The sequence below is a fragment of the Neofelis nebulosa genome, chromosome 6 (assembly GCF_028018385.1).
Source record: "Neofelis nebulosa isolate mNeoNeb1 chromosome 6, mNeoNeb1.pri, whole genome shotgun sequence".
NCBI lineage: Eukaryota > Metazoa > Chordata > Mammalia > Carnivora > Felidae > Neofelis > Neofelis nebulosa.
Genome location: NC_080787.1, coordinates 81979640 through 82267997, shown reverse-complemented (window position 1 = coordinate 82267997; position 288358 = coordinate 81979640). Strand labels below are relative to the sequence as shown.

The following is a 288358-nucleotide window of genomic DNA, read 5'->3' as shown; positions in this document are numbered from 1 at the left end:
CCAACATCCTTTCCATCCAAATTTTAAGTTACACTAGAGCAGCAGTTCCCACACTTTTTGGTCTCAAGACCCTTCACACTCTTAAAAATTACTGATGACCCCCATGAGCTTTTGTTTATATGGGTTATATCTGCATATAATAGATATTTACTGTATAAAATGTTTAAGTATACATTTTTAAATATTTATTTTAAAAGAAATATAAACCCCTTAAATGTTAACATAAATATATATATATATATATATATATATATACACACACACACAAAATAATTACATTTATTTTCCAAAAAAAAAAAGTTACTCAGTGAGAAGAATAGCATTGCTTTATCTTTTTGTAGGTCTCCTTTAATGTCTGGGTTTATAGACTGCAGATATATTCTTATATCTCCTTCTTCTTTTGTTTTTGTGATATCACACATCATATACCCTCTGGAAAACCCCACTGTATATTTTTGAGATAATTTTTTTAAAAAACAAACAAATAATGTCTTAATCTTATTATGAAAATACTTTTGACCACATATGCCCCTGAAAAGGTCTCAGTGACCTCCAGGGATCTCCAGGCCATACCTTAAAAACTGCTACACAACAGATTACCTACCGTCTGCTTTTAAGTTGACATTTAAATTAAAACAAATTTCACAGGAGTAACTTCTTGCTATCTCCTTATAAACTGGCTCATTCAATTTGGCTTCCTACATTAACCATGTTATTTTGATTAATGTGATGAGTTGATTGAATTTGATAAATTTTACCAATAAATAAGCAGTAGGATATGGCAGTTACTGAAAAAAGCTTTACAGAAGAGTAGGCCTAGAATTACAACCTAGGTCTGTATTAGCTGTGTGACATGAGGCAAATCCTTTAAGCCTTGGTGCCTCTGTTTTTAAATAGGCGTACTAATGATAGTCATGAGGTGTGAAGATTGAATGACAGTATAGCAAAATCTTTAGCATAATGCACAACACATCATATTAGCTGTTTTTATTATTTTTCGTTACTTGGCATATCTGTGCTCACAGCCCTTAAAGATGAATCTCTCTTTATACTTGGAGAATTAGTCCTACAAGTGATGATTTGTGTCTTGTATCCTAGGTGTCCTTACCCCACAGGAAAAAATGCCAAGTAACTACACCAATAAGATGGCTTTTGGGCACACAGTGATTCTGGAGGAAATGAGGTCACCTTCCATCCATATGGCTATTTTCATTGAGATAGTTAGGAAAATGCCTTCAAGGGGGCTGGAAAAATTAAAATATTTGCAGGGATAGTTAGAATAGTACTGATTCTATTCCCAAACTTTTAATTTATACTTTGATCCAGGTGACTTGTTTCTTGTAGCCCTAACAGAAATTTCTCCTTTAGTAAAAGAAAAAGAAGAAAAAGAAAGAAAGAAAAGGAAAAGAGGAAAGAAAGAAAGAATAAAAGGCTTTGATTGGTTATTTGCAGACCCAATTCTCTTCCATCTAAATTTCATCTTCATCTGTTCCAATCTGACAGAAAATGAGGAAATGAGGAAGAGGGAGGTTAAAATGTTCTTATGAGTCCCATGAGGCTCCACCAAAGTGCGTATAAAATAAGCAGTTAAGGGGCGCCTGGGTGGCTTAGTTGGTTGAGCGACCAACTCTTGATTTCAGCTCAGGTCATGATCTCATGGTTTTTGAGTTCAAGCCCTGTGTCAGGCTCTGCCCTGACAGTGCAGACCCTGCTTGGCGTTCTCCCTCTCTCTCACACTCTCTCTCCATTCCTCTCCCACTCTCTTTCTCTCTCAAAATAAATAAACTTAAAAAAAACAATTTTAGGGGGCGCCTGGGTGGCTCAGTCGGTTAAGCGGCTGACTTCGGCTCAGGTCATGACCTCGAGCTCCGTGAGTTCAAGCCCCACGTCGGGCTCTGTGCTGACAGCCCAGAGCCTGGAGCCTGTTTCAGATTCTGTGTCTCCCTCTCTCTGACCCTCCCCCATTCATGCTCTGTCTCTCTCGGTCTCAAAAATAAAATAAATGTTAAAAAAAAAAAAAAAAAATTAAAAAAAAAAAAAACAATTTTAGTAAATAAAATAAGTAGTGAAGAAAATGGGAGCCCCATCACTGCTCTCTGGCTTACCCTAGGCTGTCTTTATCCTCATTTCATAACTTTTGTTGAGGACACAAAATACATGAGTTACTTAATTCTTTTTATCCAATGCCAGTATATTTTTATAAAATGAAAGAGAAAAGTATCTCCTTGGAGCACATGCTGGGTGGCCAAAGACAACAAACATCTTTTACAAGAGGCAATCCATTTGTAGAAGGAAGAAAGGAAGAGGATAAGACATTATCTTAAGTGGCCACCAGTGAGTTTTATCCAACTTCTACTACCACTGTATCCTGCCAAACCTTTGGGTTTGGTCCCAGGGCCTGGGACCTAACATGCCATGATAAAGAGCCGGGAAATAACTCAGTTAATTGGCAAGTTATGATGACTTGATTGAAGAATACCCTTTTCTTTACTTATTTTTTACTTTCAAGCTCTTTCTCATGCACTTGATAAGGAAACATTTAGATTCCTCTTCATTCTGCAATCTCCAAACACAACTAAAAACCAGTGCCCTTGGCTTAATTTTAATGAGGGAATGCACCAAAACATCAATCCAGAATTACATAAACCAGAACAACATTTTCAAAAAAAAAAAAAAAAGAAGAAGAAGAAGTAGTCAGAAGCATAACAAAACACATACTGATAACTAATGAAAGCTTTCATGTTTGGATCAAATACAATGTTCATTAACATAAGTTTTTTGCCTTTTAAAAAGCTAAAAGACTCACATTTTTGTTAGATGCTTTTCATAATTTGCAATATACAACTTCTTCAGGTTTCTCCTAGGTCAGTCATCTGGCAAGCTTTAGTGGGAGTAGGACCTGGATAAAACTTACTAGTGGCCACATCAGATAGTATCTTGTCCTCCTCCTTTATTGCTTCTGCACATGAATTGCCTCTTGTGAATGACATTTGTTGGCTTTGGCCACACAGCATGTGCTTCAAAGACATAGTGTACAGTTTCATTATATAAGAAAATACTGGTGTTGCACAATGCCTGGATGGCTCAGTCAGTTAAGCGTCTGACTTCAGTTGAGGTCATGATCACATGCTTTGTGGGTTTGACCCCCACATTGGGCTCTGTGCTGACAGCTCAGAGCCTGGAGCCTGCTTTGGATTCTGTGCCTCCCTCTCTTTCTGCCCCTGCCCCATTCATGCTCTGTCTCCCTCCTTCAAAAAAAATAAACATTAAAAAAAAAAAACTATTTGAGACACCTGGGTGGCTCAGTCGGTTAAGCGTCTGATTTCAGCTCAGGTTGTGATTTCATGGTTTGTGAATTCAACCCTCACATCAGGCTCTGTGCTGACAGCTAAGAGCCTAGAGCCTATTTCGGATTCTGTGACTCCTCCCCTCTCTGCCCCTCCCCTACTTGTGCTCTGTCTCTCTCCCTCTCTCTCTTAAAAGTAAATAAACATTAAAAAAGTTTTTAACTATTTAAAAACAATTTTTTAAAGAAAAAATTGGTGTTGGGGAAAGAAAATTAAATAACATGTTCTTCTGAGTTCTCAAAGATATTTTATAATATTTTATTTAATAATATCCATTTTTATTAATATTATTTATCATATATTATAATATTTGCTCTTTTATTACTTGTTAAAATTCTAATTATTTAAAATTTTTGGAATTAATATTCAAGCTTTTATAAAATGCAATATAAATTAATGACATTAATGAGAATGTCTTGGAAGGGAGGCTAATTAAGAAATGTGATCTATAAAAGCAAGGGATCTAGAGTTGCCCACAAATCTTTGTCTCCGGGGTAAGTTTAACTGTGTTAAAATACCAGGTCTCTGTTCATCTTCTAGCGTATAAAATTCAGGAAAAGGTTGAGAGCATTAGCACCTCAGGATTTATTACTGAGCAGAGCCATGAAATTGCTCAGCATTCTCTTTCCCTGTGCCTCAGCAATGGTACTGCCTCAGTACTAACCCTAGTGTGCCATGAGGACCTGAGAACTCATCAATCAAATGCAATAATAGATTGACCAAAGGAAACATTACAGTTTTTATAGGACAATGTTCTACAATGTGGAGAAAGTTAAAATGGGATGTTTTTTAAAGCCTATACACATTTATTTTTGTTCTGTACTGAAAATAAAGACAAGGAGAATCCTTTCAAGATCATGCCCCAAAGTAATGAAAATTCTCTATTTTTCAGACCCAACTCTACTTTACCATAGTTTTCTAAAAAATTTAATACCTATTTTAGCATCAATACTTTGTACAAATTAATATAAGGAGGATTCTGGGGGATGAAGTTTAGAAGTAGGCAAAAATAAGAAGGGTTTATATTTTTCCAAGGAAATAGGAAAAAAAAAACTCACTGGAAAAAGATTCTTGAATTTTTTCAGTTATTCTAAAATGTCTTGTCTGTGGAAACTATATAGTTTTCAAAGCAACATTATCCTCAGATCTTTGTAACTAGAGCATATTTATTAAATCATGATTTTAAAACTACTGTACTTTTTAAAAAAAAATTTTTAGCGCTTATTTATTTTTAAAACACAAAAAGAAACAGAGCGTGAGCAGGGGAGGGGCAGAGAGAGGGAGACACAGAATCCGATGCAGGGCTCAAACTCACGAACCCTGAGATCATGACCTGAACCAAAGTCGGACATTTAACTGACTGAGCCACCCAGACACCCCCAAACTACTGTACTTTTATTATTACTATTAACTATCTGACAAACTGGAAGCATTTTGGATGCTGAACAAACATTTCTTACCACGGCTTTACCATATTATTTTAATAAAACAAATAAGAAATCAAGCCATAAGATCACTAGGCAACAATAGACAATAAGGTCCCATTTTTAGAAAGGGCAGAGTAGCCCCTATCAGAGAAGTCTTTCCAAAGTAGCAGTTATAAACTTTGGACAAAACACAAAAAATAATACCTGAAGCCATTTGAGAGTGGTCAAGAGCAGGCAGAAACTGGAGGTGATTGACATTTAGAGGGAAAGTATGGCACTAGATAATTGCCTATTTTTATGTTCTTTTACCGAGGCAGTCCCCAAGTGATACCACAACAAGGTAGCTAAAACTTAAACAGAAACCTTACTGGCTAAGAAAGCAGAAGACAAAATCTAGGGGAATAGTAACTGGAAAGTGAAGGGAGAAATACTGGAAAGAAAGGAGCCATAGAGGGGAACCCCCAAATTCTATGAATAAACTCTGCCCAAATCTGTGGCTGATCCTAAGCTAAGCATATGTTGCATAAATATCAAGAAGCCCAGAGAAATTCAAGAGAACTAAACAGAAATTTTAGCTGCTACACACCACAGGAAGATGTAGAATTTGAGATGAACTAGGTTAATTGCCTGCAAAAGCAAAAAAGCAATACCGTTCATAGTAACGTAACAGAATCCAGAGTTCCTTCAACATATTCTTCATGATTTATGTAATATATTCCAAAATTACTGGGCATAAGAAGAAACAAGAAAATATGACTCATATAAAAGAGAAATGACAGTCAATGGAAACCAACCGCAGGATGACTTAGATATTGGAATTCGCAAATGAAGGTGTTAAAACAACCATTATGAGGGAGAAGCCAAGATGGCAGAACAGCAGGGAAGTTTTTTGTGTGTCTTGCATTCATGAAATACAACCAGACCATCACTAAACTGTCCTACACACCTAGAAAACTGATTAGAGGATTAACACAATGATCTGCACAAACTGATCCACAGAATTAAGCAGGTATGCGGCATGAAGAGGTGAACGTGGGGAGCCAGAAGGCACAGGAAGGGAGGTGCTTTCGCAAGTGGAGAGAGGACAGATACTGGGCGGGGGGAGAATACGGGAAAAGCACCCCTCCCCGAAAGCAGCTGGAGAGAAAGTGGAAAATTGGAAACAGTCACAGGGACTAAACTAAAAAGGGAGAAAGGAGAAAGAAGAAAGGAGAGGGTTTAAATTCCATTAAGACTGTAAGCAAAGGGAGCACAAAGTCTGCAACTCCACAGGTCGATACCTGGTGGTGCTCTGGTGGGAAGGGCGAATCCCCAGGAACAGAGTGGGGGTCCAGGAGGTTCTCAGGCCACACAGGGAAAAGCGGTTCCACTGCTGGAAGGACATTTGGAAGAAATTGTTTAAGCCACTTGGTCCCAGCAGACCCCAGAAAATGGCCACATTCGCTGGTGCTGGAACAAGGTCATTAAGGGTGAAGCCTGGTGCCAGATGTGTGTTGTGATTTTCCATAATCCCTGAAACGCTTCTGCTACACTATCTCGCGAACTTTTTCTGGGGCCGGCTGGCATCTGGTCGCAGTCTCGGGGCACTGGCAGCAGCAGGGTCCAGGAGCGTTCCTGGGTGCAGCCGACATTCAGCCATTGCTCATTCAGCCATGCTTGGTGAGACCCTCCCACAGAGGGGCAGAACGGGTCAAAGTCGCAGGTCCTTTGGAAGTAAGGGGCCAGGGAAAACAGCCGCATCTGAGACAAAACTTGGGACAGAGGTATTGCTTGGGGCCTGGTCACGGAGAGTGAAACAGCGGGAAGTGGACAAAAGCTGAAGACAGAGGACAGGTGTGCGATTGCTGGTCCAGGAGAACAGACTGGGTAGCTGGGTGGTGCCATTTTCACCGCTCCCGCGCATGGGCATATGCACCTACAAGCGCCACAACACCTCACCCCAGTAGGCTAGCAGCGCCATCTAGTGGAGAATGGAGCCGTTACACTGAGCCCCGCCCAACTGGGCCAACTTCGCTCTTCAAGAACACAAGTCTCACCACTGGCTTAGTATATGGACTATAAAGTGCTACATAGTTTGACTTCTAGGGGAAAACGAAGTAATCTCAGTCCTACTTCAATCTGTTGCAAGTCCATCTATTCAATTTTCTTTTTTCTTTCCTCTTTTACACTTCTTTTCTTTTTCTTAAATACAGAAAGACAAAAAGTTCATTTTTATATTCAATTTTTATTAAAAATATTTTTCTTTAGTTTTTATTACTATATTTTTTACTTTTGTGTAAATTTTTTCAAATTCTATTATACTTCCATCATTTTATTTTAGTCTACTTCAGTGTATTCACCTTTTCAAATTTTCAAACAATTTCCTTTTTTTCTTTTTCTTTTTTTCTCTTTTTCATTTCTTTTCTTTTTCTTGAATGCAGAAAGAAAAAAACTTCATTTTCACTTTCAATTTCTATTAAAAATACTTTTCTTTAATTTTTTACTATATTTTTTGCTTTTATGTAAATTTTTCAAATTCTATTTTACTTCCATCATATTATTTCAGTCTACTACAGTGTATTCACTTTTTCAAATTTTCAAATGGTTACCTTCTTTTTCTTTTTCTTTTTTTAATCCTTTTTCTCTTTTTCCTTTCTTTTCTTTTTCTAGAATACAGAAAAATAAAAAATTCATTTATTTTTAATTTTTATTAAAAATATTTTTCTTTAATTTTTTTCTACTATATTCTTTACTTTTGTGTATATTTTTTCAAGTTCTATTTTACATCCATCATCTCATTTTAGTCTACTTCAATGTATTCATTTTTTCAAATTCTCAAACGATTTCCTTTTTTTTGTCCCCTTCTCTTTTTTTTTCTCTAATCTGTGAACTACTTTCAACACCCAGACCAAAACACAACTAGGATCTAGCCTCATTTATTCGATTTGTGTGTGTGTGTGTGTGTGTGTGTTAAATTTTTTAATTTTAATATTTTTTTAATTTTAATATTTTTTAATTTTAATACTTTTTAATTTTAATTTTTCTACCTCATTAATTCCTTTTCTCCCCTCAAAATGACAAAACGAAGGAATTCACCCCAAAAGGATGAGCACAAAGAAACAACAGCCAGGGATTTAACCAACACAGATACAAGCAATATGTCTAAACCAGAATTTAGAATCACGATAATGAGAATACTAGCTGGAGTGGAAAATAGATTCGAATCCCTTTTTGCAGAGATAAAAGAAGTAAAAAATAGAATGAAATTTAAAATGCTATAACTGGGGCGCCTGGGTGGCGCAGTCGGTTAAGCGTCCGACTTCAGCCAGGTCACGATCTCGCGGTCCGTGAGTTCGAGCCCCGCGTCAGGCTCTGGGCTGATGGCTCGGAGCCTGGAGCCTGTTTCCGATTCTGTGTCTCCCTCTCTGTCTGCCCCTCCCCCGTTCATGCTCTGTCTCTCTCTGTCCCAAAAATAAAAAAATAAAAAAAAAAAATGCTATAACTGAGCTGCAATCACAGATGGATGCAGCGACAGCAAGGATGGATCAGGCGATATAGAGGAAAAATTTATAGAGAATAATGAAGCAGAATAAAGAGGGAGATTAAGGCAAAAGAACACAATTTAAGAATTAAATCAGTGACTCATTAAAAAGGAACAACACCAGAATCATAGGGGTCCCAGAAGAGGAAGAGAGAGAAATAGGGGTAGGAGGGTTATGTGAGCAAATCATAGCAGAAAACATTCCTAACCTGGGGAAAGACACAGACATCAAAATTCAGGAAGCACAGAGGACCCCCATTAGATTCAACAAAAACTAACCATCAACAAGGCATATCATAGTCAAATACACAAAATACTCAGGCAAGGAGAGAATCATGAAAGGAGCAAGGGGAAAAAAGTCTTTAACCTACAAGGGAAGACAGATCAGGTTTGCAGCAGACCTATCCACAGAAACTTGGCAGGCCAGAAAGGAGTGGCAGGATATATTCAGTGTGCTGAATCAGAAAAATATGCAGCCAAGAATTCTTTATCCAGCAAGGCTGTCATTCAAAATAGAAGGAGAGATAAAAAGTTTCCCAGACAAACAAAGGAGTTTGTGACCACTAAACCAGCTCATCAAGAAATTTTAAGGGGAACTCTCTGAGGGGAGAAAAGATTGATATATATATATACCAAAGCAACAAAGATTAGAAAGGACCAGAGAACACCACCAGAAACTCCAACTCTACAAGCAACATAATGGCAATAAATTCATATCTTTCAGTATTCACTCTAAATGTGAATGGACTAAATAAATGCTCCAATCAAAAGACATAGGGTAACAGAATGGATAAGAAAACAAGATCCATCTATATGCTGTTTACAAGAGACCCACTTTAGACCTAAAGACATCTTCAGATTGAAATTAAGGGCATGGAGAACCATCTATCATGCTAATGGTCAACAAAAGAAAGCCAGAGTAGCCATACTTATATCAGATAATCTAGACTTTAAAATAAAGACTGTATCAAGAGATGCAGAAGGGCATTATGTCATAATCAAGGGGTCTACCCACCAAGAAGACATAAAAATTATAAACATTTATGCGCCAAATGTAGAAACACCCAAATATATAAACCAATTAATCACCAACATAAAGAAACTTGCCTATACTAATACAATAATAGTAGGAGATTTCAACACCCCACTCACAGAGATGGACAGATCACCTAATCAAAAAATCAACAAGGAAACAATGGCTTTGAATGACACACTGTACTGGATGAACTTAACAGATATATTCAGAACATTTCATCTTAAGGCAACAGAATATACATTCTTCTGCAGTGCACATGGAACATTCTCCAGAATAGACCATATACTGGGACACAAATCAGCCCTAACTAAGTACAAAAAGATCAAGATCATACCCTGCATATTTTCAGACCACAATGCTATGAAACTCAAAATCAACCACAAGAAAAAATTTGGAAAGGTAAGAAATACTTGGAGACTGGAGAACATCCTACTAAAGAATGAATGGGCTACCCAAGCAGTTAAAGAGGAAATTAAATAGTATATGGAAGTCAATGAAAATGATATCACCACAACCCAAAACCTCTGGGAAGCAGCAAAGGTGGTCATAAGAGGAAAGTATATAGCAATCCAGGCCTTCCTAAAGAAGGAAGAAAGATCTCAGATACACTACCTAACCTTACACCTTGACCTGGAAAAAGAACAGCAAATAAAACCCCAAACCAGCAGAAGGCAGGAAATAATAAAGATCAGAGCAGAAATTAATGCTATCAAAACCAAGAACACAGTAGAACAGATCAATGGAACCAGAAGCTGGTTCTTTGAAAGAATTAACAAAATTGAAAAACCACTAGCCAGTTTGTTCAAAAGAAAAAGGAAAGGACCCAAATAAATAAAATCAAGAATGAAAGAGGAGAGATCACAACCAACACAGCAGAAATACAAACAATAATAAGAGAATATTACCAGCAATTATACACCAATAAAATGGGCAATCTGGAAGAAATGGATAAATTCCTAGAAACACATACACTACCAAAACTGAAACAGGAAGAAATAGAAAATTTGAACAGACCCATAACCAGTAAGGAAATTGAATTAGTAATCAACAATCTGCCAAAAAACAAGAGTCCAGGGCCAGATGGCTTTCGAGGGGAATTCTACCAAACATTTAAAGAAGAGTTAACACCTATTCTCTTGAAGCTGTTCCAAAAAATAGAAATGGAAGGAAAACTTCCAAACTCTTTCTATGAAGCCAACATTACCTTGATTCCAAAACCAGACAGAGAGCCCACTAAAAACGAGAACTATAGACCAATTTCCCTGATGAACATGGATGCAAAATTCTCAACAAGACACTAGCCAACCAGATCCAACAATACATTAAGAAAATTATTCACCATGACCAAGAAGGATTTACACCTGGGATGCAGGGCTGGTTCAGTATCTACAAAATAATTAACGTGATTCATCACATCAATAAAAGAAAGGACAAGAACCATGTGATCCTCTCAATAGATGCAGAGAAAGCATTTGACAAAATACAGCATCATTTCTTGATAAAAACCCTCAAGAGAGTAAGGATAGAAGGAGCATACTTCAAGATCATAAAAGCCATATAAGAACGACCCAACGCTAATATCATCCTCAATGGGGAAAAACTGACAGCATTCCTCCTAAGGTCAGGAAAAAGACAGGGATGTCCACTCTCGCCACTGTTATTCAACATAGTATTGGAAGTCTTAGCCTCTGCAATCAGACAACACAAAGAAATAAAAGACATCCAAATAGACCAGGAGGAAGCCAAACTTTCACTCTTCGCAGATGACAGGATACTCTATATAGAAAACCAAAAAGATTCCACAAAAAAACTGCTAGAATTGATTCATGAATTCACAAAGTTTCAGGATACAAAATAAACACAAAGAAATCGGTTGCAATCCTGTACATCAAAAATGAAGTGACAGAAAGAGATATCAAGGAATCGATCCCATTTACAGTTGCACAAAAAACCATAAAATACCTAGGAATAAATCTAACCAAAGAGGTGAAAAATCTATATGCTGAAAACTATAGAAAGCTTATGAAAGAAACTGAAGAAGACACAAAAAAATGGAAAAAGATTCCATCCTCCTGTATAGGCAGAACAAATATTGTTAAAATGATGATGCTACCCAAAGCAATCTACATATTCAAGGCAATCCCTATCAAAATAACATGAGCATTCTTCACAGAACTAGAACAAATAATCCTAAAATTTGTATGGAACCAGAAAAGACCCCGAATAGCCAAAGCAATCTTGAAAAAGATAACCAAAGCAGGAGGTATCACAATCCTGAACTTCAAGCTATACTAAAAGCTGTAATCATCAAGAGAGTATGGTACTGTCACAGGAACAGACACTCAGAGCAGCGGAACAGAATAGAGAACCCAGAAATGGACCCACAAATGTATGGCCAACTAATCTTTGACAAAGCAGGAAAGAATACCCAATGGAATAAAGACAGTCTCTTCAGCAAGTGGTGCTAGGAAAACTGGACAGTGACATGCAGAAGAATGAACCTGGACCACTTTCTTACACCAGACACAAAAATAAACTCAAAATGGATGAAAGACCTCAGGAAGAGGTAAGACAGGAAGCCATCAAAATCCTCGAGGAGAAAGCAGGCAAAAACCTCTTTGAACTTGCCCACAGCAACTTCTTACTCAACACATCTCCGGAGGCAAGGGAAACAAAAGCAAAAATGAACTACTATTTTACTCATCAAAATAAAAAGCTTCTGCACAGAGAAGGAAACAATCAGCAAAACTAAAAGGCAACTGACAGAATGGGAGAAGATATTTGCAAATGACATATCAGATAAAGGGTTAGTATCCAAAATCTATAAAGAAGTTATCAAACTCAACACCCAAAAAACAAATAATCCAGTGAAGAAATGGGTGAAAGACATGAACAGACACTTCTCCAAGGAAGACATCTAGATGGCCAACTGACACATGAAAAAATGCTCAACATCACTCATCATCAGGGAAATACAAATCTAAACCACAATGAGATACCACCTTGCACCTGTCAGAATGGCTAACATTAACAACTCAGGCAACAACAGATGTTGGCGAGGATGTGGAGAAAGAGGATCTCTTTTGCATTGTTGGTGGGAATGCAAGCTGGTGCAGCCACTCTGGAAAACAGTATGGAGGTTCCTCAAAAAACTAAAAATAGAACTACCCTAAGACCCAGCAATTGCACTACTAGGCATTTATCCAAGGGATACAGTTATGCTGTTTCAAAGGGACACCTGCACCCCAATGTTTATAGCAGCACTATCAACAATAGCCAAAGTATGGAAAGAGCCCAAATGTCCATCAATGGATGAATGGATAAAGAAGATTTGGTGTATATATATATATACAATGGAGTATTACTTGGCAATCAAAAAGAATGAAATCTTGCCATTTGCAACTATGTGGATGGAACGGGAGGGTATTATGCTAAGTGAAATTAGCCAGAGAAAGACAAAAATCATATAACTTCACTCATATGAGGACTTTAAGAGACAAAACAGATGAACATAAAGGAAGGGAAACAAAAATAATATAAAAACAGGGAGGGGGACAAAACAGAAGAGACTCATAAATATGGAGAACAAACTGAGGGTTACAGGAGGGGTTGTGGGAGGGGGGATGGGCTAAATGGGTCAGGGGCACTAAGTAGGGGCACCTACTCCTGAAATCATTGTTGCACTATATGCTAACTAATTTGGATGTAAATTTTAAAAAATAAAAATAAAATTAATTAAATAAATAAATAATAATAAAACAGCCATTATGATTATGTTAAAATGAATAGGTAAAAATGAATGAACAGATAGAAAATCACACTAGAGAAACAGATCTTATAAAAGAATCAAATGGATAATTTAGAATTTAAAAATATCTTAAAATGTCAAAAGTCACTAGATGGGCTTAACAGTAGATTGGAGACGACAGAGTCAGCAAATGTGAAGATATATCTAGAGAATTATCCAATCTAAAAATTGAATAGAGAGTTTCAGAGACTTTTGAGAAAATAGGGAGTAAGAGATATAACATACATGTAATTATCATCCCAGAGGAAGAGAAAATAGAAAGAAGGGGGCAGGGGAAAAAAAACTGTTGAAAAAGTAATGACTGAAAAATTCCCAGATTTGGTTAAGGACATACTTTTACAGACTTGAGAATCCCAGTGAAGACCAAGCAGGATACATAGAGTAAACTACACCTATGTATGCCATAGTCAAAATCCTGAAACCCAAAGATAATAAGAAAATCTTTAAAAGCATCATAGAAAGGTGTCACATTATGTACAGAGAAATAATATTGGGGGCGGGGCATAAGAAAGCCAGAAGAGAGTCAAACAATATTTTTAAAGTGCTGAAAGAAAGAAAACAGAAGGATTTTTTTTCAGTAAAAATGCCCTTTGAGACTGAAGGAAAAATAAAGAGATTTTCATATAAATGAAAACTAAGAATGTTCCTTGTCAGCACTACGAGAGACACTTAAGAAAGTTCTTCAGGCTAAAGGGAAATGCTAGCAGATGGAAACTTGGATCTCCCAAAAGTATCTTCAGAAATGGTAAATATAAAAAGACATTCTTTCTTCTCTTATTTTCTTCAAAATACATATCACTATTTAAGGTACAGGGGCGCCTGGGTGGCTCACTTGGTTGAGCACCTGACTCTTGATTTCAGCTCAAGTCATGATCTCACAGTTCATGACATCAAGCCCGGTGTCGGGCTCTGTGCTGACAGCACACAGAGTGTACTTGGGACTCTCTCTCTCCTCTCTCTCTGCCCCTCCCCCCCCCATTCTCAAGCGCTCACTCTCAAAATAAGTAAACAAAAACATTTTTTAAAAAAGAAAGAACCTCTTTAAAAATAAATAAATAAATAAAAATAAAGTAGAAATTATAGCATTGTATTGTGGGCTTTATTTCACATGACCTGTGATATGTAGGACACCTGCAGCATAAAGGAGGAAGTCGGGGTAAAAGCAGAGACGATCAGGGCAAAGAGAAGCCTCCGATAGCCTTTTTAAAAAAATCAACGTACAACTTACATTCAGTAGAGCGCGCAGATCTAAGTGCACAGCTGGATGAATTTTTACCCACGTAAAACATTCACCCACGTTCACCCACGTAAACACCATCAAGATCAAGATTTAAAACATTCCAGCTCCTGTCCTCACCCATTTGATACCACTCTTCTCACCTCTATCACCACAGATTAGTTTTACCTGTCCTGACCTCCATTTTTTTCCCCATGTTTCCTTTTCCTATCTCTGAGTGCTCTGTTCTCTGCTCGGTACCTTTACGCCTGCATTGATTGGCACCTTGTCAAAGGCACCCTGGAGGAATATTCCTCAAAACTGGAAGAATAGACAAATTAATTTCTGAAACAGGAGGCATGCGGCTGAAGAAGACACAAGCGTGTGGACAGGGAAGAATGGGAATTCTTCCTTGGACTGGTCCTGCCTACCAACTCCATGGAATGAAAACAAACACCTCTTCTTCCCCGTTCAAACTCTACTTTCCCCAACAAGCCTGTAAACAGCCATAGTCTGACTCTGATGATCTCTAGGGACTCCCAGTTCCAACTTTCTCTGATTTTACAGTGTCTGAAAGTGAGCTTCAAAGCTCTTCCCCAGAGCTATTCCAGCAGCACTGAGTGCCTGCGGCAGCCAAGGACACCCTTACTCCAAGTCCCAGAACTTGTTAATGACGATGGTGTTGGCCTTGAGTGGAGGGCTGCTGATTAGAAGGCAGTAGGTGGGAAAGGCAGCAAGCTCTGAAGATAAGTTATTTAATTATTTCAGTGTGTGCAATTACACAAACATCAAAAGCCAGCAGCAGGAAGGGCTCTTTGATCTCTGGTTCAGTACCCTTTCAAGTTGCTCCCTTCATGTTGCCCAGAAAGTACTTCTTTCCCCCTTGATTTCCAGGGAGAATGCTAATAAGAGTGACCTCCAGCTCCATCCACCCAGCCAGTGGTGAGCAGGACAGGGGTTGTAACACCCTCCTGAATACATAGTTAGCTCCCTGCATCTCAGCATTGCCAAAGCCTCCTGCTTCATAAAGTGAAATCACACTTTTCCTGTTGAGGGGACCTCGTTTGTGCACTAGGAGAACTGTACACGAATCTTCTCAGCAACATTATGATATGAGACAAAAACTAGAAAAAGCTTAAATATCCAGGAGCAGCAGAATAATATGCTGTTGTGTGTCCTACGATGGAATACTATATATCCATGAAAACGAACAAACTGCTACTTCATGTAAACATATGGATGCATGTCACAGACATGATATTGGGTGAAAGAAACCAGAAGTGAAATAATACATGCTCTATAATCCCATTTATATAAATTTCAGAGCGTAGAAGACAAAGTTATCGTGTTTCTAGATAAATAGGTGGCAACACATAAAGAGCAGCAAGGAAATAATTAGCATTAAGATCAGGGAGGAGGGGAGAGTGTGGCTGGCAGGGGCATATGGAGGAGGGATGCATTTCTGGAAGCCAAAAATCGTCTATTTCTTGATCTGGCTGTTGGTTACCTGGGTGTTCCCTTCATTACACTGTACTTTTTTTTTTTCTGATCTTTTCAGTAACTGTACCACACTTCACCATTTTAACGAAAGAAAAGAAAAGCCTGAGAATCTTAAGACTAACTAGGGGAACTGGGGTTTCAAAAAAAAAAAAAGAAAAAAGGAAAGAAAAGCCTGTTCAGCTGCTGCAATGCCTAATAAAGCTGCAAATCCAGCCCAAACCCACAGGCTGTCAGATCCACAAAGTGCAAGCACAGTGTAGGCTGCGGAGAAGGATCGCTGAGTTAGGTTTTACAAAAAAGACATCTGTCCTTTGGGCCGCCCACCGTTCGCCAATTCGGCACCAGCCTCAGGCACTCAATGGTGCGTGCTCTCACAAAGGTGCAGGCAGGGAGGACCACCTCTGGCAGGCAAGTGTGGTTGGCCCAGCTCCTTTTCACCCCTGGTAAGTGCCAGAAATACGGAGGGAAGCAGCAGTCTCCCGGGTGCCAGAAGAGGAGGCTGTAGGGCTGCCTGGAGACCAGTCCTTGCAGTCTCTGCTTCCAAAGGGAAAGTGTTGTTTTCAGAGCTGTCAGGCCCTAGAGAGAAAACTGTGCCCCTCCGATTCCTGGGGTGTGACAGCGAGAGATCCTTCGCAATCCTGATCAGGCCTGGGCTGCGGTTTATACTTTCTATCCGATCACCCAGCTGAACTTCGTGGCCTCACAGATGAAAATGAATCAGATTAAGGTCACAATCCAAAGAACTGGGTTCTACGGCACTGGACCCAAATAACTCCCGAGAGTCTTTGACCTTATGGCAAGGATGGGGGGGACCCAGTGCGTCCTCACCCCTAGGTATGGATGTCACCCGGTTGTTTTTGTAGATTGCCCCCTTCCTCAAAGAAGCATAAAAGTCCTTTCTGCTCTTTTTCCTCTAAACGTCCAAATTAGAGATGTAACAGGAGAAGCAGAATGCACTCGAAGCGAGTAGGGGGCACCGCCTGCCCGGGATAAAGTCAGTCCACACGCATGTAGACACCCATGGTGAAGACATCTCTATTCCTTGGCACTTTTAGCTCTACCTCCCACAGCATTCTACGTCATGTGCAAACTGTGCACACACCACACACCTTATGTCCTCCATTACTGGGCTGCAGGCTCCCAGAGGGCATGGCCTGTGTAGGATGGGCTCACCTTTGCTTCCCCCATGTCTGACAGCGTCTTGTCCCTCTAAGTGTTTGTGGAACAGAAGGAAGAGAATTAGTACTCATTAATCTCTAAGCTGCACCAGTTACCGCATTGGATGCTTCGTGTATTTGTTCGCACTTACTCCTCAAAACCAGGCTCCAAGGTAGATGTTATTGTCACCACTTTACTGATAAAGAAACGGAAGCTCAAAGATATTAGAGGACTGGGGTCCCTGGGTGGCTCAGTCAGTGAAGTGCCTGACTCTTGATGTCAGCTCAGGTCATGATCTCATGGTGAGTGGATTCAAGCAAGCCCTGCATCACGTGCTGTACTGACGGTGTGGAGCTTGCTTGGGATTCTCTCTCTCCCCCGCTCTCTCTGCCCCTACCTGCTTACTCTCTCACTCAAAATAAATAAATAAACTTTAAAAAAAGAAGTTAGAAAAATCCATGAGAGGACTTGTCCAAGGTCACTCAGCCAGTGAGAGTCAGAGCTAGACTTGAGTCTAGAACTGTCTCTATGCAAGGTCCCTGGTCTTCTTTCTCTGAATGACCGGATGAATGGGATTGATAATGTATAGGAGAGAGGTCAGCCCAATCCCCCCAAGTGTTACTAACAATGCTTCCCAGCAGCCCTCACTTGAGGTTCTCCAGTTTTTTTTTTAATTCATTGGCTAGTCCCTAGTGGGGCTGAAATTAACCCAAAGACAAAAGAGAAGTGATCTTAGCACTATTTTGTAAGATATTCCCTCTGCCTCCATAACCAGCAAGGTTACAGTGAATGCCACTGTGTTATTTATGCCTCCTCTGTCCCTAAATACTACCATGCCCACAATGGTTAAGCAGGCTCCTGAACCGAACCAGGTCTATTCCTCGGGAAGTCAGCCTGGCCCCATCATCTGCCTGACAAATGCCTGCTCATCCTTCAAGACTCAGGTCCTTCAGGAAGTCCTTCTGAGCTCCCTCAGTAGAGCTGTCCCACTGACTCTTCAGTTATTTAGGACTAAGTAGGGGCTAGGCACCATGGGGTCTAAAATAGTTGAGAATCTCTCCTCTCAAGAAACAGCAAGTCAAACAAGGAAGACAAGACAAGAGACGTGAGAATACAGTATAATAGGACATTATGTGCCTCCTGGTGTGGGATAATTGAAGATATGCAGCTATGACCTATTCTTTTCTGAAAAATAGAACCATTGAGCCTCTAGATCTAACTGCCAATTTACAGGAACATGGGAGATAGAAGCACAATGTAAAAACAACATAGGGTGGAGTCAGCCAAAATTGGACTGTGGAAGCAAACAACTCACCCGATTTCTTGAACAAATAAATGGGAGTGTGGGCAATGATGCAAACTGTTATAGGTTAAAAGAAACTTAAGAAACATCAACCAAATGCAACTATAGATCTGATTTTGAAAATGAAGACTACAAAAAAGACATTTTTGAGACAACTGGAGGAAAAAAATGAACATGAACCAGATATTAGATGACATTAAGAAATTTTTTGTATGTTAGGTATGATAATAGTTCACAGTTAGGTTTTTCAAAAAGTCCTTGTCTGTTCAAGATATATCCTGAAGTATTAGTGAATGAAATGATAGAATGTGTGGAATTTGCCTTAAATTTCTCTCCTAGGAAAAATAATTGGGGGAACAGATGAAACCAGAATGTCAAATGCTGATAATTATTAAATGTTGATAATTATTAAATGTTGATAATTATTAAAGCAGGGCAGGGATCATTATATCCTTTTCTCTAATTGTATGCATGTTTGAAATTTTCCATAATAAAATGTTAGATTTTTTCAGAATACAGATTGCATGCCAGGTGCACCCATGGACAAATGCTGAGGGAACTTGGGGAACAGAGAGGAAGGGTTCTAAACTAGCTTGAAGTGGGTGGGGACACCTGGACAGTAGAGACAGGCCCTCAACTATTGAGCTATTCTAGCACTTATCATGGTGTATTATTATGAGCACAAGAGGGTTGTAGCTGATTCATCTTTGGGACCCCCGCACCCAAAAGAGTATGGCAACTAACAGGGGCTAAATAAAAGTTATTGAATGAATTACTTACAATCATCTAAAGATCTCTTTGACGCTCTTATTAAAGCAGCAGCTGCCACAAACACTGTATATCGTGCTGGACACAAGGGATACACAGAAACAGAAAATAGTCTCTGCTTTCAAAGGGAGACAAGCCATTCACATAAAGCAATGATATTCGAAGAGGAGATAAGTGTGTTAAGTGCTAAATGAATTGGTATGACATACTGAACATTGCATCTCTGGAGGCTTCGTCTGAGGATTTGTGTGCAGTGGGTTTATGGCTCACCACAGTAGGAAGGACAGCTGGATCCGGGCATGCAGGGATGACAGCCATTGGGGGTGGTGGCTGTGGGAATATCAAGAAAAAAGGCATGGATGTGAAAGAACTGATCACACTATGAGGAAGTGTATAGACTGGAATAATGGAGTTCCCAAAATTCTTCTCCAAGTCATGAAAGCTCACATGGAGTCTTTCATTGTCACTACCAGGGGCATAGTGGGGGGAACACATATGTTCACAGGCAAAAGAGAGCCCTGTAAAGACATTAGTTTTTACAAATACAAGGAGTGGCAGAGATACATGCTAGGGACATAAGGTGCCAATGTATTTTGTTGCCCCTGGGCAATTGTACTCTCTTTCCTTACTCTGATTCAAAATCCCAAAACTTTAATCCTCTCTCCCAATGCCTCAAGAAACCCAAATGGAAAAATTCCATCTGAATATTCCTTTGGTTTTCTCTCTGTGACGTGGACAGGCCGTGCCAAGACTGAGAAGGGGCCACTACAAATCTATTCTTTTAGCAACTTTCAGGTATAAAATACAGTATTAATAACTGTAATCACTATGCTGTGCATTAAATCTTCAGAAATTACTCATCTTGGGGTGCCTGGGTGGCTCAATCAGTTAAGCATCCAACTTTAGCTAATGTCATGATCTCACAGTTCATAAGTTCAAGTCCTGAGTTGGGCTCTATACTGAGTACAGAGCCTGCTCGGGATCCTCTCTCTGCATCTCTCTGCCCCTCCCATGCTCACGTACACATGCTCTCTCTGTCTCTCAAAATAAACAAATAAACATTAAAAAAAAAATAAGAATAGATCCTTTTTAAGCCAGCTTCAATAGCCAGGGGGTTTATTGGAAGAATACATAAAAACCTAGAACTTCAAATTGGTCAGCATGTCCAAGCTTCAAGAGAGATGAAAATCAGCTACAGAGGTCATCAGAAATCAAGGCATCCTATGTCTTTCTCTCTGTCTCTGTCTCTTTCCACATTGTCTCTCCTCTCTGCTTCTCTCTGCACTTCTATTTCCTTTCTCTTGCTCTCTAAATACTAACTTTGTCTAATCACTTGCACATACATGGGCCAAACATAGCTGCTTAAGCCTGATTTTTTTTTTCTTTTCCAAAAACAAACAAAAAATTTTAGTGACAACAATAATACTGTTTGGCATTTTGGCAAATACCTTTAACGACTTGCTCAATAGAAGATAGCTGAATTCCTACATCTGCTTCTACAGTCAATTTGTTGCAATATGTCATTCTGGTTGAAGTATATGAAGAACATGCAGTCTCACAGAGACATGTAGCTAAAAAAGAATATAGAGTATTTTAATAGGCTTTTCAAATGCTTGTGGATAATTTTTAATAACTACACCAAAACTCAACAAGTGGTAGTTTCTTAAAGTTTAGATGCAATGTGTAATCTGAAGTTATATCAATGAGTTTTTCTTACTGTTATATTAAAATCCATTAGTCCAACCACTTTGAATAGACCTCTAACCCATGTATATGCTATTGGAAAATAGAAGTTTACTGATTTATGTATATCTTCTAAATGTTGACACATTCACATAAATATATATTTTTAGGGACGCCTGGGTGGCTCAGTCAGTTGAGCGTCCAACTCTTGGTTTCTGCTTAGGTCATGATCTCGTGATTGTGGGATGGAGCCCCCTGCTGGGTTCCACCCTGGGCATGGAGCCTGCTTGGGATTCTCTCTCCCCCCCTCTCTCTCTGTTCCTTCCCCACTCGTGTTCCCTCTCTCTCAAAATAAAGTAAAACTTTAAAATAAATATATATTTTAATTTTTGTTACTTTATACCTTTTTATTTAAAAATATTTCAAATATATAGAACAATGGGAAACAATAGAACAATACAATCTGCATACCCAGCATTGAGGTTTGCCTCAACTGTCAACCTCTCTTTTTTTTTTCTAATTTTGACAATCTTTTATTGTTTAATTTTTTATCATTTATTTAATCATGGTAAAATAAATTTATTTTATCATTTTTTTAAATCATGATAAGTGTACTCTTTAATCTCCATCCTCTATTTTCCCCAATCCCCCACCCACCTCCCCCTCTGGTAACCATTAGTTTGTATTTTATACTTAAGAGTATTTCTTGGCTTGTCTCTCTCTTTCTTTTTCCTTTGCTTGTTTGTTTTGTTTCTTAAATTCCATATGAGTGAAATCATGTGGTATTTGTCTTTCTCTGACTTATTTTGCCTAGCATTACACTTTTCAGATACATCTATGTTGTTGCAAATGGCAAGATTTCAGGGGTTTTATGGCTGAATAGTAGTTCATTGTGTATATATACTACATCTTTGTTATCCATTCATCTATTATGGACACTTGGGCTGCTTCCATATCTTGACTATTGTAAATAATGCTGAAATAAACATAGGTGTGGATGTATCCCTTTGAATTAGAGTTTTTGTATTTTTGGGTAAATACCCAGTAGCATGATTCCTGGATCATAGGTTAGTTCTATTTTTTATTTTGGGGGGAACCTCCATACTGTTTTCCACAATGGCTGTACCAGTTTACATTCCCACCACAACAGTGCAAGAGGGTTTCTTTTTCTCCACATCCTTACCAACCCTTGTTGTTTCTTGTGTTTTTTATTTTAGTCACTCTGACAGTGTAAGGTGATATCTCATTGTAGTTTTGATTTGCATTTCCCTGATGATGAGTGATGTTGAGCATCTTTCCATGTGTCTGTTAGCCATCTGTATGTCTTCTTTGTAGAAATGTCTCTTCATGTCTTCTGACCATTTTTTAATTGGACTATTTGTTTTTTGGGTATTGAATTATATTAGTTCTTTATATATTTTGGATACTAACCCTTTAACAAATATGTCATTTGAAGATATCTTCTCCTGTTCCATATGTTGCCTTTTAGTTTTGTTGATTGTTTCCTTCACTGTGCAGAAACTAATTTCATGTAGTTCCAATAGTTTACTTTTGCTTTTATTTCCCTTGCTTCAGTACACATATCTAGAAAAATGTTGCTATAGCTAATGTCAGATTACTGCCTGTACTCTCTTCAGGGATTTTTATAGTTTCAGGTCTCACATTTTGGTCGCTAATCCATTTTTTTTCATTTTTTAATGTTTATTTTGAGAGAGAGCAGGGAAGGGGCAGAGAAAGAGGAAGACATAGAATCTGAAGCAGACTCCAGACTCTGAGCTGAGAGCACAGAGCTCAACGTGGGGCTCAAACTCACAAAACACGAGATCATGACCTGAGCCAACTGAGTTGGATGCTTAACCAACTGAGCCACCCAGGCGCCCCCCATTTTGAGTTTATTTCTGTGTATGGTAAAAGAAAGTGGCCCAGTTTCATTCTTTTGTATGTGGCTGTCCAGTTTTCCCAACACCATTTGCTAAAGAGATTGTCTTTATCTCATTGTATGTTCTTTCCTCCTTTGTCAAAGATTAATTGACCATATAATTGTGGGTTTATTTCTGGGTTTTCTGTTCTATTCCATTGATCTTCATGTCTGTTTTTATGCCAATACCACAGTTTTAATTACTACCATTTTATAATATAACTTGAAATCTGGAATTGTAATACCTCCAGTTTTGTTTTTCTTTTTCAAGATTTCTTTGGCTATTTGAGGTCTTTTGTCTCATACAAATTTTAGGATTGTTTGTTCTAGTTCTGTGAAAATATGGATATACAATTTTTAAATCACATTTGCCTATATCACCACTGATTCCATCATGAAAATCTTTATTGAAAAGTTGTCAAGCTCATGTGGCAGATACAAGTTTTTCAAAATTCCAGTTTTCATTTTGGAAGCTCAGATTTTATCATTGGCCAAAAATACTGCGGGTTATTTTCCTTGAAGTGACAGGAAAACTTTGTTCATTTTTCAAGAAAATGTTTGCCAAATACCTGGTTCTGAAAAACCATAGTTTGTTCCTTCAAGTAAGGGAATGGTGCTTCTCTAAAAACCTACTTGTTTAGTCCACAACTCAATCATATGAGTGGTTTTCCCCAGGACAACTTCCTACTTCAGTACACAGTGGAAGTGCTGTATGCATACTTCCCATCTTATCACACAGAATATCAAAAGACTGGTAGTCGAGGGTCAAGAATTAATGAAATTAATAACACTTACTGTTTTCAGAGGGAGGCAAACTCTCTTCAATACAGAGTACAAACTGGGGGTTGGTGGGGGGGTGCCGGTGGGGAGGGGGAAATGGGTGACAGGCATTGAGGAGGGCACTTGTTGGGATGAGCACTGGGTGTTGTATGGAAGCGATGAATCACGGGAATCTACTCCCGAAGCCAAGAGCACACTATATACACTGTATGTTAGCTAACTTGACAATAAATTATATTTAAAAAAAAAAAAAAGAGGGGCACCTGGGTGGCTCGGTCGGTTGAGCGTCTGACTTCAGCTCAGGTCATGATCTCACGGTTTGTGGGTTCCAGCCCCATGTGGGGCTCTGTGCTGTCAGCTCAGAGCCTGGAGCCTGCTTCAGATTCTGTGTCTCCTTCTCTCTCTTCCCCTCCCCAACTTGTGCTCTGCCTTTCTATGTCTCTCAAAAAATAAATAAATGTAAAAAAAAAATTTTTTTTAATAAAAAAATAAATAAATAAATAATTTTAAAAAAGAGTTGTAAGGCTAAAAAAATAAAAATAAAAATAATTCTTACTGTTTCATCAAGAACATTATTAAGAGAAACTGGCTTTTGATTTTTATTTTCTTTTGTTTTTTCTTTTTCCTTTTTTTACTGTGAGTACATAGTAGTGAGAAACATAATGACTACAGTTGGGTGCCAAACTCTTGATTCATGCTAAGATGTTATTTTGTTGTTGTTGTTGTTGTTGTTGTTCTTATACAATCAGCAAAAAAGCCCAGTAAAAAAAATGCAAATCATCACTTAGCATTATTATTAAAATGGTTTCAACTTTGGGGACTCCATGAAAGATTCTGAGAGCTCCCTGGTTGGGGACTGGGGGGTTGCTATATTTAAGAACTAGCATTCTAAAGCATTCAAGTTCAAGCAATTAATAAACACCCTGGGTCTCAATCTCCAATTCCAAGGAGAGAAAACATACATGACCCAGCTTGAGTTAGGTGTCTGCCTCTAGCCCTCAGTGTGGCCAGGCATGTGGTCATGTGGCCCATTGTCCACTTAGCAAGGATCGTGGGACCAAAATGTCTGAAGAGAGGTAGGCAAAGCTTGAAGAGCTGAGATTCAGGGTAGGGAAAGCTCAAGAGCTCCATGTACTTAAAATAAAAGGTCAGAATAGGCAGATAATTCGACAGAGATGTATCTTGGAACCTCCCCAGAATACAATTAACAACTGAAGTGTGTACAAAGTTTTGCAGAATGTACCATGTTTTCATACACATTCCCTCATTTAATCCTTCCAACAGTCCTGTGAGGTTACTTTACAAATGAAAAAACAAAAACTTAGATCAAGTTAAGCCTACAAAGTCACATAATAAAGAAGTGACAGAACCTGTCTTCTGTGAAGACATTTAAGTGAAAGGGTCATTCACCCACAGCACAGCTGCCTGCCATGGTAATTATACTCCAGTTAAAGAGCAAGATGGGCACAGAAGTGTGGCTAAGGATTTGGAAACAGTTCTCCCATACCCTGGGAGAGGGTTGGTGAAAAAAAGACTTAAAACTTCCTACTGAGACTTTAAAGTTAAGAAAGGGAATAAAGCTGGAGAGTGAGAGATTCCTGACTTTCCTGAGCTCTGAAAACTTGGATACAGTGATGACCATGTGGGCTAACTTCCCCATTCCATACCGTTAGCCACTCCAGAAACTCTGACAGAAATGAGCCCGCCTTCTACACTGAGGTTGCTGCCAGTGAAGTACTCCTTTATGTGGGAAAAGAACACTATGGAAAAATAAGTGTGAACATATGTATTGTTTATTAAATATCTGATGTGAATTCCTGTGTTCTGACTAGGAATTAAAGGATAGACTTTGTTACAAAGATAAACATTTTTTTCTACAGTAGACCAGCTGGAGGACCTCCTACATGAGAAAGAAGCATAAGGTCTAAACACAGAACTATCCATTTAGGGAATCTGGCTTTGATCCTTTCCCTGACACAATCCAGTTTCCCGTAACCCCTTTCACCTAGTATCAATTTTTAGGATATTATTCCTAGTGAGCTGAGCCAAGAGGAAATGAAGATTAAAGCTAAAAAGGAAACCAACAGCATGCTTTTAAAATACACAAGGAGGGGTGCCTGGGTGGCTCAGTCAATTGAACATCCATCTGACTCTTGGTTCCAGCTCAGGTCATAATCAGGTTATGAGGGTTTGAGCCCCATGTCGGGCTGTGTGCTAATGGAGAGCCTGCTTAGGATTCTCTCTCTACCTCTCTCTCTGCCCCTCCACTGCCCATGTTCTCTCTCTCTCTCTCTCTCTCTCTCTCTCTCTCTCAATAAATAAATAAATAAATTTAAATAATTAAATAAATAAATAAATAAATAAATAAATAAAATACACAAGCAAAGCCTGGCTTTTAATTATGAAGATCTGGGCTCTGAGTTTTAAAGTAAAGCTGGTGAGATGCCATCATGAAGGGGAATATGGCAGCATGTAGTTAGGATGTCCCAATACAGTGGTCACTAGCAACATGTTGGTGGTAAGACCTGAAATGTGCCTCGTCTGAATTGAGATTCTGCTGTATGTGGAAGATAACGAGTTAAATAAAATATTTTCTTCAAATCAATTTTACCTGATTTTATTTTTTCGAATGTGGCTACTAAATAATTTAAAGCTCTGTACATGGCTCACATTATATTTCTGTTGACAGTACTTGCCTAGAGGGGTCAACCCAACAGCACCACTAACCCACCTCTCTCAGCTCCTCATTTTTTTTTTCAACGTTTTTTATTTATTTTTGGGACAGAGAGAGACAGAGCATGAACGGGGGAGGGGCAGAGAGGGAGGGAGACACAGAATCGGAAACAGGCTCCAGGCTCCGAGCCATCAGCCCAGAGCCTGACGTGGGGCTCGAACTCACGGACCGCGAGATTGTGACCTGGCTGAAGTCGGACGCTTAACCCACTGCGCCACCCAGGCGCCCCTCTCAGCTCCTCATTTTTATTCTGAACCATACCATTCTGTTCTCTCTGTAATTTTTTTATTTCTTCTCACAGTCTAATGATAAAAAAGAATTTTGAAGGTCAACTCATTCAAATTTAGTTTGGGCAAGTTTTGGTGATAAAAAATTAGAAGAAGGTGAAGGAAGGGATTGAAAGTCCAAGGTCTCCTGGTTTATTCAGAAGGTTAAAAAAAATTCTGCTCATCTATTTTTCCCTTTCTTGCTAAAGAGAGGGATGTATTCTACATGACAGATTGATGTCCCTCTTAGGGGAGAGAGAATAAATAATATAATAATGACAGATTAGTTCCTATTTGACATTCACTAAAAATGAGTCCGTTGATTTGAGGTCTCCCACCACATATTAACAGATGCTCAAAAAGCTGGAACAAATTACTAGTTAAATGTTATTACTTTCAGCAAATAAATCTAAATAAGTTCTGGCCTAGAGTTAGACTGTTGGGTGTAGGGAGGCTGGTAAGGAGGGGGGTGGAGGGTTACTGTGGGAAGTTTTCCGTAGAGAGCTACAGTGTGACTGCTCAGTCACACTTGAATATTTTAGAAAAGCTAAAGGATATCTGGGACATCTAAAGGAATTTTGTGTCTTTACCTCTAGGCTTTCAACAAAACTTTACTTCAGCAGAACCCAATGCAGCCTTGAAGGTTAGGATCAAGGCTCACAGAGGATGAGGTAGTACTTTGGTGACCTTAGCTTAGTGGAAAACAGCACTTCAGCAGAAAAACAAAGGTGTAGGGTGGGGTCCCACAACACTTGCTGCTCTCTAAGGATCCTGATGTTCCATTTCCTGGGTTTCCCACTGCCTCACAAATGACCTCCACCACAGCTCCCAGGAGTGATTCATTGCTTTCCGTTGGAAGTTGGATGTCTCTACACTAATCAGAGGCTTGTTAAACAAGTTGTACAGAAGCCGCAGGTGGCCCATCAAACCCAGCAGTGAGGTGTGACTTCTCCTCCTTTCTACCTCTCCTCCCATTGATTTGTGCTCTCCCGAGTGCTCTTGGGGGCCTGGCTCAGCTACTGAAATACTTTATTGAACACAGTGGTGGTAGGAAAACAAGAATCCAGGCAGGGGTACAAATCTTTAAAAACCAGTCCTCCCAGCTTTGTTTCTATCCAACCTTCTTCCTATACCTGAAGGAGTTTCCTCTGTTTTTGTTTTTTCCTAATGCCTGCTGGATCTGCTCAAAGTACATGAATCGGTGTGATGTTTCCCCACCTCAACTGTCTTTGGCAGCTTCCTGTGAGCATTTCCCAATGCCCTTCTCCTCCTGTCAGTGCCTGTGTTACCCTCCCATGCGCCTGAGAACGACCCTACTCTGCAAGTTACCACATGTGAATGGGCTGGAGTTTTGTTAGGATGTTTTGAAATGATGAAACCAATCCCTCCCCGAAGGAGCCTGACTCAGCAAAGATCATTACAAACGCTCTACATCTTACAATCGTGGGAAAGGGAAATTTGAGTTGGGATTTGCTTGGAGGATCCCACTTTTCAATATTACGCAAATGATTCTAAGACATTTTTGGAGAAGCTGTTAGAAAAATAGAAAATTCTTCTTAAATGTAAATGGGCTTGTGGCACAAAATACTTAAGTCTGTATAGACACAAACGGTTAGTGCTCATGCACCTTCAAAGTATGCTACAAACTTTACATAATTCATCATAAGCCACACTCAGATTTTCAAATGGAGAAATTTAGCTACAGTAAGAATGTAAAAATTGTCCAAAGGCATGAAGAACCAGCATGGATTAGCAGATGTTGCTTATTGGGGGCCGACACCAGACAAAGGATTTGGGAAAGAAAAAAAAAATCATTCTGAAGTCTAAACTGAAGTCTAAACCTGCTCTTTGGAAGCGACTATAAGAGCAATTTTTTTCATGGAATATTCTTCCTTGAAATAACTACAGATAACGTATTCCCACAAATGGACCACTTTGGGTCAGTGTTTTCTAGAAGACAACCGTCCTTGTTTGACAATATCCTATATTAGCCCATCATGTTTTTCACAGGATTTTCAATCCCTCTTCCAAAACACTTTCTTTTTCTCCTCCTTCTCCCTAAAGAACTTATCCCAGTTCTTTAGTTGAATAGCTATGGGAGATGTGATAATTTGGTAGTTAAGAACAAAATTAAGAATCAAATCAAAGTGAGCTCAAAAGCTGGCTCCACTGCTTAATAGCTATGTTGAATGTGGAAAAATTCTCAACTTAGTAAAACAGCTTCTTCATCTGTAAAATGGGATGATAATGGCACCTCCCAGTTAGGACTGCAACGAGGATTCAACAACATAACACACATAAAGTAGTGAGCACGGTACCTGAAATGTATGTTCTCGTAAGTGGTAATAATTGCTGTCATTCTGTTTTAAAGCAAGAAATACCAGCTTCTCAGAAACATCAATGCCAGCAGCCAAAACACACTACTGAGAGATTTTAACAGTCAATCTAAAACAGCTTATTTTCCTCTCCCATGTTTGGAACCAACAGAAGTCAGACAGATGGAGATCAGAACATCAATCTTGATTCCTGTAGTACCCCCACCTAATCTGCGGTTTCGCTCTCCATGGTTTCAGTTACCCACGGTCACCTGTGGTCTGGAAGCAGATGATCTTCCTTCTGACATATGTCAGAAGGTCAGTAGTAGCCTAACGCTATGTCACAATATCATTCACCTCATTCATCTCATCACGTAGGCACTTTATCATCTCATATCATCACAAGGAGGATGAGGACAGCACAATAAGATATTTGGAGAGGGACCATTCACATAACTTTTATTAGAGTATATTATCATATTTATTCTTAGTTACTATTGGGAATCTCTTATTGAGCCTAATCTATTTAATTTATAAATTAAACTTTACCACAGATACATATGTATAGGGGAAAGCATAGTAGATATAAGGGTCAGTTCTATCTGAAGTTTCAGGCATCTACTGGGGATCCTGGAATGTATTCCCCACATGTAAGGGGCGGGTGGGGGGGGCTACTGTACTGATGAATGTGGTGATAATAGAGCATGGTTTTGATGTGTGGCCACAGTAGGCTTACACAGCTTTACCTCAGACTTAGACAAGTATAGCTGGACCACCATGGGCCTCACCCACAAGGACAGGTCCCTTAAGACATGGCGGAGAGAAGGCTAGGCAGGAGGATCTTTAAATGGGGCACTTGGGTGGCTCAGTCAGTTGAGCGTCCAACTTGGGCTCAAGTCATGATCTCAGGGTTCCTGAGTTCGAGCCCCACATCAGGCTCTCTGCTGTCAGTGCAAATGTCCGCTTTGGATCCTCTGTCCCCTTCTCTCTCTGCCCCTCCACCTCTCTCTCTCTCTCTCTTTCTCTCTCAACAATAAATAAAACATTTTAAAAAATAAAGAAAAAGGAAGAAGCTACATAGAGTGTGTTCCATTTTCCTTCTCAGGGATGAAGAGAGGCCAGGAGTATAACTCTAGCTGAAGTTCTTCCATACAGAAACTCAAAGAGTGAGGAGAATACTCTCACCCACTAAATCTCCAATAATGGAGTATTTTCTTATTGGGGTTGCTCTACAAAAATACTTCAACTCCTCTCTTTCTCCAAGGCATCCTTCTTGCTAGTGTTTGTGTGTGTGTGTGTGCGTGTATATGTGTGTGTGTTTGAGTGTGTGTGTGTGTGTGTGTGTGCGCGCACGAGTGTTTGCCTCTTCTCTTCTGTACTGTGTTCTGAGTTCATTCCCCAGGTTCAGACCTGTACCCCCAAACCCTGTTCCTTGAATTCTGTACTGACACAGTTATAACATACAAAGATATTCATTTTCAAAGGCTTTAAATGTTTATAGGCCTTTGCTCCTTGCAAGATTATTATACTCACTTTCCCATGCACAACAAAACCCAATTTAGAAGAATATGAGAATAGTAATACAGCAAAAAGGAAACTGAGAAAAAAATAGTATCCTGTACCATCTTTATTGAGCACCCAATATGCATGTTCAGGGTGCTGTGAATACAGCTGCAAATAAGACAAAGTCTTAGCTCTCTCTAATGGAGTTTCCCCTCGATGTGGGCAAAACCAGGCAAGCTGACCAAAGTGGTCCTTCTCCACATACATGGAGTAAAACACCAAAGATCTGAGTTCTGGCCTGGCCTCTTCCACTAACTGACTGTGTGACACAATTTTTCCAGGCCTCCATCAAACAAAGGGGTCATGCTAGAAATATAAGATGTTGACAGAGATTCTCAAAGGTTCTTCCCCTTGGGTGAAATCAGATATAGACATATCTCACTTGGCAGCTGTCCGAAGCAGACACTGATGGGAAACTTAAAAGAATCCACAAGTCAAATACCACTTGCTTTTATTTTAAACAAAACTCTTTTAAGCTCAGCAATCCTTTTTCTAAAGGCAATGCAGATATGAAAAAAAGCACATTGAAAAAATTATTGGAGCAAGCACAGAAGTGAGAAGCAACAGACCATAGGGACCTGCCTTACCTCAGTATTCCTGAAAGCTTCCTATTATTCAAGAAATAAGATTCTTGATTCTGGGGACATTTATCTGTATTCCCTTATATGTAATATACCCAGTGATGGTGGATAAATGACTTTCATAATTTATTTTTTTTCTAAGCAGTTGCAAGCTCAGATGCTTCAGGGATCAAACAAGTAACAAAGGTGCCAAGTAGCCCTAGTGATTCAAAACTGTTTGAGAATGACCACCCCTATCTTAAGCAATATTTAGGGGGAGAGAAAGGTACCCCTTGAACTTAAAAGTAATATCACCTCCTCAGAGTGACCCTGCTAAGAATCAATACATGATGGATGAAACGAACCATCAATAGAAATTGCCCATCCCGAAATTGGTCTGTAAATACATGGCTCAAAAGATTCACTGTTTCTGGGGAGCCTGGGTGTCTCAGTCAGTTGAACATCTGACTTCGGCTCAGGTCATGATCTCACGGTCTGTGAGTTTGAGCCCCACGTCAGGCTCTGGGCTGACAGCTCAGAGCCTGGAGCTTGTTTCCGATTCGGTGTCTCCCTCTCTCTCTGACCCTCCTCCATTCATGCTCTGTCTCTCTCTGTCTCAAAAATAAATAAAGGTTAAAAAAAAAAAGATTCACTGTTTCGAGTTTTAGTCAAGTTATCTGGAATAAGTCTCAAAGACACAAGACTGATGGAAATTAAGAAAAGAGGAAATGTAATTGCTGGGTTGTCTTTACAACGGTCATTTCTTTTCCCTTCTTCATGTCTATTAGAGCCTACTTCCCATAATAGGCTGTGAAAATGTCAGATACTGCCTTTCACAGCCCCTCTTGCAACTAAGGGTGAAAAAGTGATACTATTCTAGCCAAGAAGACGTGAGGGGAAAACTTTTGACAGTCTGGGAAAAGTTTTCTCTGTGATGATGATGATGATGATGATGACAATAATAATAATAATAAACCACTGGAAGAAAGCTTATCTCTTCCCTGGAGGAGACTAAGGGGGAAAACTGGAAACTCTTCAAAGTAACTGCAGGCAAAAGTCAGCGTAATTTGAACTTCAGAAGGGCTGATATTACAAATCTATGTTTACTCTTGGAGAATGCTTTACAGATAAAAAGGTTGTATCTATGTCTTTGGATACTCTCCAAATCAACTTTGTATTAAATAAGAAACCATGTTTCAAAAAATAAAATAAAACTCTGAGAGAAAACTGTCATGTGTATGAAGAAAAGACTTGACAGTGAATAGCTTGCTCTGGGACATCAAAGTCCCTCAAAGAAGACTAGAACAATTTTTATGGAGATGCTCCAGCAGGATTAGATAGCCTGTTTACAGCAAATATTATGCTGGATTTTGCAATTGCAGTTAGTGATCTCTGTCAAAGGAAGAGATTCAGTTAAAACAAAATATAATAAAATTTTAACCACTTCTTCAGCTTTCTCCACATAAAAGGGGACACCAAGAGACCGTTCTTACTGTTTCAGTCACTTCTTCTGTACCACTTTAGATCCTCTCTTCCACACCTTTCTCTGTGGCCTTTGGCCTCTTGTTCCAGCATAGCCAACACTGTGGCAGCCAACCGTATGTAAATGTAAGCAACTTCATTTGGGCAGACCAACAGCCCCTCACCTCACTCATATCTTTCCCTTCCTGACCTGTAGCTTTCCTGTTGATGCTGAGGTGTGAGACCCCACAAGACACACTCAGTGCCTACACATGTAGACTCAGGAAGTGCAAGGGTATCAACACCCAGTGAGGAGAGCCTTTGACTAAAGAGAGACACGAACCAACAAATAATTCAATATTTCCCCCTTTCTCACCTGAGAGGACTGTCCTGAGAAGCAAGTATCTGTACGTCTCTCAATAAACTGTTCTTCAAAATGAAGGAATTGGTCAATCTTAATAAACATGGTCCCATTTCACTTTCCTCCTTCTCTGCATCACTCCACTTTTCCCTTATGTTTGCCCTCTATTTGGGATTCTCACCCCCTGGTAAAGTAGGAGCACATAAATCTTGGTCTCAGGCTCTGCTTTCTAAGCAACACAGGTTCAAACTGTGTTTGTTCTTTATTGCTATGTAGCAAATTACCACAACTTCAGTAGCTTAAAACAACACTTACTTATCAGATCACAATTCTGTAGGTCATAAGTCCACCTGGGTGTAGCTGGGTTTATTGCTTATGTTCTCCCAAGACCAAAATCGAAGTGTAGTGAAATCTCCCAAGAAGCATCTCGGAACCGTCTGCCACGCATTTGTTCATTGGCTACTATTCCCTATTGGTCAAGGATGACCCTGTGGATATTAAATTCCCCCTGGGCCTCTTGTTTTTCCATGTACGAGTGTCCAGAGACTCTGTGGGTATCACTCCTTAGCATCAGAGATGCTCTAGGGGAGGAACCAGAAGCTGAAATGGGACACAGTCAGAATAAAACTGCATGCAGCTAGTCTAAACCTGTAAGGAACTAGTTACCACAGCAGTGCCCAGAGTAAGAGGTGGGGCCAAAAGGATGTAAAGTATACACAAGTTCAAAATGACTAAATTTGATAAACTCAAGACAAACGGATTCATATCAGAAATGCTTGTATGTGAAAGAATGCTGGATCCTGGAATTTAGCTTTTTTGGACCATAAAGAAGTTCTGACATTAATTAAATAATTGAACACATATGGGGCGCCTGGGTGGCTCTGTTGGTTAAGCGTCTGGCTTCGGCTCAGGTCATGATCTCACTGTTTGTGAGTTTGAGCCCCGTGTCAGGCTCTATGCTGACACCTCAGAGACTAGAGCCTGCTTCAGATTCTGTGTCTCCCTCTCTCTCTGCCCCTCCCCTGCTCACACTCTGTGTCTGTCTCTCAATAATAAATAAACATTTAAAAAAATTATAAAAAAATAATAATAATTGAACACATATATTTTAGTCCTCTCCCTGCCAAAGTCTCACTAAATGAAAGCAAATAATAATAATTGTAATAATAGAAAAAGCATCTAGGAACAAAGAAAATGAGAGAGAAAATGAAAGCAGACAAAAGAGATCAACACAAATTTTGGAAGCTAGAGTACAAATGGATAAGTAGTAACTGATTTAGCAAAGCGGTAAAAGCTGAATTCTAAACTTTCAAGAGGGCAGCGAGGGAGTCAGTAAGCATCCCTTATAGTCTTAGAAACTGAAGACGACAGTAAATGCCAGAGGCAAGCAGAGAAATTGGGCAAAAGACACGATCCTTATGTAAGTCTGTCTAAGGAATACTTAGAACAACTGATCCTTTCTCCCCCAACATTTCCTTCCTCCCTGTGTAGCCCAAAATCACTCTTTCTCTACCCAGGCAAAACACTATTGTTTACTCTCTTGAGAGGTTAAGCCGGATTCCAAGAGTAGAAACTGATTGAATGCTCAATGTGCTAAACATTGAGAAGAAACTTTCAATTCTGTCAGCAAGTTTCTGGATGACTTACTGATAGGTAATGTCAAAGGAAGACTTGGAGACAGAAGCAATTAGAAAAGGAAAGAAAAACATTACCTGCAAAGACTACAGGAAAATCAGACCCATTAGAACCGGCTCACAAAATTAAATACACAAGTTTTTAAAGGGGGGGAGAACCCACAAAATTACCTGGCTACTAAGTTTACATTAGTCTGTTTTGATGGAAAAAAACATTTTCTCACATGATTATCTCCTTCACAAAAGCTGTGACTTATCTTCAGATATCCGCACAGTAAAAATTAAGGATAAAATTGTTTTTGTTGGGGAGTCCAGCTTTATAAGAAACATCCAAGTTTTCATTACTTGGGGACCAGAAGCAGACAGACCCTGTTCTTTTTGGATAGTCCCAGGGTGAAAAGTGCTTAGTCGTATTGGAATCAGGGCAAAATATCAGTTTTTGTGTCTAAAGTGCAATAAAAAACTTAGCAAGCAAACGATAACAAAAAGAGTGAGGCAATTATTAACTTCAGGGAAAACAAAAAATGTTATGTGCTACTTTTCTCTGTCTTATACCTATCTTGGCTTTGGGCAGCTGATCTTTGTAGACTGCCTAATTCAGGCCCTTTATCTTCTCAGGCCCTTTGTCTTCTGGCTTCTACTTGGGTTCAGCCAGTGAGATATCTGCCACTGCTATCAATGGCTAGAGCAAGAAATCAAAGGGCAGCAGAGGTTGAGATTTTGATTCCACCTTCACCCTCATCCCAGCCACCAAGGGTTCATTTTGGCAGCAGCTATGTATGTTCCTTGACCTTCAGCCACAGCTCCTGTCTGGTGACCTCTCCACCACTATGGCTTTCTACAGGTCCCATGTGTGTATTGGGATGGCGTGGGTGGTAAGAAAGCTAAGTCCTCATCTTCCATAATAGGAAGTCTATAGATAAGTTCTAAAACTTAAAAAAGTAATAGCAGTATATTGTTTAGAAAGGCAGAAATAAGTACTAGAAAATTGCTAGCTTCTTTTAGCTATTTTTGAAGGTATTTGCAAGTTTCTAGCTCTTAGAAAAGAAAATTAGGAGATAAAGATGGAGTCTAATAACATCATTGTACTTTTAAAACTGTGTACATGTACTTATGTATTAAAAAATAAAAATTCAATTTTAAGCAAAGACTTCCTAAATTGCCAAAAAAAAAAGGGGGGGGGGAGCCAGTGCTGAATTTTCCTTTTTGATTTGTTGACCAATAGAAAAAATAAAAATGCTCACATATACTCCAGAGTCTGTTGAGACTCAGAAACAGGGCCCCACCTGCAATGGCCCCCATTTCAGGAGCATTGCCAAGGATTTGGCAACTGTATTTAGCTAGCTGAATGCCTTAACTTAGTGTTGAATTCCGGTTGGCTCCAAATGTTTGTTCATCTCTGAGAGACCCCAGTACACATGAAACTAAAGCCACAAGGCAATCTTTTTCCTCAAACATTAGTACTTTGTTACACGAAGATACTGAACTACCACATTTGAACTTAATTTAGGGTGATCATCACAACATTTTGAGAAAGGTAAACATTAATTTAACTTGATCTGGGAAGGTATTAAAGAAAAATTCACCTACAAACATAAAGCCACTGTAAGTTCTTTAAAGGCAATGTGTCTAGATGTTCTCTTGATAGTCAGTCAAAAAATTGGATTTACATTGAAGTCTTACCTTACCTTAAGGTTGGGTTCAAATGTTAGCAACAACAGAGAAAAGCACATGTGGGCAAATTCCCCTTGATAATCCCTTAGGAAAGTTCCATGTCAGAGGCTATTATACTCTCTTAGTAACACAGAGATGTCTTTTACTCCTTTGTTGGAACAGATTGTCTCTTGAGTTGGACACCAGATGAAAAACTGACAGGGGCACCTGGGTGGCTCAGTTGGTTGAGTCTCTGACTTTGGCTCAGGTCATGATCTCACCATTCGTGAGTTCGAGCCCTGCGTTGGGCTCTGTGCTGACAGCTTGGAGCCTGGAGCCTGCTTTGGATTCTGTGTCCCCCTCTCTCTGCCCCTCTCCCACTCGTGCTCGCATGCTTGCTCTCTCACTCTCTCTCTTGAAAATAAACATTAAAAATTTTTTAAAAAAAGAAAAAACTGACATGCCTTAAGGTTGTAAACATTACTATCTTTAGCAATAGAATCATGATCAGTTGGGTGAGATTTTCACTCTGTGAGAACCCCTGGGGTGTTGAGCAGAACTAGGAAATGGCTTATTCACACATCTCAGCTCACATTCACTCAAGGACATAAGCTTACTGAGTAGAATGGTGGATGGACTCTCCCACACAAATCAAAGATTTCTCACATTCCCTCTGTCTCTCTCTCTCTTTTTTTTTTTTTTTGCGGAGTATTTAATTTACACAATTAAATGTACACATAATGCAAAATACGTGTAATTTGGAATTAAATAAGGAGTAATCTAAATAGGTACAGTGTAAATACATTTTCACAATATGAGTCCAGATGTGTAAGGAAATACTTCTCTTTGTCAAAGGTTGAAATTAAATTTAGCTCTCAAGATCTCATCACTAAGTTGTATCATTTCTAGAGAGTTAAGTATCTTAAATCTTATAAAGCAGTCTCTTGAGGTTCTCCTCCTTTCCCTTTTCTTTCCCTTCTTTTTCCCAGAATAATCTAAGTTCCAGGGGAAATTACATATCATTCTACCACAGAGGAAGGACCTTGGTCATGTGTCATCTCTATTCTTACTAGCCTTCCTGAGGTGTGGTGTATTTCACCAAGTCTTGGGCAGCCTCTGTTTCCACTCTGTTTCTATGACTGTGATCATAGTCAAAGTCAGGCTTGAGTGATCTGTTTTCTTTGCTTCCTTGGTGTCCTGAGAAAGCCTAGGGTCTTGGTGGCCTTTCTTATGGTTCTCAATGACGCTGCAGATCCCCTACCACTTAGCCATGCCTTTCATCCCATCCTTTGCTGGACTATTTTACCGAGACTTTTACTCTGGTTCCTCTTGTTCCACACATGATGACTTTCTGACAGACACACCCACCCTCAGTTATGAACCTCCTTCTGGGTCCCACTAAGACAAAGTAATTTTCAGGTATGTTCCAGCCCCATAAAGAAGGAGGGGGTAAGCAAGCCAACTTTTTCACACCCTCTCCACCTAAACATACTGTGCTTCCTTTACTTCTCCACTGTGACCCACACATTGGCTCAGGGCACACTTCCCAGAGCTCCGGAAGGACTGAGGCTTCCCTAGACCTATCTGAGATTTCCACCCACATGAAACTAGAATTTTTATCCTGAGAGAGAGGGTGCAAAGTGCAAAGTCCCACACTAACTTCTCAACTCTAATATTCTTCTTCAAATGTTCTGAGCTCCTCAAGCTAGTCCAGAAGAAAGTCCTACCTCCTCTCTGTCTGGATGGAAACATCTGACATCAATATGCATGTTTTCTTATACCATGTGTAAATGGTATGCCTTAAATTAAATAGTACCAGAAGACATTTTCCCCCCCAAACCCTGGCTTTTGCAAACCGAAATCTTTAGATCTCAGACTATCATCTCTGTTATAGACTTTTCACTAAATTTGGAGAGTTTTCAGATATTTCATCAAGTATTCTTCCTGCCCCTCTCTTTCTCTCCTCTCCTTTTGGAACTCCCATTATACATATGTAAGCTTCATGGTGTCCCACAGGGTTCTGACTCTCTGCTCACTTTTCTTCATTATTTTTTTTTCTGTTCCTCACACAGGATCATTTCAATTGATTTATCTTTAAGTTTCCTCGTTTTTCCTTCCACCTGCTCAAATCTGTTATGAAATCCCTCTAATGATTTTTTTATTTCTGTTATTAGGTTCATTTTTAGCATTCCCTGCCAAAATACCACCAGCATTTTTCACAGAGCTAGAACAAACAATCCATAACTTTGTATGGAACCACAAAACACCCTGAATAGCCAAAGCAATTCTGAAAAAGAAAAACAAAACTGGAGGCACCATGATTCCAGATTTCAAGCTATATTACAAAGCTGCAGTCATCAAGACAGTATGGCACTGGCACAGAAACAGACACTTAGATCAGTGGAACCGAATAGAAAACCCAGAAGTGGACCCACAACTATATGGTCAACTAATCTTTGACAAAGCAGGAAAGACTATCCAATGGAAAAAAGACAGTCTCTTCAACAAATGGTGTTGGGAAAACTGGACAGTGACATGCAGAAGAATGAACATGGACCACTGTGTTACACCATATACAGAAATAAATTCAAAATGGATGAAAGACCTAAATGTGAGACAGGAAACTACCAAACCCTAGAAGAGAACACAGGCAGCAACCTCTTTGACCTTGGCTGCAGCAACTTCTCACCAGACCTGTTGCCAGAGGCAAGGGAAATAAAAGCAAAAATGAACTATTGTACTTCATCAAGATAAGAAGCTTCTGCACGGTGAAGGAAACAATCAACAAAAGTAAAAAGCAACCTAGGGAATGGGAGAAGATATTTGCAAGTGACATATCTGATAAAGGGTTAGTATCCAAAATCTATAAAGAATTTATCAGACTCAAAACCCAAAAAACGAATAACCCAGTCAAGAAATGGAAGAAGACTTGAATAGACATATTTCCAAAGAAGACATCCAGATGGCTAACAGACACATGAAAAGATACTCAACATCACTCATCAGGGAAATACAAGTCAAAACCATGATGAGATACCATCTCATACCTGTCAGAATGGTCAAAATTAACAACTCAAGAAACAACAGGTGTTGGTGAGAATATGAGGAAACAAGAAGCCTTTTGCACTGCTGGTGGGAATACAAACTGGTGCAGCCACTCTGAAGAACGGTATGGAGGTTCCTCAAAAAACTAAAAATAGAACTACCTTATGATCTAGCATTTGCACTACTAGGTATTTACTCAAATAATACAAAAATACAGATTTGAAAGGGTATATTCACCCCAATGTTTATAGCAGCATTGTCAACAATAGTCAAACTATGGAGAGAGCTAAATGTCCATCAACTGATGAATGGACAAAGAAGATGTGGTATATATATATATATATATATATATGATGAATATTATATATATATGTATATATATGTATATGTATATATATGTATATATATAATATACACATATATATGTGTATATATATACATATATATATACATATATACACATATATATGTATATATGTGTATATATGTATATATGTATATATGTGTATATATATGTATATATAATATATATGATGAATATATATATGATGAATATATATATGATGAATATTGCTCATCCATCAAAAAGAATTAAATCTTGCCATTTACAGCAATGTGGATAAAGCTATAATGTACAATGCTAAGCAAAATAAGTCACTCCGAAAGACAAATATGATACCATTCATATGTGGAATTAAGAAACAAAACAGATGAACATATGGGAAACGGGGAAAAGAGAGAGGGAAACAAACCACAACAGACTCTTAATGATAGAGAACATACTAAGGGTTGATGGAGGGAGGAGGGGGCGATGGGCAATGGGTACTAAAGAGGACATTTGATGTGATGAGCATTGGGTGCTGTATATAACTGATGAATCACTGAATTCTATCCTGAAACCAATATTGCACTGTATGTTAACTAAAATTTAAATAAAAATTTTAAAATAAAATAAAAAGGCTCATTTTTATAATTTCTATCTTTTTATTGATATTCTCTACTCGGTAAGACATCATTCTCCTACTTTCCTTTAGTTCTTTAGACATGATTCCCAATAGTTCTCTAAATATATTTTACATAGCTGATTTAGTCTTTAGTAAGTCCAATATCTGAGCTTCTGAGGGACAGTTTCTCTTGATTTTTTTGTTGTTGTTGTTCCTGTACATGGGCCATACTTTCTTTTTTCTTTGACAATCAAGAATTTTTGTTGTAAACTAGATATATAAAATATGTATATATTTGTATATACTCTATAATATTTAAAATAATATATTGTGGCAACTCTAAAAATAAAATTCTGCCCCCTGCTCAGGGTTTGTTATTGTTGCTATTTGTTGTCTTTTGTTTAGTGACTGTTCCTAATTTTAAAAAGTCTGTATTATTTTCACGCTGCTAAATGCTCAGTTAATATAGTGGTCACCTAGTAACTGGACATCTGGAGCCCTAAATATCTGGAAACAATAAGTTTGGAGACTTTGCTGAAGTTTGCCTTCAATATTTAGCCAGGCAGTTGACAACTTTGCCCTAGCCTTCACTTTCTGTAGAGCCCAAGGTCAGTCAGAGGTAAGACCTCAGGATTTTCTTGGGTCTTTCCCAGATATACACACAGGTCTTGACATGCACAAAGTCCTACATATGCACAGGGCCTTCTAAATTCCCAGGAATATATCAGAGCTTTTCAAAGCTGACTTCTCACCCCTTAGTTTTTCCTTTTAAACTTTCTGGTTAGCCTATTGTTTGCTCCAACTGTTATGTACCACAGCAGCCAGCCACAAAATTTAACAATTGCTCCTAAGTGTTTTCAAAAAACACACTGTTCCAGGGAAGAGGCTCTTTGCAGTGGTAGTGGGTGAGCTCCAAGTTAAATAAAGCTAAATAAAGACAGTCTTGAAATGACTGTCTTCCTGAAAACCATCATATAGGTCAAGTAATGGCAATTCCCAGGTCACTGAAGGAGATCCAACTTCATCTGTCCTTTCTGATACTTCTCTAAACTGCTGGTTATCATCTTGATTGTGGGTCACTGGTTTTCAAAGTGCCATGGAGCTGGAGACTGTGGCATGGGAGTAGAACAAGTCAAAATGCCACAAAGCTCACTGTTCTTTCTTACTGAGATTCAGCCGTTTTCTTGAATAAATGCTCCCTGGAGTGCTGCAAGTCTTTAATTAATTTCCAGAGTTTAGAAAGAAGGTGATTTGAACTATCTTTTGCCAGTTTTCTTGCTGCTTTCATGGAATTTTCAGAGGTCCTTGTTCTGCCATTTTTGCTGATATCACTCTATTAGAAAGTTTCAAAAGCTTTTTAAAATGCAAAGCTGAGCAATGATTATTTTGTTTCCAGCTGTGCATGTTGTCTCTGGATGATGATGGTGATATAATAGTAATAATAGTAATACTAATATAACATTTATTGAGAACAATGTGCCAAGCGCCATTCTTTTTTTTTTTTTAATTTTTGTTTTTTACATGTATGTATTTTTGAGAGACAGAGTGGCATAACACAAGTGGGGGACGGGCAGAGAGAGAATGAGACACAGAATCCGAAGCAGGCTCCAGGCTCTGAGCTGTCAGCACAGAGCCCCATGTGGGGCTCAAACCCACAAACCACAAGATCATGATCTGAGACGAAGTCGGACACTTAACCGACTAAGCCACCCAGGCACCCCTGCCAAGCACCACTCTAATGATTTAAATGTATTATCTCAGTTAATCTTCAAAATAATCCTATTAGGCAGGTACTATTACTATCCCAGTTCACAAAGAAAATGTGACAGAGAGTTTAAGTAACTTGCCTAAAATCAATAAGAACAAAGTGGTGGGAACTGGATGTGAGCCCAGGCTGTCTGGCTCTAGAATCAAGGGCTGTGAGGCAACAGGGAATAATAAGGATTACCAGAATGAAAAAAATCTCCATCAGTATTTCAAAAACCTTAACACACTATATAGGCTTCTATTTTATTAAACTCTAGATTACTTTAGGCATAACAAATATTCATACCAGATATTTTTGATCATCGTGTCAAGTAATTTTAATATTTTGATAAAAGAAAATTAGTAAATATACAACTGAAGATTCTCTTTCAGTTTCATTGGAATTTTTATATAAACTATTTAACAAATCAAAACCAAAATCCTTTACCAGGCATAATTTTTGTTAGAGAAAATAGGATCACTATACCTTCAAGATCCCTTCCGGTGCTGAAATCTTTTTGAGGCATTGGTTCAGTTTGTTCATTTTCAATTCAATAAAAATGTCAGAGTGTTTACTTTGTGCCAGACACCAAGGGTGCACTGGTGAACAAAGCAGATTCTCCTATCATGAGGCTCATGGTGTGGTGGGAAAGAACCATGAAGCAATGACGGGTGTGATTTGTACTATGAAAGAGGAAGCACAGATATCATGGGCTCAATGCTGAGAGTTCTGAGCTACTCTGGAAGATTAGAAAAGGCATCTTGAGGATGTGACATTTGAAATGAGACCTAAAGGACTGGATGGCATGGTGGGAAATCTAGGCAGAGGAAGCAGACATGTGAAGGCTACAGGTCCAGAAGAAATGTGGTTTATTCAAGAACTAAGAGCAACTTAGGGTGGCCAGAAAACAGAAACTAGGAGGAGAGGCAGACATGGAGATAAAAGGACTTGGCTGAAGGATCGTGCTTAGTTTAGCTGGGCTAAAATTCCCCAAAGAACAAGGTGTTGTATTTATATGTAAATCCTCTTTTTGCGCAACATTAAGAAATTGCCCAAAGGCAGCTTGTATGGAAGAATCCTGCTTTCTGACTGATAGTTTTTGATGAAGAATTGCCTGCTCTCTGATAAAGCTACAATCTATTTGGAGGGTGTGCTAAGAATGAGGGATAAAAGGTTCATGAGCAAACTGGTAAAAGCGAGCCAGAATATAAAACTTGAAAGAGAGAGAAAGAACAAATCACGCCTGGAGGTAACAACACAGCTGAACTCATTCCAAGGTTCTCTCTAACCAGACTATCTTCTCTGGTCAGGTATTTTATAATACATCACCCAGCATCTTCATGACACCTCTCTGAGGTATTACATTTACTTCTTTAATATGAGGAAGCCAAGGTTCAGAAATACAAATGATGTCATTCAGTTAGCAAGTATTTTTTGAGTACCTACAACATGTTGGTTTATCAGGGAACTCCAGCTAATGGAACTTACATTCTAGCAGGAACCCGTTCATGTTCACACAGCTGATAAACCTAAACCAAGATTTTTCTAACTAGAAAAACTAGAATCTCCTTCTATTATAGCACACTGAACGAGAAAGAGCTATCTTTTTTCTTTAAAGTGATATAGAAGGCCCCCGAGTGATTCACTAACAATAAATTGTATTTTAATATCAGTTCAACTATGCGCTCCATTATTTGCTGGTAATTACAACAGATATCTTAACTTTTAGCTATAGTATCTAATGGAAGGCTGATTTACTCCTTTGACTGGGTAGTTAAAAACTTTCAGACCCATGGAGACTGAGGAGAATGGGTATATCCCTACTGTGAATTGATGTTACTAGCTTCCCCTTGGCCTTCCCCTCCTTCAGACTTTCTGATCTTTTTTTCTATATAGAGCCTTGAGGAAAAAGACATTGAAACCCAGGCCCTGTCTGTCTTCTGGGGACATTAAGGATTCCCCAGGGCCCAGTTCATCATTCTGATGTGTTCACACTGGTGTCTAGTTTCAGATTCCTGACTCCAGTCTGAAAAGAACAAGGCAGAGATATTTGCCTTTCCTAGTTTTCTAGATTCCTCTCACTTTCCCTCTGCTGCCAGTCCCGCACTCTGAATTAGGGAAGTGTGAAATGTTATCAAAGATCCCATATCCAAAGAGGCTCCCACAGAACTGCTTCTCTAACAATTCTTTCTTTTGAAGGCACTGGTTCTCTCTGAGAGAGTAAAGGGGGAGAGGTATCGGGAGGAGAAAGAAAAGATGGGGTTGTCCTCTGCTCTTCCTTTTGAAATGTTTTCCTGGATTATACGTGGGTGGGAGAGAGGTGACTAGAAAGGAAAGAATATATATATTTTGTTCTAGTTGCTTCTTTCTACTTTTTCTATTTAAAAATAAGCCTCAACACAACACATTTATAACAGAAGACTTGACCCAGGAGACTTCTTTGTCCATATTTAGCAAGTGGAAATCCTTATAGATCTCTTTCATATCCTCACTTTTAGACCCTTCGAAATCTAAGATCATCTGGGGGCGCCTGGGTGGCTCAGTCGGTTGAGCGTCCGACTGCAGCTCAGGTCACGATCTCGCGGTTCATGAGTTGGAGCCCCGCGTAGGGCTCTGGGCTGATGGCTCAGAGCCTGGAGCCTGCTTCCGATCCTGTGTCTCCCTCTCTCTCTGCCCCTCCCCCATTCATGCTCTGTCTCTCCCTGTCTCAAAAATAAATAAACATAAAAAAAAAAAAAAAGAAATCTAAGATCATCTATATATTTGTATCGTTATGTTATTATGAGCTAAATTTTCAAATAAATACCAGTAGGCTACTTTGCTAGAATGAAAGAGTATTTTTAAGGAGATGCTCTTCTCAAAACACAAGTGGATTCCTGCAGCATCAGGCAATCCTGGAGGAGTATAGCTTCTGTCTGCCCTATGCTGTGTCTATTGTCTTTTTTTTTTTTAGTTTTTATTTTGATTCCACTTAGTTAGCATACAGTGTTATGTCAATTTCAGGTGTACAATATGGTGATTCAACAATTCCATACAACAGCGGGTGCTCATCACAACAGGTGTATTCCCCCATCCCCCCCACCCACCTCCCCTCTGGTAAACATCAGTTTGTTCTCTAGAGTTAAGAGTCTGTTTCTTGGCTTGTCTCTCTCTCTCTTTTTTCTCCTTTGCTCATTTATTTTGTTTCTTAAATTCCACATATGAGTGAAATCATATGGTGTGTGTCTTTCTCTGAATGACTTATTTCACTTAGCAGAATACTCTTTAGCTCCATCCATGTCGCTAATGGCAAGATTTCATTTTTTTTATGGCTGAAGTGTGTTTTGTCTTGATATCAGCTTACCTAACAACCTGACTATCCCTTTGTGACCCTCTCACCAAAGAGATTCATATCTAGTGAAATTCATCTGCCTGCACATATAGCTAGAGCAGACAAGAGATTAATGACCACAACTAAGAGAACATTAGTAAAGCACACAACTCCAGATTTGACTGTTCATAACCTAATGCACCAACATGCTGGGACCATCAATAGAAGACACAAAATTTGCTTTCCTTTTTGGTCAATGTTGGAAGAAATATAGGCATCTTCAGCATCTTGAAACATTGGCATCAAAACAAAGTTTACAGTTAACGATTCTCCATATTCCATGTAATTTTGAAGAGTCGTTCCACTTTCAGAGATTACAGCATAGAATGAAGTCCTGTGGATTCTACCCTGAAAGTACTGTATACCTCACATCTACTGTCATCACTTTATTGTCACTTTGCTACTTCTTCTTCTGGATGTGGTTGTATCTTGTGTGGGCTTCTACAGCAGCCTCTGAATCAGGCTTCTTACTTTCCCCTGTCCAATCCATTCTCCACACAGCAGTCAGAGTTAAAACATCCACTCATTAGATCATTCCCTTGTTTAACTCTCTCTAATGTTTCCCTTTGGGAAGAAGATAAACTTTGAAATCCCGAACCTCAGCTCTGAAATCCGGCAAAGCCAGGCCCCTGCCTGCTTCTCCAGCCTCTACTTCTTTGCTCACTGAATTCCAACAACATACTAACCATCTTGATTTCTCTTGAAACCACAGGTTCTGGGGCGCCTGGGTGGCGCAGTCGGTTAAGCGTCCGACTTCAGCCAGGTCATGATCTCGCGGTCTGTGAGTTCGAGCCCCGCGTCAGGCTCTGGGCTGATGGCTCGGAGCCTGGAGCCTGTTTCCGATTCTGTGTCTCCCTCTCTCTCTGCCCCTCCCCCGTTCATGCTCTGTCTCTCTCTGTCCCAAAAATAAATAAAAAACGTTGAAAAAAAAAATTAAAAAAAAAAAAAAAAAAAAAAAAAAAGAAACCACAGGTTCTTTCCTATCTCAAAGGTTTTGTACCTTGGCCATGAATGCTTTGCCTGATTACCTCCTGTTCATCCATAAGATCTCATCTTGGGGTGCCTTGGTGGCTCAGTCAGTTAAGCATCAGAGTTAGCTTCAGGTCATGATGTCATGGTTTGTGAGTTCGAGCCTGGCGTCAGGCTCTGTGCTAATAGCTCAGAGCCTGGAGCCTGCCTCAGATTCTGTGTCTCCCTCTCTTTCTGCCCCTACCCCACTCATGTCTGTCTGCTGTATCTCTCTCAAAAAATAAACATTAAAAAAATTTTTTTTAATCCCATCTTAAATATCAGTTCCTCAGGGGGCACCTGGGAGGCTCAGTCTGTTGAGCATGTGACTCTTGGTTTTTGCTGAGGTCATGATCTTGTAGTTTGTAGGATGGAGCCCAACATCTGACTCCACACTGACAGCGTGGAGCCTGCTTGAGATCCTCTCTCTCTGCCCCTCCCTCACTTGTGTATGCTGTCTCTCTCTCTCTCTCAAAATAAATAAATAAATAACATTTATTTTGAGAGAGAGAGAGAGCACACACAAGTGAGGGAGGGACAGAGAGGAATATATTAGTTCTGCAGAAAGGCCTCTCCATTCATCCTGATCTAAATCAGACCCTTCTATCATCTCTCTCATAGCACTCACTTCCAAATTTACACCTTAATTTGTATGTTTATTTGTTCCATGTCTATCTCCCCCACTATATTAAGTCTCCATGCATATAGGGACATTGATGCCTTGTGCCCAGCTGTTCCCAGTGTCCAGAGAGGTACCCAGCACAATGTGATGTGCTCAACAGATAAGTCGTCAATAAATGAACAGATGAATATTTGAGGAAGAAAGACAATTACAAACCCCCAAAATATCCCTCAGCCTCCATGCAGAAGCTCTCCCACAGACAACATGAGACTTCCAGAGAACCCAATATAGTTCCTCTGAGACACATTTCACTCCATAGTAACTGCACCATTTGGGGGGAGAGGACACTTCACCCATATCTCTGCTGTTCCCAGTGAACCATCTTTATAGAAACTCATAACTGATTCTGCTCCCAACAGTCTTGCTCTCTCCCTCCACCCTCTACCCTTGACAGTTTATTCAGAGGTCAGAAAGATGAGAGATCTTGTTAAAGACTCTGCCCCTTAGTATGACCATCTAAATCTCTTCGTGGTCTTCTTTCTACATCTTGTGCCTGTAAGTCACACAGGTCTTCCCTTGCCCCTTGAGGCTGTTACAAACAAGCCCTATCAAATGTGCCTTGAACCCAAGCTCTGCTCCTGTGCTTCCTCCTGACTCTCCACTCCATTCAACAGTCCACCTCACTTCTGAAATTCAGCTTTGTCTCCCAGTTCTGGCCCCACTGTCAGTACTTGGGTTCAGTGACTAAAGGAGGAGTCTAATTTGGCTTTCTCCCCAATTAAAGGCCAAGTTTGCATTCATCTGTTAGATCTCTCACTTTGCTGTTTCAGGGAACTCTCACCTTGGCAGTAGGCCTCTGTCCAGCACACAGGCCAAGCTTAGACAAGTCTCCCCACAAGGCAGGAGGTCAGAGAGATGTGGCCCTTACCACCTCAGAGGTCATACTTCCCTCTACTCTTCCATGAGCATCCCATCTGGGCTCTCTCGTCCTTTGTGTCCTCAGTCCTGAACCCTCTGCCCACCCCACCCCCACCCAGCCACCCATCAAATCTACTAACCAGCTCTACTTCTTCCATCAGGCTCATCTCCAGATCTTCTAGGAAGCCCTTTCCATCCCTCCTACCTATTCATCATGACTTATTCACATTCAGTACATGTGAGTTTCTACTGAAAGGTAGAAAAATGATAGACTGAAATTTAAACTTCATTCTTGTCACTTACTAGCAGTGAGGCCTTAAGCAAATAACTTAATATCTTAAAGTGTCACTTTTTTAAGGATCTACGAATGGTAATAATACCCACGTATAACATTTGGCTGCTGGCACAGATGTGCCACATTGTAAGCATTCAATAAATGTGCAATGAGGGACATAAAGAAAGAATGTATCGATCACTCTCAGGGATGTGGTGCTATGGCTAAAGCAAAGAAATGGAACTTGTATTTTTGGCATATAATTCTTTTGGGGATGCATCCTCTCTAAACACTTGTTTGTTTGTAACTCAATTCACCCATCCCAGGGAGTGACATAGTGCACTCCTCACCCAAGTGATTCAAAAGAAAATCATGAGAACAGAGAAAAGAGAAATCATGAGAACAGCATAGAAAGGGACAGATGTATGGAAAGGAAAGCTTGTGCTGTGGGCCTTAAGGGATGAGTAAAATATGGATAAGAGAATGAGGAAGGGCAGCTTTCTAAGAGAGTCAACATTAGTAAAAGCCTGGGTGTATCACAGCCCTGGGGCCATGAGAGGCAGAGCTGCAGGGAGTAAAGAGGGTATGTTGAGGGAAAGCAAAAAATAAGCTTACATGAATAAGCAGAGAATAAGACAGAGAAGGGGCCAGCTCAGGAAAGACGACACCAAAATGAGAGCCAGGTTTCCCCTGGTTTCTTGTCTTATCTCCAGAGCTTTGGGTATTCCCTTCTCTGTAAGTGAACACTTTGGGATGCATCATCTCTAAACACTTGTTTGTTTGTAACTCAAATCACCCATCCCAGGAAGTGACATAGTGTACTCCTCACCCAAGTGATTAATTAATGTTGGTAAAATCCAAATGCTACCTAAAATGATTGGTATGAGGATGTTGCCGGAGATCCTGCAATGCCTTGGCTGAGCCCCAGACGTGGACACAGAGACAGGGGCCTCCCTCTATGCTTCTTGACTATGCATCACTCTGCTTGTTCCTTAAATGTTTACTGACATCACATGGAGATTGTTGCGAAAGTCCTCCAGTGAATCCAAATTTGCAAAAGCTCTTGAAATCTTGGCTCTTATGTAAAGTGGCTGAGTTAAAAAAATAAAATAGACTCAAGCCAAACTTCTATTTGTGCTTATTTCTCTACTTCTTTGGACTTTAGTGTCTCTGGCTAAGTTATAATAATAATACCAATACTAGCTCCAGATAAGTAAAATTATACTAATGTCAATGCTGATGAGGTGTGCCAAGGATTTTACCTATTCCATGATGTACTCCTTACGACAATCCTAAAAAGTAGGTACTATTAATATCCTCTTTTTATAGATGGAGAAACTGAGGCACAAGTAACTCGCCCAAAGTCACACAGTTGGAGGTGGTGGAATTAGAATTCAGATAAGGCAATCTGCTTTCAGAGCCCATGCTCTCAACCCTCATGCCATACTACCTGTGTAATGGAGGCAGCGTCCTGATTTTACAGAGAAAGAAACTGAGTTGTAAAACAATGAAGGGATCGCCTCAGGCCACTGAACAAGTGAATCAGGGGCAAAGTCAGAACACTCTAGCATCCTGGCTTTCTCAGCCCAGTCTCTCTATCATCCAATCTGTGTAAAGACATTCCTTCTCTTATCATCATCCTTCCATTTTTAATGCTTCCCAAGGCAATGGGACGTGAACAAGAAAAAATAAAAATCCATCTCAAAATTCCATTTTCAAAAGCTCAGGATTCCTAATAAAAATGGAAATCAGTCAACCTGAACCTTCTGGCACACCATAGAATGAACTTCACATGGTCCCAAATCCAGAACAATGGGCAAGTCTCTGCTCCTGCTTAAACAGCCAGGGAACATGAACATCAACTGGAAATACCACAAGCCTCTGGGGATCTTTCAGTGCTGAAGTTACAGCATACAAAGATATGAGTTACTACTTTCAAACGCATGATGCTTCATAGATTCTATTTAAATCCCAAGGAGATCTTTTAAACCACCCCATCCTTCCTCCTTAACTAAAGAGGAGAAAATAGGGTTTGGGGAGCAAAACCAAGCTTTCCATGTGGGGATTGCCTAGAGAACCAATAACACTCTCCCTGGTTCTCAAATGCATATTAGAAATAGGTGCAAATCTTAAATGTTGCAATCCTATAAAAAATGTATGTAGTTTCCGACTTAAGGGCTTGTTCGTATCTTAGCTTTTGACACAGTTATAACCTAGTTTTAGAAAAGAAATATCAGCTTGGGCTTGATTCTCCTCACATCAGTAGCTACAGTAATGAGAAGACCTTACTGGGGATGGTCTCACCCCTAAGAGGGAATGACCTTGATCCAGTGTCTGGGGGAGGTCCCTATGTGTCAGAGCTATACTCAGTAACGATGCACTGCAGGACAAGGGACAGAAGGCAGCTGGTTCTGTGCACTAGAGCCAGCCAAGATTGAAGTAATAATAGAAATTTCATGTGGCCTGTTCTGTCTGTCGAAAATAGTCCAAAAGTTTTCCTACAGCGGCCAACCAGAAGCCCTACTCAGAGCCAAAGCCAACAACTGGAAACAAAGTTGCCAAACCCTTATTTCCCACTCTGTGTTGTATTATTTTGTGTTTTTTATTTTCCTCTTGGCATTTTGAACTTAGACGTGAACTCTGGTTGCTATAAAATCAAGAAGCTTTGCTGCTACCTCCTGTTTCAAGGTAATGTCCTCGACCAAAGGCAACGACCATCTGCATGGGGTGGGAGATGTAACGTGGAAAGCAAGTCTTTCTGTGTGGGCATAAAGGAGGATTTTCCAGGAGTATGAAATAATAATTTTTAGCTTCATTTTAAGTTCATGTACAATCTGGCTTAACTTCCCTATGTGGAGGATAGGCTGATGGTATCCATTTTTATTCATGCTGGCCACCGCAAAGAAGTAGGCCTACTTGAGGTTACTGTTCTATCTAGAAGGGAACAGCTACATGGAAATTAATTGAGTGGAACACCATGTCTTTAGGAAGACTGTCTCCTTCTATGAGAAATTGGCCAACCGGGAGCACTTCCTTTTCAACACTGAGCTGTGTCTTTCACAAATACTCGAGAAACTGAAGCTCCCCCTCAGATAAGTTTTATGATAAACAGAGAAGCCTCTGTTCAAGTACATCATCAGACTAAACAGCAGAAACATAATCATGACTTTGCTCATAAGTGGTTCACATAATCTGACCTTCTCATAATGCAGTTTTTACTTCGGTTTTTAATGCTCGTACAGGGAGTGCCAGGCACATAGGGAGTATATAAAAAATATTGAAGAGGATGACTTCACCTGTCTCAAGGGTATTATTATGTATATAATTAATAATCACAGGAGTTGAATTAATAAGACAAACAGAGAGATGGCCAAAAAATTCCAGACCATAAGCATAGCTCATTCCTGAAAGGAAAGATCACCTCTAATTTGAAGAGGTCTCTGGGCTCATGGTCTCACTTCTTAGCTCATTGTGCATATGCAATGTTTCACCGCCCTGTCCATTAATCAGCCCTTATGACATCCCAGTGAGATAAGTAGATGGGGGGTGTCATTAGCTCCATACAGCAGGTGGGGCAGACCAAACGTGGAGTTTAAATGACTCACCCAAAGTCACTCGGAAGCCAGTGGAGGAACCGAGACGAGAGTCCCAAGCTGCTTCTTGCTGTGTGACCATCCCACAGAGCCACACTGCAAAGTCTAGCACAACCCCAGATTGTCACTAGAAACTGGTCCTCCCTAGCCACTGCCAGACAGCGTCCTTGCTCTGGGTGCCAGGGTGAAGAGAAAAGGCGCCTGAGCCAAGATCCCATCTCCTCAGAAAGAAAGAAACTCAAACATCTTTAAACTTCAGAGTTTATTTTTGAAGGTCCCTTCCCAGGAGGTAAACGACAGGCAATGTGAGAAAGAGCTTTATTTTAAAGAAAAATAAGGGATTAGAAAGGCAATTGCAATGGGCTTTTTCAAGATTAAAAGGATCTGAAACATTGCTGTTCAATGAGCTTGGAATGAAGTTCAAATTCAGTTCATGAGCTTATCTCCAAATTTCATTTTTTAAAGTACCTCAAACATAAACTCCCACTCAACTTGATCAAAAGCCTCTTCTGCTCTGAGAGGCAGAGCAACAATCAGCCCTCTTGTTCGTTTAGCCAAGTCAGTGTTCTTAATCAGCATAAAAACCATCAGGAGCCAAAGGGTGGTTTTTTAATAAAAAGAGGTTTGATGAGGCTCCAGGCTGGTGGCAGCATTCTCGGCCCAGAAAAATATGAGTCGACTCCTCAAATATGCAAACAGGCCCTAGAACAGAGGCCGATTCCAGTAACGGGTATCCCTTCAAGCCCCAAGTCCTCCATTGTGTTCTTTCACCTCATGCCCCACCTCCCCCCGCCCCACTCCGCCCCCCCCGCCCCCTCCCCCCCGCATTCCCCATTTCCCACCCTTGTTTGTATCAAAGTTTCAGTGCCCTTTCTCCTTCCTAAAAATACATCATTTGGGCTTTTCTTTCTCTTCTTTTCCCTCTCTCAACAATTTGCTACTAAAACCAGGAGGTGGGACAGAACATCTGCGAGGGGACGCCATGGTGGTCAGAGCCAGCTTCCAGGGCCCCAACAGGGTGAGAAGGGTGTCCACAGAGGAGAGCTACTTTGGGGGAGGGCAGTGCTCTTGCAGGAGGCAGCCCAGCTTGGGGAAGCAAAGTTTGAGTGAAGTGAGGAGGGCATCTGGGTGAAGGGTAGCCAGGTGTAAAGTATCAAGAGTCCAGGCAGAGTGGAGGACATTACTCTATGGGTAAGAGGACAGAAGTGGAATAGGAGACTAGGTACATAGAGCTGATACAGTGAATAAGTAACTTATTAAGGATAATGGGAGCCAGGTTGCTCATTGCTGGGGAAGGAAGTTACAAATATTGAAACAGAGAAAACTGGAATGAACCATTAGTCAGATTAGAATGGGAGGTATCCGGGTGAACTCATGATTTCTAATATATTTATATAGATATAGAAATAAATGTGAATATGCCTACGTACGTATTGTGGAAAGTAGAATAATGGACCCCTATAAATGTACACATCCTAATGCCCCATATGTGTGAATCTGTTACCTTACATGGCAGAAGGGGCTTGAGTTGGGAAGATTATCCTGAATTGTCTGGGTGGTCCTTGTGATTATATGGAAAGGCAGGAGGGGCAGAGACAGAACTGTGACAACAGAAGAAGAGATCAGAGAGAGAAAGGGAGAGATCTGAAGGTGCTATGCTGCTGACTCTGAAAATGGAAGAAGGGGCCACAAGCTAAGGAATGCAGGCAACTTCTAGAAGCTAGAAAAAGGCAAGGAAATGGATGCTCCCCTACAGAAACACAGCCCTGCTGACACCTTAGTTTTTAGGGCTTCTGACCTCCCGAACCGGAAGATAATCACTTTGGGTTGTTTAAAGCCACTATACTTGTGGTAACTTGTTACAGCAGCAATAAGGAAATAATACAGATATATACTGGTTAGTTCTGTCCAGTGAGAGATCCTGGGATCTCAGTAATTCCTCAGCAAAACCTCAACAGCAAGGAGCACATCTACCTTAATTTTTTTTAAGTTTATTTATTTTGAGAGGGAGAGGGAAAGGGAGAGAGAGAGAGAGAGAGAGAGGTGAGCAGGGGAAGGGCAGAGAGAGAGGGGGACAGGGGATCCAAAGTAGGTTCTCTGCTGACAGCAGAGAGCCTGATGTGGGGTTCAAACTCACGAATCTTGAGATCATGACCTGAGCTGAAGTCGGACGCTCAACCAACTGAGCCCCGGTGCCCCAGAACACATCTCCCTTATAGACACCATCCTCCACTGAGAAAAAGAACCAAGTCCCCCTGGAGAAATAGCTGATTCAGGGCTGGTACTGGGAAAGTATGAAATAAGTCTGCACTCTATCTCATATCAGAAAGCAAGGAAGGGCTCAAAGAACAGTGGGGCCGTGTTGGAAGGACATAGGAGTCAGCTCAAAGGGGTGTCCATTGGACAAATCTGAGACAATCTGAGCAATAGATTATAAGTCCCTGAATAAAATAGAAACACAGCCCATGAGGATATAATCTAATAAATGAGTAAATTAAAAGTTTGACTAGGAATGGGACATTGACATCATTTCAAGATACTTCCCCACAAAATACTAATTACAAAAGGGAAGAGTAGCTTTATATCACAACAGTTTGCCAGATAACACCTTAGTCAAATGATCAGAGTGAATATTATCAGCAATGGGACAAATCAAAATAGCATGTCACCTGATAGGATGAAATGAAAACACAACTTCAATTCTGTGATATTCCTGCCCAAGGTGCACAATCTGAATTTAATGATAAGGAAACATTCTGACAAAACCAAATTCAGGGGCATTCTACAAAACAACTGGCCCAGATTCTTCAAAAGTTTTAACATCTTAAAAATCATGTAAAGACTGGAGCGCCTGGGTGGCTCAATTAAGTGTCCAACTTTGGCTCAGGTCATGATCTTGCATTCATGAGTTCAAGCCCTGTGTCCGGCTCTGTGCTGACAGCTCAGAGCCTGGAGCCTGCTTCAGATTCTGTGTCTCATTCTCTCTCTGCCCTTCCCCCACATGCACTCTGTCTCTCTCCTTTTCAAAAATAAATAACAAGCATTAAAAATTTTTTTAATAAAAAAAATTTTTTTAAATCAACTAAAGACTAAGAGATTCTTCCAGAGTGGAGAAGATTAAAGAGACATGACAACCCAAGGCAGCATGTGATTCCAAGCTAATTTTTTTTTTTTTTTTTTTTTTTTTGCTATAAAGGAATTTGGTGAAACTTGAATAAGATCTGAGTGTTAGATGGTAGTAATGTATCAGGGTTAATTTCCTCATTTTGATAGGTGTATTGTGGTTACATAGGAGAATAAAGTATTAGGGGATTATGGGATGTCAGTTTGGCAAATTACTCTCCTACTCTCCTACGGTTCTGGAACGAAATTCTTTATAGTGCACCTAAAACATTTCTGTAAATTAAAGAACATTCCCAAAATTGTAAATGAATATCCTTTTTTTTCCTCCAGTTTTTTTCTAATACTATAGATAAAGTGAGGTCTTCTCCCTCCAACCATTGCTTTAGTTCTTCTGGTAGAAATGGATATTTTACATGTTCTTGGGAGGCAGGGCGTCTTCAGGCCACACACCTTACTGGACATCTTGCGTCTGGGGATGGATCACAGCAGGATTGGTCACAGCACTGATTGAATCCTGGGGAGTGTGAGATGGCAAGCGGAGGTGTGAAGAGATGATTTTGAAAAGCAGTCAGAATGTTCTTGCTTCACTTCTTCTTATTTCCTAACATCTGATTAAAACTCCCAAATTCACTGTGAAGTATGAGGAAAAAAAGTTGAGTGTCATCGGTTAGCATTTTTGTTTTGCCAGCGAGTTAATCTCTCCCGGGCTCTCTGTTAGAAAAAAGCAGACGAACTTTTCTGGGAGACTTGGCCTGAAGGGAGGAGGTTCTTAGAATGTCACTGTTTCCTAAATCCCAGATCTTCTTTTCTGTAGCTTTCCTTTGCAGATTAATCCCAATTCACTTGCACATTCATGTGTACTTATACACGCCTTAAGTGATATTTTAGGCTTCAAAGAAATCTGGCAGGGTGCAAAATACAGTTTAAAGTAGAAATTAGACTTGTCCGTGTCCAAGACATCCAAAAATCTTACACCACTCCTTTAAAATATGTATATTTGCCTTCTTTTAAAAAAAGGAAATTTAGGGGCGCCTGTCTGGTTCAGTTGGTAGAGCGTGCGATTCTTGATCTTGGGGTTGTAAGTTTGGGCACCACGTTAATGTAGAGATTGCTTAAAAATAAAATCTTTAAAAAGAAAGAGCTTTAAGTGTAATTTGGGAAAATCAGGGAAAAATAAGTATAGGTTCAGTATTAGAAATCAGAGAGTTATTATTTATTCTATTAGATATGATACTGGTATTTGGTTATTTAGAAAAATGTTCTTAATTTGGGGCATGTATGCATGTGTACAGAGGTATTTTGGTATAAAATATCATGATGTTGGTAATTTTCTTTAAAGTGGTTTCAAATAGATGATAGATAGATAGATAGATAGATACATGATAGATAGATAGATATAGGGGTGCCTGGGTCGCTCAGTCCATTAAGCATCCGACCCTTGATTTTGGCTCAGGTCATGATTTCATGGTTCATGAGTTCGAGCCCCGCATCAGGCTCTTTTTGAAAGCGCGGGGCCTGTTTGGGATTCTCACTCCCTTTCTCTCTGCCCCTCCCCCTCTCAAAAATAAACATTATATATATATATATATATATATATATATATATATGAAATATATGGTGACATGGAAAAATGTTAAATCTAAGTAGCAGATATATGAGTGTTAATTGTACTACAGGCTTCTAAAACCCTTTGGTTACTTTGTCTTCTGTATGCTAACATCCTCTTTACCTTATAAGCCTGCCTCAAAAAAGACTTTTTAGGAATTGTGGATGGCATCTCATACCACATACATTTTAGAATGAATTTAGCTGTTCTGTGGCTATATCAGGTTCTTTGGGGAGACTTAAAATCATTATGCACCTGCTTTTAAGTTCAAGATTTAACGTTTAATGTAGAGGTATTCCCTTTACCATTAGGATATCTGATATAAATTCTCTCATCCCAGGAGGAAGATGGGATGTTAGATGAGTTATTCCCCATCTCTCTCCTACCACTTAAAAAATATACCCCATTTCCAAGGGGCAGAGATTCTGCCTCCCAAAGTCCTCAGCCCCTTTCACGATGCCCTTGTTCTTCTCCCCCTCTGCAATGCCCAGACAGATAATACACACACAGTCATGCACAGTCTTACTTGACCTTACAAGACCCAGTTCAGTTATCACTTTCTGGCTCCTCCAGGCACAGTTAGTTGCTCAGTTCCTTGGGCTCCCACAGTGTTTTATTTATGTCCTTGCAACAGCATTTGCCACTTCGGTAACTTAAAGATTTGTTCATCTGTCTTCCTCATAGGTTCCAAGCTCTTCAAAAGGAGGAATTGTGTGTCATTTACCTTGGACAGTGACAGATGCATAATAAGTGCTCAATAAAAGCTTGCAAATGAATAAATGCCTTTGAGTTGGGGTCTAGGCAAGGTCTAATGACTTGTAAAACTGTGAGAGCCATCAGCAGCATTTCTAATACTGCTCCTCAGATCCTTATACTTAATCTTCAGATCCTGATACTTAATGCTATGTGCAGACATTAAAGATCAGTCACTGCACATGGGATTAAGACCAAAGAACATTAGAGGTATTTAAAGCTTAAGGCTTTTTTCCCTGACAAGTTTTAGGTTTTGTTTTTTTTTTTTTTTTTTCACAGCTTGAAAATTAGAGCTCTAATAGCCATGTAGAACATCCATCAGACACTTCCACAGGAGACCAGAAGGCACAAAATAGTCACAGAGGACATATGGACACTCCAGACAGTTGGGGGTGGTGACCAGGCAAAAGCTCTGAACTCAGGAAAATCCATCTGGAAAGGGAAACATTTTTTAAATCAAATTTCAGTTAACATTTAACCAGACTCTATTGTAAGGACTTTAGGTGTATTATCACATTTAGACCTCACAACAGTGCTATAACATGGGGCCTATTATCTCTATTTTATGGTTGAAGAATGGGGTAGTGAATCACTCACTTAAGAGTCACTCTGAACCAAGATGATCTAGCTGGAGCCTATGCTCTACATCACATCAGATATCATGGTGGCTTGCCATGTACAGATATGCAGGACTCATTAAATATTAGCTACATATTATGAGCCATGTAGTCACCCACTCAAGGTCCAGAGAAGGAAATTGAGACCATTGGGGTGAATGACCTGTCTGGTTTTATTTTTTTTTTATTATTAGTTTTCTTTATTTTTGAGAGGCAGAAAGAGACAGAGCACGAGTGGGGGAGGGGCAGAGAGAGACGGAGACACAGAATTCGAAGCAGGCTCCAGGCTCCGAGCTGTCAGCACAGAGCCCCATGCAGGGCCAGAACTCACAGACCACGAGCCGAAGTCGGACGCTCAACCGACTGAGCCTCCCAGGCGCCCCTGCCTGTCTGGTTTTATACAGACTGCTCCCAGCAGAGCTGGGCTAGAACTGAGGGCCCTGGTTGTCAACACAGGGCACCCTCTCCCACGACACAGTGCCTCTCTTCTCATCTTCTCACGGTGCAACATCTAGTAAGCCAAACAGTGCGAATCATATGAATTCTTCTGGTTGGCTTAGGAGAAGTTGATGAAATTAGTCAGTGTTTCATAGCAAATGAATCTCAGGGTGCTCGTCCTACCCAGACAATTATGTTTAATATGTTCAGGCTAAGTTAACACACCAGTAATAATCACTGTGGATGAGAAGAAAACTAAGACTGTTTCCCCCTCAACAAGGTTCAGCTCTTTCACAATGTGAAACCAGACGGGAGTATCTGTTAGAAATGTATGGTATTAAATATCAGTTTTCTAGCAACTGAACCATTGGACACTTGTCTAAGTGAATCAATCTCCACCTTGTGCTTCTTCATGAGGGCAGAGTTTTGATCAAAGGCATGTGATTAAATTTTTTTCAGTTGACTTAGGAAAGAGAACCACAAGGGAGAGAGGAGAGTCACTGAAATGATTTTCTCTTTAAACTCTTGATCTTTCTGCGTTTACTTTTAAAATCGCTAATGATCTCATTTGTTTTCACCAAGATTTTAGATTTTCCAGATTGAACATTAAATTTGAAATGAAAAATAACATTAGCATGAATTCCAGATTTGTCAAAACTCGAATATTGGATAACTAACCGGCAATTTGCAGTTTTATTCTCTGCCCTCCGCCCTGTCAGGCAACAGTCAGACAAGGTACCGACATGTTTCAGAAATCCCTTTAACAAAGCAAACAGTAATTTGCGCTGTCAACTCCTGATTGAAACAAACACTCTTCTGTCTCCTATCCTCTCTTAGAAGGGTGGAGGTGTCTTTCTCCTTCAAGAGGCCTCCTGCCACACTCCCCTGGGGAGGGCAGGTTTCCCAGGATGCATCTCTTTTCAAACCTTTTCAAGCCTAGTTCCTTTTTCAAGGTGACTGTGCTATTCAACTGAGACATGTAAAGTGTGAAGGTGTATAGGCCAAATAAATACCACCCAGCGAAATCCGGGTCCTCTAACTCTTCCTTCAGAACCTATTTGCTCTCCTGCTGGAGAAGTCATCCAGGATTTTATGATAGTATCGGAGAACCCAACAAGTATTAGCATTACAATCATCACAGCAACCACCATTGTTTGAGAGCCTACTGTGTGCCAGATACCACGCTCTGGACTTACCATGTTATCTGACCTAGCATGAATGGATCACCTTCTTAGAAACAGAAGAGTTCAGTCAAAGTAGGCATTTTTGTCCTGTCAAGTCACAGGAGTGTCCGATGATTTAGTTGCTAGAAAACTGACAATTACACACATTTCTCTTCCTTTTGACAAGAAAGTGACCCTTGAATATGCTACATCGGTTATTTTGCTGGAGGCTCTTCCTTATTTTTCTTTAATTTTAATGTACAGTAATCTTGATTCTTTAATGAAGAGCCATGAGAAATAACTTCCTTGTCAAAGTGAATGAGGACAGAGGTGCAGGCTGTGATCTAGCCTCTGCTCACTTCTTCTTCTCTCTTTCTACCCCAACCCTGCACCTGTCATAGGCTCAGGGCTGGTCAAAACGTTTGTCTCAAACCCAAAGAATTCTGCCCCAGAAGACTTCTAGGGATGTCACAAGATTTCTAGTCATTAGAACCAACACCATGGAGGCTTCCAACTCAATCCAGATAAAACTACCTGAGTTGATAACATTCCATGAACTAGGACCGAGGACACGATGATACTTTGTAACTATGGGAGGGAATATGGTTTCTCATTTTTAGAGAGAAAATAAAAACCGGATCTCAACTTCTTTCCACTGAATACAAGGGGAGCCTTACAGGGTTAGATCTTGATTCTCCCAAACAATAAGAAGGAAACAAAACAGAATAGAAGACCCCTTGTGATTCAGAGGTCTTTCACAATGCTGAATGTTTTATGCATTATGAACTGAGGTCATCTGTCTTTATTAGAGTTTACCTAGAGCTGAGGTAGCTAGTAGATATTCTGATTGTCAAAGAAGCTGGAAAGATTTTTCAACTCTGCAAGGCTCTCTCTTGTTTAATTCTTTTTATAATATATTTATTATTATAATGCAGAGCAATGCATTTGGTGCTCTAAGGAATTTAAAAAAAGAGATGACTAAGATAGTCTTATTTTTGGAATTTGTCATTTAGTTGAGAAGACATGTCTATATATAATACAAAAAGTAAATCAAGAAAAAAGAAAGGCAAGAAAAGCGCTAAGTGTGAAGGGGTCTTTTAAAAGTCCTATCTCAGGAGTGGTAGATGGTAGTATCCTGTGGTGGTCTGAGAATTTCACTAATGAGCAGACTGAGGAGGCAAATGACTAATAAAACACATCCCCTTGGTTTGAAGGGGCTTCCAGTCTAGTGAGAAAGGCAGAAATGTAAATAGACTACAATAAACAAGGCAAGAGCTGTCAGAGACAGAAATGAAACGCTGTGAAAACTGGGGCAAGAGTGACCAGGTCCGCTCAGGAAAAGCAAGGAAGGCTTTACAGAGAAGATGACATTTGAGTTGAGTCACTGAATGTGGTGGTTTTAAAATATATCCACAAATTTTTGGAAACTCTTCTTTTCAAGGGGTGAAACTTAATTCCCCTCCCCTTGAGTGTGGGCTGGACTTAGCAACTTATCTCATAGTGATACTAATAGAATATGGAAGAAGTGACCTGGTGTATTACTTCCAAGACTAGACTGTCAACACCAATGTGGTTTCCTCCTTACTCTCTTAGATCACTCACTTGAGGGAAGTCAGCTGCCACGTCCTGAGGATACTCAAATGTCTATGAAGAAGGCCACACAGTAAGAAAGTAAAGCCTCCTGCCAACAGCCATGTGAGTGAGCCATCTTCACTCCTCCAATTCTAATCAAGCCTTCTGATAACCATAGGCTCTGCCAACATCTGCTGCAACTGCATGAGAGACCCTTGGCCCAGACCACACAGCTAAGCCGTTCCTGAATTCCTGACCCCCAGAAACTGTGAGATAATAAGTGTTCATTATTGGCTAAAGTCACCACATTTGGGGATAATTTGCTATCCAGAAATAGGTTCCTATACACCAGATGAGTATCAGTTTGGCATATTGGGCAGGTTGAAGTATCCAGTTAGAAGAACTGAAAGGGCTATGCTGAGTGGTTGAGTGTGACTGGCATGTAGGACATGTGATTATAGTTCCTAAGCTGTTAATATGTTAGTAATTTTTCTAAACCTTCTTTAAAATGGAATATTTTTAAATAAATGAATACTATTAAATATGGCTTCCTAACACACTTCAAAAAAAAAAAAAATCTGAATTCCTTGCCATGGCTTAACAGCTCTTTCTCTAGGGGCGCCTGGGTGGCTCAGTCAGTTGAGAGTTCAACTTCAGTTTAAGTCATAATCTCATGGTTTATGGGTTTGAGCCCCACACTGGGCTTTGTGCTGACAGCTGGGAGCCTGCTTCAGATCCTCTGTCCCCCATCCCTGCCCCTCCCCCGCTTGCACGCATGCACACACTCTCTCAACCAAAAAAATGAACATTAAAATATTTTTTTAACTTAAAAAAAGCTCTTTCTCTAGCTCACCTTGTGGCACAGAGCCCCTTGTTCACTACACTTACCTCATACTGATTTTCTTCAGTTCCTTTTCCCCCGTGAGGACTTTTGCTCACAGTTTCCTCTGCATACCACGTTCTTCTCTTTACCTCTTCTCTCACTGACTCCTCCTCCTCTTAGAGCCTCAGCTGAAGTGTGTCTTCAAGGGGACCCCTTTCCTAACTATCATGTCTTATTGTTCTCTTTCACAGCCTCTTTTATTTCCCCCATGAGGAAGTGCTCCTGTTATCTGTCTGCATGTTTTTTTCTGCCTCCCCCTCCAGAAAATACATTCCACTGTGGCCGAGACCACATTGGACTTTGTTGTACTACCTTCAACACTTGGTCTGGTGCCTGGCATGGGATAGGTGCTCAGTAAATATGTATTGTGATTATCTTCTCTTTCCCCTTGTGTGGTTAAAACATTTGTATTAGGTATCCTGTTTTAAGACTGTGCCTGTGTTATCCCCATCTTGGAGAGACACAAATAAAATTGAATTCCACAACAAACTTCGTGGAAATACAAAATATTCTCTGTTTAATCTTGTGCAACTTTATTAGATTGTCTCATCTCTCATGTCTTGTATAGTAACTCATTATTATGATAACTAAAAGCAATAGAAACATTTCATCCTGAAAGCATTCCCCTCCCCTGCCTCCACTCCATTATCAGATCTTTTTAATGATGAAATATTTAAAATATATGGAAAAGTAGAAAGAACAGTACAATGAATATTCATCTCCAATAAATAAAAACATTTTTCTAGTAACAAACCTAACAAAATTTCAGTAATTTCTATTGCCATCTAATACCCACTTTCTCCAAAATTTCTTTTACATATGGTTTGTTCAAGTCAGGACCCAAACAAGGAACACACATTGCATTTTGCTGTTATGGCTCTGAGGTCTCTTTGAACCTAAAACATTCTGTCTTTCCCCCTCCTTCTTTCTTTACATGACTTGTGGAGAATTTGGAAGTCTGGGCCATTTTCCTTGTAGAATGTCCCGACTTCTTGATTTGTGATTGTTTCCTTGTACTATCATTTAATATGTTCTTTAATCCCCTGTATCTCCTGGAAACTGAAATGTAGATATAGAAGACTTGATTAGATGTAGATTAAACATTTTGGCAGCAATACTTCACAAAGACCTGTACTTTGTATTGTATCACATCAAGAGGTATATAATGTCTAGTGTCTCACTATTGGTAATGCTGAAGTTAGTCACTGGGTTTGAGCGGTGACCTCCAGACTTCACCATCGTAAAGTTCTATTTTCCCCCTAATAACTGGCAAGTCATCTGTGAATTAATCCTTTGGCATTATACATATATACAATGGCCTTTTTTCCCCCCATTTTGCAAAAGAAGACCTAAAGGCTGCATCTATGCTGTGTGCAGGGTGGAAAAGAAGATCTCAGGCTTCAGTGTACTATATGGTTCACTTCTTTGTTCATTCCAGCTGTGCTGCATTGACCGTGAGACCACACACATGTGTTTAGCAAATGGTCACCTGGGCTCGACTGGCTGAGAGACAGACAACAGGGACAGGCATGGAATGTAGGGAAGTTAAAAATAGCTTGCCCTTGAGTAGCACTGGAAGGATATACGTTAGGAAGTTTAAGGAAATGCAAGACTCAAGATACAATGCAAAAAAAAAACAAAAAACACGGAAGACCAAATTGTACATACATTCTGATTAAAGTAAAATATATATTTTTTATTATATATATTATTTTATATATTTATTATATATATTATATTTATATTTATTTATATATATTTATATTAATAATATAAATATATATTATATATTGTAATATAATATATAATATATAAATTATATAATATATAATCATATTAAATTATATAATATATAAATTATATATTATACAATTATATATTATATATTATATAATTTAATATATTTATATATTTATATTTATATTTATATTTATTTATATATTTATATTTATTTATATTTATATATTTATATAATATATAAATTATATGATTATATTATATTAAATTATATGATATATTATATAATATATATTATTTATATATCATAAATATTATATTTATATTATAAATATTTATATATATTATAAATATTATGTTTATATTTATATTATAAATATTTATATATATTTTATTATATATATGTAATTCAGAAAACAAACTGAAAGAAAATACTTCTTTTCTTTTTTTTTTTAATTTAACGTTTTATTTTATTTTTATTTTTTTTTTTTAACGTTTATTTATTTTTGAGACAGAGAGAGACAGAGCATGAACAGGGGAGGGGCAGAGAGAGAGGGAGACACAGAATCCGAAACAGGCTCCAGGCTCTGAGCTGTCAGCACAGAGCCCGATGCGGGGCTCGAACTCACAGACCGTGAGATCATGACCTGAGCCGAAATCGGACGCTTAACCGACCAAGCCACCCAGGTGCCCCACGTTTTATTTTATTTTATTTTTGAGACAGAGAGAGACAGAGCATGAACGGGGGAGGGTCAGAGAGAGGGAGACACAGAATCTGAAACAGGCTCCAGGCTCTGAGCTGTCAGCACAGAGCCTGACGCGGGGCTCGAACTCACAGACCGCGAGATCATGACCTGAGCCGAAGTCGCCGCTTAACCGACTGAGCCACTCAGGCGCCCCAGAAAGAAAATACTTCTAATGATATTTGGGGTAGGGAAGTGGGATTATGAATTTTTCAGTTTTTTGTAATTTTATCTTACTTTTATAATAATTTTATCTCACTTTTATAATAAAAATAATAAATGTATAAATAAGAATGCAAGAAGGTAAGATGTTTTGAGAGGAAAAGTCATGAATAAAATATGAACAGAGAGCAATAGAATGAAACAAGTTTTAATTTTTTAACTCACTTTACCTTTTATGTTGACATTTTTAAGGCAAATTAGAGACATGATGACATCCTACCTATAAATATTTCAGCACATATCACTAAAAAGTAAAATTATTTTCCTCCATAGCTAGAGAGATTATCTCAATGAACAAAATTAATATTAACTCCTTAATATCATCTAATACGCAGTTTCATGTTCAAATCCCCCCCCCCCAATTATCCCTAAAATATCTTTTATAGCTGATTTCCAAACTAGGATCTAAACCAGAGAAACAAGTTTTTAAATGATCATATAAAAAATTTTTAAATCCTATACCACTTAGATATAGTCTTTTCTTTTTAATATCATATTTCACCCATAAATTAATAAAAATAAATACTTTATTGTTGTCATTGCAGTAAATGGATGTCACATGTCTCTGATTAGGATATTTGCAAGTTCTCCTGGTTCTAACATTTACCATTAGTGATAACATTTATAGCCTCATGATTCTCAAATCCTAAAATCACCATGAGATTTAAATATGTTTATAAGTCGGTCCTCAAAAGTAAATCTTTCCCAGTGACTCGGAAGCAGAAACAGAAGAAGCTCTTGGCAGTGAGTACCATATCAGCAGAAGAAAGTGAAGCTTGATGGCCAAGTTCAGCTTAGACATCAGGTGTGAGGGAAAGAATACATTTCCATTTGTCAGGCAAAAGGATGTGGACCTACACACTTATAGAATCTCATTTCTCTTTATAATGACACTTTAAACTTTCCATGCCTTTTCTCAGGATCTGCTCACTTTCCAGAGTATTCATTTTTCAACCACTCTCTGCCCAAGTGTGGAAATTAGCAAGTCAAAGATGATATATCTAAGACATGAAAATATGAATCTTTCATCCCTCTCTACCCTAGAGTATTCGAGCTATTTCAAAATAATAATAAACTATGCCTTGGTTTTCTATTAAATACTTGTGATGGGGGCGCCTGGGTGGCTCAGTCGGTTGAGCATCCAACTTCGGCTCAGGTCATGATCTCACAGTTCGTGAGTTCGAGCCCTGCGTCGGGCTCTGTGCTGACAGCTCGGAGACTAGAGCCTGCTTCAGATTCTGTGTCTCCCTCTCTCTCTGACCTTTCCCCACTCATGCCCTGTCTCTCTCTGTCTCTCAAAAATAAATAAACGTTAAAAAAATTTTTTTTAATACTTCTGATGAATAGGAGAAAAAAATACATTTTAAATTAAGCTTTTCATAAATACTAATATCTGTTATTCGAAAGAAACCAGTTCTTTGTTTCTGTTTTTTGGTCAGAATATTGGTCACTTTCTTGTTCAATAACATCAAAATATGTCATAATCATAACTCCCCTTTCATATAGAATCTTTAATCCAGAGAGCTGAAAGCTCTTTGAGCATTATCTGTTTGTAAATAATATTGGTAACTTTGAGAATACGAAGGTTAAGGAGAAAAAATTACCTGTACATTCAAAATTACATGAGTCAAGAATCAAGTCAGACTAAACTTGGCCTGATCAGTATCAGTTTGACCTGATCAAAAGAAATCTCAAGGATTGACTTAAAATCTTATAGACCTTCTGCTCTTCCTAGACCCATGGTACTGACCTGAAACACTTTGGGTGCTCGGACAGTAACACAATGAGTCCTCACTCAATATGTAGACACCTTTCCGTAATGATGTGAAATATGTGTAGATGAATCTGTGGCATGGTTTATATGTGTGGTTTTTTCTGTTTCTTTTTAGTGACTAGACATACCCAAGAGACAGAGGAGTGTATATAATCAGGAACACGGGAGAAATAGACACTGTTCATTTATTGTTCTTTTTTTTTTTTTTTCAGATTACAGAGGTAATATATAGTTGTTGTAGAAATCTTGAAAACTCAGAAAAAGCAAAAAAATGAAGATATAAATTACTCATTTTCCTACTTCCCTCTCCTAGATAGCTGCCTTTATCATTTTGATTTATCTTAATAAACTTCTTGTCATGCCTGTGCATCTCAGCTGTCATCTGGACTCTCCTTATCCCTAAAGATATAAACAAATTAGACTCAAATATCGTTCCAGGCCTGTAGAAAGTTCAATAGCCTCCTGAATATTTCTGCAAATTCCTCTAGGCCTGGTGGCAGGTGTAGGTAAGGGGAATTTGGAGAGGGCTGTCACATGTCCCCTCTAGTTCTGATTTCTTGCCTGCTAATTCCTGTTCTCTGCTTGGGAAGCCCCTCTGTGTTTTGTACACATACTAAATATGAGGCCCTTCTCTGCCAGACTTTACTGAAGGTTCAGGAAGGTTTGACAAGATGGAGAGAGTGATAAAGGTTTACTTCACTGCAATATAAACAACTTATAATATTTAATATCCCTTTCTTAAACTCTTAGCTTTTGGACAACTTGAACTGTAGCCTCCTGCCATTTTGCTGGGCTTTTTTTTTTTTTTTTCTTAATATAGCATCTTCCTTAAACACACTCTACAACTCTACTCCAAAACAAAAAAATATTCCCACTTTATAATGACAAGCTGTTCAGATTTATCTAAACTTCTAATTTAGGGGCAGAGTGCCCAGGTAAAAATCCTAGGGCAGTAAACTCTCAACCTCAGCTTTCTCATTTGTACAATGAGAATATCGACAGAACCCCCTTCATAGGCAAAGTGCTTAGCTAATCATCTGCCATATTTAATAAACATGAACTACCTTCATCCTTACTGAGAAATATTTCATCTGGGCTGTATGGAGCATGGAGAATCTGTCTGGACTTCTGGTGAGTACCTTTTTCTAGAGACTAGAACACTTTTATGAAGAAAAAGTGAAGTTTGGGGATTAAGAGTACATAGTCCGATGCTGGAATGCCCACCCTCTGTGATGTACTCAGGGCCTTGTCACACATGGAGCTCCCAAGAAGCAGACACTGAGATGGGGTTTAGGGTACAAGATGATTATTAGGAATCAACACCTATAGAAGGAAGGGGAAGAAAACCTGATTCCTTCCTACAGTTGGGCAGGAACAACAATCTATTCTGGTTTGCCTGGCATGGAGGTTTCTTGGGACACAGAACTTTTGGTGCCAAAACCGGGACAGTCCTGGGGAAAAAAAACTGGGATGTTTCGTCAACCTAGCTAAGGCAGAAGTTGAAATGTGATACAAGTTTCTGCCTACATCAAAGCTTCTGCCAACCAGGCAGGGAGCTCTGTTGTGACTGTTACCCATCAGGATTGTCCATGTTGGGCCAAGATTACTGAGCCTTTATAGCTTGTCTCTCTGCCCCCCAATGCAGGCTGCCCTGTGAATGACCTTGTGTCAAAGAGCTGTGGCAGACCCTGAAGGCACTGAGAGGTGGAGGGAGCTGTGCAGACAGTCCTTTGAAAGACAGTGCCTCTCCATGTCTACCACAGGCACCATTTTGTGCCTCAGTTTCCTTCATCTGCAAAATGGGCATGACAATGGTGAATACGTGGTAGCATTGTTGTGAGAAGTGAATGAGTTAATATGTGTAAAGTGATTAGAACAGTGCCTAGCATTCAGTAAGCTCCTAAGTATTAGCTATTTAAGCTGATCAAGTGTCTTCCTAGGGTTTACTACCAGATCCTAAACGCCTTGATCTTTGGGTCTCCTTTGTCAAACCACCATACTAGTGTTCTTCATTACCTCAGTCTGGTTGTAACACACATGACCAGTCTACAGATTTCTTCATTTACTCTGTTTGGATTTGGGGGCATCAGGGTGGCTTAGTAGGTTGAGTGTCCAACTCTTGATTTCGGCTCAGGTCGTGATCTCACGGCTTGTAGGATCGAGCCCTGAATAAGGTTCTGTGCTGACATTCCCGGAGCTTGCTTGGGATTCTGGCTCTTCCTCTCTCTCTGCCCCTCCCCCCCTCCCCCCCCGCTCAAGCTCACTGTCTCTCTCTGTCTCTCTCTCTCAAAATAAATAAAAATTTAAAAACTTTAATCTTTTTGGATTTGGCCATCTATTGGTTTCTTGATTACAGCCAGGAAACTGGGCCTGAGGGTCTTCCATTTCTCTTCTTATTCCCCGGTTCGGGGTTGAGTTAAGAAATCTTGACTCCTTATGCTATCCTATTTCTATTATTGGATAATGGAGAGGATTAAATGAGGAGAAAAGTGAAGACAGAAGGAAGAATTTTTAAGTTAAAAGTGGCTTTCACAAAAAGAGAATTTAAGCATGAGAATCTGGAAGCGAGGGAAAAAGTATAAATGGCAGAGTGACTAAAGACCATTTTTAGCCTGGGTAACTTTTGTGATCATGAGGCTGATGAAATAAATGATCCTCATCCTGACTTCCCTCTCCTCCCAAATAAGCCATGTTGTGTAATTCCATTGGGCAGCCACTGGCTTTCTGTTTCCTCCATTCTGAAGAAGCTAAAGCTACTAAAGTCATGTGGATCACTCTATGAGTAAGAGCAGGAAACAGCACTAGGTTAAAATTTGGAGTGTGACATTCTCAGTTTGAAAAGACTTCCTTCCCCCAAGAGCCGGACACAAATTACTTTTTATAGTAGCCCTTGGCTTTTCATTTGCCCAGGAAGGAGGTATGAGGTAGTAAGTTTCCACACCCTCTTTTACCTGGATGATGCCCCTCTGTGTCATCTAAACAAACGCTTCTCACAGCAAGAAGGTAGGTTATTTTCTCCCTCATCTCATCCCCTGAGCAAAAGCAAGCAAACAAACAAACCAAGCAAAAGAGCAATCTTAGAGGCCATTTAAAACAAAAAACAAGACCTCTTTTGACTTATTCTTCAACTGAATTCCAAGCATTATTTGTGTAGGTTCAGTTGCCTGAACTGTTGGCATGAGAGGTGCAATTTTATCCTCAAAGCAGGGTGTTTCTCGGGCACTGAGCCAATGCAGTTGGCTCCTCACTTCCTTCTCTGCTACATTTCTTCAGGGCCTTCTGCACGTCAGAAGCCTATTATACGATGATTCAAGAGGAGATACAGGAAGTATTGTTCCTAGTCTGACATTAGCTACTCACCTCTTTCTGGCCACAACTGGCTTACTTCGCCAAGGAAGCCACAGAGTCTCCTTCATTTGAGTTCCATTCCAATTGTGTAATTATCACAATGTAAAGTAGAAAGAAACTCACAGTAGAAAGGATTTCCCTGACCCCTGCAAGGAAAAGTGACTGGGACTCACACTCCTGGTGAGGAGCTTGGGCTGTCATGCACTGGGGGTGGCCTGATTTCTAATACTCTTTTGTGCAAGTGACCCGGCCAAGGACCGGGTACCTTCACATCTCCCAAGTGAAAGTGTTCACTACCTTCCTCACTTGCCTGGTCCTTCTCAGGAACCACAGCACACGTTTCCTCTTCCAAAATTGTGTGATTTGAGGCACCTGACCCAGACTAGGGATGCCCACTCTGCATCTCTTTCCAGGAATCACACAGATGACCTTGATCTTGGGGCCCAGCCAACTGCACAAAGCATTCCCAGGGAACCTAAAGGTCACATTCCTTTGTGTGATGAAGTGAGGCTGAGCCGGACGTGCCTGCTTTTACATCTCCACAGAGGCTCAGGGTTCTGATCCAAATGCTACTGGGGTGAGGGGGAATGGCCCTGGAAATCTGCACTCAGAATCATAGTAGGATCATCTGTGTGCAGAAAGGCTGCCAGAAACCAAAGAGAGGAGAAAGGGAAGCTGCAGGTTCAGCCCTCCCGTTTACATCACGCGCCTTGGAGATCCTTTTACCAACTGGAAGGGTGCCTGGCTGAGACTTCTTACTCGACAATGCGTGAGATGAAATTTCTGGGCTGGTATTTGAGCAAATGACTCACTCACCTTTTTGTCATCAGAAAGATGCAAGAAAGTTAATCTCTCTGTAACTTTTTTTTTTTTTTTTTACTTTAGTCTTATACTTTACTGAGAAAAATGAGAAAAATGAAAAAGAAAGCACAATATCTGGGACAATACCTTCATGTGAACCAGTCCCAAATTTTATCTTATGGACATAGAACAAAATCATATCTCAGAACTACTTGACCTTCACAATTAATACATTTTAAGGTTTCAGGTTGATCGTACATATGTTGTGACATTTAAAATTTTTTTAATGTTTATTTATTTTTGAGAGAGAGAGAGAGAGACTGAGTCAGAGCATGAGTGGGGGAGGGACAGAGAGAGAGGGAGACACAAAATCCAAGGCAGGCTCCAGGCTCCAGGTTCCGAGCTGTCAGCACAGAGCCCAAAGCGGGGCTCAAACTCATGAGCCATGAGATCCTGACCTGAGCCGAAGTCAAACACAACTGACTGAGCCACCCAGCCAACCCGACATGACACGTTTTATATCCTACAAAAATAAGTGGATACATTCAGTATCTTTTTCCCCCATTATCTCTTTTTTTTTACTCTACATTTTCAATATAACCACTGCTAAAATGATTTAAGAATCTATTCCATATACATAAAAACATGCTTAGTTCATGTGTGGTTAGATACTTTAAACTAGTATTTGTATATATCCCTGTGGATGTTTTGAAGAATTTATTGTCAGAAAATGTAGGAGAGGGTAGATACTACATTACAGTGGTAGAATCAGGCACTGAAGGAAAAAACCCTTCTCCCTGAAAGTCAGACTATCCCCAAACACATCTTGAGTCACATTTCTCCTCTACGTCTCCTGCTGTACCTTCTTATGTAGCTTGCCTTCCTTCCTGCCACATCCACAAAATATGTCTCCTTTCCCCTCTAGGATTCAACTAGACATATGAGGAAAAAACTGAGATCCTGAGATACTTTCTCCATAGTCAGATCTCCCCAGAGTTCATCTTTAGCTTAAAATCAACTAGAGGACGTATACCTTCCTTGGAAGCCTTTAAAATCCTAAAAAAAAAAAAATCCTTTGAAAGGCCTTTAAATGCTTTTGAGCCACTTTGGCCCAGATTGTTGTGAAATCTGTCCCTCAAATGTGGCTGGCTGCCCCTCCTCACGCTCACCAGTCCTCCCTTCTTTGCCCTCTGATCCATTTGGAAAACGTTGTTGGAGTTCACTATACAGGAGTACACTGTGTTTCCCAAAGGAGTCATAACACAGACCAAAAAAGCAATGGAAGTCTTGTACCTATAGAATTCTGAGACATTTTTCGTAACATTTTCTAGGGGAGAGATTTTGAATGCTCTTTGCAGGACTCTATTTGTGAGCATAATATTGCTTTATAATCTTTTATGAACCATAAACTCGAATTGTTCAAATAGCTATAGGTGGACAAATGCCAAATAGCAAAGCTGGGGTGGAAAGTAGTGGTAAGAAGGGACTTTTACTGCTCCATTTACTCACAGAAAAACCCCACCCAATAATTGCTGCAAAGCAAGACTATAATACATTGAATCCTCTGTTGATCTCTAAAATCTTGAGCCTCTGAGTTAGGGTGAGTAAAATATCCTGATTGAAGTCATTAAAATAAGCACTGATACAAGTGCCCAGGGAAAACTGGCAGTGGTACTGCTGAGAAATCCCCTAATTGTTCCATTTTCCTGAGACTCATCGCTTGTGCTGACATTCTGAATCTACTTGCCAAAGAAGTTGCCTGCATTCTGTTAATAGACAAATACCCGAGGGTGTAGGGGAAGAAGACATCTGTAAGAAAGTATCCTGGCAAAGGCAGTCTCTGTCAGCATAAATTTCACAGGATAAATGGACTGTTTCAGGTCATATTTCTCTACTTGTTGAAAAATAGCATTATAACAACAACTGTGAAATGCTGAAAAATAAAAATAATGCCTCAAAAGCCTGCCGGTTTGGTCCTAAAGTGTTCTCACTCTGAGGACACAGAATAAGGCTTGAATGATGAACTGTAATGTTACAGCCAGTGATGTTTATTTGCAGATGTCCATTTGCATGAGCTGATTTGCATGGGCAAGTAGGGAGGAGAGCCTGTGTGTTGGAGAAAAAAATAAGGAAATGGAAAAGACAAATAGTACCCTATTTTGGTCTCTCGGCTCAGTCCCAGGTACTCACATCTAAGCTTCAGAGAGAAGGGCTGTATGCAGTCACTAAAGGAAGTATTATTTTTTAATATAATTTATTGTCAAATTGGCTTCCATACAACACCCAGTCCCTCCTCAATGCCCATCACCCACTTTCCCCTCTCTCCCAACCTCCATCAACCTTCAGTTTGTTCTCTGTATTTAAGAGTCTCTTATGGTTGGCCTCCCTCCCTCTCTGTTCGTAACAATTTTTTTCCCCTTCCCTCCCCCCACGGTCTTCTGTTAGGTTTCTCAAGATCCACGTAAGAGTGAAAACATATGAGATCTGTCTTTCTCTGACTGGAGCGTATTATGCTAAGTGAAATAAGTCAGTCAGAGAAGGAAGTATTTTTATAAGGGACACCTGTACAAGTGGACATAGGGGCTGTGGCACTTTTGGTCGAGAGGTGACACAGAATGAAAACATTAGAGGCAGCACACATTTGACATGGTATGAATCTTGCCATGCTTGGCCCTGACATAGGTACTGAGCCAACACCAGTAAATGGCTTCTTAGCCCATAGCCAAAAACACAAGAGGCAGTGGAGAAGAACATGAGACAACTGTTGGTGAGCACATGAGAGGCAATCCTGGGGATTCTGGAAGCGATTTTGGGTGAGGCCAGGAAAACTACATTCTGCAAGTGGAATCAAGAGCCAGTAAGGTTTAAGATTTGTCGATTTATGTGACCCTATTTATATCTAGTGCCTGGTGAAGCGTGATGAATACGAAAAACAAATCACTTCTGAGTCCTTCAGCCTAATATAAAATCATGAAAATCGGTTTATTAGTCAAGATTTTTAGCTGCAGATGACAGAATTCACTCTCACTAATTTAAAAATAAAAAAGAATATATCAAACGATGTTAAATAGCGTGTAGACTTTTGGAAGGGTCAGAGAATAATGCTCTGACGCTACTTAGCAAGAAGTTATATCCAAATTACACTGCTGGATGGTGCAACCCGGCCTTGTCACCGGCCCAGGCGTGGTGGCTGCACTGGAACGCCCTGAAGGGGGCGCCAACACTAGGGCTGCTGCCATTTCTGCCTCTGATGCCTTCCACAACCCTCACCGGAAAACCAATTTTGTGTGATACCTTCTTTCTCAGGGTTTTCTTTTCTGCATTGCAGTCTTGCATGCCTGCATCTGACTGCACAAACTAGGTCACATGCTTATACCCTGGTTGTAGAAAAGGCTGGTATAGTGAGTTCTAATTTTACCTTGAGAAGGCTGGATTCATAATGTATAAGTTCCCTTGATATGGGAAAGGCTTTTAAGAAATGGCACATGGCCACAAACAGAGCAAAAGTCTACTGGAGTAGGCTTGAGATAGGCAACCAAACCCTTGTAAAGCAGCAAGAAGCCAATGTTCTCTCCTTCTGCTTGTCAAGGAGTTTTGTCATGACTGGTTCAGAAAACAGCCACAGAAGAACTTTTCTATAACTAAAGAAAGTCTTTCAGGCAGTGGTTGGTCTAGAAATTTCTTTTTTCCTACCAAATGCTAGAAGAGATATAATGTCTTTCCCTTTCATCTTAGCTTTGGAAGGTATTCTCAGAAACTGTGTAGAAGTTATTAGCACACTGGAGGAAAGTCACAACTCCACCTTGTCCTAGATTTGAGAAATGGTAGATAGGAAAAAACTAATGAAAGCATCTAAATACAGATGTTGAAATCTGTGTGGTGCAAAGCAAAAAGTTTCCACACAAGACTTTAAGTAATTGTGGACAGCAAGACTGAGAATTCTCCACAATCATAGGTCATGTCAGTTGGGAGGGCTATGGACATGAACAAAAGTAGATCAGCACTGGGCACAGAATCAGACCAATATAAGAAAAAATTCAGAACCTGAACCAGGTCAGCAACTTTTTCTCTAGCCAAAATCATCTAAGACAGAAATGCCCAGTGGACTTTATCCTACACATCAAGATCTCTGGATTAGTTGTGGATGACTCAATTACTTTGTTGAGGATTATCAAGAAAAGTGTTCTTATGTGAACCTATTTTCACATGGTTGATGCTTACAACTTTCATTCTGCTTTTTCCTTTATTCATTGAGTCATCAATATCTTCCTATATTTTTTAAAACTGGTAGTTATCCTTTTAAAAAAATTTTTTAATGTTTATTTACTTTTGAGAGAGAAAGAGACAGAGTGTGAGTAGGGGAGGGGCAGAGAGAGAGGGAGACACAGAATTTGAAGCCGGCTCCAGGCTCTGAGCTGTCAGCACAGAGCCCGACATGGAGCTCGAACTCACGGACGGCAAGATCATGACCTGAGCCGAAGTCAGATACTCAACTGACTAAGCCACCCAGGCACGCCTTAAGATATCTGGATAGTATTGCATCAGCTAATGAACCCTAATTTACTCAATCATTTCTCCATCGTTTTATACTTATATTAGTCCCAACAATTTTCGAAAGATGAGTAGAATTTCTCAAAAGGCTCTTTTCACTATTCAAAAGAGATTAGCATGGGAATAGTACCTGAACTACTTTTCAGGGATTTGATCTCCCAGGTGGGGTTCAATGTTGGGCCAAGGAGATTCCACAGGTACACCTAAAGGAGCAGAGATTTTTTTTTTTTTTTTAATTTTTTTTTAACGTTTATTTATTTTTGAGACAGAGAGAGACAGAGCATGAACGGGGGAGGGTCAGAGAGAGGGAGACACAGAATCTGAAACAGGCTCCAGGCTCTGAGCTGTCAGCACAGAGCCCGACGCGGGGCTCGAACTCACGGACCGCGAGATCGTGACCTGAGCCGAAGTCGGACGCTTAACCGACTGAGCCACCCAGGCACCCCAGGAGCAGAGATTTTATAAGAAGACAGGCCCAACCAACCCTTGAAAACTCTAAATGTAAAGACTCTAGAATTCCTGACATACATACCCCAATAAGATCTCTATTTCTGCATAGAACTGTCTGGATATTTCTGGATAGAATATCTCTAGCATATTTTGGTTGAAGACCCAAAGTGGGGCTAGCTCCCATCTGAGGTTCTGGGAACTACTTACCTGGAAACCTTGGTCTCCAGGGTTGGACAGCTAGTGAGGAAAATTCAGAAAACCACTCAACTTGCTATGGGTTTTCAGATAAGACTTCAATTCCAATAATCTTCATAAAAAAACAGAACAGTCTTTCCACCCAAAAAATATATTGACTATAAATTGTGGAGTGTCTTAGACAAGAAGAATTTAGATGCAAATAACAGAATTCCTCTTAGCTCCAATAAAAAGAGGGTTGTTTGAAAGGGAGAATTTTTATGGGGTTACAACAAGCCAGTGAAGGAGATAAACCCGGATATTATGGGACCAAGAAAGGGATTATGCAGATTTTTTCCCCTCTCTCTGTCTTTTTTCTACCTTTGAGGTACATGTCTCTTAATTTTTCTCTGGGCACCTGTTCCATCTTTCTGCTCCTCTGCCTGCAGACCTGCTTTTTCTGCTGACTCATGGTTTCTCAGCTTACCCTTGCATGTTAGCATGAGGCTGTGGCCTGCTGTGGCAGGCAAGGGAGGCAAGACCTTGCAGTTTGGCTCAGCACAGCTAAATGACTCAGCCTCTTTGTCCCTATTCCAAATTCTTGGGAGAGTATCCGATCAGCCTAGCTTAGGTCAGATGTCTATCCTTGGGTCAGTCACGGAGACTGGTAGAGCAGAGTCACATGGTATGTAGTGCTATCCTTCCCAGGGTTATGAGTGGGGCAGAGTCTCCAAGGTGGAATGTGGGTAGGGAGGAGGGAATGTTTGGCATCTCTGAGACAGACTTCAGTCTGAGAGAGGTAAGCTGAGTTGTAATAAAAAGAGCATCAGATTTGGAGTTAAAAAAAAAAAAAAATCTCTGCAACTTCTTAGTCATGAAAGTAGACAACACTCCCAAACTCTCAGAGACTCATTTCCTTATATGTAACCTGAGGGAGCTGAAAAAGATGACCTTCCAGCTTTTGCTATCTATGGTTATTATTTTCATCTTCAGAATCTCATAATATAAGGAATGACCAACTCTAATATCAATGATTTGGCAGGTTTTATGTGAACAATCATTCAAAAAGCTGTCTTTGCAATAAGTCCAGGGGTGTATTATCCCCAACTTTACCATTACTGTAAACATTTTTGGAAGGCCATTATATGCACTAGCAGTGTTGAAGTCCCTAGGTAGGCAATTCAGCAAATGCTTCTTGCTTAGAGTAGAATTCTAAAAGAAGAGGAGAAACAGACCTTGTTCTAAAAGTTTGCCTGTTAAGGTGTTAGAGGCTTGAAAAGTAATATGGTGAAATTCACTCAACTCTAATGTTGTCGGTGAACAATGTTCTAAAATGCACTGCTGGTGAACTGCCTGCTGCAAATAAAGACAAAAGACTATGTTAATTGAAATTGCTTTCTATCTACACCAGATTGATACAGCTATCCCACAATATGTGAAATTGAGGCTTTCTTATAAAGTTGCCTACACAGTAAGATTAATTTTTGCCCCCATTGAAATCCATGGTAGTAGTGAAAAAAATTACAACTGGCTCTTTTAATATTTGGCACATTCCTAACAAGATAGGGAGGATCCAAACAGAAACACGTAAATAATAATAATAATAATCCCAGTGAGAATTTCAATTTCCCAACCTATTAAAAATCCCCAAGCACACACTCAAACCCACAATTGGCAACAGGGAAACGTGTCTCTGGAATTGATCCAGGCCACCTCCACTTTTCCCAGTCTGGCCTCACTTTTCCTCTATCCAACAACCCCTCACTTGGCGGGACACCTCAGCTCTCATCATTTAACTGCTTTCTCTCTTTGTATGTAAATATGTAAATACATTACGTCTAGATTTGAGCTGAAGAATTCGACTCAACTAAGTGCATTAATTCCTCTCTAGCAGCAGGTGGGTAAGTTCCTTTGGGCTGTGGGTAAACTGAATTCTTCCTGTAGGATAGCCCTAATGCCTCTGTGGTACTGAGAGAAGCAGACTTCTCTCCTGTCCACGCTAGAAATCTCTCTCCCAGTAATCCCAAACCCTGGGTGGGGGCAGCAAAGCTGCTATGCCTGTTCGTCATGGGGAAAATGGAATTTGTTGTTTTTCTTTCATTTTAAAGTGTAAAATTCTCTTTTATATATAAACTCTGTACTCTCTTTTCCTCCTCAAAATGCAATGTCCTCTTTTTTTCATCTGATTATAAAAGTAATCCAGGCTTGTTCTTAAAAAGTTCAACACTATAGAAATGGAAGTGAGAACTTCCCATTTTCTATTTATTCCCAGAGTTGGCCCCCATTATTAGTCTTATATCTATCCCAACAGATGTATGTGTATGTGTGTGTGTATATAATATACACACATACTCAGGCAAATACATATAGATGTGTATATGTACATACTCCAAATATAGTATGTAAAATATATATCATACGCTATATGTGTTTAACAAAAATGGGATCATATTATTTACTCTTTTCCGTGGTTTGCATTTTTATCTTTTTACTCTAAATAGCTTGCTGTGTACATCTTACCTATGAATCTACCTCATGCTTTATAATGGCCTCCCAGTATTCCCTTGAACCATAATCTCTACCCTTCACTGAAGGGCATTTATGATGTTATAAGTTTTCCTTAAATATTAAAAATACTGCCATAAACATCCATATACATATGCATATATGCCTGTACTTATTCTAATTATTTCCTTAGGATAAATTCCTAACACTAAAATTGCAGGCTTAATGCTTAAGCACATTTAAAATATTACAACATAATGTCCAGTAGCACACCATAAAATTCCTACCACTTCATACCCTTAACAAGTTTCCTGTAGTTACCTTTATTTTTCATTGTTGCCAATCTGGTGGTCCAAAAAGATAAAAACGAGCACCTCACATTCTTGTGCTAATCTGCATTTCTCTGAATATTAGAGAAGCTAAGTATCTTTTCAGGTATTCCTTGGCCATTTGGTTTTCTTCTATTAACTGTTTGAACCTGTGTGTCTATACCACTGTCATTTCCTTCCTCTCCCACCCCATATATATACACTTTTGGTTGACATTAGCATGGCCAGGTATGTGACAGGAGATGTCTAACAAATTTCCTCTCCTAGGAATTTGGATTTGAGAATAGGGCACATCTAGTGTGTTGTATGTAAACCAGAATAGGATGCCAAGGAGGGGGAGGCCCACAATTTTGGGTTTTGTGCATATATAGAAGAGAAAGTAGATTTGCAGTGAGAAAAGAAAGATGTAGGCATAGCTTGGAAGCAGAGATGAGAGTCTTTGTCCTTGAGAACTTCCTGTCCTCCAGACCTGTAAGAAAACTCTGTCTCCTTGAGTTTGTTTGAATGGGTTTCTGTTAAGACAAGCAGTATCATCAATTCTCCACCATGGGAATATTGCAGGGGAAGAAATGATTTTCAGAAAGTAGTCTGATCTTAATTTTCCCCTTTCATGTTTTCTAAGAAGCCCAAAAGAGCCCTAAGAAATCTGATTCCCAAGTTTGAAGGGAAGGAAGCTGAAGCAGAAATGCTGCAATGGGCCAAATGCATTTTCACTCTAGTGATCTTTGGATTCGTTCTTCCAGGATTCCCTATCCAATTAGACACCCGGACCCCTGCTGCCACTTAGCTCCCTCTGAACCCTCTCTTGGCACTGAACACCTTACCATAGCAACGGCTCTGCTTATTGAGCACTTACTAGCTGCCATGTTATATTATATCTGCATATGTTATATCATTTAACTGATAAAGTAGGTATATTTCTACTCAGTTTTACAAAAGAGGAAACTATGGCTTAGAGGGTTTTAGTAAGTTGCTCAAAAACAGCTCAGCTAGAAAGTGGTGGAGCTGGATTCCAGGTTCTGCTGTCCGACCCTGCTAAACCTGTCTGACTCTGCTCCCTGGTTGGTGTCTAGACACCAGAACTAAGGCAGCATTGATCTCTAGGGCATAATTGTGATCTCCAAGTTCATGGCTCCAGGCTCTATCTGACTGCCACATTCAGATGCTTGTCTTTCTCAGAACAAGAGGTACATATGTCACAGCTGCTGGCAACCCTTTTCATCACATATAGAGAAGCCTTGCTGTTCATTTCCAACATGCTGGGACCCTTTGCTGAACTAGTGAGCTCTGAGGACTGTGCAGGCAACATCCTGAAGATGGGCTGGGGTCACCAAATGTGCCTGCACTCACCTCTTTACCCCAAGCTAGCCCCTCTTACACAGGTTCTCCATCCCTCCCAAACCCCCATGGTCTACCTCCTCTATAATAATGGAAGCCAACACTTATAAAGAGTTTGTCATTCATTTACTCCTTATATCAGCCCTTAGAGTTAAATACTAATGCCCACATTCCACAGATGAGGAAATGGAGACACAGACAGGTTAAGTGACATCTTCAGGGTCACACAGCCAGCGAACAGCCTCCAGTATTCCAAGCCAGGTATCAGAAACTCCTTTGCATAGTTGGCATATGCTGAAAGCTAGGACTCTCTCCTCAGAAAAATGCACAAACTCATGATTCTGTATAGTTTTTTGAGGAATCCTCCTACTATAGGTCAAGTGCTTTTTATTACAGGACTCAGATACCTCAGATGTCCTCAGGGGCAGGCAGGGAATGTTGATGCGTGAAGAGACTGAATGGGAGAGAGGACAGTGGGCCCTGGATAGCACATGGACTCCCCCCAAAGCATTCTAATGAAAACAAACAAAGCAAATCCCCTGTTCTGGACCAAAAACACTCACCTGTGGGCTGAACTCAAGGATAGTACCATCAGTTCACAAATTCTGCTAGAATGCAACACAGTCCTTTGTTTGCTTATTGGCCAGCAGGTACGCAGGGTGCTCCTAATATTGGAGGAAAAGTGTGTTGAACTGCTTTTCTAGCTCAGGGCAGATCAGCAGCTTCAGCCAGACCTTCCAAATTTCAGGATCTAGAGCTGTTACCTCTTCACCCCCACCACCCTTCCAGGGATCCAGGGCCCCAGCCCCCTTCTCTTGGGCTTCTGATGGGCCAGGGATGTTTTTAGAGTGAAGTTGTCCAGGTTGGATGAATCTGATGGTGTCACTGCTACAAAGCGTCATGAGCATGGAAAGGGGAAGCGGGCTCTCAGAAACACCAGATTTAGTCAGTGGCAGTTCTCAGCGCCCACATGGCTCCTGGACAAGGGAAGATGCTCCACTGTGGCTAAACAGTGCCTAGACTCTGTCTTTCTGCCTCTTCAGCCCGGTCCTCTCTTTTCTGTTCTCCTTTTTTTTTTTCAACATATATATATATATATATATATATATATATATATATATATGTTGAAAATACATATAATTGAAAATATATATAATATATATATTTATTTTTAAATTTATTTATTTATTTATTTATTTTTAGGCAATCTCTACACTCAAAGTGGGGCTCAAACTTACAACCCCAAGATCAAGAGTTGCATGTTTCACCAACTGAGCCAGTCAGGTGCCCCACTTTTCTGTTCTCCTAATCTTTCTTCTGTCTTTATCCTTCCCCACGCCAACCGTCAAGAGGTGAGACATATTTTTCTAGTCCTGGGAAAGCTGCCCTCTCTCAATATTGCTAGTGTTTTTTTCTCAGTGACACTTGCTATATTTTGATATTACTGCTTTCAAGCACCTCGCATAACTTCCTTAATGGGTTTAGGCTTTTCTGAAATATGAAAGCTAGACACTATTTCTGCTTTCCACTTGGTAATGTCCCTCCCTTGAAGCAATGAATCACGGAGATTATCTGTTTAAATAGAGGGGGAAAGCTGTGGAGGGAGGAGGACAGGGCACATGGAAAGGAAGGGAAGAAATATTGGGAGAGAAGTTTCCATTAATATTAAAATATATTATTCCACATATTTTTAGTCTGAAGACACCTTTATACTCTTGACAGACCCAAAAAACTGTTTGTGTGGGTTATATTTATTGATATTTAATGCACTAGAAATTAAGATGGATAGAGGTGCCTGGGTGGCTCAGTCAGTTAAGCATCTGACTTCAGCTCAGGTCATGATCTCACAGTTAGTGAGTTCAAGCCCCATGTCAGGCTCTGTGCTAACAGCTCAGAGCCTGGAGCCTGCTTCAGATTCTGTATCTCCCTCTCTCTACCCTTCCCCTGCTCGTGCTCTCCTCTCTCTCTCAAGTAAATAAATAAAACATTAAACAGATATTTTAAAAAAGAAATTAAGATGGATAAATATGTAAAATACTTATTCATTTAAAAATAACAATAAGCCCATTACATGTTAATACAAATCACATATGTTTATTTAAAATAACTATAATTTCCAAAACAAGCAAAAACAAACAAAAGAGATTCAATGAGAAGAATGGCATTGTTTACATTTTAGTAAATCTTTTTAATGGCTGACTTAATAGAAGGCAGCTGGGTCCTCATATCTGTTTCTGCATTCAGTGTTTTGTGCTATCACATGTCACAAGGCCTCTGGAAAACTTCCCTGTACACTCGTGAGCAAATGATAGTGAAAGAGACAAACATCTCAGTGTTGTGATGAAAACACCTAGGGGAGGACCGCACTTTGAGAACTGCCTTCCTAGATGCTGAAATACAATCAAAGAGTGCTGGAGGGCCAGTCCTGGGAGGAGCCGTGCATTAACGCCACTGAGGGAGACCAGATGTATAATGGGTAAGGACACTCACTTTGGAGGCAAGCACTTCTAAGATTGGATCCCAGCTCCTCAGCTGCCTAGAGAGTGGCCTTGGGAATGTTACTGAACTTTTCTAAACCTTAAATCTCCTATCATAAATAGAGAACAATAGTGCTTACCTTTTCCCAGCTTGTTGAAAGATATTGAAATGTTTTCCAAACTTCATTGATCACAGCTCTTGCCAGCTCCATGTAAGACCTACACTATTATCTTTAAATTTTTTTCCATAGCCCACTTTTCAAACATAAATACCTTTTTAAAAAAAGATTTTTTTAAAAGTAATCTCTACACCCATCGTAGGGCTCGAATTCAAGATTAGCACACTCCACCGACTGACTGAGTCAGCCAGGCACCCCCAAACATAAATACATTTTTTAAATTGTATATCCTTATTATAAATAAGATGCAATTGAAGGTGCAATGAAAATAAAAAAGACCTTGTTGCCAGAGACAGTGTTAAGCCTAAGGCCTGCTTTCCTTTTGTAACAAAAGGAAATTAAATCCATGTTAGGAAGTCATTAGAGACCTGCACGGAAGAGACTCTAGCAGCGTGATTAGGTGCAGAGACTTAAGAAGAAATTGCTTTCTCATTATGTGACGCAACTTGACTTCTGTCTGGCCCATGCATCTAAGTCATCTCCCCTACTACCTGAAATCATTTCCTGTAACAACTCACACTTAGGAGACTGAGCTCATGCATGTAAAGCACTCAGTTCAATGCCTGCCACATGGGAAGGATTCTGCACTGTAGCTTTTGTTATCCTTTCTAATTCTTCTTTTTCTTTTCCCACATCTCAAATGACCCACGTAAGCCCATAGCAATTTGGTTGAGAACTACGATTACAATGCCTGTCTTATGTTCCCCAGATAAGAGCATGGACTCAAACTGAGTCCTGCCACTGTAGAGCTGTGTGACCTTGAGCCAGTGACTCAACCTCTCTGTGCCTTAGTTTTCTCATCAGTAATATGGTGCTACAATGGCACCTTAATTCATAAGGTAAGAGCACATGAGTTAATGCATGTAAAGTACACAGAACATGCCTGGCAGGCAGTCAACACCACATACCTATTAGCTAAGAGTGTTAGTTCTTTTTTCACCAGCTGAGTCTGAGAGTAGTAGTCGTTTACAGGCCACTATAAAGAAGTTTTTCTCAAAGTATCAGGGTTAATGACTAGGTTTTTCTCTCACAATGCATGTGGACAGATATTTTGTAAACAGAACAAAAATGTATTACTAGAAAAAAGAATTACAAAGTAAATATAAAATAGAAGACCACATTTTTTAGATTCAATAGACTTAATAAAGACGATCAGAGGGAAAAAAACAGGAAAAAAATGTGTAATGTGTACATTGTTCACTGAAGGCCTGAATACAGGCAATTAATAGTTGTATTTCAGTACTTTGTCATTCCACATTTGTGACAAAAAGTTATTTAAAAATAGCAATTCTACATATTAAATGCTGATTTGCATACTTAAACACACATTTTGTTTATTAGTAGACTATTTCATGTTGTAAGTGAGCTTACTTTTTGCTTGTTAATTTCTGTAACTTAGGTTGGATAGGTTATTACGCTATGAAGAGGGGATTATGTATCCCTAAACAGTTTCCATGTTTGTTCTAATAACATTCATAGTAGAAAAACCAGTCTCATAGAGGCAGGTGGGTGAGAGAGGGAAAAGAGGATTTAAAGCAATTTCTGCAAGCTCCAGATACTCATTTTTCACTTCTATCAAAAATGAAGCACGGGATGTTGTATATTCAACATTTATGCTCAATCTGTCATCAATGCTCAATTATCATCAGTAGTCAGCTCCAAAACTGATCCTTTGAAGTTAAATGATCTTTGATAAATAACTGAACAAGATAAACTCTGGATTTTATACATTTTGGGGTTATAATTGACAAATTAATCTTAAAATATCACATGTGGTTCTATTGGGGATGGCTAGCATGAAACTTGTGTCACATGTAACTCACCTGTTCAGTTCAACACCCGACTGTACCCTGGGTCTTGGTTTATTCAGGCTGCTATAACAAAATACCATATGCTGGGTGGCTTAAAAACAACAAATAGTTATTTCTCATAGCTCCAGAGGCTGGGAAGTTCAAGAGGGCTCACTTGTGTTTCACAGAGAGTGCCTTCTCTCGGTCTCCTCACATGGTGGAAGGGGCAAGGGTGCTCTCTGGGGTCTCTTTCATAAGAGCACTAATCTCATGCATGAGGGCTCCTCCCTCATGACCTAATCACCTCCCAAAGGTCCCACCTCTAAACACCGTCACATTGGGGATACACAAAACTCATTATATATGAATTTGGAGGGACACAAACATTCAATCTGTAGCACCCTATCAACAGACTGGTCCTCTGGAGGTGCCCTTGCATGTTGTGACAATGTCAAATTGCCAGAAAAGTTTCTAAGCCCTCATTGTTGATTTCTGTGCTTAGCAGGTTGTGGCTTGGAGCAAACCCACAGACCACACTTTGAGTAGCACAATGCTGAAATGAGACCTGCATAACTTTAGGAGAAATACTGTGAGGTGACAGATAATGCTTCAGGTTTTTATCAAGACCATTTCCACTTTTGAAGAAAATAGCTGTCTCTTGTTCATACACCTTACATCTGAGATACTGAAGAAATTTTTGAGAAGAACACTCAGGCAGTGAAAGTAATGTTACAAAGTGAACAGCAGAAAGAAAACTGGGGCAAAATTAATCCTTTCCTCTCAAACTGCAAATCACAGGCTTCTGTTCTTACAGACTTAGGTAGTAATCGTTAACACACACCTAGGAGCTCCATGAGGGCTGGGACCATGGAGTTCTCATCCGAAACTGGAGTATTTACCCCAGAGAGGGGTGGAGAGCAATCAATCGATTTGTTAAGTGAGCGGATCCTAAGAAGTTTAGCCATGTTAGAACTCTGTTGGAATTCTTTGAGGGATAATCACTAGGGAAAGAAGGAACAGTTTGGCAGTATAGGAGATGTATGCATCTTTCTGTTTCTTCTTCCCACTTTCCCAACACAACACTTGGATGTGTTGTCTCCATTGAAAACCATTCTAAATGCCACTCTTTCACAAAGCAGAAGGAAATTTGGATACAGGAATTCTCACTGACCCAGGTGGGCATTTTCAGATTGCCTAGACCCCTTTCATTTGTTCGACTTTCTCTCTCTTGCAGATGCCATGTCTTAGTTATCTTGGTATTGCTGTGACCTCACAGAGGGCCTGGACACACCTGAGGACCATGACATGCTATTATTAGCACATCTGCCAGGGAGAGGCTAATAAGAGCAGAGTGTCTCAAATTAAATGTACATATGAATCACCGGGGGATCCTGTTAAAATGCAGATTTTGATCCGGTAGCCCCAGGTGTGCCTCCACATGCTCCCAGCTATGCTCCCAGGTGATGCCAGTGCCTGTGGTCCGTGGGCCGTATTTTGAGTAGCAAGCAACCAAGAGGAATAAAAGGAACTTGAACGCCTATACTTAAGCTGCTTGTTAGCAAATAAAAGATGTAGTTAATATGATGTAGGAATGATTTGTTTTTAGCGATCTGCAGCTAGCTGTTTTGGAGACATGATGAAAGATCCTTTTCAGAAAGGAAAATAAGTCATGTGGGCCACATGTGATTCCGTAATACTCCCTGGGAACTCACAATTGCCTTAGAATAGAAAGGTAATACCACAACAATCATCTTTTAAAGCTTGGTACTCAAGTATCAAGTTCCATGGGGAAACGAAACACAGCGAAGTAGTCATAGGACATGTTCTTTTACATCTTCTGGAACATATGCTGACACTGTCTTAAAAAAACTTATTACTGACCACTTGTTACTTATCTCCATTATGATGCTTTATAACATTTAAATTAATCCATCTCTTTCTCTCCAGTTTTCTTCACTACCCAAGTAACAATGTGGAGTATAAGAACACACATTTGGGATCTTATAAACTTGGGTAACAGTCCCAACCTTGACCCATTTAAGACTATGTGACCTCAGGCATGAGCCACAGGTTCAACAGTAAAATGAGATTAACACTACTCCCTTAGGTTTTCAGTAGGATAAACTAAGAAAGCACCCAGGCCATGGTGGCATCCCTACAAATAATATTTCTATTCCCCCCAAATGTTGCCAGCCTAGGCTCTAACTCACCCATGTAAGTGGGATTAAAGTGAGGCACACCCTATAACACAACTACACTGATTTGGAACCTAGATCTTGTCTGAGTTCCTTCCTAGCAGGGGGTACAGAAGGGAGAAGGGAGGTTGGCCCAGAAACTGGACCCGAGCTCTTATGATTGGCCTATGGGCAAGAAGGTACTGGAAACTCTTCTACTTCAGGCTGGAGATTTTAGAGTTTGCTTTAGCATGATAATGGTAGACATCACTTTTAAGGGTTTGCTATGTGTTAGATAAACTGTTTGGGGATGTGCTGGCTTTTAGTTTTCAGATTGGTGGCAACTAAGATGACTTATTTTTTCCAGAAAATTGTATTTTATTTTTCAAATAATTGTGATAAATGGTATTTTTGTACAGGAATCTTCAATCATATAAGCTAGAAAGTAAGCTTCTTTGAGGGCAAAACTCATGTCCTGTTCATCCTGTTCCCACAGACACGCTCCATGTCCCGCTGCTCAGAGGCAAACCCTGTCAAGATTGCAGACTGTCTCCTTTAAGATGGGGATAATTTCTTTGACTAAAATCAGACCACAACGGATAACTGTGGGACACAAGGTGTAGATGAAATCTAGCAGTTTCTTGGACACCCAGTGAAGCTCTAGCTTTAATATAGGACCACAGGGCTTCAAGTGACCAATAATTGGTCCCAGGTTGATGCTTGTTACCAGTGGGTGGGCCTAGAAAAGCTGCTCCGAGGGGGAGTGTTGGGCCTATTTCTTCATTTTCTCTACACCAGACACCTGACTGACACAACAGTGGGCTTGCAGAGGAAGCCACCAAAGTTGGTGAAGTGTAAACACTATCCCATTCTCTAGAAAAGCCTCATTAGGGAAGGTTTGCGGCGGCGTCATGGAAGCCCAGGACAGCAGGTACAAGAGGGAATGGGAGTCAGACCTGGACAGCGACACCAACTCTGAGTCAGGCTTAGACTCAGGCAGGGCCACAGAACTGACAACGGCTAGGGACAAACTTCAGGGGCTTGAGGTGCCTCACCAATGGGAAGGCGGTGTGTTAAGCTTTCACTGTTCATCCAATGTTTATTAAAGGTTTATTTTACGCCTGGAACTCTGTAGTGAAGAACATGCATGGCTCAAAATGTTTCACATAGATTAACTTTGCAGACAACTCAGAAGTTTGATTTTCCTAATCTTAAATACTATCAATGGAACATTTTCCAGTGTCCTATTAGTTACACAGTTTTTGAACGGCATACTCAACAGTTTGTGCTTTACTGATGACTTGAGGTCACCATCTTATTTAGGGCTGCCAGATAAAATACAGCACACAGTAAAATGTGTTTATCAGATAAAAACAGGTAATATTTGGGGCGTACTTGTACTGACAAGTCATTCCTTGTTTATCTTAAATTCAAATTTAACTGGGCGTCTTATATTTTTATATGTTAAATCTGGCAACCCTCCCGTAATTATATGGTGCTCTAGTAATACAGTGATGCCTCAAGTGCAGCTGGACCAATTGTCCTGACACTTCAGTGGCTCACGGCTTTTGTGCTTTCTTAATTTTGTAGTTATTTCTTAGAGTCCCTTTCTTTGCTATACAATGATTGGCTTGCTTGTTGTAGTCGCTATATAGCATCTTCAATTCCCTTTTCCCTCTTCTACTTGATTCTTCTAATTGGTTTGGGCTGGGAAATAAGATCCCAAACATGATTGACTTTTCTATAAAGTAAGAGTAAATGGTTCCTGAGTAAGGATAGAGGTAATTGACTGTACCTACTTGAGAAAAGCATGCAAATTTTAAAATAATGACTTCATAAAAACTTATTTTGATTGCCCAAAGACTATGCTGTGGTTTCTTTGAAAGTCCCTCAGGATGAGTGAATCATGGCTTATTTCCTAGACTGCATTGTTCTTCATAGAGCACTATACAATTAGAAATGAGCCTCTGATGGAGAAGAGGTTAAAGCTAACATAAGAGAATTTGCAGTTGCGTTTTAACCACAGGATTTTGGATGTTGATCCTGAAAATCTCTAGGAAGAGTGAAACAGATACTTATTTGGCTTGAGTATTTTACAGTTAATCATGCCTTGGAGCTGGGGACTAGTCTAGGTGACCTCTTGAAATCACTCACAGATATATGGTTTTGATTAATCTATGACTATCCAATCAACTCAAAATAATGACCACATCCAAAACAATGAAACCAAAGTAAAATTAGCCATATCATATCTACAATGGAAAATATGTTTTCTAATATGTATTCCAAATATGGTTCTTAGAAGAGGTTTCGGCCAGCCTGCAAAACCTTATGTGGGAGGAATTACAATGTCTATTCTTTACTACTGCACTCATTTACACAATGATTAAACTTTTTTTTTTTTTTTTTGCTGTAGGCACTGCCCGTTCTGAATATAGATTCGAAGTGACTCCTAAATTAGAATTGCTATTCCTAAAGCTGAGCATATGATTACTCAAACTCAGCATGTAAAGTCAGCAAACACCTCTCCACACCTTACATATTTGCATTTATCTTTAACAACAGAAAAATTGTTTGAAAATGATTTATGGTATAAAAAGGATCTTCAGGCTCAGGATGATGATATTTTATGTCATCCAGCTATGTCTACTTTTACTGGCTTTAGTCAAAGAATGACTCATCAGAATCAGATCCTGGAGAATATTTTGGGAGGTGCTAGAAAAGTCTAATACCAAGCAGAGACCAGCATCTTGGTAAAACACTTTTTCTTCAGAGGCTTCTGAGATTGTACAAATGTGGAAATACTTTCTAGATTGTCACAAAGCTATCCTAAAAATTTCAAGCCTTTGAAATTTGTTATAGGCCTTTTAGTCACAACAAGAGCAATTTTGGTCTCTGTAGGTCACTGGAGCCATTAGCTGTACTATATATTTAGATTCATGTGACCTGATTCAACTTATTAATGTTTTAAATATAGTTTTGTTTTCCCCTTGATCAACAAAATACATATGCACTTCTAAACTATGTTAAGACTTATGGGCTTTCATGTATTGTTTTTGTTTTTAATTTTAGCCTTAAAAAGTTTTTTTTCTTCAACAGCTTTTTTTCTGCCCTGAAGGCGTTGCTATTTTAGTGAATATCTATCTTAAAAGACAAGGATAATGTGGGCTATTGGGAGGACAGGGTGATTAAAAAATGTTTATTTAAGAAACATTCAGTAATGGTGCACCTGGGTGGCTCACTAGGTTAAGGGTCCGACTTCAGCTCAGGTCATGATCTTCTGACCTGAGTTCGAGCCCCACGTTGGGTTCTGTGCTGACAGGTTGGAGCCTGGAGCCTGCTTTGGATTCTGTTGTCTCTCTCTCCACCCCTCTCTGCTCATGCTCCGTTTCTCTCCCTCTCTCTCAAAAAGAAGCAAACATTAAAAAAAAAAAAATAGAAGCATTCAATAAGTAGCTGTTGAAGTGTGCAAGTTACTATGCTATTGGCAAGGAACTAATACAGTGGTAGGAGAAGCAGGTTCATGAACAGAGTTATATTGTAATGTGGTAAGAGTAATGATGAAGATCTGCAGATGGGTATCTGTCTCTTTGTGAAGCTATAAAACTAATTCAGCCTTTAAATGTTGGGGGGAGACTTACTATAGGAGTTAATGCCTTGGTTGAGTCTTAAAGAATAAGTAGTCAGGCAAAAAGGATGGAGCAGAGAGCCTGAGCAAAGACACAGAAGTGAGTAGGAAAGAATTCGCCTTGTTCCTCTTAGTTTCTGAACAGGCTCCTTAGTCATTGGTATTAGGGGAGGCTGCTCCAGCCTTTCACGGTTTAATAATAACAGAGAGCCCTTTGCAGATATGCTGTGCAGTGTTGATTGCATGGGCAGCTATTAGTACTAAAATGTCAAGTTTACCAGATATCCCATATTACCTTTCCATAAAACTCTTTCCTTATTTTCCAGGCAGTGTGTGATAATGCAAATGATAACCACAACCCCCCTCTATTATAGCTCTCCTAGGGCTGTCATAACAAAGTACCACAGACTGGATGGCTTAAACAGCAGAAATGTATTATCTCAGTTCAGGAGGCTAGAACTGAGGTCAAGGTATCTGTGGCGTTGGTTCCTTCTCTGGACTGTGAGAAAGAATCTGTTACATGTCTCTCTCCTAGCTTCTGGTGATTTCCTGGCCATCTTTGGCTTTCCTTGGTTTGTAGATGCATCTGCAGGTTCACATCATGTTGCCTGTTTCCAAATTTCCCCTTTTTATTAGGGTACCTGTTATATTGCATTAAGGGCAAGCCCTACTCCAATGTGGCCTCATCTTAATTAGTTATATCTGAAATGACCCTCTTTCCAAATAAGGACACATTGGAAGATACCTGGGGTTAAGACTTCAACATATGAATTTTGAAGAGATGTGATTTAACTCCTAACAGTCCCTTTTCAATGTAAGGTCTATAATTTAAGGTAAAATCTTAATTTCAGAAAATATTTACCAGGAATATAAATGCTTTTGCTATTTTCTTCCCATGGCTTAATCTATCCTTTTTGTACTTATTTACATAAAATATGTGTTCTGTTAATTTCATCATATCATAGGTTTTATGTTTCATGGCATTTAGAATTTAGCAAAAATTTACCTATACATTTTCAGTGTCAGAGTTAAGCTGTTGTTTCATTAAATGTGACCTTTTTCAAAAGATATTTCCCAAGCAGTATATCTTAAAATTAGTGCAGCTTAGTTGTTGACACAATGTGATCAGGACGGCTAATCTTTAAGGTGTTGAACAATTCAATAAAACAAGAATATATTAAACTAATGTAAAAATGCTGTAAGTAATAATAGACAAATGGTACAAAATATCTTTTAGTTACTGACTAAATGACAGTAATAAATAAGCATTGGAAGCCAGTATTTGATAGCCATGATCATTTGATAATACGGCATTTACATAAATAACTTGTTTCCTTTTGGACTGGTGATAGCTTCCCTAGGCAAAAGACTGGTGACAGTTTTTTACATTATGAATGCCCTATTTGATTCTTATTTTAGGTACCTGAATAACAGTACAACTTTTACAAAAAGTTGTTTTCTTTGCTTATGAAATGGGTTCATTATTTACTTCCTAGACATTTCATTAGGTTTTTTGATTTCTTACACTTCACAAGTTAAAGTACAATATTCAACAGAGAATACAGTTTCTGCTATCGCTTGCTTTTTATCCAAAGCGAAACAATTTGGTCTTTCAAATCTATTTATTTACAGGTAAAGCTGGTTTTGCAGAATTTAATAAATGGATATATGCAGCTACCTGGGAAGGCAAAGCATCCAGTTCAATCAAGGATCCTGTAATCTGATACTATTACTGTTGTTGTCCCTTGCTGTCCTAAATAGATTCCATAATATTATTTCCTAGCCTCTCATTATGACAGGTTTTGGTTTTGCCACTCTTACTACAGAAATTAATCTGTCTGGAAGCTGGGTTGGCTAAGTTTTCTATTTCCCGTTTGTTAAATCATTGTAGGGATGGTATCAGAACAACTATGTCCTGAATTGTAAAGATCTTTTAAGCACCAGTTGGCTTTCCTCTCTCCCAGTCTCTCACACAGTCTTTTCTTTTTTTCCTCTTTTGCTTAGTTCCTTTTACACTCAGGCTGCGTAGGGGATTTAAATTCCAACCCGGAACTCGGAATGGCGCGCCTTGACTGACGGGAGTCGTAGTTTTCGTGACTCCTCCGTAATCGCTTTTCACGCCTATTCCCTTCCACAGTGAAAAACTACAACTCCTAGAACGCACCTGCGGGGGTGTCCACCCCCTATGCGCACGCGCCCTGAGGCCGCAGAATTTGAATCGGCGGCGTTGTTATTGACGCCATATTGGGGCCGGCGGCGGGTGGAATAGTCGTACAGTGGAGGGGGAAGCGGTTGGACGTGTTTGCTGGAGCTCCTGCCGCTGCCGCCACCTCCTAATCCCTCCACATCGACTGCCGCTCTCAAGCTTCTGACTTTACTCGGGCGTATTTGTAGTCGCGTTCCAGCCTCATACCTCACCGGGCTGTTATCGACTGCTGAAGGGAGCCGGTCTCAGCGCAGGAGCGCCTCGGGCGCGGCGCAAAGCTCGAACGGACGGCGGGGGCGGCCAGAGCCTCTCCCGGGGGAGCTGCGCCTGAGGAGGCGGAAGAGCCCCCCTGACGCGGCTGTCGTGAGCGGCCGCCACCGCCCCTCCCGCTCTCGCCCGGGCCGGCCGGGCCAGTGCCCCTGCCGCGGAGGCAGCGGCGGTCGCGGCTCTTATCTCCTCACCGGCGCTCCGGCACTCGTCTTTCTGCTCTTGAGCTCGTCTGCTAGGCTCTCCTCGAGTCCCGCTCTCTCCCCACTTCCCTCGCCCTCCCCTCCCGTCACCCTTCCCCGACCCCACCCGAGCCCGGCCCTCGGCTGCCCCGGCCATGGCGTGTGGAGCCACTCTGAAAAGGACTCTGGATTTCGACCCGCTGCTGAGCCCGGCGTCCCCGAAGCGGAGGCGATGTGCGCCATTGTCGGCGCCCACCTCGGCTGCTGCCTCTCCGTCGTCGGCAGCCGCGACCGCTGCCGCCTCCTTTTCGGCTGCCGCCGCCTCGCCGCAGAAGTATCTCCGAATGGAGCCGTCCCCCTTTGGCGACGTCTCTTCCCGTCTCACCACAGGTGGGACTCGGCTCCGCGGCCGCCGGGGTGGGCGAGAGAACTGGGGTCCCGGGACGCGGAACGCGGCCCCAGGGGTGGGGGTGCCGGACTGGTGCTCGTTCTTAGCAAAGTAGTAGACACCTTTCTTTTAGTTAGGTCCTCCAGCCTCGGCGACACAATAGAAATGGCCTGATGTCAAGGGGGTGGGGGAGTCGGGAGGTGGGGAGGCAAGGCCGTTCCTTGCCGGGTATTGTGGGGAAGAGGAAGATCTTTTCTTTGGGCTGAATGACTGGAATTGAGTGTTTCCGTAGTCTGGAGAGCCCCAGCGGAAATGATCAGAGAGGGCGATATTATTCATAAATTTAGGCAAGAGAGGGTCACATTTCACCCGAATCTCGATGTCTGTCTCCCTGAATCGATTGGTTGCAGCTATTAACTGTGGGACTGGGTGGTTTGAGGCGAGGAGGCAGCCCCTCCTCCAGTTCAGACATGGCTGATTTTAGTACCGAGGGGATGGGGGGTGGGGATGGATGTCACTGGGGCGAGATCTAGGCCTGTCATTAATCACCCACAAGAACGCCACTTTGGCTGAGTCAAGACCTGTTTCCCTAGCAGGGTCAACAACAAAGAAAATGCTCTTCCCGAGTACTGTAATATGATCGTACTATACGTCTAGATCCTGAGAAACTTGAACTTTTAATGAAAAGCGAATTGTATTGAAAATTGAGGCTGAGGAGTTGCTTCTAGTTGGAGGTGCTTTATTTCTGCTCAGCAAAGTATGGTGGGGGAGAACAGCCTAGGCCTTGAGAATAATAAAATCAACCCAAGATTTCAAGGGACTTGAGTGTTTTTGCTTTTCATCTTGAAACATTTCCTGAAAGTGACTATGGGGAAATGCCCTTTGGCTGCTTTATACTGCATGTGTATACTCAGTTTTTTTTCTGTACTTTAAAAATACTTGTGTGCCCCTGGCACAGTCCTAGGATAGGCTTTTGTGGACTGGTGGTGTAATCTGTTTTGTGTGTATAGCATGCAAAGGTTTCATATTTGAGCTTTTGCTAATAATATCTGCACACAAAGCCTTTTCATAGTTTTAAGTGTTTTGTTCTTGGCTTTTAAAAAACTTGTAGGCAGTATATATACCTCTGTATTTGGTAACTTCCATTTTGAATTGTTTTGGTCAAGTCAGGTTTTTCAATATCCTTCCTCAAATGCCTAGGCTGCCATTTTTGCTATTAAATATTTGATCTAACTTAAGGATACACTATTTTAGAGTTGCAGTGAGTTTTCAGAGGCATTCTCGGATAATTTTATTTAGCAGCTATACCTAAATAGTCTTGTATGTAAAGGCATTCATTGATTACTGTTAGGTTTTGCATTAAAAAAGAAACCATCAGTATTAAGAATGAGCTTCTGGTGATTAACATTATTTTTAGTTTGTCTTTTTAATCAAATGGTATCATTGAAAATTGAAATGATACCTAGGAATCTGTGCTTAACAAATAAGGCCACTTAAAAATAGCCCTGGCTAACCAGCCATAAATTTCAGTGGAGCTGGTGAATTAATACAGTGTTAGGTTTGGGAGTTAAACTGTATCTCAGTCCTGCAATAGTTCTGAGCATATGTGGTAAACTGGCCAGAACTATATTTATTTGTCTTCACTTTAAAGGGAACTTACTCAGAAAGAATTGTGATCCTTTACAAATCTGTCATTTCATTGCATTGGTTAATGCAGTGGGTTCCACATTATCTCAAATTTCAACTGAATGGACTATAATAGTAAAATTACTGGATTCAGTGAAATTGTTTAAGCCCGATGATTCAAATACATATTTTCCAAAATATGCCTGTCTTCTGTTCTTCCAGGTGTTTTTGACATCTGATCAAACAGATGGCAGTTTGATCATGTCCTGAACTCTTAAAAATCACACCCTAATTTATAATTTTGAGTCTGCTAAAAGTTGATTTAGCCTTTTCAACCTGAAAAAAGGTTGATTTCAGAAAAGCAGTTGAAATTGGTAAAGTGTTATATTGCTAAAATCTACTTTTTTTTACTGTAATTTTGGATGACATTCTGCATGTAACTTAATTTGGCTTTGTTTTTAGATGGCCACCTTTTGCGGGCTCCTGTATGGTTTTTGTAATGTTGTCATAATGGGAGCTGCAGTGTTGTGCAGGTATCAAAGAGTTTTTCAGTTTCCATGTCCCCAAACTTGCAAATAATTTTCCCAAGCACTTAATTTTTAGATTCTTGTTTTAACATTGGTGATTCTCAAACTTTACAAGAGTGAATATCTGTATATCCTTAGCTGAAATAAGTAGCTAGGGTTGGAAATGGAAAGTGACATACCAAGTTGAGAGTGATTGGAACTCTGCGGAAACTTTATTTTCCTTTCATTTCTGTGAGTTCAAATATAATTTAAACAACTTGGAACTAGAGTATTGAAGTGAATTTTTTTAGAGCGTGCATATAATTGAGCGTTTTATCATCATTCTTTTCTGGATACTTATATAGTGTGTTTTGATGTGTAGTTGAAATCATGTTGTGGCTTTACTAGAAGTTTCAGGAACTTGAACATCTTCTTTTAAACCCTGGTTTATTTTAGTCACCCCAGGAAGGTGATTCCAAAGTTTGACTTGATGACTATTATTTAAATCTTTATTTTTCAAACTGTTGCAGCTTAATGCCAGGAAAAAGGAAAGGGCTGGCAAAAAAAAGAAAAAAAAAAAGTTTTATTGGAACACAGCCATGCTTTTTTTTTCTTCTTAAAGTATGGTCCATTGCAGGCTACAACAGCAGAGATAGTATTTGTGACAGAGATTGTATTTTCCCAAAGCTCAAGTATTTACTGCCTGATCCTTTACAGAAGAAGTGTGTCCACTCCCTGCTCTGTCAGCAGTGGAGTTTATAATGCTCAGGATGTGAAAAAGGGAAAAGTTAATGATAGGGAAGGGGGCTGGGGGGATTGACTGGGAAAATGAAGACCTCTACTAGCTGCATCAGTACTCTCACCCTGATAAATTAGTTGAAAACAGATTTCAGAGTGTTCTGCATCTTCATTAGTTTTTGAAATATTTTAATATTATCTCTTAGTCAAAGATTGTCACAACATTCCCAAGAAGAAAATTATTTTAATAAAACTGAAATATCCTGTACCATTACAAGTGACTATCAGTCAAATCAAACACATTGTTTTTCATAATTGTGTACTGAAATGAATGGTTTGGTGAAGAGATCCTTCTATGGATGTCAACTATTTGGGAATTTGCTAGACACTTTTATTATACACATTGTTTAGGTCTTGTTACCATTGCTCTAGTCTTAGGAATTGAGTTGGATGAAGAGTTAAATTCCTTTGTAAGAATTCATTGTATTTGCTGGAAACTTGCCATTAAAAATGGAAATTGCAGCTTGTGAATGGGGAAGGGTTTACAGGAACTTAGATTGTTCAGTAGACATTGATGCATGCCTACAAACGGAGACACCAGCTGGTTTAAATGAAGTATAAACGGTTCTAGGCAAACAAATGAGATGTCTGTTGCAGGAGGCAGCATTTCACTTCAGATGTCATTTGTATTGAGCCAGAAGTGTTTTTAATATTTTGTGGTTATTTAGACAGCTGTTAAGTTGCTTCTAGTTTCTCGGTGGATTTGGCAAATAGATGGTTTTTAATGGTCTTTGTACTTCAAATTTTAAACCTGATATTTTACTTAGGACTGTGTATGCAGCTGCCGTTATTTCATATTTCTATGGATTATGCATTTAAGAATCTTGTTAAGTTTTTGGCCTTTAAAAGCAAGAGCATAGCAGTATTCATTACTGAGCTTTTTTTTCTTTAAATAGAAAAATAAAGCCTAACTTGAACACAGAAACAATAAGGTAAACATGGCTAGGTTGGAGAGAGGTTAGCCCTTCTTTAGGTATAGATGCTACCAGTTACCATGATTGGCACAGACACATAATCTGAGAGGTAAAGGAGAATAATAAATTTCTTCAGTTTTTGAATGGCTTTATAGGGAAAAAAAGACACTGTGTATGTACTCAGGTAGATCTTTTCCTGAGTGTTTGATGGATCCAGGTGAGAGAGAAAGAGAAAGATAGAGCGTGTGCTGGGGAGGGGCAGACAGAAAGGGAGAGATCATTCCAAGCAGGCTCCATGCTGTCTTGGTGTTGTAACTTCATGAACCATGAGATCATGTCTGAGCCGAAATCAAGAGTCAGGCGCTTAACCGACTGAACTACCCAGGCACCCCGAAAATTACTTCTGTTTTGAAAGGTTGTAAATTAAGAGATTAAGTGGAAGTGCCCTGCTTTGCATATTTTTTCTATTTGAAAATAAACTTTTGATTCTCCTTCCACTTAAAAGAGGAATGCAGAATAATAACATGGATTAGGTTTGGAGCACCTCTTGGGTAGGTGCTCATGAAACTAGATAATGGTGTTGGGGTGTTGGTCTTTTAAGTACCTATAACTAATTAACAAGCAAGTTGTGGTCCCTGCAGTCTTTGCATTAACTCTGTGCGAGTACTGTTGACTCACACATCATTCTCTAAGCACATGTGAAACCACAGTGAATTACTTGCCTTTTGAAAAGACTAAAAAGTGTGAAGGGTGGAATACTTGTTTGCTTAAATGAACCAGTCTGGCATCTGCAGATGGTGAAGAGGTCTTGAACAAATGAATTTATTAGTTCAAGAGGGTCATCTTTAATTTTATTGCTGAGTGTTGGGATTCTAGAATTCCGCTTACCAATGTTTCTCAGCTTTCTGAACACATCTGGGAAATGTGATCTATCAGCAGCAGTCTTGTAGCAAAGACTGTTAACAGTAATTGCCCTCCTGGATTTTGAGAGGATACAGTGGGTTATAGTTTGAAAGTAATCCCAAAGGTATTATCTGCCATACCTTCCTTCTTAATGTCTTACCACAAAGTTTTAAGATATTTATCAGATTTATTTGTTGAGTTAATCCAGCCTTGGCATTTCCCAAGGTTCTTAGAGATGCTAAGTTAAAAAAAAAAAGTAATTTCAGTTCTTCCCTTCATCTGTACCAGTTTTTCTTTTTACACTGTTTTATAACAATATAGCCACAATTGTTAAAACATGTTTTGAAAAAAGATTGTGACTCAGACAAATGAGTAGTAATAAGTATAGCAATTAGTTTAAGACTGAACAATACTTTTATTGAGGCATTTGAAGTATACTTCTCAGTATTCCCTCATGTTTCTGGACAATGATGATAAACAGGATTTTATCATTTTCAGAGATCTCATTTGAAGAAACACATTTTTAGAGTTTGTACATTTTTAGGAGAAAATACTTTGTAATATGAAATTTCTGGTCTTTTATTTCTAAAGGAATTAAATGATTTACATTATAACAAGTTTCTCACCTGATGAAGCTTTATTGAATAGGGAGGGAATCCTTGCAGGTAAATTAAAACTGTATGTCACATTGTCAGCTTTGGTATTTATTTTGGGCCTTTCGATTAAAATTTTGCAGTATGCCGGACTGTGTAATCTTCCTCGTGATGGTAGACTTTTTTTGGGTGGTAGTAGTGGTTTTTAACCTTCCAGCATTAGAAAAACAGCTCATAATATGCTTATAGTTTGTCTTGGGGGTTATAACTTGCTTTCATCCTCCCTTTAAAAGTTATAAGTCATTAGTTTTTGTTACAGATGTCATAGGTAGATCATCCTGAAATGGACTAGTGCTTTGCAACATTTCGATTTTAGTAAAATTGTCATCTTCCCATTAATACATTTTTGGGGGGTTGACTTAATTTTTAGTTTCTAGGTTCGATTCATGTATCTGGTTTTTCTCAACATTGTTAAAATCTAAATATTTACTCCAGAAGTCACTTGTTCAAGCTTTTATGTACCTCATTTGAGTTCCAGGTACTGTGCTGGTTAGGCAAAGATAGAGTCTCTCAAGGGAATAGAGCTACCACTGTGGGTACTTTATTAGCTAGCTAAACTTGAATAAAAACACTGTAATCTTTATACTTTCAGTATTACCATATTTTTTAAACTATTTATTATTTTTTATTTTCGAGAGTGTGCACTTGTGAGTGCGGGGGTGGGAGGGGAGAATCCCAAGCAGGCTTTACACTGTTCAGGCTCTACGCTGTTAGCACAGAGCCCAACATGGGGCTTGAACCGCAAATCATGAGATCATGACCTGAGCTGAAATCAAGAATTGGATGCTTAACCGACTGAGTCACCCAGGCACCCCATATTTTATTTCTTTATACACACACACACACACACACACACACACACACACACATATTTACATAAATGTATATTGTTGAATTGATCTAGCAATTAAAGAATAGAATGTAGAGTGGAATTTGAAAGATTAGAGAAAGCCAATTTTTTCATGCATTATTGTCCTTGAACTTTGCCTTTTAATTGTTATGGAACATTGCCTTGTTCTGTTACCAAAATGTAATTCTCTGGAAGAAAAACTTTTCTTAGTTTTAGGTTGCTGTGACAGAACAGAGGAACTTGATGCTCACTAACAACCATCCATGGCTTAAAGTGAAATGGTACATTATCAGAGGCTGGCACTGTAATCAGTCCTTGTATGTATGACAATGCTGACCTACCAATTTAGAATAATTCCTCCCTTATAAAACATCAGTAAAACATTCTGGTTAGATATAGAGGACTGTCCTCTATAGATTAGAGATGTAGAAGTATCCCTTATATAAATATCTAAATGTAACATGGAAGATTTATATGTATTTATATATATTTATTTATATACATTATTTATGTGTATTTTATATATATATATATATATATATATATATATATATATATATATATAATATATAAAATTTGTTATAACCAGTTTCAGAGCTCTGGGTAGATGAGAATTATACACTGGTTACTATCTTCCTCACAACAAAGTTTGAGGTTTCAGGGCATGATACATAGTAGTAATTCCTCTATTCTGACATCCTATTTTTTTAAAAAAATTAGCTTTCCTTCTTGTGATTTATTGTAACTTTAATTACTTGTGGAATTCGGGCTAGGTATTGTAGTAATACAGTACTGGGAAGGGCAGCAGATGTTGACCTTAAGCCCTGTGGTCAGGCTTGGCCCTGACTTGTTCCAGCTGTGTGACCTTTCAGAAGACATTGAAGCAAAGCCACATTTTCTTCATCTATAAAATAATGCACACGATTATAGTAATATCTGACTTCCTAGGATGGGTTGTGAGGATTAGGAGCATTTCCTGTCCCTGAGTGCTGGAGGTAGTTACAGTGGAGCAACCTCAAATGGGACTTTATTCACTGTCCAACAGTCCTGCCATTCCGGTGAATGACCTTGCCTTCAACTTCACAGATAAAATAGAAGCCATCTAATGGCAGTTTCTTCATTTTTCCCAGTACCAACACTACCAGTAGTTGTGCTGTCTTGTTTTCCTTTGAGTATTACCAACGAAGTTTAAATGAGATAATTAAGGCACTTTACACAATGAGGGAAGGATCCACTTCTCCAAAGGAACCTTATCTTCAGGATTATTTTTCTCTTTCAACTGGACCTTTGCTTTGGCTTTAAATATTGTCAAGACTCCCATTATAAAGCAATAAATAAAACATCCTCATTTTCCTCCAGCAGTCATCCAGATTTCTTACTTCAAAACCAAATTCAGAGAGCTTTCAAATAAGTCTGTTTGCTTCTGTTTCTTCACTTCTTAGGTGTGTGTACCTCAAATAGTTCTTGTCAAGTCATCTTATTTGACTCTTCTTACGGCATTTATACTGCTCTGCCACTCACTTCTTTTTGAAACATTTTTTTCCCCTTCTGTGATAACACTTCCCTTCTGGCTGTTCTTTTTGTCTTCATCTGGCTATTAAACTTAGGAGTTCCTTAGTTCTAGGTTCAGCTGCAGTCCTCTCTAATAGCTCCCTAAGCAGTCAGTCACATGCATACTCCTGACTTGACTTTTCACTTACAGATGAAACTCTAATTTAGATCTTTAGTTTAGATCATTCCTCTCAGTTCTGGTGTTGGTGAATTTGGACCTTTTATCATTAGATATTCCCCAAGAAGTCAGGATTTTTGTTGAAGTCTGTTTATTTTTAAATATTCACAGCTACTACACAAAATATAAATGGGATAAACAAAAGATGTCTGTGGACTTCCGGTCACTGTCTTCTGGTATGAAAGGTAGTCTTAATTGCTTTTTAAAACTGTGTGTAATAGAAAAGTAAATGCATTTGTTCACCTTCAGTCCCATAACATGAATTTCATATTTTAAGAATGGTGTTAGGAAAAATGAATCAGTATATGTAAACATTATGTAATGAGTCTAAGTTTAATTTGATTTACAGTCAAGTTTAAATTGGTTTACAGAATATTTTCCTGCCAGGGAAGTGCATGTCTAATATTGAATTACAGAAGCCATGGAGGTTAGGGTGGCAAAATGAATTTAGATCACCTTAAATATTTTTGTAATTGAAGTAAGTCTGCTGTTACTGCTTTCCTTCTCCTCTCCATTTCCCAGAATGTCCAGTAATAAATAAACTAACCACTTTATTTCTTAACTGCCATAGTAGGGGAGTTATTATTTCAAGCAGGGGATAGAAACATAAATGCCCATAGTTCCAGGCAAGTAATATAAATGAGTGAAGTAAAACTTAATGGGAATTTGTGAATTCCAGCCTTGCTACTGATCTGTAGAATCACCTGGAAACACAAGAGATGTGCAGAATCTCAGGCTCCATCCCTCAGGGTCTACATTCTAACAAACTCCCCAGGTGATATGTGTGTCCATTAAAGTTTTAGAAGCACTTGAGAATTTCTGCCCCAAAAGGTAGCAACCACTCTTTTTTTTTTTTTTTTAAATGTTTTTTTTTTTAATGTTTATTTATTTTTGAGAGAGAGACAGAGCATGAATGGGCGAGGGGCAGAGAGAGAGAGGGAGACACAGAATCGGAAGCAGGCTCCAGGCTCTGAGCCATCAGCCCAGAGCCCAACGCGGGGCTCAAACTCACAAACCGTGAGATCATGACCTGAGCTGAAGTCGGACGCTCAACCGACTGAGCCACCCAGGCGCCCCAACAACCACTCTTAAGGTGAATTTTGCCACATAGTTTAGTTTTCCACTTAACAGTAGCCAGAAATCTGACTTTTAATTAAAGTAATGAACTTTAAATATTGGGCATAAATTCATACTTTTTAAAAAGAAACTATTCAGGGGCACCTAGGTGGCTCAGTCGATTGAGCATCCAACTCTTGATTTCAGCTCAGGTTGTTGATCATAGGGTGGTGGAATCCAGCTAAGCCCTGTCAGGTTCTGCCCTGAGCATAGAGCCTGCATAGGATTCTCCCTGTCTCTCTCCCTCCCTCTGACCCTTTCCCTGCTCTCATGTGTGCTCCTTCTCTCTCAACATTTTTAAATTTAAAAAATTTTAAAAATAATAAACTATCTAGGCCAGACATGTCTTTGGGCTCAGTTTAGCTTGTGAATCATCAGTTTGCAATCTCTGGTTTCTAGGTAAGCTATTGCTTGATGTGTGTGTGTGTGTGTGTGTGTGTGTGTGTGTGTGTGTGTGTGTGGTGGGTGCTTTAATAAATTGTTGTAGGAGATGGATTTGTTCTTCAGCTTGATCGTGGTGCCCTAGAGTCCTCCTCAAGGAGTCCACTCTAGATCTTACCTTGTTTTCATGTCTGTAGTTAACTGAAATAGAAGCTGAACTTTTTGCCATGGCATTAAATGTTTTTTGTAGCATATATTTTGGATGGTTCAAGAGCCCCTTTCTCTTTCCTATTTACTGCTTTTTTTTGGTTTTCCTAAATTATAAACTGTTTGGGAAGATACTTGTAGATAGTAAAGAGCTAACCAACAACAACATAGTTATATCCTTTAGAGTCTAGTGTAATATAAGAGAAGTATGAAACTTACTGGATATCAGGGAGGAACCACCTGCTGATTGAGCGTTGTTGGACTCCTTGCATTAATGACTCCCATTGTGCAGTTAATTTGTAAAATTTATACTTAGACCTGAAGGGTTTTAACAAGTTGAGTCACTTCAAATAAGTAATCATTGGCTATTACAGTACCAGTGAAATAATAGAATTTGATTTGTAGTGATTATGCCTTTTCTTCATCTTGTAGGATATAAATGAATGCCTCTTGTACAGTAAAATATTATATATATTATAAACTTAGAATCTTAGCCAGTTGCTTTTAAAGTACTGTGGATAATACCCTAATGTTTGTATAATTGTGTACAGCTATATTATGCTTATTAGGATTCATGTTAATCGAAATAGAAGTTAAAACTCCAGATATAATTTAACAATCTTGTGTTAAAATTTGGTTCCGTGTCCCTTTGATGTAGTAATTTTAAAGTGAATTAAAAATGGCATCAACTCATTCTTTTCAGTTAGATAGCTCTTGTCTGAGTAAGAACATTGTGCTTAAGATTCCTTCAAGGACACCATAAGAACTGTTTTAGTTTCTGGGCAAATATCCTGGGAAAGTAATTTATTTATTAAAATGGACCTCCATTACAACTCTTAATTGTGTATGTTTTAATTTATAAAGGAGATGGCAATGTCTAGTATGTAGTTGAGTGCTCTAGATTTGGTTTGTTATTTTATTTGGAAACAGTTCCTTATTTTTAGGTCTTATTGGCTACTGCAGGTTTTCTGTACTTAATTTGTGTTCCTGCCTAAAACTAATAAACTTTCAAGATTTTTTTTTAATTTTTATAATTTTTTTTTTTTTATTAACGTTTATTTATTTTTGAGACAGAGAGAGACAGAACATGAACGGGGGAGGGTCAGAGAGAGAGGGAGACACAGAATCGGAAGCAGGCTCCAGGCTCTGAGCCATCAGCCCAGAGCCCGATGTGGGGCTCGAACTCACGGACCGCGAGATCGTGACCTGAGCTGAAGTCGGACGCTTAACCTAACCGACTGAGTCACCCAGGCGCCCCAAGATTTGTTTTATTTTTAATCCCATTATTTATCTGTCTAGATGAAATTTTACTTTAATTTTTTCAAAGATACTCCAAAGAGAAACTGGCATGGAAGGTGGTACAAAAAATGTCTTAATACACCTAAACCTAAAACTTAATGAGACCTGTTAATGTTTGATTTAGTAATTACGTCAGTAGGGAAATGGCAAGTCTGTGCAGGTCTGGAGCAAAAGTTTCACATGTCACAGATCTTTAGACATCTTATGGACTATACTCTAGAAAGACATTTGTAGTTGCTTCTAATTCTATATTCCTCCCTTTGCTATCAGTTCCATCTTGTTGCTGTTTCTCTTATCCTTGTTAACTTATTTTTTAATCCCTACAACCACTTTCTTCTGTTTATATTGTTGACTTTATTGTGTCCAGGCTTTCTTAAGTAATCAGTGGCAACTAAGAGTAATAAAACAGTTTGGGAGTAGGCTTAATGTTGCCACAAGCCAGGCTTTTTCTTTTTAACATTTATCCAGTTGTTCTGTTTTCTTTTTTTTTTAATATTCCTTTGGAATATTAATCATTGATAATCTCCCACCTGTTAAGGAGAATTTTACTGGCAATTTTAATGTCATTTATTAGATATGGGAATGAAAATGCCATTAATCACAGAATTTGCTAATACTTTGACTTTCACTTATACATAGTGCAGTGGAAGCCTTAGTATTTTGTGGTAAAAGAGTAATGTAGTTTTTAGGATTTTTGAAAAGGGATTATAACCATTTTGTGGTGTAGTTTGTTATGAAGATAAGTGTATTTTGCTCTAGGTGATTTGCTGCAAATTCAATCGATGCTTCTATAAGCCAGATATGAAGCCTGCATTAAAACTGGAATGTTCAACTGATAATGTTAGAAGTTTCATTTCACTTTTTCTTATGTACCATAAATTGTGTTGGCAACATGATGTTAGATGTTACATGAACTTGGGATAAAATGTCACTTGCCAGTTTGATTAGAGATGGCTAGATTTAAGTAGTTTAAGTAGACCTAGGAACTTTATTGATGTGTGGAAGACCTTTATCCAACTGGTGTGGAAGCAACTTCAGTCGGCCAGGTACCTAAGTTGAGCTTAGAATGTGTTGTGGAAATTGAATCTGGGTAAATTTCTTGAGTTAACAGCTTTAAAACTGTATACCTATCCAAACTGAGGTAAATGAGTTTGAGGCTTACAGTTAGCTGAGATCTTGGTCAAGTTAAATTGGCCATAACATTTAACACTGCCATAACATTGTTGATTACATGTTACCAGTATTAGAGCATTTATGAGCACAGTGAGGCTTAGATGACATAGCTGCATCATATTCGACATAAAGAAAAGCACTGTAGGCTTTTGTTCTTCAGTTCTTTAACTGCCAGTATCAAGTGTTGGCAAAGATGTTGGCAAAGGAACTCCCTCATACATTGCTCGTGGGAGTGTAAGATGGTATTGTGGAAAATGGTTTGGCAGCTTCTTACAAAGTAAAGCCATGCACTTACCATACAGTCAGGCCATCCTGTTCCTCTTCTAGGTTATTTATCCATGAGAAATGAAAATTTTTACACCTGTAGCCTTGTACTTGAATATTTATAATAGCCTTAGTCATAATAGCCCCAAATTGGAAGCAATCTAAATGTCCATTAAAAGGAGATTGGATAAGGTGTGTGTGTGTACAGATACACACCATGGAGTACTAATTAATAAAAAGGGCTTAATTATTTATGAATCTCAAAAGCATTTTGCTGAGTGAGAGAAGTCAGACACAAAAATCTACACTTTTTATGATTCCATTTATATGAAATTTTCAAAATGGCAAAAAACATTTCAGATAGTGAAAGTAGATGAATATTGTGGTAATGAAGGTGAAGGTGGTGAACAGGAGCGTGAGAGAACTTTTTGGAGTGATAAAGTTCTTCATTATGATTGTGGTGGTTCCGAGACCTGTTTGTTTCATTTGCATATGTTAGTAGTCATCAAAGTAGTGTACATTTAAATTGGTGAATTCATTTTGTAAATTATACCTTAAAATTCTTTAGCTTGTTCTGCTGTTTCTTAAGTATTAGATGGTATGGAGGTTTACAAAGCTAAATTTTAAGAAGTTTTACTGTATCTTAATCCCAGGCTAGATCTATATAGCCTATGATTTGAGATTATCAAATGAACAAATTTGAGTTTGTTATTATTATTTTGATACATTTTAGTTGTGCTCTGATTTTGTGAAGAAGCAAAAGGAAGACTATGATCTTGAGAACAGTTGTGGTAATCAAAAAATAAGTCACACAAAAGATGTTGTGGACAAGTTACTCTTGTAACTTGTACATTTGAAATCTTTGGTTGTGAATAAACTTTAGGATGCTTTAAATGGCACTTTTTATCAGAATGGTGGTAGCTTTGATCAGAAAGTGATAAATGAGGGAGGCTTGATGTCCATCAGAGACCAAAACATCATTACTTTGAACACTTTTTAGAATATTGCTACTAAAGAGTTCTGTTATTAAAAAAAAATAAATAAAGCTATCTTTGTCCTGGTTGGTATAGGAAGTTGCAGTAGTTTTGTTGGACCCCTCTATGAATCTTAGGAAACCCATTTCTATCAAGGTGCTTATTAGCTGTTTAGTAGATAGCCATTTTATTTCACACTGGTAAATTCATTTTTAAATTACAGACTATTTCAAATAAATGGAAAAGGGCTGAAAATGACCATGTTTAATATAGACAAATGTTAAGATTCTGAAAAATGTTACAGATAAAGTACCTCTTAATACAGCCGTCCTAAAGTTAAATCATTCCAATGTGTGATTCTATGCTTAAGCTGCACATTCATGTATATGTAACAGATTTGTTTACACCACAAAATTTACATAAATGGAATCTTCTTCACTGGATGTCTTTCTGCAACTTTTTTTTTTCCGTTAAAATAATGAAAGTGGCAGAATCTAAAATGTTTAAGGAGAAAAAATAAAATAAGCGACTGATTAATGTCCGCTCAGGGTCTTCTCTCTCAAAAGCCCTAAAAGTTCTTACTAGAGAAACAACATAACGCCAGGAAAGAGGAGAATTAAATACATACCTGAGAAAACCACCAGTATTAATTTTTTTAAAAAAGATTGTTCTCATGTAAATCTTTAGCCTTCAATCAACTTTTCAGTTCATTTTTAAATTAACACATCATTGTAGACTTGATTGCTAAAGTTACATTCTGATATATTTATAAATCATTTTAATGCCTAATTGCCATCTTTTGTTTAATTTTGTTTTGGATTGGAATTAACAAATTTAGGGTGTGGTTTTTCACATGGATAATCTATCTAGGAGCTATGATGATTGTGAGAAAGTGTTTTGAGGGAAATGGAAACCTCAGGGAAATATTTTCTAGAGAGGCTATTTTGAATTAGAAATCTTCATAAAATGAACCATATGGCATAAAGGATAAGCTTGATAGGATTTTACCCCTGTTTGGATGGTTGTGGTTGAAGATAATGGTACACTGGTATGGTGGTTTACTATTGAGTACCTGTTCTGTACCAATCACATTACATGGGCTTTTACCCCCAACACTTTTTGCTGTTAATGTTATAATATTCTTAGGTTCTGTTGAGCTTAATATTAATGGCCATGACCATTTATGATTTTTTTTTTTTTTTTTTTTAGTTTTCTCATTCATTCTATCATTTTGTCAATTCTCACTGGGGTGTGCTTGTATATACATAGTGCTCCCCACTTCTAATTATTTATGGTCTTGGAAAAGCCTGCTTAATAGTTCTATTGTGATGAATAAGGTGGCCTTTGAATTTGGGATTTTTAAGAGTCTGAGTAAACTAAAGTGAACTAAAAGTTCATAAGATGCCCTTATTTTTACATTGAATGAAAAACTTCTAAGTTATCTTTTGATAATTGGTGCTCAGAAGAAATTGTATTGTAGAATAGCTAAATTCCAGGTGGTGTGTATGTGCTGTTTCTGAATGAGTTGCCCCTATTAATGCTTAAATGAATTCCTCCAGAACATCAGTTTTCTGGATATTATTTGAAGAGAATATTTTCAGTAGATTGGTCGTACCAAGTAATTGTTGAAAACCCAAGTGTTTTGTTTTTTTTTTAACTTCATGGTTTTTATCTAGTCATTTTTCTTTTCTAGAACAAATTCTGTACAACATAAAACAAGAGTATAAACGCATGCAGAAGAGAAGACATTTAGAAACTAGTTTTCAACAGACAGATCCATGTTGTACTTCAGAGGCACAACCACATGCATTTCTCCTCAGTGGACCAGCTTCACCAGGTAATAATAAACTTAAAGTGAAAGGAAATGTTATTTAGTATGGTGACTCAAGCTTGTCTTTTCTCGCCTTTGATTTAAAAAAAGAAATTTATACAAGTAATGTATGATCTCTTAAAACATGGTACAAAGTAAGTACTTGCTCCCTGGATTCCCACTACCCAGAGACAACCACCTTGATATAATATCCCCTAAGTGGACTTTCCCATAAGTGATGTGATTTGTAGCCTTTGTTAAGAAAAAATAAATAACATACCATGTATCTCTCTGTTAAGTATAGATGTACCTTGGCCACAGTTTAATACTCTGCCATTTTATGGATTTCCCATAATTTAACCATTAATGAAGATAATTAGACTGAATTTGGTATTATAGTACTTAAAAAATTTCCATGTACATATACCCTATCAGAGTAGATTCCCAAAGGTGCAAAGTGGCTCTTAATGTTTAGTAAAGTTCTCAGCAAAATAGTTTTTCTTGTGATGGTAGTTGCCTTCCTTCTCTTCCCTACCAGCAGGGATAAGAAAACCTGGCAGAATAAAAGAAAACATTCAGGGGCTGCTGGCTGGCTCAGTAGGTAGTGCATTCAACCCCTGACCTCAGGGTTGTAAGTTCAAGCCCCATGGGCTTGGGGGATAGTTTCCTTTAAAAAAAAAAAAAAAAAAAAAAAAAATCAAAGTCTATAAAATAGTCAAATAAAAATAGATTAGGAAACAAAATTGTTCAAAACTAAATTCCACAGTGCTCCTGCCAGTTGGGTGTGGGGTGCCAGTGTGTGAGTGAAATGTTGTAAGGGGAGGTTAAGGGTAGAGACTAGACTTAAATCAGCAGGAACCAAGTTCATCATCATTCATTTAGTCAGTTTACCTAGAAGATCAATTAAGTGGCAGCCTCAACTAAAAACTAGGAATTTGAAAGTAAAGATAGCCCTTCATGGTTACGGATTAAAGCTGGCATACTTTAATCTTGTGATAGACACAGCTCTAACAATCACAGCTCTAACGAGGATAATTAGTTAACTGGTCCCCACCATGCAGTTTACAGAAAAGCAAGTGAAACAAGAGCAATTGGGAGTACTAGAGACAGACACACAGAGCAGGACAAACAACTGATAGGAAATCTGTGTATTTGAGGGTGTATAGAATACTTGCAGCACTTTAATGCCTAGATGGGTAGTAGTCAAAGCCTGTGTTTTAAATACAAGTATTTTCCAGGAATCAGTGAAGTTCCGATAAGAATTAAAAATCTTTTCATATACCAAATTTAAGATTTGAGTGCTATTTTCAATACTTGCAGCAGTCTCTTTATGATGGCTCTAAATCATGTGCTTTTGTTCATGTTATAATAGGGACTTCATCTGCAACGTCCTCGCCATTAAAAAAAGAACAGCCCTTATTCACTCTACGGCAGGTTGGGATGATCTGTGAACGTTTGTTGAAAGAACGTGAAGAGAAAGTTCGAGAAGAGTATGAAGAAATATTGAACACAAAACTTGCAGGTATGCAATGAGCTTACTTTAGATCTCCCAGAAACTCAACTCTAAGAAATGTATTATTTCCCACGTATCCTTCACGTCAATTAACTTACCCTGTGTATCCACTGGTTACAGTATTTTCTAAGAACCAGAGAATTTCAGTTCAGGAAAGGAAGTGAACCTTCCTGTAGCTCATGGCCTTCCTTAGTGACCTCAAGAAATAGCATTAAGTTAGCCATGTAGATCAGCAGTAGTATTAATGTGAACTAGATTTTTTTGGTTTTCCTGTGCTGAAAACTTGATTTCGGCTGTTTACCTGACTTTGGTTTTGGATTTTTAGACTACATCTTTCATGATAACTTTTCCACCAGTCTAGACCCATTTATTGTGTATGGTAACTTAATCAGGATTTCCCTGATTTTTTTAAGCCACAGATTTTACTAGGTGTTGATAGTATAAGCTTTTTTATTTTGAAGTTGTTAAATCAAGGTGCTAATATAGGCAAGAAAATTTGCTTAGTTATGTGACATCTTTTTTCTGTGACATCTGATTAGGTTACAGGTGGATGCTTTGGGATTTTTTTTGTTAAGCTTCTGTTTTCCTGTTTCCCCTCATTGCAGTAAACTGCCATTCAAAGATCACTTACTAAACTTTCAGAGCAGAGCAAGATCTTTTTATTTCAAGCCCTTTATTTTTAATGGGTTAAGAAATAAGCTTCCCAGCCTATACATAAAAGTCACTTAATTTGGACTGAAATGTAGATTTCCTGACCAAACTCTGTATTCTTTCCATTTGATAACATTATTAGTATTATTATTACCGAAGTCATGTGTCTGATTCAAAGGGCCAACTTAGAATTGTTTCACTATATATACTGGATTTTTCAGTTTATCTGGCTCTAATAGTACATCTTGCAAGTCGTGTAATTGATATGTATCTTTATTTATAGAACAATATGATGCATTTGTGAAGTTTACGCATGATCAAATAATGCGACGATATGGAGAACAGCCTGCTAGTTGTAAGTATTTCATCTTTGAACTAAAAACAAGATAATTTCTTAAGACATTTATTACAATTATCTACATTCTCAAGAAGAGAATTTAACAAAATCATGGAGCAAAAAAGGCTGGAGGAAATAGGCAAAACTTTATTAAGACTTACTTTTTGGTTATTTAAATACCTAGGATGATGTTGGGGATGAAGATCTGGAATGTCTTTGAATTTTGACCTGGACTTTGCACTAATTTTCCTTTTCCTCCCCCTTTAGATGTTTCATGAATCACGTTTTCTGCATTTGTGGGCTGCCTTGTTCCTTGTTGAGTTGTTGCAAGAGGTCCTAATTATGACATGCAGCAATGCCAATACCCCCCTGTGAATACAGGTTATTTCAAGCTTTCGTCAGTGGCAACCACTCTTAGGCAGCAACTGGTTTCGGATATTTCCCTGATGTCAGTACCATCTGGATGTGGACCTTTGCTACCTGTATTAATGCCAGTGGCCTCATTTGCTGTATCATTACAATTTGGCTTCTTATATTAATATGTTTGAAAAGGATTAAAGCTGGTATTCTAAGAACATGCCCTTCACTGGTTGTGTAAATAAAACTGTAGAATGACACTTCAGATGAAGTTAGTGTGATTTTAATTGTGCACTACAACCAAGCTGTAACCAGTTATTAATAATCTAGAATGTAATCCCAGGACATTATTATTGAAGGAGGGAGGGCATTTCTGTATTCCAGGACTTCTTGGGGTTTCAGAATGGATTTTTTTTTTTAAGTTTTCTTTCTTTCTTTTTTTTTTTTTTTTAAATTTGGTAGTTTTTATTTATTCTATCAATCGTTTTAACAAATGTTTATTGCTGCATTTTTTTCCCCAGTGTGTCGTCGTTTTACTGCCCTTGTAGTACTGGAATTTAGTTGGAAGAATAAAACATTTACTTCTAATCTGCTTTAATGTACAGATGGGTAGTACTTGAATAAAGCCAGTGTTTTAAATGTAAGCATTTTTCAGGAATCAATGAAATTAATTTTCCAATAAGATTTAAAAATCTTTTCATACACCAAATAATCTCAGATTTGAGTGCTATTTTCAAAAACTGAGTTCTGATTCCAAGTTGCTTATAACTGACTGCATGCTAGAATGTTATATAATCAGTTTTAACAGCTGTAGAATTTTTACCTCCAAGATAAGAGTAGAATCCCAAGTTTTTTTTTTAAAGGATGATAGATGAAAACATGATTCATCACATTTAACTCCCTTTCTAAACATAGCTTTGCTGTAATGAAGTGAGCAAAAAATGCTTCAGTGATTTCTTTTGTTGAATTCTTTTAGCATATTTCCACTAATTAAACCAATCATAAATGTACTGGGGCATATATATTTATAATTGACCTAATTAGTCAAAGAGAAGTTTTTTTTTTTTTTTTTTCTCTTTTTAATTTTGGTGATTATAACTCATCAATTTTTTGTTTAAACAAGGCCAGGGCTTAAGGGCTTTCACAAGATCCTCAGATAATTCATATGCCCGTTAAATGGTTGAGAAGCATTGGTATAGCACAGGGTGGCCATAAATTATCCACCTAATTTATGGCCACCTAGTTTTAATAGCTACCTAGTTTTAATGACCTAATGAGATTGTCAAACTCAGCACTACTGACAATTTGGGCCAGATCACTCTGTTGTGGGAGTCATAGATGTCACAGGATGTTCAGGCCATCTCTGGCCTCTACCACTAGATGCCAGTAGCACACCCCCAACCCCCAACCTGAAACAACCAAAAATGTACTTCCAGATATATTGCCACATGTTGGGGACTAGGGAAAGAAACAGTCCCCAGCTGAGAACCACTGGTAGGTATGTGGGCGTTTCTAGGAGAATGTAGACAGTAAGTTGGAATACAGAGGGGGAGTGGGAGTAGAGTGGATTTTATCCCTTCTTAACCCCAGTAAGGGCAAAAGGATAAACACTCTTAACAAAGTAAGCATGTGTGAGTTTTCACACAGAATTAAATTTATAAAAGAGCTGGTTTAACTTGGAAGGCAAAATCTACTAAAAGGAAAATCAGTACTGGCAGTCTGAATGGAGCCACAAGTAAGAACAGTTTTAATTCTACATTCAAGTTGGATCAAGAATAAAATTTCTTCCACAGCCAAATTTCTGCTTATTACCTTACCAAAAAGTTCTAGCTTATGGGCTACTTACTGATTTTAAGTAATGTGTGAGGTAATGCTAGAAAATAAAAAATGTAAGCAACTTCTTGGATTTACTTATAATTAGATGGATCCAGTAGTTGATTAGTCCAAATACCAACCATACTTGATCTTAGTAAGAAAGATCGTAATAGCTACCTAGGGATTCTGAATTCCCAGAGATCCCTGAAATTGCTTTTTAACAGATAGTTAGAGAATTATATGTGCTAACAGTCATTCTTTTATTAAAAGGCAGTACTGGTATGTGCTGTACTTAGGTTGCTATATACAGTAATTGGTGTTAATAAGCAGATCTTCTAAAGCACCTAATAGCCTGTCCCTTGCCTGTTGCTAGACAAGGCTTTCCAGTGCTCTGCTCCTGTGCTTGCCTTAGGTAAGGAGCATTAGATCCAAATACCTGTCTCACTGAAAGATGAGTCTTCTCTATTACTACATCCATTTTCTACTAGATCATTCCCAAAAGCACACAAAATATGCTATTAAAAAAATTGAGGGTGCCTGGGTGGCTCAGTTAAGCCTCAACTCTTGGTTTCAGATCACGATCTCATGGTTTGTGAGTTCAAACCCCACATCGGGCTCTGAGCTGACAGCTTGGAGCCTGTTTGGAATTCTTTCTCTGTCTCTTTCTGCCCCTCCCCTGCTCAGGCTGGCACCAGCTCTCTCACTCTCAAAAATAAACATTAAAAGAAAAATCTTGATCCTGTGATCCTTCTTCCAGCTATTACCTTTTTTTCTGCTACCACCTTTACAGCAAAAGTCAAGAGTTTTCTAGTTTTACTCCCTTTTCACCAACTTCTATTAGGAAAATTTCATAGAAAGTGATCAACTTAATGTGAAAAATTACCTTGTCATATTTCTTTCATATGTATGTTTTTAACTTTCAAAGAACACATACATGATTTATCTCCTAAGAATAAGATGGTTCTTCTATACAGAACTTTAATCCCATTATTCTACTTAAAATACTTCCCTAATTTAACACGCAGGCCATAGTTAGATTTTCCCATTCCCCAAAGATCGTTTGCAGTTTTTTCTCCCTAAAGCAGGATTAAATCAAGATTGTGACTTTCTGGAACAACTAGACCTGTTGTCTTCTTGACTGTTTCTTCATAGTGTCATTTAATTTAACCTTTTATATCACTTTGAACTGTAAACTGGATGCTAGGTCTAAAGTAATTAATTTAAAGTTTATTTAGGGAGGGGGAGGGGGAGAGGGGCAGAGAGAGAGGGAACGGAATCCCAAGCAGACTCCACACTGGCTGCATGGATCCCAACGCAGAGCTTGAACCCATGAACTGTGAGATCATGACCTGAGTGAAACCATGAACTGGAAGCTTAACCAACTGAGCCACTCTGGCATCCCTAAAGTTTTTATTTAATACAAGATGCTGCTGTAGTGTTCACGTTACATCACACAATGTATGGCTGGCTTTCCCAGGACTAGTGATAAGTTTGGACATTTTATTAGGTCATTTGATACAGGATGCCTGTCAGACTTTTCTCCACTACTCTATTTAAACTACCAGTGATTTCCACAGTGCTAAATCTAATCAACATTTGACCTTGAAAAGTGTTTCAGTTGGTTCTACATAACTTTTTTTCTTGTTCCCTGCTGGCTCAGTCTTCATTTTTCTAAATGTTAAAACATATATATGCCTCAGGATTTAACCTTGGGCTCCTTGCCACCTCTGTTCATACTCTGTTTGGTGACCACATCTAATCCTAAAGACATAAGATTGTATTAACCTCTTGCATTCCTAGGTAGCCCAGACAGTTAAGCATCTCTTAGTTTTGGCTCAGGTCATGATCTCACAGTTCGTGAGTCTGAGCCCCACATCACAAGTGCAGAGCTTGCTTGGGATTCTCTCTCCCTCTCTCTCTGCCCTTCCTCTGCTCACACTCTCTCCCTCTCCCTCAAAATAAACTTTAAAGAAACTTATTTGCCTTGATAGAAGTAGGAAATTATGTTAAAAAATATTATATTCTTAGTCTATGGAGGCATTTCCACTTGGATGTTTAATAGAGGTCTCAAAACTTATGTCTAAAACCAAATTCCTTATTTTTGCCTCTCAAACTTTTTCCTCCAAATTATCATTCCCAGTCAGTTAATGGCATCTGTATTCTAGTTTCTCAGCCAAAAAACAGTCCATCTAGTAGTCTTGGTTCCGTCTCCAGTCTCACCATCTCTTCCTTAGTCAGTGATTGCCCAATTGTGGTCTTGTGGTTTTTGTTTTGCTTCATCTGTGTGTCCTTACCACCTCTCCCAGTCTCCTATAGCAGTCACAGTGATCATTTAAAGATCTAAATCTTTTACTTAGATGGCTTCCTACCCTAAGTAAAAGTCAAAGACTTTTATAGTGGTCTACAGGGCCCTAAATTACATGCATTCTACCCCACCTTCCTTAATTCTGGTCTCTTGCCTGCTCACCCTGCCTATCCCACATTGGCTGCCTCCTGATCCTCCCATGTAGTTTGTATACTCCTGCTGTTCTCTGCCAACAGTGCACATCTATAAAACTTCAGGGGTAAATCTTTTACCAACTTGTTCAAAAACTCCTCTCCGTGAGACCTGCTGAGACTACTATTTAAAATTGCAGCTTGATATCCTGGTTTTGTTGTTTTTTTTTTCTGTAACACATAACTATATAATTATCTGTTCTTCTGTTAGAGGGCAGTGAGGGCAAAGATCTTTGTTCAGTGAAGTATCACAGTGCCTGGAACAGTGCCTAGAGTATGGTATGTACTCAGTAAACAGTTTTTTTAATGAATTTCAAACTACTACAGGGTTTGCAGAGTAGTATTCCATTGAACAAAGATGTAATGAATCAGAATATCCCATTTTGGTATTTTGGTTTTACTATATTAAGAAATGGACGCAGAACTAAGGTGACACTTAATGCTCCAGAAATCCCACTAATGAGCTTCATGAGCTTTAATTTCATAGCTTTTTTGGATATTCACTATAAAAACAAGTTTCCGTCTTGCTACTCTGACCTATTCTTTAAAGTAGGTAATAAGAAAAGTGGTTCAGTGCATGATACGCATTCAGGTAGCATGAATTCAACTAAATGCCCAACAAAAGAAAAACGAAAGCAGGGCTACGACTTCTCAGGGTGCCTCAGAGGTTAAGCCTGTCTGTATGAGGCCAGTTCCTCTGTACCTTACAGTATGATAAGCATTTTGCTCTGAGTGTCCTTGAAATTCATAATTTCTAAACATAATTTTCTCTGGTGCTCACTGGCACCATTTGAAAGCTGGAGGAAATCACATTGTAGATATTGATGGTGTCTTCATATTAACAAGACATGGGATATTGGAAAACTTTTCCCATTGTCAACTGCCTCGCTTAAATAGGCAATAGGTGGAAAATCCTCAAAATTATCCATACATTCCCCTTCCTTAGATCTTACCAACCGTTACCAAAAATGAAACACATGGTGAAGGCACATTTGACTGGAGGGGAATGAGAAAAAATACTGAGCTAGTTGCTGTGAAGGTAAGTCATGGAGACTTCACAGAATAGGAATTTATTCTTTGCTCTAATCATATGCATTTGACAGAGGCTCTGCCTTTATGGATTCCAAAGTGTCAAATGCCTCTATGTGTCCAGTTTCTTCCTTATGGTGGTGCTGTTTGTGTCTGCATATTACAAATTCCTTAATTTCCACGTTGATAGCTCTTTGTGCACATATGTACATGTGTTTACCACTCCATGAGAAATCCTGGCATCTTTAAGATGATGAGAAGACATTTACCTCAGAGTAATACTACTCTGATAATTGTCTTTCTGACAGCTCTACAGGGCTAAATGTTTTCTGTTCTGGCATGCATTTGATTTTATTTCTGGTACCTTGGGATTTCCCTTTGTTTTAGAGCCTGGCAACATTTTGACAATTTGTTTTTGAGATCTAGTGCATCTAACATTTTTGTTTTTGGAGCAGAAAGAGGGGGAATGGAGCAGTTACCCAATAATGTCATTTCAGCCCATCATGTTGAGAGGACAAAGATACTCTATACTATATGACATGTCTTGACGCACTCCAGGATTGAGGTTTAAGCTATCCATTAAATTTCTTTATATTAGGGACACCTGGGTGGCTCAGTCAGTTAAGTGTCCGACTCTTGATTTTAGCTCAGGTCATGATCTCCTGCTTCAGGAGATGGAGCCCCACATCAGCCTTGCTGACAGCACGCAGCCTGCTTAGGATTCTCCCTCTCTGTGCCCCTCTCCCCGCTTGTGTGCACGTGTACACTCTCTCTCAAATAACATTAAAAAAAATGTCTTTATGTTAAAATTTAATTAGTTCTACATTAAAGTTGACTTCAGCATACATAAAAAAGGCCTATAATTACATAGTTCGTACTAAGGTTTGTGAAACAAGCGAGTTTCTACTGAATTTGATTTTTTTCCCCCTTGTGGTCATATCTTCATGGTAATTTTGGTAAGTGAATACTCTTAAAGATATGTCCCAGAACTCTCATGGGAGTAGAACATTAAATAATGAACTCGGGGTAGCTTTGTTTCACTGTCTTGAGTTCTTGTTATGAAAGAGATACGGATGTCATTCTATTTGGACTTTACTTTCCTCAGTTGGATATCCTAAGATTGAGATGTGATTTGTAAAGATCTTACAGGCTCTACAACTCCATGATGGGTCATTCTGAAGTAGAATATTTACTGTATTTAAGCATAAAGCCAAAGAGCTTGGGATTTAAAATTTTTTCAGACTAAAGGAAATGGGGCAGCAGAGGCAGTTTTAGAACCTATAGTCACTAGGAGAAATAAACCTGTAGAATATTCATTTTACTTACTACACAATTTACTAAAGGGAGGAATGCCAGTTCAAGAAACTGAGGGAGCAGTAATGAATACTATTAAACAAACTGCAAAGAATTTATACTCCTGGATAAAGGAATTTATTACATTTATAAACTATGTGTGCTCAAGAACATTTATAGTTTAGAAATGACTGAAAACTGCAGTGATAATGTGCGAGAGGTTTTAGTTAAAATGTAAGCATATCATTTGTTGGATTCTAAAGTACTCCAAAGGTATTTTGATATATTCCTGTTTGGGGTGAGCAGTCTATTTGTGGTGAAGCATCACACAAGGATTATACATTTCTCGCCAACAGTCTCATGGTGGTTTATAAATATGACTGGTGTCCTTTTTGCTTTCTAGCAGCCTCCCCATGTTAGCCTTGCCACATGGTCAGTCTTCTGTTTGGTAGGTTTTATAAATCCTAAAAGTTCTAGTTCGGAAACAGCTCTAATAAATCGAGCACTGGAGGCTGCGGCTAAGGAAATTTGCCATATTTTTTGACAAAAAGGTTAAAATCTCAATGTTAAAACATCAGTTGTTAAACTGAAGTAAAGTTCAAATATCTATTCCTAAATTAAACCGTAATCCTTACTGGAAAACATTAAATGTAATTAGAATCCACTGTCGACAAGACATGAATGGTAAAGTTCACGTCTTTACCATTCTTTAGAATTACTAATTCTAATTTTTCTTACAGTCTGAAAATTGCTTCCCCTTCAACTTCTAATAGTACATCATCGATCACCTTAGAAAAACATAATTACATTGACAGTTATGGGACATTTTTGCTAAATTCGGGAGTATGACCTTGATACAAGTTTGGGATTTGGTCTCATTTTAAACTTGGAATAAGTGTTTAGAAACAAGTTATTCTGGGATGGTATGGTTAATATTAACAAGTAATGTTGTCTGGGGCACATCTTTATAAATCTCTAAAATAAGTCTGGAGAAACTATAGGCTTATACGCCATGTAAACCTGGACATTGTAGAACTGGTTTTTAAAAAAAGGATACTGGATAATTTCATTCCTTTCTTCTGAGGTTATAGAATTTGCATCCATTTTTTCAGCAGCTGTCACAACTGTTGCAAAAGCCTTTTGAGAGACAAGACAGAAGAAAATAAAAATCTCTATCACTGCCAAGTATCTTTTATTGCATTTGATGACTGTATGAAGCCAGGTCAAGTACTGCTGCTGATAGCTGGCACATTTTTGAAATATTGCACCAAATTTCAGATTCTTAAAACTAATCTTCTTAGAAGGTGCCAATCATGCATATTTTTAAATGGTGACATCTGTTAAATAGGGCCTCTGACAGAGTTAACTTTGTAATGCTCTTCTGAGGATGGAAAGAAGTTATCTATCTTAGTAACAACAGTCGTCGGTTGCCTTGCCAAGCATTCCTTGTACTTCCTGATTGCTACATCTGTTGTATAGCTATTCCAATATTTTTTTTGTTTTATGTGATAAGGGAAACACTAGTTAATAATACACTTCTGTGGTAACAGAACCAACCTAAACTGTTTAGCTCCTGCTTACTGTTAACTGTAGGGGTAGGTCACATACTTATTTTGACCTGGCACACTCACAAAATTCACTTGGTTGAGGTGTGGAATCAGAGTGCACGGGACTTGGAGTGGGACCGTTGAATGACCTGCTTATCTGGAGGAGATTTTGCAATATGAGGGGATTTACGCTTTCCAAACAAAAGAACAGGGCATTAAAAAAATGAAAGACGAGTTCCAAAGTACCAAAAGTATTAAAACCCCAGGAGAATGGTCACGGATGGTGAGGCAAATATACAGCTTGCTCTTTTCCCCCTGACCTACCTCTGACCAGTCCACAAGGTTGATTAGCCTGCTACACTCGAGGTGCAGTTTATATGCTATGCAGATGTCCGGGGCGACATTTGGAATGCAGCCTTCTTCACTTTTCAGTGCTTCATTCTAAAAACAACAGTAAACTAAGATGTCTGCCTTTTAGAAATGATTAGGAACACAAGCAGCCATTAATGAACCCTCAAACTAAATTCAGTAAGCCAGTACATGGGAGTCTTTGGTTTCCTTTATTTAGTGAGCTGCATTTACTAACAGTTACTTAGCTCTTGTTTTGGATTAGGTCTTCATCATCATCCCCTTACCTCCTAGTCACTGGAAGAATAATCAGGATCAGAAAACAAGTGTATTTTTCATTTTAATCATACATTATTATTTTCAGAGACCCTAATGCATTTCTATTTTCCATAAAAAGTTTATGGACTTTCTTGGGATTTTCAATAAAATGCCACTTCTAACACTTGTAATTATAGCAATAATTATTCTCTATTAATACCAACATACCACTACCAGAGTTGTAAGTTACTTCTCAAAAAGCTGTCAAACACTGCAGATCCTAACTAACTCCTACAAAAACCATCTTTTCTAACTTGTTTGAAATCTATAGTTCTTACTGAGACAATCTCTCACACATACATACACATGGAGGTTGTAATATATATCCTCCCCAAAGACTCTTAAAATCATACCAGATCTCTACTGTGACCTACCACTGAAGAGAAATTTTAATTTGTGTTTTATATAGTAAAAATATTTTGTGCTTTAAATATGAAATATTCAAGCTCCCCACTACCACCATCATTGAAAACCACTGATTTCTATCTTCCTACTCAGTATTCTCTTGTAATGCTTAGCATTCTAGCTTGAGTGCCATTTTGGGATCGAAAACCAGTAAAGTGGAACATTCTTCATAGATTTTTATGAAATTATTTCTTAAATATCTTTTGGGCCAAGATTTCTAGGTGTTTAGCTGAGTTCAAAACAAATGAATGTATTAGCAAATTGTCAACAGATTATTTCATGTATACATAAACTTACTGAAATGTTTAAAATGATGGCTTCATCTGAAGTTTTTAGAACTCTGAACTGTACTGAACTCTGTTTAAAAAACTTTTTTTTTTTTTTTTTTTTAAGTTTCTTTTGTGAGAGAGCATGTGTTTGAGCAGGGGAGCAGCAGAGAGAGAGAGAGAGAGAGAGAATCCCAAGCAGGCTCCGTGCTGTCAGTGCAGAGCCCGACGCAGGGCTTGATCCCACAAACTGTGACATCATGATCTCAGCAGATGTCAAGAGTCAGATGCTCAACCAACTGTGCCACCCAGGTGCCCCAAGAAAAGCTTCTTGGAGCTAGCAAATATGTCTGGATTTTAGGAGTTTCATCCCTGCCAGATTATTGGCCATCCTCTATACTCAGCTCTTGAGATACTCTCTCGGAGTAGATCTTTCTTTGATTGAAAATCCCAAACTATTTATTTCTTTTATCAGAAACAAACCATCTGGATCTTTTAAATACTGTTTGATCCATGATCTGATGTTATGTCTGTAGGAAACATTTATTTTCACAAGAGTAGTAGCATTATACTCTGGTGTCTTCATGCCTGTGATCTGGCATTTTACCACATGAAGGAGAAGATAATTACACACAATCGAAAGTTGGCAGCATTATTCACTGGCTTAGAAAATGCCCTCTAAAGTCTAAAGAATTTTTTTACACCTAAAAGAGGTATAATCCTGCGCTACCAACTCCCCATTTATTAGGACTGCAAATTTACAATATTTTTGTGGTAAATGAAGCCTGGGGTCTGAATCAAACTTTCAGAGTAACAAATAGGCTTTTTACCTTGAGATAATAATAAGGATTGTTGAGTGCAGTGTGGAGGGCGATTCTGGGAGCAGCGTTCAGGTGCGCACGCAGGGTGTGGGCAGCACTGAAGTACATCACCTCGTGCAGAGGCTGTGTCTCTGGAGGCAGAAGGTATTCTCTGAAACAGCCAAAGGGAGGTAGGTATCTGCTTTTAGATAAGCACAGGTTTATTTTCAGTGTAACATTTTGTCAGTCCTCTGGAAGACTGAGCAACTTACTTAAAAAGCAAAATCAAGAACCAAAAACAAATGAAACAAAAGCCAAATATAATAGTACAGGTTCACTCAGAATTGTACCTTTTTCATACAATATTTTTTAAAACTTTCAGACTCATTAGAGTTTAAGAAACTGTATTTCAGTTCTGATTTAAACTTTTAGGAACAAATGTACCTAAGTTACATTTCTGCTCAAAAGCTTTATGATACCTTACAGTATTAAAGAATACTTTCTTGAAGTAATTGTTGAGAAAACCAAGATAGCTACACTCCTTACCACAGCAGACCTGTAACTCCTGGCAGGGTTTACAACACAGGCCTCAGACAGACCTGGATTTAAGAAGTTAGGAAATTCTTTTGGGAACATGGAAAATTTTTTGAAGTTTCATAGAAATGATACGTGGGAGGTTTTTATATGTTAGAATTAAATTTTACTTTAAAAGACAGAAAAGGCTAAATTTTAGCTTCAGAATATTAGAAAACAAGCCAACTGTTCATCACTAAAATTTCAATTAGAAAAACCACTGAAACTTGTGTTTTTTCTCTTATTTATGAACTACATGACAAACCAATTTTAATGAAATTTGAACTTAGGAAATAAAGCATTAAAAAGTTCACTTTCAATGTCTAATGAGCCTATCAGCTTGCCTGTGCCCTGACAGTGACATCACTCTTGAGTGGCCTGGAGGGTAGCAAATTGGAAGGGAGAAACCTTGGCAAACACAACGCAAGGGTAAGAGTAGTAAGTCACTAACTTGTTTAAAGTAGTTCATTCACATGCCTTCATAAAGATTCAGGGGACTTAGTCCTGTCCCGGGCTTTAAATATTTTAGCCACATGACAGATTTGTGTCAGTTCACCAAGTGCAGGCAGAAAAAGCAGCTGCCTCAGCCTCGCCACCAGAGAAATTACGCTCTTCTTCCCCGTGTCCTGGCTGTCTCCCCTCTTGGGACAAAATCCCTCTACACCTGCTCCACCTGTGTGGTCAGTAGCTTTAAGGAAAAGAGGACATGGAGGTATTAACCATGCACATCACCTCTCCTCATCTTAAGAAAGCTCCTGGCCCCCTGCTCATTCCACTTGTAGATGCTGCTCCTTCCCCAGAGTTCGTCAGAAGAAAACCCACTGGCAAAGTCTAGGATTTTGTTTTTTTTTTGTTTTTTGTTTTTTTAAATTTTTTAACGTTTATTTATTTTTGAGACAGAGAGAGACAGAGCATGAATGGGGGAAGGTCAGAGAGAGAGAGAGGAGACACAGAATCTGAAACAGGCTCCAGGCTCTGAGCGGTCAGCACAGAGCCCGACGCGGGGCTCGAACTCATGGACCATGAGATCATGACCTGAGCCGAAGTCGGACGCTTAACCGACTGAGCCACCCAGGCGCCCCCAAAGTCTAGGATTTTGAATTGGCGCTAAGGATCAGCATTCTGTACCTTAAGTACTGCTAACCTCTTACTCAAGGTTAAATTAGCTGTAGCCTCTGGCATAGGTTTTGTAACATCAACTGCCTCCCCAGCTGGCTGGCTACCCAGTTTGTAATCAGCTCTTCCTGCACCAACCTCAGGCTGTCTCTCCCCAATCATTATAATGACTGTCATTAAAAGACCCTGTTGGGGCACATGAAAAGATGTTCAACGTCGCTCCTCATCAGGGAAATACAAATCAAAACCACACTCAGATACCACCTCACACCAGTCAGAGTGGCCAAAATGAAGAAATCAGGAGACTATAGATGCTGGAGAGGATGTGGAGAGACGGGAACCCTCTTGCACTGTTGGTGGGAATGCAAATTGGTGCAGCCGCTCTGGAAAGCAGTGTGGAGGTTCCTCAGAAAATTAAAAATAGACCTACCCTATGACCCAGCAATAGCACTGCTAGGAATTTATCCAAGGGATACAGGAGTACTGATGCATAGGGGCACTTGTACCCCAATGTTTATAGCAGCACTCTCAACAATCGCCAAATTATGGAAAGAGCCTAAATGTCCATCAACTGATGAATGGATAAAGAAATTGTGGTTTATATACACAATGGAATACTACGTGGCAATGAGAAAGAATGAAATATGGCCTTTTGTAGCAACGTGGATGGAACTGGAGAGTGTGATGCTAAGTGAAATAAGCCATACAGAGAAAGACAGATACCATATGGTTTCACTCTTATGTGGATCCTGAGAAACGTAACAGAAACCCATGGGGGAGGGGAAGGGAAAAAAAAAAAAAAAAAAAGAGGTTAGAGTGGGAGAGAGCCAAAGCATAAGAGACTGTTAAAAACTGAGAACAAACTGAGGGTTGATGGGGGGTGGGAGGGAGGGCAGGGTGGGTGATGGGTATTGAGGAGGGCACCTTTTGGGATGAGCACTGGGTGTTGTATGGAAACCAATTTGACAGTAAATTTCATATATTAAAAAATAAATAAATAAATAAATAAATAAATTAAAAAAAAAAAAAAAAAAAAGACCCTGTTGGAAGTCCCTGCTATGAAGTAAGGACTGGAAATCAAACAAGGCAACCAGACAGAGTCAATTTCAGAAAAAAACTATTATCTCACATTTTTCATTTTTACTCCTCTCCCTTTTTAACATCTTTACATTTATTTAATGTTTAGAAATTCAGGTAATTCCCAAGGCAAAAGGCCTATGTGGATACCCTCAAAGAACCTCCATCAGAGGCAAAATAAAATATATGCCTGTATTTTGTTTACACTGGGCTGCTACATTAGTTGAACAACAACAGTGACAAAACATCATCGTACATTAGGATTTCTGTCCAACTGCAAATGTGGAGATTAGCATAGAAGCATACTTCTGCAGCTTATTTGCTGGGAGAAGCAGAGGTCACAAACAAAAGAGGTGGTTTTGTGGGAACTGATAGGACCACTTAGTGTCAACAAGGGCTACAAAGTTGAAGTTTGTATTCTGGTGAAAACAGTAACTCAGAAAGTAGTACTTATAATTCTCAGTAGTTTCATCAAGAGCTGCTCAAGGTAAACTGAGAACCCTGTCTCTCAAAGTCTATTGCTTATATTTATCTTTAACAAACATCTTTTCTCCAGGACTCCAAACTCTGTTCAAACATCTGTGATGTGGTCTCCTTGGAGACTGTATGGAGAAATGGAGAGGGACTTTTGATGGATGTCAGTAGACTAGGACTGTGTGACCATCCAGAAGTCCTAGCTTCACTCTGGGCTTTAGGTGCCACATGACTCCTCAGATCCCTTTTAGTTCTAACATGCTACAATCCTAATCTCTTCCTGCCTGGGATAGTCAATTTTGATAAAGACAGTAAATCCTAGTATGGATAATTTTGTGATTTCACAACACAGCACAATTCAATCATGCTCAACTTTATTTCGGTAACCGCTCAGAAAGGTAAAAAGTCAGACATAATTAGGTCAAAGATCACAAAAGAGGAATAGCTGTTTGATTTCAAAGCCTACAATTTGGGATTTGTAGGAACTCAGAAAGGAACCTGGCATTTAGCCTACAATTATGTTAAAATACACTACATTTTTTAGCAATAACAATGGCCACAGGTTGGTAAAGGAAAGGAGCCAGAAACTTGGGGCAAAAACTACAGAACAGGAAAGCCCAGTAGTGCAAGGTTAACAGGAGGGCAAGGTTAACTAAAGTTCTAAAAGGTCAATTCCGGCCAGCAGGTCAATTCGATGTTGCATTGCATCACTGTTACATGACACATTTCTTACTTTAACCTATCTTTTGTCACACTTGGTTGATCATTTGGACCTCTTGCATGACATTAGTAATTTCTCCCTAATGATTAGCAACAATGGCTCCCACACTGTCCTGGAAAATGGAACTTTTCACTTTGAAGAAGGACAGGTCATTTATCAGAAAACTACTCTGCCTTCAGTAACTGAGCTGTTCTTTTTGGCACTTGATTATATTCAGTGCCTAGCCTGCTGTTTGAACTGCCATTAAAATACCGAATAAGCAATGATAAATAACAGCTTTTTCCTATTTTTTAACTATTAAATCATTTTCGTTTTCACACTTCTCTTTTTTTTTTTTTTTTTCCCTTATAGCATGTCCCAATTGCCTGAAAGGCGGCTTAGGTGGGAAATCCTACACAGCTACATAAAATTGGCTTTTGGGAAATCTATGAATCAGAATGATCTGGGTTTCCCAAAAAGAAATAATCTTAAAATATAGGCTAATGGACTTCTAAATTACATTTCTCAACATGAATCTAGTGCTGATAATAAGTTGCACTGGTATTCTTTAGAATTAGAAGCGCCTTACTCTGGATAAAAGAGGGCATTATGGCTAGCTGGCTGTGTCTTCTGGGCTTGGCCTAGACCCATCATACTCCCAGCACAGGCAGAGCAAGGATACAGTGCAATGCAAACATTCTGTTGTTAGGGTAAAAAACACTCAGCTTTCTATTTTCACACCCCACTCCTCCAACCCCAGCCTAATGAACTAGATAGATCAAATTTAAATCTGTGTTCTTGAACTGGCAGTAAAGGAATGAACTAGTCCTTTGATGAGACATCTTAATAAGGATGGAAGATGAATCAAAATTACAATTCTAAGCTAGATGAAGGGGCCTGAAAAGCATAAAGCCTAATCTAGGAGAAAGTGCCCTGGATTGGCTATGGACAGCTATCACCCCAGTGTTATTGGGAAAATAGCCTGATTTTTAGCTCTTAAGAGCAACAGACTCACCTCACCAGACTGTCAATGAAGTTGACAACTTTTTCTCTGAGTGCTTCAAACCTGGTCTGCTTCTTACTGGTTCTTCTTAATTCCTTCATTTCCAATAAGGACTATGGATGAAAGAACATATTTTTTCTGGTGATTCTGCAACAGAAAACTCAGAGGGGAGCTCTAGGTCCACAGACAGAATGTGCACAGAAAGAGCAAGATCAATGCGGGTTGCGTTTATTTTTTATTTTTAAGGTCTGCAAAGAATCTCTCCTCCCAAGTGTTTTGCTTCAAATATATATCAAGTTTATTTCAGGGAAAAAGAAAAAGAGCAGTTCACTTCATTGCTATTATACGGTAGAGTGCTCACAATCCACAACCCATTGGTTCATTTAAGAAAAGGATTTATATGGGGTGAGCCTGGGTGGCTCAGTCGATTAAGCAGCCGACTTTGGCTCCGGTCATGATCCCATGGTTTATGGGTTCGAGCTCCACATCGGGCTCTGCGCTGACAGCTCAGAGCCTGGAGCCTGCTTCAGATTCTGTGTCTCCCTCTCTCTCTGCACCCTTGACTAGCTTGTGCATGTGCGCTCAATCTCTCCCTCCCCCGCCTAAATAAATAAATAAACTTAAAAAAATTTTTCTTAAAAAAGAAAAGGACTTACAAGTAGGAGGAAAAAAATCCTTACACTTTGGCCATGAGAATAAATTCAATGTGTTCTGCCTTGCTTTGATTGAAAGTTTACATTTATCATAACTTGGTATCATGATACAAAGAAATGTTCTTTACTTTGACAACCAAGATCCTAAAGTTAGAATTAACTGACAAAGATTATGTTGGGTGTACTGTGGCTCAGTTCCTGCTCTCTACTGAATATGCATTAAAAAGTCAAGTCCCTAAAATTAATAGGTTAGGTTCTTATGGATTTCTGCTTGATCAAACAAAAAGTCAAATGCATCAGATAAATAATCAGATACCTTTTTGCAACAAATGTTCCCATTTTTTCCTTACTGCTGGTTAATTCCTATTCTAAGCCTGAAGGAACATTTTCCACCTATGTTGGCTAGTAAATTCCAGACTTTGTAAATAGAGAATGAGGATGGCAGCGGATCAGATAAACAGGATGTTCAATTTATAAGTGTGTTACAAAATCTGCTTTGTTCCTGATTGTGGATGAAAAATAAAAACAAAAACACAGGCAGAGCTAATCTAGAGCACACACTAAAAAAACGAGTGTTGCAAGATGCAGTTGGAAGGAAAATTTACCTTCTGAAGATGATAAAGGTCTGTCTTCTGAAGCCCCTTTGACTGTAGCCCTGAAGTATCTTCTTCTTCTTTGGCTTCTGCTTTTTAATATAAAACCAATATACAGCAACTAGGGTAAATCCATTCCAGTCAAAAGAACAAATATTTCTAGAACTCCACGGGAAATAAAGTGCACCAAAGGGAACAGAAAACTGTAGCTGGTGAAAGGTGTAGTTGTGCTTCTGGAGAGCATGAGGCTCTAAAACAACCCTCTTCCTAGTGTAAGGCAGGTTTTAGGAATTTCACATTCACATGGCTTATTTGAACTAAATCTAAGACAAGAGGATGTGGCTGCAGAATCTGCACTGTTCTAAAAGAATAAATTTCTTCTTAGCTATGGATAATTCTTCATTCAAGAAAAATATAATTTAAGGTTAAATATCTAATAAATTCTTTGTGCCATTTCATTAGCAAGTAGCAGAGCCTTGAAAACCTGATCTGACACTGTGACCCTACAAATGTAATTTTAAACCCAGACTATAAAACATAGTTAAGGAACCAGAGATAGCATATAGTCAAATATCTCTACTTGTCTAATGTGTGTGTGTGTGTGTGTGTGTGTGTGTGTGTGTGTGTGTGTTGGGAAGGGGGGGGGGGTGTTAATTTTACTTTATTATTAACAGAGTATCACTTCTGAGAATAGACATTACAGATATTTCTTTACAGTGGTTTTACTTCAACTCGTAAAATTCTTTATCTTCAGAATGTTAATCATCTTAATCTCCAAACTTCCCATTTCAAAAAGCTGCATTCCTTTATTATTTAGTATATCACAATTTATTTCACCAGCTTATGTTAATTGTTATATCAAGTTTTATTTTACAAAATAAAAACTGAGTCCAATTTTTTAAAAGATTGTAATTTACCTACTTATATATATTAAGTCTTTTACCTTATTTATGTCCTTAAGGGTGTCCCCTCACTGTCCCAATAACCACAGTTAAGGGGCATTTAAATTATGAATGAATGAACAAAAGCAATGAGCTGGCTTATGAGAGGGGAGCTGGAACCTGGGTGCTAGCACTAGCTAGCTGTGGGATCTGGAGGAAGTACATTCTCTTCCTGGGCTTTAGTCTGTTTGTAACTGAACTCAATGATTTCTACACTAATCTCCAGTCCTTTAAAATATGATTTGAAAAATGGTTCAGCTCATGCTACAGTGCAAAAGAGCAATGCCTACACACAGCCTGAAGCGAACCCTCTTAGTACTGTACTTCCTCGTGCTGGCTGCTCATGTCCCTCCAGCCAAGGAAACTTTCTCTTCATCTTCCACTGACCTAGCATGGCAGCTGTGGACAGATATGGAGGGATCTCAGCAAAAGCAGTTTCCTTTAATCCAAAGGATTTTCAAGACAAAGGAACACTTGCCAAACGTAGAAAGGATTGACAGACATTCCAAGTGTGAAGTATTTTCATCATGCCACGTCCAATCTATGTGCTTAAATACCATGCTGCCTCATTCCCTCAACCTCCCAAAGTAAAATTTCCCTAAGTAGGGGAAAATAAAGGGTCCATACTCTTTGTTTGTTTTACCAAGAATACCATACTTTAGTGCTAGAATGAGAGCAAGAGAAGAGCCCATGAAAAGTTAACGATCAGTATCAATCCATGGTGCCCCTGGAAAACACAGAGAAGTCCTGCTGCATCATAACATGGCTACTTATACACAATCAGGCATCGCAGCATTCAGCAAATATAAATGGCCGTGTGGCGTTCAGGCAAAATCAAGGAAATTACAACACTTCAACATGGGAATGCCAGGCTGCCTCAGTTCATTTAGGACTGAAAGATTATAGCTTTTATAAATCAGATTAAAGCAAACCTCATGCATATTTTGGTAATCAGCATACCAATGAGCCTCATTTTTGTGAAAGTGGTTCACAGCTATTAATTCTTCAGGCTTACAAATGATTTATGCAGTGTTTTTGAAATCTAAAAGAACTTGATGAAATGCTTAAGAAAAAACATCTAAAAGGAGTCCTTAATTATGATGCCCTGCTACTCTCTCCAATCTTTTTGATTTTTTTTTTTTTTTAAGGTAAATGTAAGTCCTCTAAGCTGTCCATCTGGAAAGAATTTTTTTTTCCTGACCATTTGATGATCTTCATTGTTTAAACCAAATCTGGAAGAGAACCACCTGTCTTATTTGTGATTGTCAGGATATGATATTCTGAGGGTTGGTATGCTGACTGCCCATGAACTACTTTATCTCTTTATCTCCCAAACATCAGAAAATGGGGTTTTCCATGTTATTTTATTTAAATTTCATAGCCAGTACAATTGGCAAGATGCTATATTCTCACCATCAAGACTCTGAAACTGGGCCAGAAACTCCTCTATTCTCTTTGCTGTGCTCCCAAGCTGCTTTTCAGAAGAGGACTTAAAAACCTTGAAACATTTCTGAAGTATGGTCATCAGTTCATCCTTTGCCAACATCCTAGAATATAATCAGTGACAGGAGACATACTGTAATGGGAAAATTAATATACTTAACACTCTGTATATTAAATGTTTCTGGTCAGAAAAAGATGGTATAAATTCTTCACTAGTAGCTACCAAATTTGGGGGGAGAGATTTTCCTCAATGTATGTGACATTTCAGAAGTATTTAGAAAAGTTCTCATAATAAAGCTCAACTCGCAAATGTACAAAGCTCCAGGCTCACAGCCTGATTGCAGCACTTACTAGGTTTGTAGTACACAGCAAGTTACCAAACCACTCTGACCCTGGGTTTCCCGGTCTATGAAATGGAAATAAGAATTCACATATTTCACAGGTTAGATGGAGGCTTAAAAATTAAATGAGGAGATGCATTTGAAGACTCTAGCCCAATGCTTACCACACAGTAGGTAGGCATTTAAGGTTAGTGTCCCTTTGCTTCAGATCTGAGACAGAAATGTCTGCTGAAGATACAACACTTAAACTAAATGAAAGCTTATTTGAAAGGACCAAAAAAATATCATAATCATTTCTCTAATTATTACCATCTTAGCTATATTTTAACATATTCTATGGGCTTTATAAACATCAGTCATTAAATCCACTAAATTTTTTTAAAAGGTAAACAATTCTGTGTGTTTTATATAGCACAGGTGGAATGGTTATATAATGCATTCAAGGCCACAGAAGAAATCTGTTAGAACACAGATCTTCTAAAAATTAGGATCCCATTCTCAGAACACTTACTTATAGGATCTCTCTACTAAGATCATATTCAGTAACAGAATGAAATGGAATTAGGTCAATATTAGTAATTATTAAGTGCCATGACACAAGTATAAAAATTATTTTCAGCAAATGGACCTAAAAACTGAAGACTACTATGATTAAAAGTTCTTGTATTAATCATGAAGGACTCAGACAAATCCAAAATATAGGCTATTCTGCAAGATAACTACCTTATGTTTGACATTTTTCATAATAAAAAATCTGGGAAAGATACTAACATTACTAAGACAGAAAAAAGATATAAAGCTAAGTAGACTAAGACTACTGAGCAATTAAGCTGGTTACTTCAACTAAATTTAAACCCCAACCAAAAAATAAAGAATTGTCATACAACCGATAAATACAGAAACTGGTAGGAGTGGACAAAAGTAAACTTTTGCCTAGAAAAAGTATAAGATCTTCCTCCTTCTATAACAATAATTATCTGAAGTATTAGTAGTCTTTTTCTGTGAATGAAAGGCAGCTAGAGGTCAAAGAAAATTAAACCAACACATTTAATTCTTGATTACATTTGACATTACTTAAAATGTCTGACTTTCTATTGCCCAGATGAAGTTAAACTTAAAAGAGTTAAACTCAAAGTCAGATACATTTGAACAATCTGTTATACCTGACAAACGTTAGCCCTATTCAAATAGCCACGACCAGCATCTCCAGGGTCCGGGGAAACACTGACAATGGCTTGCTTGCAGGGCAGAAGCTGGTAACTCACATCAGCAGCACCCTGAGAAAAAGCGTACCAGGCTGCAGGCAGCCCTTCTGGGCATCTATCTGCAGCTTACAAAACTGAGTATTGAGAGAGACAAAGCCCTGCCTATTATTGACTTTCAGGATATAAGGAAAAAAAATGTCATTATGTCATATAATTTTGAAATCAAACTTTATTAGTCATAACTTTTAACATGACATTTGTTGGAGGGGGTAGATCCTTCACTTCAGATGTAAACGTCCAGGAATTCGGAGAGTTATCACTCTTTTTCTTACTAGCCAAAGGTAATGTTCTTGTTTCCAGAAAAGCAAAAGATCTTACACTTTCCCAAGTACTCTCCAGTTTAATATAAAACAAGTCTTGAAGTAGAGCTAATAATGTGACCAACCCTATAAAATCATTAAATTTTTTCAATTAAATTATATATACACAGAATCAACATATGCCTGCTATCATCACTATTATTATTTTTTTAACATTTTTATTTTTGAGACAGAGAGAGACAAAGCATGAATGGGGGAGGGTCAGAGAGAGGGAGACACAGAATCCGAAACAGGCTCCAGGCTCTGAGCTGTCAGCACAGAGCTCGACGCGGGGCTCGAACTCACGGACCGCGAGATCATGACCTGAGCCGAAGTCGGCCGCTTAACCGACTGAGCCACCCAGGCGCCCCTCATCACTATTATTTAGTATCATTCTACAGTCCAGTTGCTACAACAAATTAAGAAAAAAGAAGTGGTGCAAAAAAAAAAAAAAAAAAAGGAAAGAAGAAAGAAGTGGTGCAAACATTACAAAGGAAGATGAAATTTATTATTTGCATATGATGTGACTATAAGATTGGAAAATCTAAAAGAACTGCATAAGTATTAAAGAGTATGAAGGATGTGTGGATGTAAGACATGTATACACATACACCTGTGTTGACACCTTACATGTACATGTAATCCATCTTATATTAAACTATGTAATGGAAAAAAAGAACACATTCAAAATGGCAACAAAAACCATAGAAAACAAAGCAATATACTTTATAACAAATATGTAAGACATATCAAAAAAAGAAAACCCTGAATAAGTGAATAGACATTTAAAGTTTTAGAGATACAAATTCATTCCAAATAAGTCTATACTTTTAACACTTTTTGAAACAAAAGTCCAGTGAGTATTTGTTTAAACCCCAATAAAATTATCCTAAAATTTATATGGAAAAAATAACTGTTCCTTAAAAAGAGGAATAATGTGTATATACTTGACTGTGTACAGTGGGGCTATTAATATATTAAAAAGTATAAGCTACAGTGATTAAAATCAGATGGCACTTTATAGGAATGAACAGGTCAATAATGAGAATAAGTCTACAAAGAGATCAAGGAATATATAGGAGTTTGGTACATAATACAAGGTAGTACTTCTAATTACTGGAGAAGAGATGGAAATAGTTTGAGTATAATAGATCACTACCTCAATATTATTTCAAACAGAATAAAGATGTGAGTATGGCATGGGGATAGGAGAAAGAACTAGTCCATCAATTATAAAATACCAGAAGAAAATAATGATATTTAAGCCTAATAATATCCAGCATCAGCATGAGTGTGGGGAAACAAATACTGATACACTGTTGGCACAAGTGTACGTTGGAAAAAGTGTTTATATTTTAAACACTAAAAGTCTATTAAATGTGTATTTATTTTTGTGAAAATTACACAAATGTAGGAGAACATTTACCCTTGGTGATTACTGTAACAGTGAAGAATTAGAAACAACCCAAATACATATCAAACAAGGGACTGATTAAATAAAATGTTACATTTTCAAAATGAGATATTATGTAGCTGTGATAAAAAATGACATAGTACTAGTGATGACAGTTAACATATATGCACATGTGTATTTGGCAGAATTTGATCTCTACTACACTATATGATGTAGTTATTATTATTTCCACATTAAGAGATGAGGAACAGAGACACAGAAAACTTAAGTAACTTGTCTAGAGTCTGGTAACTGGCAATTGCCAATTTGGTAATTTGACTGGATTAGAACCAAGTCTGGCTTGGTTGGCATCCATGCTCTTACCAACCATGCTGCACCACATTTCAAGACACAGTGTCCACAGTAGGATATTAGGTACAAAACAAATAACTACCACAACAAAAATGAACCAAATTTCAAAACCAAAAAAATGCAAGTTGTAGAACATCCTATCCAGTATGATTTAATACCTGTTTGTGCCTAGAAAAAAATCTAGAAGTACAAACTGTTAGCAGTAGATGACTGGCTTTCAAAGTTATAGAACACGAATGGTAATATCAAAAAGCAATGTTATGTTTTCACTTAGATTATTATTAGAGTGACTCCACTTTGGACAAACCAAACCTGATTGAACAAAACTGAAAACTAAAAAATGAAAATTTTAATTTATCCCTCAAAGTTTTTTATAATAACACCCAAATAGAAAATTAAGGATTGAGGGGCGCCTGGGTGGCGCAGTCGGTTGAGCGTCCGACTTCAGACAGGTCACGATCTCGCGGTCCGTGAGTTCGAGCCCCGCATCAGGCTCTGGGCTGATGGCTCGGAGCCTGGAGCCTGTTTCCGATTCTGTGTCTCCCTCTCTCTCTGCCCCTCCCCCGTTCATGCTCTGTCTCTCTCTGTCCCAAAAATAAAATAAAAAACGTTGAAAAAAAAAATTAAAAAAAAAAAGAAAATTAAGGATTGAGTCTAGCCACTAGACCAGCATGTTTCAAACTGAGTTTTCAAAATGGGTTTCAACCATTAGTAAGTCATGAAACCATTCATTCATTCAGTGAACACTTATTGAATGCCTACTACATACCAGCCACTGTTCTGGGCTTTTGGGATACATCTCAGTGAAACAAAAACCCCTGTATTCATGAAACTTGTATTCTAATGGGTGGGGGATGAGGAGGTAGGGCACAGACAACAAACACTATGTCTCATATTACTATGTATATACTAAAACTTGACATTATTATAGAAAAATATTAAGGGGGAAGTTTGGGGAGGAGCAGATAGGTTTGAATTTCAAAATGATTATTAGGCCTCACTGAGAAGAAGATATTTGATCAACCACGTGAAGGAGGTAAGAGAGTATCTGTAAGAACTTTTCCTGGCAGAGAGAATAATGCATGCAAAGGGCCTACACTGAGTGTATGTCTGGCATGTTCAAGAAGAACATAGAGGTCAAGGCGGCTGGAGTGGAAAGAGAAATCAAGTAGTAGGAAATGAAATAAGAGATAGGCAATGCAGGGCTAGATCACAGAGGGTTGCTATATAGACTGTGGCTTTTATTCTGAGTGAAAAGGGGAGTTCATGGAATTGTTTAGAGCAAAGGAATGAAATTATATGATGTATTTTAAAAGGACTGTGCTGACTGCTGTTTTGAGAAAAACCCATAGGGGGAACATGTATGGAAGCAAGGGAAACCAGTTTTACAATTTTCCATATGAGAGACGATAGTGACTTGGACAGGTGTTACCAGTGAGGGAAGGTGGCAAAAAGAGGTTTGATTCTTGATATATTTTGAAGCCAGAACCCAAGTTTTTGGATTTCAACAATGGGAAGGATAAAAAGATTGACTACACGAAGATTCTAAGGTTAAAGGGAAGATCACACATTCAGTTTTAAACATATTAACTTTGAAATGTATATTGGATATCTAAGTGGAGATGCTAATTAGGTACATGGAATAACAGTCAGGCAGTCAAAAAAAAAAAAAAAAAGTGGGCTTTTGACTAAGCCCTGGCACATTGTAATGTTAGGGTGTCAAGGAGAAGAGAAACCACCAAAGAAGACAGAAGGAGCATGCACTAAAGTAGGAGGAAACCCGAGAGTCGGGATCCTGAATGTCATTAAGGAAAGAGTGCTGTACTGTGCTGGTGCTGATAACAGGTTAACACAAATGAAGACGTAGGACTGACCATTAGATTTAGGAACAGGGAAGTCACCAATGACCTTCTTCAAAGTAGTTTTAATAGAGAGCAAAAACCAAATCAGGTAAGACAGAATGAAAGGAGAGGAACTAGAGACAGTGAGACAGTGCTTTTGAACTCAGGGAGATCCCATTTAGCATTCAGCTTTAAAAGAAATGGCATAAAACTGAAAAGAAAATATCAGAATTATAAAGTATGAAAGCCACCACACGAGATTAAAGAGAAAGGAAAAAACACATTAAGATAGGTCACATTAATGCCAAAAAAGAGCTAATTATGTTTAACCAACTTAAGGCTTATGATACTTAATGTGTTAAAAGCTTTATAGGTTGTTATAAAAGAAATGTTTCCTTAACTAAGACAGAAAGAGAATCGTTTGGCAATCATTAAAAACAACCATCCTGCAGGGCAATGTAGTGTTCTGCTTCATCATGCAGAAAGCCAATAATTCCTGGTTAAGTACTGATTATATAAAGGTCTGATTGAGAACAGGCTATAAGGAGAAACTGGTCAATCCATGGCTAATGCAAAAATCCTCTAAATAATGAGTTCTCAAGTTTTAAACAGACATTGTCATAAATTAGCTTTTAAAAATACTCAAAAATTCAAACCTGCATATATGTCAATGAAAACTAGAAGAAAATAAAAAAGCTTACAAAAAACTATATTCACAGAGATTATCTACTTCAAAGACAACACAACAAAGCAATCATATATGGTAACAAGTGAAAGAGAAACCAAAAATATGCATAATTCTTCCCACACCTTGATATTTCATGTTAGATGCCACTTCCTCCGTGAAACTGTTCGATCTGCTCAGTGGAGGTTAGCACTCTAGACCTCACCTGTCATACATCACAGACTTATTCCCCTGTATTGTAATTGCCTACCTGTCCACCTTCATCTCTCACTTAGCCAAAATTCAGTGTAGATAAGAACTAGGGTTATCTTTGTAATCAGATCGGTGGCTCCACATATCAAGCATCAAAAAAAAAAAAACCCCAACATTTTTTGGAAGGATGAACAAGGCAATGGCCCTGCACTGACAGTTTCATGACCTCAGGCCTTAGTGAACAATAGTTTCCTTATTTACAAATTGGTTCATGTAGGGGAGCACTTGGAAGTTACAGTGCCTTTTGTGGAACACCATGCTCTTTTCTGTGTCAAAATGGGTAAATTAAATTATATATATCATATAGTTAGAAACAACTTGAGTAAACTAAAATATATATATATTTTAAAGATGTATTATATACTTCAATATTTTTATATATCATCTATATTTTATATATTTATACTTCTTTTTCAAAAGAAAAACAGTTGTCAAACTAAGATTAGCTATTTCTGAACGTTTAACAGTTTTAACATTTCTTAGCTACCAGCTCGTTTTCTAACAAAAAATAGCAGGCACTAAAAGTTTGGTGAAGAAAAAATGAAATACAAATTCAGATCTTTTCTGTCCACTGAGATGAAAAAACAAACAAACAAACAAACAAACAAACACTATTCACTATTAGCAGTAGAATATCTTGTTCCAGTTTTGGAACCAATCTGAGATTAACTGCCTCAAGCCATCCAGCTTCTCCACCAATAAAGCCTTTTCTTTTCTTTCAATAGCTTCATTTTTTTCCTCAAAATTTTGTACCTTCTTCTTACTTCCCTTTATTTTCTAGAACAGTGTTTCTCAAAGTGTGGTCCCTTGGCCCATCTGTCCAAATGTGGTGGAGTGTTTATTAAATGCAGATTCCTTCTGTCCACCACACCCCAGTTCCAAAGGATTCAGAATCATTGGGGAGAGGGCAAAAGTATACATGTTTAATACACCTCAGCTGATTGTTATGTACACTAAAGCCTGAAAATCATTACTTTAAAAACAGCAACTATCAACATCTTTTGCTATTGAATGAGCTTCAACAATTCAGCTCGTTGATTTTACCACAAGTGTACAGATGACTATGGAGGACCTGGCATGATGCAGATTTAGGACTGGCAATCCTTGTTCTAAGAAAGAAACTACATTTTAACTGTACAGTCTCATATACCTTCTGCACAGACAAATCTAGATCATCAAAAGCTAAATTATGCTATTTAGTAAGCATCACATGGACTGTGGAGCTGTGCTATTTTTCATTAACTAGATCTTTAAATCTCATCTAAAGTTGATCTGCAAATTCAGGAAACAATGTATTATTTAGATTCCAAATCTCTAGTCTCTTTCAACTAACCTAAAGTGATCAAATGTTAATATTATTACTTGGGTCATGTTTTTTTAACTCAGTGAAAGCTGAGCTGCCCTATTAATATATTACTGTTTAACTCAAAAGCCTTACTCAGAAATTAGAATAATTTCTTTCAGCCTAAATTCCTTTAGCTATCAATCAACTTCAATTTATAAATCTGTTTGTCCAGCAAACTCATAAGGTTATACTTCGGATAAGCAGACCAGACACTGTGGCTTCTTTCATTTATATGTCTGTACTCTGTGCCAAGATGCCTAGTGTCAGGATGGGAAGGGGGTTTTGCGGCCACAGAAGCTTGTTTGGCTGGTTCGTTTTAACATTTGAGGTGTGCTCTGAACATGGACTGCTGGCCACAAACCCACAGAAATTACCTTTTATACTACCTCCCAAATAATTGGAATAGGGCTGAAAAACAGACTTAACTTTGAAGATTCAGATTTAAATTCCAGCTGTGTCAACTGCATAAAAGTCACTCAGTATTTCCAGTTTTGGTTTCCTTATTTGGAAGAAAATGAGATAATCCTAGATAAGTAATTCTCAATTGATGGGGCAAGGGGCAGAATAAATTCCCCTAAGAAGACAGGCACACTTCTCATTACTCTCAGTCCAAGAATCATTGCATAGCACTCCATGGCTACTGATGTGAAATCACAGTACTTTATAGGTCTAGCTGATCCATCATGTTCCTGTAAGTTAAAACTCTAAGGGTATTTTATCAATACCCTTAAAAACTTACTACTGAAGCAAGGTTTTTTTGAATTTCAAAAGTCTGAAAAATGCTTGGTCAAGTGTTTGATTTCTAGATGGCTGTTTAGAAATTCTAATAGAAAGGTAAATTTTTCCTCTCAAGGTCTTTCAGAGCTGACCACAAGAAGCCCAGTGCACTCACGTAGCTCACTGCTGGGTTAGCACCATTTTTACTACCTCCGGTTCCCAAATGGTGTCTTAAGTATATCCTTATATAATAATACATGCTTGATAAAAAATTAACCAACTCATATCCTGCATAGGGATGTGGTCTTCATGCTCCAAGAGTTGACTGAAAGAAGAAAGGCTATGGAAGACATGCAGAACCACTGCACTCATGTCAAATCATGGCCTTTTATAAAGGCATAACTGCATGCTCCCCACGTGTACATCAATGTTTGCTGCATACATTTTAAAAATAACTGTGATATACAATTCTGTAAGTCTTTTTCCACTCATGAATATATGATATTTTCAACATTACAAATACCATGTAAATACACTTTAAAACTGAGATAATTAGCAAATGACATATTAGTTTCACGTGTACATGATTTGGTATGTGTATATACTGTGAAATGATCACCGTAATCAGTCTAGTTAACATCCACCACTGCACATAACTATAAATTTTCTTTCTTGTGATGAAAACTTTTAAGATTTACTCTATCAGGAACTTTCAAATATGCAATACTACATATCACCATACTATAAATTACATCCCCAGGGCTTCTTTATTTTATAACTGGAATTTGTACTCTTTGACCACCTTCAGTCATTTTGCCCACCCCCCCACCACTGGCAACTACCAATCTGTTCTCGGTATCTGAGTTCAGTGTTATAGAGGGACTTCCTAATTCTTATGGCTGAATAATATTCCACTGTGTGTGTATATGTGCATTTTTCTTTATCCATTCCTTGATTGATGGGCACTTGGCTTGTTTCCATGTCTTGTCTATTGTGAATAGCTGCAATAAACATGGGAACACTGGTATCTTGAGTTGGCATTTTCATTTCCTTCAGATAAACACCCAGAAATTGAATTGCTAGGTCAAATGGTAGTTCTATTTTTAATTTTTTGAAGAATCTCCACACTGTTTTCCATAACGACTGCACCAATTTATATCTCCACCAATAGGGCACAAGTATTCCTCACCACCACTTGTTATTTCTTGACTTTTTGATAAGAGCCTCCTAACAGGTATGAGGACAAATCTCATTAAGGTTTTGATTTGCATTTCTCTGATGACTAGTTATGTTAAGCATCTTTTCATGCACTTATTGGCCATCTGTATGTCTTCTTTGGGAAAATGTCTGTTTAGCTCCTCTGCCCATTTTTTTTTTTTTTTTTAATTTTTTTTTTTTTTTAACGTTTATTTATTTTTGAGACAGAGAGAGACAGAGCATGAATGGGGGAGGGTCAGAGAGAGGGAGACACAGAATCCGAAACAGGCTCCGGGCTCTGAGCTGTCAGCACAGGGGCCCGATGCGGGGCTCGAACTCACGGACCGCGAGATCGTGACCTGAGCCGAAGTCGGCGCTCAACCGACTGAGCCACCCAGGCGCCCCTCCTCTGCCCATTTTTTAATCAATTGTTTGTTTTTTCTATTGAGTTGTAGGAGTTCTTTATATATTTTGGATATTAAACCCTTATCAGATGTATGATTTCCTAATATTTTCTCCCATTTAATAGGTTGCCTTTTCATTTTATTGATGGTTTCTCCTTTACTGTTTAGAAGCTTATTGGTTTGATGTAGTCCCACCTGTTTATTTTTGCTTTTGGTATCAAAGCCAAAATATCATTGCCAAAACCAATGTCAAGGAGGTTCACTTATGTTTTCTTCTACTTTTGTGGTTTCAAGTCTATTTTCAAATCTTTAATCCATTTTGAGTTGATTTTTGTGACTGGTGTTAAGAAAGTGGTCCAGTTTTCCCAGCACCATTTATTAAAGAGACTGTCCTTTCTCTATTATCTGTTCTTGCCTCCCCTGTCATAAATTGTCTATATATGTAAGAATTTATGTCTGGGCTCTCTATTCTGTTTCATTCATCTATGTGTCTTTTTTTATGTCAACACCATACTGTTTTGATTACTGACTGTAGCTTTGCAATATAGCTTGAAATCAAGAAGAACGATGCCTCCCACCTGTGTTCTTTCTCAAGATTATTTTAGCTATTCTTTTGTGGTTCCATACAAATATCAGGAATTAAATACTTTTCAATGATCACAAAATATTTCACCAAGTTGATTTATGATTATTTAAACATGTCAGTTTCCATATAAAAGGGATTTTTCAAGAGAAATACTGCCTTTAAGGAACTTAACAAAAAAAGTCAAACTGGAAATGTTTCTAGACTATGTTTCTACAGGACCTCAGTTTTTTTTCCCAAGTGACATTCAGTGATCATTTTAATCTTATTTTCTCTCATGATGTGAACTGTTTGAAGACAGGTGATGGGAATATCTGGTTTCCTAAATTCAGATGATTCTTACTTAGAATGCCTAAACTGACAAGTGTCCTTGACTTCTTTTCCACATCTAATCTGCACAAAAGGAAAAGAAATCCATTCTGGACATTCCCAGATTCTTGGTAGTGCCCAGACTCTAACCTGTCTTTGCTGTACCTGACATATTTCATCCTTAATGCTTTTTATATTCCTATGTTTCTGACCTCAGTTTAGCAAAATGACTGAAACTTCACTTTCTATTTATTGCTTCTGCTTTACTCAGATCCCCAAGCCCATACTTTAGATCTTAGCAAGAATAGTGGAAGGTACAACAGCTGTGAAATCAGATCTGGATTAGAATTCTGGTTCCATCAACAACTAGGAGATCTCAGGCAAATTCTAATTCCTATATATGCTTCAGTATTCTGAGTTGTAAAGTGTGGATAATAGTATCTGCCACAAAGGTGTACTTGTGTATTAGACAGGAAAGTTTACTGAAAGTGCCTACCTAACACAGTGCCTGACACACTGCAAGCTTTTATAAACAGTGGTTACGACTGTCACCATTACTATTATTGCTCATGTTTCCTTAACCTAGTTTGGAATTGGCATTCTTGACCCTTGACTTGTACCCCAAGATTACTGATGCCAAAAAGATGTAGAAAGAAAAAAGCAAGCCCCTCTCTGACAAAGGAATCTATGAATTTAAGACTATTCAACTGGAAAAGGAAGACAATCACTAATCACAAAAATTAAAGAGGAAACTCAGCAAGAATCAACTAGGTGTTGAGGCAGGAATGTTGACTTGAATAGAAAGCAAATGAAGTCTCCGTTGACATACAGAAGTACACAGAAATCTCTTACTGGCATTTAAAAAACTGAAATAAAACAGAGCTTTTCAGTGGCAATCTAGTTTCCATGGGGAGTTATTTTTCTAGATAGCATAAAATTAGTTTCCTATCTTAAGCTGCACCTGCTAGATCACTGACATTTGTATTATTAAGTCTCTGGACCTAAAGTGCTTTCAATGTGAATTTTCCTCCTACTGTGCCCATCTGTTCTTTTCTTGTGGGCCCAGAGGAAGCCAAGACTTAATAAATATTCAATTCTCAGACTTCTTTATGATATTTTCATATAAGCATTTATATTCACTGAGGAAAATTATAAGTGTGCATGCAGAAACTTAACTCACACTTGATTTTCCTTTCCTCATTTTCCAAGTGGTCATTATTTTTATGGAAGACTAAAAAGTCAACGTATGTATAAGTGAAGCCAAGAAAAACAAATGATTATAACTTTAAAAGGTAAATTTGTCAGGGTGGTAAGTGATCTCTGATATGTGACAACACCAAGATGTCTTATTTATATAATATTAGATAAATTTATGATCTCCTGTGCTAATGAAAGCAGGGCCAGCTCAGATGGGGGTAAGGCATCAAGGCCACTGCCTCCTCATCGCTGGTCCTCAAGTTCAGCAGTGACCTCCTTCACAGGACACATTTCACCAAGTGATGCTGCAACTCCACCCATCCTGGTTGGGGCCATGGTGAGATCACTTTCCATGACTACTTTCCCTGCCATGCCATCAAGCTGGCAAGATTAAAATTATCCATACCTAAGCCCTCCTCAGGTAGTGTCAATATTTGACTAAATGCTCATTTTACTTTAAAAAGCACAAGTTCAGGACACCTGGGTAGTTCTGTCAGTTGAAGTACTGACTCGTGATTTCAGCTCAGGCATGATCCCAGGGTTGTGGGATCGAACCCCGTGTCAGGCTTCAGGCTGAGCATTGAGCCTATTCGACATTCTCTCTCTCCCTCTGCCCCTCTCCCCCACTCTCAATCTCTCTCTAGGAAAAAAAAAAAAAATCACAAGTTCAAAAACAAGGTAAAACCAGCAAAGAAATGGATGGTTGCTACATTAAAACCACCATAAACCACAAACAAGTTCAAGGTATTTACAAATATTAGACACAGCATGGCTACTTAAAAACCCCTTGGCAGGCAACATTCTGGAGGAAAGGGTTATTTATTGACAGGCTTACATCAGACAAAACAGAAAAAAAAACAAAACTACCTCAGCAGCTGCAAAGCTGATGCATACTCCTCTGAATCCCATATGTTCTTTTCTAAACAAGTGCAGTACAGCTCTCTGATCTGTAAGTAAAAAGCACACTTGTAAGGAACCAAAAGTGATGTACTAAGTTACACACTGCTCATTTGACAAAATCATAAATGGTCAAGACAAAAAAATAAATATTATTAAAAACAATCATTTTCTAAAAAAAAAAAAAAACAATCATTTTCTTTAGAGGACAACAGACTGGGCACACATCACATAGGTCAGGCTATATAAGAATACCATTTACATAAAAGCAACATGAGACTACATTGGGACTGGCTGATAATACTGATCACACTGCAATAAGAAAATAATAAAATAAAAGCAATATGTGATTATTAAAAAGAAAGCTTAATGGCAGAAATCCTTTCATAAACAAATCATTCCTATGTATTTAGATTTGTTCTCTAAACCTTTATTTATTTACTTATTAGAGAGAGAGAGAGAGAGAACATGAATGTGGGGGAGAGGAGTGGGGGTGGGGGGGAGAGAATTCCAAGCAGGCTCTACACTCAGCCTGGACCCCAACACCCCAACACCCCAACACGGGGCTGGATCCCACAACTCTGGGATCATGACCTGAGCCGAAATCAAGAGTTGGACGCTTAACCCACTGACCCACCCAGTACCCCTGTTGTCTAAACCTTTGAGGTAGGATGCAAATATTTAGGAATACAGAATTATTCCACTAACATCCACTCTCTAGCTGGTTCACAGGTTTAGAGTATGACACAAAGGCCAGTGGGGCATAATTTTGCAAGGGCAGAAATGCTGTTTCCCTTTTAGTTCTTGGTGGAATGCAAGGTTAACCATTAAGCATTCTCAAACAGATTCTTTTTGCTATTTTGATAAAGTGGGGGGATCAACTCTCTCAGTATACATGACAAAGAAGTGTGAAAGAAAAAGGTTAAAATGCCTTAGGACAAATACATTGGGGGGCGGGGGAGGAGGGGGGAAGCAACACCACTGGGATTCATGTGGTTGTTTCTAGCTGTGGCCATCAGAACAAAATATACTGCTTCAATTACCAGTAATGTGTACAGCTGGAATGGATTTAGATTGTGCACTCAGTGCCTGATTTGGATCCATTTCAAATTCTGATGCCTGAATGCTGCTGAAATCAAAGCAAGAAACTACTGATATTCCTACTGCAGACATTCCAAATGAAGAAGTTCTGGTTACCTGTCGACCCAATGGGTACTTGGGAAGAGAAGAGGTGAACTGATGAAGACATCTCAAAACCAGGAAGTAATTTGTATGGTAAACATGTAAGTTTTCTAGTAAGGATTGTATTTCCTCCTAAAAATCACAGAATACATTACAAATATATAAGTCAGTAATTAAAAGAATAATAAAATCTACCTCACGAATATATATATATATAATTCCTGGAAAACTGGTGAGAAAAGATGCAGAATTACAAATTAATTTCCTTAATTTTGAGAATTAGTAACGCACACAAAATCTAGGATAAAGGCTGGGTATTTCTGATTTAGTATCAGGTCTGGTGATATTTTACACACACCAAAATTAGTCCTGTAGTTTCCTTCTATCTATAGCACTGCCATTATAACTTGGCTCCCCACAACACAAGTGTGCAAAAAAGCACCCTGCTGGATGCCTGCTTATGTCAGTCACCCAGTATGTGCCACAGCGAGGTAGGCCTACCACCCTCTACCTTGCTGGCATCAGAAGGGTGAGAAGATCACTACAGAGCCCAATACCAACATCATTAACAGTTGCTGAGGTTACACTTAAGGCCTATGCTTCTCTTAAAGTACAATTAGAACTGTGTTTCAAAGAAAAACTACAGAAGAAACACCACGGGTGATTCTGATAAATGCCTGCTTTTTGTTGAGAATTTCTAACACTGGTTTTATTCGCTTTACTAATTAAAAAAAAAAAATGAAAAGAGAAATCTAAAGCCATCAAGCTTTAGAATTTAGACTCCAACAAGTATAATATGGGAGATAGTGTCTTAAGAAACTTGTGGGATGACTAATCCCACAAATCAGTTTCAAAAGGGCTTTTTTGTGGGGGGGTGGGAGGGGTATTGTTTTCTAGAACCTTCTGAAACAGTTTAGAAATGATTTTGACACACTACATTCTATCAACATCCAAGTATTTTTCAGACCTCAAATACTTTTATAACTGCTTCATCCTGTAACATTCTCTTAAAAGGATTATGATCTGTGGCATGGTCTTCACATTTTTTTCTTCTCTGTAAGTCAAATAAAGGACTTTAACTGCCAGGCTGCGGTTTTTTTCCACCAGTAATATCTTGCAGATACCCATTATTTTTAGCAGTCAAGCCTGCAGAAAATAACACCTCAGATACGAATAAATTCAAGCAAACCTAACCTATAAAAAGCAACAAATCTGATATATTTTCCTAAACTCTAATGCACTTAGAAATCAATTCCTTCATCAGCAATCTATAGATTATTACCTGAAAGCACAGGGCAAATGAAAAAGCTTTCAGAATCAAAATGTTTTTCCTCCCAGTATTTGAGTTAGTTGGTAATTTCAAAAATCTAGGTCTCCTATCCTAACAAAGGGTACTTTAACTACCACTGGGAGAGTACACTCAGCAATAATTTTACTCTATGCTGTAATATGGAGAGTGCATAAAGCCACTAATTATTTGCCTTAATGTATGCCTGAAGAGCTTTTAAACAAAGAAAAGTATTCTGGAGGGAAAAGAATCTATTACTGATTAATAACCATACTTCATGCTTCTTGAACTACCTATTCCTTTTGCTTAGTGGAGTACATGCTTTTGTGCATGTACAAATAATGGGTGATGCAGAACTGAATTTACTCAGAGGGGGAGGAAACTGAAATACTTTACACCTTGTGGGCAATGTTGCACACTCGAGGGACTATGCCTTGGGTAGGGGTGGAAGGAGGATTATGCACATGCTCTTTTTCCAGATGATCTCAGTCCCTTCCTACCTCTGCGTGATTACATCCCTGTGCCCAGTGGAATTCTAGCATTTAAAACATGTTTTGTTTTGTTCACATAACACAGCATACTATTTTATCCAATGCCCAACTGAGGAAATGGAGTTCTGGTTCCAACACTGGAAGTAAAACTAGCTATGCTGGACTTCATGAGAAATCTGCTATACCCTTCTAAGGGATTTTTCAAGAGTTAAGTTATTTTCACCATCCCACACTTTTGCCTTATGTATTGACTCTGGAACTACTCTCTACATAAGATTCCATTGTTATTTACATCTGTGTTCTTATCAGCTGCAGCAGAAAACATCCAAATGATTAACTTTCTACATGATACTATTCTCTAAATCCTTTGTCTTACTGAGATTCATATCTGCAAATGCTTCTCTCCAGGCCAATTCTTAATGCACTTTATGAACACCTTTTTATAGGTTTTGATGCTGAGAAAATTCTCCACTTAATGCTTACAGCAGCATCACACTATGCACATGTGAAAACAAAGCCTGTTCAAAGAGTAATCTTGTTTTCCATTCGTTAAATTTTTCCTCTGGAATCACAGCCATACACTGGTCATGGCTGCCACTGTTTTATTTCATAACTGTGGTTAGGATGATTCTTTTTTTTTTAAAAAATTTTTTTTTTCCAACGTTTTTTATTTATTTTTGGGACAGAGAGAGACAGACAGAGCATGAACGGGGGAGGTGCAGAGAGAGGGAGACACAGAATCGGAAACAGGCTCCAGGCTCCGAGCCATCAGCCCAGAGCCCGACGCGGGGCTCGAACTCACGGACTGCGAGATCGTGACCTGGCTGAAGTCGGACGCTTAACCGACTGCGCCACCCAGGCGCCCCAGGATGATTCTTTTTAACAGAGATACACTTTGCCTAGTAATATTCATTATTTCCCAAAGAGATATGCTTTCTTCTTTTCTTGACACATGAAGACCTCGTGGTCTTTTCTGATCTTTGATAAAGAGACGCAAACAAAGATATTTCTCTGATATCAAATACAAAAGGGCAGCCTCCTTGCTCCTCTTCAAACATCAAGACAGGCTCCAACCTCAGGTCCTTTCCACTTGCTGTCTCGCTGCTGTTTGGAATTCCCTTCCGCCAGATTCCTGCATGGCAAGCTCTGTAACTTCCTTTAGTCTTTATTCAAAATTCACCTTCTCAGTAAGGTCCTTATTTAAAATGTCAATCCAACTCCCCATGCACACTGAACTTCACATTCCGCTTTTTTCCTTCATTGTTTTTCCTTAGCAACACAGATATTTTACCTATTTCTTTTGATAGCATGTAAGCCCCATGAAGGCAGAGGTTTTTGTCAGTTTTGTTCATTCCTATATTCTCAGCACCCAGATTAACACCTGGCACACAGTGGACCCTCACAAACTTTGTTGAATGAGGAAGTGCATTAATGAACGGAGGCCAACATGCACTCAGTCTCCCTTCTAAATAAGAGCAACCACTTGTTGTCTTGCTGGATGTGGACCAGATTTACTAATTTTTCAACAAAAGATGGAAGTCTGAATTTGTAATGTAAAATGTCTCAATTTGTAAATGTTGACTCAGGGTAAAAAAAACAAACAAACCACTACGGACCTAAAAAGCCACATTTATATTAGGCTGTGGGTGCCCAGTAAATGTATAGTATACCCTTTTAAATCAGCCATCTCCAATCACATCAATCTTGTCTGTCATTCAGTCAAAATCACTCATGTATTCTTGTTTACTTACATGACCAGGCCCCTATTTTTACTGAGCTGGTTACTTTCTTTGGAGAGGAAACCAATACCTATGTAAAATTTAAATATATATAGGTAAAGAAAATATGATCAGACAGAATTATATTTGCCATAATGCTTAGTTTTTGCAATTCTCTTCTACTTTCCATAGTATTTATTACTTTTGTGTCCAGAATGTTATGTATGGGGTGAAGAGTGACACCAGGAAGATTTAAAGTAAGTTATGTAAAAATGGCTGTAAATCTTTATAATATGTTCCTTTCAATCAATTCACTGATAACAAAAGCTGGTAAAACAGACACTGGATTTTAGGAATAAGCGTTATCTGCTGTCCAAGAACACAGCATTTTCTTAGTTATCATCTTGCTAGAATGAAGCATGATTTTTCTCATTATGGAGAAATTTTGACCAACAGTGTTTGGTTCTCAGTGTCTCATCACATGACAGCCAGCTCCTGGAGTGCCAAAGCATGGCTTTCTCCCAGCACTAGTGTGGCCTGTGTGCTTCTCCTCTCATCTGCCTCAGCCTTTTGTTCTCTGTTCCCACTGGGCACTTCAGACCAGCAGCACTTGATGAAGGGTTTGCACTGAAGCTGCCCGTTCCTGCCGCACTACTGTGCTAAAGCCTAGCTTGTTTGATCACGTGTAGTAGTTTGTTTCCAGTCATTTTCTTCCTTTCTTCTCTTTTCTTTTAATTATTTCTCCTAATAGATTTTCCCCCTCCTCCTGCCCTGTCTGTCAAAAGAAATAGAAAGAAGAGGTGGAGGCAAAGGTAGGTGAAAGGCAGGTTACCACCAAACTCATGAAGTAATTCTGTGCCTTTTGTTCACGAATCACCATGAAAAGCATACTAAATGGTGAAAAGAAATCTACCACTAACTTGCTCTGCGACCTTAGATATTTCACTTCCTCTCTCTTGGTTACATTTCTTCATTTGTAAAATGAGCATATTCAATCAGGTTATCTTTCTAATACTAACAAATTACAATTCTAACAAGTCCAAGACCTACTTCCTACTCTCAACCGATTTAAAATCTAGCTGAGTACAGAGGGAATAGAGACATAAAATATTAACAAGTCAGAATAAAAAACTTCACCTGTCACCCGCAAGAGATTGAATCTAAGTTGAAAGGGGTTGAAACCAAGCCAAATAGCTTTAAGGAAGATTTGAATAAAAATATATAAACAGATTTTCTTATGTGAAGTACATGGAATTAGTCATTTATTAAATATACTAAGTATAATGTAACTTCTTGACAAGACAGGATCAACATGAACAGCCATTACCGGTAATAGAGAGGGTGTGGTTGGTGTAGTCAGCACAGGATTAAAATGGGCCTAATCTTAGATATGGTGTTGAGACTTGCTTTTTTTAAAAAGTATTTTGAAAATAAAGTGTGTATATGTGTGTGTGAATGTTTCCTTTTCTAATTTGAGCAGCAGCATGTAGTGCTCCATGACACCTGGCCAAAGCTACCTCATACCAAGTAGTTTTCTAAGCCTCCTACAAATTATCTTCACTGTTAACTTGCCACAGTATTTGGAAAGCTCATTTCTGACTTCTCAAACACTAATACAGAACCTTAGGCACCTTCTCATCACCCTATACTAATTCTTCAATGAAGCGTCACAGAAAATGTATGGCCTATGATGTCAGATCTGGGTATTAATGCCAGATGTACCATTTGCTAATTGTGACACTTTAGATAGGCAAAGTTATTTAATCATTTTGTGACTCTCCTCATCTATACAAAGGGATAAAAACATCTGTCGTATGTGGTGGCTGTGACTCAAAATGAGACAATGCATAAAAACTATCTACTAATTGGGAAAAGCTGTTAATATTCCATTCCTCCAAAACATTTGCTCATAGAAAGAAAAAGAATTTCTCACTATTCAAAAAATCCTTCCAGTATATTAAGGCCTAGTGTTTTTTATTATCAGATAATAATTATGCAAATACGAGGCACAATCTTCTTCAAAGCTCTCCTTAATATTGGACTTGAAACAAAATTTCAGGGACAAGCAATAATAAAAATCATCTTTGCAATTATGAAGAATTTGAAAGTTCTATATAAGGCACTTTGACAGCTTCTCATGAAATACTGTTTCATGAATTAAAGGGTTAAGTTAAAAAAAACCAGAAACCTTGATTACTAAAGCAATGGTATGAGGCAAAACATGGTAAAAATATAAACAGTAACAGCTCTTGCTATTTCACCTAAAACCCATAGTAATAATTTACCTATCTCCAATTAAACAGATGTACTAAAATAAAATTTTAATGAGGAATCAAATTAACTAGTCAGCAAAAAAAATTATCAATCTGTTTAATGAACAAGTAAATAAAATCACAGCATTTTAGAGCCAAAAGAAACTTTAAAGATTCTCTGGATAGGAGCCCCTGGGTGGCTCAGTTAGATAAGTGTCTGACTTCAGCTCAGGTCATGATATTGCCATTCACAGGTTCAAGCCCTGTGTCAGGCTCTCTGCTGTCAGCATGGAGCCTGCTTTGGATCCTCTATCCCCCTCCCTATATGTCCCTCCCCTGCTCGATCTCTCTCTCAAAAATAAACAACATTAATAAAAAAGAAAAAAGATTATCTGGTTACACTTCTACCACAGGATTTGAAAGCTCTTGAGTCATCAGAAGTTTGCATTAATGGGAGCTTGTGCAGGCCTATTCTGCTTAAGCATAGGAAGACTAGATTGTTAACTGTCAGAGTGCACTTTTTGGCCTCTGTACTCTGCTGCACAATACATTCACAGGACAGACTACTCAGAAGTGAGAGAATGCACAGAATCTTTAATCTTTTATCAGCTCTATGTCATGCCTTAGCTTGAACTTCCCAGTGACACTTCTACAAATGTATATGGTTTAGTCAGCTGAATTTTTAAATTTGAAAGTATACTTTCAAAAAACCCATGTAGTTTATGAAATACAAAGCTGACATATAGTTTTAAAGCTGTATCTGTGAAACTGAGGGTCCATAATTCTAAAGGAGTTGAAGGTTTTTTTAACATCTTGAGTCCAGTCTGGGGATGATTCATATAAATCCTTCATTTAAGTTAGAATTTAGATTAATTCTAAATTTAAGAGAACATGGCAAGGGAAACAATAAACATTTCCTTCTAGGCAACCAGTCCAGTTCAAGTGGTTCTCAAAAATGGTCTTCAGGCCAAAGGCATCAGCATTACCAGGGACCTTGCTAGAAATGCAAATTCTCAGGACCCACATTTGAGCTACAAAAGCAGAAATTCTGGGGATGGAGGCCATTAATCAGTGTTTTAACAAGCCCTCCCCGTGATTCTGATACATACTAAAGTTTAAGAACTACTGGGTTTAGTTAATCAGGGTAGGGAGCAAAGTAGATATTCAGGGACGAAAGAATCTAGATATAAGGAGTATAAATTTCTCTGGAGTATACTTTGAGGTCTATGTCTTCAAAATCTGAGTGTGATAAATTCTAACAGTACACATGTCTACATAACTACATAATCTATACAACCATGTAATGCAAGAATATTACATTTAGTATGCATAATACAGAATATGTAATATACAAAACTACACATTCACATTGATCTTAATTTTTATCATACAGAAAAGTAATAACAATATTTATGATTCACATTTATAAAAGTTTTACTGTATATTTGTTCATAAATCACTCTCATTTGCTGAATGGACTTTGATTATCACTAACCGTATGAGGAAATCACACTAGGAATTATTGTCCCATTTTATAAATAAGGAAATTGAGGCTTAAATAGGGTGAGTGATTTTTCTAAGGTATACCTGGCTAACAAGTAGCTGGAGTTGAAATGCAAGTTGAAATTTGCTGAGGTCATAATCAGGATCTTCCCCTGTATCACGAAGTACCATACTTTTAATTATCATGTGGGGTTTTTTCCAATTTTTATCATGGTAAAATACATATAAAAATTGATTGTGTGTTTAAAAAAACCATAAAAGGAGAAAAAGAATAATAAATGCTTAAATAAATGAATAAAATATACAAAGATACTTTCACTCTAAACTACAAAAATCCACAGACATGTTGATTAATCTTTTTCATAGACTTTTTTTTTTTTTTTTTTTTTTTTAGAGAGAGAGCACATGTGCAAGAAGAGCAAAGGGAGAGGGAGAGAATCTTAAGCAGGCTCCATGCTCAGCACAGAGCCCAATGTGGGGCCTGAACTCACAGCCCATCATGAATCATGACCTGAGTCGAAATCAGGAGTCAGACACTTGACCAACTGAGCCACCCGGGTGCCCCTCACAGACCTCTTTTGGTCTTTGAATTTAGCAGGTGACCTGCACATAACTTTTTTAGGGTAAGGTACAAATCTTTGTGTACCTTCCTAAATAAGCCTTTGAATAACAAAATATGCAATCCTAAAATGAATACAGCAAAGATAATAACAAATGGGGCTGATAAGTGCAATAAGAACAAGAACAGATAAATAAATGCTTAGAAAATACATGAAACGTTACTGAGAAGCAGAGATAAATGTCAGACTATTTCTACAACAGATGAGCCTAGAGATTCTCTCCCTTTGTCATTTCAATGGTTAAAAGTATTCTTTAAAAATCTATTCCTGGCTTCTGAAAATATGCTGTAGCAGGAAATGCACTTGGCAACTAGCTGACTCAGCAGAGCTAATCCATCTAATCTTAAAACTCAGTAAACATGCACACATCCCTTTCCACTAGTTCTTAAAGTTCCCTCTACCAAAACAACCTGCATTAGGATGTGAAAACTTCTTATACTGCTCTAAAAAGGTTACAGAGATTATTAAAGTGATTATTAAACCCAGTCTAGAAGTGATTTTATATTATGGCCCAGTGTGGATTCTGCATTAGAAATAATGCCCAACAAAAAGCCACTGTCCACTGTTATACTGTATGTCAATTATATCTCAATTATAAAAAAGCCATTCTCTTTTTAGCATTTATGAATAGAAGGTAAATTAGTATTCAGAGCTATACAGAACACACGCCCTCTAGGAACTAACATTCTTTCACTCAAAATTTGAAAACAGTCTGGGCCAGCAAAACCTTTAGTACTAGGGCTACTTCAATCTCAACTTAATTTCATTACAATTTTCTGACAACTTTTTCCTTAAAAAAGGCATGACAAGTATGAAAAAAAATGTGACACTATGCATTTCTAGTTGTCCATCATTAAGGGACTTACTACGCAAAATGAAGGTACATTCATCCCAAAAGTACTATACCACACTCAGTATTGATATGAAATGATTTTCAACATTAAGTGCAAAACAAAACAGGTGCAGAACAGCATATATAATATACTCATTTATATTCTGTAAAAGAAAGAAGGAAACTCCTAAAATACGTAAAATTCCTTGTATATGTGAAAAATCTTTCTAGGAAAACACATAAGAAACTAGTAACACTAACTGTATCTAGGAAAAGAAAGTAGGTAGTTGGAGGGTAAAGGTGTGAGGGAGTGTTTTCACTGTATATTATCTTTGCCTTTTGAATTGTACCATGTCTGAGTATCATTTATTCAAGAAAGAACCAAAAAAATCTTCCTTTTGATATTCCCTGTGTTGTATTGTTCACTCAATTTTCTAAGCTCATTACTTCTTTCCTGGCATTGTATCAATATAGAATGATATCTTTTTCAAATCAAATCAATACCCACTTAGCAGTGGGTCCCTAAACTGCATGGCTTCTATGTGCCTTTATTTATGACAGCCTTTAAAAAAACATTAAAATGACATTGCCTGCAGATTCCAAAATGGAATATGGAAATAAAGTTGAGATCTCAAAAGTATTTTTGAAATACACCATACGATAAACCTGTAGTTAATATTTTGTCTCAATAAAAAAGGTCATCTTTTAGAGAATTAAAGTTTTGTGTCATCTTCAATAGTCATACTCCTATATGATCATCAAGACCCACTAATTCACTGTGAAAAGCATATTAGGACAGACAGGTATGTTTTATAAATTCAATGAATAAATTTTATGTGCACATTGTTTTTCATGAAGAAAAAAAAAGTAAAACTGAAACAAATACATCCACATTCCTACCTTCAAAAATCTCTCATTGGTCAATAGTGCAACTTGCTTTTCTGAAGCTTGCTTTTCCACGTGCCTAAAATTTTCACCATCCGGTACACAAAGAGAGAAAATTAAACATTCTAAAGATGTGACTATCACATGGGGGAAAAGAACTACCTAGAGTGGTGGCCACATTCTTTTATTTCTTCTCAAAAATAAATTCAAGATAATAGTCATGGTTTAATAGTAATTTCTAACTCCACAAAGCAGCTATACTTCAGAATCTAGGGATCTAATCATAAACAAAAGCCATAAACTCCAGAATCAGAAAATGTTCTTTATAAAAGTAACTCTGAAGAAACTGCAAATTATATCCCTTTGTAAAAATATTTTTCGTTATGGTATGTTTTCAAATCCAACAAAGAAATCTCACGAGTGAAAACAGAAAGGTTTTACTGTGCTCTATATAAAATGGTTATTTTTTTCTTTCCCCACTTCAAAAATAGCTAGATCTGAGATACTTTTTTTACCCCAAATTCTATTATGTGTTAAATATACACTTCTCTTTTTACCTCCTAAATGATGGAAGACGTCGGATGTTTTCACATTGATTTTCTGATAAAAAATTTATTCTTCTCTTGGCTTCCGAGAGATTACAGCATAGGACACTGAGGGGCTGAGAGTAGAAATGTTCTAATAGAGAAAGCTGAAAGAAATGTGAAGATTATATAATGTCATTCTAATTCCACAGAGTAACTTCATGTCAACAAACCTTTTTGTTGCTTCATAAATAAATCCCTCTGGTATTAGCACTGTAATATAGACCTGGCCAAAATACGTTTAAGATCTAGGTTTCCAGAGCAGTCAAATCAAGTAAACAGTCCCCCCTGCAGATTCTTTTATATAAACAGGTTTCTTATTTATTTTAAAGAGTTTTTGTTTTGTTTTTATTTACTTTTTAATTTATATCCAAGTTAGTTAGCATACAGTGCTATAATGATTTCAGAAGTCGATTCCAATGATTCATCCCCTATATATAACACCCAGTGCTCATCCCAGCAAGTGTCTTCCTTAATGCCCCTTACCCATTTAGCCCATCCCCCCACCCACAACCCCTCTAGCAACCCTAGTTTGTTCTCTGCATTTAAGGGTCTCTTATGTTTTGGGGTGCCTGGGTGGCTCCGTCGGTTGAGTGTCCGACTTTGGCTCAGGTCATGATCTCACGGTTTGTGAGTTCGAGCCCCGCGTCAGGCTCTGTGCTGACAGCTCAGAGCCTGGAGCCTGCTTCGGATTCTGTGTCCCCCTCTCTCTGCCCCTCCCCCCACTTGTGCTCTGTCTCTCAAAAATAAATAAATAAATGTAAAAAATAAAATCAAAAAAAGAGTCTCATGATTTGTCCCCCTCCTTGTTTTTAAATTATTTTTGCTTCCCTTCCCTTATGTTTATCTGTTTTGTATCTTAAATTCCTCATATGAGTGAAGTCACATGATATTTATCTTTCGCTGACTTATTTCACTTAGCATAATACCCTCTAGTTCCATCCACATAGTTGCAAATGGCAAGATTTCATTCTTTTTGGTTGCCGAGTAATACTCCATTGTGTGTGTATGTGTATGTATGTATGTATATACATATATATATACATACATACCACATCTTCTTTATCCATTCATCTGTTGATGGACATTTGGGCTCTTTCCATACTTTGGTTATTACTGATAGCACTGTTATAAACATTGGGGTGCATGTGGCCTTTTGAAACAGCACACTAAGGTTTTTTTTAAACAGCAAAAGTATGGCACTAATATATTTAATGTCACAATAACACTACAAACAATGCATAAATCATTCTGTATCTTTAAGACTCTGATTTTGTGGACAAGCTCAGAAAATTGTAATCTCTGAAGTATGTATTAGAAGAAACTAATATGAATGGATAGATCAACTCTCTGCAGAACCAACTCACAGCAACAGTAAATATGGTGGGGATAGGACTGGGGTGTGACCTCAGAGTTTAATAGATGTCCAAATACTCACAAGAAAATATTCATCTATAAAATCAGTGAAAAAATTTGGTCTGCTGAATAAATAAAAATGTTACAATGGTAGAAACTTTCCCTTCTGATAAAAAAAAATAATGAAAAATGAGAAATAGCTAAAGAAAAGATATCTTTTTAAATTCAGTTTTACTTCATGAAGAAAAACATGGTACAATATCTGGTAAATTTAAATGTTAAGAATGCTGTTGTCCCCATAGTATAAGGGGGAATGATCTTCCAGAACCTACCATAACTTGTAAGATGTATCTTACAAGACTATTCAAATGTTAAAAACTTGACCCTAAGCAACCTTTTTATGGCCAATTTGGTTTTTCCAGACACCTTGATACTAGACAGTTTCCCTAGAGAGTGGACAAAACACAGTCTTGTCACTAGAAAATAGAATTTCCCATCACAAATTAATAAATTAACATGATAGCTTATATATTGGTATTAAGGTATTTGAGCTTGATCCTTACTGGGTAAACTGATAACGAATCTCTGAGCCTATAGAGCTGAAGACCAGATACCCAAGGCTAGAGGAAATCCTCCAAAATAGTTCATTCTGGAGGAAGGATGAGGCTGTAAGAAAAGAGCCAGCCTTACTTAGAAACAAATACCAAACAGAAAGTAACTGTTCATGCCAAGTGCTAAATTATTTTCACACATATTAACAAAATCTTGTTTCTTACTTGCATTTTTCAATTATATTGTGATAGTATTTATTCCAATGTTAACATCACTTTTTAAATATGAGAAAAGTAAAAAACAAACATATAAGGGACTTGCTGGGGAGGAGAAATGGGAGGAAGTCACATGACTTACAGTAGAGTTATAAATAAGAACCCAGTATCACCTACTTTGTCTAAGTATGTTCTCAAAATCTGGGTCAACAAGTTGGTCAACATATCCAACTAATGAAGGAAAACCTTAAACATATACAGAATGATTATATACCCTACTACACCCCCTATGGAAAATAGGACTTACGCATTACTTCCCACTGATGATTAGGAAAAGTAGACAAATAGGGTCTAACGGCTCTACCACTTAAAAGCTGTGTGACCTTGGCCAAGCTACTTAACCTAAGCCTCTGTTTCCTCACCTGCAAAACTGAAGATAATAGTACCCATTAATGAAACAATGTAAATACTTAGTACGAGCTAGCACAAAGGAGGTGCTTAGTAAATTATGAGGAACCTATAAAATCATCTAATCTGATTCCCTATTTTACAGATGAGAAAACTGAGACCCCAAGAGATTACATAATTCGATGAGTACCCTTTTCTTCACTTGCTTTCTCAATGGTATTTGAGAAATGATATTACCTAGAACTCATTCTTCTCTTGACTTCAGTGTTACTCTACTTTCTAATGGTTTTCTTTATTGTTTTTAGTCTCCTTTTCTATTACTCTTGTCAGCTTACAATAAGATTCTAATCTTAGTCCTTTCCTCACTCCTCTGGATGATGCCTCATCCTCACTATGTGACTTCAACCACCACCTTTTAATGATAAATCCTAAATATTTCTATTTACTTCCAGATCTTTCTCCTGAGTGCCAAATCTTTATTATCCAACATACCTGAAAAAACGATATACAAAAAGAAACTCACCTTTTTCTAACTGGCTCTTCACTTTATATTAACACATATACTTAATAAATGGTACCACCTCCAATCCATTTGCCAAGATAGAACTTACGCTTCTCTTATGCATCCGATCATCCACTTAGTCACCAGGGTCTGTCGATTCTATCTCATCCCCAAATCTGATTCCTCCTCTCTAGTTCCACTATCACAACCTTAGTTTAGCCCTTGTTATATCTTGTCTAGATCAGTGCAGTAGTCCTCCAACAGATCTCTCTCCGTATACTGTTGTCTTTACCTAGAATGCGCTTCCCATTTTAATCTGGTGAGCCTCTATTCCTTAGGATATACTTTCGTTTTCTTATGGAATCCCCACACATTTCTTTCATAGCACTGACTATTGAGAACTGTAATTTCCCATTCTGCCTCCTTCACTAAACAAAAGAGCAATCTGAAGGCAGAGATTTCCTTGTCCTCTGTATCTCTAGGGCTCAGCATAATTCTTGGCTTACAGGTGGCTCTTAATAAATACTTTTCAGTAAAAAAATGAGTGAAGTAAAATGTATGAGAGAAGCAAATCAGAAATGTATTAGATCTTGGGGTGCCTGGGTGGCTCAGTCGGTTGAGCATCCGACTTCGGCTCAGGTTATGGTCTCACGGTTTGTGAGTTCAAGCCCTGCGTCGGGCTCTGTGCTCAGAGGTTAGAGCCTGCTTTGGATTCTGTCTGTCTGTCTGTCTCTCTCTCTCTGCCCCTTCCTCACTAGTGCTCTGTCTCTCAAAAATAAATAAATGTAAAAAAAAATTAAGAAATGTATTATACCTCAATATCATTTAATTTCGCATATTGCTAAGGTAATTTTGTTGCGTTGAAATATTTTTTTTTTTTTAAAGTCAGGTTGGGAAAAAAGACATATGTTAGCCATAAGAGAGCACTACAGTGTTTTACATGGAGAAAAAACACATAACAGAAATAATTTGTAAACTTCAAGTTACTACACAAATGTGAGGTATTATAATATTGCACTTTTCTACTGAAGATTACTAATATATTGGTTTTAGTAACATGTATTTACAATGGCATGTATTTACAATGACTACACTTTGCTAAGGTATTTTAAGGTAGATGCCAAGAGAAGAAGATAACATTAACTTCCAAATAACTGGGGAATGGGCTCCTTTTGTAGTTTAGAACAGACAGTATGAAGCTGAGTGCATGAATTTTCTTCTGGCAATTCATGAAACCTTAATAAAACTGCTTTCCCAATATGCAAGAATAAATATAAATGAATACATATACATATATGTGCAAGGGACAACAAACTATGGCCCACAGACTACTTTTACATGGCCCAGGAACTACAAATGTTTTTTATATCTTTAACTGGTTATTTAAAAAGAAGAAAAAGAATATGCAACAGAGATGTAGCATTCACAGCCAAAAATATTTAATATCTGATCCTGTACAGAAAATTTGCTGATCCCTCATATATAGTATTTTTTAGGAAGAAATCAAGAATCTCACAACAAACAAACAAACAAAGTCCCTAGGGGCACCTGGGTGGCTCAGTTGGTTAAACCTGGCTCAAGTCATGATCTCATAGTTCCTGAGATTGAGCCCAGTGTCAATGGGCTCTGCCTTGACGGTGTGGAGCCTACTCTGGATTCTCTCTCTCCCTCTCCTTCTCTGTCCCTCCCTGCTCATGCTCTCTCTCCCTCAAAATAAATATATTAAAAAAATAAATAAGAGTCCCTTCCTCCCTACCCCTATATAGTTAAGAATCATTGGAATGCAGGGGGTGTGTGGGATGTCTTTATCCATTTTTGACATCTGAATTAATATATTCTCTATGTTTTGCTGCAGGTAACTAAGAAAATGGTAGAGCCTAGAATAACATAACTTGAATTTACTTATTTAAAATTTTTTTTCGTTAACATTTATTTATTATTGAGAGACAGAGAGACACAGAGCGAGAGCAGGGGAGGCGTAAAGAGAGGGGGAGACACAGAATCTGAAGCAGGCTCCAGACTCTGAGCTGTCAGCACAGAGCCCGATGCGGGGCTCAAACTCACAAACTGCGAGATCATGAGCTGAGCCGAAGTCGGTTACTTAACCAACTGAGCCACCCAGGTGACACTTGAATTTACTTATTTTAGAGTTTGCCATTTAAAATGTCTTATCACACTAAATAGTTTCAAATAATATGCAAATTACTTAGAATCAGCTTATGAACTTTCACACCCATTAGTGTCTTCTTACCTGAAGTCCTTTTATAAAGTTTTGAATTGAGAAATCATGATACAAAAAGATGTTGGTCAAAATCTGTAGCACTTTTTCACTTAGTTTAAAGGGAAACTGAGTTGTAAGAAGTAGCTGAAAGACATAAAAGGGGAATAGGACACACTCCTTATTAGTCTTTACTCTTCATAACTATCAAGTATAAATCATGAGGCAAAGAATGATACTATGACACAGTAACCATGAAAGCTATAAAAGTAGCTAGGTTATTTTTAGGTCAAATATCAACTAAAACTTTAAATTAATTTACATAAGAATCATAACCAAAAGAAGCTATTCATACTACATCTTCAGAATCAAAGATGTCCATCATCTTCCATTCAATTACTAATTTAAAAAAATACCATGTATTAACTATACAATCCGTGTTCTCCGCCAGAAGCCACTGAAGAAGCTATAGGCTTTGGTAATTCCTATTATAAGATTTCTTTTTCATCCCTAACTTACACACATTAATGAGGAATAACACATTATGCACTGTTGAATGAAAAACCCCAAATTAACAGATGTTATCTGTTACAAAATAGCTGCATTTGTATTACTCAGCTAATTTTCAATGGCCTAAAGTGAAGATTTTATATCTGAAAATGAAAAGTCATACTAGGTTTTTAAAACTGAAATGTAGTTATAAAAGGCCACCTGCATTTGATCACAATCGAGCAATTTTAAATACGGCAGCTATAAAAATTTTCCTCAAAGTATCCATAAACAAACGGATACCAGCTTCATGGGGAAAAAAAAGTATAAGTGGTCAGTAAATAAATGGAAGTTTTTCATAATTTACCTTACACAAGCAATATAAAGCACACCTTGAAAGAGTTGAGTCTGGCAACAATTTGTGGAAGGTCAATAATAATCTAGGTAGAAACAGAACTAAAACTAATTGAAACATAGAGCTAAGGTCTGAGGAAATGTTAGTATTTATCTTCTGCCAAGAGCAGCAATGACAGGAAAGGGTCCACTAAAATATCAAATTATTTTAATTTTTTTTTTTTACTGTTTACCTTTAAGAGAGACAGACAGACACCCAGAGCTTGAGCAGGGGAGGGGCAGAGAGAGAGGGAGACACAGAATCCAAAGCAGGCTCCAGGTTCTGAGAGGTCAGCACAGAGGCTAGCGTGGGGCTCAAACTCATAGACTGCGATAACATGACCTGAGCCGAAGTAGTATGCTTAACGGACTGAGCCACCCAGACGCCCCTCAAATTACTTTAAATAAAATGTAGGAGTAAAAACATGGTTGCTGTTTTTAGGAAATCATTAAATTTTATTAAAATTTATTAAAAACCTAAAATTTTCCATTGAGTAATGACTGATTGATAGGTAGGTAGGTAGGTAGATACAGAAAAATAGAATCATTCTTTCTACAAAGCTTTTATTTTATCTGAAGAGGCAATGTTATGCCCTATAAAAATCATTAAATATAAAAAAATGTGAAGAAATATGTTCAATATCATACTCTGAGAGATTCAAAAATTTATCACTAATGTTTACATTTATCATCTATTCTTGGCTGTCTTCTTTTCATCCTATTTAGCTGATACAATTTTTTCTTTTTACCTTATCAAGTACCGTAGTCAGGTGCTCCTTACAGGACAGAGACTGGAAAAGTTCTATGCACAACAGAGATGATACTGCATGAGGAAGCAACCGATGGATGATAATAGGAGACGTGGCAATTCCAAAAATGAGTATTAGTGGAAATTCATGTAGATGTTGACTGGTTTTCAAAGGAAAATACAAAATTGGGATTTTTCTTTTTTTAGCAAATATATTTCAATACATCAAATTTCAAATTAAGACCATCATTATCTGAATGTCTACTGTATAAGACACTGATGAAGAGTATCATTCTAAATACTAAAATTTTCTAGGTCACTTATTTTCCCCTGTTAAAGTAATATAGATGTTTTTTTCCCAGACATTCTAGCTCTGAAATCAATCTACTAAAAGATCTCTCATTTTATAAATAAGAATACAGAGGTCCAGAGAGATCAAGTGCCTCTCTCTAAGGTTATACAATCTCAAGTGTTAGAAGAGTTAGATATTCAATTTCACCTCTCATCCAAAGTTTGAGCTCTATAGTCTTCCTAACAGTTAGACAGTTAAACAGTCTATGCTTTAAGAGTTCAGTGACATGAAGCTCACATTTTTCAAGGTAACTTATTCTATTTATGCACATTTCTAACACTATGTCACCCAGCTATACATAATAGCTAAGAAACAGGAAACTTTACTTACACATATGTAAGACATATTTTTAATGGACACCATTTAAAAATGTTACATACTTTCCTTGCATTAACTCAAACTTATTGGACATGATTTATTCCTAGTATTACTAGTATGAACACAAATGACTCCCACAGAGTAAAACAGCACTATCTTTGAGAGCTACTGTGGGTCTGAACACTTTGTACCATGGCTGATGATTTTGTTTGCTCCCTCCTACTGGCTATTGCTTGTCAGTATTCTAGCTATGCAGTTCTACCTTCATAGGAGTGGAGTGCCTGGCTCTGTTACTGCTCTAAGTTCTTCCTCACTTTAGATGGCAACAGGAGTCACAAGTCTAAGCTCCAAAAAAGTACAGCTCTTTTGTCAATATTCTTAGTGTGCAACTTTCAAGCATGTTAAGCAGTTCAGTTTTAGCATTAAGAAAATTCTTAGAATCTAGAAATCTTAGTTTCTATGGCGGAAAAAAAAGACACTATCAAAATAGTAATTATAAGACAACATATAGCTTTAGGTAAATTTAGCCATACCTATTAAGTTAACATACAGAAAAAGCCAAAATAAATTATATCCTAAAAATGCACCACGGCAAATACATGTCACTGGATTTTAAATAGGGTTAGTTAGTTCAATTCTGAATTTCACAGGAATGCCCTGAAAATCCAATGAGATCATGAAAATAGTTTCTCATTATAAAAATTATATAAGATAATGTTATTTAGAAAACATACTTGCTCAGAAGAGCTATATGTAACTCAGAGCTTCTAATGGTGGATAGGTATCAGAAAATAAGACCTGACAAACATCTCAAGCTGGAGTAATTTATCGATTTAATGGGCAAGAGACAGACGACCTTGGTGAGAGAAACTACATTTTACATTGCCTTTTCATACTAATTAAAAGGTGGCTAACTTTAGTCTTTTGATCTCATTCTTGGATCAAAAAGCAAATGAAAATCTGATAGGAGGTCTTTGAACATTTAATTATAAGGAATTTGAAATCATTCTGGTTTCTATCCAGTTGGTATTAAAATGAAGATTAAACTGCCATTCATTTTCTCTGGAAAAGGTTGCTCTTCAAGTTAAAAGTTACATGTTTCCTTAATAAAAAGAATCTTATGTAAAAGCCAGGTGATATATCATCTACCTGCTGATAATTATGAAGTCCTGGAGTACTTTTGTGGTGAAGCTTTCCAAATCCTTTAAGATAAGCACAACAGGAGGAGACTGCCATTGGCTAGACGAAGTTCTCTTTTTCCTTGGCAGTTTTGGATCTGTCTTCTTTAAAGTCATGTAAAAAGGAGTTAAAAGTAAGCCTTACCATTCAAACAATGCTACAACACTACAATGATATATCTCCCTTTACATTTTACAGTAATGCTTTTTCTTTTATTTCTCCCACATAATAAAGAGAAACTCATTCCAACAGTTATTAGCAGAATCTTTTTGTGTCTGACATGGGAATAATAACCAAGAAAAAGATTCAGTAAAATCTATAACTCATATGAAATATTTATATTTTTTTGCTGAGAAAATGACAAAAAAACATGGGGAGAACATTTTCTATAATTTTTTCTGTTAATAGAATGTTATATGTTGCTTTGCTTTAAGGTGAGAACTAGTATTTTTTTTTTTTTTTTTAACATTTATTTATTTTTGAGACAGAGAGAGACAGAGCATGAACAGGGGAGGGGCAGAGAGAGAGGGAGACACAGAATCGGAAGTAGGCTCCAGGCTCTGAGCCATCAGCCCAGAGTCCAACGCGGGGCTCGAACTCAGACCACAAGATCGTGACCTGAGCTGAAGTCGGACGCTCAACCAACTGAGCCACCCAGGAGCCTCGAGAACTCGTATTTTTAATTGAAAAGCACAATAAACAACACTACTTGCTGGTCTGCTACTGTTAAATTTCAAGTTGAAAAGCACCTTTAATATCATCTGGTCCAATCCCAATCTTTTAAAGATATCTGACATAAACTGTATGTAGCATCTGATTTCTAGAAAATTTAAAATTGTGGATCAAATTAAGATATTATGATATGCATGAGACCCAATTTAATTCCTATATAAAGCAAAATTAAACTTCACTTACGGTCGACTTCAGCAAATACATTTTATCAGAAAATGTTACCACAGTATTTTTTCCCATGCTATCTGGCTACACAGCATCATAAACTAAAGCTGTGGTTTTATGGTACAGTTATCCATGAATCACCTAGGTTGTTCATTCTCACCAGAGACTGTGATGGCAGAATGGAACTTATTTTTAGTTAATGTTTACTGTTGAATGTACTTTACTTATAGACCATTTATTCCCCAAGAATTGTAAATGTGGAACAAATTAGATTTTTTAAAAAAATGACTATTTCTCATTGGACTAAGTTGACACTGGGAACTGGCAGCATGGTTCAACCGCACAAAAGCAAATATTGAGGAACCTAAGAGATAATATAGTAAAGTCATAGCCATTGTCACAGAGATAGAATCTGCCACAGAACCAATTCCTGATGCTGTTTTTGTCACTAGAGGATATTCTCCCACAAATAAAATGGCCTTGTAAAATGAGAACCTAAATACTTACCAGGAATTAGACTGCATACTGATAAAAGAATACTTTAAAATTCTAATAGCCTTAGGAAAAGTAAGTAGCTACCATTACTTAACAGCTAGTGTGCATAAGCATATTCTTATTAGAATAGTATTACGTTTAATACAATTCTAAGCCTCTTCAATCATATGCAAATCCCCCCCCAAAACTTGTCAGTTTACATTTACCTGTGTGACACTCATATACCAGCTGGAAAGAGAATCCATTGAACAAAATGTCTTTTTCTGGGTGACCTGAATACTTTCCTCTTTGGATTCCTCATCTACACAGCAGTTCATCAACTTTGAGACCAGCTTTTGCAAAAAATGTTTCATATCTGCAGAATATAAAAGGTAAGAAAGCTTATCTCCCTTTAAAACAAATATGAAACAACTGAAACTTCTTAATCAGTATATTACATTTGGGTAGAATGTATTCTTGTACACTTAACATTAATGTAACATTTAACATATTAACTATTAATGTTCATTAGTATCTTCTCTTTAATATTTAAATTTCAGTAATTCAGACTAACACTAAGCCAAAGTTTATGTATACTACCTATACTAAAAATGTTACCTAAGTAAATGTGTAAACACAAAAACTATAAATCTTATGAGGACACTATATATTTAAGTTACACTAGACAGCAAAAAATTTTTAAGGCCTCTAAAAACGATCAAAAGTGTTACTTACATAAGTTATTTTACTGATTACAAATCTTCCTTATAGTCATTTTAAAAGATGTCCTAAGGGCTTTGACTTAATCAGTTCCAATCAGTTTATGATTATGAAAGTAATATAAGCACATAAAGCCCTTACATCAATTCAAATCTCATTCCATTTTACTCTATTAGTGTCCATATCCTTTATGATTTAATGGTTTCATATAGATTAGCTCTGGCAATGGACATTTTTTACCATGCTAATCTTTCAGAGCAGGACAATAAGATGATTGGAGGCTGAAATATGAGCCTACACAGTCTATTCTCTGTTGGGATAAATAAGAGCTCCCCAATCCTTAATTCTAGCTCCCTGTCCCAAACCTTCCAACTTATTAGACTTTTACCGGGTTAGGGAACACATCTCATAAAATATCTAAACTATTACTGGCAGTGAAGCTGATACGGTGGGGCGGGGGGGGGGGGGGGGAGGGAGGGTTGGAATAAAGGAAGCAAAAGGTGGCAATGAGTCCTACAACAGTCAACATTACCATGATAGGCAATAAACCTCACCTTGCCCAAATGTTGTGCCATGCTCTTTCCACAAATAAAAAGGGATCAACAAAGCTAGGACGGGGTGGGGGGGGGGGGGGTAGAAAAAAGGTCGGAAGAGATCTGTAACATCTCACCAAGGTTATTAGGGCATTTATACTGTACCTGGACAATCTTTAGCTTGCAATGAGACTACATATGGAGTGACATTATTCTGAAGGGCTTCTGTTAGACTTCTGAATGTTAAATCATGATCAGTTACATTCACACCTATGGGATAATACATCAGTATTACACCATCATTTGTACTATAAATAATTTAACAACAAAGCTACTTAACATGTCTAGTGAATTACTGAATAAAAATATTTTTAAAAATATGAGTAACAAAAAAAACCCCATGATTAATAACAGAAACCAAGAAAATATCCTGCATAAATGAAGAGATCTCCATTAACAATAGATATCTGGAAGCACACAAAATACTTGTCAGAAAGGGTATTTAGCATAATCTCTCTTTAAAAAACATTACTGAGAATGTGTAGTTAACCCATGAAAACATCTTAGGAGTAATTTTATTACTTTGTCAAATTCATAAAGTACTCTTTAAAATACTCATTCAAAAATAAGGGCTACAGATTCCGGGCTTACTGTGATCCTGACTTAACAAGTGAGGAGAATCCAATCACTAATCCTATTAATGACTGTTGTAGTAAATACAATAGTAAAATACACACTAAGCTGATTTCTGAGGGAAGAGGCTAAAAACAAAACTTCAGGTACTTTAGGTATTTACTAAGCCTCTAGTTCTCATTTCCACAAGTCAGAGTTTAGTGCTGTGCATGCAGTTATCAGAGTTGAGTGGAATTTCCCTATCACACTGGAAAAAATTCTACTGACTGACACTTTCCTTTACATCACAATCTGAGATTTCTAGAAAGTGCTTTGGCACTTAGGCAGGTGGCAACAGCAGCTATCTTGAAACTGCTTGATAATTGCTACTATAAAACTTCAACTGGCTGGAAGAAAAACAAAAGGTTCAGAATCTAGGCCACCAATAAACAAAAAAATTTTTTCTAGGCAAGCCAATAAATAAAAATGTTGGCAGGCTATGTTTTCCCTTTATTTATGGGAAGACTGGGTGGCTCAGTCAGTTAAGCATCCAACTCTTGGTTTCGACTCAGGTCATGATGTCATGATTCATGATTCAAGCCCCAAGTAGGGCTCTACAGTGACAGCACTGAGCCTTTTTGGGATTCTCTCTCTGATCCTGCTTTGTGCACTTGCATGAGCTCTCTCAGTCTCTCAAAATAAACGAATAAATTTTTTTTAAAGGCTTATTTATTTTGAGAGAGATAGAGAGAGAGATCAGGGGAGAGGCAGAAAGAGAGAGAGAGAATCTCAAGCAGGCTCCATGCTCCCCAGAGCCTGACGCAGGGCTCAATCTCATGAACCACGAGATCATAACCTGAGCCAAAATCAAGAGTCGAACACTTAACCAACTAAGCCACACAAGTGCCCTGGCAGGCTACTTTTAAACAGACATACAACTTTTTGAAAATAGAAAATGTGCAACTGTGCCTAAACATTCTTTGACTACATTTTTTTTTTACAGTATCAAAATGATATTCCTCACATGCATTATGGTCTATGATTGTGATACTGTATCTCTGAACAAATTTGGGAGTTTAGCAAAACACCAGTTTATCTTGTCTTTCACTGATTGACTTTATAAGCTATTTAACATTATGTTGTTTACAACAATGGACTGTATATCGGAAACAAGAAAATCAACAATGTCTTTAACTGAAAAAATGTTCTCAGACTACTGACTTTGAAATATAAGATTTCCATTAGCTTCTTTTCTCCTTTTGGCAGTAGGCAGAGAAGGGATTTAAACAGTGCTCTCTCAACAATCTATCAAGCCATCCCTCTTGATTACATTTTCCCCACTCCACTTCCAATTGTTGTAACCTAGTAGTAGAGAAACAAAGCACCAAACAGTATAATCAGGCCATCACTGGGTCTCAGTTTCTCATCCATGAATGAAAAGGGTTTTGAAATTAAGTGCAGGCTGCACTGAAAAGCTGTTCACAGTATTATAAAAATCATTCCCTGTGTCGTTACTCAGTGGTTCTGGGATCAGCAGTATGGGCATCAGCAGGAGGCCTGTTACAAATGTAGAGTTTTAGGCACTGCCTCAGACCTATTAATGAAAGCCTGCATTTATTAAGATCCCTTGGAGGTTATTTGTACGTACATTAAATTTTGCTAAGTACTGCCCTGAACATCAGTAATGAGATTTAGATAATGAACAGGATTAAAGGCAGTATTAGGGCACCTGGGTGGCTCAGTCAGTTGAGCATCCAACTCTTGATTTCAGCTCAGGTCAGGATCTCAGTTGTGGGGTCAAGCCCTGAGCTGGGCTGAGCACAGACAGCTCAGCTTGGAGCCTGCTTGAGATTCTCTCTCCCTCTCTCTCTCTCTCTCTCTGCCCCTCCTCCACCCATTCGTTCTCTGTCTCTCTAATGATTTTTTTTTTAAAAAATCAGTATTGGGGCGCCTGGATGGCTCAGTCGGTTAGGCGTCCGACTTCAGCTCTGGTCACGATCTCGCGGTATGTGAGTTTGAGCCCCACATCGGGCTCTGTGCTGACTGCTCAGGGCCTGGAGCCTGTTTCAGATTCTGTGTCTCCCTCTCTCTCTGACCCTCCCCCGTTCATGCTCTGTCTCTCTCTGTCTCAAAAATAAATAAATGTTAAAAAAAAAAAAATTTTAAATAAAAAAAAAATAAAAAAAATCAGTATTAAATAATACAACTAAGTTCTTATCTCAGTGCCCACTAGTTTAACAAACCTTGAATAAATAACAAATTGCAAGTGCAATGAAGAGTACATTTGAAATCCAAATAAACCCACTTTCTTTCCAAATGAAATAAGGAAATTTGCTAGTATTCCAAAGAAATTTTCCATTATCCTGCAGCCAGATATTTGGTTAAAATGGGATTTTAATGATGGATATTTAAGTACCTAAGAAATTTACAATCTGCAGCTTAAAAAAAATTTATATATAATTCATCCAAACCCCCTTATAAACTTCATACAGTATTATGAAATAATCTAAGATTGATAAACTAAGCACAGGGAAATAAAATTAGGGTCATAGATAATTCCACTGAAGATAACGATTTAAAAAAAAGCACACAAATCTAATCTACTAACCCACTGGTGGTTTCTTTATTACCGAATTCAGATCTCATATATTCTCATAAAATAACTAAGGAAGAGTAACACAAATATATTTCTCCTTCATTTTTCTGACAGAAAGTTGAGGAGGGTACTAGCTAATCCCGGATCAATTTCTTTTAATTTAAAGTTGTACAAACACTATAAAGAACTTTTATTGGTTTTGAAAGTATGTAGAACAGTATAATTAGTTTAATTTTATAAATGAAAGAGACAAAACAGGTTGATCAAGAGAAGTTAGTCTCTACTATTCTCAACAAAACCACTAACTAAAAAAACAAACCTACACCCATACATACCTAGAATAAGAGCAGCAGTTGGAATTTCTCTGAGTTTTATTTGACAGCCCCAGTCTCTTGAATTCTTATGGAATCCAGAATAAGACTGTTGCAGAAATTCAATTAGACTATTGAATAGGTTTTTATTTAATTCTTCTTGTAGTTGCTACAAAGAAAACACAAAACTTTATGAATTATTATCAGTAGTAATGTGATGCATCTTTCCAAGTCTGGGAAAGAAAATCATCATGAATGCGAAAGATTATGTATAAAATTATTAGATGGATGAAATAAAAAATATTTTTTTCCTTAAATCTCCACTCATTAGTATTTTGGATTCCCTCATTAAAGAATCAAATTTATTCATTCAACAAACATTTACTAACCACCTTACAAAGGAAAGGTAGTCTTTATCCTAAAACAGTGAAAAAAATTAAGAACACTTACAATTTAAAAACATTGTGTAAAGTGCTATGATAATACAGAATAAAGAGTAGGACCATCCAACTTAAGCTGAGGATGTGAGCCAAAGCATTAAAGCAGGTGATGGGGGAGGCAACTATAGGGAGAAGGAAATCAGAATGAATGGGGAGTAGAGGGAGCAGGGAAGCAAGCAAGCACCAAGTATCCAGGGAACCACACACACAGCTAAGCATCAAGAACATGAGAAGTGGTAGGGAATGAGCCTGGACAAATAAACAAGGGGCTAGACCAATAAAATTACATTTGATGTTAAAAGATTTGGGTTTTATCCCCTGAGGAGAACCACTGAAGGGACATGAAGCAGAGATGTGATTAAATCAAGGTTGAAAGGGTTAATCTGACAGCACTGTGAACAGATGGGAGAAGCTGTACTGGCAGCGAGGCTGGAAAACCCCTGCAGCCTGGCACTGTATCTGCCTGAAGGCAAGACTTTCCTAATTTGGCCAATGGTGCTACAGGGACTAATGACAGACCTGAGGGGTCTGACATCAGAGGCAGAGACATCAGTTAGGAGGATCATCACAATTCAGGTTAAGAAATGAAGGCCTACGCTAGAAACCACAAACTCAAATTCCTTCAAGGGTCTTTCAAGGGAATACATGAATAAGCAAAGCCCTAGGTGAAAGCAATAAAGAGTGGTAGGAAGCAGTAATAAACAGAGTGCATAACCCTCCCATTTAAAACAAACAAACAAAAACACTGTGTTGCTCAAATAAAACAAGTCCGCTCAAGATGTTGGCCCTAGAACTACAAATATGCTAAAGTACAGACATTTTTTAGGGCTAGAATATAAAGAACACAGAAGAAATTGGATATGAGGAATGAGGGAATAAAGTATTTTAAAAATAGCTTGATTCCTTAATTCTATAACTGAATGGATTAATTTAAAGAGTGCCACCATTTAAAAGCTGTGAGCATATGTAGAGCCCCTTGCCTTGGCAGCTATCATTATAAATGTATGTTCCAGGAGTGCCTGGGTGGCTCAGTTGGTTGGGTGACCGACTTCGGCTCGGGTCATGACCTCACAGTTTGTGAGTTCCAGCCCAGCGTAGGGCTCTGTGCTGACAGCTCAGAGCCTGGAACCTGCTTGGGATTCTGTGTCTGCCTCTCTGTCTGCCCCTCCCCTGATCACATTCTGTGTCTCTCAATAATAAATAAATGTTAAAAAAAAAAAAAATTTAAATGTATGTTCCAGTACCTGAAGCCATGCTTAATATTTGGAACAGGAGTGTTTTTTTAGAATATACAGCTTATGCTAAACTAATATTACCTACGTTTCATCAATACTCTTGAAAATTGGTGGAAAGGAAGATGGGAAGCAACAAATACGAGATTTATGGTAATAGAGAAATATAAGTTATTAAAAAAAGTATTCACCTCAGTTTCAGATTTCATCTGCTGCCATATCAACTGATAAGTTTCGAATCGAAGCTTACTGTCCTCAGACTCATTTTTCCCTTTATTAAAATAGTCCTCTAAAAACACAGAAAGAAATAGGTCAGTTTCTTTTTTATATAATAAAAGTTAGAAAATCTGTGTGCAGGGGTACCTGAGTGCCTCAGTTGGTTGAGCATCTGACTCTTGATTTAGGCTCAGGTCTTGATCTCATGGTTCGTGGGGTTGAATCCCACATCAGGCTCTGTGTTGAAGGTATGGAGCCTGCTTGAGATTCTCTCTCTCTCCATCTCTGACCCTCCCCTGCTCTCTCTCTCAAAAATAAACATTTAAAGGGGCGCCTGGGTGGCGCAGTCGGTTAAGCGGCCGACTTCAGCCAGGTCACGATCTCGCGTCTGTGAGTTCGAGCCCCGCGTCGGGCTCTGTGCTGACAGCTCGGAGCCTGGAGCCTGTTTCCAATTCTGTGTCTCCCTCTCTCTCTGCCCCTCCCCCGTTCATGCTCTGTGTCTCTCTGTCCCAAAAATAAATAAAAAACATTGAAAAAAAAAAAAAATAAACATTTAAAGAAGAAAGTCACACAGTAGGGGATGGGGCTGAATTTTTTAATCTGTATCAAAAATATATGTATTTGGAGATAGATGACATTCAATATCCTTTATATTTATCTCATATTTTTACTATAGTAAGTGTATCTATAAGATTAAAAGTATATTTTACTTTTAGATTGTATTTATATCACCTTTGAATTGCTAACAGTATTTAATGGATTTGGTTTGATTTAATATTAATATATTTTTTACTATTTTCTCTTATTCTACAGCCTTGTATGCTTTGCTTCGTTTATTTGCCTTGAACTCTCCTTTGTAAAATGACTCTTAATACTATGATTCTTGTTCTTTTATTCAATTGACATAGTTTAGCCCAGCCTTTTACTTAGTCTGTCTGTATTACTTTATATGCTTTTTGAACGTTTTCCTCCAAATGGTTAGCCATTTATCAAAACACCATTTATCAAAATACCAGTGCTTTTTTAAACTATGAGCCACATTAAGGAATACATTTTATCATATGCCTGTTGGCCATCTGGATGTCTTCTTTAGAGAAGTGTCTATTCATGTTTTCTGCCCATTTCTTCACTGGATTATTTGTTTTTAGGGTGTGGAGTTTGGTGAGTTCTTTATAGATTTTGGATACTAGCCCTTTGTCCGATATGTCATTTGCAAATATCTTTTCCCATTCCGTTGGTTGCCTTTTAATTTTGTTGGTTGTTTCCTTTGCAGTGCAGAAGCTTTTTATCTTCATGAGGTCCCAAGAGTTCATTTTTGCTTTTAATTCCCTTGCCTTTGGAGATGTGGCAAATAAGAAATTGCTGCGGCTGAGGTCAGGGAGGTTTTTTCCTGCTTTCTCCTCTAGGGTTTTGATGGTTTCCTGTCTCACATTCAGGTCCTTTATCCATTTTGAGTTTATTTTTGTGAATGGTGTAAGAAAGCAGTCTAATTTCATTCTTCTGCATGTTGCTGTCCAGTTCTCCCAGCACCATTTGTTAAAGAGACTGTCTTTTTTCCATTGGATATTCTTCCCTGCTTTGTCCAAGATGAGTTGGCCATACTTTTGTGGGTCCAATTCTGGAGTTCTCTATTCTATTCCATTGGTCTATGTGTCTGTTTTTGTGCCAATACCATGCTGTCTTGATGATTACAGCTTTGTAATAGAGGCTAAAGTCTGGGATTCTGATGCCTCCCACTTTGGTCTTCTTCTTCAAAATTACTTTGGCTATTCGGGGTCTTTTGTGGTTCCATACAAATTTTAGGACAGCTTGTTCTAGCTTCGAGAAGAATGCTGGTGCAATTTTGATGGGGATTGCATTGAATGTGTAGCTAGCTTTGGGCGGTATTGACATTTTAACAATATTTATTCTTCCAATCCATGAGCATGGAATGTTTTTCCATTTCTTTATATCTTCTTAAATTTCCTTCACAATGAAAAGATGCTCAATGTCACTCCTTATCAGGGAAATACAAATCAAAACCACTCAGATACCACCTCATGCCAGTCAGAGTGGCTAAAATGAACAAATCAGGAGACTATAGATGCTGGCGAGGATGTGGAGAAATGGGAACTCTGTTGCACTGTTGGTGGGAATGCAAACTGGTGCAGCTGCTCTGGAAAACAGTGTGGAGGTTCCTCAAAAATTAAAAATAGATCTACCCTATGACCCAGCAATAGCACTGCTAGGAATTTACCCAAGGGATACAGGAATGCTGATGCATAGGGGCACTTGTACCCCAATGTTTATAGCAGCACTTTCAACAATAGACAAATTATGGAAAGAGCCTAAATGAATGGATAAAGAAATTGTGGTTTATATACACAATGGAATACTACGTGGCAATGAGAAAGAATGATATATGGCCTTTTGTAGCAACATGGATGGAACTGGAAAGTGTTATGCTAAGTGAAATAAGTCATACAGAGAAAGACAGATACCATGTTTTCACTCTTCTGTGGATCCTGAGAAACTTAACAGAAGACCATGGGAGAGGGGAAGGAAAAAAAAAATTTAGAGAGGGAGGGAGCCAAACCTTAAGACTCTTAAAAACTGAGAACAATCTGAGGGTTGATGGGGGGTAGGAGGAAGGGGAGGGTGGGTGATGGGTATTGAGGAGGGCACCTGTTGGGATGAGCACTGGGTGTTGTATGAAACCAATTTAACAATAAATTTCATAATAAATAAATAAATTTTATATCATAATCCAACACACATTTAACAGAAACAAAAACAAAACACCCACAAAACAATTCTTGTCATGTGACAGTGAATGTTTTCTTTTCTATTCTATTTTTTAAAACCATTATGACTAAGTTGATTTCATGACTCGCACTTGGATTTTAACCTTCAGTTTGAAAATGTTCACTTATTAAATAATCTATCCTTTTTCCCACTAATTTGAGATGGCTTTATTATCTAAATACTTACAAATGCACTTGTAACTATATTTTAACTTTTTCTTTTGTTCTACTGAATCCACGTTGATTCCCACAGCTGTACTGAACTGTTTTATCGAAATACTTACAAAAACAGTTAGAAATTGGGAAACAGCAGCAGCAGGACAATTTAACCTGTTATTTCTCTCAGTCATTTATAGAACAGGAAGGTAAAAAATAAATCAGCATTGAGAAGACCTAAAGAATGTAAACTATTACTGTTGACAGGTTCCCACCTGCTCCTACGCACAATGCTCTACTTCAGTGTGAACTTCCACAGTGTCAGTGTCAGTGCTCCCATAGGTTTCAGTCCCTCTCTCTCCCTTTCTCTCTCCTTTTTTTTTTTTTAAATTTTTTTTTTTTTTAACGTTTATTTATTTTTGAGACAGAGACAGAGCATGAACGGGGGAGGGTCAGAGAGAGGGAGACACAGAATCTGAAACAGGCTCCAGGCTCTGAGCTGTCAGCACAGAGCCCGATGCGGGGCTCGAACTCATGGACCGTGAGATCATGACCTGAGCCGAAGTCGGCCGCTTAACCGACTGAGCCACCCAGGAGCCCCTTTCTCTCTCCTTCTTGCCCTGTCGTTTTCTAGGATACACAGTCATCCACAGAATACAGAGGAGAGGAAGAGTTACCAGTCCTCTCTTAGGTACACATCCAAGTGTCTTCAAGTCAGTGGACAGATGGGGGACAAAATGTAGGGCATCTTCCTACTTCTTCAGGCAATCTGTTTCAAGAATTGAAGCCAGTGAAGGCAAGTGCTAAAATCTAGATATGTTTTCCTCATTCCTGCACCATCTGTCTTATAATCAGGGTCAATTCCTTTAAGATTCTCATATCAAAATACTATCTATTGGTTTCAGATCAGTAGAATGAAAAAAAAAACTAAGCAAAGTTTAATTATACAATTATATATATTAGGTTTACTAATACTAAAAACTTTAAATCTTAATTATAGCTGAAATTCAACAGAAAAAGTTCTAAGCAAAAATTCACTTCATATGAGAGGCAGTACCAAGCAATGGTTAGACCAGGGGCTCAGGAATCAGACAGCTTAGGTTCAAATCTCAGCTCTGCCATTTATTAGCACTATCACTGAGAAAGTTCTTTCTATGTCTAAGTATCCTCATATATTTTCATGGAGATAATCATAATACATTTCTCATAGTTTGCTGAGAGAATTGAAAGTAACACATATAGGGCCTAGAAAAATCTAGCATATAATAAAAACTCAATAAATGCTAGCAATTTTGTTATAATGACATTGCTGATGTTATCAGATGTCATTTTATCTTCTATTTTCTTCATAGATAATGGGAAACAACTTGAATTTTCTCTGAAAATGAACTATTTCGAGTTTAGCAATCTCCAATATTAAGGAAATGTGTTCATTAAGTCAACCACTTACAAATTAAAAACATATATAATGTAGCTTTTATTTGTTCACTATTTCCAAGTCTATCACTGTCACTTTTTATTTTGGGGGTGGGACAAGGAATACGGCAGTTTCATGTTCCTTTGACACTAAGTTTAAGAGGGTATAGAACTTGAGATCACTGTTTATTCTGTTAATGAGAAACTAGGTTCTTATTATAAGTCATACCTACCCTCTGTCCCCCTCAATATGGATGATTATTTTATTATTTGCTCCTTGAGCACAGGTAAGAGTACCTAGCTTGTCTCAAACTAAAGGAGTAACTAACACCCTAAGGTTTGCATCATGTGATGACTTAGAAAAATCCTTTTCAATAAATACAAGTTATTTATTTTCTTAGTCAAACAGTGGTACAGTTGTTTTTCCTTTTTTAATTCAAAACGAGTACACAAATATGCTTAATTACACATAATTTTTCCATCAGAATTAATCTTTACAGTACTGAAGACTGAGTGTAAATAATTAGCTTGTGAGGAGCTTTAAAAAATATATATCAATACCTAGGTAACATTCCCAGAGATTCTGATTCAATTGGTCTGAGATGGGGTCTGGGCATTAGTATCTTTAAAAAGTTTCCCAAGTTGAAATCTAAGTAAAATCAATGGATTATACCAATGTTAAGTTTCCTGGTTATGATATTTTACCAGTTACCCAAAATGTTACCACTGGAGATTTACTGGGTAAAGGGCACAAGGAAATTCTCTATACTTTCTTGCAACTGCACAGGAATCTACAATTATATCCAAAAAAACCTTGAAACAATTTTTTTTTTAAGTTCCCTGGGTGATTCCAATCTGCAGCCACAATTGAAAACCAGTACGATAAACACTTTCTGACATTAATATCATAATTTGTTTGAAAAAGTCAATTCTTCCTAACATGATCACCACACAGATATCTGGAGATAAATTAAGAAAGATAGTATTTTTTTAATCTGAATTTTATTGAGGAATAATTTACAATAATAAAACATGCCCATTTTAACAGTCTAGTATGTCCTAATAAAAGTATACACTCCTATAACTGCTCCCTCAATCTAGAAAACATTTCCATCAGTCCAAAAAGTATTTCTGGCTCTTTTGCATTCAATTTCCCCTAACGTACCCCAGGAAATCACTGAGATTTTTAAGACAATCTCTCTTTTTTTTAAATCCATCTGCGTTAGTCTCTTTTATTTTATAATTATATATAGATAAATAGGTAACTTTTTTTTTTTTAAAGTAAGCTCTGTGCCCAATGTGGGATTTGAACCCACTACTCAGAGATCAAGAGTTGCATACTCTATTGTCTGAGTCAGCCAGGCTCCCCTAAGACAATCTCTTTTGAAGAATGGGGACATATCCTTTGAAGGAAATTTACTTTCCAATTTGCCTTTGAAGTCCATTGTCTATTGGACTTCAAGTGTATTGGAGTCCCTTTTAGATTGAAACCCTGGGAGGTACCTTATCCCTTTGACTATAACTGCTACGTCAGGAAGGTAAGTAAAGTCAAACTTAAGACAAGAAAACTACTAAATTCAATTAGGGTTAGGTTAGTTCAAAACTTAGGGGAGGAAAACTAGCCAATTCAATATTAAGATATCTTACCTACTGGCACAGAGATCTTTCTCTTCTTGAAGTTTGGCTTAAACACAAAACAACCCTATTAAAAAAAAAAGTAAAAAAGAAAAAAGTATAAAGTCAAAGTAGCCAAGGAGCAGATAAATCTGATTAACCAAGTATTTTGTGGATAAGCAGAATTTTAAAAAAGTATTTCTTTAAAGTACTAAGAAATCATCTCTCTTCTATCTGAATTAGAACAGGAAAATTCTTGAAAAACAAAGGGACTATCCATTTCTTTCTCCTCCTCCTTCCCATGGGATGCTCATCTTTGATTTTGCTCTTAGAAACCTGATCTAAGAGACAAAATAAAAGCTGATGAAATTTAAACCCAAAAAGTTTCCATTTTTATAAAACTTAGAGAACATTAATAGCATACATTAAAATTAAGGTAAAAAATAGTGACGCTGTCTCATTTCAGAAGAAATATTTATTATTTAATTAAATTTCAAGGATCCATAACCTTGACAGGAAATAGAAAATTTTGGCTATTGTTTCACCTTATACATCTTTCTTCATCTGATAAAACTCTTATTCATCTGCTCTGGGAAAACTTCCCTAGTTCTCTAGTTAGAATTATTCCTTTCCCTAAGAGCTCAGAATACTTGAATGCCTTTATTTTGCTTTGTTTTAAATCCCTTTCACTGTGTATCATATTTATGGTTCTGTCTCACCAAGTAGTTTATTGAATGCCTTCAGAGCATAGACTGCATTTAACTCATAATTGTTTCCTCAGTATCTAGGGTAGTGTTAGCATATACATTAGGCAATCAATATATGGAATGAATGCTGGCCAAGTAATTTTCCTTGTAATTTCCTAGTTACATTTAGTATCATGTTATTACTTGACTAGTGATATACAGCCCCCAAGCTACTGGTTCTGCGTTTATTCTACCAATCTTAAAGCCACGCACCATGTAAGAGCTTCTTGAAGACTGCCATTTTTGTGGTGCCTGAGTGGCTTAGTTGGTTGAGCATTCTGCTCCTGATTTTGACTAGGTCATGATCTCATGGTTCCTGGGATCTAGCTTGGAATTCTTTCTCTTCCTGCCCACCCCCCACTCATACTCGCACTCTCTCAAACAAAATAAACTTAAGAAAAAAAAGACTGCCATTTTTATGGAAAATGAAAGACAAGATTAAAAAAATACACCTAGAAAAAATCCTCTCAGGATAGTGCTAAAGAGAGCTGTGCAAATATAAAGTGGCCATTTGGGTTACAGGATCCAAAATAAGAACAGTGCCTTTTTTTTATTCTATTTAAAAAAATTTTTTTAATGTGTATTTATTTTTGAGAGAAACAGAGTGTGAGCGGGGGAGGTGCACAGAGAGAGGGAGACACAGAATCCAAAGCAGGCTCCAGGCTCTGAGCTGTCAGCACATAGACCGATGTGGGGTTCGATTCGAACCGTGAGATCATGACCTGAGCCTAAGTCGGACCACTTAACCGACTGGGGCAGCCAGGTGCTCCAAGAACTGTGCTTAACACTCTTATATCTGAAACTACTGAAATACACATATTTATAAAAATCATGTAGTACCACAACAACCTTGTCATTGCCTCCTTTCTACATCCAACTGCAATTCAATAAAAGAAAAGGAACTATGAAGGAGTGAGATATGACAAGTGCCTGGAATGGATCTTAATGTATGGCAGCGGTAGTAATATGGTTAACGGCTTTGAACTGCTGAACAAGTAAGTGATGGTATTTGAGGCAGAAGTCATCTAGGAGGAGAGCTAACAGGTAGAAAATGTAACAAGGAAAGAGAAGTTTACATAGGTTTAAAAAAAAAAAAGCTAGCAGTTACACGAGCTCCTAAAATAGTCCTTAAGATTCTTATTTATGCAAAGTCCCTTTCATAATCATCTCAATACAAGCATTTCTGTAATAATGCCGTAAATGCTTTCCTGAAAAAGAAAAAAAAACTCACAATTCTGCAAGATATACAAAAATAAGAGGTTTATGCAATGTAAAGGATTAGGGGGCAAACCATGCAAAACCTATGGAAATATATAACCAGGGCATAACAAAAACAGTACCAATCCTAATAAAAAATACTAGTGTAAGAGAACTTCAAATACCTCCATTTTGACCTCAAACATTCTAATTGATTAAGTGCTTCTTTCCAGCTCATCTCTTAACTCCGGCAAAACATCCTGTGGGCACAACATCCCTTAATGGGAATCAAAACTAACACCTTAAGCAGTAAGGACTGGCCTGAGCCAGCAAGACTCCATCCATGATTGATTCCAAGACATCTATCAATCTGATCTTTACCGCCCACCTGTGCGAACCCACTGACCTTTGTCCCACATTTTCCTTATACAAACCTGGAAAGCATTTTTAGCACTTTGGACACAGTCTTTGAGACTCTAGTCTGTCTTCTCACTGTTGGCTTCACTGAGATAAATTTCCTTGTTTCACTCCCACTCGTTTCTCTGACTTTGGTTTTGTCAGCAGCGAGTGCCAGAATGTGGTCTGTTTGAGACCCCTAGAGCCAGCTGGTCTTGCACTCCAGCACCCTGATTACACTAGCACAGTTAAAGCTCTACTGCCATTTGCACCAGGCATCACAGTCAATCTTCTGTAAACTTAAGCTCTGAAGTTAAGGGCTTAAAGTTCCCCTTTGATATAGTCTCTAAAGGCACTCCTTCTCATAATTCTAGCTTCATTTTAATCAAAATTAAAAATAAGACCCATGGTAAAGCCTTCTAATCTACTGTTTTAACATAGGGAGAAATGTATTTGCAGTGTTTTCACCTACATTCTCGACTTTATCACAGCTTAACTTCAGGGGCTTCTGGGTGAACTCATTACTAAAGGTCTTACTTTACTTGGGTATAGAACAGTGCTGTACAACAGGATTTTTAGTAAGGAAGGAGAAATATCATGTCTCTGCACTAAAATGGGAGTCACCACCACATGTGGTTACTGAACACTTGAAATGTAGCTAGTGAGACTGAAGAAATGTATTTCTAATTTTATTTAATTTTACTGTATTCTAATTAAAACTGAAATAACCACTGGCTATTGTGGCTACTGGCTATTATATTAGACAATGGAACTCTAGGGTTTATCTTCTTACCAACCACATTATCATGTTTTCTTGCAATCCCTGACCATTGAGGCAGCCCATACAAGGTCTATATGATCTCCTCTGACACACATACACACCTACACTACTTTTTTATTCTCATTTTTCATAACGCTACCTCCTGATTATACTGATTTTTCCATTCCTTAAATAGATCACTTTATTTCTATCTTCTGGGCCAAAGAACATGTCATTCTCTTTGCTGTTAAGTCTCCCTGCCCCCAATCCTTTGCCTAACTTCTACTTATTTTTCAGGGCTCAGCTAAAATGTCACTTTCTCCAAAAGGCCTTCTCTGACCCTGGGCAATTTGCTAACTTATCACAATTTGTTATCATCAGTTTATCTGTGTTTAATATTTTTCCTGAGTGAAGGCATTGAGTCTATTTTGTTTACACTCTATCTCGGTACCTAACGGAGTGCTTGGCGCATAACAAATATTTCTGAGAAAGAAAAAAAGTAAAGAAGACTGGGGCACATCCTCGGGGAATTCGACCTCCACAAACCAAAGCTTACAAAATCCTCCCAGCCACAATACTAAGGCAGATCGGTGTTTTCGCTGCCCAAGCAAAGTTGACCTCAACTGCACTTGGAGCAGGGACGCCTCAGCTCAGCCTGCCACTCCCTCCGCTCCAGCCGGTACATCGAAGCCTACGTAACCTCTGCTGTATGCCTTCTTCAAATGGGAATGCAGCGACCGCTGTGTCTAGTGGGCGTCCGCCGCCCCCGCCCTCCCCACGTACCTTGGACACCGAAGAAGTGGCCATGGTCCCACCGGCCCGCGGGATTCCAGCAGCACTCAGGATTTCCCGCGCTCCCTCGCGGCGGCAGGGCAGAGGTTAGTGGCCGGCCACGCGGCTTCTTGATTGGCTGGCAGAATCCTCCAGGGCGGGCTTCCGGCGCGCGTAGGCGGGGCGTTCAGAGAAGGGAGGGGCGAGGATCCGGGCCAGGCAGCTGGGGCGTGCTTCTTGGAGGTAGCCATGGCGTGTGGCTTCCGCAGGTCAATCGCCTGTCAGGTACGGACCCGAATATTGGTAGAAGGAGGGCCCTAGCGGAACCCCCACCCCGCAGCCCCTTCACCTCTGCGGGTCATCCTTCAGAGAGAGGGTGGATTCCACGGATACCCCGTTTCTGCCGTCTTCTCTTTCCTCTCTGGAACTGCTCGAGTTGCGGAGGCCAACCCGGTTCAGGGTCGGCCATGCAGCCTAAATAGGTTTCTCAGGGTGAAAAGTAAACCTTGGAAAGCACAAATTGCTTCCCTCACTCCATTCTACCCCACAGCCTTGTATGCTTTACCCGAGTGGAAAGTCACTGGGCCGTGATTAGACCTTTTAGAAATTAGTGTTGCTTACACTTAGTGAAATGGATAATGCATCTGAATTTTTATTCGAAAGGATCTAATTTAAAAACTGATCATTTGTCTTACAGTCACTTTGGCCGCTTGTCCTAGCATTACTTTTGGTAACTCCAAAGATAACGTGAGGTGCTGTTTTTGATTCGGAGTCCTATATGTGAACAGCTCTGTAATAAGGAATAAAACAGTTCATTAAATTTCATCAAAAATAATTTTTAAAACTCATCGTCCCGTTTTGGAATTTTGCAACGCAACTTCCTATTGTCTTGACAAATCAATTTCCTTTTTATTAATGGACGTAATAGTGGACGTATTTTGCCTGATACGTAATTTCCCTTATTTCATTTTTATAGTATTTCTGGACTTTTGTGGGAAAATTCCTTTGCCTTGCCTTCATACTTGTAAATGTACTGCCCTGTCCAATGCTGGTTTCTCAGACACCACCTATCCTTCTGATAGGACAAATCTGAGTTTATGACTTACTGGGATAAGAAAGAACACCTCAGCAGAGTTTTTGTTAGTGCCTGGGAAGGAAAGCAGCACCAGATTTTTCTTGAGAATTTGAAGTATGGTTTAAGGCTGGTCTTTCAGTGGCAGAGGGTGAGAGGGCGAAGGAGTGGAGGAGATAGATGCTTGATTAGGATTGGACACTGATTTAACAATTTTAAGATTGATAGAAGGAAAGGAGTGCAAGGAGTCTTAGGGCATAAACTATTGGTGCTTTCTCCTGAAGAATTGATCGTTTTTTTCAAGAAGTTCCTGTAATGAATAATCAAGCTATTTGGGCAAGAGTCTCCTAGAATAGTAAAAAGTTATGCTAATGAAGACAAAGAATAAAGTCATTCTAATGTAGACAGTAGCCTATATTCAGGGTAGGTAGTTTTGGACCTCAGTGGCCAAGTTGTGTTTGGGGGCGGGTGGAGGGGGGTGGGGCTGTAAGATGATTTCCATTCTCAGTGGTCACAGTAGTGCCATGACCAGAAACCTTTTGTGTTTAGTTTTGCAAAGGCTGTATTCTTCCTTGTAAAGAAGGCAAGTTGGAGAAGCAGAAACTGATACGTATTGAATGTGTATTTGTGCTAATTACTTTGTGTTCATATTCAAGCCCCATGATGACCCTATGACATAGAAGTATTAACCATATACAGTTCAGCAAACAGATACAGAGAGATTAAAAACCTACCCATAGCCAGTCCACATAGTTAATAAATTGAAGAGTTGGTTTTTGAACAGAGATCTAATTTCAAAATCAGCCCTTTACTATATACTGTGGTAGTTCTTTTATGAAGACAAGAAGCACAATCTGATCATTAAACAGAATCTCATAGATTCGTATGGCAGCATAAACTAAGCAAATACATATTTCTTCAAATATGGAGTCATTGAAGGATGATCTGAAGGATTAAATAAAAATATGTGCAATACATATCTTTATGAATGAGGGTCCTTTGACAGTTTAGGAATGAAGGAATGTATTACAGGAAATGGCACGTTCATTCAGCAAATTTTGATTAATGAATCTACATTTTTCTAAGCACTATCATCATTCCCAAGGCTGAAAGTGCATAGAATATGATTTCTGCCCTGGCATGGCTCCAGACTAATTTGGTGAAACACATGTGTAACAGCTAATTGTAGTCTGTAACCAGTGTATTAAAAGCATGTGTGAAGTGCTAAGGGAATATGGAGAAGACAGCTTCCAAATGTCTGGGAATGCTTTGTGGAAAAGTAATGTTGGGGCTCAGTCCTGAAAGGAGGATGGGTAGGAGTGTACCAGGTCAATAGGGTGAGAACTTGGAGAGTGGTAGGAAATTCCAAGAACATCATGTGTGTAGACAACAGACACATGGAGAGCATGGTATATTCTTGGAACTACAAGATTTGCATATGACTGAAATTTAGAGTATGCCTCTTACGGCCTCACTTCTGCAAGTCCTTTGGACTCTGCCTTCAAAATAATATCTTGAATCCACCCACTCTTATATCCCTATTGCCCTTCCCTTCCCAAATCAAGCTACTTACAACAACATTCTGATAGGTCTGTTTCCACACTTGCTGTCCCTCAAATCCATCCTCCTTATACCAAGAAAAGTGACTTCTCGAATGTAAATCAAATCACATCACTTACCTAATTAAAACTGCATTGCTTAAACTCTACCGGAATCATAACATCTTTCTTTCCAACCTCAGTTCATACCACTCTATTCTTCCTTTCTATAGGATTCTAGCCACACAGTTTGTTTTTCTAACAAAGCAAGGCCTTTCCATTACCATTGCGTAGATTATTCCCTGTGCCTAAAGGAAATGATTTTATTGTGCAAGATCAGAGTTTCACAAAACAATACTTACCTTATAAAGTGTGTGCATTCTTTTCTATACTGCATTTTTCAGAAAGTCCTGCTTGGGATTGATTCCCAACCGACAACCTATAGTTTGAAAAGTGTGTCCTCCAGTTGCTCTCTGTCTCAGACCCTTGTTTGCTTCCATCATAACACTTGCAAGAGTTAATAATTATTTCATTAGCTAATTAATTATTCTTAGGGAATTAGTTGTTTTACTTGTTTTGGTGTATGCTTTCTCTATAAGCTTCATGAAGACAGCATGTTTGATTCACTATTTCCCTAGCACCAACAAAGTGCCTAAAACAGAAGATGTTTAATAAATATTTAAAGAGTAAGTAGCGGGGCGCCTGGGTGGCGCAGTCGGTTAAGCGTCCGACTTCAGCCAGGTCACGATCTCGCGGTCCGTGAGTTTGAGCCCCGCGTCAGGCTCTGGGCTGATGGCTCGGAGCCTGGAGCCTGTTTCCGATTCTGTGTCTCCCTCTCTCTGCACCTCCCCTGTTCATGCTCTGTCTCTCTCTGTCCCAAAAATAAAAAAAAATAAAAAAAAAACGTTGAAAGACTAAGTAGCTGTTGGTGATGTAATATAAGGTTTGCAGCTTCACCAAATGAGTTCATAATTTCAAAGCTGTGAGATAACATGGTAAAACTGGAAGGGATTAAAATTGTAGTCCTTCCATTTGTGTGACTGACTTACTCTTGGCAGGTTAATTAACTTATAAAATGATGGTATTGATTCCAAGTTTACAGGATTGTTGCAAAGATTAATGATGATGAAGACAATAATAACTGCCATTTGTGAAATATCTCACTTGTACCATGCAGTGTTTTTGCTGAACTTTATGGGGCTGTTGATAAGATCTAAGGACATAAATGTTGACGGAAGGTGTATAGTGTCAAGAACTGTGAAGGGTTTGGGATTTTACCCTATTTTACCACAGTTCATTGATGGTGGCAGAAAACATGAGATCCCTTGGTGAAAAAAGGATTTTTTTTTTTTAATTTTTTTTTTCAACGTTTTTTATTTATTTTTGGGACAGAGAGAGACAGAGCATGAACGGGGGAGGGGCAGAGAGAGAGGGAGACACAGAATCGGAAACAGGCTCCAGGCTCCGAGCCATCAGCCCAGAGCCTGACGCGGGGCTCGAACTCACGGACCGCGAGATCGTGACCTGGCTGAAGTCGGACGCTTAACCGACTGCGCCACCCAGGCGCCCCAAAAAAAGGACTTTATTATTCACAGCAATGGTAGTGGTCAGAGTATCAACATTTGCTTGTATCAGTTCCCCAGACACCTCTTCTTCCACAGGGCAATGTGAGGAAGGTCAGATGATACCTGCACAGGTAGTGGGCCGTGTTACATAGGAGAGGAGCCCCGAGACTTTTAGAATGGGCAGTAGGAATGTTCCCCTTTGCTCTGCAGTGGGACACTCTGTGTTACAGATCTGTTCGCTGTACATATATCTTTGAAAAGATTTTATGCCATGTTTACAAGACACAGAGAAACCTAGAAGTTTACAAGACACAGAGAAAACCTAGAAGATTTTGTCTTCCATCACTTAGGACTGTGGTATGCACACAAAGTGTACAGTACTTGATATTGTGATCTTTTAATCTTTTCAGTCATCCTATTTGTATCATCTCCATTTTATAGAGGAGGACACTGAAACTCTGGAAGATAAAAGAATAAAGTTACAGAGCAGCAAAATTGTAGAGTTGAACTACAAACCCAGCTTTTTGACTGAAAGCTCTAGTTCTTTATATTCTATAAAATAGCCTGTGTAAAATTGTCAGTACTATATCTGTCTCAGAAACATAATGGCAGAGTATAGATTTGTTTCCCTTTCTCTTTTCACTTAGGTTTTGACGTTAAGTTTAAAGTAAATCCAGCTGGTTCATTTTAATTTTTTTTTTTTTTTACTTTTAATTCTGAATGTCAAAATTAAAGAAAAGTTATGATAATAGTGCAAAAAACTCCATATACTCTTTATCCAGATTCACCAGTTATTAACATTTTGCTGAATGACTGAATTGTTTAGATGTGTATTTCTCTCCTAACAAGTACTTCTAACGGGCCCGCCAGCGTTCCATTCTGCTTAAAACTACAAGTTATTCAAGAGTTGTGCTAAATTTCTTTCATTATAGATAGTCGGTAATAACTTGCCTTCCCAATCTTTTGGGAAGTTCTCTTCTGTACCCTGAAGTTTCAGTTGTTACCAGGTTTGCTGCCAGTTTGAGTCAGTTAATCCAGACCTGTACCTGAAGAAAGTCTGTACAAATATGGGCATGCTTGTGCATTGGCTCCTGCTGGCAAATGTACATACCTGGCCTGGTTGTATTTGAGAGTCAGAAGTAAGGAATAACCAGGGGTAATTGACACAGTTTAAGTAATTTAAGATCTGGAAGAGTGATTGATAACATTTTAAGAATTTTGAGACTCGTGGCCTATAGACTGTTACATGGATAAAAATGCAGAGCTAATTTTCCTAAGAAATATCAGTTCTGCTACCTGTATGCTAAAGCATAAGGATCTCTTTTTCATTAGCAAAATTAGAGTTTTTATGAAATTATCAGAGATTTCGATCTTGAATCTGGTAAATTTAATTTCTAATTGAATTTAGAACCTGTCTAGAACCAGAATGATAGGATTTTTTTTTTTTTTTTTTTTTTGGCTTTGTGTTCAGTACTTGGGTACTGGGGGTAGGAATCCTGTGTGTCTGAGGGAAAAGGAATGGTTGAGAACCGCCCACAAGCTACTTAATTAACGTGCTTTCTCATACTGGATACCCTTGTAGTCAAAGATGATATTAAAATCTCTGATGCTATATTGCCAAATCTAAGACTTAGAATTGTACCTGGTACGTTGTTGGCACTCGATACATATTGGCCATTATTATATTACACATTAGAATCTGATCTTAAGTTCCCAAGCCAGATCTGGCATATGTGGATTTTCACTTTTGTACTCTCTTAAATGTTCCCTGCTTTCAACCTCAGGTTTTCTCCTTATTCATTTGGGTTATTTAGTTTACTTCTCAAGGAATGTGTTTAATATTTTGTGGATTTTATTTCTCTATTAAAATTTTGAGCTTTATTGTTGTGGTCTTATTATCCTCCTTGAGTAATTTTTAGTATATTTTATTCTGTAGAAGTTTTTTCTTTCATCATCCTGAGGTCTCAAGTAGGTAATTATCAATAGGCCCTTGTTTTACCTGCGGTAGTCCTAGGTGAAGCCCAATGCCAGGAAAACACCTTTATCTGAAGGGGAAAGAAGAAAGGAAATGTATAAGGAAACCCATAGGCAACATTCTCATGAGAGAAAACATTAAATCCAAGTTCAGAGACAGTTAAAGAAAATCTTATGATTTCCTGAATAATTGTAGACTTATGGGAATGTAGGTGAATTAAAAACCATGCTCTCTGACATTCGACCACTTGACAGTGCTTCTTAATTTTTCTTTCTCTTTTTTTTTTGTGCCCCACCCATTTGAAAGATGTTCCTCTCATTAAAAACACTCACTAGCCTTGGCACTGATTGGTAATGTGAGGAGAGACTGCTGGTACCTTCCTAAGCAGTAGTTCTCAAGCCTAGTTTATAGACTGGAATCACCTGAGAAGCATAAATTACTTAAGCCCAAGAGCACCTGGGTGGCTCAGTAGTTTGAGCATCCGACTGCGGCTTAAGTCATGATCTCACAGTTCTTGGGTTTGAGCCCTGCAGCAGGCTCTCTGCTGTCAGTGCCGAGCCCACTTCACTTCCTCTGTCCACTCTCTCTCTATACCTCTCTCTCTCTCTCTCTCTCTCTCTCTCTCTCTCTCTCTCTCTCTGAAAAATAAATATTTTTTTAAAAAAATACTTAAGCCCAGGCCCATTGGTCTGGGGTGAGGTGGGGGACTTAAAGTTCTAAAAATCATCCGGTGATTCTGATGTTCCTCCAGGCTTGATAACTACTAACTCGGAAAGACCAGGAAACCTAAAGGTATAGTGCGGTGTGGTTGCCACACTTTACTGCATATTAGAATAGACCAGAGAACTTTTTACATCCTGTTCCCCAGGTCATACCAGCATATTTGGCTGTGGGAGCCAGGGATCAGTGTGTTCTAAAGATTTGTGAGTCATTCCAATGTGGACTGTGCAACAAAATGTGGGAACCATAGTTATAATGATTAAGAACATTGACCATGGAAGACACATGGGTTTAAATCTACTCTCTCCTTTGACAGGTATGTAAGTTCTCTGCCCCTTCTGTAAAATCTGGAAAATTATTTACTTTATAGTCTTGTCATTAGGATTCAGTGAATTCAAACAGTGTTTAGTATTGTACATAGTGTTTAGATTATGTTTGGTACATTGTATACATTCAATAAATGTTTATCATTATTACATTCTGTCCTCAGAATTCTGAGGTTAGGGTATTTTGAATCCCTCCTCACACCACTACAATCCCAGAGCCTTTATAAAGGGGGACTAATTTTGGGGCGCCTGTGTGGCTCAGTTGCTTAAGCGTCCGACTTCGGCTCGGGTCATGATCTCACGGTTCGTGGGTTCGACCCTGCATCAGGCTCTGCGCTGACAGCTCAGAGCCTGTAGCCTGCTTCTGATTCTGTGTGTGTGTGTGTGTCTCTCTCCCTCTCTGTCTCTCTCTGCCCCTCCCTTGCTCACACTCTGTCTCTCAAAAATAAATAGTCAAGGGGGGCGGGGGAAAAAAAATAAATAGTCAAAAAAAAAATTAAAAAATAAAGGGGAACCAATTTTATCCATTATTCTAGGTGAAAGTTTTAGCCCCACATGAAGTTAGATAACCAGAAAGCCACATATCTGAACCATATGGCTTCATTTCCAAAAGGAATCTTTTTAACAGTACTTTTATATAAAGTTGTGTTTTGGTAAAGAAAAAAAATCTCATTTTTGCAAAAATAATGTGTGGTCATTGTAAAGAATTAAGCAATACAAAAAGGTGCAAACAATTAAAAGGAAAACCTCCTCCATAAGTAATCAGTATCCACATTGGTTGAACTTTATTTTAGATACATTCCTTGGAGGATATACACACAGAAAAAAAGGAAGACTATATATGCTTTTTTACAAAAATTGGGCTGTATTGTAATGGGCTTTTGAGGGGTTTTTTTAATTTTGTGATAGAAAATATCCAACTACGAACTGCATAATAGTATTATGATTCCCCGTAACCAAAATGCTGTTTTAAGTTGAAAATACTAAACAGTTTTGCTTGTGCTTAAAGAAAAAGAAACCAAAATGTAACTCAAAGAATTATTGCTATATTTCCTAAGTGAGTCCTCTACTTTATGAAAAGAGATTTTGAAAAACATTACAATTCGGAGTCTTTTTAAAAATTTTTGATGCTTCAAATTTAGATAGTATCAATCCTTGCCATTAAGAAATAAGGACATTAGCACTTTTCTGGTTGGTATAACTTTCCTCTACCTTTCCTAATTTGGGTAACTTTCTCAAAGTGTGTAGCACTTACTGTCTATTAGCCATATCTGCACAACTTGCTTCCTATTCATTTTACATTGAATTGGATAAGATGCTTCCTTCCAATCCTCTTACCAAGGTATGGCTTAATTGGCTGGATTTTGTTGTAAGCAGACCTTCCAGAAGGGTTCATGGTGCCTTTTTTTTTTTTTTTAATTTGTTGTTTTAAAGAAATTTTGACTTCTCAAATAAAATAACCCTAGAAATATATAGAGGAGGTTTATATCATTAGAAAATTAGCATGTTTAGAAATAAGATCAAAAATCTTCATTTTAGAAATAAAGCAATAACATCAGATTCATTAGTTCTGATTTTGAATTTAATCCAATGTTATTTTAAAACATGAATTTTCATATGTTGGCAATTCAGATTAAAAACAACTGAGCAGGTGAAACAAACATATCGGTTTACAACTTCTCTTGTGGGTGAATCTAGTTGTGTATAATATCATTACTAAATTATTTACTTTAACAAAGATCATGGTCTTTGTGGTTAGATAATATGACTACAAAGTACAGTACATTTATTTCATCCCTGGAGTTTTCTTGATTGGGTGCTTTATTTTTGAAATTTTGTAACTTAAGCAGAATGTGTTTTCAGTGTTGAATTTTCCCTATTATGCTTTCCTGACCTAGTAATTTATATTGATCTATAGATTCAGTTTTTCTTTTCTTAATAAAATATTTCATCATGGAGAAAAATATAGTTGATAGGTACCCACCACTCAACTTAAAAAATAAACTATTACAAATACTATTAAATCTTCTGGGTACCTATCCCTGGCCAAAAACTCTTTCCTCACATGTAAGATTTTGTGTTTATTATATCTGTGCATGTCACTTTCTACCTATGGATGTATCCCTAAATAGTATATTTTTGCAAGTTATTACATTTAATGTAAGTGGTAATTGTGAGAATTACATGAGATGATTCGTTTTCAGAAACACCAAATAAAATTGTTCTGTCTAGTTAACAGTAGGTTTACAACCTACTGGAAATATGTACCAGCCACCCCCCCCCACCCCCACCCAGAGGAGTCCCAAACCCATGGACACTTCACTTCCTGGTTGTTCTTAACCCTCTCCATTTCATGAGCTTATTTTTCATGGGCTTTGCAACGAGCGTGCGCCAAAGAACTGGCGTCTCTGCATCACCTCAAGAAATGTACATTTATTCCAGTCAGACTACTTTTTGCCTTACATGGGCATAGGCGACTTCCAGGTAAGGCTGTAACGTCTGTAGTACTCAACCAAAGAGGAACCAGGGTAGAAGATAAATTGTCTGCTGTAACTGCCCCAAGTGTGCCTGTCCATCAGACACTGCTCTTGCAAGAAAATTGATTACAAGCCTCACTTCACTGTGCTCCAAGTCTCCCCATCCCTCCTTTGATTGGGTCAGTGGGCTCATTTCTCACGGTAATCAAACTGTAATCATCCTTCTGCAACTTGGGTTTTTTGTTTCTTAGCCTCAATTTCTTAAAAAAGATATATCTGTAATAATGCATGGAGAGGTCTAGTTCTTTCATTTTACTGCTTGGTGTCATTGTAGTAATATACCACAATTTAGATTTAGCTCCTCATTTCAGGGAAATTGTCCATTTTATTGAGTATTCTGCCTTATCTCCTGTCACTTTGGTCACACCTTGCTTGGCTCCAGCTGCCACTTATGTGACTGGTTTCACATCTGCCTCCAATCACTTATTTCTAACAGCACCTCATCTAGTCTAATAGCCTCCTAGTTCCAGCCTATGCCCAGTTCAAGTGTGGCAGAGTTAACACCCTCAAAGACAGCCCTCACGGGAGCCTGGGTGGCTCAGTCAGTTAAGTGTCTGACTTCGGCACAGGTCACAATCTCATGTGGTTTGTGAGTTCGAGTCCCCCACATTGGGTTCTCTGCTGTCAGCACAGAGCCTGCTTCAGATCTGTTTCCCTCTGCCTCTTGCCCACTTGTGCACGCTTGCACTCTGTCTCTCTCCTAAAAATAAATATACATTAAGAAAAAAATAGCAGCCCTCAATCAATGGGGAATGGAAACTCCTGCTTCCTATTTTTGGATAGCCAATTTTGGTAGATACTGTGTGTGCTTTTTGGGAGGTGCTATGGAAATTCAGCCCTTATTGCCTGTAGCAGTGACCTTGACAGCAGTCTTTAACTTTTTCTCCTTCCTTCTCACTCTTCTCAATCTGCCCTCAGGAGTCACCTCCCAAATAAACTACCTGCATATAGTTCTTTTCTCAGGCCTTGCTTTTGTGAGAGTCAAGATATATATCTATGAATATTTCTTATTTTTCATGGGTTTTGTTGATTTCATCTCTATAGTTTCTGATGAGAGAAACCAAGTTAGGAACCCTGCTACACAAGACTGCTCCATTCTGCTTCAGACTCTTGCATCTTTCCTTAGCTATCAGTTTTTGAAGAGTGTGACTTTGGGTTTTATTTCTCTATCCTTATGTTGCTGGAGTGCTAGAGAACCATTGTACTTATTTTCCTGTCTTCTTCTTTGCTGCTCTTTTGTGTTTTGGGGACACCAATTATCCTAAGGTTGGATTATCTTATACAAATTTTATTTATTGTCTTCTAATTGCTTTCATTTGTGTTTTTTAAAATCTGTATTCTCTAATTATCGGCCTTCTGTGTCTTTCTTTTAATTATGACTCTTCCTTTGTGTTTCTTAATTGTATAATAAAAATGATTATCAATTTGTATTTAATTTTTAGATTCCCTTTTTATCTTTTTTTGTCTTAAAAATCCTTATTGTGTTCACAAATCTTGAAGACTTTGGATGAATGTTTTGTATTCATTCGGTTTTGTTTTTTTTTTTTTTTAATTTTTTAATTTTTGAGAGAGGGAGAGCACGGACAGGGAGGGAGACAGAGACGGAGACAGACAATCTGAAGCAGGCTCCAGGCTCCCAAGCTGTCTGCACAGAGCCTGATGGCAGGGCTCAGACTCACAAATCATGAGATCAAGACCTGAGCCAAAGTCAGACTTTTAACCGACTGAGTGACCCAGGTGCCCCTAAACAAGAGTTCTTTGACCATCTAGACTTCTGTCTCCTCCCTCCCCATCTCTTTGAGTTTGCCTGTTTGTTTTACCTACTTTTCATCTTGATCATGCTTGACAGCTCTGCCCACACTTTGTTTGTTCCTGCATTGTATGGGTGACTTCATTCTCCATGTGAGATTTTTTCTTGGCTCGCCTTGCTTTTATGATTACAAAAAAATATAAAGTCTAGGGATTTCCATTCTGTCTCTCTGGTAGGTAGGTCATGGTGACTTGGATACATTACTCATGAACTCTGACTTGGCATATTAAATTTTTGCTGGCTTGCTCTAATATTTTTTTCATCTTCCTATAAAAGTTCCTCCTCTGATTCTTACTGCCCATACAAAACCATATTAGGATCTGCTCAGGGCACATGGGTGGCTCAATTGGTTAAGTGTTCGACTCTTGATTTCAGCTCAGGTCATGATCTCACGGTGGCACCGAGCCTGCTTGAGAGTCTCCTTTTCTCCCTTTGCCACCCCACCTGCTAACACTTGCATGCTTACACACATTCTCTCCCTCCCTCCTTCCCTCCTTCCCTCCTTCCCTCTGTGTGTGTGTGTGTGTGTGTGTGTGTGTGTGTGTGTGTGTGTGTGTGTGTCTGTCTCTCAAGAAAAAAAGAATCTGCTCCATTTAATTGGGGAATATATTGTTTCCATTGGGAGAAAACTTTAGTGTGCTGCTCTAGAATCTTCACTTCTGAAAAGTACTGGAATTCACTTCTCTGTTTTACTCTTTCTCTCCCACAGCTCTGTAGCATCTTCCTCTGGTCATATAAATAATATGTCAAATAAAATAATGAATTTATTTTTTTCTCTCCAGATTGAGGTATTAATGAGAATTGTTAATTCAAGTTAGGAGCCTTGCCAAACAAGGCTGCTTCATTCCTCTTCAAAATCTGCTGTTTCTTTTCTTGGCTGTCACTTTTAAAGTTTCTAACTTTGAGCAGTGCCTGTCCTGTATATTTGTTGCTGGAGAACCAACAATCTACCCTTTTTATTAGCTACCATCCTTTCTTTCTCCTCTCCATTCTTCCATCCTTTTCATTTTAATTTGATAATGGGTGGGACGTGGGAGATTATGTAAAGAAGGCTTCCTTCCACTACTTCATCCCAGGGTCTTTCTTTAGGTTTTTTGTTTTGTTTTTAATTATGGGAAAACCTATACAATATAAAATTTACCATTTTAAGTATTTTTAAATGTGCAGTCCAGTGGAATTAAGTACATTCAGACTGTTGTGCAACCATAACCATCAACCTTTTCCAGAACTCTTCATTTGTAAAACTGAAACTCTGTGCCCATTGTAAACAGTGATTCCCCATATTTCTCCTTTTCCCTCAATCTCTTTATTTTGGCTTTTTAATTTACATCCTATAATAATGTTTTTGTGCCTCTGTAAAACTGCTATTGAAGGTATTTTCTATTTCGGTATTTATATCTTCATGTGACTATAACTTGGTCTTAGAATTTACTTTTAGGAAAAGTTTGTTGCCAGGTAGTACTGTACTGTGTAGTTATTCTTTTTTACTGGAAACAAAGTTTTTTGTGTTTTTCATTGAAATGTAAACATTGTATTACCTAAGTTCACAACTTATTTGTCAGATGAAATCCTTAAAAATTCACCTTTGTAACTAAGTTTTTTGTTTTTTGTTTAGCCAGCAGACTTTAGTTGTACTTAAGATAGAAAATCTAGGGGCACCTGGGTGGTTCAGTTGGTTAAGCATCTGACTTCAGCTCAGGTCATGATCTCACGGTTTGTGGGTTCGAGCCCCACATCAGGCACTAAGCTGACATATCAGAGCCTGGAGCCTGCTTCAGATTCTCTGTCTCCCTGTTTCTCTGCTCCTCCCTGCTCGGTCTTTCTCTCAAAAGTAAACAAACATTAAAAAAATAAATAATAAAATACCATTTATTTATTATTTTTAAAAAGTTTAATAATTTTTGTGAGAGAGGAAATGCAGGAAGGGCAGAGAGGGGGACAGAGGATCTGAAGCAGACTCTGCTGATAATGATGACATTTGGGATGATGGTGGGGAGCCTGGAGCTGATGGCCAAGGAAGAATTCTTGAAGATGTCTTTGGTGCAAAAAGGTGATTTTATTAAAGCATAGGGACAGGACCCATGGGCAGGAAGAGCTGCACTGGGGTTGTGAGGGGTAACTCATTATATACCTTCAGGTCGGGAGGGGGTCAGGGATAGAATAAGTCTCTAAGGTATTTTGGAAGCAAGGTTTCCAGGACCTTCAGGGAGTAGCGGTTGCTAGGGAAACACCATTTTTTACTGTTTAATAAAACCTCAGTCCTGAGACTCTTTTTTTTTTTTTCCAACGTTTTTTATTTATTTTTGGGACAGAGAGAGACAGAGCATGAACGGGGGAGGGTCAGAGAGAGGGAAACACAGAATCTGAAACAGGCTCCAGGCTCCGAGCCATCAGCCCTGAGCCTGACGCGGGGCTCGAACTCACGGACCGCGATATCGTGACCTGGCTGAAGTCGGACGCTTAACCGACTGCACCACCCAGGCGCCCCAGTCCTGAGACTCTTGAGATGCATATCAGGGGGCCATAAACTGGAGTGTGATTGTCAGCATATATCTTGGGGCAGTTGAGATAAAGGAAGCTGACTTAACAGGATTCTGGAGGTTGGGATAATGTTAAGCTAAGGTTCTGTTTTGCCCCTAGCAAAGGGTCATCATCGAGGCAGCTGAGCTCCTAGAGGGAGGTCACTCTGTCAGTTTCAATGACTTCTCAGTGGGTTGTATGCAGTAAGGGAATATAATGTTTCATTTGCCTTAGTTTCCCACATTACCATGGCAAGCACTTAAACCTCTTTCCTTAGTTCTTGGGTAGCCAGGAGTGTCCGAGGAATATCACACATATTCCACCTGGGGGAGGAGGGGTCTGCCAGCCTATATATATTTTTTTTAATTTTTTTTTAAATTTTTTTTAATGTTTATTTTTGAGACAGAGAGAGACAGAGCATGAATGGGGGAGGGGCAGAGAGAGAGGGAGACATAGAATCGGAAGCAGGCTCCGAGCCATCAGCCCAGAGCCCGATGCGGGGCTCGAACTCACGAACCGTGAGATCGTGACCTGAGCTGAAGTCGGACGCTCAACCGACTGAGCCACCCAGGCGCCCCTTTAATTTTTTTTTTTTTTAACGTTTATTTATTTTGAGACAGAGACAGAGCGTGAACGGGGGAGGGTCAGAGAGAGAGGGAGACATAGAATCTGAAACAGGCTCCAGGCTCTGAGCAGTCAGCACAGAGCCCGACGCGGGGCTCGAACTCACGGACAGTGAGATCGTGACCTGAGCCAAGTCAGACACTCAACCGACTGAGCCACCCAGGCGCCCCTCTGCCAGCCTGTATTTTGCCCTCAGCTTGCCCATGCTCCTCCATCAATAGCAGTGAGCCCGATGTGGCACTCAAATTCACAAACCGCAAGATCATGACTTGAGCCAAAGTCGGACACTTAACCAACTGAGCTATCCAGGTACACCTATACCATTTATTTTTAAATTTACAAATACAAAATTTATCCTTTTTGGTGAACAGTTTCTTTTGCTACTTTAAACCTCAACCACTGGCAACCACTGATCTATCCATTCATCATTCTTACAGTTTTGGATTTTCCAGAATGTCAAGTAAGTAAATCATACACCATCTAGCCTTTTAAGTCTGGTTTTTGTCGCTTAGCATAGTACATTTGAGACTCATTTAAGTTGTCAAGTATCTGAATATTCTTTTTATTGATAAGCAGTATTCCACTGAATATGGTACAAATCTAATAGCCATCTTTCTCTGTTCTTTTTGTTTTTGTTTTTGTCTTTAACATTAGCTTTCCAGACTTTTGGATCTTCCACCAGAAAACTTGATCAAGTCAATATCTGCAGTTCCAATTTCCAGAAAAGAGTTAAGTATATTTTTAACAATTTAAAATGTTGCTGACTTTGTCAATATACAAAAAAAAAGTTATTCTTCAATTTATAGAATAGACCTTGAAATTAACCATGGAATATGATGTAACCTATTATTCCATTGATTTAAATAATAAAATCTGTATGGTACCTACTCTGATGTGGTATATTAAATTAGAAGTCTCATGTTGTTTGATGTTTATGCTGTTAACTACAATTATGTCAAAATCTTTAAGAAAAATTAGGAACAAGGTCAAAATTTAATTCTGTGACAGCAAATAAAAGAACTAAGATTGTGGTTAGAATTTCAGGGTTTTGGGACGCCTGGGTGGCTCAGTTGGTTGAGTGTCCAACTTTGGCTCAGGTCATGATCTCACGGTTCGTGGGTTCAAGCCCCGTGTCATGCTCAGGGCTGATGGCTCAGAGCCGGGAGCCTGCTTCAGATTCTGTGTCTCCCTCTCTCTCTCTGCCCCTCCCTTCTTGTGCTCTGTCTTCCTCTGCTTCTCAAAAATAAAGAAACGTAATAATAAAAATTAAAAAAAAAAGAATTTTAGGGTTTTTGAAGGTATTTTTGAGATAATATACCTAGGTGCTTGAATACTGTTGTACTATATTTACCTGCTAGGTTTTTTGTGGGTTTTGGGTTTTTTTGTTTGTTTCCATTTGAGGACTCCCAGTGATAGAGAACTGTTGGTTACATATAACCAACCTGTAGTTGCTTTCTTGGATACAGGAAGATATCTATCTCTTTGTGAGTTTGGTTCTTCTAAATGATATTTATTTACCATTTGGCTACAAAATCTAGCCAAAATACCCTTTTGGTGAATTAATAATGATAAGAAATTAGCTACATAGTAGGCATTTAAGCCCTAAGCTTTGGAAAGATGTAAAGATAGAATTATCAGTATCATTATGTCCTAATATTTTGTCCACTTAACTTTGTCAAGATTTTAAGATAGGGTAGGATAAATATTATTGTTCTCAGAATAGGACAAAGAGATAAGTGGAAGAGGAAGAGAAAGGCTACATGTGGCCTTGTTGAAAGAATCTTTAAAGTGGCCTGCTGCAACTTGCTTTATATTAAGTTCTAAGAACAAAGGCAAGGACTGACAAGGGGATCTCATAATTACACATCAATTAATATAATATTCCAAGCCAGTTACCTATTTCATAAAATCTGTAAATGGCATTTTGCATAATAAAAATATCTGTTTTTATTTTATGTTTCAAAGACCTTTAATAAGATGAGCAATCTTGGCCCATCTTTTGAATACGATTTTCTTTACCTGCCTGAACCTCCTTTAGGTAGCTCTACTTTAATGATGCTATACTTATTATATCTTTGGTTTATACAAAATCAATATTAGGGGGGATTTCAAAATTTTTCTAGGCTACAAGTCTAAAATCCTGCATATTAAATTTATTTTAAATAAAAAGAATCTCTACTGCTTTGCCATCACAAACTTAAGTATCCTTTACGGTACTAAAATGCTGTTAAGTGTCAGGAGGCTTAAGTCCTTTTTGTTGTTGTTATCAGTATGGTTTACTTAATACCTTATGAATCAATTTCTTTAGGTCTCCTAATTCAATTATATATTCAACTGTGGTGGAATTTCTGTTTAATACTGATCGTAATACACAGGATTAATGACTTTGTTACCAGCCAGTAACACTCAAGCCAGTGAATTGCACTCTAATACCATAACAGCAATTCCTCAGAAGTAGTGGAAAGGTAGCTATTTCTTTTTAAAACCTTTTTTTTTTTAATTATAAACAATATAAAAGTAGGGGAATAGTTTCTAGAACCCCTCTGTGCCATCACCACCGTCATTGGCACATAGCCAGCTGTGTTTCCTCTGTACCTGTACCCACTTTCCTTCTTCACAATGGATTATTTTGATAGCTACATTAATTTTTCTATCACAAAACCAAAAGAGATAATCTTAAGGAAATTCAGAAAAATACAGAAGAATAAGAAGGAAAAACCCCCAATATGTTAACAAGTTGATGTAGTTTTCATATTTCTCTTTGAATGTGTCTTACAACTTTTATTTTTATTATTTTTTTTAATATTTATTTTTGAGAGAGAGAGTGTGAACAAGGTGGGAAAGAGAGAGAGGGATACACAGAATATGAAGCAGGCTTCAGGCTCTGAACTGTCAGCGCAGACCCCAATGCAGGGCTCAAACTCACGAATGGTGAGATCATGACCTGAGTCGAAGTTGGATGCTTAACCGACTGAACCACCTAAGTACCCTGTGTCTTACAACTTTTGAAAAAACATAGTTATAAAACTTCTGTATGTATGATTTTTGAACCCTTTTTCCTTGACATCATTCTTTTTTGGTAAATGTCACTTTCAACAGTGGCTACATAATACTCTAATGCTCCCCTGTTGATGGACATTTAGATTGCTTTCGGTTCTGACTTTTTACATAATTCACATTCAATACGTACCTCTTTAAATAGACAAAGCGGGGCGCCTGGGTGGCGCAGTCGGTTGAGCGTCCGACTTCAGCCAGGTCACGATCTCGCGGTCCGTGAGTTCGAGCCCCGCGTCGGGCTCTGGGCTGATGGCTCGGAGCCTGGAGCCTGTTTCCGATTCTGTGTCTCCCTCTCTCTCTGCCCCTCCCCCGTTCATGCTCTGTCTCTCTCTGTCCCAAAAATAAATAAAAAACGTTGAAAAAAAAAAATTAAAAAAAAAAATAAATAAATAAATAGACAAAGCAAACCTTCCTTGTAGATATATAACTAAAAGCTTCCTAAAAGGAAAACAGGGAAGTAATTCAATTCTGGTTGATCCACCCCCCATTCCCCACACATACACACTGCTGAAGCATTTATTTCTCTTTTGGGCCTTTGTTGCTGGCAAATAGCCCTTCATATAATTTCAGAAGTCATGTTTGAAATATTCCTAGTGGGAATTATTGTTAATAGACTAAAATGATGATTTTCTTTGTCCCTCTACCACTGAACAAATGGGAAATATTTGTGTTTCTATTGAGATAATAAAAATATTTTCTCAGTTAATGTAAATTTATATATTTATTTACTTACTTATTTAGTCAATAGTTAGTTACCGTATACTGCAACAGTAATTTCAGGAATAGTAGATTCCTTAATGCCCCTTACCCATTTAGCCCCCTTCCCGTAACCCCTCCAGCAACCCTCTATTCTCTATATTTAAGAGTCTCATGTCCCCCTCCCTGTTTTTATATTATTTTTGCTTCCCTTCCCTTATGTTCATGTGTTTTGTATCTTATAGTCCTTATATGAGTGAAGTCATATGATATCTGTCTTTCTCTGACTAATTTCACTTAGCCTCATAATACCCTTATAATACTCTACATCCACATAGTTGCAAATGGCAAGATCTCATTCTTTTTGATCGTCATCCATTGTGTGTGTCGTCCATTACATGTGTGTATATATATGTATATACATATATATACACACACACACACACCACATCTTCTTTATCCATTCATCCATCAATGGACACATGGACTCTTTCCATACTTTGGCTGTTGTTGATAGTGGTGCTATAAACATTGGGGTTCATGTACCCTTTCAAAACAGCACACCTGTATCCCATGGATAAATGCCTAGTAGTGCAATTGCTGGGTCATAGGGTAGTTCTATTTTTAGTTTTTTTGAGGAACCTCCATACTGTTTTCCAGAGTGGCTGCACCAGTTTGCATTCCCACCAGCAGTGCAAAAGAGATCCTCTTTCTCCACATCATTGCCAACATCTGTTGTTCCCTGAGTTGTTAATGTCAGCCATTCTGACAGGTGTAAGGTGATATCTCATTGTGGTTTTGACTTGTATTTTTCCCTGATGATGAATGATGTTGAGCATTTTTTTCATGTGTCGGTTGGCCATCTGGATGTCTTCTTTTGAGAAGTGTCTATTCATGTCTTTTGCCCATTATTTGTTTTTGGGGTGAGTTTGATGAGTTCTTTATAGATTTTGGATACTAACCCTTTACCTGATATGTCATTTGCAAATATCTTCTCCCATTCTGTCGGTTGCCTTTTAGTTTTGTTGATTGTTTCCTTCACTGTGCAGAAGTTTTTTTATTTTGATGAGGTCCCAATAGTTCATTTTTCCTGTTGTTTTGCTTGCCTCCAGAGACATGGTAAGTAAGAAGTTGGTGTGGCCAAGGTCAAAGAGGTTTTTGCCTGATTTCTCTTCTAGGATTTTGATGGCTTCCTGTCTTACATTCAGGTCTTTAATCCATTTTGAGTTTATTTTTGTGTACGGTGTAAGAAAGTGGTCCAGGTTCATTCTTCTGCATGTCACTGTCCAGTTTTCCCAGCACTACTTGCTGAAGAGACTGTATTTCATTGGATATACTTTCCTGCTTTGTCAAAGATTAGTTGGCCATACCTTTGTGGGTCCATTTTTTCTGTTCCATTGATCTGAGGGTATATTTTTTGTGCCATACTGTCTTAATGATTACAGCTTTGTAATACACTTTGAAGTCTGGAATTGTGATTCCTTCAGCTTTGGTTTTCTTCTTCAAGATTGCTTTGGCTATTTGGGGTCTTTTCTGGCTCCATACAAATTTTAGGATTATTTGTTCTAGCTCTGTGAAAAATGCTGGTGTTATTTTGACAAGGATTGCATTGAATATGTAGATTGCTTTGGATAGTATTGACATTTTAACAATATTTGTTCTTCCTATCCAGGAGCATGGAAATGTTTCCATTTTTGTGTGTCTGCTACAATTTCTTTCATAAGCTTTCTGTAGTTTTCAGTGTATACATTTTTCACCTCTTTGGTTAGGTTTATTTCTAGGTATTTTATAGTTTTTGGTGCAATTGTAAATGGGATCAATTCCTTGATTTCCCTCTCTGTTGTTTCATTGTGGGTGTATAAGAATGGAACTGATTTCTGTGCATTGATTTTTATATCCTGAGACTTTGCTGAATTCATGGATCAGTTCTAGCAGTTTTTTGGTGGAACTTTTGGGTTTTCCATATAGAGGATCATGTCATCTGCGAAGACTGAAAGTTTGACAACCTCCTCACCTATTTGGATGCCTCTTATTACTTTATGTTGTCTGATTGCTGAGGCTAAGACTTTCAATACCATGTTGAATAACAGTGGTGAGAATAGACATCCTTGTCTTGTTCCTGACCTTAGAGGGAAAGCTCTCAGTTTTTTCCCATTGAGGATGACATTAGTGTTGGGTCTTTCATATATGGCTTTTATGATCTCGAGGTATGATTCTTTTATCCCTACTTTCTTAAGGGTTTTTATCAAGAAAGGATGCTGTATTTTGTCAAATGCTTTCTCTGCATCTATTGAGAGGATCATGTGGTTCTTGTCCTTTCTTTTATTGATGTGATATCTCACATTGATTGTTTTGTGGATTTTGAACCAGCCCTGCATCCCAGGTATAAATCCTACTTGGTCGTGATGAATAATTTTTTTAATGTGTTGTTGGATCCGGTTGGCTAGTATCTTGTTCAGGATTTTTGCATCCATGTTCATCAGGGAAATTGGTCTATAGTTCTCCTTTTTAATGGGGTCTTTGGTTTGCGGATCAAGGTAATGCTGGCCTCATAGAATGAGTTTGGAAGTTTTCCTTCCATTTCTATTTTTTGAAACAGCTTCAAGAGAGTAGGTGTTAACTCTTCTTTAAATGTGTAGTAGAATTCCCATGGAAAGCCATCTGGCCCAGGACTGTTGTTTTGGGGGAGATTTTTGATTACTATTTCGATTTCCTTACTGGTTATGGGCCTGTTCAAATTTTCTATTTCTTCCTGTTTCAGTTTTGGTAGTGTATATGTTTCTAGGAATTTATCCATTTCTTCCAGATTGCCCATTTTATTAGCATATAATTGCTCGTAATATTTTCTTATTGTTTGCGTTTCTGCTGTGTTAACTGTGATCTCTCCTCTTTTATTCTGATTTTATTTATTTGGGTCCTTTCCTTTTTCTTTTTGATCAAACTGGCTAGGGGTTTATCAATTTTGTTAATTCTTTCAAAGAACCAGCTTCTGGTTTCAGTGATCTGTTCTGCTTTTTGGTTTCAATAGCATTGATTTCTGCTCTAATCTTTATTATTTCCTTTCTTCTGATGGTTTGGGTTTTATTTGCTGTTCTTTTTCCAGCTCCTTAAGGTGTATGGTTAGGTTGTGTATCTGAGGCCTTTCTTCCTTTTTGAGGAAGGCCTGGATTGCTATATACTTCCCTCTCATGACAACCTTTGCTGTGTCCCAGGGGTTTGGGACTGTGGTTATCATTTTCATTGGCTTCCATGTACTTTTTAATTTCCTCTTTAACTTCTTGTTTGTCCCATTCATTCTTTAGTAAGATGGTCTTTACTCTCCAAGTTTTGTTATCTTTCCACATTTTATCTTGTGGTTGATTTCAAGTTTCATAGTGTTGTGGTCTGAAAATGTGCACGGTATAATCTCAATCTTTTTGTACTTGAGGGCTGATTTGTGTCCCGGTATGTGGTCTATTCTGGAGAGTGTTCCATGTGAACTGAAGAAGAATGTGTATTCTGCTTTAGGATGAAATGTTCTGAATATATCTGTTAAGTCTATCAGGTCCAGTGTGTCATTCAAAGCTATTGTTTCCTTGTTGATTTTCTGTTTAGATGAACTATCCATTGTTGTAAGTGGGATGTTGAAGTCCCTTCTTATGATATTGTTATCAATGAGTTTCTTTATGTTTGTGATTAATTTATTTATATATTTGGGTGTTTTCACATTTGGAGCATAAATATTTGCAATTGTTAGTTCTTGGTGGATAGACCCCTTAATTATGATATAATGCCCTTCATCTCTTGTTACAGTCTTTATTTTAAAATCTAGATTGTCTGATATAAGTATGGCTACTTTGGCTTTCTTTTGTTGACAATTAGCATGATAAATGGTTCTCCATCCTCTTACTTTCAATCTGAAGATGTCTTTAGGTCTAAAGTGGGTCTCTTGTAAACAGCATATAAGTGGATCTTGTTTTCTTGTCCATTCTGTTACCCTTTGTCTTTTGATTGGAACATTTAGTCCATTCACATTTAGAGTGAGTACTGAAAGATATGAATTTATTGCCATTATGTTGCTTGTAGAGTTGGAGTTTCTGGTGGTGGTCTCTGGTCCTTTCTAGTCTTTGTTGCTTTTGGTCTTTTTTTTTCTTTCCCTCATCTTTTCTCCCCTCAGAGAATCCCCCTTAAAATTTCATGCAGGGCTGGTTTAGTGGTCACAAACTCCTTTGGTTTTTGTTTGTCTGAGAAGCTTTTTATCTCTCCTTATTTTGAATGACAGCCTTGCTGGATAAAGAATTATTGGCTGCATATTTTTCTGATTCAGTACATTGCATACATCCTTCCACTCCTTTCTGGCCTGCCAAGTTTCTGTGTAGGTATGCTGCAAACCTGATCTGTCTTCCCTTGTAGGTTAAGGACTTTTTTCCCCTTGCTGCCTTCATGATTTCTTTCCTTGCCTGAGTATTTTGTGAATTTGACTATGATATGCCTTGTTGATGGTCAGTTTTTGTGGAATCTATTGGGAGTCTTCTGTGCTTCCTGGATTTTGATGTCTGTGTCTTTCCCCAGGTTAGGAAAGCTTTCTGGTATGATTTGCTCACATAACTCTTCTACCCCTTTTTCTCTCTCTTCATCTTCTGGGACCGCTATGATTCTGATGTTGTTTCTTTTTAATGAGTCACGTTATTTCTCTAATTCTTAAATCGTGCCCTTTTGCCTTAGTCTCCCTCTTTTGTACTGCTTCATTCTTCTCCATAAGTTTGTCCTCTATATCGCTGATTCACTGCTCTGGTTCATCCATCCTTGCCGCTGTGACATCTATTCGAGATTGCAGCTCAGTTATAACATTTTTTATTTCGTCCTGACTAGCTTTTACTTCTTTTATCTCCGCAGAAAGGGATTCTAATCTATTTTCAACCCCAGCTAGCATTCTTATTATCGGGATTCTAAAGTCTTGTTGAGACATGTTGCTTATATCTGTGTTAATTAAGTCCCAGGCTGTCCTTTCTTCCTTCATTGGGGTGAATTTTGGGGGGAATTCCTTCATTTTGTCATTTTGAAGGAAATAAAGGAATTAGTAAGGTAAAAAAATAATTAAAATTAAAAAATTGGAATCCACACACAGAAGAATGAAATAAATGATGTTAGATCCTAGGTGTGTTTTGGTCTGGTTGTTGAAAGGAGCTTGATATGTTAGAGAAAAAAAGGAACAGAAAAAAAAAAGGAAAACTTTTGAAAACTTGAAAAAAATGAATACAATGAAACAAAATAAAATGATGGAAGTAAAGTAGAATTTGGAAAATTTACAAGAAAAGTAAAAAATATAGTAGAAAAAAATTAAAAATATTTTTAATAAAAATGGAAAATAAAAATAGATATTCTCTTTCTGTATTCAAGAATAAAAAAAGAGGGCTGTCTGGGTGGCTCAATCGGTTGGGCATCTGACTTTGGCTCAGGTCATGATCTCGTGGTTTGTGGGTTCAAGCCCCGCGTCAGGTTCTGTGCTGAGAGCTCAGAGCCTGGAGCCTGCTTCGGATTCTGTGTCTCCCTCTCTCTCTGCCCCTCTCCTGCTCATGCTCTGTCTCTCTCTGTCTCAAAAATAAATAAAACATTTTAAAAATTTTTTTAAAGAAAGAAAAAAATTGAAATGATTGACCAGCAAACAGACTGAAATATGATTGAAATTATATCAGTTTCCCCTAGAAGTCAAACTGTGAAGCATTTTATAGTCCATAAACTAAGCAAGCAGAGAGTCTTCTAGTGTTCCTTAAGAGCGAGGTTGGCCCAGTTGGGGGGGGCGGGGGGCTTAGTGTAACGGCTCCATTCTCCACTAGATGGCACAGTTTAGCCTACTGGGGTGGATTTTTGCGACACATGTAGGTTTGTATGCTCATGTCTGGGAGGAGTGAAAATGGTGTCACCCAGGTACCCAGTCTCTAGTAATGGAATTCTGTTCTCCCCCAACCAGCAGTCAGGCACTCCTCCTTTGTCTCCTGCTTCCATCCACTCCCTGCTTTTACACTGTCCGTGACCAAGCCATCAGGTTGCCAGCCGGCACCTCCCTCCTGAGTTTTGTCTCAGATGCGGCTGTGTTTGCCAACCCCTCACTTCTGAGGGACTGCAGATTGACCCTTTATGACTCTCTGGAGGAGAGTCTCACTGAGCAGTGGCGTGGTGCCCACCCACCCCAAGGAGTGTTCATGGGACCATGCTGCTGCTGCTGCCCAGAGACTGTGGCTGGGTGCCAGTCTGCCCCAGAAGTTCCCATGATCGTGTAGTAGCAGTGTTTCAGGGGTTATGGTAGATCACAGCACACATCTGGTACCAGGCTTCCCACTTAATGTCGTTGTTCCAGCACCAGCAAATGTGGTTGTTCTCTACGGTCCCCTGGGACCTTTGTTTGTTGGATGGCCGCACCCTCTCTCCCAAATGTCCTCCCAGCAGGGGAACCGCCTCCTCCCGTGTGTCCTGAAGACCCCTTGCACCTTTCTGCTCTAGGGGATTCGCCCTTCCCACTGGACCACCACCAGGTATCAAGCTGCAGAGTTTCAGACTCTGCACTCCCCCTGTTTATAGAGTCTTCATGGAATTTAAACCCTCTCTTTTCTCCTTTCTCCCTTTTTTTGTTCAGTCCCTTGCATACTCTTTTTTCCAGCTGTTTTCGGGGTGTGGGGGGGTGAGATGCTTTCCCATACTCTCTGCACATCTCCATCCTGTCTCCGCAAGCAAGAACAGCTCCTGGCCCTCCACGGCTTCTCTCCCCTAGTTCACCTCTCCGCACTGCGTACCTGCCGAGTTCTGTGGTTCAGGTTGTGCAGATTATTGTGTTAATCCTCAAATCAGTTTTCTAGGTGTGCAGGATGGTTTAGTGTTGCTCTTGGCTGTAATTCAGGGAGGAGAGATGCAAAATAAAATTTCTAGTTTATTCCTCCATCTTGACCCCTCCAAGATAATAAAATTTTTTAATTAAATTTCATTATTTTATCATTCATGTCTAGATAAAATTATAGATGCTTCTTATTCATAATTTTTTTAAACTATAGAAGATCACGTGACCTCTTTGTGTTTCCTGGATGTTTGAGAGTGATTCTACCTCATGTAAAGTATCCTAGCTATATGTCAAAATTTTAATCTTGGTATATTCACATCTGTATAATTTCACTTAATATCGTAATTGTTCTTACTACTTTTTATTTAACCTTTTAAAAAATCTTTGCGTGTTCATGTATTATTCCCATCTTGTTAAACTAATTTCTTCAATTTCCCACATTATTGGTGCAAATATGTGGCTAAACTATCAAAGTCCTTTGGTAAGAATAAATACATTCAAACCTTATGTAAATTTCCCCAATTAAAGTTAGTCTTTAAGAAATTGAATTGTCATGTCCTCAGGGCTCAGGACTCAGGACTGTTTAACGTTTTTATTTAACATCAGAACTAAGATTAGTATTATTTACTCAGGACTTAATTTCTCAGCACAGTGTGAAATAGGTACCATTATCATCACCATTTTACTAAGGTACAAGAGAAGTTAAGCAAAATGCTTAAGATCACACAGAGACTGATTAATAGATGAACTTGGGTCTGCAGTTATAGCTGAAATGTTTAGTGGATGAGTTTGGGTTGGTAAGTATAATCTGTACTAGGTTGCTGGATAATGTATTAAGGCTCAAGAAAACTCTTCTAGTTTTTTTGTTTTTTTGTTTCCTGGGGTTTTGGGTGAGGGGGGAGAATGAGAATATGAGTTGGGGAGGGACCAAGGGAGAAGAAGAGAGAATCTTAAGCAGGTTCCATGCTCAGCACAAAAATGGCTCAAGAAAATTCTTTTGTTGTTGTTGTTGTTGATTTTAGGAGAGAATGTGCATGCGCACACATAACTGGGGGAAGAGGCAGAGAGAGAGGAGAGAGAATCCCAAGCAGCCTCCATGCTGTCAGCACCAGCCCAAAGTGGGGCTCAATCCCACAAACTAGGCTTGAGAAAATTCTTAGTGGTTTTTGTTGACCAGTTGCTTAATGTAATGTGAAACAGATATCACACAGGGTTTTTTAGGCATGTCCATGAATTTCAAGAATGATAACAAAGTTCATTTATGCCCCTCTAAAATACATTCTTTTGTCTTGATGACAATGGACTAGACAGTAGTTTTATCCACTTATCCTGCCCATAGAGTTTCATTCTCTAGTTCCTTATTAAATATCAGATGTTCCAGCATGGGTAAATATGTAGATGTTTATATATCAATTAAAATTTCATTACACTTTGAGCTACCTATCTCAGATTGTAAAACTATGATTAGGTAATAGAAGAGGAAGAATTTTAGAAGATAAAGTTCTAAATAAATATAAGGTGATATTTCTGATTTCTTTGCTTTATATTTTGAAAGCATAATCCTTTCATAAAATTGTATCAATGTGGAGAACCCATAGTGGCTGGTCTTTTTTGTTGTTGTTATATTAGTAATGATTTTAAGATATAATAGCTTTTTCCTTTTTCAATTTCTGTCTTTAGAGAAGTAGCTGATTTTCAGCTTTCTGTGGATTCTTTATTGGGAAACAACAATGACCATTCAAGACCAGATATTCAAGTTCAAGCCACGAGACTGGCAGAGAAGGTACTTTAGCACTATTATCTTTTTTTGAGATTATAATCTTATTATTTTTTTAAAGAAGAAAAAACTCTGCAAGCTATCTCAGCCATAATAATGATTTAATAGGGTTTTTTTGTTCAAAGCATCTTGGAAAATACAATTTAAATTCATTTTAGCTGTGTACAGTAAGGTTAAGATGATTTTTCAAATTAGTTAAAAAGCATTCCTCTTGAGCTGACATTGTTCAATTTTTTGATTAACTACAGGAGGAGTGAAGTGTTAATTAAATTTACAGATTGAAGCTGGACGGACTTCTGAATTTAAGAGAACACGCTTGATAAATTAGAGCAGTGGGTTGTAATTTTTAAAATTATTTTCTGAGAAGATGAGCATTAAAATATGAGAAGAAATTATTAGATGTAAATAGAATCATGATTGCAGAGAAGAAGTGGCTAGATGATTTAATAAATGTCTTTCATTTCTAATTTCTCTGATGGGTTTGGTATCTAAAAGAGGAGTTGAAAGGATTGTAGAGAATGACCAAATCTTTTTAGTGTAATACCATCAAAAACAGGGTTTTTTAAATAGAGTTATTACATGTGAGACAGAGGCATCTGGGCACACTGAATGATTAGAACAATGAAAGTCACCATCATAGAAAAAGATGCATAAAGATTGAGTATAATCAAAGAGCTTTGGTAGCTGAGCAAGTATTTAATCATAAATCAACCCAGATTTTTATCAGGAAATACACCAGGAGTAGAATTGTGCTAATTACAATACTTAGTCTCTTCCCCCATCAACTGTGAGTTCTTAAAACTAAAGACTAGTGCCTCTTCAGTGATAACAGGTATTTCCTCAAGGTTCATGGGTATTATCAGGTGCTTTTAAATCTAGTAGGTTAAAATCCTAAGGTATATTCAATGAGGACAAAAGGTTTAAATGATTTCTATTTCATGTGTTGATACAAGTGCTTTAGCGTAGGGCCTGACAGAATGGCATGTTCTGTGGCTCTCTTGCAAGGTAGGAGAGAAAAATTTTTAGATTTTTTTTTTTTTTTTTTTTGAAGTAATCTCTACACAGGGTAGGGGAGATAAAAAGAGTTCACTACATGTCAAGGCACATAAGGTGGGCATAAAGTGATGCTGGGAGAATTTGAGGTGAGGGAATGGGAAAGAGGAAGAGATTCTGAATAAAGAATAGTGTTCTAGTCCAGAAACAAAGAAAATGTTGTTTACCCAAATAGAGTGATAAAAGTAAACAGATTGGCTAAGGCCCAGGTCCAGATACAATGACTGGGAGATATGATGCACTTGGCTGCCTTTGGACTCCAATTTGATAGTATTAAAACTACAAATCTCAGGGTGCTTGGGTGACTCAGTTGTTGAATGTCCAACTCTTGATCTTAGCTCCGGGGGTTGTGAGTTCAAGTCCCTTGTTGGGCTCCACATTGGGCATGAAGCCTACTTAAAAATAAATAAATAAATAAAAATTTAAAAATAAAAATTACAAATTCCAGTATGTCTATTTTATAACATACCTAGTTTACTTGATTTTTATCTTTTCAGCTAAAATGTGATACAGTGGTAAGTGAAATCAGCACTGGTCAAGGGACTGTAAATTTCAAAATAAACAGAGAACTATTAACAAAGGTAAGAATGGGTTCTATTCCAGCTATGCACCTTTATTCTCTGATTTAGCTATGTGATTTTCCTTCAGTTCTTAAACTTCGTCTCCTCTTGCCTCAAAACTTTGCACATTCTGATAACCCTCCCTGGAGTGCCACCCCAAGTTAACTCCTGCTTATCCTTCAGCTCTTGGTATTTCCTGGGTTGGGCCTTTCTGTCTTCTTCATATATGTGCTCTACTAGCACTGGATAGCTCTCCTTTATAGAAGTTATCCTAGTTGCTGGTTCATATTCTTTTTATTTGATTAATGCCTCTTGCCCTTTAAACTCTAATTTCCATCAGGGCTTATAGCATCTGTTTTTCTCACTATTGGATCCCCAGTTCCTAGCAAAATGCCTTGCATGCAGTATGTGTGAGATAACTATTGTTGAATGAGTTAACAGACTCTGTATGGAATACATGAAAAGTACTGCTGATTTTGGCTCTCTGGTAACCTGTAATCTGTTGGATGCATAAGATTTATATAGAAGAAACCATGAGACAGCTTATTCTTTTAATAAAACAAATACTAAAACAAAAAAGTAGAGGTGACTGGGTGGCTCAGTCAGTTAAGCTCTGACTCTTGACTTAGGTTCAGGTCATGATCTCAAAGTGGGTCGCTGGGCGTGGAGCCTGCTTAGGATTCTCTTTCTCCCTCTGCCCCTCCCCACCTCTAAAAAACAAAACGAAAGAACAACAAACAAGGTGGATTGATACAATAAGCATAAGAAGGATCAGAATACTCAGGTAGGCCTGGAGGAGTTGGGGAAATGACATAAAGGAATTGGGTCTCATGTATGCTTATGGAGGATAAGTAATCCTGGATAGGCACGGTATGAGATCTTTTGTATATAGTTTCATCTCAGTTTAACTTTAAAGTTTATCATAATGCATGCTTTGGTCTGTTGTTTTAAAAAATATGTACGCCGGTATTGAGTTGGTCAGACTTAGTCAATGCTGCAGTCCTGAATTGAAAATAATTATAAAACCAAAATTTCTAATAGTATAATTTCTCACCAAGGTTATATAGTTTATTGGCATTTGCCCATCAGCCCTGTAATCCTTCTGAAGGAGAGTTAGTGTTTCATGCTTGTCTCTAGATCTTTGAACTTTTTTCTTTTATCTTTTTTTCACTCCTACTTCAAGGTAAATTAGTTAACCAAAATCATTCACAAGGACAGGAGAAAATTTGAGCTTGTTAAAATGTGTCTACAATCTGTTGGTCTCTTGATAACATTTCATGTCAATTTAGTAACCATTGAGTCTAATTTACCATTTCTAAATAAGTAACTCTTTCTTCCAGTTGCAGTCTCAATTTTTTAAAATTTATTTTATTTATTTTTTGATAGAGCAAGCGGAGGAGGGGCAGAGAGAGCGAGAGAGAAAGAGAGGGGGACAGAGGATCTGAAGCAGGCTCTGTGCTGACAGCCAAGCCTGATGTGGGACTTGAACTCACGAACCACAAAATCATGACCTGAGCCGAAGTCAGATGCTTAACCAACTGAGCTACCCAGGTGCCCCATCAGTCTCAGTTTTTATGGAAACAGTGCAGTTCACCAAAGTGCCCATCAGACTTCAGGCTGCTTCATAGGCAGCAGTTATCTTACTTCTTTTGTTTTCCCTCAGATGGGAAACTGTGCTGTTAGATGGAGTTTGCCTTTGCAACCAGCTTAAAGAGATATGGTTTATATATCAGGCAAGGCATATATTAATAATTTAACATTTCAATGGCCATGAATTTTCATACTTTATTATATTATAATGAATAAGCTATTAGTTTTTCTGTGATTTAAGGATGCACACTAGCTTGCTTATTCCCAAATCCTTCTCAGTTGACAACAGAAGGATGATATCCAGGGCTTTGAAATCCAGCTTTTTCACCTGGAAATCCTCCCAACATTACAGCCTTGAGGATCTGGATCGTAGAGTGATTTTTGTTAAAGGAACAAGCAGACTGCTTACAGTTGCCCTGTTTGGTGTTACAGTAACCATACTTCCTAAACTAGTAAGAAAAAGGGGTACTGAATGTGCCTGTGTTACGTTACAGTTTTTTTTTTTTTTAATGATATTTCTTGTTTGTTCAAAGCCTAATTTCTTCTACATCTGGCTCCATTATTTTCAGGCCTTAAACAGTAGTCATTTGCATATCTAATGAATTTTTCAGATCACATCAAGAAAAAAATTCAACCCTTTGGGACCATTATTAATACATTTTTTTGCATATTAATGTTATCAAGATTGACATGTAGCCAATGACCTGTGTCCAAAACTTACTTCTCAAGCAGAGAATTACGAATTTGTCATTGCTTACACATGTACAAGCTTAGCCTTGCATAAAAACGTATCTGTTCATGCAGTACAATTGAATTATTAACACTGGCAGCACCAGGAATGATTAAATGTTAGCTTATGTTTGGATCACTAACAGTGGCAATATAATGTCTTCATATAAATCATCCTCAAAGGGAGGAGACTAAAATGTGAAATTCAAGGCAGTAGGAAGTACCAAATCATGGGGACTAGATGATAAATTTTTCAAAGCTATAAGATGTATATTCATCCTTACTCTCTGTGTCCTGTATTTTGTGAGTGAAAGAAATAATATTTTCTCTGTGTCCTTGTGCAAATACATACTGTCTCTGAACCTTAGTTTTTGCATCTACTAAATGGGAACTGTTGCCCATTTTATGATTGTGAGGCTAAGGATAGCATAAAAGCATCTGGACTTAAACCTAGCACTTTGTAGATGCTTCTTAAAAGTATTGTTTTGCTGCCACCTGCTACTTTCTCTGCCTTTTCCATTAAGTGACCATTTTAACCAACTCTTAATGATAGTAAAATTCTTCACATCATAAACTACATATTTAGGACTCAGAATACAGTTCATGAAGCAAAACCAATGTAAGAGTAAAGAGAAGCCTATCATAATAAATTCAAACCCCTAGACTAAAAAATGAACGCATAAATAAATGCATCACGCCATTAGCAAAAAAGGAAGTGTGAATTTTGTGAACTGTATAATCTTTCTGTGTTCATTCCTAAAAATGGAATATGTTTTGGTTGTTTCTGTGAGATCTCCTTGTTTTTTGCTTATGTAGCCAGTAGGCATCTGAATTACAGTTTTGTGTTTTCTACTGTTCATGTGATCGTTAGTATTACAAGAGTAGCAGCAGCATGCAGTAGTTAATACATTAGCTCTGGAGTGAAAAAGGTTTTGCTACATGGCTTAATAGCAGTATGACCTTGGGAAGGTTCTCTATGCTTCTCTTTCCTTATTTATAAAAATAATACTTCTCTCTTAGGGTTGTTGTAAGGATTAAATGAGTTAATGCATAGAAAATGCTTAGAACAGCGTATGCACATAGTATGCATTAAGTAAATATTAGATGCTCCTGGTTTTGCTGTTACTATCTACTGTGGGACTTTTGGCAGTTACTTAACCTCTCTAAACTTCAGTTTCTTTATCTGTAAGATATCTATATCTTTGGTTCATGTAAGAATAAATAGATGTGATGTATAAAAGGGCACAGAGCCCCCATAGATGTTAATTCTTATTATTACTGTTCTGACTGGCATTAGCAACTGGAGGAGGGGCTGACAATGCTGTAAAATGCTCAGTTCCGTAAATTAGAATGAGCAAATAAGCAATGTTTACTTCGTTACCAGTAAACAAAGTAAGTAATTTTTAAAAATTGCATTATTTTTCTGTCATTAAATCTCATGCCTTTTACTTTTCAGACAGTACTACAACAAGTAATCAAAGATGGCTCAAAATATGGGTTAAACAGTGAGCTATTCTCTGGTCTTCCCCAGAAGAAGATCGTGGTTGAATTTAGGTGCGTGCCAACTCATCTTAAGTGTTGGTTATCACAGTGGCTGGGCAGTTATGTGGTTTACCATTATCATCTTGGGCTTCTTTAAATTACACAAGAAAAATAGAAAACCAGTGAGATTTGTTTTCTTAATAGTACAGTGAATTGATCACTGTACCATGAATAAAAATTTTGGACTCCAATAAAAAGCCTAGTGATTATGGGTTTTTTTTTTAATTATTTAATAGTTACCTTTTTTTGGAAGAACTGGTTTTTCCATTTTAGTAAACTCTTAAAGGTAATGGTTACTGCCACATTAAGAATTTTAAAGTAATGTGATTACTGGAGAGCAAAGCCTTGTAGTATTTGTAATGTATATTTTTAAAATTATCGGAAAAATAGGTTGAAATTTTAATATGCCTCTAAATAATCCTCTTAATAACTTTCTGATATGCTGTCAGTACAGCCATCTAATATTTGAACTATTGGTAGGTAGCCAGAACAGAAAAGGGAACACTTTCAGAGTGCAGCTTGACCAGTTGACAGCTCATGGAAATGATTAGAGATGCTGTGTGTGCCTTCCTAAAAGCTGAAGAGTCTTGATGAACTGTTTTCCTACTTGGAAAATTAGAACTTGCTATACTATAGCCTTTTGTTTTCTTAAGTATATATTTCTGTAGAGGATCTTTAAAAATTAAAATATTTTAGGTTTCCTGACTATTATAATTTATTATAAAAACTTAGTTATAATTAGCACCTGCATAACCCATGGTGAGAGTAGGTTTTATGGATTCCACATTTGTACTGTCTATGCCACTCATTTGTGTTCTTAAAAAAGGCAGACTCTCTAAAATTCAGTAAACGTGTTTATGGTAAGGATTGGTTGCTGAGTAAACTCCTGCTCCTGTGGAGTAGACACATATTATGAATAAATCTGACACTTGCAGTGAACCCCAATCATATTTAAGGTTGAGTTTAAACATTTGTTGCATCTCAGAGAGGAGATGGACTAGATGAGGTCATCTTCACACCAGAGAGGAACTACACTAAGGCCATCCCTCAAAGAAAGTTGCCTTCCATTTCTGTTATCTTTTCTTGTGTAACAGGCTATGCTAAAATTCAATATAGGAGGCCACCTGGGTGGCTCAGTCGGTAAAGCGTCCAGACTCTTGATTCCGGCTCAGGTCCTGTCTCACTGTTTATGAGTTCAAGCCCTGCATCAGACTCCATGATGACAGTGCAGAGCCTGCTTGGGATTCTCTTTCTATCTCTCCCTCCCTCCCTCCCTCCCTCCCTCCCTCCCTCTCTCTCTCTCTCTCTCTCTCTGCCACTCCCCCACTTGCTCTCTCTTTCTCTCTCTCAAAATAAATAAACTTAAGCATTTTTAATAAAATTAAAAATAAATAAAGTTTAATGGAGCACAGGCTTGCACTTTCATTTACATTTTGTCTAAAGTGGCTGCTTTTATACTGCCATGGCAGTTGAGCAGAATTGAATTGAATAGTTGAGGTAGAGACCAGGTGGGCTGCAGGCCTAAAATATTTACTATCTGATTCTTTAAGGAAACGTGTGTCAATTCCTGATTAGTGTCTTAAAACAACCATTTTAATGTTTATGACACTATAGGTCAGGAAATCAGGGATGGCTTAGCTCAGTGGTTCTTTGGCCTGTTATCATATGTAGCTCTAGTCATCTAGAGACTATACTGGGGGTCAAAATCCAGGTGGCCCATTTACTTGTTTGGCAGCTTACCTAAAGGATAGCTGGCCAGTCATCTCTCTCTCTCCACAGTGGCTCTTCAGCAGAGTTAACCAGACTCCTTTACAAAGGTTCTCAGGGCTCCAAGATGGTAAAAGCATCTCATCTTAAAACAGGCATAGCCTCATTTCTGTCACATTCTGCTGGTTTCAAAGCAAGTCACAAGATCAGCCCCGAATCAGGGGGAGGGAAAACAAATTAACTATGTTTCTTAATGGCGAGAGTGGCAAGCTTGTGGTTGTCTAATTCTTTTCATTCATGTCTTTAAATTGATGCAGGACTTCACCTCCTCTGGGAGGCGCCTACTTCAGTACCATATTCCTCTTCTACTTCTTGCTGTTACCTAACCAGCAGTAAAGGAAAATCAGTAGAGAAGTGGTATAGTATCTGTTACCATGCATTCATCCTTGAAATAATGCTATTGTAAGTTTCTTGAAACTTGAAAAGTTGCCACCAGCGTTCACTTTTAACACGTTCTTTCTTATTGTCACTTGACCTTCATCATCCCTTCTTCCCAACCAAACTTGAAATACCAACACCTCAGTCTTCCTTATTCATTGATTCTCTTGCTTTTCTCCTGTTTTTGTTTCCCATGTAATAATACTCTTTTGTTTACACTTATAAGAAATGTCTAAAAGTAGCCTGTTCTATTTGAGTTGTATTCTGTAAGCTATTTGTATGGCTTTTTCTTTGTAGGCTTTTTTATTTGCTTATGGATTTGCTCCTCTTGTGCTTTTTCTAAAGGATTTAATAAGGAAGGCTGGAACTTAAATGAGCATTTGAATGCTGATGAAGGCAGAGTCCATGTCCCAGCAGCCATCTTTGCTCTCTGTTATATTCCATCTGGCATTGCTTTGTCCATAGCTGCTCTTTCCCTTAGAAGTTTTCCATATGCTATGATGCTTACCATTGTTGTTTCAAAGTAGAGACAAACAAGTGAGGGACAGGGTCAAAGTTGATAGGAAACATCGTTCTTGAATTTCTTCTGAAAATGAGAGAGGTGGGAGAACAGAGCTTTTTAAATATATAGTATCTTAAATAGGGTAACTTTACCCCCAAAAAACAAGAGATAAGTGTTCAAGAAACTTGCCCTCTAAGTTGAGGTGTTGATGGTAATAATTGGTTAAGTAACTTGCTCAGGGCCATAGACTAACTCTGACTCTGAAGCCTGTATACTTTACCTTTACTGCCTCCCTGACATACAGTATTGATTGTCATCTATTTTGTCAGATCTAGGAGTATCGTGATAAAATGCCAGAGTAGAGGACTGTCCATCATATATGAGCTCTAGCTGAGTAGGTGGTATAAGACTTGAAGCTAACTGCTGTTGCCTCCCTCCTCTCTGCAAAGTCAGCCTTTCCTATTTTGTACAGATCACACTTTCAGGAACAGTCAGCAGTGGTGTACTTTCCTCTTCTTTCTCAGCTCAGTCTTCCCATCCCCTGCTATTCCCCAGTGTGAAGTGTTCTCACAAAACAGATTGAGGACCTCTAACTAGGAAATTAAGAATCTGAGAGATTGGGTTACCAGTTGTGACTATTAGTAACTGACTCGACAGTCTTGGATAGGACAGTTTATTTTCCTGGTTTCTTATCTGGAAAATAAGAGCAATAATATTTGTCTTTTCTTAAAGATTGAGGAAATTACATAATTTTTTTTTTTTTTACAAGATTCAGTAAGGTATCCAAATTATAAGTCATTCACCAGGGCTACTTTTGTTGCCAAGGGACTTGAATTTGTACTTTCCGTTTCATTGTATTTGTTCTGAGTAGGAAAATGGTACCAAAGAATAGCATATTGATGGTTCAAAAGGGACATTTTGTCAAGGCTGAAAACCTAGGTAGATGCAGTTCTTCCAGTCCTAGAGAAAACAATACAAAAACTCTGTGAAAACTTAAAAAAAAAAAAAAGATAATATAAATAACTAGCTTGATCAAATTCAAAGATTATAAAAGAATATTCGGTGGAAAGGAATTTTCTTCCCCATTCCCATTTCTTAGTTCTCACCTTATGGGCATTCATCAATGCTAGTTTCTGGTTTACCCACCTAGAGATAGTCTGTTTTTACACATTGTTCTGCTGCTTACTTTTTTCACTAAATAATATCTTGTATTCCTTTAATATTTGAAGTATATCCAGGGCTGGTTTATTATTTTTATTGTTTCATACTATTCTGTTGTCATTTTTTAAAATCAGCTTTATTGGAATATAATCATGCACAATATAATACAGTTTAACATTTCAGCATATAATTTGATGAATTTTGGCAAAGGTGTACAGGTCATGTAACTACCACTGCAATTAGGGTGTAGAATATTTTCTTTTTTTTTCTATTTTATTGACTTTTGCTTTTACCTATATTATCTTTTATTTTGCTTACTTTGGTCTTCCTTTTCTAGTTTCTTAAAGGAGAAAATTAGATGGCTTATTGGTTTGGAGGCTTTCTTTTGTAATATAAATATTCCATGCCATAGATTTTTCTGCTTTAGCTCACACATTTGCTCAAGGTCACTTTACTTCTCATTCTCTCAAGGATCATAGCCCTTCAGTGTCTGGTTTCATAAAACCAGTGTTTCATACATTTTTCTGGTTTTCTGGTTGTTTAAGGCAGAAGGGTAAATCCAATCCTTGTTACTCTGTCTTGGTGGGAAATGGAAGATTCCCTATTTTTTAATTTCTAGAAGGACATTTACTTTATAAATAATTAAATGAACATTCTTGTTGTTTTCTAATTTTACAACTGCATGCATATTTATGTAGAATCAGTTTTTTAAATTGTAATACTCTTGCTATAAGGCTTTGAAGACAGACCAAAATTAAGCTCTCATTTTACCATGTTTAACCAAGTGGGTTCAGGTTATTTTTTTTTTTTCAATATTGAAAAACTTGTGCAATTTTCAAACATAAACAAAGCTCAACAGTACAGTTAAATCCATATGCTTATCACCCACATTCAAGAGGCATCAGGCTGTTACCACATTTGCTTCATTATCTTTTTTCCTTGTTGTCTCAGTTTCCTCATCTGTATAATAAGCGATGAGAGTACCTTACCTCACAACTCGAATGAATATTAAAGGATTAATACGTATAAAGTGCATGAAATTGTGCCTGTCAGGTAGTTAGTGCTCTGGAAGCAATTTGCTATTGTTAAATTATTGATTACAACTTCTCGAGCATACAGAGAAGTGATAAATGTGTTGACTGTGAATTTGGAGTGTGAACCAGATTTCCAATTATTCTGGGAAGTTTTATGCATAAATATTTTTATATTTTTCGGTTTTAGTTTTTGATGCTGTAAATGTTGATAGATATTACCAATATAAACAAAATTTCTATGGTGTCAGTAATTTTTAAGAGGATAAAGGATTTATAACTGGTATACTAAACTTAATTCCTACTAATCTGCTTTGTTTTTATGTCAAAACAATGTCTCTGAATTTCTTCATCTTTTTATCAATCCTTAAATGTATCTGCTTCCTAAGTGTGCCATTTCTATGCATGATACTACCTTGTGAATCACAGGATCAATTTCAATAATTCTTTCTGAATTCTAATTTATCTTTGCTCTAAATTTCTAATTTTTCACTTAACTTTGAGCTGAATTACCAAAGGCCTTAGTCCCCAATTATGTTAAACTGTAGAAGCATGACCTAGTTCATTTTAGAACTCCTGTTCATAGAACAGAAATATAACTTGTGCAATTATTTGCAGTTCACCTAATGTTGCCAAAAAATTTCACGTTGGACATTTGCGTTCTACCATCATAGGTGAGTGTCGTTCATTTCACAGAAAATACTAAACATGACTTTGAGGCAATATTTTGATCATGCATGCTAATGGTTTAATGCTTAAGTAACCAGAAGACGAAAAACAAAGTTCAAACTTATATGAGCCCAATGCTAATATATGAAATGGGAAAAATTGGTTTAGAAGTAGAAAAAGAAATTTGTTTGAAAACCAAAAGATTGACTCAGAAACTAATTTTAACTGTTAGGTTTGTTGAGGATTTTAACTTTTTAAAAGTATGTATGCATATGAAGAAGATCTGAAAGATGCAAAAATGAAAATAGTTAATGTGTGGATGATGGTAATCTCCTCAGGTTTTTTGTTCTATAATATTTTGTTTTAAAAAAGAAACTGTTATAATACCAATTATATCTCAATTAGAAAAAAGAAACTCAATCTCCATCACTTGAGTGCTAACTGGAGCATTCAAAACTGGAAATTGAAACAAGAGTATTCTAAGAAAGATTGCTATTGTACTTCGTAGCTATAATGCTTCAGTGTATATGCTAAGATCTTCATTTATTTAAAACATGACATGATGCAGTAGCCCAATTTAAAAACTGCAATTAGAATTGAAGAGACTTTGAAGTGTGTCTCATCTGATCTGTCTTCTGGTGTGGAAATCTGTCTATTGCATGCCTTAGGGATCATTTAACCTGTCGTTTGAATATTTTTTAAGAATCGGAGCAATCGGTACTTTGTGGCATAGATCATTATTAAACTGGAATCACCTCTTGCTGTGGGAGAGATCTCCTGGAGCATTTTAAGAGAGGAAATGATAGGGTTTGATTTTTGAAAGAGTATAAAAAATATACTGTGTAAGAAAAGCTACATGAGTAGGTCAAAATTGTAGGAATGGGCCAGGAAGAGATAATACTTCCTGAGAATTTATTTACCGTGTTATTTACCGTGATATGTGGAAACTCAGATACCAAAAGTAACTTTTCCAAAAATCACCTAGCTAGTAAGTATCATAGCCAGGATTTGAAATTAGTCTAATTCCAGAAGCTTAGGTTTGTGTTATTTAGTTGATTTGTAAGATAATAAGATGCTAATTAAAAATAAGAATACAATCTGAGTAGCAGCGGAAGAAGTTTGCTGTTAGGACTGTATAGACCGGGAAAGTCTAGAAGTAAGGAAGCTGGAAAAGGAGTAGCTGCAATAATTTGAGTCAGATATACATATTGGTGAAGGATTATTTGCAGAAAACTAAATCTACTGTAGTAAAAGCAGGCAAGAATTTATTACAGGATATTGAATAGTTTACAAAGTTGTTGGAAGTGCTGAAGAAGCTTTGGGTAGAGTGACATAAATGATTCCCAACATTATACCGTAGAGCGTGTTCATCAACGGAGCTTCTGCCTTTTCTGCAGTCACTTCCAGTAGCAGCCATGCTACTGCTGCCACTAGTCCTGCCATATCTTCTAGAATTCATATAAGCAAAACAGGCAGCCCCATACCCTTTCAGTTCCCTTGGAAGTCACATGACAGGACACTGGGCTATTAGTGATGCCACCAAAAAGAAAAAGCCTCCACAGCTGTGCTTGTCACAAAAAATAGAAGTAGCTCCCCTCTCACTCACCTCATGTTCACCTTCGAAGTCTCATGCAAAGTGTATCTGATTGCCCAAATATGAGTGACTTCTGAAACCCTAACTGCAGAAAGAGTATAAAAAATATACTTCTGAAACCCTAACTGCAGAAGTTTCTGAGAAATGTAATTTTTAGGTTTCCAGCCTCTGCAGCATATGAGTGCAGACGAGGAGAGTGAAGCAGGTGTTGGATATCAAAGCAGTGTCAGCAGTAGAGGAAGATGAAGTTCTTGAACTACCATGTGCTCTTAGCAGGCATGAGGAGGTGGATTTCAGTGATTGAAAGAAGGTAGAGTGAGCTGTTGAGAAAAAAACACCAGTGTGGTTTAGGCTCTATAGGGATTAGCGAAATTATCTCTTGTTACTTATTGAGATTCTCTTATTTTCTTTGGAATTCAGTTATTCTAACATATGTTCCCAGCTCCCACTAATGTTGCTTAAAATTATGTTCTTATGAAAATTGTGAGGTTCTTTGGAATAACTGCCCCCAAATAATTCTCTACTCCTGCTCCATAACATAGATGAAAACACAATAGTGAATGTTTTACTAAAAAAAATTGAATTGGTAAATTTTATCAAAAAAATTTTTGTTATGCTTTGATAATAAACACATGGTTCTTATGCCAAAATGGATAACAAGAATGAGAAACTGTATATTTTATTGATTACTAGGAAATTTTATAGCAAATCTCAAAGAAGCTTTAGGACATCAAGTCACCAGAATAAATTACCTTGGAGATTGGGGCATGCAGTTTGGTAAGTGAGTTTGAAATTTTCTCTTTTATCTCACTGTTAAGTTTAATTTCTTTTAATTATGTCACCTGATCATGCAGAATATAGGCAGAATCCATTGGGTAGAGTAGTGCCTCCTACCTTTTTTTTGCCCCCTCTAATGGCTCTTTTGCATAAGTCTTGTATTCTATTTATTAGAACAGTTCTCACCACACAAATCTGTTTTGGGGGAGGAAACCTCACACATTCAAGGCAATAAATACAGGTTTTTATGGTTTTATTAAGAAAAAGTAGCTTACATGTGTCAAATGTAGAAGTGAATGTACCAGGGAAGAAGTAAGTCTAGCTGTATAATCCCTTCCAGCTACAGCTCTGCCATTTTTCAAACAAATGGGGTCCAGCCTCCCTGCATCATACATGGAGAGTGATCTGTTGTTATACCCTGAGCCAGTGGCCTAGAAGAAAAAGAAAGTGGGATACTTTGGCTCCTTCTTAAATTGTGCAGTGACAGGGGGTCAAAGAAAAAAAAAGAGAGGAAGAGAGAAGTGAGAACCAAACAGTTGAATGCCACAAATTATCTCCAATGTTGTGAGTTTACTCAGAACCATTCCTACCTCATAGTATACCTGTAATCAAGGAAGGGCAAGATAAATGAAGTTGCTAAGGTAGTGAAGTTCTGGTAGCATGTGAAATGCAAACTTTTAAAAATCTCTGGCAACTGTTGGGGCGCCTGGGTGGCTCAGTTGGCTGAGTGTCCGACTTTGGCTCAGGTCTTGATCTCACAGCTCCTGAGTTCAAGCCCCATGTCGGGCTCTGTGCTGACAGCTCAGAGCCTGGAACCTGCTTCAGATTCTGTGTCTCCCTCTCTCTCTGCCCCTTCCCCACTTGTGCCATGTCTCTGTCTCTCAAAAATAAAAATAAAACATTAAAAAAAAATTAAAAATCTCTGGCAGCTGTTATGTGTGTTTTAAAATCCGGCCTCCTTTCATGAAGATGGCCCCGAAGGCAAAGAAGGAAGCCCCTGCCCCTCCCAAAGCTGAAACCAAAGCAAAGGCTTTGAAGGCCAAGAAAGCAGTGCTGAAAGGTGTCCACAGTCATAAAAAAAAGAAGATCCGCATGTCACCTACATTCCGACGGCCCAAAACACTGCGTCTCCAAGGACAGCCCAAATATCCTTGAAAGAGCGCCCCCAGGAGAAACAAACTTGGCCACTATGCCATCATCAAGTTCCCCCTGACTACCGAGTCAGCCATGAAGAAAATAGAAGACAACAACACTCTTGTGTTCATTGTGGATGTCAAGGCCAACAAGCACCAGATCAAACAGGCCGTGAAGAAGCTCTATGACATTGATGTGGCCAAGGTCAACACTCTGATCAGGCCTGATGGAGAAAAGAAAGCATATGTTCGACTGGCTCCTGACTATGATGCTTTGGATGTTGCCAACAAAATTGGGATCATCTAAACTGAGTCCAGCTGGCTAAATATAAATATAAATTTTTTCAACAATAGAATAGAATAGAATAGAATAGAATAGAATAGAATAAATAAAATATAAAATCCGGCCTTAGTATCACCTCTTAAGGCATTCTCTGACACACAGGCCCTTGCCTACATCTCGCATCACCAAGTTCCTAGTATCCAGCTCTCCTCAAATAGGCTTGCCTTACTCTTTACTTACTTGTGTGCTTCTCTCCCCTACTAGATGACATGTTCCTTGACGGCATGTATTGTGTCTTAATTATCTTTGTGTCCATAGTACTTGAAACATAAGAAGCACTAAGACTGATGAATGAATCTGTGGAAGTATTTTACAGTACCAATCCAAAAGAAAGGCTAGATAATATTTTAAAGCTTCCATAAAGTGTAGTGTGCACTACCAGTTCTAAAGTTTACTGATAGTATTCTGTTCTGTCATAGCTAGTGAAATGAAATCAAAGTTTCTAAAAGACAGATTTATCATGACCTTCTCTTTCATTTCAATTAATAAAAATCTCAGTCTCTAAAAACAGTAGAACTTGAACCAATTAATAGTACCATTACTATTCACTGTGGAGGAATCTGAAAACATGCCCTGCATTTTAAAAATCCACCTGCATTTCACAATAGCTGGTAGTCAGAGATTTGGGCCCTAGGCTCAACAATCAGATTTAATAGGTGATATCCACTTTACATTAGTTTAACCGATTTATGCATTTCACAGGCATTAGCAAATAGGTGATTATGGTATTCAATTTTAGCTACAGGATTTTATTATCGCAATATTTCTCTAAAGGACTACGATGGTTAATGATCTGTCACCATTTCCATTATAACGATAATGGTTGAAGAGTTTTAATTTTGGGTGTTTCAGCTATCTCCTATTAAAAGTTGGCAAATAGTTTCTAACCACAAAATTAGTTTTTGAAAATATATTAGGTTGAATATTAAATGGGCATTGGTCTTTACTTTTCCTATTTCCATTTTTTAGAACAGTCTGGGCATCTTTCCACACCCTGCTCCTAAGACCCTGACATTTGCTTTTTGTTAAAAGTGAATAGGGCTGGTACATTTTTAAGTCATCCTTCTAGTTCTTGTCTAAAACTCCAAAATATTTTACATCTTTGAGTTCAGTAGCATCCCACTTTCTGGTGAGCCTATGTATGGTGACATACCTAGAAAAATGTATGTCAGCAAGGCCCACTGGCAATAGCTCCTTTAGATCGGAAGCTTAGTAATTGATAAGAGTTATAGAAACAGATTGGTTTTTAAAATAATTCAACCACCTTTTATTGCTCTTGGTCCCAGTCTGCATATATCCTTTTTTTTTTTTTTTAAAGACATGAAGGAACTTTATATTTTTTTAATGTTCATTTATTTTTGAGAGAGTGGGAGAGGGGCAGAGAGAGAGAGAGGAAGACACGGAATGTGAAGCAGGCTTCAGGCTCTGAGCTGTCAGCACAGAGCCCAACACAGGGCTCATACTCACAGACCATGAGATCGTGAGATCGTGACATGAGCCTAAGTCAGATGCTTAACCTACTAAGCCACCCAGGCGCCCTTGCATATATCCTTTTAAACTGAAATTGTGATCATCTTTCCTAAGAATATAAGTACTTACAGTCTATTACCTCAATTATTATTTAAAAAAAAATAATAATAAGGCTCAAACTAATACTATCCCTGAATGCAGAACTTATCAAAGATAAAAAAAAAAAAAAAATCATTGACAAATAAAAGACAAACATATGGCCAGATAAAAGATATTTGTTGCTTGGTCACCTTGAATGGGAGAGATAACCAGGTATGTTTTGAGTTTTGTCTTTTATTGTTTTCCTCCAGTTATTTTTTTAAGGGTTAATATTATAATACCGAGCCAACTTCTACCTTTGTTTTATTTTAACATCTACAAGTTTAAAAAGAAAGTTTTGAAATCACCTCCCATAAGTTTATTTTCACAGAATTTAAGCATCCAGCATGTAGCATCATGATGTCCTTCCTCAGGGTAGCTAGTCAATAAATGCTTATTTTATTAATGTCTGCTATGTTGGTGGTGGGCACTGTTAATACAAAGACAAGTTAGTCCTAGACCCTGCTTTTGATGAGTTCATAGTCCATTGGTGTCTTTGAAGTTAATTTCAGTGATCTATTCAACATATTGAATTTGTGATTCAGTATGTTGAGTTTATGGGGTAGCAGAAGATGATAACATGTGTTTGTAGTGCTCTCAGGACACATAATTACAAGGGCTTGATATTTTGATATAGCTATACCTGTTCCCTGCCATGACTGTTCTCTACTGTTCCATTTTATAATTTTTTCATTTATGTATTACTGTGCTAGGTCTTCTGGGAACTGGCTTCCAACTGTTTGGCTATGAAGAAAAACTTCAGTCCAATCCTTTACAGCACCTCTTTGAAGTAAGTTGGCAAGAAACAATAGTAACAAATGCTTCAATTTATTTTTTTCAGAGTACTTTGCAGCTTGGATTAATTTTTAATCCCAGAGGTTTTTAAAAATGTTCATAAAAACAAGGAATTATAGCAATGTTGCTTTTATTTTACTAGGGAGTTCTTTTCATTTTCTTGTCCAAGTGTTTATTTAGGTTTTAGTTGATTTGGGACAGTATTTTTCTAGGTATAGAGTCATCTTAGAATAAACACATGGGATAACAGATTCAACGCAAATTTCTTAATTTTTTGTCAGTTGCTTTATAACTGCGGGTTTCTTCATGGCAATAACTATAATTCATTTAGAATCGAAAAACATGAGTATATACTTTTTTAGTCTTATTCTAGTGTGGGGGAAGATACCTGTGTTTCTCTGAATTTGTGTGTGCTTTTTTTAAATTTCTGTCTTTTAGCTCCTTTTCCTGACTTTTGCCCAGCGTGAACTCCTTCCTATTCTGCTTCATATAGTCCCTTGGGTACTTTGATTCACTGTCCTCAGTTTTTCTTAGAGTTCATTAATAAAGCTCTTCCTGCCCAGTTAATCTCCAGGAGATGTGTTTCCTTTTCATTGTCCTAATTGTTATCTCTTCTGTTTCTGGGCCTCACAAGAATAAACACCAATGACAGCAGCCGTGTTGGTGACGTTCTGGGGATCAGACTAAAGGTGTTATTATACCTGTGCATAAGAAAGAGCACTTACCAAAATAATGCTTTACTTCCCTAGCAAAAGCCACTGAGAATGCTTCATAATTTTCCTTTCTGTTAAATAATTTTTCTCCTGCAGCTTTGTAGTTAAATTTAACAAAAATTACATTGTAATTCTTGAAGAGTTTTAATGGTTTGTAATTTTCTCCTGAGTCCCTGCATGCACTGCACTTTAAATGCCTACATTTTTATTTATAATATTAAACAAAAGGTTTTTTTCTGTTTTCCATTGAGTTTTATTGATAGGCAAGAGTTTAAAAATTAATGATTCTTTATGGTCGTCTGTAAATAAAGCATGCCACCTTAGTGCCTAGAATTTTTATTGTATTATTTTTTAAAACTTTGAGTAATGGCAAGTATTTTTTTACCACAGACTTAGTGAACCTTTCATCAGATCCAGGCCCATAGAGACAACCCATTGCACAGAAAATAAAAATACTTGCTTGAAGACCTTGTGTCTGTCATTGAGAGAACATTTTTAAGGATGTAGAGTACAACTTCATATGAGAGTTACTATTCTCATCTTTCTCCCACCCCACCTCAAACGCTTTATTTAACCCTGAAAATAGTTAAGTCTTTGTCATTCATAGTATTTTAAATATTTTTAGTAAAGTCTGTTCTCAAACCTGATAGAAACTTAAATGTATGTTTCTTTCTATGCAGTTTATCACAAATTTCCAGGCTTTTGAGACTCATAAAAAGTTGGAGATTATACACCTGTATTAGAGGTTGTTTATTGATGGATGCACATAAAGAAGGAACAAGGGCAGGAGGTACTTCTGTGAATAACTAAAAACTCAAGGAACAGTGGTGTTGCTTTCATTAAGTGTTCTTTTGCCTAAAAGCTTCATAGGGAAGCAGCAATTATAGACAAAAGAGCAAGTCAAATACACCCACGTTGCTGTTTGTAATAAAAGAAATCCATTAGGGTACTAACTGGCTCTTTCTTCCTTTGCAGGACAGAAAAAAAATGCAGAGCCTAAAGTGGCAGCCTCCAGGTTATTTTATCTTTGGGCTAATTTTTGCTAGCCCAATTTCATTTTAAAATTATAGCCATCATTGCAGATTATTTTCAACAAAAACTTTGAGCATAAGTGAGGAATTTTTTCCTTTTTTTTTTTTGAGCTTTAGGCAAATATTAATAAATGATTTTATACTGTTCCTAAAAGAAAACCTGGACTTTGGCTGGACCCCCTGGTTTTTTTCCTTGTCAGATTATAGTTGTAACCACTTTCAGAAGGACCATGTCTTCCCGATCTTTTATCGCCAGCCCCAAGCACCATGCCTGCAGTTACATTTTGTATGAATTTGATCTTGTAGGGGGTTTTTTTTGGTCCCTTTCTTCCATTTAAGTTGGAGAATATCAGACCTATATAGTTCCAAAGAAGAGCTGACTATTATAGGATACACTCGTACCATTTCTCAAAATTGACTTCATCATGCAGTTACTGATGCAAAACCCGAGGGCCAGATGCAGGGCTCCAGCACAAGCAGTCTGACTCCCAGGTGCTCATGCACTGCCCTGTCCTCCACTGGCATGACAGAATGCCCTTCTGGCCATTCACTTCCATCGATTGTAATTACTTACATACCATTTTCCTTTCTTTCATCCTCAAATTGCTGTACCAGGAACACAATTAGTACTTTAGTTTTCTCAGTTTCAACCTTCCAGCATATCTGTTTTGAATTTGGCTTCAGCCATCCAGTGGCAGTTTGTGGCCTGCCCCCTGCTGAATGGCATCATGATCAGTATCCCCCAGTTTCAGTTTCTCAGTTTTTGTGTATAGAAATTATAGGATAGTTTTAGCATTTCTTTTCTGTGATGAAAATATTTATCATTTACAATCAGTTCTCTCTTGCGTTCCCATTTTTGTGCTTTGCTTCATTACTTGTTTTTCTGTGTACCTGTAGTCCTTTTCCCATGATGTCTGGCTGTTGTGTGTGGACATGGGACTTTTGTTGGTCATCATTTAAAACCATTTATTAGTTGTTCTGATTTGTCATGAAATGGGGAACTGGTTTTGTAATAGTTCATACCTCCCCCTAAATTGGCTAATGAGTTAAATAACTAATATATTTGCTATTTAGAATTCACATTATTGGTTCAAAGAAAACATTTAAATTAAGTTTTGTGACATGTATAAAAAAGCCTTTCTGCTTCTATCAAAAAGTAATTCCTTATGGTAAAAAGTGTTAAATCTAAATCATGAGTATATGGGTGTCTAATTTACTTTTACCGGTTATAACCTGTTTTTTAATGTTTATTTATTTAGAGAGAGCACAAGCAGGGGAGGGGCAGAAAGAGCAAGAGAGAGAGAGAGAGAGAGAGAGAAGGAATCCCAAGCAGTCCGCACACTGCAGCGCAGAGCCTGATGCGGAGCCTGAACCCACCAACCGTGAGATCGTGACCTAAGCTGAAATCAAGCACCTAAGTCAGGTGCTTACCTGACTCAGCCACCCAGGCGCCCCTACTTTTACCTATTTTAGTGATAGTTTTTAAAAGTAATTTCAGGGTTTCTCCTAGGTTTAAACTACTTGAATGGACCTTGAGAACATCTAACACTGTTTTAGGAATGTATAACCAGCATTTTTTTTTTTTTTTTTTTTTTTGGCTACAGGTTTTAGAACTTGACTCATTGCATATTGCTTATTAATATCAATTTTTAAATTTTTTTCAATGCTTATTTAATGTTGAGAGAGAGAGAGACAGAGCATGAGCAGGGGAAGGGCAGAGAGAGAGAGGGAGACACAGAATCTGAAGCAGGCTCCAGGCTCCAAGCTATTGGCACAGAGCCCGACGCGGAGCCCAAACCCATGAACTGCGAGATCATGACCTAAGCCGAAGTTGGCCGCCTAACCGACTGAGCCACCCAGGCGCCCCTAATATGAATTTTGATTACCATAGAAATGCCTCTGAAACATGAGCAGCCTTTCCTAAGAGATAAATATTATGACAATAATGTATCCATTAGCCCTGTACCCTAACAGTGGCATTTATAAAGGGAACATGATATATTAACATATTAAGTTCATAATGGCCCCAAAAGTATTTATTATTTTTCCCTTACCCTTTCTAAAATGCTTTTAGGTAATTACAGTGATGGGCATTTAATAAAAAAAGACCTGGAAAGTTAGAGGATAATGTATTAGTAGGAAATAGTATATTAGAGGTTTGACCCTGAGTTTCCCTATATTAATAACAAAAAAAAGTAGAAAATAGGGCAAGAGCAAAGCACCAAATTAATGAATGATACTATTTAGCTCTCATTTTTTTTAATGTGGAAGAAGTATCTATTCCTCAAGAGACCATGGGGCTTCTTTTTTTGATTGTTGGGTTTTTTTTCTTGTTTGTTTGTTTTGACTTTAGAGTCTCCAAAAAAGATTTCTTCAACTTAAAAAAGTAATTCAAGTTAAATCAATTCTAGACATAATGGCATATTTGTGCACTTAGAAATGTTTATTTTATAAAGACTTGAATTCAAGAGTTCTTTATTGGTTAGATCACATTACTATTTTCAGAGAAAGTGACTATTATGGTTAATGTGAATTTTACTCATTAGAATACTTACATGGAAGAAATAACTCTTAAATTGTAAGCCTAATTAAATCTGAACCCAGTCATATTTTTGAGAGTGGTAAGAGTCATCTCTAGTCATTGTTAAGGGTTTCTCGTCTTCCAAATCACAAAGTCCTCCACATTCTTATGTACATCTCAGGATGGGCATGGAGGCCTCTTCTTAGCTTTAATCCACATTGGTCTTGACTGATGTGCCCAGTATCCCAGCCTACGTAAATGCCCTGGAGGCACACAGCTCTGCTTGTATGACAAACATAGGAGATCCTAGCTATGGCCCAGTTCCATAGGTCTAGATATCAGCCTCCCTGTGTGGGGACACCACAAACCATTTCCCTCAGAGGGCCTGTTGCCACCCCAGAGGCTGCCCAGCTTTTGCTATTCCTGGGAATGTTTCTCCATCCCCATTCCCTCCTCAATCTAGACAATTGTCCTTTCCTCTCTCCTGGCAGCTTTTCTGTTTTACCATACTCTTGACCATCTTCCCCAAAGCCACTAGCCTTTCTTCCCAACGCCTACTCTTCTGGGGGTCACTACAGTGCCTCATTTTCCTCTGAGTGTTCTTAGAACAAGGATGGGAATACTAAGCAAGACCAGAGTACATATTAATAGCTCAGTGATTATCCCTCCCACCCCATCAAAATGAGCAAAAAACTTTTTCAGCATGAGAAATGTATATCACCATGTGTCTAATATATATAAGAAGTGAATCTTTATCACCCTTGAATAAAGGTATATCATGGACATTATTATTAACAAAGACCAAAAATAGGCGATTCTAAATACTGAAAGAAGATGAATAGATGAAAAAATGCTATTTATATGCTGCTAATGATATACTAATGAGAAACTTGAAAATTACTAAGTTTTTATTTTATTATTAACTGATATATTGATCTTTTAAATTATAATTGTATTGTTTGAGTTTCTTTAATATTACATTTAACATTAGAAATCTATCTCAGGGCACCTGGGTGGCTCAGTAGGTTAAGCATCAGACTTTGGCTCGGGTCATGATCTCATGGTTTGTGGGTTTGAGCCCCGCGTTGGGCTCTGTGCTGACCGCTCAAAGTCTGGAACCCGCTTCAGATTCTGTGTCTCCTTCTCTTTCTGCCCATCGCCTGCTCATGCTCTGTCTTCTCAAAAATAAATAAACCTTAAAAAAAAAAAAAAAAAGAAAACAAAAGAAATCTATCTCAACCAGCAGTTCTGTAAGGAATTTCTGATCAAGACATGAAACAACATTAAAAATTACCTTCTTTGTTTGAGTTGTAATCATGAATTCATTACATGTTTTTTCTAAAAAAATTAGAACAAAATTAAATGCATTTTAAGATAGAAGACAAATTGTATAGTTAAAAGGGTCTTTAGTGTCTAAGTTACGCTGACCGTTCTTAGTAGTTATTCTCTGTTTTAAGACAGAAGTAACCAGGGTTGGGGTTAGAGCCCTGTAAGCAAAGAATTAAACTGTGTCTATGTTGCCAGTGGTATTCTAGAATCAAATTTAAGAGAGTAAGAGAGCATTATATACTTTTATTTTTCGTACTCATTTCTTTACATTGGGACAGATCATCTTGAGCTAATTTTCTGAATCAGTTAAATTAGAAAGAAAATATCCTATGCTTCTTTGGGAATATTAGCATCTAGAAATAGTGAAAAGGTTAATATTCCTTTAAGGAAGTCTTAAATGTTTAGTTTATTTCCTAATGGAAATATACCTCACTTTCGTATTTTGGTAACTAAAAGAAAAATTATTTCCATTCTCAAGAACATCCTAAGCCACATTCTTATTACCAAATTCAAGTTGAAAACTTCCTTTTTATTCCTTTTGTGTCTAGATCTAACCTCAAAAGGAGGCTGTCTTCAAAATGCATACTTTCTAAACATAAAAAGTTTGTGGTGACTAAATTAAAAATTGTCTGTAATTTCAGAAGTACATAGTATTAAAGTTATTTTGTGAAGGAAAATGCATTTCTTTTCTAAAACAGTGATGAATGTTAATAATTACAGTTTTCTCTTGTTCATTTACAGGCAGATTAAGTGCTAATTAAGGCTCTTCTATTGTTCTGTTTGATAGTGTCAGTTGATTTTCAGTAATGTTTGGTTTATAATTACAAATTGCTGAAATGCCAAGATTCTTCAAGTGTTAGGGTTTGGTTTTGTTTATTTTGCTTTAATTATTTCTGTTTTAAATTTTAAGAAAGGGAAAAGATTCTGGTAAAGTTTTTTCTAAAAATATTCTTACCAGTTTCACATGCATATTAGATTTTTTAAATTTTGTCTATTTGAGTTCAGAGTCCTAGATTTAAAAAAAATTTTTTTTTGAAAATAAGAATATTTTGTATATGTTTGGTTATAAATTATATGTGAATGTGCATGTAGTGTGTGTGTATGAGAGAGATATTTTCAATCACAATCATAGAACTATGTATGCCTCAGTTACTATAGGCTGGACAACAGTTTAATTGTCCATGGATATGTCATTCAAAAGTCAAGAAGTTTGGGGCACCTGGCTGGCTCAGTTGGTTAAGCATCATCCAACTTTGGCTCAGGTCATGATCTCACAGTTCATGGGTTTGAGACCCATGTCAGGTTCTGTGCTGACAACTCAGAACCTGGAGCCTGCTTTGGATTGTGTCCCCCTCTCTCTCTGCTCTTCCCCAGCTCACACTCTGTTTTTCTCTCTCTCTCAAAATAAATAAACACTTAAAAAAAGTCAAAAAGTCTGCAGTTTACTATCTCACCATGACTCTGTTTTCCTACACCTTACCAAAATTTTCTTTCTGTTTCTGACTTATTCTGGACTTATTTCATAGGAGCACATGGAAATTAATATTTTATGGTATGTGTGTTCAATCTCCCCAAGACCACCGCCAAGTTTAATAACACATTAGGAGGACTCACAGGACTCCATGTGTAATTGTGCTAACAGCTATGATTTACTATAGCAAAAGGTTGCAAAACAAAATCAAAGGGAAAGGAATATGCAGTGAAGCCTGTTAGAAACCAGGGCCAAGCTTCCAAGAGTCTTTTCCTGGTGGAGTCACACAGGATACACTTAGTTCTCCTGCAACAAACTGGGACAACATGCGTGAAATGTTGTCTATCAGGAAAGCTTATTAGATGCTCCATGCCCAAAGTTTCTATTGGAGTTTGATCATGTAGGCACCCTCTGCTTAGCATGTACTAAAATGCCAAACTCCCAGAAAGAAAGCAAGTAGTTAGCATAAACCATATTGTTTTCGTAGTTTAAGCACAGTGAGCTACTCTTACTAGTTAGGCTGGTGGGAACATTTCCCAAATCTGAAGTACCCACATGGCCAGCCAAGTTCCCAGATGCCAGCCAAGGGGTAAGCTTGCAAACCGGACATTTTAAGAATAGCACCTCAGGCCTGCTATATTAATTCTTTTCTGTGCAATGTGCGTTAAAAAGGAAAAAGAAATTAGGTAGTTTTAACCTCTCTTTGGAATATTTGTTCATTACATTCTGCCATTCCAGTAGTTAACAGAAGCCATCTATGAAAGGTGAGGTGTTTTTACCTTGATAGATGTTTAATGCCCTGTCCCTTTTGTTGGTAGATCTAGTGGGTCTAAGCCACATTCCAGTTGTCCCAGTGTGTACTCCAGCAATAAAACTACTTTATCTGCCACTGATATTTTGATGATATTACTGTAACAGATACCTCCTATTCTTTGGTAATTTGCCAATTTTTACTACTTTTATGCTACTTTAATAGGTTTCTGAAAGAAATACGAGGAGAGTAAATGTATCATCCATGTTTCATCCTGGAAGTGAGTTACAACTTGGAAGTAAAATCTTTATATTCTATATGGGTAAACTTCAGTACTACTTGAGGTGCAGAGTTGATATTTTTATTCTCATTTATTAACCTTGCATTTTGGAGACCAGAAAATTATTAAACTGTGATCACAGGATCATAGAAATGGGAGGCCATCCAATAAGCCATCCAATTCCACTCCTGTCATTGGGTGGGGGCAGAAGTAAACCAGCCAAGACAGGTGGTGCAAAAACATTCCAGAAGTGAGTGGTCCACACAGTTCTCAGGAGCCCAGGTTCGAGTGTAAGTAAACTAACTGTCCAGAGGTCTTCCTAGATAAGCTATGTTATGGGTCTTTTGCAGGTTTAGAGAACTATTTTAAAAGTCTTTCTAACTGCTGAATCATCCTTTGGCCTTTTCTTAGCCAGATTGAACCATTCTACCTCCTTTGACCTTTTCTCAGAAAAGTTGCGGCCATAATAATTTGCCCTTTTATTAAAAAAAAGAGGGAATGCTAGCTTAATCCAACCCAGGCACTCTTTTTATTTTTTTTTTAATTTTTTAATGTTTATTTATTTTTGAGAGAGAATCAGTATGAGCAGGGAAGGGGCAGGGAGAGAGGGAGACACACAATCCGAAGAAGGCTCCAGGCCCCAAGCTATCAGTACAGAGCCCAAAGTGGGGCTCAAACTCACAAACTTGGGAGATCATGACCTGAGCCGAAGTTGGACGCTCAACCGAGCCACCCAGGCGCCCCCTAACCCAGGCACTCTTAACCCAAGAGTCTGTGAACTTGGAAGGGAGGGGAAAATTACACATTTTATTTTCCCTAACCTCTATCAGAAATTTAGTATTTTCTTCCTTTACTACATCACAACCTTAAAAAATGATTGGATAACTTTCAGTGTAATTATTTCCTTTATGAGCATATGTGTTTTACTTTATGCATTTAGAAACATTTTGAGAAGGGATTCATAGGGTGCACTAAGGGCCCATGGCAAAAAAAAAAAAGAAAAGAAAAGAAAAAAAAGATTACACTCTCATGAGGGCAGTTGGCTAACATTTAAATGAAAGTTCTCAGGATTGTGTTTTGTTCCATTGAAGGTAACAGTGACTAATGTACTTCATTTAATATACTGTTATGCTTTTAGGTTTATGTACAAGTTAATAAAGAAGCAGCAGATAATAAAAATGTAGCAAAATCAGCGCATGAGTTCTTTCAGCGATTAGAACTGGGTGACATGCAAGCACTTGAACTGTGGCAGAAATTTCGAGACCTGAGCGTAGAAGAATACGTGCGGATTTACAAGGTGCCCACCTACTCTCCTGTGATGGGGTGCTCTTGACTGGGACTACTGAGGAATGAAGTTGCTTCCTCAGCTCATGTTTTAAGATTAGATTTGTCATTCCATTGACAATTAGGACCCACATATTATTATTTGTGCTGAAAGTTGGAGCTTTGAAACAATCCTGTGAAATTCACAAACCAAATATCAGGTGGCACTCTAGTACTCTGTGTCAGTCTGGCTTCTCTTTTCTGTCTTCTGTTCATTCCTTCATTTTATCTTAATCGTTTTTTTCCCCTTTAACTTCTGTAAGGCCTGTGTATGATGCATATAAATTTGTTCATTTAATAAACATTTTAGGGGGTGGGAGAAATACAACAGTGAGTAAAGGAAATAGAAGTACTTCTGTCTGGACTTCACATGCCAGCATGGAGATGGAGAGCAAATTAAAGACAATGGGGATTAAACAAGGACATACACAGTCTGTTAGGTGGTGATGATGCTGTGGAGAACAATGAAGCAGGGGAGGGGAGACGGAGTCTGCGAGTACGTGGAATGAAGAGAGTTTCATTAAAGAAACCCATGTGGCTGGAGTAGGGAAGCAGGATGAAGAGCTGCAGGAGAGGAGGTGGAAGAGGTTGTAGGATGGGGCATGAGGTAGGACATTCTCCAGAGCTGCCCAACCTTGCTTCTTGCTGTGATGGAGATGTTCCATGATGTGCTGCCCAGCAGCATAGCCATTAGCCACCGGTGGCTATCCAGCACTTGAAGCATGAGGAGTGTTCCTGAGAAAGTCAAGTTTTTTATTTTATGTAATTTGAATAGCTGTGTGGGCCCAGTAACTACCGTATCAGCACAGTACTATTGTGAGGACTTGCCTGGTGTGGGAAGAGGTAGAAAGTTTGGTAGAGCAGAGGAGTGACTTCATCTAATTCTTACTTTCCCAATCTGGGTGACAAGACTGTAGAACATCCTGTTTTGTCTTAGGATAAGATAATAGGACATTTAAGTAACTTCCTTTCTTTTGTTTCTGAATCCTTTTAGCGTCTAGGAGTACACTTTGATGAATATTCAGGAGAATCATTTTATCGTGAAAAATCTCAAGAAGTCTTAAAATTGCTGGACAGTAAAGGACTCCTGCAGAAAACAATGTATGGTCAGGTTACTGTTCTTTAGTAAAGTTATTTCTTTGGGAAAAAATGATATTGATATAGTCTCTCAGTAAGAACAACAGAATGTGGTGTGCAGCCTTCCTGGCATTTTTTTTGTAGTGCTTTTTGCTGTTCGAAGTACTTTTCCACATATGGTCTTCTTGCTGCCATGACAAAATCCTGGTCAGGTTGGAAGAAAAGTTGTTAATCTGCTTTTTACGGGTGAAGAAACTGAAGCACAGAAAGTACAAGTGACTGGTCTAATGTCAGACAAGTTGATGTAACTGGAAAAAGGAAATAAAACTTACATCTTACTTAGCCCTGCCTTTTTAAAAAACCACATCCTGTTCAAAATGGATTTAAGGCATATTATGTAAATAGGTATAATACAAGCTTTTGAAAGAGTAAAATGAGGAAATCAGGAAGCGAGGGCAGAAAAAAAATAATACAGAATCAGGGATGATAATGGTATATTATCTAACACACTGCCTTACTTACGGTAGATTTCTAATTTAGCTTTGAGCTTCCTGTCAGCCAGACAAACAGTACCAGTCATAGGATCCCAGGCATCTGTAATACAGAAGCAAACCAGTTGCTTAGAAGCACCAGTTGTCATAGTACCAAAGAGCTTCTCTTGTCATCTTTATGAGGAAGACATGGAGAACATCAGTAATGTCCATAAGGCAGATTTTTGCATCTCCATCTACAGATTCTAATTTTTGACAAGGCAGGAAAGACAGTAACAAAATTCCATGGTTTATTATTCAAGGGTATTTTCTGGCATGTTAAAAATTGGCCCAATATTAAATGCTATAATTTGAATTAGAAGAATATGATGTTTCACAGTTAAACAGCTGAAATCTCATGTTTCAACTGGATATGCTAAAGACTTTCTAAGTACCTTATCCAGAGCTACAGAGTTTAAAAAGATAGGACAACTAAATATTAATTATAGCATACCCATTCTTAATAAATTCATGGTCCCATTTCTTGTTTTTCTTCATTTGGTTATACTGCTTATTGCTACGTAAGGAATAAAAAATAGCTTCCAGTTTGCCAAAGATAATGTTACAGATATTATACTTTTAAAGGGTCTTACTCTATTTCTTAAGAGTTACCTGTTTGCATTTCTAGAAAAGGAACAGCTATAGTGAATCTTTCTGGAAATGGTGACCCCTCCTCAATTTGTACTGTAATGCGAAGCGATGGGACTTCTCTCTACGCAACCAGGTTTGTATGTAACGGGGGGGTGGGGTGGGGGGGGTGGTCAGCATCAGAATGTATGTGACTTCATGTGCTTTGTTGTAGGATCAGTGCTAAAACAGTCATTTTATCCTCAAAGCTGTTACCAAATCCTAGTTTCTAAATCTCTTGTTCTCATCACTTCAAGATGTATTTATTGGGCGTCTATCTATTGCCAGTTATAGTTCCTGGAAAGGTATAACATCATTAGAAAAGTGACTGAAAAAGATTATTTACAGTTAGTTAAACATCATAGGATTTCCACAGCCAATAAATACATTGTTCAACAAACTGAAAACTGAGGTACCTCAACTATAAATATTTTCCTGTTGTACATTGGCAGGAAGTATATACTAGAAGGTGGTCATATTGGCTCAGTGGCATCCTCTGTAAAGATTCATCTACCATGCACATGAGTAGCAGTCCTCATGTAAAACAGGGTAAGGGAGAAGTAGGCCATGTTGCCTTTTTTTTTTTCCCCCTTCCAACTGTCTGCATGACTGACTCCTGTGGAAAGGAACAGTCTAGTCTCTGTTAATCAGTAAGAACTGGAACTTACATCTTATCAAGCACATTTATATCTGGGACAAAGCCAATAGGAAGGAGAAGATAGGACCATAAAAAAGACACACAAGCAAACATGGCCATACTGAAACACTTTTGGCAAAAGGCTCTAGTGTCTTCCAGGCTAGAGTTTTATATTGGATCATAAACCCACTTTTATAGTATAATTAAAGTATTGATATTTATTGTTGTTGTTAACTACCATCATTTGTTCCAAACAGCTTTAAACAACCATCTGATTCTCTTACTCTCCGTTAGAAAATTGATCTCTTTACTTTCTATTACTTTTTGGCATTTCCCTTTATCATTTCCATGTAATTATAGTTAGGAGGTGAGAAGAACCTGTGTATCTAAGAGGTACATTTCTTTTTCTAGATTAAAAACAATAATAGAAAAAATATTTTGTGCCGGCCAATAATTGCTGGACAGATTAAATAAAGAAACCTTGAGCAGGGGCGCCTGGGTGGCTCAGTCGGTTAAGCGCCCAACTTCAGCTCAGGTTATGATCTCACGGTTCGTGGGTTTGAGCCCCGCGTCAGGCTCTGTGCTGACAGCTCAGGGCCGGGAGCCTGCTTCAGATTCTATGACTCCCTTTCTCTCTGCCCCTCCCTGATTTGCACTCTGTCTCTCTCTCAAAAATAAATAAAACATTTTTTAAAAAAGTGTCCGCCCAGAATAGAGGTTCCATGTCATTTTAGTGGTCCTGATTTGGTTATTTTTCTTGGGCTGTCATTCATTAGGTCTAGATTTTTCTGTATATTTACCTTAATACCTATATGTTTCTCTTTGAGACAGTAATTGTGTTTTTTGCCATTTGCCAAAATGTTTAGTGTTTCACCTTGCTCGAACTTTGTTTCTGCCCTTTCAGTGGGTTCTTATAGAATACATCAATACATGTGGATGTGAATTAGAAGAGTAGTTATAACAGACAGAAGTGCGGGAGAATACTAGCAAGAGCACAGGGTGAGGCTGGGGACCTTCTTTGGGCTGGGTCCCTACTTTGAAATGAGAGGCCTGAATGAACTAAATGATCTGGCATTCTTCCTGCTTTCAAATTCAGGTTTCACAAACTCAGCTTAGAGCTTTTCTTTATATTCTTCTCTTTTATTATTTCATTGGATCAAAAGGCTTCTCTTTGTTTTGTCCTTGGGTCAAACCAAAAATATAGTGGGGGTATATATTTGTGACTTCATCTGGGGGATAATCTTCTATACTCGTGTTTCACAACCTTTGTTTTTTTGTTTTTGTTTTTGTTTTTCCATTATAATCCCTCTCAGGAGCCTTTTTAGCCTGTTTTTCCTGCTTGCCCACCTCAGGAAATGTTTGATATCACAGATCTCCTGTGCATCTGTATGTGTTGTGTGCACATATGTGCTTTATACATAAAAAGAATAAGATTCTGTTGTCCCTCAGGAGCCAGTTTTTGCCTCCGTTGTGAATGCATGCTCTATGTTCTATTAGGATTAGGAGATGGGCAGTAATGATGTTTTGATGCTTTCCATCATTTCAAAAGATCTAGGACCTTTTAAAATCTTCCCAGTGTCATATATTGTTAACCAAAAATAGCTTTGATTTTCAATTTCAATATTTTCATAATTTTGACTTGAAATTTCACTGTCAATGGTTTGGTTTTCATTATTTCATACTAGATGCAAACTGAGTTTTTTATACTTAGAGAAAGGAGAGTTGAGTTTTTGTCAAAGGACTTTCTGGTCTTGTACAGTGTTTTAGAAGGTATTGCTTATCACTGATTCAAAACTTTTGAAAGTCCTTGTAATAGGAGAGTAGCTAAAAGATATCTGTTAAGTTACCACATCACCTGTGTTTTAAATATGTTCTTTAAGAAGGTATACTGCCGAAAAGTGACACTCAGGTGATTGTTCCCAGTACAGGCTTGATGAACAAATCATAAAACATTTACCTACAGACACTTTGCCTGGAGCTGCTTTAGTACTACTGCTTTTCCCAGAGCTTATATTTACTTATTTTGTTGTTTTTTTTTTAATCTTTCCACAGTACTTTTATTATTGTTGCTTTTCCCAAAGCTATTTTTGTTATTATTACTTTATATGAAAGTATGGTACTGGGATTATATAATCATAAGCAGTATACCCTAGACTGTGGAGTAATAGGAGTTCTTAATTAGAAAAGCCTCATTACTATTAAATACGTAAAGCCAATTTTTTCCCAGATCTGCCTAGTAACTCTTAATTTATGGCCATATTTTTCAGAGATCTTGCAGCTGCTATAGATCGAATGGACAAGTATAATTTTGATACAATGATTTATGTGGTAAGTAATCACAATAAAGAACAAAAGATTATGATCTTTACCTCATGAAAACTGCAAAGAAAGAAGTTAATTGCCATGTTGAAAAACTATGGAAAAATAATCTTGTCAAAATATAGAAGAAATTCAATGTTAGGTTTATTTTAAAAAAATTGTTTTATGTTTATTCATTTTTAAGAGACAGAGACAGAGCACAAGCAGGGGTGGGGCAGAGAGAGAGGGGGACACAGAATCTGAAGCAGGCTCTAGGCTCTGAGCTGTCAGCACAGAGCCTGACGCAGGACTCCAACTCAACGAACCGCGAGATCATCGTAAAAAAAAAAAAAAAAATACCCAATTCAGGAAAATAGTTATGTGAAATGAGTATGTGCAGGTTACCATAATGTACTTTTTTAAAAATAACTATTTTAATAATTTAAGACAAGTTTTAAAATAGTACAGTTTCCATGGACCCTTCACCCAGCCTTCCCCAAAGAAAATATCTTAATATAATCATAGTATTTTATCTATACCAGGAAACTGACATGGTAAAGACCTTAGTTAAAACATGTACTTGCATGTGGGCCTAAATATATTGGGGGGAGGGGAGAGATCACATAACCATCACAACATTCAGAATAAAGAACTGTTCCATCATGAAGCAAACTCCATCTTGGCAACCACTTAATAACCCCCCCTTCCCCCTAACCCTAACCCCTGGCAATCATTGCTCTGTTCTCTATCACTACAGTTTTCTCACTTTGAAAAGGTTATATAAGTGGAATCACAGTAGGTAACGTTTTGAGATTGGCTTTTTTCACTCAGCAATAATGAATGCCCTTGAGATCCACCCAAGCTGTTGTGTGCATCCAATAGTTTGTTCCTCTTATTGCTGAGGGTTATTCTGGTCTTTTCTTCCCTTTCCTTCCTCTCCATGTGCAACCTCCCTTTCCCCTAAGAAAAAAAAGTTGCCATTATATACCTTATTAGAGCTTAGCTTTGTCCTTCTTGGAGATAAAGGTTATGATAGCTGAAGGAGAAGGAATTTAAATAGAATATTCAAGAGATTAAAGTTCGTATTTCCTTCTGACTCGTGGAGTGCTACAGCTCTTATTATCTTGTAGAACACTCAGCTTAGACGTTCTTCTACTGGCATCCTCTCTGTGTGCTTATTTAAAATACATCAATTGACAATGATTCTGGTCTGTCAAAACTCAAATATTTTGATTTATGTCCAACCTGTTTTTGTAGGTTAACTTATCACTGTTGTTTTAAATACTTTTTTCCCCCCAAGACAGATAAAGGGCAAAAAAAGCATTTCCAGCAAGTGTTCCAAATGCTGCAGATCATGGGATATGACTGGGCAGAAAGGTAATGTCAGCACAGTTCTTAACTGCCTGCTTAGGATCATTAAAGGTTTGTTAAGTCAGCCAAGTCCCAAAATATACCAGGTTGTTGAAAATTGTTATTCAAACTTCATTTCTTTGTTGCAACATATTGGTGTAAGAAAAGCAGATTTGTTTTTTACATTAATTTAATGTCCTTATTTCTAACTTACAAACATTTAATATATGTGTCTTTAGTAGACATCTGTTCTCAGTGGCTTGATGTCCAAAATTCGTAATCCCTCCTTTTATTTCACAAAGGCAACTAGTAATTTAATCACATGCTAGTGATTATCTGTACAATGAAGCTGTGTGTTTAACATCTTTTGTGGCATATAACAAATCACATCACATTTTAATTTGTTAATTTTGAAAAGCCCCTCCGTGAGAGTTAAAGTTCAGACTACTCTCTGAAAGGGTATTGTTACACACTTTGATCATCAGTTCTTTTCTCCTTCATTTCAGGTGCCAGCACGTGCCCTTTGGAGTGGTGCAGGGAATGAAGACTCGAAGAGGAGAGGTTACCTTTCTGGAAGATGTTCTAAATGAGATTCGATCAAGGATGCTACAGAACATGGCTTCTATTAAGAGTGAATTCACTTTATTGTTACAGTCACAACTTACATGCCACTTTTATGTTCTACGGACTTCTGTGCAGTGTGATTTGTTATGACTGTCCCTCTCTTAATTTTCATTAACCTTGTCAAAAATAGCTTGCACTAATTAGAGGTGCCAGAGGTTTTAGACTTGCTGCTTGGTGTCATTCAGTTCAGTAATCTGCACTGATACAACACTACGCCTCTTTCATGGATAGCTTCAGCATTGTCATTCCACTGTTGGAGTGCTTATGTGAAATTCCTATGTATGTAATAGGAAACAGGTCACAAGTCCTGGTGGCTTTGTTTAGCCTTGGAAAAGTAAGTACCAGCTTTATCTAATGTCTCACAAGGGATATTCATGAGAAAAACGAATTCATGTTTCTTTCCCTTTAATGTAGGCAGGGGAACATCTTTATCCAGTGTCAGTTAGCCCAAATTAGGGAAGTAAACTGCCCACTCTGAACCTGTTTGTTCTTGCTGGCAGCGTATGTTTTTGGCAGATTCTATCTCCTTCAATCCCTGATTCTGAATGGTTTCATGTAGGTTAAAGATAGCTGCCTTTGTCTGTTTCAGCTACCAAAGAAGTGGAGAACCCACAGGAGACTGCAGAGAGGGTCGGGCTTGCAGCACTCATTATTCAGGTCTGATAAGACTGCATCCTGTGAGACCCTTTTGTTTGGTACTAGAACAAATCCCAGCACTAAAGGTTTACTCTTGTCATTTTAGGACTTCAAAGGTGTGCTCTTGTCTGACTATCAGTTCAGCTGGGATCGTATTTTCCAGAGTCGTGGGGACACAGGAGTCTTCCTACAGTACACGCATGCTCGCCTCCACAGGTGAGGGGAGTCTGCAGGGATGCATGAGCCGCTCTGTCCTTCCCAGGGTGAGGCTTGGTTGATGTGCTCCTAAGATCAAAGTCATATTTGCTGGGCTTCTCAGACATCTGTTCAAAACTAGTTAGAATTACAGTGGACCACCTGTTAGGTTTGGGTTTTTTTTTTTGGGGGGGGGGGTTAAAATATTTATTGAACACCTATGTAAGAAGTGCTTTTGTATGTTACCTTATTCTGTACTCAGAATAACCCTGCCAAAGAATATACTCCCTTTTTCTGAGGGAAGTAACAGATTTAGGAAAGATTAAAGCATCATGATAAACTTCAATTAGGTGTCCTTGGATGACTTGTTTAATCCGTTGTTTTTAAACTTTTGATAACAGTTTGGAAGAGACTTTTGGATGTGGTTATCTAAATGATTTCAACACTGCTTGTTTACAAGAACCACAGTCTGTTTCCATTCTTCAGCATCTTCTCAGGTATGGGTTTTCTAGTATTTATTTAGTCTTCATCTGCCTAGTGAAATGACTGTTGGGGGTTTGCTGACCACTGGAGTGAATAAGCCAGTAACTAGCTCCTACCCCGTCCCCCTGCCACCAGACAGCAAGCGCTTTTCCTGGAGGTATGACCAAAAAGCAATTTATCTGCTCTTTGAGGGCAGACAGAGGACATAGTCAAGGTCAATCCTTGGGACTTAAAAATATTATCACTGATGAATCGGCACAGGTGCCTAACATCTTCTGGGTCATGGTATGAGAGTAGAAAGCCTAGTAAAGCATAAATTTTTAGTTTTGGAAAAGCTCATCTTCTCCTCACCCTCTTCAATAAGTGATGGAGAATCTCTGCCTTTGTACAGCTTCCATGAGACTATAATCCTTCATTTGCTACATGGTTTTAATTCACAGTCTCAGATGAATATCTACTTGATGCCCCTACACTGGGCAAGAGACCATACCTTTGAGCTCTTTCAAGCTTTGTTGGTAAAGCCAGACTTGTCAGGAGATACTAGTCTCTGGAAAGGATGTGGGTAGTTAACAAGGCAGTTTTCTCTAATTGCCACACAGTGGTCAATGACTCTTTCCTGGGATCAGGAGTAGTTTTCTCACATTTGGCTAAACTGGTAGGAAAAATAAGCCAACCTGGTTTCCTTGGCATTGAGGGTAGACTCTGTTTGTTAGTTCCTAGATTATGTTCCTAAACATGGCTGGAGGCTTTTTACATTCACTTTAACAGCCATGATTTGAGTCCTTGTTCTGGGCTAGGCCTCAGGGATATCAAGATGATTTAGAAAGTACCTGCCATCAAGGAATTCGTAAGAAAGAAAACTGCGCCTTTACCTTCAAATGCACCCAAGGTCCTTTTTCATATATACCTTCTACTCTTAATGATTTCAAGCCAGCCTTACATCCAAGATCTTAACAGCTTAGTGTAATACGTGCATAGTCTTCCTCTGCCAACTGCTGCTGTCATGTTTCTTTTAGGTTTGATGAAGTGCTTTATAGATCATCTCAGGACCTTCAACCCAGGCACATTGTCAGTTACCTTCTAACTCTAAGGTACCTATAACCTTGCTGTTTTCAGGTATTAAAGACCTCTGAGACCTGATCTGAAAAAGGACCTTTCTTCTAAAGTCTTCCTATAAACAAAACCCCCAGCCTAAAAACTGAGGTACTTTAAGTTATAGGAATTCTTGCTTCATTTTTGCAAATCAGCAATTAATATTCATTTATTCATTCAGTGATATAAGGTACAGTCACTGAGTCTTTTTAACAGGAACTAACAGCTTTGTCATGAGTGGTTACATAACAGTACATGTGTGTTAAGATAGAGTGAACATAAGAGACCATGTTAGGGCACTCAGCCCAGCCTTGTTGGATCAGAGAGGGCTTTTTGGAGGAGAGGAGTTGATATTAATCAGGAGTAACAAAGTCACAGAAAAGGAAGAAAAAGCCCAGAGTTGAACAAGAAGATGATACTGAAGGAACTACAAGCATAGTCCTGGGAGGGGTGAGAAATGAGTGTGTACACACCTGTTTTCATGTATTAGGGCATTTCAGCTTATTTTCAGGGCAGTGGAGTCCATAAAAAGATTTTAAGCAGACATAGAAAAATTAGCCAGCCAGAGAATAGAGAATGAACTGGAAGGCAGATCAGTAACACTTGAATAGAAATTTCATAGTAGCTGTTTCAGAGTTCTGAATAGAAGTTGAGTATCTTCTAGAGCAACAGCTGTTATCTTTGTATAAATCTATTTAAGAAAGGAAATATTTGCTTTTACTCAAGATTTACTGAAATCAGATTTATTGGGGTTTTCTTGATTATCCTTTCTACCTGCCTTCCCCAGATTTAAATAAAAATTTTTTCCCCTTTAAATTCTACATAGTCATAGAGAAATAAAGAAGCCAGAAAGTCTTATTAAATGTCAGTTAAGGGGCACCCGGGTGGCTCAATTGATCGTCCACCTTCAGCTCAGGTCTTGATCTCGTGGTTCAGTTCATGAGTTCGAGACCCACATTGGGCTCTCTGCTGTTAGGCTGTCAGCATAGAGCCCACTTTGGATCCTCTGTCGCCCTCTCTCTGCCCCTCTCCTGCTTGCACTCTCCCCAAAATAAATAAATATGTGTTTTTTTTTTAAGTCAGTTCGACATTGAAACAATGTCATAAGCATAATTTCTCTGGCACATTGTTGTATTTGCTGCTATACCTGAACAGAAAAGATGCTTTAAAGAGTGGCCCATGTTTGTGTGGTGTTTGTATTTGATAGCTAGTCTCCACCCCACCTCCTCACCATTCAGAGGGGGAAGTCCAGGCCACATTATACCTTTCATCCTAAAGATACCTAAATGAGAAAAAACTAATTATTAGAAAGGAATCCCCTATCTTTATAAAACACTGAAATCACCACCTTAAGAACTTAAGGTATTAGGACCAAAATCTAAAGCTTTAGTTTAATGTGTTTTACTTTTCTTATTACAGAAATGCAGTGATTCAGGTCTCAGCTTTCCAATGTTGGATACATCTTTTAATGGAGCTAGGCTTTGATTTCTTTAAGTTGAGGCAATAAAATACCAAGCTTGCATGTTACAACAGGAAATGACTTCTGGTCTTCATTTCTCTCTTCCCGTTTCAGTCATCTTGCAGGTATGGCACACAAGACACTGCATATAAAAGACAGTCCTCCTGAAGTGGCTGGGGTACGTTAAGTGTTTTCTGTGTTATCTTTAGCATCCTCAGGTTACTATTACTGAGTCTTTCTTGTAAATGTTTCTAAAATAGCATCTCGTTTAACTGCAGTAGTATACTTACAGACTCAGGTGGTACTTAGAATTGGGCTATAACAATCAGTGTTTTTAGATTTTCCAACACACTGGACTTTGAAACACATTTTCCTAAGAGTGAGGAGTTCCCCATATCTGAAGCTGGGCTGTATAATGATAGTGTCACTCCCACTCCCCAACTCTTGGGGTACCTACCAGTCATACTATAAATTATAGGATGCTAAATTTGTTTTTCCTTACTGACAGCAAATCTTAGGGCACCCTGAGATACTGTTCCTACTTTAAATTAGAAGAAAATTAGAATTACTCTAAGATACTCTTCTTTACTCATGTATTGTTAGCCTGTTGTTGAACATTAATCATCCTTTGTTTTATTTTATAGGCCAGACTTCATCTTTTCAGAGCTGTGCGTTCTGTGCTAGCCAATGGAATGAAACTTCTTGGAATAACACCTGTATGTAGGATGTAATTTCTAATTAAAATAGCAGCTTTTTAATTACTAAATGAATTCTAGTTCTCTATTCTTATATGCTTTGTTTAGAATTTAAACTGTTCTGTATCAGAATCTATATTTTATTAAGCCTAAGTGATTCATCAACTTATTAAATCTTTATCTTGAAAAATCAACTGAGTTCCCTCATGGTCCATAAGTACTAAACAGAGTTTTGTAAAACTAACTCAAATCTTCTAAAATTCACTGCGGTCTAATGGGGATAAAGGATTAAACTCCAGCTTGAGGTTTTTTACAGTGTCATTCTTCCAGAAACTGTTCTCATAACTGAGATTACCTAATGTTCACATCAGATAAAACTGATGAAAATATTTCAATTTTCTTATAATAATGGCTAGTTCTGAATCAATTTAGGGACACCAAAATTAAGCTTTTTTGCTAATACAGATGAGAACCACTCCCAGAGAACAGATCTCGTGCTTATCTTTCGTTAATCTGTACAGGTAGGTAATTCTTATTATGTGAACTTGGGAACTGAACAGATTTAAATAACAAGGAATTACTGACAGGTATGGTACTAGGATCTTTTTGTAAAAATTAGTCCATTAGTTAAACCATAATTTGAAATGGAGTTTCTTCAACTTTTTTTAATGTTTATTTTTGAGAGAGAGAGAGACGAAGTGTGAGTGGGAGAGGGGCAGAGAGAGAGGGAGACAGAATCCTAAGCAGGCTCCAGGCTCTGAACTGCCAGCACAGAGCCAGACCTGGGGCTCAAACCCATGGACCGTGAGATCATGACCTGAGCTGAAGTCGGATGCTTAATTAACCGACTGAGCCACCCAAGTGCCCCTGAAATGGAGTTTCTTACACCATTTCTTTCATGTACCTGCATATCGACCAAGGATATTTTGCATGATTTGTTTAGGTAACATGGGATGTGCTCTGTTTGATCAGTACAGCTATCCTCATCTGCCAGTATTTCCATTCAGGTCTACTATAATTTATCCTAAATGTTGCTACTAAGAATCTCCTGAATGCGAATGACAATCATCTACTTTTACAATAGAGAAGCAATTTAGCATGAACCAAAACTTCTCTAATTGAATGAAGACAGTTTTATATTGGCAAGTATGGTACACCTTCTTAGTCCTAAAAAAGACTTATCCATGCAGTCTCAATTTTAAATAAAGGTAGCTTTCACATTACTATTTTTTTTAACCTGTATTTTTGAGAAAGCACAAGTGGGGGAGGGGCAGAGAGAGGGGGGGCAGAGGATCTGAAGTGGGCTCTGAGCTGACAGGCTAACAGCAGTGAGCCCGATGTGGGGTTCAAAGTCATTAACAATGAGATCATAACCTGAGCCGAAGTCGGATGCTCAACCGACTGAGCCACCCAGGTCCCCCAATTACTAATTTTTAAAGAATCATTAATATTTCCTTAGCACAAACTAGCCATGGAATAAAAATGTGTAACTGGAACATGTTTTTCATGTCCTATATCCTTCTCCACTTGTTTGCAGAAATGTTCCCCCTTCCCAGATCTGTGGTAGCCACCTCAGTATTTGAACTTCAAGTGAAATGACACAGGGACAGTGATGGTTAGAGGCCAGTCTTTCCAAAAGCAGCTCCCTGAAGACTGTTGTTTACGATCTCCATAGCTTAGAGCCCTAGTTCTGATTGTAGTCTTTCTTATAAATTATAAACTTTTTTTTTTGCTTCAGGTTTGCCAAGAGTTGGTTTATATGTCATCAGAGAACCCTGATACAGTTCCAACATAGAAAAAATGAAAAATTTAATGTTTTTGGTGGTTTTTTTTTTTTACATTTTGCATTATTTTAATGGTCATAATCATGATACAAAAAGTGATCACAGATTGCATATAAATAAATTAAGTTTATTGCTGAATTTCCCCATTAACATTATAGAAAAATTTTTAAAAACACTAAAATTTCACAAATTATTGACAGCCCAATAGTTTTAAACATACCTTATTAAAAAAAGTACAAAAGTGACATTAGAAATATTTTTTGAAGAAAAGTAGATCATCTAACAGCAAAGAAATACGAATCCAGACAATGAATGGCACAAATACAGCACTTAACAGGAGTACTCCGTCACCACCCAGAAGTCATTGCCTGCATTATGAAATAGATTCAGTTTGAGAAGTTAAACATTCAGTTTGTTTCTGAACTAGCCTGGCTTGGTTATGCCTCTCTTTTGTAAGAAAAGAGCTAGCTGGGTCTTACTGCTGCTGGGATGAAATACTGTACATGAATTGGAGAACAAGGAGGGGTCATCCTTCTCCCCTGGTTCCTGAACAAGAAAACAGTTCATACAGAAATGGCTTTGGCACTTTAACCCTTAACCTTGTCCCAAACCTTGTTACTTGAATATTGTATCCTCACATGATTTTTTTGTAATATCATACCCTCTCCATACTTTTTTATATACATTATATATACAATAAAAGTCTTTCATTCTGAAACAAAACAGGTTGACCCAAAACAGGTCACATTAAATCTTTGTAGCAGTTCATTCAGATAGCTTTCTTCTTAATTCTTATGACACAGTTAACATGTTTTTGTTTAAGCTACCTTCTCGGATTGACTTTAAGGCTCTAGTTTAATGCAAACAGTTTTTGTCTTGGTAAGAGTCTTTTGAGGCTGAAATCACACACCACTAACTCTCTCTTTTGAAGTTGTTTCTCCCTGTTGGATGGATGTAGTGTCTTGTCTGGGTAATCCATAGAGATATATAGAAACACATACAAGAAGAGTACCCAGAGCAAAGGTGGGTGCTGAAAAGAAAAAAAAATTAATCTGTATCTGTGTCCTTAAAACTATATAACAATAATCCATTTTAAATTTTGAAATCTTTCAATTATAGGTTTATACCATTAGATCACATGGAAAATACATCTATAAGTGTTCTATTTTTATAGACGGTAAGGTTTACAGAGAGAATCAATTCTGGCTCTCCACCCCCAAAAAAGGTACAAAGAGACTGTAGGCTTTGTGAGAATACGAGTATGCCTGTCCCGGACCACTGACAACATACTAACTTCCCTATATGCTAAATTTTTAAAGGATTTTTTTTTTTTTTAAGAGAAGCTTAAGGAGGTTCCATGCTGAGCCCAACATGGGGCTCAATCTCATAACCCTGGGATCATGACCAGAGTCCAAATCAAGACTCGACACTCAACTAACTGAGCCACCCAGGCACCACCACCCACACCATATGCTGTAATTTAAAAAAGAGCAGTGGAATGTGGCTTTTCCATGGTACTAGAAACCTGTAAAAATTTAGAGTAAAAGGTAGTTGAGCACAAAATTTCGAGTTAAGTAACCAATGACTCAAAATGATTGAAGATTTCTGAAAAGGAGATGAAATGATGATAGTACAATTTCATTTTCTGCTAGCCTTGTCTTTTTTCTTTGTTTTGGTCTTAATCCCGAAAATCAGGACATAAATTACAACTTGCCCAAACCTGACAAGTAAGCATTTCATACATAAATGTTTATGTCAAAATCTATGTCAAAACTGTATATTGTTCCAAACTGAACCAAATTCTGTATGGAGTACAACAGCACAATCTTATTAGTTTTAAAAATGGCTTGCAGAGAAATGACATCAAGCTATGATTTTATTAGTTCACTACTAACAAGAGAAGACTAGCTTTCCCATCAAAAAAAAAAGGGGAGGCAAGTTAAATCTAAATAGAAAACTGGAAGATGGGTAAGATGTTCTAATTGAAAAGCATTTTTTTTTTTTTTACTGCCCCCAAGTATTCCTTAGGAGAAAAGTCATAAGGATTTGTTGAGCATAAGGATCAGAAGTACAATTAAAAGTTCACCAAAATCAGGTAAGAAATATATCTAAAGGAGGGCCTATAAGTAGTGATACTGAAATGGTAAGTGGTTGGCCTTCTACAGAATACTTACTGGGTGCCAGGCACTATTCTAATCACTTTACCTAAAACAACCCAGGAGACTATCCGTCCCACTTTACAGATGAAGAAACTGAGACACAGGTTAAGTAACTTCCCCAAAGTTGCACAACTAATAAATTTTTTTAAAGATTTCTACAAGCTTGATGTTCCTCTATTTGCATTTATAACAATAATCAATTTTAAAATCAAACATAAATACAGGCCAAGTCTGTTTCTTTTACTTATTGCCGATATTTCACAGATTGTGGTATAATTGATCAGTAAGGAAAATGATTATTACAGCACCCTGAAATGTTAAATAATTCAGGATCCAACTTAATGCTGGGTGTAGGCTAGGGAAGTCTATATTAGAAGGACTAGTACAGTGATGGTGCCAGAATGCCAGCTATCATAATGAATTTTGTACTAATTACATATTATAAGAAACAAAAATACCTTTATACCTACGTCCAAAAGTTAGGAAGGTACAAACTAAGGGGGACATGAAAGAATTTTCTGTTCTTTCCCCCTCATAAAAAGCCTTGTTTACTGTAACTGCACTGCTGAAAATAATCATTCCCTAAAGTCCTTGTATTTCCTTGCAAACCTAATCATACTATATTCACCGAGAAGTATTCAGGTTGTCTTGTATCTAAAACCAGGGAAACAGGGAGGTCCTGACTACAGAAAGGCTCTTTGTAGTAACTCAGTAGCCCTGTCACTTTCAGTAGAACCAGTACCCCTCAGCTAAGCTCTAGGACCATGGAAACAACCTCAGTACTGGTGACCCACATCCCATAAGATAATGAACTTCTGCATTTGTAGAATAAACTATAACAAAACAAGGAATTTATGACCAACTGCCATATTTAAGGAGTCAAGGAAGTGAGAAGCTCTTTTAAAAACTTAAAAATACAAACTAAGACATACTTATCTGCAACCCAAATAGCATCACTGAAGCGATGGTAGAAAGGACAATGGCTGCTGCTGCAGAAAAGCCCTTCATGATGTTGTCTGTGTACTTGACCACGACAGAAGTGTAGAGGCCTCCAACACTTGCAAGAACTTGTATACAGAAAGAAAGAAAATCTTAACACTCGAAAAATGAAACATTCTATGATGGTGAAGCAGTTTTCACCCCCAGAGATGCCATACTAATTTACCTAGGAAAATACGATTTTCCTTAGAAGCAGCCATCTGAGAGAGTTTGTACTAAAATCGAGTAATAGTTCCTATAAAACAACATTGTTTTTCACATGCCCAGAGGGCTATGTGCTCTACTACTAAATTGTACACATTTATTGCTAACACATTAGATACTACTGATCGTGAAGGCAAAATTGCTTTGGGAGAGTTACGCCACAAAGTCAGTCAATAAAACCAAAATTACATTTTCAAACGTGTTCACAGTAGCAGAGGAACAATTTCAAAATGCTATCAAAGGCTTAAAACAGACTTTTTTTTTTTTTTTAAAGGATCTACCCAGAACTTGTTAATTCCTGGATACTTACAGATGACAAACCAGACATAATATGTGTAACCATAGAAAAATCCTTTTTCTTTAATTTCAGCTCCATCTGACAAGTAGACGCCAACTAATGTCACAACAATCCCTGATAGATACATTTGAATGTTTCTCACCCAGAGGGAAGTGTCTGAACTCTTTAAAACTTTTTCAAAGTACACTCCTGGAAAAAAATTAGATATGCAAATATGAAAGATATTAAAAATTAATTTAAAATTCCCTTCATTTAGAACAATAACCTAGACCTATGACAATATAAAAGTATATGATTCAGGGAACAAACACATTTTACATCAAGTGCACATTTATTATGCTGGTTGTGACATGGCATTTTGACATTAGCAACAGGTATTTTTATACAGCATATAAAATCAGTAACTAAGAGGGAATTTTCTAACCCACATACAACAGGAAACTCATAAATTATTAAGAACAGTTTCTCCCATTACTGTAGCAGTAAGATCACAGAAGCTTTCTGTTAATGCCAATAATAGACTTCTTTTGGTCAGCAGGAAAACTATACTATTAGAGTCAATTATCTTAATCATATCCCTCTAATATCTGCCTAGTAATGAAAACTCCCAGCTTTACAAAATAACCTATATAATAACCACTTGGGATTTTTTTCAGAGTAACATAACCAAAATAAAATTTAAATAGAAATTGCTGAGTGAAGCCATTTTCCTTTAAAGCAGGGTTCCACAAACCAAGTTCTTAATGTCAGAAAAACCATGAACTCACTCACTAGATAATACATTTTGTATGTATGTACATTTTCTTGGGGTTGAGGGTCCATAGTTTTTCCAGATACTCCAGAAAAGCAAATGACTCATCATACACATGCAAAATCACATACCACTAAGTTTTATACTTAAAATGAACACATGGAGACATTCAAGGATATTAAAGATTTTCATTATAAACACATTAATTACAGACTTAGAAACTGCCACTCAAATACTAATCAACTAAAAATTATAATGGAAAAGTTGTTTTTGGTGAATGTGCGCTAGAGCCAGAGAACGGAAAGAAACATGTAATGGTTATTCCTATTCCCATTTTTAAAAGTCTAATAGCATATTTCTTGGGTAACTCAATTTTTATTTCTAATTTGCTAGTTCCTAAGGATAAAAATTTAGCATGATGCTATCATTAAATATATGTCTCAATTTAGATCTTCCCCTTTTATCAAAGATCTTTTTCACAAGCAATATTTCACTTCCACATCCAGCCTACTTTCCTAATCAAAAATAAAAAGAATCCTAACTCTTGAAATAGCACAAATAAAGATAAATAATAAAAACATAGCTATGACTAATATATTCTTTACTAAAAGAAAATTCAGGTTCTTCTCTATTGGAACTATTTCTAAAACATATGTTGCACTTAACATTAATACCTTGTCTCTTCTTGATTAAGTGGAGGATTGTTCCTACACATATGACTCTAGACTTCCATGTTTATTTTATGTTAATGATTTTGGTTCTCATCCCTCCCTTTTTGGCTGTTACTTTTATGTATTAACTTTTCGGTGAGGTACTCTCCACCCCACCCCCTTTTCTCCCTACTCCATAATTTCTAATCTATTAGAGGAAGAACTTGAGGGTAACAGGAAAAAACAGATACTGAGCTGGCAACTTCATATCCCACAGCAAGAGGATATTGCCTGAAGATAGTGCCACTTCCAGGAAATGGAAAGAGGTACTGGAGCTTTCTAACTGCTCACTTGTCCATTGTTAGAAGTCTTTGTTCACTTTTGGGTTCTTATCTGGACTGAAGATGGTCAACATGACATAAATATGTTCTTAGATTACTGCAAGTATGAGTAATGTCTTAGGTCTGAACCGAATTAAACACTACCACACATTTGCTGAAAAAACAGCTGACACAAAACTATAAGTAGGAAGATAAGCCTTATTGGGAATAAAATGGTTACAATAAAATAATATAAACTAGATCCCTATTTAATGTTTTTTTTAGAAAATTTAACAGAACAAAGCAATGCATTTATGATTTACCTGCAAATCCTGAGCACAATACAGCAATAGCTATAGCGCCAAACCCTAACAATGGGTTCTGTTCCACCTGCAATAATGTTTCAAAAGTTGTTAGTGACTCATAAATAGAATTCATCCAAGAGATCAAATGACTACAAAAATTTGTTATGGTTCTATTGAGAGTATGTGCCACATCAGACACAGCTAGTCTACAGACTAAGATAGAAACAAACAAAAGGCCATCCCAGAGATTAACCAAAGCACTTAAATTAAAAAGCTGTCCCTCAAATTGCAGCCATGCTTACCGAACATGTGTGCCTATTCCTAATAACAGGCAGGCAGTCATCCTAGCACAGAATTTTGCATTGTCAGCCTGCCTCTTAATTTTAACTTCTGCCACCACGTTAACTCAAGCCCTAATAGCCTCAATCACAGAAATGGTAACAGTTTAACTCTTGTATTTCCTATCACCTGCAGAATGAAGTAATGACTTTAAGATTTCCTACTTTACTAAATTTCTATCAAATATTAATAGTATCCTTCTATGTACCAGATACAGTCTTATGTACTAAATGAATAAAAATAAAAGATGATACACAGCTGTGGTTCTTAAATAGTTCATGGATGAGAGAGATTGACAGATGTATATAATTCTGTGCTAAAAGATGCATGTATATGTGCCCTAACCTATTTCAACTTTATTTTCTCTTTCTTCCCTAAACTAACCCTTAAGGAACTTTCATCAGTCTTTCCTCAGAGATAAATACTATCTCAGTAGTAACACTGAAACTAAAGAGTAGAGACACATGACTATACTATGACAAGCACATACCTTGTTCAAAATAAACAGCCTGATATAGGTGAGTATTGCTTTATGTTAAATGTCTGAGAGAGAAAGCTTGGTCTAAGTGATTGCAACTGTTATTGTTATTAATGACTTACTAGCAAAACGCGAGAACAGATGACATAAAAAGTTTAATGGTCATCACTAGAAAATAATATGGCTTCGCTAAGAATGAGACATACCAAATTTCCTTATGAAGGGATTCTTAGTATGATGAGGGGAATTCTATAGAGACAGTATTTTGAAAAAAAAAAAAAAAAGACAAATCTACATAATATTTTTGTGAAACAGACAGAAATGTATTGAGAATAGTAGTACAATTCTATCCATAGCTGAGTGAATTCTCATACAGCAAAGTGCTAACAGAATAAAATCAAGCTAGACCAACAACCAATACCAGTTTGCTAGGCATATGAATGAGCCACCTTAGAAACATCCTCTAGGCCCAGTCAGGCCTTCAGTTGACTGCTGCCATAGCCAATATCTTGATTGCAACTTTCAAGAGACCTCAAGCCAGAACTACCTAGCTAAGGCACTCTCAAATTCCTGGCAGACCTATAAAAACTATGAGAGAAGAGAAGGATTATTGATCAAGAGGGGGGAAAAGTCCAGCTAGAGAGAGATCTAAAAGCATAGCCACAGAACTCTGGTCCTCTCCTGTCTAAATTTTTAGGGAAGACCCAAAGACATATTTGTCGAATCTGTAGAACACTAACAACTTAAAAACCTAATAATGGATAATAAGATCTGGAAGGACCTCAAACGCCTGAATGATGAACCAAAGCTAACAAGATACTAAAATAAATACATCCTGCATTTTGGTTAGAAGAACCAGCCCACTGCACATGACACATTTGAAATAAACTATGTTGTGTGAAACTCTGTGTATAATCAGTTATTGAATGGCTATCTTCCCTCCACCTTCCCCCAGAAACTTATAGGCTAATTTAACAAATCTCTAGTATTCAGAACAAAAGAGGTAATTCACAAGTTACACTTCATCTGCTCAAAGGGTAGAGACAGTGTGAGGTTTTAAGACTACTGAGGAACAATAATGAATGCATCTAGAAGAGAAATACAAGGAAGTATTGGGGCAAGAGGAAGGGAATCAAGAAATCTCTAGAAAATACAGAAAGAAACAACAAGGTTGTCTCAATGGGGAGGAAAAAAAAGACCTGGAGGGTGGTGATGTGACACCTCAAATATCCAAAGGATTATCCTATAGAGTTGGTAGGGAATTGAGTTATTCTGACAAGAACAAAAAACAGAGGCAGTTACAAGAAGCTGCACTTTGCTTAAAATATGAAAGAACTTTTTGTAGTGGTCCAAAAGTAGGAAAGCTGCCCAATAATCTGCTTTAGCTTACTAAGCTTTTCACATGAATTACCTATGTGCAGTGGACCTAACATCTTTCCTAATGGTGTGAAGTGTTAAAGTTCATATTTAACTTTTGTTTGCCTTATTTCCCAATAAATTTCTTTCTCTGCAAGGTCTACAACTAAATTAAATGTGCAGTGTATATTTGATCAGTGTTTTGAAATGCCACCAGAATATAAGCATGTTTAAATATCATGTAAAAACCATAAACATTCATTGTAACCTCATTTTCTGGGGGGGAAGGGACCCTCCATGTAGCTTTAGGCTAGAAACTACGTAAAAAAATAACTGACTTCCTACTTGCACACGCCCTCTATACATCTCCAGCTGCCTCATACCTCTAGGAGAACCATAGTCTTTTATTTGCTAAAAGGTGAAGAAAGTATTTGATTGTAAAGGAAAACTCCTGAAGGTCATTCACTAGAGTCCCACTTCCTAATTCTCTTTGGGAAAATAACCTAATAAAGTATACAACATATTTTTGAAAATCAGGTAGGTACCATTTAAGTCTTAAATTGAAAATTAGAAAGGCACTTTTGGCCCTGTTTTAGTTATATCAGTAAAAACACTACTCCCCCTGTAATCCCTATCACTGACAGTGGGAATGTGTGCAAAAAGATTACAAGAAAAACTTTCTGAGTTCAGAGAAAGGATGAAAATTAGATGAACAAAACTTCCCTTGGTGTTCTTGAGAAAAATGCCTAAAAGAGGCCTGTAAGTTCTGAACATACAAACTGTATGAAATTGGCACAATTTTAGTAACAAGTTAGCTACTAACTGTAACTTTAAACAAGTCACTTCTTGAGACTTCAATTTTGTGGAGTCTGAATGGCTCATCCAGTTAAACAACTGACTTAATTTTGGCTCAGATTATGATCATGGGATCGAGCCCCAAATCAGGCTCCACTCTGAGCATGGGGCCTGCTTGGGATTCTCTCTGCCCTTCCCCGACTTGCGCACACATGAGCTCTCTCTCTCTCTCTCTCTCTCTCACAATAGATGAATAAACTTTTTTTTAATGTTCTGGGATTTGTCTAAAAAAAGACTTCAATTTTGTCATCCATAAAATGAAGGGGATTGATTACATTAAGGTACCTTCCATGTCTAACATATTTTATGCATATTCTCCTCCAGAAAAATAGAGGAAGGGGGACAATTAAGTTATATTATTAATAATAACATGATAAGGGAGTAAAAAAAGCCTATCTGTAGGGCAAAGATTATTTTCAAAGAAATGTACTACATTCATCAATGTGATGGTCTAAAGTGTTATAAGATTAAGGAAGTGTTCTCTTTTAGTTCTGGTGAGCGTTTTGTTTCTTACCACAACTTTTGTAGCTTGAGCTGGTTTCCACTGTACAAGTATGACTCCACCACATAGCATAAAAACTGAAATCCACTGTAATTTGCTGAGTGTCCTGTTTAACATTAAAACAGTACATAAAGCAGTGCAGGGAATCTTCAACTGATAGGTCACCTACAAACAAAACAATAAATTAATGAACTCATAACATTATTGTCTGACACAAATATTTGATATTAATAGAATTATGGAGAAAAAAAACAATGTGATAAAGGGCTAATAAGTCTTTTCACCATAAAAACTTTTTTTTTGTTTTTTAACTTGAGATTTTGCACTCTTCACTTTTCATTGTCATCTACCTCCACTTACCTGGTATACTGCTGCATCCAGATTGCTAAGAGCTAGGAAAGCCATATTGTTCTGAACAGCATACACTAATGATGGCACACTTAACTTCATCAGTTCCTTGGGGCTCCCCAAGACATTTTCTCTTAAAGACGCCTTGAATCTACCCAGACTACCAGTTTCTCTTTGAAAACAAAAGGGTGAGAAAGGGGTGAGAAAGAAAATTAAAGAGCTTTTTTTTTTTTTTTTTAAGATTTTAAGTAGTCTCTACACCCAACTCACAACCCCAAGATCAAGAGTTGCATGCTCTATCAACTGAGCCAGCCAGACACCCCAAGAGCATCCTTTTGATAAGAATCCTTCACACAGAATAGCCGTATTGTGTTAGGTACACTGATGTAACTTAGCAAACTTGTTTTTATAATTGTCAACTAATTTTAGATTAAAAGAAACATAACTGCATAAAAGAAAAACAATTACAAGTTCTATTTGGGAAAATAAGACAATTAGGTTTACCATCATCAACCTCTGGTCAAAGCTCCAGCAATTTTTAAGTATATTTATAAATAATGACATAACAGGAAAACGGAATTGCTAATACTACCCATAAAATTCTAATGTAATCCCTCCCACCTTAACTGCCATTACATCAAATTCACCCTCATTATTTTAATTAATTAGGTTGTGTATCTATTTTTAAAGGGTTTTGTTTTGTTTTTAATTACAAAGAGTCTTTGGTAGTTATGGAAGTTACTTGGGATAGGGATTGAGCAATTTCAAGTCAATATTCTCTGTAAATCAGTTAAGTGCTTATGAAGTATAGATAATACATTTAAGCATATTCTCATAAAACTGAAGTACATATCTATAATTTTGCAGGAAGTAATAATTTACTAATATCAACAAAACTATTTGTAGTGTATATAATGCTACTTGATGTATATGCAAGCTCTTAACTATTCTTATTTTTTCCTCAGGAGGAACTAGCTAATATGGTTCATATTTCCCCTGTTGAAAATTTCCTGAAAATAAAAATAAAACAATGTTTTACAATAAGCACCAACACCAAAAAAAGGGCTTTATCAAAAGGGTCCTAACTGCAATTCATAATATCCTAAGGGGGCAAGACCATATTTCTGCAGGGAGATCCGTTTTAACTCAAAATTAATGACAGTCACAATGAGCCTTTTACATGTTTGGTCAACAAAATCAATGGTAACTGAATTTTCTCATATTTAAAGACTGCAAAAATAATTCCCCATGTTCTGAAAGGGGGGGCGAAAAGTCCAGTGTCGAACTGATCACCTGTGCCTATGCAAGAAAATGCTTAAGTATGACAGGAAATGTGGCCTAGTTCATAAAAACAAGACACCCTTCTTAGTTACAGGTCTTCCTCTGCTGCCAAATTCAACATGCTCCACACCACAATGGTAAATCTATCTGCTGAAAAGTAATGCACACAGCCTGATGGGAGACTACAAACTCTATCCAGAAGAAGGAAAGAATACCAAAAAGATCACTACTGAGAAATTCTACATAGTGGAGTTCTCCAGGTATCTGAAGATTGGCTCTTCAAACATTTGACAGTTTGTTTTTGTTTTTGTTTTTTTAATGTTTATTTTTGAGAGAGAGGGAGACACAGAATCCAAAGCAGGATCCAGGCTCTGAACTGTCAGGAGAGCCCAATGTGGGGCTTGAACCCATGAACCATGAGATCATGACCTGAGCAGAAGCTGGATACTTCACCAACTGAGCCACCCAGATGCCCCCCACCCTTTTTTTTAATGTGACATTCTTCTTTAAATTACTTTTTAATGCAAATCTAAGATGTCCTATATACTTTCTCAATACCTTAAACCCTATTTTTTTCACAGAATGTTTTCCCTCAATTATAGAATTGAATAACAAAATTAAAGAGAAACATTAAAATAAAAGGAACCACAGAAGTACAATTCAAAGATCCATCTTAACAAGATGATGTATTAGAAAACATAACATTTTCTTTAATGTCCTACTTCTCACTAGTAAGCACAAAATAGCAAAGATATAAATCTTACAGACTATGAAGTACAGGACACTGCTTTTGTACTTTTAATGCCTTCCAAAATACTGATATATATTGCTATATCTTCAGAGTGGTTCTCACGGAGAAATACCCATTTGTCCCCATCTCCCACATGTTCACCGATCTACACTGGATTCCCCAAGCTCTAGTATAGTGGCTAGTTCTTTCCCTAATCCCTTGCTATAGGCAATGCCATTTTACTTCCACCCCTTAGAGATACTCTAAGCCTTCAATGGTATCAGATGAATTATTGCCTATCCAGAAAAGAGGTGGCCATTTTATCACTGGCTCTCTATGCCCTATTTGGAATATGGACTACATAAGTATCTAATTACTATTTCTAATAACCACCATGCCTGCACCAATAATCAAAGTTGCTGTGGTCCCTTTTCTCCCTGACACTTTTGTCCTTTGTTACCTTGTCCATCACACTTTCAGCTTTCACATAAAAAGAATGACCTATGAGAGGCACCTGGGTGGTTCAGTCGGTTAAGTGTCAAACTCTTGATTTCGGCTCAGGTCAAGATCTCATGGTTGTGAGATCATGCCCAGCATCAGGCTCCACACTAGGCAAGCAAGGAACCTGTTTAAGATTGTCTCCCTCTCCCCCTACCATCTCTCTCTCTCAAAAAATAAAAAAGCAGGGCCTGTGCAACATCACCAGCCAATCTGAGTACTCCTTCGTTGTGACAAACCAGTAAAGTACACTGGGTCCGGACTGACTTCAGGTCTTTGGCTCTTCTGGCTCTCTCATTTGCGTTGGGTGCTTAGGAGCTACTATTTATTCACTGCCAGGAAGGCTTTAGTATATTTTTCTGGTTCCTTCTCTAATACAGATATTAGAGAAACCAAGCTATTTCAGAATGCTAACTACTGGAAACTTCAAATTTCACTGTAGTGCCTTACAATTATAGCAATATTATATAATTATAATAATATATTTCAAAGTTAGTTATAAAAAAAAGCAGAGGATGCTAAAAGAACTTATAAAGAAAACAAAAGCTCTACAATAATAGAAACATCAAGGGTTCCTGGGTGGCTCAGTCCATGATCTCACGATTAGTGAGTTTGAGCCCTACATCGAACTGTCAGCGCAGAGCCCGCTTCAGACCCTCTGTCTCCCTTTTTCTCTGCTCCTCTCCCACGTGCACACACTCTCTCAAAAATAAACATTTTTTTAAATGTTAAAAATATATATATCAGAAAGAATAAAGAGGTTTAGGAGGCATAAGAATACTGATCAGATTAAATCCTGTTTAATTTAACAACAGTATTAAGAATATAGCTCTTAAAAAAAAAAGTATAGCTCTTAAAGCTTGCATTTAACTTTACTCACTAAAGTTAAAAAAAATACATAACTGCAATATATCTTCCAAAAAACACTCGTAGTCCTATATTATTTTACTATTAAGCAAAAATACTCAATTCTAAATATATTACAGCCTTGAATATACTATAAAAAGGAACACATAAAAACAAAAAGCCATTTTTTCTTCCATTTTCCTGCCCTGTTATTTTCTTAGAAATCAAATCCTTTATTAAGGACCTTTTGTTAAAAACAAATGTATTACATTCTATAAATGACATTGCTAAATAAGAAAAACATGTATAATAAAAAAGCACATACAAATTTTTTTTTTAAAGAGATCGTCTTTCCCATTAAATTTCTTATTTAAAACAGTTTTTGATTTTTATCACTGGAATAGAATTTGTGTGCAACCTTTTGTTACCTGAAAAATTTCTGAAGCTCCACATTGATTGCAGAGATTCCGCTGCTGCCTCCCCCCCTAAAATTTCCCATCAACCGGCTGAAACCAATTCTTTTTGACCTATGTTTGGTCAAAAGTAGGCCTCATTCTTCTAGTTCCTGATCTGATGAGAACTACTAGGAGGCATAAAATCCTTGGCTAGTTACCAAGGCACTGTGCAAAATGAAATACAAGTTACTTATGAGCTTAAGAAAGTTAAATCTTGTTTATAAATTTATTATCTGCAAAGTTAAATATGATTAACTCACATAAAAGACTTTGAGAACTAGATATAAAAACCAATGAGGTCACTTGAGGATAAAAATACCTATCATAAGGTACATGACTTTTACATCCTCCCTATGACCCTAAACCCATTACAACATGGGTACAAAGAGGCAGTCAAAAATGTAAACCCCACAGGAGAAACCGAATAGGGCTATATAATCTGTAAGTATTTGACAGCTACGTTATTCTAGATAACACTACAAAATAACTAAAATTATAATTTTAAGTAAAACAATTTTCTCCAGTCTTATATAATGTATTTCATTTATTACTAAAAACACCCAAAATATATGTATATTTACACATCCTGCTAGATTTATTGAGTCTTTATAGACTGTGGTGAAAAACAAACAATACAAAGTTGACTTTGGTCTAAGACAATGCGAAAGTGTTTGCACTTCCATTTCTTCATACCACAAATGACAGGTTTAAATCAAAACTGTCAGTTTTAATAGCTGTGACAGCATTTAGTAAAGAATACAGCTAATCAGTAATTTTCCTGTGACTTGTAGTAGTAACTAGTTTGAAATACCAAAATATTTTAAACGCTATACTGTTTTATGTTTCAGACTGTAACTTAGAAATTGGTAATTTATAACTCAAAGATTCTTAAAAACCAACTTAATCACATATAGAGCTTTTGCAACATCAAACTGCTCACCTGTCCCCTCCCCCAAAAATAGGATTTAGTAATTTCCTTTTCGATTTAAAAGTGATCGGACTGTAATCATACATGTGCACAGCAGTATAGTAAGAAAACAGTTAACTAATACCTTTGTTTAGACTGCAAACAAACCAAATGCCCATCCATAAAGAATAGAATATATAGTATATCCATATAATGGAACACAACTCAGCTCTTAAAATGAATGAGACAGATTTATATGTACTGACATGGAACAAACTCTAAGATAAAACATTTAAGTGGAAAAAAAAAGTACAGTGGAACACAGTGTATATAGCATGTATACACACATATTACATACAATTGAAACTCACCAATTAGTCCATGTAAACTTTAAACATTTATCAAAGTAGCCATCTATTATTTCTTCCCCATACTCCCTTTTTTTCTACAGTTCTAATTTATTAAAATAAGTATAATTTCATATTCCAAAAATTACTGTAAATTATAAACAAAATCAACAAGGATGAAAAACTTAAAATTGATTAAAAACAAAAAAAGGGTCAGTTTTTTAAATGAATAACAAAATTACACTGAAGAGGAAAAAGAACTAACCTAAGTATTCTAAAAAAACACAGTCTTTTTACTATATGCTCTAAAACTAAAGGTAAAACACCTACATACTTAGGTTTTTTCACAACTGTCTGTTATAAATTCTGAATCTATTTATGTACTCTAAAGCAAATAAGTAAATATCTTAAGAAAATGGAAGCCAGACTCATCACCATTAGAAAAGGGAACAAATATGATAAGGGAAGGTTAAAATGAACTGTGATCTTAGATGGTAATTATAGGTATCAAACATTATATAACTTATGGTTATACACACAGACATACATACACATACAGAAACAGATAGGTGTGTATGTATACACATACATGTATTTCCTACCTCTGCTGAAAGGGCCTAGAAGCAATGATACCCCAGAAGATTATGGGGTAGATTATGGTTTCTAAATACCACTCTCAAAAAATTAAAAAAAAAAAAAAAAAAAAAAAAAGGAACAAGTTTTCTTGAAGAAACATATGATTTAAGGTTAGGACAGGTACCTTGCTATGCTAAACAAGTTGCTCAGAGATTGATAAAAATATGAAAGAGAGAAAGAGAGAGAGAGACAGAGAAGCTTCAAGAAAATCCCACTGCCCAAATCTGGGACAATTTGAGCATCAAAATATATATTAATGGATCCTAACCCCTAAAATGAATTCATGAATCTATGTTGTGAGAGAGAGACAAAAAAGGAAAGCTTCTCAGAGCAGAATGCTAAGTAATAAATGTACAAGAAATTATGGAATTAAGAAATTACCATCTGGACATAACACTAGTGAGTGAAGGTGTTATAAGAAACAGTATTTACTTCATCACAAAGTATCTCTCCACAAGATATTTATAATTTACAAAGAGAAAATTGGTAACTATGTGGAGAAACCTAGCAGGCACTACCTTAAACAATCAAAATTAAATTATCAGTGATGGAGCAAATAGATATTGCGTGCCTCATGATACAATGCCCTGAGAAGACATCATTTCTGTGATATTTCTGACCAAAACAAAAAACAAACAAATTTAATCATATGAACACCTTCACTAAACATAAACTGAGGGACATTCTGTTAAATAAAGGGACTATGCTCTTTAACTATGTCAAAGATATGAAAAAAAGAAAGATGGGGGAACTGTCCCAAATTAAAGGAAGCTAGAGATAGAACAGTTAAATATTATTTTACTATTAAAGTCATTAGGGTCGCCAGGTGGCTCAGTCAGTTAAGCGTCTGACTTCAGCTCAGGTCATGATCTCACAGTTCATGGGTTCTAGCCCTGCATTGGGCTCTGTGCTGGCAGTGCAGAGCCTGCTTGGGATTCTCTCCCTCCCTCTCTCTGCCCCTACCCCACTGCGCTCTCTCAAAAATAAGTAAACTTTTAAAAAAGGACGTTAGTGGGCAAGTGGCAAAATTATCTAAGGTTTGTCAAATAACAGTACTGTGTCAATACTGATGTCTCAACTTTGATATTTTATGATTAGGTAACAGAATGTCATTGTTTCAAGCAATATGCACTAAAGAATCTAGGTAACAAAGGGACACCTTGTATAAAACTTCCTCTCACATAATTCAGAAAAAAAACGCAGAAACACATACAGAGAAAGACTATAAAGTATACATGGTAGGGGCACCTCAGTGGCTCAGTCGGTCAAGTGTCAGACCCTTGATTTTGGCTCAGGTCATGATCTCGTAGTTCTTGAGATTGAGCCCCGTGTTGGGCTCTGCACTGACAACTTCTCTCTTTCCACCCCACTCTCACTTGTGTGCTCTCGCTCGCTCTCTCTCTCTCTCGCTCTCTCTCAAAAATAAATATGTAAACTTTTTTAAAAAAAAAATCATACTTGGTAAAACGTTAGATTTAGAAATAAAAAATGAGAAAAACAAAAAACAAAATTGAAGACTACTGAAATGTCTAACGATGCTACTACATTCTTATCTTTGTCCCTGCTAATCAAAAACTGCTCAATTATTTCACTATTCTAAAAGACTCATAATTTGAAAATTAAAGATCAGGGAACATGTCTTCTAATCCTATCACTGCAAATCACTTTCTACGTATCTTTGGCAAATAAATCTTCCCTCAGCCTAAGATTTCTCATAATAGAAGATGAAATAATAGCTACAACTAAAATAAAGGTACACGAATGAAATGAAAATTAGCTGTATGTACCTGTATGTTTCCCTCACTGTTTGAGGAGAGACAGAAAAGAATGTTTCCTTAACACGATCACTCTGGCAGCCTGCCACTCTAAATACCATCAATCCTGAATGTCTGCAGCAAATTTAGTTGCTGCAATCTTGTAAGGTGTTTGGCACTTCACATAACACATTTTGTTTTTTGTTTTGTTTTTTTTTTTTTCAACGTTTTTTATTTATTTTTGGGACAGAGAGAGACAGAGCATGAACGGGGGAGGGGCAGAGAAAGAGGGAGACACAGAATCGGAAACAGGCTCCAGGCTCCGGGCCATTAGCCCAGAGCCTGACGCGGGGCTCGAACTCATGGACCGCGAGATCGTGACCTGGCTGAAGTCGGACGCTTAACCAACTGCGCCACCCAGGCGCCCCCACATAACACATTTTGACAGTGATTAACAGATTGTATTCCAGAGTGTAGTTAGTTGCTTTCTAAAGGAAAGAAGTTAGATGCCTGCTCATTAGGTTTTCAAAATTCATTTTTGACAATAGTGACAAAAAGAAACATCATTCTTTCGTTTTTCTAAGGCAGTTTTAACTTACAACATTATTATAGCAGTATTTTCCTCATTTAATGCTGTTTTCTTGGAGACCATACCAAAGTATGCATTTCTCTGCCTTCTGTTCTCTTACCACAACCTGAAAGATGTGTGTTTACTTTTTTTCTGAAGAGATGTAAATGAAACCCATGGTTTTTGTTGCCCCCAATATGTATCACACTCCTCACTAAAGCAAGTCTATGTTTCCTTGAAAAAGTTAAATATCCTAAATACATCAGAGATAAAAATTTCAAGTGAATTTCACTTAGAATTTGTGTGTGCATATATGTGTGTGTGTGTGTTTGTGTGTATATGTATATATGTGTGTACATATGTATGTACATGTGTACACATATACATGTGTGTACATATATGTGTATATATGTATAGGTGATGTACACACATGTATATGTGCATATGTGTACATGTGTGTAAGCATATATACACATGTATATGTGTATATATGTGTATATATACACGTACACACACACACACACGCATATGACAAAGAAAAGATTTGAGACTAAAATTAAGCTATTGTCTTCCAATGTTTCAGCAAGCCAGCCAGCCTACAAAGGTTTTTTTTCCATACTAATAATACCCATGTTTCTGGGATGCAATCCCACTACTTCTACACCAAGGAAGGGAAAAAGGAAGAGAAAGATCCAAAGAGAATGGAGTCTCCACCATTTGACCTGGATTGCCAACATGAATTCTATCCAAATAGAATTCCCTAGGTAGAGAAACTCCCTACCACCTCAACTCCTGAGAGACTGGCCATTCATTTAAAACATGAGTCTGGAACCTTGCTGATCCATTTGGTCTGGTCAAATTTATTAGACAGAGATCATATTAATTGGCCCCTTTCAAGTCTCAAAGTTCTGACTCAAGAGACGAGTGACTCGACTTCAGATTTCCAAGCTCACCAGAATCCCTGGAGCTACAACAGCCTCTACTCAAAATCCTAGGACCTAAATATTCTAATTTGTCTAATTCGGGCACTTGAGTGAAGTTATGCTTACCCTAGTCTGCTTAATTTAACTCTTACAAAATTCTAGGACACTGCTTCACACTAGACTGACTCTTGTTAATTTTTAAACAAGCTGACCTCCATTTGTCTAAACATACTGCATCTATTATTGTGTGTTCTTCTTTATGTAGGTTCTGTGGTTTCTAGTTGTATATTGTCCAGAAAAAAGTAATCTTTAAGGTATATGGAGTCAACAGGCATTGAAAATGAAAATAGTTTTATGAGATTGCTCTCTTCTGACAATTTCTTCTAATCCCATGAGATTAAATACTTCATGTGATAAGGATGTCCGTGTTTACTTCTCTAGCCCAGACCTCTTTTCTGTGTTCCAGACTTGCCAGTGCAACTGCTTATTCTCCATAGCTCACTTGGATGTCTCAGAGACACTAAAAACTAATTATACCTACCCAAAATTAAATTCTTGATATCCCCTTCCCTCAAATCTGCTTTTTTCCTGTCTCAGAAAAAAATAACTCTACCCAGCTTTTTATATTAAGAAACACAGATATGATTAACGCCTCCCTTCCCTCACCTTGTAGCTGATCCTCATTATTCATAGGTTCTGTATGTACAAATCTACCTATTTGCTAAAGTGTATTTGTAACCTCAAAATCAATACTCTCAGCACTTTTACAATCATAGGCAGACATATACAGAGCTGCCAAAATTTTGAGTTGCCTAATACACACATTCCCAGTTGAGCTCAAAAAAAACAATGCTCTGCCTTCTTGTTTCAGTTCTTCTACTGTAAACAAATGTAGTCTATTGAATGCCACATTTTCCACATGCTTGGGCTTTCTGGTGGTGATTTTGCTGTTTAAAATGGCCTCCAAGCATATTGTTCAATTCCAAGACAGCTGTAATGTGCCTTAAAGGAGAAAACAGATGTTAGATAAGATTTCTTTAGGCATGAGTTACAGTGCTATTGGCTGTTGAGTTCAATGCTAACGAATCAACATATATTAAGTAAGGTGTCTTTAAAACAGAAACACATATAAAACAAGGTTATATATTGATCAGTTGATGAAAATATTGTAACCAGAGGCTCACAAGAACCTAACAGTTTTTCCTCTAGGAGCACTGGTTCAGTATTAACTAATTCAGTGTCCATGGTGACTTCAAAGAACTAATGTGAATAAAAATCAACCGTGGGGGTGCCTGGGTGGCTCAGTCGGTTAAGTATCCGACTTTGGCTCATGTCATAATCTCATGGTTCATGAGTTCGAACTCCACATCGGGCTCTCTGCTGTCAGCACAGAGCCTGCTTCAGACTCTCTCCCTCTCTCTCTGCCCCTCCCCCACTCATGTCCTCTCTCCCTCTCTCAAAAATAAACATAAAAAAGTAAAAAAAAGAATCACCTGTGTACAAAAACCCATCACCAAGTCCTATAGATATTCCTTCCAGAACATAACTCAGCTCCATTAACTTCTCTTTAACCTGTGTTGTCACAGTAGGCCATTATCTCTGGCCTGTAATAAACTTCCTTACTTCCAACTCTTGCACCCTTCAAATCCATTCTCCTCAAAGATCAGTGACTCTTAAAACAAAATGGGTTGCCACTGGTTGGTCCCTGATTTAAACCATTCAATTATTGCCTAATGCACATCAGATAAAATCTAAAATTCCTCACAGGCCCATAGACTTAGTCTTGATATCCTGCAGACCTCTCCGGCTTCATCTTAGCACCACTCCCCTTCTCACAACACTCCAGACATAGTGATTTGCTGCTGTTGTTCCTTAAAAATCAAGAATTTTTCTGCCTCGGGTACTTCAAACACACTGTTATGTCTGCCTTCCCTCAGCTCTTTTCCTATACAACTTCTACTCAATCTTCAGGTCTAGTTTTAAATGTAACTTTCTCAGAGAGAAAGCCTTCCTACCCAAATGCAGACCCTCTATTATACTTATTTACAGCATCCTCTATTTACATTACACCCATTCATTTACATTTACATTCCACCAATGTATTAGTTATTTGCTTAATATCTGGTTCTCTACTAGGCTATAAGCTCCATGAGGACAGACCTATATCTTTGTAGTTTGCGACTATCCTTCTTACATCTGAAAGTGTTGAGCACATAACTTGATAAATGAATGAATAAATGAAGGAGTATGACTATATGTTTAAAATATTTGGAGGAAGTGAAACATTAGTTGCATGTTGCAGTCATATATTTCTCTGTAAGTGAACCTTAATTATAAAAGACACTAAAAATTTCAAGAAATTTCTTGAGTCTCTGCCCCCATCTCTACATACTATAAAATGATATGTACTTCTTCAACAATTAGCCAAGACTAAACATATTCTGAGCAAAGAGCGTTACTGTAGAAGGGCCAACATGGCGGAGAAGTAGGGGGATCCATACTTCTGCGTCTCTCAAAGAAGTGCGGAAGCCAGAGGACTTTGAACCCCAGAGTCTGGTTAGAAAAGAGACTGAATCTACCAGGAATAAAATGGGACAACTTGAGAAAAGATAGGTGGGTAATTGCAAACTGGGGTAGATAAAACAGGCTGTGTAGGCACAGACGGTAGGGATCCCCTTCGGCAGAGAGACAAAGGGAAGAGGAAGCAGTTAGGAAAGTGCAGGACCATATCTGGACAGCAGAAAAGATCCCGAACTGGGAATGAGAGGGATCCCATCTCTAACTGCAGGGCTTTCTTCAGACTGGGGCTGGCTCCCTGTTTGTGCACCTGGGAAGGAGGGGAGCCAGCCCTGGGTTCGGTGGTAGTCCAGGGACACAGTCGCAGTGGGAGAAAGCAGTCCCCTCCCTGGAGGGCTGCGCGACAGTACAAAGCCTGCCTGTGTTCACCACCCCCGGGCTCAGTGGCTAGGTGGAGGGCGCTGTCCACAGTGGGAGAAAGCAGCCCTCTCCCTGGAGTGTGGTGGAACAGAACAAAGCCTGCCTGCGTCCGCCACCCCGGGGCTCAGGGGTGAGGTCAGTGGCACAGTCTGCGGCAGGAGAAAGCGGCCCCCTCCCTGGAGTGCTGTGGGAAAAGACAAAGCCTGCCTGCGTCTGCCTTAGTCTGCCACCACCCCCAACCCCCAACCTGCGGGCTTGGCGGCGCACTCCGTGGTAGGAGAAGGCGATCCTCCCTGAAGTGTGGTGGCACAGACAAAGCCAGCCAGGACCACATATCAGGCTGCACTGAGAGGTGCTTCCCCAGTGCCAGAGTGCACGGACCAGGACTTTGAATCCTGGCCAAGCGCAGGGTCAGGGAAGTTGGCGGACCAAGAAGGGCTGCCCCATCTGCGCCCACAGCACAATGAGAATGACTCAAACAGAGTCCACCAGGTCCAGGTCCAGGTCCGTGGAGAAGAGACTACGGGATCGCTGTTTCCCGCCCCCCCCCCCCCCACCACCACCACCACCACCAAGGTGGGGCCTGAGGGATGAGTCCTGTGGCCCATAGTGGAGGTGGGTCCAGACTACACCAAATCACGCCCCTTCACACCAGATAACTGTGTTTCTACTGGACAGGCCCTGCGGACAGCTTCTCCATACCAGCGCTGCAGCACTGCCTGGATTAACTCTAGGTCAATTCTGGATATATACATATACTCTCCACCCCCCCATCCCCCCACCCCCACATTTCTCCTCCTTATCCTTGCCCTCCTCTAGGCTGGTTACTCTGGTTATTGGTTTGTCTAAACAGACATATTTAATCCTTTCTCTTGATACATGTTCTATACCTCCTTCTTCACATTCCTTTCTCTCTTTCTGGAATAATCAAACCATATAGTGTCTCTGTTGGGTAACTTTATCTTCGTTTTGTTTTCCCCACCTCCGTCTTTATTTCCTTTCTCTCTCTCTGGATTAAGCCTTGTAGTCTCTCTGCCTAAACAACGTTTATTCCCTCCCCCCCCACCCCACCCCCGGCATTTCTCTCTTTGTATGTGCTCTTCCATCAGCACTGCCTCCACCCTCTTCTTTACTTATAGTCTGTGTTTTTGGTTTTTTGTTTTCAGTTTTTTGTGTTTGTTTTATTTCTTTGTGTGTTTCTATCTCCTGTTTGTCTGTTTGTATTCCTTCATAGGGCTACTCCAAGTAACAAATCAAAGCACACCTGGTGGAGGGTCCAATGTATCACTACAAGCAGGGTAATAAAAAAACCAAAGTCACAACAACAGAGAGCAGGTAACAATCTCCAAAAAAAACAAAAAACAAAAAACACCTCCTGAAGGGCCAGGCCCTGGAAAGTATATGAACCCCCAGTGATATAGCAGGACTCACAATGCAGAGCACACAAGCTTTTATGCATAAGGGACAGAAAACTAGCCAAAATGATGACATAGAAGAATTCTCCTCAAAAGAGATTCCAGGAAGTAGCGACAGCTAACAAATTGATCAAAACCAATTTAAGCAATATAACTGAACAAGAATTTAGAATAATAGTTATAAACTTAATTGCTGGGCTTGAAAAAAGCATAGAAGACAGCAGAGAATCTATTGCTGCAGAGATCAAGGAACTAAAAATAGTCATGATGAGTTAAAAAATGCTATAAATTAGGTGCAAAACAAAATAGACACAGCCACAGGGAGGAATGAAGAGGCAGAGGGGAGAATAGGTGAATTAGAAGGTATAAATATGGAAAAAGAGGAAGCTGAGAAAAAGAGAGATAAAAAAATCTAGGAGTACGAGGGGAGAATTAGAGAACAAGGTCATGCAATTAAAACGGAACAACATCCGTATCATAGGAATTGCAGAAGAAAGACAGAGAGAGAAAGGGGCTGAAGGTGTACTTGAACAAATCATAGCTGAGAACTTCCCCAATCTGGGGAAGGAAACGGGCATTGAAATCCAAGAAGCACAGAGAACTCCTTTCAGACATAACTTGAATCGATCTTCTGTACGGCCTATCATAGTGAAACTGGCAAAATACAAGGATAAAGAGAATTCTGAAAGCAGCTAGGGATAAACAGGACTTAACGTACAAAGGTAGGCACATAAGGGTAGTAGCAGACCTATCTACTGAAACTCGGCAGGCCAGAAAGGAATGGCAGGAAATCTTCAACGTGATGAACAGAAAAAAATATGCAGCCGAGAATCCTTTATCCAGCAAGCCTGTCACTGAGAATAGAAGGAGAGATAAAGATTTTCCAAAACGAACAAAACCTGAAGGAATTCATCACCACTAAACCAGCCCTACAAGACATCCTAAGGGAGATTCTGTGAGTAAAATGTTGCAAGGACCACAAAGTACCAGAGACATCACTACAAGCATGAAATCTACAGATAACACAACGACTCTAAACCCGTATCTTTTAATAACAACACTGAATGTAAATGGACTAAGTGCTCCGATCAAAAGACATAGGGTATCAGAACGGATTAAAAAAACCAAGACCCATCCATTTGCTGTCTAAAGAGACTCATTTTAGACCCGAGGACATCTTCAGATTGAAAGTGAGGGGATGGAGAACTACCTATCATGCAACTGGAAGTCAAAAGAAAGCTGGAGGAGCCATACTTACATCACACAAACTAGACTTTAAATTAAAGGCCATAACAAGAGATGAAGAAGGGCATTATATAATAATTACAGGGTCTATCCATCAGGAAGAGCTAACAATTATAAATGCCTATGCACCAAATTCAAGAGTACCCAACTGTATAAAACGATTAATCACAAACATAAGCAACCTTATTGATAAGAATGTGGTAATTGCAGGGGACTTTAATACTCCACTGACAACAATGGATAGATCATCTAGACAGAGAATCAGTAAAGAAACAATGGTCCTGAATGATCCACTAGACCAGATGGACTTGACAGATATATTTAGAACTCTGCATCCCAAAGCAACAGAATATACTTTCTTCTCAAGTGCACATGGAACATCCTCCAAGATAGATCACATGCTGGGTCACAAAGCAGCCCTCAATAGATATAAAAGAATTGAGATCATACCATGCACACTTTCAGATCTCAATGCTATGAAACTTGAAATTAACCACAGGAATAAGTCTAGAAAACCTCCAAAAGCATGGAGGTTAAAGAACACCCTACTAAAAAACGAATGGGTCAACCAGGCCATTACATAAGAAATTTAAAAATATATGGAAACAAATGAAAATGAAAGTACAACAATCCAAACGCTTTGGGATGCAGCAAAGGCAGTCCTAAGAGGAAAATACATTGCAATCCAGGCCTATCTCAAGAAACAAGAAAAATCCCCAATACGAAATCTAATAGCACACCTAAAGGAACTCAAAGCAGAACAGGAAAGACACCCCAAACCCAGAAGAAGAAGAGAAATAATAAAGACCAGAGCAGAAAGAAACAATATAGACTCAAAAAAAAAAAAAAACAACAACAACAACAACAGTAGAACAGATCAATGAAACCAACAGTTGGTTTTTGAAAAAATAAACAAATCGATAAACCTCTAACCAGGCTTCTCAAAAAGAAAAGAGAGAGGACCCAAATAGATAAAAGCACAGATGAAAATGGATTTATTACAACCAATCCCTCAGAAATACAAGCAATTAGCAGGGAATACTATGAAAAATTATTAACACCTACACACTACCAAAACTCAAAAGGGAAGAAACAAAAAATTTGAACAGACCCATAACTAACTAGTGAAGAAATTAAATCAGGTATCAAAAATCTCCCAGCAAATAAGAGTCTGGACCAGATGGCTTCCCTGAGGAATTCTAGCAGACATTTAAAGCAGAGTTAATACCTATCCTTCTCAAGCTACTCCAAAAAAACAGAACGGGAAGGAAAACTTCCAGACTCATCTATGAAGCCAGCATTACTTTGATTCCCAAACCAGACAGAGACTCAGCAAAAAAAGACAACTACAGGCCAGTATCCCTGTTGAATACAGACGCAAAAATTCTCAACCAGATACTAGCAAATCTAATTCAACAGCATATAAAAAATAATTATTCACCATGATCAAGTGGGATTCATTCCTGAGCTGCAGGGCTGGTTCAATATTCGCAAATCAATCAGTGTGATTACATCACATTCATAAAAGAAAAAATAACAACCATATGATCCTGTCAATAGATGCAGAAAAAGCATTTGACAAAATATGGCATCCTTTCTTAATAAAAACCCTCAAGAAAGTCGGGATAGAAGGAACATACTTAAACATCATAAAAGCCATTTATGAAAAGCCCACAGCTAATATCATCCTCAATGAGGAAAAACTGAGAGCTTTCCCCCTGAGATCAGGAACATGACAGGGATGTCCTCTCTCACCACTGTTGTTTAACATAGTGTTGGAAGTCCTAGCATCGACAATCAGACAACAAAATGAAATAAAAGGCATCAAAATTGGCAAAGATGAAGTCAAACTTTCACTTTTCACAAACGACATGACACTCGACATGGAAAACCTCACAGACTCCACCAAACGTCTGCTAGAACTGATACATGAATTCAGCAAAGCCGCAGGATACAAAATTAATGTACAGAAATCGATTGCATTTTTATACACCAATAATGAAGCAACACAAATACAAATAAAGAAATTGATCCCATTCACATTTGCACCAAGAACCATAAAATACCTAGGAATAAACCTAACCAAAATATAAAAGATCTGTATGCTAAATACTCTAGAAAGCTTATGAAGGAAACTGAAGAAGACACAAAGAAATGGAAAAACATTCCAGGCTCATGGATTGGAAGAATAAATATTGTTAAAATGTCACTACTATCCAAAGCAATCTACACATTCAGTGCAATCCCAATCAAAATTGCACCAGCATTCTTCCCAAAGCTAGAACAAGCAATCCTAAAATTTGTATGGAACTACAAAAGATCCTGAATAGTCAAAGTAATACTGAAGAAGAAAACCAAAGCGGGAGGCATCACAATCCCACACTTCAGCCTGTACTACAAAGCTGTAGTCACCAAGACAGTATGGTATAGGCACAAAAACCGGCACATAGACCAATGGAATAGAACAGAGACCCCAGAATTGGACCCACAAATGTATGGCCAACTAATCTTTGGCAAAGCAGGAAAGAGTATCCAGTAGAAAAAAGACAGTCTCTTTAACAAATGGTGCTGGGAGAACTGGACAGCAACATCAGAAGAATGAAACTAGACCACTTTCTTACACCATTCACAAAAATAAACTCAAAATGGATGAAGGACCTGAATGTCAGACAGGAAACCATCAAAACCCTACAGGAGAAAGCAGGAAAAACCTCTTTGACCTCAGCCACAGCAATTTCTTACCTGACACATCTTCAAAGGCAAGGGAATTAAAAACTATTGGGACCTCATCAAGATAAAAAGCTTCTGCATTGCAAAGGAAACAATCAACAAAACTAAAAGGCAACCACAGAATGGAAAAAGAGACTTGCAAATGACATATCAGACAAAGGGCTAGTATCCAAAATCTATAAAGAACTCACCAAACTCCACACCTGAAAAACAAATAATCCAGTGAAGAAATGGGCAGAAGACATGAATAAACACTTCTCTAAAGAAGACATCCAGATGGCCAATAGGCACATGAAAAGATGCTCAACGTCACTCCTCGTCAGGGAAATACAAATCAAAACCACATTGAGATACCACCTTACACTGGTCAGAGTGGCTACAATGAACAAATCAGGAGTTACCGATGCTGGAGAACATGTGGAGAAACGGGAACCCTCTTGCACTGTTGGTGGGAATGCAAACTGGTGCAGCCACTCTGGAAAACAGTGTGGACGTTCCTCAAAAAATTAAAAATAGATCTACCCTATGACCCAGCAATAGCACTGCTAGGAATTTACCCAAGGGATACAGGAGTGCTGATGCATAGGGGCACTTTTACCCCAATGTTCATAGCAGCACTTTCAACAGTAGCAAAATTATGGGAAGAACCTAAATGTCCATCAACTGACAAATGGATAAAGAAGATGTGGTTTATGTATACAATGGAATACTACTTGGCAATGAGAAAGAATGGAATCTGGCCATTTGTAGCAATGTGGATGAAACTGGAGGGTATTATGCTAAGTGAAATAAGTCAGTCAGAGAGAGATCCATATATTTTTACTCATATGTGGATCCTGAGAAACTTAACAGAAGACCACAGGGGAGAGGAAGGGGGGGGGGGAAAGTTAGAGAGAGGGAGGGAGGGACAAACCATAAGAGATTTTTAAAATACGGAGGACAAACTGAGGGTTGATGGGGGGTGGGGGAGAGGGGAAAGTGGGTGATGGGCATTGAGTAGGGCATTTGTTGGGATGAGCACTGGGTGTTGTATGGTAACTAATTTGACAATAAATTATATTTAATATAAAAAAAAAAGCATTACTATAGAGACAATACTAAATGAACAGCCAAACTTGTCTATAAAGTTCAGACCAAATTGAAGTTTTGAAGTATTTATATAAACTCTATAAAGTTATTGCATTTTATCATAGGGTAAAGACTGGGAAAAAGGAAGAAGCTTTTACTTCTTTTAATAATTTTTTTTACATTTAAACAGTAGTTCCAGGTTTCTTTCCTTTTCCTGTCATTCTCCCAAATTTTCAAGTCAGAATTTGTAACATGTTGTCTAATTTTTACATTAACTTTATTTTCATAATATGAGAGAAATTTTATCAGGATTTAATTTTTTCTCACTTTTTCTTCTCTGAAGATTCTTCAAGTTACAAACTTTTAGTTATTTCTAATATAATTCTTTCACATTCTCCCAATGTCCTGAAGTTTTTATCCTTTCTCCCAAATGATAAAATATTGCTTCTACTTTGGAAACAAAACCTAATCTCTTCCCACAAATATTTTCTGATATTCCAAGTTTCTCCATCACAGTAAAATAAAACACTAATATCCAACTTGTGTTTTTTGACAAACTACATAACATCCTATTTGCCTTTGATCTACCTTTTTTTTAAGTTATCAATTTTAATATATACAAATAAATGACAGCGTGAAGAGTATCTAGAAAATCTTTTACTTCTTTGCAAATTTCACATCATTCGATCAAAAAGACAAATATAAAGTTATTGGGTCTTTCATTTGCTGCAACTCTTAACACTTCAATTCATTCTTAGCGACCTGGAGTCTGTATTTTATTCATCTTTTTCATATTCCAAACTGTTTCAGGTGAATTGATAAAAGCCAGTTGTCCTTTCAAGATCTAGAACCAACTTTCAACATTTTCACTGGATATCTTTCCCAAATAGCTATGTTTTAGTTTCATTATCAAGCGTCTAACCACTTACTGCTGAACAAGCTAAAGAAGCAATCACAGTGTCTTTCATTTCACTTTGGAATTATCAGTCTGTGACTTCCTAAGTTGAAATAACTCTTTATCTTTCACTTTTTTACCATTCTAGGAAATTAACATTTTTACAGATGCTCTCTTAAAAGTAATTTCTTTGTTCCAAGAAATAAAATATTTTCTTGTTATGAATAGCAGGTATTTCATTTCTATCAATGTGTTCTGAATAAGCACATGAAAATTTGCAAACATATTTCTCCACAAAAATTACATTCACTTAAAAACCCAGTAATTTCAAATGGATTTAGTTTCATATTCTATATATTTTTTTGCCAGTGCTTTTCCACTTAGAAACTGTGTGCTTTAAATGATTCTCTTTCACTGCCAAATTCTTGTTATCCATATAATGTCAAATGCCAACTACCAAAACTATGCATGTCATAATTCTTTTTCTTGGTTATCCCTGGTCTTGAATACTCTGCAAGTATAGGTTCATAAAAGAGCCTCTCTTGTGAGACTTTACATTATGCTAGTGATAGACACAGCAACTAATTATTGATGACGATGTTGAGCAAATACAGAATTTGGTTTTCCAAACTGTTGTTATTTCAACACCATTATTTGACCTGTCTGGTGAATTCTTAGAAATTTTTGTACTTTGGGGTGCCTGAGTGCCTCGGTCAGTTAAGTGTCTGACTTCAGCTCGGGTCATGATCTCACGTTGGACTCTGTTCTGACAGGTCGGAGCCTGGAGCCTGCTTCAGATTCTGTCTCTCTCTCTTCTCTCTCTCTCTCTCTCTCTGTCCCTTCCCCGTTTGCTTGCTCTCTCTCTCTCTCTCTCTCTCTAAAATAAATAAACATTTTTTTAAAAATGTTTAAAAAATTTTTGTGCTGTTATGTATGTAATTTCAAAAAAAAAAAAAGCTTCCACAAAACAAACTACAACTGACCATACCCATAACATTGAAGAGCTGAAGAATAAGAAAATACTACACACCAAGCAATACAAAGCTGGAAAAGCATCAAAATAAAACAAAGTCTATACAGGCGGGTTAGCACAAAATAGCTCAGTGGCTGAGTTACACCAAACCCTCGCTGTTTTGCACACTGGTTTTTAAAAATTCCTAACAGTTACAAAACAACTGAATCATGATTTGACCTTATAGTTCAAAATGGCTGATGTCATGCTTGACAGTCCTATTTCATTCTTGAGCCACAATTGATTCTCCCCATGGAATTTGGGGAATAAAAAGAAGAGATGGGTTGCCTTATAACCTTCTTCTTCCAATACCCCTACATTTATCTTGAAAGAAGACAAGCCTTAAGATTTTATTAAACTCTTGGGTTGCTGTGTATAAGTTGCTGCGGAGTTTTAGACAGGTTTTTGCATTTGGAACATTGCCTTTTAAAGGTACAACCAGGCCTCTTATTTATCTGACATTTTCCAGAATGAAGAATCCCCTAAACGAAGCCAAATCTCCATAAAAATAAATCTTGTTAAGTACAAAACTGTGAAAGGTCTGAGATTTTACCCTACTCACAACCTAACAAGTTAAGCTCCCACAGTATCTCAGCCCACAAAATAGATCTTAAACTCAAATATATTAAAGCTTGCCACCATGTGGCCTCAAGTTAATTTTCTGTTCTTTTCTCCCTCCCCAAATCATATTTAGAGTATTTTTTTTCACATGATTATTTGTAATCATGTTTGTGTTTACTGGTTTATTTTCTCTCTCTTCCACTAAGCCTAAGCTCCAAGCAAGGAGAAACCATATCTATTTCATTTATACTTGTATATCCAACACTTTTTATAAAACCATAACATGGAAATCAATAAATATCTGTTAAGTGAAATTTAAAAGTATTTATATGAAATTTGTTTCTACCTAAAAGCTTACACACATGCTATTCCTCACTGGTGTCCCACTCTCACCAACTCACACCTTGAAACCTGTATGAATTCTCACCTGCCACATGACCCAAAAGGGCCACATCTCATAAATCTTTCCCTAATGCAATTTCCTACCAGATTTTACTTAATTCTCACAACCCTGTATTATTTTCTGCAATTAAAAAATAAAGAAACTAAAGCTTAGAGAGGTTAAGAGATGTGTGCAAAGTCATAATCCCAGTGAGTCCAGGTTTAAAGTTATGTGTCACGGGGGGCGCCTGGGTGGCGCAGTCGGTTAAGCGTCCGACTTCAGCCAGGTCACGATCTCGCGGTCCGTGAGTTCGAGCCCCGCGTCAGGCTCTGGGCTGATGGCTCGGAGCCTGGAGCCTGTTTCCGATTCTGTGTCTCCCTCTCTCTCTGCCCCTCCCCCGTTCATGCTCTGTCTCTCTCTGTCCCAAAAATAAATAAAAAACGTTGAAAAAAAAAAAATTTTAAAGTTATGTGTCACTCCAAAGCCCCTATTCCTAACCCTCTCTTATGCTGCATCCTTAGCTAAAAACGATTCTCATACGATGATACTGATTCGAATCAAAGCCCAGTGCTGCCACATATTAACAGTGTAATATTGAGGAACCTCAGATGCTATGTATGTAAAATAGGGGTACAGTACTTACCTAAAAAATGTATACAGATTAGATGATTTATATGAAAAGCACTTAACACAGGAAACACAAGAAACATTAACTATTACTATCATTATATGCCTCTAAAACAGACGACAGTAATTTTTTCTGTGAAGGCCAAGTGGCAAATAGTTTAGGCTTTGCGAGCCACAGTCTGTGCTACAACAAAGAGGCAGCAAACTGGATTTGGCCCAAGGATCAAAATTTGCCAACCCCTGGTTTAGAGCAGGGTCTTTCAGCCTGCACTGCTGATATTTGGGGCTGGACGATACTGTTGTGGAGGGCTGTGCTGTGCATTGTAGGAGGTCTAGCAGCATCCTTGGCCCCCACCCAGCAGATGCCAGTAGCATCACCCAAGTGGGCCCAACCAAAAAAAGATCTCCTGCAGAGCAAAACTGCCCCAGGTTGAGAAACACTACTCGTGAAAATTAATAATTTAACACACTAAAAAGTATTTATACTCACTTAGCTAAAATTCCCACACTTAGCAATAACTTTATAACTTCTGTGATACACACGGCTGTGGTTGAAAAGTAGAGTTCTCTGTCTGATGTCCTTGTGTATCTTAAAGCTATCGTATAAGCTGCAGCCACCAGGGTCATCACTGCCAAGCAGTATAACTTGAATAATAAACTGACATTTTCTGGAAAATACGTGCAACAAAGATATTATTTAGTAGACAATATTATGTTTATAAAAGTCAATGTTATAACTCAAAATGCTTTCCAATTTCAAGCACAAAATACTTTTTAAAACCCGTGACATTTGAACATTTATTTCAAAACAGTACATTTCAATTACATGAACACAAACATACATACATACACAAAACACAGCTGACTTTAAATATTAACCACTTAGGCAAGGATTTTGTTCCTGCAAGATTATGCAGCACACTGACAGTTTCGGATATCCTAAATTAAGTAATATAGCAATATAATGTTAGTGTTCTACATTTTTAGTGGGCATATAAGACTTATGCCTAAGACACAACAAATATTTATTGGCAATAAGCCTAAATCTGTACATTGTTGGAACTATTTCAGATGATTTGAGTTCTGTAATTGTGAAGTTTTGCTCATCATTAATCTTGCTGTCCCTATTCTATGTTATCAGAACAATTTTACTTTTTCCCCTTATTTCCTGTGTTACTACAAAAAGACTCTTAAGGTTGGACTTATTTGAAATGGGAGAATACATACAAGAGAATGATATGCACTTACAGACAATGCCCTGGGCAGGGCTTGAATGATAAACGTGGGTTCCCCAACCAGGAAAATAATTTAGCACCCATGCAGAAAGATATGCTTTAAGTATTTGTTTAACATTTACTCAGGGGTGAAGCCAAACGCTCTTTGGGAGAAGGGTGGATTAGGAATCTGGGAGTCACCCAACCTGTCCTAGCTACTGCTCTGAGGTCCAGAAATTCAACTCTGCTCCTAACGTACACATCCCACTCAGCAAAACAAAGTGCTTCGGGGTTAATCAGAATCACTCATGAAATGGCAATTAGTCATCAAACATTATTACCCTAATTGCCATCCCTGAGGGAAAAGCGGTGGGGCTCACCCTCCACCCCAAATTATCAAGTGTTCCTTCTAACCACACACAACATTCTCCAGGGAAGGAACTCTTAACTACTGCTTTCTCCATCTCGTTACGGTTTCAGCGCTGTTCTAATGCCCCAGTGATGTTTTCAGTGGCTGTCACATGGACCAGCCGCAGCTTGGGCTCCGCGCCGGAGCATGCCCTTAAGCCTCTGAGCATCCGTAGGGCAGAAGGCGCAGAAGAGACCGCAGCCGCGACGACCCCGCCGGAACGGAGCACAGTCCTGCCTCCCGCGGGGTGATGCGGGTCCAGCCCGGGACCTGCGTTCCGGCCCCTCTGCGGGTCCGCCGCAGCCCGGGCCTGTCCGAATTCGGTTCCCACCCACTGCAAGCTCGTCGAAGCAGGCACGGTCTCCGGCCGCCGAACGGCCCCGCGCGGAGTCCGCCTCTGGGAAGGCAGCCGCAGTAGGAGGCTGGCTGCCCGGCGCTGCCCTGACAGGCGGCGGCGCAAGCTCGCGCCAGGGAGCGGCTCCAAACAAACTCCGGATGCCCGACGCCTCAGCCTTGCCCCGAAGCCCCGCGGGCGCGGACAGAAGCTGACACTCCCGCGCCACCGCCCCCCGCAGGTTCCCCCGTTCCAGCGGCCCCCGGCCTCACCTCTTGGGGCAGCCATGGTTCCCCGACAGCCCCGCGCGGAACTGACGCACGCCCCCTCCAAGCGCCCTCCTCGGAACACCGGAGACCGCCTCCTGTGGTCATAGAGACGAAAACCGCTCGGCCTAGAGCGCCTCGTCAGCCGACCATCCGGCAACTTCCTGCCCAGCCTGGAGCCAAGATTAGGCTCCGCAATCCGAGCTACCTCCGAAAATGGAAAGACCCGGATGGAAAGAGGCCTTTACGGCTGAGTCCTTGCTGACAAGTGCGTAAAACTCGAGTCGAAGACGTCGTTCTGTAAACTACACCTCCCGGCCGGCTAAGGAAGCGGAGTCAAGGGAGCAGAGCGTTGCGTTCTGGGAATTGTAGTCCTCACCAAGGTGATTTGGTAGCAAATGAAGACTGGGTCAGACTTAATGATTCGTGCCTGTCAAAAGCTGTTGTAGAAACCCTCAGAACCTGTAAAGTAACAGAAACTACTTTCCATAACTTTTGTTACTTCCACCTCGCGCATTACCTTGCATTGTTACCTCTTCATATGACTTCTGTATTTTTCAGAAGTCTTGTGCCTGTGTCCTTATTGTCAGCGTTGTCATTATTTTTACTTGACCGGACATTCTAACTACATGATCTTCTCACAACAAAAGGGCCTCAAAAATATTAGACGTGTCAACAGGCATTTACTTCAGCGGCTATAATCTTCACTTTCACTAGAGGATATTTATTAGCATAAACTACGTTAGAAAAATTCATTGGCAAAATGAAAGGCTTTCCAGATAACGTGGATCGGTTAAAAATACTATGAAGGCACCTCAGCCCTTACAGGAATAGCGGTACAAGAATCTGTGATGCCCAGCCGCCTACATCTCCCGTAGCACCATCTTTCCCTAAAATGACTTTTTAGAGATTTGAGTGATTGTTCTATGTGTTACCATTAGATAGACATTTACATATATATATATAGATATATATATATAGATATATAGATATAGATATAGATATAGATATAGATAGTCTATTAACAGTATTGGGAAATTTTGCATGCCTTATTAGCATCACGTTACTATCTGAAGGAGCTTTGTAGAGTCAGACATTTGATTAATCTCATTTTCGAACTGTTGGACCTTCCCTTTACCGGTTGTATGTGTGCTCACTGGTGCTAATCACCTCTTCCTGTAATTGGTAATGGTTCCCTAGTGTATGTTCTTAACATACTCAAAAAAAAAAACAACTCATATGTGGACTTAAAATTAAAAACATGATACATTCCTAATTTTTTTTTTTTTACAACTATGGCTTTGTACAGTTTATCTCTTCCCATTTTGGATATCATTATAGTCTCAATTCTATTAACTATAATTATCCTCCTTTTGATGCTCAAATTACCCCAATGTGGCCCCTGTAAGCCTACTCCTTTCTTTACACCTGCACAAGATTTTTGAAGCATTCTTTATTTCTGGCAACAAGGGTTTCCAGATAATCTTGATTTTTTTCCTGTCATAGGTAATGCAATCAACTACACTTCAAGGAACCGTGGTTCCTTCTGGTAGAGAATAGTATCTCACACACACAGAGACATACACACAGGCAAACGCCCACACACACATGCACACTAATTAGGGTGGTGAGTAAAATGCTGTTGGACTGTTTTTGTGGCATTTCTGGTTCACATAACTTATGCTGCTGAACCCTACTTTTTAAATAAATTTTAATTGCCCGAAAGACTTCCTACTCCATTGGAATGAACCTTGACTAGACTTTGATGCCTCTTGTCCTAACCTGTCCAGCCCAAGACCAGCAGGGACAAACCTGTATTCAGACACAGCAGGATTATTGATCCATTCCAGTGAGGGAAACTGCACAACAGAGGAATTGTGTGGGATGTCTCTGGAAATACAGAAAGAGTTATAAAATCTGGGACAAGGATGTGGACTTAAATGAAATTTAAAGGAAGTAGTGTTTTGATACATTCAAAGCAGGGCTGTTTATAAAGAAGTTCACATCAGATATGGACTAAAGAATAGTCTCAGGATCCTGTTTCTTGAAAACAGCAAAGTTACTGGATGTGGACTGTTGTATTCAGGAGCCTCTAAAATGAAGACTTTCCTCTTAGGTTGGAAATTGAGGCTGCTTCTTTGTGTCAAAGTGACTTAAATCCTTCAAGCAAAAGCAGGCTGTTTAATTCTTACTGATAAGATGTCAACAGCAAGGTTCCTAACAGTATATGATCTTAGAGAACAAAATTTTTCACTGAGTTAGAGAGTAGACACGCCAAACAGGGGATGGTTATTATACTCTACTGCAGCATGCCCTTCAGAAAAAATATTATTTCCCATTAACTTTCTAGCTTGAGTTTCTGTTCATTATCTCAGCCCAATGAATGGCCAAGCAGATATTTACATTCTTTACATCTGAGCTAAATTTTACTTTCTCATTTTGAATTATCCTAAGTCTTAGAGGAAAACCTGTTGACTTAATGTGCTTCTTTTATGTACACTAGTGTCCTATACAACCCTGATTAGTGCAAGAAGCAGTGATCTTCAACATGTGAACCACAGAGTCATTTGCCTGATAATGTGCTAACCTGTGTCTCAAACAGCTATTGGTTATTACCAGTTGAAACCATAATGATATTCCTGATTGTCACTATCAAGCTGCAGTATTGCCTTGAAATCCTGCTCACTTCTATCTCAGCTCAGGCATGAGAGTGACCCTAGTCTCAATGAATTATATAAAAGGAAGCCCATTACTATATCCATTGGTAATAAAGTAAAAGTGTAGGCTGTGCCGTAAGCAATACCAAAAGGCTTAAGGAAGTTACAGTTAAATTCAAGTATGTAGCTACACAATAGGTTATTAAAAGTGGTGAAGTTTCTTTTTTTTTTTTTTTTTAATTTTTTTTTTTAACATTTATTTATTTTTGAGACAGAGAGAGACAGAGCATGAACGGGGGAGGGTCAGAGAGAGGGGGAGACACAGAATCAGAAGCAGGCTCCAGGCTCTGAGCTGTCAGCACAGAGCCCGACGCGGGGCTCGAACCCACAGACTGTGAGATCATGACCTGAGCCGAAGTCAGCCGCTTAACCGACTGAGCCACCCAGGTGCCCCAAAAGTGGTGAAGTTTCAAGTATAGTAAATCATTAACTATAAAGAACATTTAGACAAATGCAGATATCTAAACATAATTGCTTCCATGACAATTTAAGCAAACTGTTCATTCTGCTATTAAGAAAATTAGAAGCACCTAGGTGGCTCCGTTGGTTAAGCCTCTGACTCCCAGTTTCAGCTCAGGTCATGATCTCAAGGTTGTAAGATCAAGCGTGGTGCTGGGCCCTGGAGGTGAAGCCCGCTTGGGATTCCCTCTCTCTGCCCCTCCACTGCGAGCTCCCTCTCTCTCTCTCTCTCTTTCAAAATAAATAAACAAACATTTAAAAATAAAATATTTGCTAGATAATTATTTTAAAACAATTCTTTTCTATGGTGTAATATTACTAAAGACAAGTTAAAAGAATTGTTGCATTTTATAATTGAGAAAATAATGAAAATACAAGGAGACAATGAAAAATTCAGTGTCTGGACTTGTGTAATAATCATCAATATCTAAACATTTATTTGAGCTTAACTCTCCCTTGCCTCTGCTTCCTTTTTTAGTTACCATAATCTCATTTTTCTTTTCATGCCAAATAGTACTGATTTGTAGTCTGTATTTATTTCTACCATTTTCTGCTTGCTGCAGTCCTGTTTCTACGCAAGCCAACTCTATTAAAACAGAGCTTAGCAGATGCCGACTCCATTGACCTTTTCTCATTTCTCATCCTCTTCTGTTTATTCATCAGACATTGAGTGAAAGCCATAATGCGCCAAGCATTATTCTGGGCACTAACTGAGAGCTTGAAAATAGAAAGTGGACAAAATAAGGGCGGGAGTGCAGCAGAATGAGACACTAGAGATTCTTTCCTCTCATGGCTAACAGTAACAAATCGCTTTAATGTGAATGCTTTGCATGGGTTAACTCCTTTAATCCTCTTAACAATCCAGTGAATTAGAAGCTATTATTACCCCAATTTTTATGATGAAGAAACTGCAGCAGAGAAATACTAAGTAACACAGCTAATAAGTAGTGGACCTTCACTTTACTTCCTTGACCACAGAGACTCCTTTCTTCTTCTACTCCTCTGACTGCTCCTTGGTCTCATGTTGTCTCTTCCTCCTCATTCCATCCCCACTCCCTTGGGGATGACCTCCCAAATTACCTTTGTCCAGTTCAAATTCCAGTCATCTCTGCTTTATTATTTTTGTCATCCTTTAAACACAGATTTTCTAGTACTGAACATGTTTTCGTTTTTGATCAACCAGTTCCTCCTCCCAACTGTCCTCAGCCTCCTAGGGTAGACACCCTGAGGTCATACTGTGATATTTCCTTCCCTTTCCTGAGATGTTATATCCTGTTCATCAAATCTCACATTTGCCCCTTCATGTCACCCATTACCACATGCCTGAATTCTTTCAACAGCTTCCTAGCCATCTCCTTAACTGTAGCGTCTCTCTCCCACAATCTTCTGCTCAAGAACCTACAATGGCTTTCTAATTGTACTACATAAAGTCCTAATCTGACTGCATAAAGGCAACCTATTCCTCTGCCTGGCTTTCAGCGTTCTCCAAAAGCTGTACCAACCTGGCGTATCCTTATTTCCTACTACTTCTCAAAAAATAATCTCCTTTTTCCTCTGTTCCTCTCTCTCTTCTTTTCCAATGACTATTTGGCTACTGATCTCTTTATCAGTTCCCACCTTGGCTATTAAAATAATCGTTTGACCAATATCCTGCCTCCAGTTTGTTCTTTCATTTATTCCTTTTTTTCTGCCTTAGTTCACCCAACAAAATTCTATACAAATGCCAGGGATATAAAAATGACTAGAACACAGTTCAAATCTCAAAAATCTAACAGGGAGATTACAGATGACCACATATGTACCTATTTGAGTACTACAGTAAGAGTATAAATAAAATGTAGTGAAAAGCCAAAGGAAGAAGCAATTAATTCTCCTAAAGGTGATAGGGGAAATATTCACTGAAAAGGTAAAGCTGACCACTCTGTTTGAGGACAAGTGTAATTTCATGAGGGTGTCTGTGGAGTACATTCCAAGTGACAGGGAAAAGCGAGAGTAGAGAGTGGTGGTATTAGACAATGACACACTTGAAGAGGTTGAGTTCAATTTGCCTAATATGTACAGTGTTTGGAGACAGCATGAGAGGAGCAGAAAATGAAACTGGAAGGTAGATGGATATATTTTGAAAAGTCTTACATCATGTATGAAAGAGTTTTTCCATCATCTCCTAGGTAATAAAAGAGTTTTGGTAGGTGTTTAAGTAAGGGAAGTAAAAGTTGGGGGAAGGGGGTAGGGTGACACGATCAGATTTGTATGTTAGAAAAATTATGCCAATGAATCTGGTAATAGGACTAAGTCCTAAAATATAGCAGTCATGGTGAAAACAGAAAGACAGATTCCAAAGACAATTCAAGACAAATCAGCAGGGTTTGATGACTTTTTAAATATAGGGGCTATGAGAGAAAGGCAATCAAGAAGTTTTTTTAACTTATGCTACTGAGTAGATGGTGATGGCCTCTAAGCACAGAAAGAAATACAGAGGGAGAAACAAGTCTGTCAGAGAAAATGAGTTTGGCCTGTAACCTGCTGAAATGGGGGTGCCTGACACAGGGTCCAGCATGCGGTTGGAAATCTTTAGAGAACATTGGGGCTTGGGGAGATGGTCAAGATCCTAGGAAAAGATGAGGCTATCATTTGATCTAGCTCCCTTTATCCTGATTCTGTTGCACTTTCTGATATTAAATTTAGTTTTTCAAATTGGGTTTGATATTTTTATTCACTTGGCAATTTTACTTTCAGCCTTAACTTGATAACCCCAAATTATGTCTTATCTTATGGCTTATGGCTTATGGCCATTCTTTTCTGTGTTTAGAAATATTGCAGAACCGAATGAGGTTTGACAGAACATATAAAATCAAATACCTGATGCTGTAAAAATTAGTGTTAGCTCTAACCTCCCACCTTCTTCAAGGACAGAACCCTGCCCCCCACTCCTAGCCCCAGGCCTTGCCCCGACAGCCAGTCTTATCTTTAACATCGTTTTAATTTTTTAATGTTTACTATTTATTTTTAGAGAAAGAGAAATGGAGGGGCAGAGAGAGAGGGGGAGAGAGAGAATCCTAAGCAGGCCCTGAGCTATCAGCACTGAGCCCCATGCAGGGCTTGATCCCACGAACCAGGACATCATAACCTGAGCCAAAATCAAGAGTCCAACGCTTAACTGACTGAAACACCCAGGATACTCTAACCCCATTTTTAAACTTCAGGTATGAAAATTATGAACACTTAGAAGTAGGTCAGGGGGTGCCTGGGTGGCTCAGTTAAGCATTGTACTTCAGCTCAGGTCATGATCTCACAGTTCATGGTTTGGGGCCCTGCGTTATCCTCTGCACTGACACCATAGAGTCTGCTTGGGATTCTCTCTCTTTCCCTCTCCCTCTGTCCCTACCCCCCCCCCAACTCTCTCTCAAAATAAATAAATAACTTAAAAAAAAAATTTTAAAGAAAGTCTATTTAAAGTTT

At 38.1% G+C, this 288358-nt stretch overlaps 4 protein-coding genes, 1 long non-coding RNA gene and 1 pseudogene across 13 annotated transcripts; 3 read left to right on the top strand and 3 right to left on the bottom strand.

Moving 5' to 3' along the window:
- Positions 1-89448: 89448 nt before the first annotated feature.
- LOC131514531 (uncharacterized) lies at positions 89449-92315 on the bottom strand. Its single transcript, XR_009263110.1, has 2 exons — positions 91586-92315; positions 89449-89680 (listed from the first exon to the last, which is right to left on the bottom strand). It is a non-coding gene; the product is annotated as an uncharacterized LOC131514531 (long non-coding RNA).
- A 260-nt stretch (positions 92316-92575) lies between these two features.
- AKIRIN2 (akirin 2) lies at positions 92576-111276 on the top strand. Its single transcript, XM_058734679.1, has 5 exons — positions 92576-92952; positions 108037-108180; positions 109526-109675; positions 110601-110672; positions 110922-111276. Exons 1-5 carry the CDS (start codon positions 92718-92720, stop codon positions 110930-110932), a joined length of 612 nt encoding a protein of 203 aa, XP_058590662.1. The 5' UTR covers positions 92576-92717; the 3' UTR covers positions 110933-111276.
- A 6483-nt stretch (positions 111277-117759) lies between these two features.
- ORC3 (origin recognition complex subunit 3) lies at positions 117760-181085 on the bottom strand. Of its 4 annotated transcripts, none has more exons than XM_058734671.1 (20): positions 180966-181085; positions 177117-177171; positions 171090-171187; positions 169251-169395; positions 165873-165977; positions 164682-164830; positions 163054-163187; positions 161236-161395; positions 159638-159751; positions 154327-154460; positions 153785-153848; positions 144196-144312; positions 142969-143048; positions 129872-130005; positions 127530-127609; positions 126284-126384; positions 121359-121500; positions 119516-119632; positions 118702-118781; positions 117760-118156 (listed from the first exon to the last, which is right to left on the bottom strand). In XM_058734671.1, exons 1-20 carry the CDS (start codon positions 180987-180989, stop codon positions 118135-118137), a joined length of 2055 nt encoding a protein of 684 aa, XP_058590654.1. In that variant the 5' UTR covers positions 180990-181085; the 3' UTR covers positions 117760-118134. The 4 variants fall into 4 exon arrangements, with proteins under 4 accessions (XP_058590654.1, XP_058590652.1, XP_058590653.1 ...); XM_058734669.1 differs by having other exon boundaries at positions 117760-118149; positions 180966-181084; XM_058734670.1 differs by having other exon boundaries at positions 117760-118149; positions 127530-127606; positions 180966-181084.
- A 43-nt stretch (positions 181086-181128) lies between these two features.
- RARS2 (arginyl-tRNA synthetase 2, mitochondrial) lies at positions 181129-263465 on the top strand. Of its 4 annotated transcripts, none has more exons than XM_058734673.1 (21): positions 181129-181238; positions 196295-196368; positions 207885-207987; positions 209532-209615; positions 213370-213467; positions 218913-218968; positions 221251-221334; positions 225132-225208; positions 234448-234606; positions 235627-235733; positions 236868-236963; positions 239771-239831; positions 241102-241178; positions 241658-241782; positions 242365-242432; positions 242518-242627; positions 243008-243103; positions 244106-244180; positions 245755-245818; positions 246285-246356; positions 259053-263465. In XM_058734673.1, the coding sequence occupies exons 1-21, from the start codon at positions 181203-181205 to the stop codon at positions 259116-259118; spliced, it is 1788 nt and encodes a 595-aa protein (XP_058590656.1). In that variant the 5' UTR covers positions 181129-181202; the 3' UTR covers positions 259119-263465. The 4 variants fall into 4 exon arrangements, with proteins under 4 accessions (XP_058590656.1, XP_058590658.1, XP_058590657.1 ...); XM_058734675.1 differs by lacking the exon at positions 259053-263465 and adding an exon at positions 250138-255525; XM_058734674.1 differs by lacking the exon at positions 259053-263465 and adding an exon at positions 248074-248842.
- On the top strand, positions 222194-223955 carry LOC131514530 (large ribosomal subunit protein uL23-like; annotated as a pseudogene).
- On the bottom strand, positions 248226-282302 carry SLC35A1 (solute carrier family 35 member A1). 3 transcript variants are annotated; one of them, XM_058734677.1, is made up of 8 exons: positions 281730-282293; positions 279991-280168; positions 257696-257855; positions 257348-257500; positions 253824-253890; positions 251792-251968; positions 251211-251345; positions 248226-249149 (listed from the first exon to the last, which is right to left on the bottom strand). In XM_058734677.1, the coding sequence occupies exons 1-8, from the start codon at positions 281743-281745 to the stop codon at positions 249022-249024; spliced, it is 1014 nt and encodes a 337-aa protein (XP_058590660.1). In that variant the 5' UTR covers positions 281746-282293; the 3' UTR covers positions 248226-249021. The 3 variants fall into 3 exon arrangements, 2 of the variants coding, with proteins under 2 accessions (XP_058590660.1, XP_058590661.1); XR_009263109.1 differs by having other exon boundaries at positions 248931-249149; positions 251922-251968; positions 281730-282302; XM_058734678.1 differs by lacking the exons at positions 279991-280168; positions 281730-282293 and adding an exon at positions 261467-261575.
- Between the last annotated feature and the right edge of the window lie 6056 nt (positions 282303-288358).

What these genes read in the sequence shown, in the direction of transcription:
- AKIRIN2 (XM_058734679.1), top strand. Translation starts at nt 92,718, where the DNA reads ATGGCGTGTGGAGCCACTCTGAAAAGGACTCTGGATTTCGACCCGCTG. An exon ending in CAGTGGACCAGCTTCACCAG is followed by an intron (nt 108,181 to 109,525) that starts GTAATAATAAAC and finishes ATGTTATAATAG; the next exon opens with GGACTTCATCTGCAACGTCC. An exon ending in ATTGAACACAAAACTTGCAG is followed by an intron (nt 109,676 to 110,600) that starts GTATGCAATGAG and finishes CTTTATTTATAG; the next exon opens with AACAATATGATGCATTTGTG.
- ORC3 (XM_058734669.1), bottom strand. Translation starts at nt 180,989, where the DNA reads ATGGCCACTTCTTCGGTGTCCAAG. An exon ending in TCAGCTTTGCAGCTGCTGAG is followed by an intron (nt 130,006 to 142,968) that starts GTAGTTTTGTTT and finishes ATTATATTCTAG; the next exon opens with GATGTTGGCAAAGGATGAAC. An exon ending in TTCATTGACAGTCTGGTGAG is followed by an intron (nt 121,501 to 126,283) that starts GTGAGTCTGTTG and finishes TGGCTGTTTCAG; the next exon opens with AGAATACCTTCTGCCTCCAG.
- RARS2 (XM_058734673.1), top strand. Translation starts at nt 181,203, where the DNA reads ATGGCGTGTGGCTTCCGCAGGTCAATCGCCTGTCAG. An exon ending in GTTCCAATTTCCAGAAAAGA is followed by an intron (nt 196,369 to 207,884) that starts GTTAAGTATATT and finishes TTCTGTCTTTAG; the next exon opens with AGAAGTAGCTGATTTTCAGC. An exon ending in ACGCATGCTCGCCTCCACAG is followed by an intron (nt 242,628 to 243,007) that starts GTGAGGGGAGTC and finishes TTTTGATAACAG; the next exon opens with TTTGGAAGAGACTTTTGGAT.
- SLC35A1 (XM_058734677.1), bottom strand. An exon ending in CTCAAGCTACAAAAGTTGTG is followed by an intron (nt 253,891 to 257,347) that starts GTAAGAAACAAA and finishes ACATTATTGCAG; the next exon opens with GTGGAACAGAACCCATTGTT. An exon ending in TTATGTCTGGTTTGTCATCT is followed by an intron (nt 251,346 to 251,791) that starts GTAAGTATCCAG and finishes TCTGTATACAAG; the next exon opens with TTCTTGCAAGTGTTGGAGGC.